At 41.2% G+C, this 278,116-nt stretch overlaps 7 protein-coding genes across 8 annotated transcripts; 5 read left to right on the top strand and 2 right to left on the bottom strand.

Moving 5' to 3' along the window:
• Positions 1-44,991: 44,991 nt before the first annotated feature.
• LOC306800581 (GSK-3-binding protein-like) lies at positions 44,992-46,892 on the top strand. The gene has a single exon (XM_079302817.1). It carries the CDS (start codon positions 45,524-45,526, stop codon positions 46,127-46,129), a length of 606 nt encoding a protein of 201 aa, XP_079158943.1. The 5' UTR covers positions 44,992-45,523; the 3' UTR covers positions 46,130-46,892.
• An 18,922-nt stretch (positions 46,893-65,814) lies between these two features.
• On the bottom strand, positions 65,815-98,866 carry ESRP1 (epithelial splicing regulatory protein 1). 2 transcript variants are annotated; one of them, XM_079302462.1, is made up of 15 exons: positions 98,498-98,866; positions 98,163-98,291; positions 97,240-97,353; positions 94,674-94,788; positions 87,456-87,554; positions 87,299-87,353; positions 85,358-85,468; positions 85,139-85,271; positions 85,004-85,046; positions 83,276-83,577; positions 81,556-81,774; positions 79,456-79,654; positions 77,488-77,656; positions 67,913-68,018; positions 65,815-66,420 (listed from the first exon to the last, which is right to left on the bottom strand). In XM_079302462.1, exons 1-14 carry the CDS (start codon positions 98,627-98,629, stop codon positions 67,928-67,930), a joined length of 1,911 nt encoding a protein of 636 aa, XP_079158588.1. In that variant the 5' UTR covers positions 98,630-98,866; the 3' UTR covers positions 65,815-66,420; positions 67,913-67,927. The 2 variants fall into 2 exon arrangements, with proteins under 2 accessions (XP_079158588.1, XP_079158589.1); XM_079302463.1 differs by having other exon boundaries at positions 79,468-79,654.
• A 6,445-nt stretch (positions 98,867-105,311) lies between these two features.
• On the top strand, positions 105,312-130,184 carry VIRMA (vir like m6A methyltransferase associated). Its single transcript, XM_079299758.1, has 24 exons — positions 105,312-105,438; positions 107,996-108,111; positions 108,347-108,433; positions 108,830-108,878; positions 109,355-109,523; positions 110,459-110,581; positions 111,374-111,676; positions 112,349-113,501; positions 114,491-114,982; positions 115,754-115,908; positions 117,798-117,880; positions 118,334-118,427; positions 118,565-119,109; positions 119,688-119,923; positions 120,619-120,871; positions 122,423-122,640; positions 123,850-123,982; positions 124,541-124,693; positions 126,089-126,249; positions 126,500-126,596; positions 127,582-127,748; positions 127,905-128,236; positions 129,047-129,190; positions 129,642-130,184. Exons 1-24 carry the CDS (start codon positions 105,376-105,378, stop codon positions 129,797-129,799), a joined length of 5,484 nt encoding a protein of 1,827 aa, XP_079155884.1. The 5' UTR covers positions 105,312-105,375; the 3' UTR covers positions 129,800-130,184.
• A 2,712-nt stretch (positions 130,185-132,896) lies between these two features.
• Positions 132,897-152,025, bottom strand: LOC306799150 (RING finger protein 151-like). The gene is made up of 9 exons (XM_079299761.1): positions 151,901-152,025; positions 147,975-148,090; positions 146,813-147,036; positions 145,312-145,451; positions 142,645-142,807; positions 141,180-141,300; positions 138,290-140,233; positions 135,796-136,923; positions 132,897-135,670 (listed from the first exon to the last, which is right to left on the bottom strand). The coding sequence occupies exons 3-7, from the start codon at positions 147,016-147,018 to the stop codon at positions 140,000-140,002; spliced, it is 864 nt and encodes a 287-aa protein (XP_079155887.1). The 5' UTR covers positions 147,019-147,036; positions 147,975-148,090; positions 151,901-152,025; the 3' UTR covers positions 132,897-135,670; positions 135,796-136,923; positions 138,290-139,999.
• Positions 152,026-152,123: 98 nt separating this feature from the next.
• Positions 152,124-215,016, top strand: RAD54B (RAD54 homolog B). The gene is made up of 15 exons (XM_079299759.1): positions 152,124-152,221; positions 154,859-155,012; positions 155,688-155,859; positions 191,126-191,326; positions 194,368-194,655; positions 197,028-197,190; positions 197,877-198,102; positions 203,926-204,133; positions 204,663-204,802; positions 205,355-205,645; positions 206,985-207,160; positions 209,310-209,571; positions 210,876-210,942; positions 211,265-211,465; positions 214,129-215,016. Exons 2-15 carry the CDS (start codon positions 154,875-154,877, stop codon positions 214,353-214,355), a joined length of 2,760 nt encoding a protein of 919 aa, XP_079155885.1. The 5' UTR covers positions 152,124-152,221; positions 154,859-154,874; the 3' UTR covers positions 214,356-215,016.
• FSBP (fibrinogen silencer binding protein) lies at positions 169,036-175,795 on the top strand. Its single transcript, XM_079299760.1, has 2 exons — positions 169,036-170,049; positions 174,312-175,795. The coding sequence occupies exons 1-2, from the start codon at positions 169,679-169,681 to the stop codon at positions 174,835-174,837; spliced, it is 897 nt and encodes a 298-aa protein (XP_079155886.1). The 5' UTR covers positions 169,036-169,678; the 3' UTR covers positions 174,838-175,795.
• A 34,063-nt stretch (positions 215,017-249,079) lies between the features above and the next one.
• On the top strand, positions 249,080-257,938 carry GEM (GTP binding protein overexpressed in skeletal muscle). The gene is made up of 5 exons (XM_079299757.1): positions 249,080-249,247; positions 250,941-251,283; positions 254,343-254,419; positions 254,895-255,099; positions 256,666-257,938. The coding sequence occupies exons 2-5, from the start codon at positions 250,950-250,952 to the stop codon at positions 256,941-256,943; spliced, it is 894 nt and encodes a 297-aa protein (XP_079155883.1). The 5' UTR covers positions 249,080-249,247; positions 250,941-250,949; the 3' UTR covers positions 256,944-257,938.
• The last annotated feature ends 20,178 nt before the right edge of the window (positions 257,939-278,116 follow it).

Here is a 278,116-nt window from a genome sequence, read left to right as displayed (position 1 = left end):
GGAGAACTTTGGTCTTATTTGATCACCTGTCAGCTCTCAAACTTCCACTATTTTTTATTAAATTGATCAGTACAGAATTCATCCATTTTTGTGCTCCCTTCTGATTCCCAATAGCACCAGCCTTCAGTTTTGTAATTTCCTGATTTAATGACTCCTGACATACCTGAGCCAAATCACAAGATTTGTTTCCCAGGGAAGCTCTGCTCTGAAGGTCAGCAGATCCCTTTGTTTTTACACTGCTTTATTGATGTGTGTCACTTGAAGTGAGACACAAGTGAGTATTTCTGCCTCCCTTTTAAAGCTCTGCCTAAATGCTTTTCATCAACAGCTCCCATTGGAATCAGATTTCTCCTTTTTCCTCTGGGGCCAAGCAATTCAGCACTATTTAATCCTGGGAAAACCAGGAAATGAGAGTTACTGGGAAGAGAGGTGGGATTCCTCTCACCTGTCCTGAGTGCCTGTGTGCTGCTCCAGCTCATCATCCCAGCTCCAGCTGAGCAAATGGAGAGACAGGGGGGTCTCCTGGGGACCATTCACCCCATTCTGAGAGAGGTGTGAGGAACCACATGAATTGTGCCCGAGGAGCACAACTGCGGGGCTTAGAAAGAGAGAAAAGGATTTAACACCAGGAAGCACAGACTGGTGGTCAAGGATACATAGGGGGAACATAGGGGACAAAGGAGATTGCACAGTGTAGATTGTTTGGTATGTTAGTGATGAAGAATTCCACAAAGCTTCTGTGAACATCCAGTCAGTAGTTTAAGAGTTTTATTTTTTTTATTAGAATATATTTTATTTCATATAAAATGTAAATAAATATAAAATTGTAATAAAATAAATATAAAATTGTAAAATTGTAATAATAAAATAATTTTTCTTTAAGATGGTATTTGTTTCACTTGAAACCTTTCTCTTGCGTTGCTTTGTATAAAACTTTTTTTAAAAATTGTTTTCAAACAACAAACCAACAAACCCCAGAAAAAGCTCTCAGGTAACAGTTAAATCTGCATGACCCCCTTTGCATCTCAGAAGTTTTCAGCAACGAGAGGCCAAGCTTCCACCTCTACCCTGAGCACCCTTCATGCATTATTAACTCTCAAAACACATTACTATGCACATTTAGTGTATGTAAATACAGAGGTTGATTTTTATTTACTCCATATAGTACAGCAGAGTTAAAGAGCTTTTAAAGTGCATGTATATAAAACATTGTTTCTCAGAAAACTAATTTATGTTTAAAAACCTGGACCAAGCCTACAACTTTTTAGTGTAGATTATCTATCACAATCATTATTTGCTGTGTGACCTCAGAATTTATTTACTTTTATTAATTATTTATTGTGTAACACAATGAAAGTAATCCAGAAATTATTCTTTGCAGTGGTTCTGCCTCTCTTGACTTCTAAAGCATTATATTCATTTTATGTTTTGCTTTTCACTCGCATTCCAGAAGCCACGTGCCTGGTGAATAATCTCAGTTATATTTTTGATTTGCCTTTTGTTTAAAAAAAAATAAAAATGCAAACAAATTCCCAACCTTCATGATTAGATAGAAACTTGAAAAGACTTGAAACCACGAAAGCAAATGTGTCCCCATTATCTTACACTCATGACAAGCCCGTCCCGGATGTGAGGTTTGTTAGTGCCTGGGAGGCTCCTGCTGTGCTGTCAGTTGTGAAAGCCAGACTGCCACCTGGAGAAACAGCCATCACAGCCAGGCTTTGGGGTACAGTGGCTCATGGCTTCCTGTGAAGGCTGTGAGATTGTTTTAAATGTGGAAAAGGAAAGGCATGCAGGGGTAAGTAGTGAAGAGAACAGGAACAGGGTTCCTTTGTGCAGAAGGATGCTCAGGACTTGTCAGGGGATGAAGTCCTGGCCAGTGCAAGTGCAGGATTGTCCTGTGTGTGTCCCAGCTTGCTCCAAGAAAGGTACTGGAGTAGCAACAAGCAACCCATTGCATACCAAAGGAATGTTTAAATCCTCTGATCACATCTGAAGCATCAGTAGCTGCTTTGTTATTGGAAAGAGAAAATGAAAACAATACCATTCAAGCTGTAAATTAAAAGCCCACTGCAGATGTAGATTGCATGAGCCAAGTTATTAAGAGCATTAGTATGCATATTAGAAGTAATTAAAAGCAAGCAAACAGGAAGAATGCCAGGTGAGAACATACAGGTTGGAGGAGAATTTTCTACTCAGTTACACAAGTGTAAATTAATATCTTGTAAATAAATCCACAATCATTCTCTTGGATGAAGTTACAGTCATGCTGCTTGTAACTTAACCATAACCACTGAAAACCAAAACAACAGCATACAATTTACAAAACAAGAAAACAAAAATTAAATGGAAAACTGAACCAACTTGTTTGTCTGTTCTCAGTGGTGCCCTGGAAATGAGGTTATCCTCTCTGAGGATGCTGATAATTTGCTGGGCTGGGACTTGTCCAATTTTTTCTGACTAATGTCATAATTAGTCAACTGCTTGAAGATCTATGTCTGAGAACCCCCTGATACTGTTACCTGTTTTAAAAGTGTTGTTTACAGTCCTTTATAATTTACAGTTCATACTATTTTATTGACAAACTTCTTCCCTAGTGTGTAGGCATAGTTGTCCCTATTTTCTCTACATAAATTCCTTATTTGTGAATATTCTGTAAATAATTCAAAGAATAACTTCCCATTTCATGTGACATTCAGAAATTATTTATTCCTTATATTTTATAGTGAAGCTGTAAAATGAATCATTGTACTTGCTCCAGACCAAAACATGAAAAGGTTTTAAAACCAGGCATAGTCAACAACAGTTCTCTTTGGATTATAATAAGTCAAGGGTTTAAAAGTATTTTCAAGATGTATTTTAATATCTGAAGGTTGTCTGACTTGTCAAATAAAAGATGACTCATAGACACCCTAGGAAAAAAACTATCCTTCTTGTTTGCTCAAATGCCAACCAATCTTTTAATCCTCTTCAGATTAGTTTACGTGTGTGAAATCGATATTTCAAGGTGCTTACAGTGCCTCCCAGAGCACACAAGTCACTAAGCAAGCTGGGCTCCATAGAGGTTCTGCATTCCATCAGGTGTCACAAGGAGCCTTGACTGGCCTGTGCCTGGTGTGGGGGAATTAAGGCCAGGTGACATGCCAAGCTCCTTAGCTCATCTGCTGCAGAGAGCAGCTCTGCAGTGTGCCTGCTCCAGCCCTGTTCCGGGAATAAATCCGACGTGCCTCACTTACTAGGTCAGAGACAGTCTGCAGTGTGCCATGATATCAGGTGCATCACAGAAGCCAAAGGCATGATTAGGTTGCAAAGGCAAACACTGAAAATCTAAGAAATGCCAGAATTAGGATGCTTACTCAACTGACATTTGTTTCCTGGTGGCAAATGATACATGATACATTTATCTCTGGCCACATGATCACCCACTGATGTTTTCTCCTGCCCTGGTGCTCAGGATGTGCAGTTTGTTTACTCTGTGCTGAGTGTGCCCAGCCCTTGATTACTGTACACTCTTTAAACCCTGCTCTGGAGGCAGCTACGTATTCTTACTCAGGATTTTTCATATGATTGCATTGCTGGAGTAGCTCAGCAAAATAGAAGATGTGCAGAGTCCTCAACCTTTCCCATCTGCAGATGTTTGACCTGACAATTGCAATAACACTCCCAAGGAGTAGGAGAGGGGGTTTTACCCACACAAGGGTGTGGGGAGGACAAACCAAGGGCCTTAGGTGCTACAGAGAAGCCCACCCAACTCACCAGTCTCTCCTGCAGAGACTCCATCTCCATCTCCATCATCTCCATCTCCATAATCTCCATCCACAATTTCTTGCCCTGATGTAAACCTCCTCTCCCTCTTCCCACAACTTATCCAACCTATATTCTATAAATCAGGCCCTACATCTCTCACAGCTCTGCATTCACACTGGGTGACTTCTTCTTTATGGCTACATTCACAGCTGCTATTAGGGATCTAAAATTGTTATCTCCCCTTAGATCTGACATCTAGCCCTTGCTGGACTGACATTCTCTCCTTTATCTGCAGGTAAGGTCATAGCCTCCTTGGACTGGAGCACACCCAGGAAATCAGAAGTCATGTACTGCATCTTGACTGGTTATGTTGATTTTTTTAACTGACAAAGAACATAATTTACCAGATTCCCCTAATTTACCCATGAAATTGTAAAAAAGCAGATCACTGGAATCATGCTGTTATGACAGACTTCTGAGTACAGAGAAATTAGCCTTCCTCAAAGAAAAAGTCACCAGTGTCTTACTTTAACACAGATAAAATGATGTCTTTTCCTCTAGCCTCACAGCTGTACTGTTCTGCCTGAAATGTTCCACAGTAATTCAGCAGGAGACAGAAATTCAGAATGAAAAATTTCAGTTCAATTTTGACAAAATCATAAACAACAGAAAACAAGGCTCCTAAGGGACATGCTGAAGACCTTAATAACAGATGCTTTCAGCAGCTCTGCTAATAACAAGCTGTGGGAATTGATGGTGCTCATTTTAAAATGATTTTCACATTTAAATTTTGATGGGGCTTATTGGCTAGATGCTGTGTGCAGGGCAGAAAAAACAAATAGCTGGCAGGCCTGCTGGGGTATTTTAAAAACCTCCCTTCACATTAAAGAGGAGGATGAGGTTGCCTGCATCAGAGCTGCAGATTTGGGGCATGTAAGTCTGTTCTTTCTCACAACTGTTTTAGTGCCTTTCTCAGAACAGCCCCTGGTGCTGTACCACATATGACACACCCCTGTGCCCCATGCTTGCCCTTTCAGAGACAGTCCCACATGGTGTAGAGTCTTACTCTGCAGGCTTGGGCTTTTCCAGGATGCTTGTCAGTCAGGCACTGCTTAGGAAGGTCCAGGAGCTCAGCTTGGGGTGACTGATGGGAATTTTCAGTTGCCTGGCTGGACAAGCCCAGATTTCTCTTCAGTGTTCAGAAGAGGGTTATAAACTATTAGGAAGTGACCTTAGCTGATGGGTATATCATGTTCTTTAATTCTATTCACTTACAGCATTTACAACATCTCCCCATTATCGTTTAGACTTTTACAACTCTTAATGACCCTTTTATCAGAGCAGCAATAACCAATAAATCCTCTTTGGCATTTATTGCCCTCTCTCTAATACATAAAAGAACCAATTTATAACATCTCATGAATGCTGGAGATTATTTTTCAAACTACTTCTTCAAATCTCACTACAAAAATAAGCACTCTGATGGACGCCCTGTTTCTGTGGCTTGCTCAGCATCAGCCCTAAATTAAATTCACCAACAAAATGCAATAAACTCTGTGGGCTGGATGCTGCATGGCAGAGAGAAATGAGAAACCAGAAATCCAAAATGTCTTCTCTGTAGGGAGGTGTTCCTTCCCCTGCCCATCTCCAGCCAGCATCAGTTTTGTCCTTAGCTCCAGGAGGAGTTTCAGGCCTGAGCACAATCAGCAGGAGCTCTGCGGGCAGGGGACGCTCCTTTGTCAACAGCCATCACAGAAAGTACAGGTGGACCTTGTACATCTGACACAGTGCACTCAGCAGTCCGATAACTGAAATCAGTTTGCTGGGCTTTGTCTGAAAATGGTGGAGCGAAACAGGCACCACCAGGAGAGGCTTTATCCCATCCTACAAGAGAGAGAGAGACAGCTCCAAGGTGTGCAGTCCCAGCTGCCCTCCTCAACAGTCATCTAACTTCAAAACACCTAATCTCTATGCCTTCATTTACAGTGATGACAACATAATTTTGAAGCTATCTCTGTTATTACTAACAGAAACAAAACTCCAAAGATACCTTGTTTACTCATTTTTGTAGTTTTTGCCCAACTTGCAGTAACATCCTGCTCTCCCTGGCATGCAATAGATTGCCATTAGTACCTTTGAAAGGTGTGTTTTGTCTTGTTTTATCTACAGGTGGAACACATGCAGCCACAAGACTCTGCTGAGAAACTCTCCCCTGCTCTTCCAAACCTCACCAATCAGAACACAACAAAGTAGCCCTTAGGAATCATTTCAAAGTAAGCTGGTAATGAAAGATACCTAAGGATTCTGTGTGTTCCTGGCAACAATTTCAGTTTTGCTAACTCTATCTAGACACCAGACTTGGGCTTGATTCAAAACCCAGCACTGGAAAGACTTGACATCAGCAGATTTTGGACAGGGATGTAGATATTTCTATGGGTTGAATGGAATGCTGTACAAAGATGCCCAGTGCTGAGTGAGCCACTGCCAGGGCTGGAGGCTGATATTGCTGTGCTGGTTAGACACCAAATCCCAGCAAAGTGCCTTGATGAGAAACTCTATTTTGACCTGGGCAGAGAAGCTCAGTTAGGGCAGCAGTTTTGCCCCCAGCACAAGGTAGCCCAAGCACCTCTGTGCCCTCTGGAGACTGTTCAGTGCCATTATAGCAGGGTCAGTGCCACAAAGACCAGACGTGCTCAGTCCATCCAATTTCCCATCTTCTCAGTTGCCCATTCATTGCTCTACTGAGGTCTCTTTGCTCCTGCTGACCCTCGTCTCCTCTGCAGAACTACAAACCCAACAGCTCCCAAAAGAACTTTTCATTAATATAATTTATTAGCTGAATCGTTCCTCTGACCTATTTCTTGTTCAACTGGCATATCTCCCCATCCACTCAATATAATTGGCACAGCACCTGAACTCTGCTGCTGGGGTTTAAATGGCCTGACATATATCACTGAGTCACAGGATATTAACAGAAAGGTGAGAGGATTATTGGCTCCCTGCCACTGGGGTCAGATTGGATTTCTTGTGCAACCACTGAAACATGTGGTTGTATAAAGAAGGTTTACGTAGGCTTGGTTTAGTCCTTACTCAAAGCTTGACCACTTGAAAACAGCATGGGATTTTCACCAAGTACTGGGGACTTGGCCGTGTAAGGAAGCCTTTCTAGCACATTTTCCTGTTGATTTTTGTGAGGAGATGATCTGCATGAGGCTCTGCAGGATGGGTCAGGCCAGGAGTGCTGTGCTGGAGCTCTCTGGAGCTGGAGTTCTGTTGGAGTCAGTGAGTCGGGGGTTTCTGAATTCTTCAGAGAGAAATCAGAGTTCACCTGAGGTTCATAACCTCACAGAGTTCCATCAACACTTTTCTCCTGCCTGGCTGCAATGGTCCATTGCAGAAGGCATTACCAGCAGCCTGGCCTTGCTGGCCAGTCTGCACATAGTCCCAGGTACTCTCATTGCTGTGGTTTCTTCTGCATCGTGGTTCTCTCACCAATGATCCTCTTGCTTCTAAGTTTAAGGAAGTATTAAACACTGGGCTGTAGGTTTCACTGGTGATTAATTTTGTTGCATAATATTCTCCCCCTTTTGAATTATAAAACATCAAAGGGTACAAAACAGGGCCACCGTCTTTGCCAAGAAACATCCATTCTGTCTTTTTGTTCTTTTTCCCGGGAAAAAAGGCCTGCTGGAGTCATCTGCCTTGCTCAGGATCTTTGCAATTGGCTACTGTATTTTTTGGCTCCTCCTTCCGTCCCTTCATTTCTCATCCCCTACTCCATACTGAGAGGTAACCAGGGAAACCAGAAACTATGGCAACCCAAAGCAGCATAATTTTCCTCTGAGGAAAAAATTAAAAGCATGCAAAATCCCTTTAATGTTTATACCAGGCGACTGGGTCCCAGTTTTCTCTTTCCCTCCTCTTTAGAGTGAGGAAGCCATGGGCCTGCCTCCTCCTGCTGGGACTGCCCTTGCCATGAGCCCTGGGTGAAGCTCATTTCCAGCCCCTTGCTTCACCCAGCCAAAGCCCTTGGTTCCCCATGCCTCCCCCCAAAGCCAGAGTGGCAACAGGGGCTCAGTTTCCACCAGTGTGGGTGCTCCTGACCCACCAAGAGCAATCAGACATGCCAAGACAGCAACCCCAGGTTACTGGGAGCATCTGTCCCTATCACTAAGTGCTCCTCAGTTTTGAATACATTTCTCAACATTTCTGCTTCTTTCACCAAATGAAGATGGAGAGGTTGGGCACAGAAGGTTTAGGGTCTGGTTTTCAAAGGAGGAGCTAACTAGGCACTTCTCTGTAGCTCTGGACAACTTTTCCTTTTCACAAAATGAGTCTGTGATGGAAGATAGAAAAGTGGGTCTTCCTACACCCTCTAAATTGTTCACCCTCAGATTCCAAACTGTCTGGATGAGAGACAAAGATTATACCTTGCCAGGCAAGGCCAAGAACATAGGATTCCACAGTATATACATTTTTATTATTATGTAGTGGAGTGGTATTACCATCACTGCTTCTCCAAAATGTGGGGAAGAAGGGCAGCCAGCTGTGGAGGGGGAAACATGACAGGTCTGTTCTCTCTCTGCTTTCCCTCGAAATGGGGCACAGGGTGACAGTGCCTCCCTGCTGCCCAGTGCCATCAGCAGGGCTGTGCACAGCAATAGGAAGCATCACCCCTGAGCAAAGCTCTGGGGCTCAGCCCCTGCTCCTGCCCCTCGCCCTTCAGCCAGCCCAGCATCCTCAGGGGGTGGCAGTAAGATCCCAGCCCCTTGGGAGCCCCAAGGTCACTCCTTCTGCAAAAGGCTGCTGCAAGTACTGCTCCTGGTGGGGTACAGCAGGCTTTGGAATCAGCTGTGGAGCTTCAGGCAGCGTGCCCAGCATTGCTCAGAGGCTAAGTCAGCAAAGAAATAACCAGCAAGTTTTGCTACTCTAAAAGTGTACAAAAGACAAACTGCTTGACTTCTAGCTTATTTCCAAAATAGAGTGCTGACTGTAAGTTGCCTTCTTTAGGAGAAGAATGATGACAGAAATAATAAATTGCACACGTTTACTTTTGAGTTTGCACAAGAGGGAATGTCAGGCAGTGGTTGGGAAGAAAATAAACAAACCCTGGCAAGCTGCTATTTTTATAGAATAGTTTTGTGTTGAAATTTCTATAAGTTGGCAACAGAGTCATTATGAGACCTTTTATCCAGATAAGACTATGCCAAAATCTTCAGGAAACATCTTGCATGTCAATTTTATTTTTACTTACAAAACATAGGAGAGGGAGGGAAATGAAGGCTCAGGGAAATGCTTGCAGATGTACAGTGTCTGCTCTATAAGGCACCAAATACTTTTTATTCTGTGGATGTAAATGGGACTTTTCCCAAACCTGCCACTTGCTAAGTTCAAATCTGGGATAGCTCCAAATCAGTCCTTGCAGAAGATTTGCTTGAAGCCTGGGGAGGGAGATGTCACAGTCCAGGTAAGCAAAGTTCACAAACCTTAACAACCAGCCTGGGATATCTCACCTTTAAGGTCAATGAACCTGTTGAGAGAAGACTGGCTCTCCAGTCCCCCCAAATACAGTTCTTTTAAAGAGGCATTGTCAAAACTCTGCTGATTATATTGTCCCTGTCTTCTGCTTCCCAGCCAGCTCCCAAACAGGGTCTGTGCAGGAGAAGCATTGAGCCAAGAGCACATCTGCTGCTGTGTCTGTAACTGCAGCTCCAGGCTCAGTCCTCTGGGGAGTGGCTTCTTTATCGATGTTTGCAATTTGTGTTTGATGTCTAGGAAATGCCTGGACTTTCTTAGACTTCACTCTATGCCATGAAAGCAATGCTGTGTGCATGCATGCATGTGTCTGTCCCTAAAATCTGTACTCTGAGGAAAATATTTTAATGTTGCCTCATAAAGAAAAATTATTTTGTGCTAAAAGAGCCCTTGCTGTTACCCCAGATAGTTTCTGGCTAATAAGACATGTCAAAATCCTGTTTATTAGAGTTGTTCTGTTGAAAACTGTCCTCTGTTGGAATCTGCTGGCAGAGGAGAGGAAAGGGTTACCTACTATGTGAGAGCGGAAATCTAAGACGGGAGCTGTATAACTGGCTCTGTGATGTGAACATTAGATAGTAATGTCTCAAAAGTAAACTATTTAAGCAGCTCCAGTTTCTATGCTAAATTGACTCTAGTGTGTTTGTAACCACAGGGACAGCTGCTTCCTGAAGAGCCTCTCTTAACGCTTATAAGGATTAGCTGGTTTTGTGTTGAGATTATTGAGATCATCTTGATGCACTTACTTTATTCTGATTTGTTTTCTCATTTTATTTACTGTTAATCACTTCACTTTAAAAGCATTTTTTCCTTGATTTTACTCCCTTTGTTCAAACTCAATTTCCTTTAGTATATAAGGCCAGAGGGGGGGTCAGAAATGAATGCCATATAAAAGCTTGATCACCTCCTCCAAATTTGCCTGTAGATCCCTTTCTAAAGATTCATAGTGAATTTTTCGCTTTTCAGATTTTCATGCACTTCTGCTGCTGCAAGCAGTTGTGCACTGATGGAAATTTTTGAAGTAGTGTGTGAGTAGCACACAGTAAGTCCTCTGAGTATTTCAGAAGTTTTTTGCAGAGGTCACACCTGGTCTGAACAGCAGGTTGGTCTCCTCTAAAGTGCTCTCAAAGGACCCCACATGTTCACCAAAATGTATGTACCTTATTTATATTCAAGGCATGGCTGCCCCATGAGGTTAAATTTAAAACCTTGTTGCATCAGTCACTAATTAGCTGCTGTGCCCACTGGATATCTGTGGAGCCCATGCCAGGCAGAAGAAAGACACATGCCAAGCACTTAGGAGACTGAGGGAGAGAAAAACAGAACAAAAGCTGGGGCAAGACGTGAAGAAGGAACATCATTTATAGCCATGTCCAGGATGGGGCAGAGTCAAACATTGAGTAAGCTAAAAAAGTCTGTCTGAAATGATCAGCAGCAATCAGCAACCACCATAACCCTGCCAGAGAGAAGGGCCACAGAGGGCAGGTGAGAAAAAAGACAAGGACATGACAAAGAGCCTTAGGAGGTGCCAGCAAGGAGCCAAAGAGGGCCCTACTTGAGCCTGGTGCTGGAGAGTCCTGCAGCATGGCTCTCTTCCAGGTGACAAGGCTCACATGCATGGCACTGGGCTAGCATTCATCCTGTGATTTTTTTCTCAGGACAAGTCCTTTGACAACATGTCTTCCATCCTTCATGATGGGTCTTCAGGATCTTCACAGCTCTCATAGGATGACACCAAGAAATTATGTTATTCTGTGACATGGGATTCAGCTACCTCTGATGGACTTGTGTTTACGCATAATATGCATCCTCCTGAGTACCTCTGCTTGTTGTCTGCAGGATGCCTGATCTTTTTCCTTTGAGGTTCCATTTCCCTTACAATCTCTTTATTCTGTTATAAAATATATCTAATAATGCCTTGGGCTCCTGATAGTGCTTGCAGCTGGGGATAATATATCTGCTTTCTGTACCCAGGTACGACTGGCTGGGATACTTGTCCATCCCTTGGCTGCTGGGTGTGATCACTGGCTGGGTGTTTCTGCCACATGGAGAAGATATTTCCCATGCAGAGGGCTCAAGTGCATGCTCCTGATGGAGATGAGAAGGAGGAATTAATCCCCTGATGAGAGCCCTTGGAGGTTTGATGCTGAGCTGGAAGGCGTGAGAAATGATAAGACATTGATTAGGTCTGAGTCAGCAGCGGACGCACCCTTGCCATGCTACCAACTGCTCTATTAGCTCTCCCACTTGTTTGTTGCCTAACTTATCTTCCTGACTCATCCCAAACCCAGCTGACACCAGAGATAGGCAAACTACACACCACTGTACCTTTGGCAGCCTCTGCTACACCTTCTGCTGCCCTGTAACTCCCATGAGGATTAACAACTTGTCTTTGCCAAATAGGAGGGGAAAAAAAGGTAGAAACATTGTGAGTGGAAGGAAAAGCAGGAATCCTGGAGAGAAAAAATTAACTAGGATTGCTCCTGGGAGAGGGGTTTTTTTAAAAGAGATAATTCCCTTTTGTGCACTTCTGCTAAAAATGCATCATGTTGGCACCAGTCCCATATTTCAGTGATGGTGATGTGCTCACCATGAGTGAAGCAGCAAGGCACAGGTAATATGCAGTATAGTCTTTCATCTCTGGATATGATAGGATTCTAGCAATATTTAATTCTTTTGGTTTTTTTTTAAGGACATTTCACAGTGCCAGATTACAGCCAAAGCACCATCATGGGGGTCATAGTCATCCCATGCCAAAGCATGGGGGTCATAGTCACCCCAGTCCTGGAGGCCTGTGAGCATCACCATTGCAGCCAGTCTCTGCTCCTCACTGGCTCTGAGCTCATTTGGACCCAAAAATAGTCTCCTAAGCTCCTCTGCAAATTCCTCTGCCATTCCTTTTTAGCTAATATGCTCTGAGTTTGGTGTAGCAGTAATGGGCATGGAGATACAGAGGAAAATGAGAGAAGGTACAGAGCACCTCCATCTTCTTCCCTGGGATCAGGTAACCTCAAACAGTCCTGGACACTTTTGAAGAAATCAAATAATTTCCCTCTTTCTCTGAATTTCCAAGGGGAAAACAAGAGACACTATGTACTGCTGGTTGAGAACAGCACAGGGAGCAGATGTCACCTTCCAGCACACACTGCAGGAGCCCAGTGGGAATCCAGTCAGGCTCAAGGACACTGTGAAAGGTGATCACATGGGCTTTGGGGGGAGGTGAAGCAGGTGGAGTTGGGGATGGGATTGATCCAGGTTCCATGGGCATGGTCTCCTCTGCCTTCAGAAAAGTGAGTCCATTCTCCAGGAGGGGGACAGATTCTGCTGGAGTGGGCTGCATCATCCCCTAAATGCAGCAGGATGGCATCTCTGGCCTGGACATCTGGATTATATTTACTCTGCTTTTTCAATGTTCAGGTGAGTCTTGCTGGTTGTTGAAAATTCAGCAGCTCCAGGTTTTAATTCTTGGTGCAGTATTCCCACCTGCTTTGTGAAGTCCCAGTAGTCTGTCTTGAGAGAAGCATCTGTCATCTTCAAAATTGTGTCCCAATGCTCACAATGAGTTTTGCTGGTGACCAAGGTGTTCTCAGAAGCAAGGAGGACTGCCAGAGCAGACCTCCCTGCTCTAATGGGCACCATCAGCATTTCATACCAGGCAGAGGAAGTTCCTTCTGAGGGTAATTTTTCTTGCCTGGGACAGAAGTCCACAAGTGTCCTTTAGTGTTTGAGTTTTGACAGGGAGATTCTCAGCAGCCTCTGTCTGAGGCAGCTCCCCTTTCCTGCCTCTTGAAAATGTGCATGAAAGGCTGAGCCTGAGAGCATGTGCTGCTGCTTTTGCACATGTGAAACTGAATTCATTGCAAAGGAGAGAGACTTATAGGGAAAAACACCCACTTTCAGGTTTGCCCCACACTGCTGCTCCTGGAGGCAGAGACATTCACCTGAGTTTATTCATCTGCAGGAGGTGTAGCTGGAAGTCTGCAAACCATTCTGCTTATCAGCTCACAAATGTGGGGATGTGATTCTGTGTCACAGGCTCTGCCTGGGCTGGCAGAAGTTGGTGCTGGCTGGGCACAGGTGAAATTTCAACTTCACCTGCAGTTAAGGCACATGAAATCTGCTCCATGTTTTGCAGCTTCTAAAATCTAAGGGAAATCTTTTGTTATTCAATGTCAGTTCTGCTGCAGTCAAGGGAGGCTGAACACCCCTGATTAAACTGCTGGGAGGCTATTGTAGGCATATGATCCTAGACTCTTGAGTTTTGAATCCTGGATTTTCAAACTTTGCCTTTACTTTTTTTTTGCCCACATTTTTCCACTCTCTCTACAGCTGAAGTGACACAGAAATTCTTATGGACATAAGAAATTCTTATTAAGGACACTATTTAAATAGGCAGCTATCTCTTGCAGATCATCTGCTTTCCTATGTTGTAAATGTTGCATTTGGTATCGTGTACTGTGAATTATGGATATGTGTTGTATATAATCTGGGATAGGCCCATACTTGTCAATAGATGGCAAAATATAATCAAACTGGACTAGATTCACAGTTCTCCTAATTCCTCAGCAGGGCTTATTTCTTTGTGAAAGCAATATATTTGCACATTATTCCAAATTATAGGGATATCTCACCTTGCAAGAGAAGCACTTAGATGACTGCAGCACACCCTATTCCTTATCACTTGCTCAGCTGCACTGGTAAATTAACCAGATGGATCCAAACTATCCTACAGCCTAGTGTGAAGGAATATGCAAAACTCCAAATCCAGATTCCCATCTGTTAGCACACAACAAGTTTATGTAGTAAAAATGCCAAACTAAACCCTTGTCTTCAAAACCCTCTGCCACATGGATGTTCCAAATCCTTGGCTGGGGCTGACACTGAGCAGCACTGAGGTGTTTCCAGAAGCTGCTCATGGAAGCTTCCTCCAGAGACTGAACCCACCAGGTGCCAGATGATGCTGGGATCTTCATCTTTTTGGCCAAATCTTGGTGCAAACCCCTGAGTGTTGGGATGAATCAGGCCCTTAATGGCTACAGAAAGAGATTGGAAATAAGAGTTTATATTTACATAGTACATTTCATCCCAAAGGACCCTAAATCACACTGCACAAACTTTACATAAACAGCAGAACTGAAATGCAGCTGTGTCAGGAATGGAGGGTGGCAGCCAGCTGGCATGTGTTAGCAGGACAAAAATAAGGCACTATTTTTGGCCAAGGACATCAGGGCAAACCCCTCTATTGCGAAAGTGCCTTCCAGACTTCAAAGTGCAGTTTTACTCTAAATAGTGATGGTGGATAAATAGATATTCTGTAGTCAGTTGACTTGTTCCCAGGCACATCTGGGGAATTCACTCACTAAAATAAGGATTTGCTACATTTTATGCCAGCTAAGGCTGCAGAACTTCCTCACCCAAGATAGCACATTTCCACTCCAACTCCAGTCACATTTGAAGTATTTGAAGCCTTTTTTACACAGCCCTTACAACTGAGGGTGGGACACAGAAAAAGCAGTTCTGGCTTTCTCAGCTGAACTTGCACATCTGGAAATTACCATTTTCTGCTGTTAGCTGGGCAAATTTGTTGATTAGAAAGACTAATTTTCACCATGCCTATCAAGGTAACTTTTCAGAATACAACTGACCTTTAAATGTCAGCGTGGAGAGGCTGGGACATTTGAAGATCTTGCCACAAAGCCCTCACAGAGCAGGCTGTGCAGCATCTCTCAGGTCTCTGGGCTATCCAAACACTGCACAACACTGAAAGGCATGTTTCCTTACAGCAGTGTCACCTATGAAATGCACAGTATTTATACAGATACGTGTTTACTTTGGGGTTAGAAGGGTGTCTGTACTTACAGAGCACACTGCATCTCAGAGAACCCTAAAAACCCCTTCAGGATAAGTTGTCCTGTGGGCCTCCTCCCATACTTCCATGTTGTGTTGCAGCTGAATCCTATCTCTGACATTCACCCTCCTGAGCCATCTCATTGCCCTGTCATGCCTTTTACCTGCTACCTCCAGCATGGTTTTGGTTCCAGTCCAGTTTGGGGGACATGAAAAACTCAGGGACCATCCCCCATGAGGCAGGATGGATGAGGAGAGTTTAGACACCTCCCTCAGCCATTTGATTTATTAACAATCCTGTGGCCTTTGAGAACTGGACACTGCTCATTGGATGGATAAGGAAGGAAGAAGTCAGCCAGGACCCAGATGTCCTTCAAGGAGCTTCCAAGCTGGGACACAACCCTGCTGTTATAATCTGGGGCTGCAGCCACCCCTGCTGTCTCCCATCCTGGCACTAACACTGGCACCAGTGCAATGACACAAGGACTGGGTAGGGTGGCTTGTTTTTCTGCAGACAATCCGTGCTCAGCTCCCTGCAGCTCCCTGCAGTCCTGGGGTGCAAGGCCAGCTCAGCTGTGCCTGGAGAGGAGGAGGCACCCCATGGCAGCTCCATCTGAGACTGGTTCATGGCACTGAGGAACAGCTCCACACTACAGTCTCCCTCCCTCCAAACATGGAATGCAAGAGGGAGCCTGCATGCCTCGCAGCCAGCCCTTCATCCTCTTTCTTCATCTTCTTCCCTGCCTCTCTCCCAGCCCCTCATCACCATGCACAATCCCCATACAGCCCATTTTCCTGTCTCCCCAGCACACCTTGGCCAGTGCAAAACCCTACAATACTCACACAAGCATTTCCTATTGCTAACAATCTTGGAGTGACATTTCTCTCTCAGAAATGCAGAGAATCCAAGCAGGACAAACACTGCAGAGTCCTGTTAGTGAGGCTTTGATAAGGTTATTTCCACAAGCCTTCAGATTCATTGAAAAGCAGTACTAAAAGTCATTGGACTCAGAGCAGGGCTGCAAGGGAGGTAGGCAGCATTTCAGGTGCCCAAAGCACAGTGCTTTCTCTGGGATCTCAAATTTTTTACTATCTCCTAGCAGCTAGGAGGAGGAGAATCACCTCCCTTGGTGTGCTGGCCACACCTCTTTTGGTGTAGCCCAGGATGCAGTCAGATTTCTGGGCTGTGAGCACACAGCCTTGGCTCATGCCCAGCTTTTCATCCCCGAGAATCCTTTGCTGCAGGACTGATCCCAATGACTTCTTCCAATCTGTCCTTATATCTGGGATTGCTTTGAACCAGGTGCAGCACTTTGCACTCAGACTTGCTGAATTTCAGTAAGTTGTCATGAGCCACTTCTTCAGTCTGTCCAGGTCCCCCTGGCAGTGGTCCTGTCCTTCTTTGGTGTGAACTGTACTGCTCAGCTTCAGGTCATCTGCAAACACTATGAAGGTGCACTCAGTCTCACTGTCTGTCACTGATGAAGATGCTGAAGAGCACTGATCCCAAGACAGGGCCCTGAGGGACACAACTCATTGCTGGCTTCCACCTGGACATAAAGCCATTGATCACAACTCTGGCTGCTTTCATTCCTTATCTGGCTGCCAATTCCTTATCCTCTGAACCCATGTCTTTTCAATTTGGAGATAAGGAAATCATGTTGGACCATACTGAAGGCTGAAGAGAAGACTGGATAACTGATGTCCTTTGGTCTTCTCTTATCAATTCTTGCCATCACTCCAACACAGGCCATCAGGTTGGTCAGGCATGATTTGCTCTCACTAGAGATGTGCTGGCTGGCACCTCCTTGTCTTTTATGTGTTTTAGCAGATCTTCCAGTAGGTTCTGCACTATGGTGTTCCCAGGCTCAGCTGGTCTGTAATTTCCTGGATCTTCCTTTTTCCCATTTTTTGAAAATGGGAGTGATGTCTCCAGTTTTCTGGTCACTTCATCTTACCACCATGACTTTTCAAATATGATGGAGAGTGGCTTAGCAGCAACACTGACCAGTTCCCTCAGGGCCCTGGGATGGATGTCCTCAGGTGCCATAGATTTGTGGCTCTTCAGCTCCATTCAGTGATCCTGAACCTGCTCTTCACTTATGGAGGGAGGGGTTTCACTCCCCCCACACCCACCCAGAGGGTCAGGGACTTGAGAGAAGTGGGAAGCCTGACAGTCAGTGAAGATTGCAACAACTACCTCTGCCTTCTCCATATCAGTGTCACCTCACCCTTTTTGCTTATCCTGGGGCTACACTCTCCTTGGCCTTTTCTGACCCATGTCCTTATGGAATCCCTTCTTGCAATTCCTTACATCTCTTGCCAAGTCCTGTTCCAGCTTTCTTGGCTTTCCTGACCCCATTCCTAGATATATGAACTGTGTCTCTGTACTCTCCCCAGGTCACCTGTCTCTGCTTCCACTGGCAGGGAATTTCTTCTCACTCCTCAGTCTGAGGAGCAAATCCATGTCTGTTTCTGGCCTGCCTTACTTAATTTCCCACACACTGGAAGAGCACCCTTGCACTCTAAGGAAAGGGGTCTTAAAGAGCTGCCAGCACTGGTTATCACCTCTGCTCTTCATTCCTAGTGAATCTTATTCATCAACACTTTAAAGAGCTGGAAGTTCACTCTTGCAAAATTCAGGGGTTTGACTTTGCTCCTTTCCAGGTTCACACTCCTTAAGATCACAGATCTCAGGATCTGAGACTAAGAGGACATGAGAGTGAAGAAAGGGAAAAACAAAGAAACATTTGATGACCTTATCTGAGCCCTGAGAAATGCAGAAATGTGCAGGACAGGGGCATGATGCTCTGGGAGGAGCAGAGTCCAGGGAATGCAAGACAGATCTCTCCCTTACCAAAGAACCAGTGCAAGAATTGTTCATGGAGGTGGATCCACCTTTGATGTTGTGAGCAGATTACAGAGCCATGTCACACCAGTTCCCAAGACTCCTGGAAAGGAAAGCTGGTCACACACACTAGAAGACTCTCCACAGCATGCCAAGAACACTCAGCTCTGCACACCAAAATCTCCCTTGTCCTTTATTAAGCCCTCTGTTTGCACAGCATTAAAGCACTGCACTTTCCAGGGAGAAAAAAAAAATTGTCTGATATTTGTAATTTTAAAGCTGAATTTTACTTTTTTTTTTTTTTTTAATGCACCAGAATTATCCAACATGTAGTCCAATATATTATATTGATCATGACCTAGAAAAGAACCTAAGCTTTTGGAATGATGCTGCAGGCAGGGAGGGAGGCCCCACAGGCCAGCACTCAGGCACTCAAACTGATTATGCACAAGTTGCACAGTTTTATACACTCCTGTGTGTACTCAGGCACTCTGAAAATCTTACTGAGCAATAACAGAGCCTCCCCCTCTTCTGCACTCCCTGCCTCCCAGCACAGGATCCTGCAGGGAAACCACTGTGTACAAATGCTATTTTCCCCAAGCAGACTTGCATCCATGGCAGTATGAAAAATTAATAAAGGAGTACAAAGTGCATTAACAAAGGCTGACATATTTCCCACAGTTAATTGACATCCCCCATTTTATTTAAAATTAATAAAAGCTTGCCAAGCATGCAGAACTTGCACATCATAGCAAAGGAGATGTCTCACACAGCTCATCAGGTCATGTCACTGCATCAGTGATAGTGCATACCATAAATCATGACAAATATTCCTAGAATTATGTCAGGCCCAAACCCAAGGTGTTGCTCTCAGCACCAGTGTAGGAGAGTTACATGTTCTGGAAATTGCCACTCTGATGGATGAAGACAGGCTGCTAAGCCAGCCTTATAACATCTAAAGGCTGGTCTCCAGCTGAGACTAGTCCCTCTCTCTGGTGCAGTGGGGGAATTGATCACCCTTAGCTCACAGAGCCTGGCTGGAGTCTCCTCACAGCTTGTGGTGATGGGGAACAGCACTGCACTGCTGGCTGTCACTGCTCCTGCAGTCACCAAATGGATTTTTCTATAGTCCAGATGTCCCACCAATACATTACTGAGTCACACAAAGAGGGTGACCACAGAACCTTCTAGAAACTGAAGAAGAAACCCTGGCAGTGCTAATGACACTCTTAAGTGGGATGGCAATAATTTTTTTTCAGCAGTGGAGTCAGATGACAATCTGGTGAATTGCATACAAATTAAGCTAAGACCTCTGAGAGGTTTTCAGAAGGCCTGAAGTAGAGCAGACAACCCCTAGATGAAGCTGTACTGGAAAACTGTGGGGCTTGAGGCACCACCAGTGGCACAGCCCAGGATGGGACTGCTGCAGGCAAGCAGGAGTGCTCCTGCTCTTGGGTGTGCTCCCCACCCTGGCCAGGGCTGTCCCCCTGTACCTGGTTGTATTTGTTAAGTGTAAGCTTTGGCTCAGGGATAACAACAGCAAGGGCTGTGCCAAGCAGTGAAATTAGAGACCCCCACAGGGGACAGTAACTACACTCCAAGCCTGGGGATCTCCACTCTGTCCTGTCAGCCCCTCTCTGGCTGGTGATGGCTGTCCTTTTGGGCAGGCAGTGTGCTGCAGTATCTCTCAGGTAACTGCATGTGGAAAAATGCCTTTCCACACCTTGAAGCACATTCTGTATGCCCTCAGCATACTCCTCTCCACTCTCCCAAGCTCATGACAAGGAGGGAAGACACATGAAATGCAGTTCTACCAGAAGAGCACCATAACTCCTGCTTCTCCACATCCTTGCACTTGTGGCACTGCTGCTGGGTGAGGAAGATGAAGATGGCAGCTAAAATTACATTGAAAAGCTGTGCCTGTCTGGAAAACTTGCAGCTGTCAGTCACTGCTATGCCAAGTATCCCCACAGTGATGGCCACCTATGCCCAGTTACTCTGGGGAGAGCTGGTTTCTTCACAGTGATTGGTTGGTAACTTGAACAATGATAACACAATGGGTGAATCACAGAGATTTGATGGTGTAAACATCTGGGGGAAGTTTGTTACTGCTGGCTGTGCTCTGTCACCTGCCCCACTGGGTGCCACTGGAGCTGTCCCACAGCCTTGCAAGTCCAGGTATCCTGTTGTCCAGCTGAAGCATCCTCACTCTTTTTCTCCAAGCAGAAACAGTGATTTGGGAAGAAGGTCTGTGTTAATTTTGGAGATTGCTTCTGCATACCAGTTTATATGAAGCAATTATTTTGTGGCACCACACATTTCAAAGTAAACTTCTTTGTGTAACCAGCTCTGAAAAGAGAAAAGAGCTTCTCACATCTCAGCTGAGAATTGTACCTGCACTTCTGTGGCAGCTACTATCTCTTTTCATTTAGACTGTGGTGAATTGGCTCCTTTAAAAAGGTACCAAGCCCCACTTTGATTTTCAGTTTCTAGTCTCTACACAGGGGCTGAATCAAAGTAACTTAAACTGTGGCTTTGATTCCTGTTCCTAGAGCTGGCTTAAGATGTATTTTCATGGGCTTCCTGCTATTTGTTATCATCTGCTTGCTGGAGATTCATGCCTGCCTGGTAGAGCTGGTGGACCTGGATGTGTGTGTGTATGTCTGGGCTTTGATGTTCACAGCTTCCCAAGACAGCACTGAAACACAAGCACTTCTGATCAAGAATAATGGTGAGAGCTGATGAATTAACATATGCTTGAAATGCTCCCATTCTCTTCTCCAGGATAACATGCTCAGTATTCTGGTTTAGCAGTATTTACCTGTACCCTGATCCAGCTGTTTCCCTCATACTTTGATGGGACTGTTTGGTTGTTTCTGGCAATGATCTAATCTTTGCTTGCCTACATAGTTTACTGTGTTGAAGGGTTTTAGAGTACTTCCTCCAGGGATTATATTTCACTGGCTCTTTAGAAAAAGCTGTAGCTATTTTCTCCTCTAGCTGTGCCCAGAACTTTTGTCTCAGAGAAGAATATGAGCTGAGTTGACTTCCTCCCATTATAACAGCTTCTTATTTTACAACTGGAATTGAGGCAGATTTATTAAATCTACACTTGCAACAAAATAGGCTGGATCTTCAGCTATGCTCATGCACTGCTTAGTTGAAAAAAATGACAGGGCAAAGGTTTGAACAAACCTTTAGATCCCTCTTCAGCCATTTTATTTCCCAAAGGTCATGGGGATTTTTTGTTGTAGCCTATATGTAATGTTGCATCAATTTAACCAAAGATGCAAGGTTGGTCTGGGATTAATAAATTGGTGTGTCTCAAAGCATGAGTATGTCCCATCCCACTCCTCCAGGGTGTATAAGGGCAAGTGCAGCCATGGAAGGCCCTTTGTGCATGATCTGGGTGTTGGAAGGACACCTAGGCAGGTGATAGGACAGGTTTGGTTAAAATCTGATGCCTGGACAGGGGACAGGAGGAAGATGCAAGCATTCAGCTATGGTCTGTGTCTGCCAGAGGAGTTCATAGGTGGAGGCACTGTGAAGTAAGTGGGTTACTGGAAAGGTCTAAGGTAACAGTTTTTTTCCCCAGTTCTGCCATTTGCTTGCTAGATGACCTTCATCAGATCAACCACCTACTGAATGCTATTGGTGCAGTATCTATGCAATGGGCTTAAAACTATCCACCTCCAAACCCCTTGGAGATCCACCAGTGGGAAGTGATAACTAAAGCCTCACTTTGCTCCTCTTGCCTGAATCTTGACTTCTTTCTTTTCAGCAGCTAAAAAATCATGGGATGAGACAGAAAGCATTCCCTTCCTCTCCAGCTATCCCACTTGGCTTGGGCACAATGCTGGGGTGTGGGAGAGGAAGGATTTGATCTCCCTGGGGCTGTGGAGCAGCTGTGCTGACTGAAGAAGTCTGGCAGCCCTTGGTGCAATGCTGGAGTCCCCTGCCCAGGTGTTTACTCAGCGCTGGTGCTGTCATCACCATCCTGCTGTGAGCTGGCAGAAACAAGGCTCCCCGTGCCCCAGCTCCTCCAGGGCAAAAGTCCAGTGTCCTCCCACAAGTGCCTGATGAAGACAGGTCTGTGGGAAGGTGTGTGGGCTTTTTTGGGACAAAACCAGCTGAGATGAGCACCTAGGGCAAGGGCTACCAGCTCTGCTGGGAGAGACAGACCTCTGGCAAGGGGATGGGAAGAGAGAGCAAGGAACCTGTGAAACCACACCTTGAACTGGTTCTGGGAATGCAAATCAAAGCCATGATATACGTTAAATTGGTGCAGCTTCTGTGTTCAGCTGAGCCCTCTAATCTTTGAATTGCCAAAGGCCTTGAGGGATCATTATGTTAGGTAAAGCCTACCAAGGGGCAGGTTGCTCCAGCCTCTTCTTGTTGTCAGCAGGTGTGGAGTGTGTGTGTGGGGTAGGTACAGGAATGTCTCTGGTTCCCTTTTCAGAGGGGTGCTTTCAGATGAACCATGGAGGCAGCCCTCTGATCCTTTTCTTTCATCAAAATGGCACAGAGGAACTCCATGGGAATCCAAAGCTCACCTGGGCTTTATTTTTTTTAAGATTTTAGAAGGATTAACACAGATTTATGTTTGAGAAAGCAGGCTAGTTCCAATCTAAAGTGCAGGACATTCCCTCCAGTTCCCAGGAGTGTAACATCATAATCCATTATTAGCTGTGCCAGTTACAGTTATTTCCTTCCCACATTTCCTTTTAGGTGTCAGACTAGAATGCAATTGCTTTTCTTCCTAAGAGCACTATTTTTAAATCTGAAGAATTGGATGTTATTAATATAGTAGGTGTTGTAGTGTGCAGCCCATTCTATAATGGGGTGTTTATAGCACCAATGCTCTTACCTAGTCCATTTGTAATCAGAAGTAATAGCTCCACTTCCCCACTTGCTCCGCTTGAAGACGCTGCAATAAATTCCAATGAGCCATAGCTTGGCTGCAGCTGGTGACTGATGGAGAAGCTCTGTGCATTTTTACTTCTTTAATGTTTATAGCTCTTTTACATTATATGAATATTGCCAGTCCTGAGGATTCAGCTGTCATGAATCAAGCCTCAAAAACTAATGAGATTTTACAAAATGCATTCATTTGAAGTGTGTTTTATGGGCCTTCAAATGTTTCAGGCTTTGTGCCATGCTGTCAGGCTTCCCTTACTTTGCTGCCACAAGCTTGCTTTAAGAAAGAAAAAGAAAGCTGGGATTAACATATTATCATCTAATTTCAACTGCTGGCCCCTACCAACATCACCTGATACCACAAAACTGAAGGTAATTGGTGTAAGAGCAGTCAGCACAGTCAAACACACCTTCCTCTGTGTGATGGGCCAACACAACTCAGATAAAACAATGTCACCTTGAGCTTAAACTCCCCTGGTTTTCTGTGGGAATTAAAAACTTTCTACTCCAGCTGCCATAAACTCTCCATGTAGGAGGAAGGAAGGATTAATGTTGGGGAAGTGCAACAGAAGCCATGGGCCAGCTTGGCATGGGCTGAACAGGCTAGAGCACATGATAGCCACCCTTGTCTTTTGGGAAGGAATGTTCAGCAGCACAGATCAGTTCACAGAGCAGTTCACAGACCCCCCACCCACCAGTTCATTGCCACTGCCTGCTCCACTGGTGATAATGGGGGTGCAGAGTGATCCAAGTAGGAGGAATCACTGAACACCAAAGAGATTTCTTAGGACTGATTACAGACCAAAGGGTGCATGTGCACAGGAAATGGAAAGAAAGGAGGAAAATCAGAGAATGGATGGTGTGCCATTTCTAGTGGAAGTAAGGAAGAAACTAAGATTTGTTCTTCCTTATGGAAGGACAGGCCTGGCTTTCTTGCACTGCTCAGGGAGAAATTATTTTGGAGACCTATTTAGTAAGTTAGGAAAACTGTACCTGAGGAATTCCTGTTCCTGCCATCAGTTCCACTTGAAACTCAAACAACCCAGATTTGGTTTGGGACTTCACTGGAATAAAGGACAACTGCAAATGGATTTACAGATTTACTCTGTATTTTTCACATTTCTCAGCACTGGGGTGAAGGACTGCTTGATTCAAGGAGCAACTACTCTAAGAACAGGCTTTAAAAAGGGGGCTGCTGATGGGAAGCAGTGTGGGAGGGGGCAGCAGCATCCTCTTCTGTCCTTGCTAAGGTAGTGTCCCTGTCTTAGTCCCAGTGATCACTTTCTTTCTGATGCCTCTAGAGCTCATGAAGCCAACATTTACACATATTTAAAATTCTGGCTATTTTTTATTCTTTTCCTAAACTACTAATGGCAATTGTCCCTGCTTTACACTGAACTTCTCCTAACTCCATACTCTGCAATCTCCCCATGCTAATGTTCTCAAATGATAAGCTTTTCTATTCCTCTTGCACTCATCTTCTTTCTTTCTGTTCTTTCCTTATTCCCATCTATTTATTTCTTTATCCCCTTACTGATTAGTCCTTCCCCCTCTTCTCATTTCTATTCTGACAAGCTGTTTCTGATTAAAAAACTGAATTTCTAAACAAAACATAACCAAACAGGAAAGCCAAGATTAACAACTCTACTACAAGTGTATTTTTTTGGGTGAGATCTATGAACATGTACAAGAACTTTCATCATTATCTTGGTATATATTTGTAAGACAGAGTATTACCTTCCCCCAGACTCATCTCTTTTATCTTTTAAAAATGTTCCCTAGAGACAGAGACTATATTACCCTATCAGTTTGTACAATTTCTAGCACATCTGATCACTTGCAATATAAATGCCATACAATCATCAAAATAATACATAAAGCACTCATTGCAATCTTAAGGTGTCTGGAGTTGTGCCCTTCCTAAGCATCTCTCTCTGCCATCGCCCACCTACCTTGCTCTAAAGAGCTTGGAGCATCCTCCAGAGGTGACAAGGTGCAGCAGGGATGTGACACAAACATGTCCCTACAGACTGAGAACCAGCATCTGCTGAACCCTTGCTTGGATGTTTGGTCCCGTCTTTCTGCAGGGTGGAGGGAAGCAGGATGTAACTCCAGTGGAAGCACAGCCTCCATGGTTTCATGAGTCCCCATGAACACAGCCATGGAACTTGGACTGTAAAGGGGAAAATGAGATGAGAATAATGCAAAGTCCACCTCTGTTTGCTGACATCCTTAATTTATTTTTCAAATAATACTCTGATTCAGTGTTTCCCAGGGGAGATTAGGCGGGAATTGTCATCTTCACATGGACTCATGTAGGAAAGGAAGCAGCTGGTCCCTGATATTTATTGCTGTATATCAGCTTGGAAACCTTGGCTGAAACACTGCACAAACCCCCATTTCTCTGGGTTATTTTCATCCTCCCTCTTTTTGTTCAATGAAATAATTAATACTTTAAGGGAAAAAAAAAAAAAAAACCAAAACCAGAAAATTCCAAGAGTTCATTTCACTCACGACAGGGAGCTCTGGAGCATAACTGGAGGTAAGGTGGAAGTGCTGTTGGACACAGGTTTATTCCTGTTCCTATTTTAGCTGAACCAGCTCACCCTTCCCAAGGAACAGGTGATAAGGCAGTGTGTTTATAGTGAGTATCCCATGTGGTGCAGCTGTACTATAGATTAGGTAACTTTTCTGACTCACTGCAGAGTTATTGGGCCACCTCATTCCTTCCTTTCTCAGAACTATAGACTTCACCATGTACACACTGATGGGCTTTGCACACACTAATCAAGTCTAGAACTTTTCTGTTAGGTTACGTGTAATTGTAGGACTTTTTCAGATATAGGGACTGCAAAACAAATCTTCTTGCCAGAGACATCAAGTTGTTTTCTCTGACTTTTTTTCTAGGGATGCTTGAAACCTCCTTCCAAAGAACCAATCCTTCACAGGTTCATGCAGGAATTATCACTTGGTATCTCCACACTTAGGGCGTTCCTGGCCAAAACTTGGATACTTGTACTGGATAGTGGGCACCTCGATTCAAAACAAGTCAAAAACAAATGAGGTTTTAGTAGCTCTGCTACAGACAAGAGCTACACACCTAAAGGACCCATTGTATCAACACCCACATGTTGGACTTCCTTTGATGAATTTGGAGAGTGGTTCTTCATTTTGGTTTAATGCAAGAGGCTTTTTATGGATGCACTGACCTACTCAGATGGCCAACTCCTTGATGGCTTTTAGGGACCCAGCATAGGACTTTCTCTGCACAGCTGCTAAAACAGCACAATCTCAGAGCATGTGGCCTAGCATGAGGAAGAAGGGGAATGGATGCTCTCTTTTAGTGGACATGTTCCAGGCATCAGGTGCTTTTTTTTCCCAGCCTGTGTTCTCAGTTGAGCCTCTGCCAGCCATGGTTTTTTATTTCCCCTGTGATTCAGATTGAAGGAGCTTCCTGTCATATTATTTTACATCAGCCCTAGTCACAACAGACACCATGGTGAATGAGCCAGGAAGTGGGATAAAAATCTGTGGGTTGCTACCCAAATGGTCTTTCAGTACCCACTCCAAATACCTTCAGATGGGGCCTTCATAGATAACATCAAAACAGGTAAGTTTTTTACTGTAAGCACAAATCAGTTGAAATCATCACTGATTTCAGTCTTACCAGGATTTGGGGTTGCAATAGGGTGACCACCTGCTGTTCACTGAAGCCAATGGAAAGGACTGTAAATAACTCGAGCCTGTGGTTTGGCTTCTGGTCTCACTGCTGCTTTGGGACTGGCTGTAGCAGTTGCTGTTTACCCTGTCCCCATCAGCTGATCAGTCGTGCCTCCCTGCAGCCTCCTGAGTTGCACCAGCCCGACTGTTTGTGTAACCATGCAGTAAAGTGCCTTAGGAAACAGCCCAGTGCAGGGATGTTCCCTGGCACAGCTCACTGCCTGGCTGCCCTAACAGCTGTGCCAGCCCCACTGACAGGTGCACAGAGTCCAGGACAAGCAAGGAGAAACAGCTGCTCAACAATGCTACCAACAAAATGTCCCCTTTGGAAGATGCTCCCAGGCTGGTGATGCAAAGGGACTGAGACAGATCAGCAGGTGCTGCCAGGAGGGTCTCAGCCATTTCACTTGTGCTGACTTGGAGGCTTCACCAGAGTAACCAAGCTCACTAACCTGGCAGAAACTAGTCAGACTGTGTTAAAAAGAGGCAGGTTTTCTACTGGGCTGTTAGATGGTTTAGTTGTCTTGCATGATGTCAACATCAGTGATCAGATCCTGGATGCTTGTCACTTGCACAAGGACACGCAGCTGTATCCAGGGCTGTCCTTATGCTCGATGAAAACAATCCATGTTTACAATGGAAATACCAGAGAGCACAAGTCAAGAATGTGGTGACTAATTATATTCCTTCAGTGTTACTATACTGGTATTCTGTTTATTGAGCTCTTCCATTCTAGCTCGAGATTCAACACACAGGCTCATTCCCTGGCCTTTTCCAGGACATCTGCCTCATGGAGGGCATCTGCAGAGATGGCTTTGTACGTGCTCCACTTAATCCAAAGCTTTTATTGAGATGGACATACACATTCCATGCAATACTCCAGCAGTTTCACTTATATATCATTCAAAAGCAGAGTAGTTGGGGGTGTGTTTTTTCCTAATTTCTCCCCTTAAATTCCATGTTTGAGCCTGAAAAAATTTTTTACAGCTGTATTATATAAACTAATGAAAAACAATGTTTAAAATTAAACTGCTGGGATAACTTTATGGAGAACAGCAGTGGAAATGGCCATGTGCTAATAAACAGGCTACCTGATATGGTTTATTGTTTAACTCCTTGCTTACTTCTAGAAATTTAAGCTTATGTTCTCAAATGCCCAAGTCCTCTGAGACATGTACATGTGTTGGGTTAATCACCAAACCCAAGTCTGGGCTCCCCTGTGAGTATGTTGGAGTAGATCAGGGAGTAAGGAGCCTTTTCAAGCAGGGGCTGCCAGTATTTCCATGTGCTTCACAGCACAAAACACACCATAAACAAAGCCTCTGTTTCTAAGATAAACAAGAAAAAATTCTGACTTTTAAAAAAGGGCAAAAAAATGTCTGGACATTAGCAAGTTTTCCTTCTTGTAACAATCCATCAGGAAAACAAAAGAGAGTGAGAGATTTTATGTTACTGCAGTGTTGCCTTTCTCGTGCATAGCCGTGATGGTTTCCTAGCCTGTGATCGTAATGGAATGATGAGATATTTATAACATGCTAGGAAAAATGTTTCCTTTTTAAAGCCCATCACAGTAGCATAATAACAAGCCTTGAGATCTGTCTTTCCTACATCCCCAAATCTCTCGATGGAAATGACTTTTATGTGCTGACTGTTGGTGTGCATATTAAAGCCATTTCTGAGGAAAAGCTGTAAAACACACACCCATGCACTGCTCTCTGCACACATGACTGCACAACCAGATCAGGCCACATGGCAGTAAAAGTGCCCCTGCCTGGTCCAACAGGAGCTCCTGCAATTGTTACCACAGGTGAAACCACGCTGGTACCAGAGCAAGGGTGGGAACAGCTCGAGTGCAGATAAGCCTTGATGGTAAATCAGCCATAACACGCTTTGGCTCCACGCCCAAGTAATAACTAACCAGTTTGATGTTAATTATTTGCTATCCTTCTACATACAGCAATACTTACAAGCTTTACTAAGCATAAATGACTGCAGTGCACAGTTGGCTTTCATAAAGTCTCTACTTTTTTGACATACTGCATCACTTTCTAACTGGCAGTTGTGAATTATTCCAGTTTTTCCTTTTGCTCTGGCTTCTTTTTTGCAGCCTCTCATAAAGAAATATTTTAGAGTGTGTTTTTAAGGATGAACAGAGGCAGTCATACATTTTTGTAGTTCCTGTGCATGTTATATGGTAACTCACCCTTACACACTGACTGCAAAGCAATGATTCTCTCTTCAGCACCCCAGTAAATCTGCTTCAGTCAGAACATGTTCCCATATCTGGAATATAACCACCAAGAAGATGAGTCTCAAAACCACAGAGCCCCTCTCTATTCTTCTCTATCTTGATCACAACTCTCCAGACCCCAAATCACAATGCAACACTACACCAGGAAAACCAACCCAGCTCTTTTTGGGAGTGATTAAAAAACTGTCCAGCTTTGAAAAGTCAGAGCATAATTTACCCCCAGGATCACATTTTTAAGCTGACAGACCTAAGAGCCAGCCTGCAGCAGCACTGGCAGGGGCAGAGACAAATGTCAGAGAAGTAAATATCTGCAGTTATCAGTGCCTTGATGATTCCTTTAGTGGAGTTGTGGTCTGAGACCTGTTTCCATCACAGAAAGATCACAGTGGGAACCCACTGGCTTCGATGTGTGCTCAGTCCCACACAACTCCACCAAGAGACTCTCTGTCCCCTTCAAAATGTCAGCCACAAAAGGTCCCTTTGTGGGGACCTAAGTGTGTAACCTTCTCTGAAGGGCTTGTGAAATGCTGCTCTAGGTCTCACCAGCTTGGTCTCCACCAGCAAGGATTTTGATTCTCCACCATACTTGTCTATTCCTGCAGGGCTGGTACATCTGGAAGGGTTGTGTAGTTTTACACTACAGGTGTGCCAGTCCCCCCTGCAGTGGGACACACCTGAAGACAGCTTTGTCCAGAAGCACAGAATTGCTGGCATGACCTCTGGGCCACTGCAGATTTTTGTGAATGAAGGTGAAATCCCAAATATATACTCCTCCTAATAGTGGATATACACATTGCACAAGGATGAATGGCTAGCAAGAAACCAAGATAGACAAGAATTAGGCCAGGTATATAAGTTTTATTAAATCTGCAGCTTCTCCTGGGAGGGAATTTGTGCAGCCATTAAATAAAGCAAACAGTCTTGGAATTCCATAAATAAATGATAGGATAAACAATTTTCCCTTACCTGAATAGAACACACAATCCTTCAATGATATTGATACAGTGCAGGGAGATTGAAAAAAAAATCAAGTTTTAATTAAAATAAAATGTTATAAATGGAAGGCAAAAGAATCACAAAGTTTCTTCCAGATTACTCCAGAAAGTGCTGTTCTTGATAATGATGGGCAGAAGTCATTGTGGAAAAATGAAGGTGGGCAATTCAGATGACATAAAAAATGAATGGAAAATTATTTGAATCAGGCCAACAGCTTGGTTAATAAGGTTTTATGCTAAGAAATATTAGCACATATGTGGGCCCACCTGGGTGTTGAAGAGTTTGGATTGTGAAGTGATGGTTGACAATTCTGCTGCTGCCACAATGTACCTGTTTCCCTGTGAGCCTGGCTTCCCTACTAACAGCAGACACTGCAGGACTATTAGAACACCAGCAAAACAGGAGCAGAACAGGACTTGGAAGACATGATTCTACAATAAACTTTGATTGTTTCTCTTTGGAGAAACATGGACCAGTGGTGAATGCTCCAAGTTCTTACAAGTTTCAATGGGCAGCTCTCAGGTTATGAAAATGAATCCCCTGGTGCACAAATGGCAGATAACCACTGAGGCACACCAAATACACTTGAAAAATTGCTGTATCTAGACCAACCACCAGCCACTTTGTCATGAACTTTAACAACTTCATACCAGAGCCCTTCAGCAAACTACATCACAAGAAGAAATAGGACAGGGAATAGAGCACATGTTGTGCTGTGGAAAGGGCAGCACCAAGATCTAGAACTTGTATTATCCTACAAACAAAATGAAGACTAAAAAAAAAAAAAAAAAAAAAAAGGAAAATAGATAATAGAAAGAGTGTTTGGAAAGAGCCCAGTTCTTGCAGCCTCATTTTTCTGAATGTTTTTATTTACTTTATTCTATTTACAGCCTCTAGTTCTCAAGTGTGTCCAGTAATGTTTCACCTTAGAGTTTCCCAGCTCTCAAATGCTGGAGCCAGGCACTGGCTGCTGCCCAGCTGGCCTCTGCCCTAGTTACACTCAGTAATGCAGGGAGGGCTGTAGTATCAGTCCTTTCAGGGCTAAACCGTGCCATGGACTTTTGATCATTAAAGGAAATGAACTTGGGATGACATAAAAAAAAGTAAATAAGACTTGTGTACAAGGACATTAAGATTACAAACAGCAGTCTCAAAGGTTGGGAGACTGTGAGTGCAGAGCTGCTGCTTCAGGAGAGTTCTTTGGCTGGAGTTTAAATGACAGCAAGAGGTTTGAGGCAATGAAGAATAAAATCCTGAGTATTCAGCTTTCAAGGAAATCTGCAAAAAGCACTGTCTCCACAGCCAAGATTTACACGTCTTCTGAGAAAGAATTACTTTTATATGAGAAAATAATCATCCCCTGCACTGCTGATCTAATGATGTATAAAATAAGTCCAACAAGCCCAAGTCTCACAGTGACACTAGATAACAGACAAGAAAAAAAGGAATCCAAACAAACTACTGGTGACCAGAAAACAACTCGAAGCAGATCACTAGCAATAAATTGTAACATGACATTGAAGCTGGGCTCATCTTACAAAGAGCAAAGAGTAGAGAGGGAATTGCTAAGGGCAGATGGCAGTGCCTTTCCTGGTGATATAAACACAGATGAATGCATATCACTTCTGGGTACTGTATATGGCTCTGCCTATCTCAACAGCATAAATAACTGGAAAGAACTTTAACACATTTCTAGAGATTGAGTTCTAATTGTTCTGTGGCACACAACCACTGGCTGCATCTAATTATATTTAACATGGCTATGGCTTCAAATATTCCACATTACAGGAATTATCAAGTTGAACTGGAAGTGTTTTACCTGCCAAGATGTGAATTTCATGTTATCCTGCAGTAGCTGGTGGCAAAACAAACCTAGTGCAGTGTAACAGGAGGTTACGTCCTTTACACAGTTACATTTAATCCCTCCTGATGCTTATCTGAGTTGTAGCCGACTACAAAGAAAAACAGATTCTGCATTTAAATTCTCATAAGTACAAAGAGTAATGGCAACAGCCATAAGCATAATGTGTAACTTTTGCATCTGCCTGTCCAAGGAACCAAGGATTTTTTTAATGTTTTACATGTAGTTTATCCTTTGTTCAAATATTTTCCACGAAAGCTGTGGGGGAAATCCATGAAAATCAGGAGATCTGCCTCTTTATAGGAAGTACTGGAAGAAATGTGAACTTGATCATATGAAACACATGATCACATTCATAAAATTAACAAATTAAAAACCACAATGTATATTCTTTCTCTTATATAACTTGCTTAAACTTTCTTTTGGGATATCTGTAGTAATAAGATCTAAAAAAATTCAGACTGTAGAGTGACTTGCCAAAAAAGTATGTCCACACCATTACACATTCATTTTTCTATACTATTTATGGGTACATTTGTTTGTAAACCTTTAAAAATGTTCTTTCCACTTCTTGAGATTTACTTACACCATTTCATACTTCTGTTGCACAAAGCTGACATATCCAGATGGCAAATATAAACATCAAAAGATGGACTGCCACTCAAAGACATGTGGGAAACATTTGCCAAAGCTAAATATGGTCTTAAAAGAATTTCAATATTAGTGTAAAAGTTCTTCTGAACATGCCATTAATAGTTGTGCAATAGATCTAGCTGACACATTGGAGGTGGTGAGCTGCACTCAAATACTTTGCTACCCACAAAATGGCACTTACTTCAGGATTGTTCCATACTCAGGAAATGATACAGTAAATCAAAGTAACAAATTACACAAACTAGCTATAAAAAGCAGTACACACTAAATAGTATACAAGAAACATGTACATGTGCACAGTGAAGGAAGAGTCCACAGCATTCAGCTTTTTTGCTGAATAAATATTTGAGAGTTTTACAGTCCTTCAGCATTTCTTTTTATGTAATCAGATAACTGCAACTACAAATTCAACCTAAGGACTGACAGTTTTACATTACAATGGCATCTTTGGTGCTGCAAACAGTAATATATATACAACAAATCAGTTCAGAAGGAAAATGCTTTCCATCACACTTGGCTTTGCTTTGTGATCAGAATGAGAAACTATGTGCATGTTTTTGGTTTTTTTTACAAGCAGTATTAGCATCCTTTACACATTGGCAGGGGTGGGAGGGGATCTGCTAAAATCCATTACCCATTTTGTCTTGGCTGCAATAAGAGAAGGTGTCCATTGGGTGCTGGGCAATTCAAAGAGCCAAGGATGAAAGGAAGAGCTCACTCACAGTGGACAATCAGTTTGAACTTTGACACACTTTCCAAGCAGAAAATGTAATATGAGCAAAGTACTTTACAATGTTTTCTCAGACAGAGAAGTCCATCCCTTACGCCTAAAAGGTTTACTCATGCCTTACACCAGCCACAACACAGATGTATCTTTATGGTGACTGGTCCTTGCCTCTGACACTACTTCTGCAATTCATATGGTTGCATACAGAATGACACTTTTTTTGGAGGCTTGACAGCATGCAAACTCCCAGTGGAGCACTGAGATGACCCAGGAAGACCATGCCTTCAGGTGCTTTGGTCCAAGTCTAAATGTAGGCACTCTTAAGGTGTTTGTTATCCCCAACATAACCAATGGTTTGTTGCCTGCATGGAAGAAATTTTTTTATTATTATTCCTATATCATGGTAAAAGCAATGGATTTTGAAGGTCTGTAAGGTCAGCAAGTGAGTCTATATTGAGCAGATCTGCATGGCTCCATTCTGCAAAGGAGACCTGTGACCCCAGTAAGCCCTAGTAACTGCAGTGTCCTCTCTGCCATGCCTGTCTATGCTGTAAGACTGAATTATGGATGGCCATCCTGTCCTGTAGAAGCCCACAATGCCATGCTACAATTCCTGTGTGTTAATCTGTTCCCTTAGCAGGCTGTTTTCTGGGAAAAACACTGAATCCACCAGTGTAGCTGTCACACAGAGCATCTTCTTTAATTAAAAAGACAGAGGAAAGGCAGGTGCTGTAAGTTCAGGGAACATGAGCCATTGAGACCACTCCAAATGCAGTTTCATGAGAGACTGGCTCCAGCAAACATGTGGGTAAAGTTCCTGCCTCATGACCTCCAGTACTCACTCCTGGTGTTACACCACAGCTCACCAGCTCTGCTGTTGCATCACAAGTGATGTACCTTGAGCCACAGCCCAGTTTACAGTCTAGCTCTACAGAGACTGGTTTCACAGATCCACCTCAAGAGGGATGAATTTCAGCACAAAAGCAGAAGCAGTCAGCTGGGCCTGGAGCATGGCAGGCACTGTTTGAAACATCTTCACTACCAAGGTCAATGTACTGGGGAGACTTCTCCTGCAGGTTTATGGTTCAGTTAAACCACACTTAATAGCTGAAAGAAGTCCCACTCCCTCTCCTGCCTGCCAGCCATGCTTTCTGCAAGCCCCTTGCTATGGATGTACATCAAACCATGAATAATCCAGAGCAGAAAGCTAAACTGATCAACAACTCAGTGCTTTTTTGCAGTTGTAGTTTTCTGCTGTCTGGGCCCTCTGATCTGACTGACTGTGGCTCCAAAGAGCACCAGAGACAGCACAAGGGATATGTTAGAAACACAGAAAGGGGAGCAGGTGGGGAAGGGCTTTCAAAGGCAGCTTGGCATTATGCTGGCTTAGTCAGGTTTGGTCATTATCAAAAGCAATCTCCACAATGAGGTGCCATCCAGACTACCCACAAGTTACACAAGTCACCTTACAACACCCCTCTGAAAGCTGGGATACCTCAGCACAGGAAATATTCATGTGGTCACTCCTTTCTGCTTGTCATTTTGGGGTTTCTTATTGAGCAATGCAACCAACTTCCTCCTTTGATATCCTAGAAAAGGTTGTGGTTTTTTTTCTGGGATTTTGGGACTGCATCATTTTTTCAGAATTATTTTGTGAAGGAAGATGAATTTAGATTCACATTATTCTCAAGAAATTATTTCAGTTGCAGAACTTTCAATGAACACAACACAGAGAGTGAATGATGGCAGCAGTGATACTAAGTGCATATGGGAATCCCAGGAAAACCTTCATCATCATCATTAACATTTTATTTTCTGCAGTGCAATTCCTACTCCAATGTACCACAGTTTGCTGTAGCAGACTATAATGCCCAGTGCTGATAAATATGAAGACAGGAAAGCCATGAGGAAGAAAGTAACCACTAAGCTGGAACTGCCATGGTTGTTTACTATTTTGATATTTTAATTTATTTTTTTTTTAATTGCTGTGTGAGTGTCTTTCAAGTCAGGTATCATTCTGGAATAAAGGTGGACTCAATCATGTAGACAAATGATATCTAGTTTCCCTGGTTCCTGGCTTTGTTGCTCATTTTTAAGTTCTCACAAACCATGTTGCAACTTCTGGTTTTAGTACTGTTTTGCCCAATTGACTATCTTATTTAAATTAACGTTAAAGGAAAGTAATAAAACCCACCAGGCTGCAACACCAACGAATTTTGGTAAATGTGGTGGAGAGCTTTCTTACTGCAGTTTGACATTCAGCAAGAAACATAAACTTTAAGCAGGGACCATTTGTAAATGGATCAGGAAGGTAAATTCATAAAAACTGTAAGGGGGAGAACTTCTAAAATACATGAACTCATTATGCCAATAGTATGTCATCTAAGTGATGACTTCTAGCTGAAGATGTATTTTATAGGAAAGTTATAGTGAAAGCTAGCAATATTAAGCTTGTTTTACAAAGTGGTTCATTAACTGAAAAGAGGTCTCTTTCTTGGACAAATTGCCTTAGAAATGTTTGCCTTAGGGATCCTGTCATCCTTGCTAAAATAGCATAATGCCAACAGAACCTTATACAGTTTAAAATCAATTTTGCAATTGAGAATTCTGTTTATAAGCTCTTTGAACTCAATTTCAGTGTGAAGTTAACCTGACTTGTAAGTTATTCCAGGTATAACTGGAATCCTTTCTACAGAAAAAATATGGAACCCAAGCCTTGCCTCAAATCAAAACAGAAGGATAAAGGTTCCTACTGAAGTGTCTGTCTTGTGAGCTACTCTGTACTATGAGGATATTTTTCCACCACTTGAATGATATTGCTCTTCCAATTCCTTTCCAATGCAATGGAAATAATCCTTCCTTACTGCCAGAGGCCCCCTGCTTCTGCCTGCAACAGAATGAATAGCACTGCCAGCTTGTGGTACTGCTAAAAACCTTTAAGGTTTGCAGAAATCCTAGGGCATGGTTTTATGGTGTGAAGCTTTTTAAGGATAGAACCCACTTCTAGTGTTCCCATTTCAACACTGTTCCTCAGTCCTGCCCTCCTCTGCCCCTGCATTGCTCATTTCTGCTGATCCAGAATTTTTAGAGTCCTGAAAAATATACATTTCCAAAGAACAGCTCAGGGGCTCCAAGTCTAGCACAACACATAAGGGCTGCAACAGGGGCATGGCAGAGGCATGCAGAGCCAGAAAGCTTAAAACAGCATTTTTACAACACATGTGGCATTGTGAAGCTGTGACAACTGCAGGAGACACAAGGAAAGGTATAAAAACATGCTCCAGGGGCAGAGGCTGCAAATGCCCCTTCATGAACTAGCAAGAGGCTTGAGGCAGCTAGTGTAAGAGAACACTTCTAGAAAACAAAGAACACTTCTAAATCCCCCAAAAATCAGCTCAGGGAGTACTGGGGAGGGCTAGTTGCAATTTTCCTGACAAAAAACCCCACTTGAATTCCTATGACTCACTCCTTTGAAATACAGTCCCATCTTTCAGCAAAAAGGATGTAAGGCAGGAATCAAAATGTCCAGTGGCAATCATAGTTGCAGCAGGCAGTGTGGGGAAGAGGAAATACAGAGTGAGATAGGAAAGTTGTTATTTGGCTCTAAAGAGTGGAAAAGCTTTTTTGTAATTTGCAGGAATTTTGGTTTGCTGCTCTTAGTTTAAGAGATGTTATACAGAAAAGAAGAGGGGGAATTATTCCAAGGTATTGAGTGTTTTCAAAGGTAGAAGAGCACATTTATCTGAAACAACAGTGGGAATCCAACAAGAACAATTCAGATAATGCAAAAAAGCAGTGGTTCCCCTAAGGATTTACCTGTATATCTTCATTCCAGAGATCTCTACTCAATCTGAGCACAGCCCTCCAAGCCCAAGTGGGAAGGCAAAACTCTCACTGAGATGGTTGAAAGAGCTTCTCCCCAGCACTTCCACACTGCCCAGTTTTCCTGCTTCAGGAGCAGCTCAGTCTGCTCCTTTGCAGCTACAGAACTGACAGAAATCCAAGTCTTGCTATAAAGGAAAATTAAAATTCAGGTTAACTGCATGCTTCTGAGTCTGCTCAAAACTAAAAGAAATGGTTCTTCAGATACATAAACAACAAGCAGAAAATACTGTTCTACTGGTAAGAGAGGTGAATTTGTCACTGACAATGCTGAAAATGCAGAGGTTCTCAACACTTCCTTCACCTCTGCCTGCACAGCACTGCTGGGCCTCCAGCCACAGGGAGAAAAAATCCAGGTTGATGCACCCACAAGGGCATCACCAGCAGAGATCCAGCAGTCATTATCCCACTCTGCTCAGTGCCACTCTGGAATACTGTGCTCAGTTTGGTCCCTGCTGTGCAGAGAAGATGTGGACAGGCTGGAGGAATCCAGAGAAGAGCCACAGACTGGGAAGCCTGTGACAGGGGAAAAGGCTGAGAGAACTGGGTTTGTTCAGCCTTGAGAAAAGAAGGCTTAGGGGAGAACTTATCACCATGTTCCACTATTTAAAGAGAAGATGGAGACACCCTTTCTACATGAAAAAGACAGGGGGTATTGGGTACAAGTTACGACTGGGGACGTTACAACTACTCACAAAAGAAAAACTTTTCACAATGAGAACAATCAGCTATTGGAATAATCTCCCCAGGAAGTGGTGGATTCCCCAGTACTGTACTGAGATCTGGCTGCCAGTGTGCTGGGCCATCTTGTGCTTTTACCAAGACAGGTTGGATGAAATGTTCCTTGAGGTCAGCTCTTTCCAGCCTGTATTCTATGATTTTATAATTTAAAATCATGGCCAGTTTATGTGTGTGCCCCTGGCTGTGAACTGTGGTGGTTCAGCAGGACCCTGGAGAGAGGAAAATTGAATAAGGCAGGAACATTCTCCATGTCTCTTACTATGAGCCAAAGACTTTTTTAATACAAAAGTCTTGAGAACTCTAAACCAGAATGAAGTAACTGACATGACCTGTGACACTTACTCTAAATCATGCATTTAGCACCCAAGGATATAATGAAATCTATCATGATGAACACTATATGCTGAAATGTTTGCAACATAAAGGGCTGGTTTTTATTATCCACTGAGAGTAAATTTAGTCCTAAACAAAATATACAAGAAAACACAGTTGTTAATGTGATGGGAATTATTACTGTGCAATAATTTATGTGTATTGTTTGTTGATTTTGCTGTTGGGAAATTCAATCTCTATATAGGCTTGATTTTAAAAAGGGAAAATCAGGCTAACCTAATAGATGGTTGGAAGATAAAATATGCAGATAGAGGAACAAAACCCCCCAAACACCTCAAATAAACCACTTGACACTGACCAGCAGGTCGAGGAAGGTGATTCTGCCCCACAAGTCCACTCTAGTGGAATCCCAACTAGAGTACAGAATCCAATACAACACAAGAAAGATGCAGACCTGTTGAAGCGAGCCCAGAGGTGGGTCATAAGCATGACTGGAGGCTGGAGAACCTCTCCTATGAGGACAGGCTGAGAATTGCCTTCCAGTACCTCAAGGGAACCTAAAAGAAGGCTGGAGAGAGACTTTTGACCAGGGTGTGTAGTGACAGGACAAGGGGGAATGGCTTGAAACTGAAAGAGTGCAGCTTTAGATTGGACTCTAGGGAGAAATTCTTTACAGTGAGGGTGGTGAGGCCCTGGCACAGGCTGCCCAGGGAGGCTGTGGATGCCCCATCCCCAAAAGTGTTCAAGGCCAGGCTGAATGGGGCTCTGAGCAACCTGGTCGAGTGGAAAGTGTTCCTGCCCACAGTAGGGGTATTGGAACTAGGTGATCTTTGAGGTCTATTGCAACCAAACCACTGCATGATTCTATGAAATGTGTTTGGCTATTCAGAAGTTACTGGAGGAAAAAAAGAAAAAAACAAAGAAAAAAGGATTATAAGCAGATCAAAAGGACTATTTTAGGTAAAACAGAAAGGAGCATGTGCAGTAGAATCAGGCTGTCATGGATATAATATTTTTAAAGAGAAGAAGGAAAGGTGTTTCAAGAAGCTAGATCTATGTGTCTTGTTCTAAAGGGCTAATGAGTCTTGAGAAAAATGGATATGAAAATCATTGGTTTTAAAATCTTTTACTAATCTCTCTCACAGGGGAAAATGGCATAGATTAAATATCATACTGAGTACCACAAGTGAACATCACAGTGCTCTGCAGGATTAGATTAAGAGGGAAAACTGAGGAATTCACAATGAGATGAGTAATACTGAAAAAAAAAAAAGAAAATGTAAAAGAAAAAAAGATAAGAAAATAAAAGGGAAAAAAAAAAGTGAGCCGTGGTCAGGGAGCAAAAGAAGGAAATGTGATCACATCTTTAACCACTATAGCTGCCCCAAGAGATTTCTAACCTGAAGGCTGATCATGCTTCTGTGAGGTGCAAAATCCAGGGCCAAAGTTGCACTAACAGCACAGTTCAGACTCAAAACAATAAGGATCTGTCAGATCTCAGGTGGTGCCTGGTCTTCATTTTCCTTTCTAAGGAACAGTCATCTTTTTCTAATGGCTTAATGCCAAAAGTATGCTTGAAGGAGGAATTTCAATGAGGAAAGCTGGCAGTCCTGCCCAGGTTCCATTGATTCAGTGGAATTGGCTGCAGTCCTTGTGGGACAAGTGCTCCCTTAATTTTAGACAAGTCTACTTCAAATATAATTAGACAGGAGGCTTTTTTTTTCCTTTTTTGCCCTACATGCTGAGTGAGATGCATTACTTGTAATCATTATATACTAGTTTATTGATTGTGGCTTTTCAGTATTCACTGTAGATAGGCTTGTTTTAACAGAACTGTCAAGAGACATGTCTGGTTAACAAACAATCACCAATTCAAGGTATAGAAACAAGCACAGGGTTTTTGTCAGGACATCCAGAAATGTGCAGGGTATTTTGACAGAAGATGAAAAGGGCTTTTCTCTTGAATCTGGTATTTTTAAAGAGATGTTCCTAAAGTTCATTTAATGACATTTTAGGAGTGGTTCAATGCATTGTTTTCATCTCTGTTTCCTATATTTTAATATTTGAAAAGATTGAACAAATGGAAATTATTCTCAGGAACTATAGAGAAAAGCTATGAAAGCCCACACAATGGATCACACTGGTTCATTACTTATAATATAGGTTACCATTAAAATGTATTCCAGTTATTAGGAAAGCTGGAAGTGAGTCAATTATTTGAATAAACAAAGACTGGGTTGCCCCATAGTTTAGTGCATCCCTGAGATGTCTGTAGGCTCCATTCCCACGCCTCCTGTCTCATTCCTGAACTAGCAGAGGCTGTTGTGCAAGGCAACCTGGCAGCTCCTAATGAACAGGTAGCTCAGTGCACTCCTTGGAAGCAATTCCTGCACACTGTCCACTCCTGCACATTTGTGGCAGACACAGGGCATCAACTGCATCTTGTGTGTATCAGAGCAGGAAGAAGAGGTTTTGCAGCTTAGGGAAAGAGAAGGATCAGCTTATCAGGCCAAAGGAATGTTAATGTGGTTGCTCCAAAGGGGCCCTTTGCTCTGATTGCTTGGACAAGCTCAAATACAGCAGTTTGGTGTGTCAGACACTAGAAGAAGGTGAGAGGACAGAAGAAGATGCCAGCTTTTTGCTTTCCCCAAAAGACTGCAGAGGCATTTTTGTGTCTAAAAGGTATAAGAAACAGTGATAACTTCAGCAAAAAGAAGTAATTTAGTCTCACAACTGACAGCATAGTTCCCAGCCTTGTTAGGAAGCAGTATCCCTACATGCAAATTCTGAGGATAAACAGAAACAATACATGAAAGAAACAACTCCCAAACATCCACTGGGACAAAGTATGCACATTTCAATTCCTTAAGAGTGAAAATCTGTATTTTCTAGAACAACTAACATTTCCTGTTTCCATTAAGGTCTCAGACTGGGCATCCCAAACCATGTAAAGCTGTTGGCCAGGGTTTATATTTACCCTGGGAGTCAAGGTGAGATTCATGACACTGCTGCTTATTAAAGCTCTTGTTTTAATATGCTTAGCTTTTGCAAGTTATGACACAGTAAATACATTTGTGTCACTTAGCAACCTCGGTTGTTTCTAAAGGAATGTCTTTTGTTCTTGGAAATCTATTATAAATGCAGATTACAAAACAATTATTGGGGAATCTGGACTTGTCTTATTTGGATGGTGTTCTGGCCTCTCTCCATTCTGCATTTGAAGTGTGCACAGGAAATTAATTTACTTTACACAAGCATCCTTCATTGACACTATTGTTATGAAGAGAAGCTCTTCGTATTTAACAAATACGACAGAAGTTTCTGTAGGAAATAAAGGATGTGAGAAATACCTGGAGAAGGAAAGGACTGGAAAGGACCTCCTAGTCACTAGGTTCACCCAGTTCAAAGCTGTCTTACTGTTTGGTAAACAACACTATAAATACTTTAACACTGTGATGCAACACTACATAGTCTCTATCATGAATTTATCAACCTGATTCATTTCTACACACGCCAAAGTCTGAGATCACAGACCATGCAGCTCCAGCAAAAGGGTTTAAAATGTAAACACCTGCATAAATGAAGTATTATTTATCATCTTCACAATGACTTGGTTACAGGGTCTCCACAACAGATTAGAACATGTGCATGATCCTGAACACATACATGTAGTTGAAGGACTGAGATTACACTGGATTGCAGACTTTAAAGGATTTAAGGGTTTTCTTTCTTTGTCTTTAATACGTTTAAAGCTCAGAATTCACATCCAGTTGTCCATGTTGTCAGGATCAGTACAAAAGGTAAAATATATAAACTGACCTTTATACTCTGAAATTAAAATGTATCCTCAGGAAACACAGTAAAATTATGTCAAATTTTTATAGATGGACACATAATTAATATAATTAGTACTAGTTTATGAAGCTCAGATTTTTTCCTCTGCTAGGAATATCTGAAAGACAAGTATTACTAAAAGTATCTTAAAGACTGTTTTTTAAAAATCTGAACAGATAAAGTGAGAGTGCAAGTGAACAACAATCATAAAAAGGGACCAATCACTGTTCTCAGTTACTAATAGAATGACTTAGATGACAAGTTGCCATGAGAATTTTGGCAATCCCAGTAGAGAAGCAGACCATACACAGAAATGCATCTGGAAAAAAAAAATAGTAGCAACAGTCATTATCAAATTTCTGCTCAGAAAAATACTGTCAGAGGTCAGAGAAATTTTGTCAACAGTTTTGCAACTTTTATACTTTTATTGTAAAAAGAACCTCCCCCCATCTTTAGTGTTCTTTGCTTTGGTGTTTTGGGGTTGTTTTTCATTGCAATTACTGTGGTAAACTGCTAAAGTAAAAGCAGTGCTGCAGAGCTCATCTCCAGTGGTAGAAGACCAATTATGATAACCAGGCTGTGATTCTCCTAATTTTAAAGAGAATACAGTGAGAAAGCTACAGCTTACTCAGGACTTGGCCAAACCTGATAGTTACAATGGTCGAGGTCTCAGCTTCTTTGGGGTTGACCTGGCAGCCAGCTGTGTCACTTACAAACTCTGCATCAGGACACCTATGACACCCCCTTTATTGCAAAACCCACTGCTGAAGTTGTTCTCATTTCTGTGGAGAGGCACTAGCAAATAGCTGCCTGCTCATGACCTGCTCTAGTATTTCTGCCAGGAACACCTGATGATGGCTGCACACAGCTCAGATCTGCCCCTAGCATGGACTGGGGTTTAAGCCCAGAAAGGTCTCTGGGTGCTGACAGACTGAGATCCATTCCCCAGATATGATTATGATGTAAATTCATATTGAGACCTCTTTGATACAGTTTTCCCACATAAACAAATTTGGAGGGAGAACCACAGATACAGGATGTATTGTCTTCTCCAGCACTTTAGCTTTTCTCTCATCAACCAGTAAAAAGAGAAGATAGTACCTAAGTAATGGCTGAGGCTACCAATTCCTCTAGGAGGACATAATCTGAAACACCCTTCTCCTGAAGGTCCACAAATCTCATTTTGTTCAGCAGGTAAATCTATTAATCCTGATCAGCAGCACTCAGCGTAAACATTTGCAGTATGTTTAGTCCTAAAACCCTCAGCAGATACTAGTCCACTGTGAACCAGTCATCACTAAAATTCTGCATTTAAAAAGATCTGAGGACATCAGGATTCTGCTAATGACTGTGCTCTGAGCTGCCTATCGTGGCACTGATCTGCACGATCTGTGAGCTTTTCCCAGCACTGCCGTTGGTTAGGGATGCAATGGAGCACGATTTTTGATTATCATTCCCGGGCTCATGAAAGCCCCAGGTGTAGATGTAATCACAAGCAGCACTGAGCTTTTGCTGGTATAGCTTATTTTGCTTTTGTGGGAGAAGAAAAGGCTGGAATAAGCTGTACTGGTTTATTGCAGTTTTGCTTGTATAGAATACCAGATTACCTACTCCAAAGTGATCTGAATATAGATCTCCCTTGGAGCTGAATTAGATCCATCCACTGCATCTATGTAGGCCTGCTTCTATTGCTTTTGAATAGATGCTGCATAAATAAGGACTAAAGGTGAAAGTGTTTTCTTAAAAATACTTGGGGCCGGGCAGTGGGCAACAAAATCTCACTTTTTCATCATCTGTAGAAAAATGTGATCTGCGTTTTAATTGACAGTTACCAAAAAAGTGCTGAAAATAAGAAAATATTGGTATCTTAAGCATGCACATGAATAAATAATATGCAATTAGATAGCATGATTTATGCCCAGCTCATATAACTGCAGGCAGGGGATGTAGTAATGGGTTTGGACACCCAGGCTGGTGAGCACACCAGTGCCATGTGCAGACAGCAGGCATGTTCACAAACACGTGCATTATGCACAGGCTCTTGCTCTGTACACCAAGTGGAAGTAGCTCAGGAGAACGTGAGGACAAACGGACCGAAGGACGTGCCCTCTCCTTTGCCAAGTGCTTACTGATTAATCGAGGGTGCAGTGCTGAGAGCGGTTATGCGTACGAGCAAACTTACACTTTACAAGCTGTTCCCAGCGGAGCCGACCGCATGCCCCGTCACGTGAATGAGCGTGTTCTGGACTATGGCCCCACAGTACCAACACCCAGAAAACCTTATTTAAGGCTCATCTTAGAAATTCCAACACCTGCTTGAATGTTGCAGTGACAGAAACAAGGGAAGGAATGGGACTGGGACATGGAGAGAAAGGGAAGAGCCTTGATGCAGGGGGTGAAGTAAACTGCAGGTTTAACGAAATCCCGACAGAACACCTGCACAGAGTTGCTTCACACCTGCTAATTCTAGTGATGCAAAACAAGGCTCCTAGGGCACTTCCATGTCACCCCAAAGCAACGCGCTGCCGGGTGCGGGCACTCAGCCGGCGCAGCGAACAGGGCAGAGACGAGCGCGGAGCGGGCGCTGCGGGAGATGCGCCGGGGAGCGGGGACCCGGAGAGCCCGGTGCCGCTCCCGAGGGGCCGGTGCGGCGGGCGCTCTCCGGGCAGTGTCAGCCCCGCTCCCGAGGGGCCGGTGCGGCGGGCGCTCCCCGGCAGTGTCAGCCCCGCTCCCGAGGGCCCGGTGCGGCGGGCGCTCCCCCGGGCAGTGTCAGCCCCGCTCCCGAGGGCCCGGTGTGGCGGGCGCTCCCCGGGCAGTGGCAGCCCCGCTCCCGAGGGCCCGGTGCGGCGGACGCTCCCCCGGCAGTGGCAGCCCCGCTCCCGAGGGGCCGGTGCGGCGGGCGCTCCCCGGGCGCGCGGGATGCGGGGAGAGCCGCACGCGCGCAACCGCCGGGCGCTCTCGGGGCAACCGGCGCGCGCCCGCAGCGGCGGCCCGCGGGCCGTTAACGGCGGGGCGGGAGCGGCACCGGCCCGGCGGGCACCGGCCGAGCACCGGGCGGGCACGGGGCGGTCACCGGCCGCCGCTCGCCCTCGCCGCTGTCCCCGTGCCCCCTCCGAGCGATCGCCCCGAGGCGCCGGGGCGGTGCGGGACCCTTGGCCGCGCCGCCAGCCCCGCCCCCTCCTGCCAATCACCGCGGTCCCGCCCCCGAGACCCGAGGTGCGGGGTTTGAAAGCGGGCCGGTCCACGCGGCGCGCAGACAGGGGGGGAAGGGGACAGAACAGGGAACGTCGCGCTCGGTGGTCACGGGGCGGCCTCGCCCGGCCGGCGGCGCCCGGCGGCGGAAGCCCCCCCGCGCTGTTGGCCGAGCCCTCCCCGCGCGAGGCGCCGGCCCCGGCAGCGGCCGGCGAGCGGTTGGTCCGGAGGGCCGCCCCCCTCCCCCCCCCGGCCGGCGCAGTGGGAGGCGCCCGGGCGCGCGCGTCACCCATTGTTTACAAACCAACGCCAGCGGGCCGAGCTCCAGCCGCGACCGCAGCGCCGGAGCCGCGTGTGCTCGCGCGCGCGCGGGGCGGCGGGCGGGCGGCGGCCCCGGTCCCGCTGCGGCGGCTGCGGCGCGGCGGGGACCCGGCAGAGATGCCGTGCCGGCCGGGCGAGCGCTTTCTGCTGCTGGAGCGCCCGGTCGCCGTGGGACAGGCGAGCTCCAAGGAAGTGGACGCGCTGGTGGCCAAGCTGGGCGAGGTGCTGCAGCTGAGCGCCCAGCGGGCGCCGCCGCCGCCCCGCGCCCCCAAGCACCTGGGGCCGGGCAGCGCCCGCGACCGCGCCGCCCCCTACTCACCGCGGTGCTGCGGCGGGGCCGGGGCCGGGCTGCTGGCGCCGCGGGGACCGGCCCCGTCGCAAGCTCTCTCGCAACACGTCGAGGCTCCGCGGCCGGACCGGAGCGGCCAGCAGCGGGTGACCAAGCAGCTGTGCGGACGGGGCTGGCTGCGGAGCGCCGCCCGCCGGAGGAAGCAGCCCCCGCCGGGGCCGGGAGACGGGCCGGCGGAGGAGGAGGACCCGCACCGGCTCCTGCAGCAGCTCATCCTTTCCGGCAACCTCATCAAAGAAGCCGTCCGGCGGCTACAACTGGCGGCGGCGGCGGCGGCAGCGGCGGCATCCGCGGCCTCGAGCGGCAGCGCCTCGGCGGGGAGCGGCGGCGCGGACGGCGAGGCGGCGGCGGCGGCGGTGCAGCCCCTGCAGTAGCCGGCGGGGCCGGGCGGCGGCGGTGACCGGGGCGGAGGAGCCCCCGCCGGGCGGGCTGCGGAGCGCGGTGCGGGCTCCGCCAGGCTGTAAGTGCGTTCCGGCGGCGGGGCCCCGGTGCCGGTCGGGCCGGGGAGGGTGCCCGAGGCCCCCGCCCCAAGGTCACCGCGGCGCGGACCCCGCAGCCGCACCGAGGCCCGGGGCCGCTGCCGTGCCCCGCTCTGCCTTCCCCGGAGCTCCTCCCTCTGCTCCCCCCGGGCAGCCCGGCCGGGGCCGCGCACCCCCCGCCGGTCCCCCGCTGCCGCCGAGCTCCTCCGTCTCCCAGGAGCCATTTGCAATAATCCTCGCTGACCCCGGCGGGAGGTGTTTCCTTTCCCCTCCCGGGCTGGTTTGGTTTTTTTGTTGGGGGTTTATTTGTTGTTATTTTAACGTTTATTGTTATTATTTCTCGTTGTGACTGTATGAAGCAGTTTTTAAAAAATGTGAATATCAAAGCTGGAAGGCAGCTGGACTTTTAACAAATGAGTGAATGGAGCCTGAGATGCATTGTTCACATAAGGTAGCCGAAACAAGTTTTTTTTTCTACCAAAAAGAAAAACCCTGAATCCACCCTTCCCCGACAAACTCAATGGCTCAAGTACAAGATGCAGCTGTTGATTTTAAATATATGCACTTCGTACCGGAGCGTTTGAAATGTGTTCCTGATTTACAGGACTTACTGTCTTAATTAACCTGTCTGTATTGAATAAACGTGGTCTTGTTTTTATTTTTGGGTCTGTGTCTCATTGTTAAGGGGAAATGAATTCTGGTTCATGAGAACAAAACTGTGTAGGCACGTTCCCCCTTGATCTTCTTTCAGTTGTAAGATCTCCATTTTGCAAGCAAAAAAAAAAAAAAAAAAATGCCCACAACAATCCGCATAGTCTGATGCAGTGGGACACCGGTTATTAATGCACGGAGATGCAACTGAGCCCCTTTGTTTGCCAGCAGCGTTCATTTGCAAGCCGTGAGACGCCCCTTGGAGCAGCCGAGAACGTGGCTGTTGGAATTTACAAGACAAAAATTTGGTATTTTGTATCGCGGAAGGAGCGTGGCTTGTGTTGGTCACTTGTTTGGGTTGTTTTGATATTTTTTTTTTTTTTCCTCTCTCGGAGGATAGAGGGGGAAAAAGACTCTAGAAAAGAGATCTAGACAGTAATAAAAAAATAAATGAAATCTGTAAAGCAGAGTTTGATAATTTGATGGTGGTCATTAAGTTCCAATACCTATTTTGAATAGCTTCCTTTGTAAAATCCTGTGTTGGGTTTTTAGGAGTCATTGAGCTTCAAGATCAGAACTGAACACATCAGACAGACTGGAGCTTAACAATCTCCCAACCCCCACTCAATTTGAGGTAAAAGCTTCTCCTTTGAAGAAGGTAGCAATCCCACATGAAAGAAAATGGAAGATGTTTGCCTTTGTCCAAGAGAGCAATTTGAGCAGCTACGTTTACTTGTGTGATTAGTTCTTTCATGAATACATTAAATCCACAAAATATTTTAGATTTCTTTCTGTGCCACAGCTGCTACTAGAAACTGATGCTGAAGGTTTTTATGATGTCTCACTGAATTCCTCCTGCATTAGGACCAGTATGTGGTGTTATTATTAGCTTTTTATCTTGACTAATTTATAAGTTGAATGCAGTTTTTTCATATCAAAGCATGTAAAATGCAAAGAAAGAAGTTCAGTGCATTTTAGAACCTCCTTAATTACTACCATCTGAAGTCCTTTTTCTCATAACTTGGGCTGCTTTTGTGGCATTTTACACAACTTGGAAAGATTTGGATCTGCCATTAGTTCTTGCTCTCTACCACAATGATGTACTGTGTCAGTTATCCTTCAAATGAATTTTTATTTGCAATTTTTGTGTTTCTTTCTCCAGGAAAAAAAGAAAGTTCAGTAGTAGATACAAAGAATATAACCAGTAGCCACAACTGAAAAGCTAGTTATTCGTGTATTTGTCCTTTAGGTGCTCGGGGAGGTAGGTATTTGCTGTGCAGATGCTAAATTTGAACCCTGGCATAAGTAGTTTAATTACTAAAAAAGCTGCAGGAAACAAGCTAAAAGCTGGGCATAGCTGGTGGAGCCTGAAGAGTTAACTAAGGTTAAAAGTATCTGGGTGGGGGTCAGCTGGAATTCTGAAAGCTGGTGAGTTTGACTTGAACTTTTTGCCACTGATAATTATACATTGATTTTGCATCTCCTTTCCCTCCCCCCCTCCTCCCCAAAGCCCAGCCCCTGTATACTAATGAGAACAGCTAACTTTACAAGTGTCCTTTGTAGTCATTGAAAGCCTCGAGACATTCCTTTTAAGGATTTTACTAGAATAACACTTTTCAATAAAGTGGCAGTTGAAGTGAGGCGTAGAAAAGATGCTAATAAATTTCACTGTGACTGACTGGTTTTTAAGCTTCCTAAATTGCTTCTAAAATAGCTTTTACTTTCTCCTTTGTGCAAGGCTGGGAGATGTATATATGAACAGGGTTCATACACAAGCTAAGTATTATGCAGTGTGTGATGATTCAGTGAAAGGAATTTTGGCCCTTGTTTCAGATAACTTGCATAACTCACTGACACATCTTTGTCACTTATATCTTCTGTATAAGTCTTTGTCTTCAAAATGTCACTCAGAACGTGTCACTCCTTCATCAGGGAATGGATGGAACATGGCTCATTTTGGTTTTGGAAGACACATTTTAAAAGATGTTGGACCAATTGAAGTACTGCCAGAAGGTTTCTGTTGATTCTCCTTTTCTTTGCCTTGTGCTACACTATGCCAGCATACAAACTGTGATATAAAAGTCATCATCTGCTTTGTTTCCCAAACAAGATAAAAAGTGTTGACCTGGGAAATAATAATTTTTTTAAGTTTTATAGATCTCTGTTTCAGAGATGGGGTTTCTTTAGTGTATTAAGTGTTTGTCAGTCCTCAAATACCAGTTGTTGGTTTCTAGAGAAATAAAATAGAAATACATTTGGTCTTCACAGTATGCTTAAACTTTTCTTCATTCATGAGTGAAAATATAAGTTCACTTACAGGTTTAAATTTGAAATAAAATCGTGTTTTCATGATAGGCGTTTAGCTATATTTTAGCTCTTTTTTTTTTTGTTCTGTACTGTGAGGAAAAAGAATGGTTCAAAATACATAGATTTTGCAGTGGGTGACGTGAGCTGTAGAAACAAAAGCAAACCACTTATATTTTTGTAATAAGTAACATTTCAATGCACTGGGGAAGAAATTTAATTTCATTATATCTATGGGGGGGCTATATGTATTGATTTGTATATGTATTGATTTTAAATAATGTTGTAAACAAATGCACTGAAGGCTCACAACCTCATCTTTCACTGTGCCTCTCTGTGGTGTTGCACTAGCATGGGACTGGGCTGCCACAGATTTTTCATTAGTTGTCTGCATTGCTGCTTAACTCCTCCTGAGTTTTCTTTATATGACAACTGTTTTCCTGACTGCCCAAAACTCAGCTTGGCATCCTAGTTGTATCCTGTTCTTTGTACTCCCATGTTCCCTGAGCTCTTAAAAGTAACTCAATTTAGCCAGAAGTCTGGCAGGTATAATGATTTTTCCCTCATGTGACCCATCTCCCTGGTAGCTCACTATTGTGTATTGTACCAGCACTTAGAATCTACTGTAAAAATTATGTTGGCATGGTACTTGGCATGATAAACATACTGGGAAAGTAGGGACTTCACCCCAAGTCCTTAAAATGAGGTTGAAAAGAAGCCTTTGAAGAAAATAGCAAGCACATCCTATGGAAGCATAAGGGAGAAGAAGGATGTATGCTGGTTAATGCACAATTTAGTTCTGGTCAGCTGGGGCCAGTCCTAGTGTTGGTGATCTCTCTTCCTTATCTGTATAAAAAACATTTCTCATTCCCTCCTGGTCCCTGGCCCCATGATTTTCATCTCTTGACCCTGCATTTCCTGCCTTAGCCAGGCAGCTGACTAATTTTTCGATTTGTAGTTGAAGAATTTCAGTTTTACATGTCTTTTCTCCATGTCATACTACTCTTCCCAAATATTGAGTAGCTTAGTTCTCTTCAGTTGCTTTTTGGTGGGTGCTTTTGATGTGCTTGTTCACTTGACTTTCAAATATTGTAGCTCAGTCACTTGGTGGCCTTGGATCTGGTTAATTCCTTACAAACCTTGCAGTGAGATTTGGAGGGCACAATTACAAGTGTCCTTCATCTTCAGTTTGTACAGCATAGGGCAGAAATCAGAGGAGAAATCCTAGCTGCAGTGAAATGAACAGATAAAGTTAACAGAAAAAATATTTTCAACTTCTATGGGGATTTCCTCCTGGTTTGGGTATTTTTGTTATTCTTGTTTGGTTTCTTGTTTTTAGTTTAGTTTGGTTTTTTTTTTTAGAAGTAGCTGGGAAATACCACTTAAAGTGCTACAATGACTACATAAATGCCTTTGGGGGGGGGCACAAAAATGACATCAGCAAGCTCATTTCCTGAGTCAATGAGTTTGGTTCACTTTTTCTCTTCCAAAAATTGTGTTTTAGCTGTGTGACTAACCTCAGTCACCTTTGTCAAAACTGCAGAGCTGCCATTATGCAATTTCCTTGGCAAAAGGCAGCTGCTGGGAAAGAATTGGTGCCCATAGAGAGAGGAAGGCTGCAGTGTGCCCAAGCCACATTAGTAAACACTGTAAACTCCACAGCAGAGGAAGCTACAGGAAATCAGGCACCATAAATTCAGAGGCGTGCAGCATTAGCTGTTCCTTATGCAATATCCTGTATTTAAATTGTATTATTTTTTGCTTCCCATTATATAATATGGTGGTGTCTGGTGGAGTAATACAGCCAGCTAAGGGTGCTCTTCATCACTGCAGGCATTAGATAGGAGATGAGCAATCAAAAGAAATTGTAAAATTCACCTTGTCTCTGTTGTGTCCTTGTAATTACTGACTTGGCAGGACTTCATTCATGAAGAGGTGCTAAGGATAGGCTGCAAGCTCCTGAGCTATATGAAGAAGTTTAATATGTTCAATTCCAAGTAGATGTCTTATAGCAGCAACAATTTTAAAGCTAGAGGGAAAAAATCCTGCTGGAACTTAGAGCTTGAAAACCAAGTGGTAAATTTGAGAATAAATGGACTTGCTTTCATTTTTCTCCCATGTAGGTACTTCAGTCCTTCTGCAAGGAACTTCATGCTCCCTGGCACACTATGGGGCTTGTATCATCAGCTGGCCCCGAGGAGATGATCTCTGATTGATTTGACAGTCCAGGGAAGTTGTAGTCTTCCAGCTCAATGGGATCGCTTTCAGGAACAGTGCTGACTTAAATACAATTTTTGTTTGGTGGTAAGGGATGAAACAGCAGCAGGATAAAAATGTTTTAATTAGAGGAAATGGATCATGGCTGGCTTAATAGTAAATATTTACTGCTCTAAGCATTTTACCATAAGAGATTGGGGCTTATTCTACCTGCATCACAACAATTGTCCTAGTTTCAAGGCTTAAATCTACAGAAGCATGGGCTCACAGTTAAAGTGCAAATTTTGGTTATTAGTATACTTAAATCCACATTGCAATGCCTTTTCTTGTTTACAAGACTGATTTAATGTTCCAGAGGAAACCACACAGGGTTGAAGCAGGTGCCTGAATGCATGTACGTACATCCCCCAGCTTCTCCTGCAAACTGGAAGATGAGGGGGATCCCTATCCTCTCCTGTTGGCAGCAGGCAGCACTGGCAGTAGCTATTCCAGCAATACCTGTCAGTGCATGGGTACACCCCACTGGTGTGATACCTCATCTCTACATTGTTTTGGAAAGTAAAAAACCAGACATTTATGTTTTCCATCTTGCTGTTCTGCTCTGTTAATTTTCACCAGGCTGCTTTGACAGCTGCTTTCCTCCAATGCCTCTGATGCAAACTTCTTCAGCTGCTGTCAGCTCTGACCTGAACTATGGCTGGATTCTGGATCACAGGACACAGAAAACTTATTCCCATAAGAAATTAGTAAGTCAGCCTGAAGCATGCCAGACTGGTAGCAGGATGGAAATGAGAAACATAAATTTCCACATCTGCATTTGTATAGATCTGTTCTTCTGTTCTTCTCTTTTTTTTTTTTTTTTTTTTTTTATAGAGAGGCCACAGATGACAAGAATCACTGGAAATCAAACTGCCTACCTCAGTAGGAGTTTAGAAGTGATCCCCAGCCCCTATGTTCATTTTTCCCCTTGTTTTCCTGGAGAGCCTTTCACAGCATGTTTGGTTTGTGCTGATCCTGTTCTCCAATCTGCAGTGAAACAAAGATGCTTTGGAGCTAAAGTGCAAACATAGCCTGGGTGATGTGCATGTGCACACACAAGCATGGATCAAATCTGACTTGATGAATTAGTACTTGTGTTCAGGGTCAAATGTGCAGGTGTTTTATTGACACTAAGAATAAATATAGACTTGCACAAAGACATGTGCTATTAATTTGATTTAAAACTAAATTTTCAGGAAAAAAATATAGTAAAATCTATGGAAGACTATAGTTTTGCTTTTTGTCTTGCAAAAGTTAAGGCAAATGTGTTTCAGTGTAATGCTGCCTATATCCTGCATGTGCCTTGCCTTGCTGCTCCTGAACAGCATTTCATCTTAGAAAATTCAGGTCAAACCCTACCAGAGCTACCAAATTATTGTCAGAAATAGAATTTCAAGTGGATTTTGGTTTACCTTCTTCTTCCTAAACAAAATTAAAATCCTTTATTGTAAGGTATATATCAATGCTGAATAATTGTTTGAAGAATGTCTTCATGCAGGAGTGACTTAAGTTTGCAGCCAGCATAATACAGATGTACCTTATTATTGCAATGGCTTTAACTTACCTATTATTAAAAGTCTCAATTATGTTGGCTTCACTAATTTTAAATATGGTTGCAGACACATAGAAGTTGAAATTGTGTTATCCAGGAGGCACTACTTTTAAGTTCATAAATTTTAGAAAGTTTTAAACTGGGGAGGGGAAGTTAACTTGAATGGTAAAACTAAGTAGAGTACTGATTTTCCATGGGTGATTTCAACTTCACAAGTCATTCAGTTTATTTAAGCTCTTGTGAATCAACAGAGGAGATTGATAAACTGACACCAAATGTGATCTTTTGTAAGTGATAGTCACAGAATCACAGAAGTTGGAAGGGGCCTTTAAGATTAACCAGTTCCAACTTCCCTGCCATGGGCAGGGACACTTTCCACTAGATCAGACTGCTCAAAGCACCATCCAGCCTGGACTTGAACACTTCTGGGGAACCTGTTCCAGTGCCTCACCACCCTCACAGCAAAGAAAAGCCATTCCCCCTCGTCCTGTCATTACACACCCTGGTCAAAAGTCCCTCTCCAGCCTTCTTGTAGGCCCCCTTTAGTATTCCAGATCTCAGGGGAGCAGAGCAGAGGGGGAGAATCACCTCCCATATAAGTAAACCTTTAAAACTGTAGGGACTGTCATATGGGGTAAGAGCTGAGCTCTGGGAACTCAGTATCTTGGATGCCAGTCAGCTGCTTCATATCACCTTCACATGCTGTGTGGTGGAATAGCCCCCAGCAGCTCTTGTCCTGATGTCTGGCAGTTTGGCTCCTTCTTGGTTAGAGTCCCTTCTATGCTGTTGGATTTTTTAGCTGTGTTAACTTTCCTGACAGTTGATTTCCTGACAGCTCTACATGAGTTATGGGTGGCCCAGTGCTTTCTGAGCCAGGAGAGCTGCCCTGCTGTATGTCCTGTGTCTGCTCAGATTCAAAGCTGCCTTCTGTGGATGGTGGTGGGAGGGTGACCAACATGGTTGGGGAGCAAGGTTTTGCCTGTGAGAAGCAGAGGGGCTGGCCAGCTCAAACCTGACTGCCTTGGCTTCTGCATTTAGTGCTGAGGGCTGACAATCACAGAATACAAATGGATATTTCCTGTGGAAGCTGCCTCCAGAGAGGGATGTGGGACTGCAAGTCAGGCTCTACACAAAATGCTCCTCAGGACACATTGGAGCTGACCAAGAAGAGAAACAGAAGATGAGAAAACACTGGACAGAGGTGAGATTTGAGCCAACACAAAGGTGGGAGCAACTCTGGGGAAAAACTGTTTTAGACAATCTAGATCAAAGGATCTACACTGAAACCCAAAAGGGTACACAAGCTTCAGTTCCCCTTACTAGCTCCTAGAGAAAGAGGTTACTGAAACTTGAACAGCAGAATGTGGAGCCCCATCATGAGAGGAAAGACTGTTAGAGACCCATCTGGAGAACTGTAGGTAGAAACAAACTTCCTGATGGGAAAAAGCAGTTGCATGGCAGAGAAAATTAAGGCAGGCTTGAATAGCTATCCCTGACTGCATACAGAAGAGTGTGGAAATGTGGACACTGACTGTTCCTTCTGTTCTGGTGTGCTGTTGGCCTGGATCTTGCTGCGATTTTACCCTTTTCCTGTCAGTAATTGACTCTGGGATTGTGGGTTTAAGGACAGGTGGCAGGACAGACATATTTTGGGAGCTTGCCCTGCATCAGTGCTCCTCAACACCCCAGCACTTAAGATCTGAATCTTTTGTCTAATGCTCCACTTTGAAGTCTCAGCCTCTGTGGGGAAGTGGGAGAAGTACAGCACTGCCCAGTCTGATTTCTACAGTTGTGGCTGTAAAACAGCCTGTGTGGTTATTGACTCCTTAGTTGTCACAGAGTGATTTTGAAAGCAGCAGCTACACCTTCCTCTTCAACTTGCCTTTTTATTTTTTTCTTTAAGTTAGTTACATGATAATGCACTTTGACCCATATCACAGTGAACAAAACTAAGTATAATATATATAGGCTTGCTACTCTTTTGATTGCACATTCAGCAAAGATGACAACAGTTTGTTGGTACCAAACACTTCAGCACTTACATTGTCATTTATAGCTCACAGCTGAAATTCATGGCTCTGGGTGTTCCTGGCATCAATGACTTTCCTTGAATAACTGCTCTTACTCAGTTGTTAACACTCACACTGTATTTGGTGATGTCTCTGGGGCACAGCAAAGCTGATTATATAATTTACTACATCCTTATGTCCTGCATGTAAGTATAAACCTCTTTCCCATGAAGACAGACAGTGGAACATGTTGCCCAGAGGTTGTAGTCTCTCTCCTTGGTGGGTTTGATTAGACTGGAGAAAACACAGACTAATGTGGTCTGACTTCAGAGCTGTCCCTGCTTGGGACAGGTTTCTGGACTTGAGATTTCTTGAGAAATTCTTCTGACTTGAATTATCCTATGATCCCACAAAGTTGGCATATTTGCTTGCAGAAATAATCCTTTCTAATGCAATACATGGAATTTACCCAGTGTTTCCTTAAATCTCAACAGGAATAAGGATTCCAGGCTAAGTGAATGTAGTCCTTAGCAAACGTGTCATTTCAAGGCTTTTTCCTGCCATAGATTCATTCACTCTGACTACTTAGTCTCATTTAGGATCATATGATTGAGAAGACCATTCTCCTCAGTTTTTTCTCTGTATGGATTCTGGTATTTCTCACTGAAATCTGTGAGGCTTCAAAAGCAATAGCATCCTTCCCCCAGGCACCAATTGCTCAGCTACAACAAGGAGGACGTCTGCTGTTCAGCTGATACTGCTCAGGCAGCCACATGCACTTTCTGCTCCAGCAGTAGGAAAGACAGACAAAAAGGGCAGAAAGGACAGCAGATGTCATCTTTGTGGTTTGGGCATTCTTACTTTCCTCCATGGTTCACATCTGGATTTTTTGAATCATACCTTTGGACTCAAAAGGAAATAAACCAGTGCAATGTTCGTGTGTGCCCAAGGACAAGGGTTGTTCCTAAGAAGCCAAGACAAAAGCCTTTTCCTGGATTCTGAGTCCCCTGTGTTCTTAGGACTGTGTTCATAGTGGCAGCTCCTGTCTCAGTAAACCCAGTGCTTTGGGACTTGACAAGAGCTGGCACCACCTTCTGTATCAGGAAACAGTTTCCTGTGTAGCAGTGGTTTCTCAGAAATAGTTTTACGTTGGTGCCTCTGTGGGTGTTTCTGATCACTGTGCCTGGACAACAAAACCCTTCAATTTTGGTTGTTCAAAATGAAAAATGAATATGAAGTCAAGTTTCTGTTTGGTACATAAATTCACATTCTTTGCTTCAGATAAGCCATGAGCCTGAGACCAACTTTCAGACATATTTGTGTGCCCTGTACATACATCTCTGCTCCCCAGCATATACCCTCCTATTCTGCTTTTGTCAAGGGCATTAGGAAGTTCATAAGAAAGCCCAGATGTGTGATCTTAACAGGGCATGGCCAGCCCAGGCAGTTCAGCTGTCCAGATGTCCTGAAGCTCTCACTGTAATCTCCAACAGCATAGGCAAGTTGTTCAGCTTTTCTGAATGACAGCATCTCTAAATCTCACCTGGAATATTGGTTGCTAGCTTCCACAGGGATTGCTTTTTTGAAGTCAAACCAAACTCTCCCAAGGTTTCAGTTATATAAGGTCAAATATTAAGGAAAAAAAGAAGGGGTGTGTGTGTGTAGTTTTCTGTGGTGGCAAAACGCTATGATATTTCTTAGCAGTCAGACATTTGTAACAGATGCACATACAATCCCAGAGCAGAGTGTATATGGCCAGCACATCTCTAAAAGCCAGCTCTGAGGAACTAACCATCCTTTCCCAATTAAATATCAAAGATGGGGAATGATAGATGGTTTAATCAGGCCCGTTGCATAATTTGCTCTGGGGTAGACCATTCGCGTTTTTTTTCCAAATGTGTCTGGGCACAAGGGCTTTTCTTTATCCTCAATTCTTCTCCTCTCTCTTATCTGAAATGCCATTATTTTCTGTTGTTCTCTCTGGGAGGCGTGACCAGAGCCTCACATGGCAATGCAGGCAGAGCCACTGCTGCCTGCTCTGAACCACCACAGCTCTCTCTCTTATCTCCATCACTGCCTTCCAGAAACGAGAAGAGCTTGTTTCGTTTTTTTTAGCAAAACTGCTGAACTATCTCCTGTAATACCCTGTTATCCTACCCGGCTGCAACGTACTGCTTTTGATTTTTGCTTGGCTGGTTTGCAAGCAAACCCCTTTTGCATGTATATGTATTGCACTGGCGTGCCGGGAAGCGAGCAGAGATACGTCTGTCCCGCTACGTGTTTGGCAAAACCAAACCAATCCTTTTATCACCAAACAAGGTGTCATTATAGCCACCCTCCGGCCTCTCCCTCAGCAAAATGAGGCTAAAAAAAAAAAAAAAAAAAAAAAAGAAAAAAAAAGAAGCGGGCTGCGCTGAGTCAGCGCGGGGATGCTCCGCGCCCGGCGCCGCTGTGTCACGGCTCGCAGCGATTCACACCCGCCTCGCCGGGGACTCCTGCGCGGTTATCCTCGCACCTCCCTCAAGTGCGAACTAGAGGGAGAGCCTGACAAACTCCGTCTTTGAGTGTGAGGATTCAGGATGTGTGCCAGCAGTTCGTGTCGGCTTTGAGCCTGGTTCCGTGTTCTGTGTCGTGGTGCTCCGGCAGGGCAGACGAGCGCTTCCCATTAGATCCTCACAGACACTAAAATAGACGCTCCGTTACTGCAGCATGCTAGCTGGCAGTAATGATAGGGCTCTGCTTACTAGTTCAGTTACACACCGGCAATCTGGCCTCTTTGCATGCTTTATTCATCAGGTATTAATTGCAACTTCCACTTATCACCCCCAGCCTAAATCACTGCATTGTCTGTTGCAGAGGTCAGACATTTACTTATTTTTGCTTTTATTATTAGCATGAGAAAACTCAATTACAGCAGGCATGCATACACAAACACCCAGTAGTAGGTCTGTGCTGATGTTCTTAAAGATACACATCTGCTGATACTAAAAATAGCTCCTTGTCAGCAGCTTGGTAATTTTAGGCTCAATGAGAATTCATCCCCATGGTAACTGTACAGTTGTTGAATCATTTATTATTTGAGCTTCAAAATCACAACAGTGCCGGCAATTTTTGTTCTCTGAACATTTTTAAGGACCTTTTGCAATGTTGCAGTACTCCCTGCTCCACACCATCAATATTTATCAAGCAAACAGCTGTAGCCCTTGAACTGACTACCTGCTTCTCCTTGGACATAGCAGGGCTGGGACACCCGATAGCAGGGTAACAGTTTAAATAGGTTTCACTTTTGTGATAACAGCAGCCTGTGATGTGGCTGTTTGGCCAGGGATGGTACACACGAAGCCCTGCAAACTCCCAACTGGCAAAATGAAACTTTTAAGTGTCAACCTAAGCCTCGGTCTTTGTCCCGAGAACCAGAAAACAAGATATCTCAGGTCTCTGTGTTGCAAGAGGTTTTGTAGATAAGAGGCTGTTAGTTTTTAACCTCTCAGATAGACGCTGTTGACCCCAAGCCTGTGGGGCGACACATTGCCTGGCTTTGTGGAGATAAAAGCTGTTTGCACTTTCCCTCTAATATGAGCTTACAGATAATGCTCATAGCCATCTTGTGCTAAACCCAAGAGGTAAAACCACAGGGGTAGCAAAGAGTAAGGTGAACCTCAGGTTCCCTAAGAGCAGGGGTTGCTCAGACTCTGCTCTCTGGGAATCTCCAGACAGTGGGACCAGGGTAAGCTCTGCAGGGTGGCACAGGAGGTACAGAGTGAGCACTGTCAGGTTTGAAATAACAGAAATCACTCAGCAGCAGAAACACTTCCATAGTACACAAACTGCAGTGAAATGGGGTGCCAGAGACTGATTCATGATGGTCTAAATGACAGACACCGGCTCTATCACCAGCCGCACGTGAGACTTTTGTTGCACTGTTCCTGGCCATTAGATTTACTGGAGTGCACGGTACAGAGAGAGCTGTTACATTTTAGGTAGAAGAGGTTCAGTCCCTTTAAGGGGATCTGAAAGACTGACCCAGAAACACAGGCGCTATTCCCAGGTGCCAGCAGTTGTAAGATGATACACTTAACAGAGCTGATTCTCCTGGGTTAAAACATTGTAGCTATTACACACTGTCACGACTGATGCTGTATTTTTAGATCAAATGCACTTTAATTGTGTGAGCTTTTAAGAACCTCTTGGACAAGGCAGTTTACAAGATGCTTTGAAATTGCCTTTCGTCTTACTAGTTCAGTTGAGTTGAACACAACAAAATAAGAATGTGCAGGCACCTTTCACAGCTGCTGTGCAGCTGCCTTCTACCTTAGGCAGCTTTCTGTAAATCTGTCAGTACCCAAAGCGTGTTGTGCATCAACCTGGTGGGATTTGTCAGGTGATCCTGGTGTGCACTGCAGGGAGAGCCAGCGTCTGCCATCAAGGAGAGCTCAGTTTCTCCTCCACTGCAAGGGCATGATGACCACTGATGTCAGTTCATGTCACCTGCAACATGCCAAGAGACAATGCAGTGGTTTTCTCACAGACAGGAGCAGGAGAGTGTGGCCCATCCACAAACCAGCCCCCAGCTCTGAAGTCCTCTCCTGAAGAAATGGCAGCTATTCTTTATTCTTTATTTATTCTTTTTTCTTTATTCTTTTTTTCTTTATTCTCTATTTATTCTTGCATCTGGTTCCTCAGTCTGCTCATTTAATTAAATCAGAAATGTCCTTCCTTTCAGTTGGTTCAGCTGCTGTACATTTATCCCAGAGCACATACAGAGAGAGATTTGGAAGACACTGCTTTTTTATATTTCCACCTACCAGGCTCCATCTTCTCGGGCTGGGAAGTGCTCTCTGTGGCCACAACCTCAGTTGCTGGAGGCAATGCCAGGTCTCACTATGTCACAGATAGACACATCAATAGCAGAATTACTTGCTTGTAGCAACAAAAATCTGGTCACAGCTCATAGGTTTTATAGTAAGTTGGGAGGTGAAGAAAATCACCTGCACAATAGGCAAGAAGTGTTTATTCTCAAATGCTTTGTGGCCAAGAGCTTGGTTTCAAGGAGTTTCTCCCACCTGCCAGACAGTGCTGGGTGGGTGGTTTAATTCTGCCAGCAGGGTCTGCCCATGAAGATGGGATGGCTTTGCCAGAGGCTCCCAGCTTTTTCCCAAACATTGTTTTCCTCTTTTTTCCTGACAAAGGATGAAGATCTGAGTAATGACCTCAAACATGCTGCTACTGCCCTGAGGTGTACAGCCAAGCACAGCATCCAGTTTTACATTGTCACTATTTGTTTATTTTTACCTCGCTGTATCTTTTTGATCCTGCTTGGAGAGCAGCAGGGGAGAGAACACGCACAGTGATGTTGTGTGATGCTCCAGTGGCATTGCACCCACAGCCCATGAGCTCCCTGGGTGGCTGTAACCCAGGGTACCTGCACAGTCAGAAACCTTCACCAGGCACCAGCGAGGGTGTTACTGAACCTGCAGAGCAGCTGCAGTTGGTGACCATGCATAGAAAGGAGACCCAGCCTGCCTGAGACTTCAAGATCAGGTTGGGTTTGAAACTTTGGGTACAGTCTCCTTGAACATAGACAGCTTTTTAACCTGAAGTCAGAAAGAAATAATGAACATGTCATGCCATTCCATACTATTTTTGCAGTCACTGTCAGAAAAAGAATCAAGTGTTAAAGACTGTGTCTCAACTCTACCTTACTAGTTTTTCCCATGTGGTTGTAACTGTATTTCAGGGATGGCTCACAAGCAGTGGGGTGCTCTAGTAATGTCACTCTGTCACTTTGTGCTACTTTGTGATAGCTTTTAAGTGACATTTTTTCCATGAAATATCTCTTTCCACTTCACCTGAAGGCAGACTTGCATGGGCTGAAACTTTTTAATACATGGACTGCTTTGTTCTGTATTTGGCCTGAATCTTGCACTCCAAGTTACACATCAGTCTCCTACAAAATGCAGGTGAAGTGCTGTTGTTTGCCTTTTCATGTGGTGAGCACATGCCAGACACTGCTGCTGCCTGCAGAACGATGGGATTGCTTGCAGCACAGACACCTTCCTCTGTAACGTGATGCCAGCTTTGATGTAGGGTTTGAGACTGGAAGCTGAGCAAAGCCATGAGTTATCCTTGGTTTCCTGGAAGCCAGAGGAGCAGGTGGAGGGACACATGGACAGCACAGACAGAGCCAGCAGCCCCTGCATTGCAGCAACTCATGCAGCTGCCTATGTGCATGGCAGGGCATGACATAGGATTTGGTGTTAGAGAGCTCAGAGCAAGCACTCAGAAAATCCCATTCTGCTCCTGATGCTTCTTTATAGAATGATGGATAGATTCTCTCTGCAGGCACAATGTGTAGCAGCTCTCTAAAAAGCAAACCAGGCTTGCTGATTAATGTAGGCCATCTTTAATTTTCTCTGCACTCATTTCTGTACATTCTCATTTCATTCCTGTGCCATTATGGAGGCTTCTCACTGCTAAGTGCATTTAAATATGACTTTAGGCCATGTGAGAGAGGATTCTCCTCTGTCCCTTTCTTCCTGTCCTCCCCCATCAAGGATCTCACTGCAGCTGAGTTCATACCGCCTCAGCTCCTGCCCAAACCCCCCAAACACCAGCAGCAATTCACATCAGGGCCTCAGAACTCCCCCTCCAGGCTCCTGAGTGTGGCGAACCCAGGTCCATTATTTTATTTCCAGTCAAGCTCACAAATCAGCATGAGATTACTCATTAATTGCTTGGGTAGACAAGGCTTGTAGCTTTTGAGGTCCTAACCACTCCTGCGTTTTATTTCTCTTCTGTGGTGCAACAAGACTGGGTAGGATATGCTTCTTCCCCCCATTTTCCCATCTTGGGAAGTTTTGACTGACTGTGGAATGATTTGATGTGCTAGTGCTATCATCAGGGTGAGAACCTCCAGCTGGCCTGCCCTAAATTCCCCCTGGGTCTTCTCAGGCTGTTTCATTGCTTGTGACACTGTGATGCTCTAGTGACAGACCTGTGTTGTTCATGGTGATCCTTGGTTCTGCACTGCTCATTCCTGGCTTGGCACTGGGGCTCCCTTGTGTGTGCACCCATAATTGTTTATCCAGCTCCAAACTGTGTTCAGTAACAGCAGCTAGAGTAGTTAAAGGTCTCAGTGCTTCTCTATGCTCATGAATCCTCAGAGCTATGCCCAGGACCCAAGGTGTGGTGGCACAGGGCTGGGTGCAAGCATTACTGGTAAGGAAGAAGGGATTTTCAAAGGGGCTTGCTCTCATACTATGAAATCATGGCCCCTGGTTATTCTTAAGGGCATATCTTGTAGGCAAAAGTGATATCTTTCATTAACTGAAGAGATAAAGTTGAATAAAACCCCGAAGTTTGGGTGTGAGATGATATAATATTTCTGTGTTTCAGACAGTTTGTCACAGGCTATGAGAGCCAGTCAGGGTAGAGCTTACTGGAATTGATGTGGGCTCCTTGCTCAGCTATGACCACTCAGTCATCTCTCTTGAGCCCAGCCAGGATGATGTGTGCAGCCACATTTCTCAGAGGCACAGTCAGTTTTTTCAGCTGCTTTCCACCTTGGTTCTCTAGGCATGCTTTGGCTGCATGTCCTTTCAGCAGGGGTTGCTGCAACTGTTACTGCAGTGTCTCAGTGCAGGAACTCCCAGAGCAGATCAGAACTACATTCCCTGAGGAGCTGCAGGTAGTACACCAAGGAACTGCCACGTGATATGCAAGAGCCGCACAAGAACAGTTTTTATCACCGTGCTCCATTTACACCAAGAACACAATTTTTTCCTTTGTTTTCTTTAGTACAGCATGACCTTCCCTCAGCTTCACAAACCAAGAAGGGCAGAGGTGGCAATGGTGGGTGAAAGCAAACTCATCTTGCTCTGACTGCCCAGACGAGTTTGCCAAGTAGCCCATCTGTGACCTGTGATGTGTAAAAGGATCACTCGGCTCCTTTCTGGGTGAGGACACAAGAGAGCACAGCTGTTTACATCTCCATTGAAGTGATGAACGATTAAGCAACAACAAAACAAGGAGTGAGTGCGGCTCCAGGAGCTGACTGTGCCCGCTGAGCAGATGCTGATATAAGCAGTTGCTTTGAGGGGCTGATAAGCCCAGCAAACACAGGCTCCTTCCCTGAGTGCAGGGGACATGAAAGGGACACGGTCTGGATGGGAGATGCTGCCGAGGGGACAGCATGCCTGCCCTTTGTCATCCTCTCTCCTGGGGCAGGACTTTGACATTGGCACAGGATGGTTGGTGCTTTAGGTCTCCTTTCACCCCCTTTCCCTTCCAGTGAGGAGCACAGCCCAACTCTACCCTAGTCCGAGCTCCAGAGAGACCAAGGAGGTGACTCTGAGAAAAGCACAACAGGGCAGAGGTGGGAGCATAGAAAAAGAGAAGAATGAAGAGCTTTGTCCATGCAACACAATAAATTTAAATATAGTATTTATGAAAGTATAATATATATTTTTACCTTTTTTAGATCAATTCCAGTTACCTTCATTTTAAGTTCTTTACACACTCATACACATGAGCAATAACTTCACATCTCAAGTTCAACCAATACTCTTAACCCCATGAAAGTTACATTGAGGAATTGGACTTTCATCATTAGGCTTTCCTGCTTAAATAAATAAAATTGCCTCTAGCTGAGAACCTGCCTGAGATAATGGAGATATTAAGGGATCACACAACTCTAAGATTTGCCAACTAATTTTACAAAAAGAAAGCAGAACATACACATTCCCCTCTTTTGTAGGAAACGTTTCTAGTTTTTTTTAAAACCATACACACACAAACAGGGAAGTAATATTCTATTCAGCTTTAGATTAAATGACAGTTAATGTCATAATGAATTTAAACAGAGACATATTGAAAAATATGAAGGATTCAGTTCTTAAAATACAGAATAAAAAAATTCCCAAAAATGAGAGAGCTTATGAAAAATAGCAAAATATATACAATCTGAGTTGGGGACTAAGATGTACAACTAACTTCTAATATCTGAGGTCAGGGTCCTAAGAAAAAAGCAGTATTATCACAAAGATGAACATCTGAAGAGGACATCTTGTCCACCTCTGTGCCTGACAGTGGGACCAGTTACACCAGTGCCATTTCTGATAAGTGCTTGGGCCACAAATCCAAAAGATTACCAGGGTGGAGACTCTGCAGTCTCTCCAGGCAGTTCAGATCAGTATTTAACTACTGCTGCTAGAAGGAGATTGGTTTTGAACCCTTAATCCCTTCCTGTAACTCCATCCACACTTCTGGTCCCATGCACAATAGGAAGACTCCTTCTCTCTTCACAGCCACATTTTTTAATATGGTTCTCCTAGCTCTCCCCAGGCTCCTTTCACCAAACAAAACAATGCTAATGCCTTCAGCAGGCCTGGAGGAGCTGTTTTCACATTGCTGCTCTTCACTCTGCAGTTTTTGAGCAAATTGTTGGTTATAAGTTTTTGCTGAAATACAGTGTAAGGAAAAAGACAACCCAAAGAAGCAGCCCATGTGTGCAACTCAAGATGAAGTTTGTTTTTGCAAAAGCATTTAATGGTTTTTCCATTCAGTGGTACATTTATGACTTATATTGCCAAACCTTTTCTGGCCTACTGCTTCCCATCCCCTCATTGTCTGTCTCTATTTGCACACTTGAGATATTCCTGCACAGTTAAAAGGCAAAAATTTTATTCCCCCATTACTTCCCTAGTGGCTTATATAGGTTAATTTTCTTTATGCATAACTACTAATTTGTAATGGTGTTACATAATTAAAGGCAGAATCATTAGCGCAGAAGGAAAAGTTGGAAATACCATTTAAAAGTATTTTGCATCAATTAATCACGTACAATGTACTCATGTTTACAGAGCAGTGATTAAGAAAAAATGCCCTGTCAAATATTTTAGACTGTAATAGTATGAGGTTTTGCAGGATAAAATGTAAATCTAGATTACTGTGGCTGTAGTGAGTGGGGGAGTTGCACTGAGGAAAGAGAAGGGTGAAAACCAAGGAAAAATTAAACGGGGGAAAGGTTGAGTTTTTAAAATTAAATACTAGAAATGAGATTATCACTTGCCTTGTCTGGAAGACACTCTCTACTTGGTCACCCCATCACCCTCTTTTGCTCTTTCATCACTTGTACTTACTTTCAGGGATACCAAGGCACTGTAGTGGATTTGGGTACATGTTAAGTAAAAACTCCTACAGTACCACCTACCTAAAGTGCTTGTATTCCTCAGCCCTGCAATATTTCTTTGGAATGTGCCAAAGAACCTACCCAATTTGCCACTTTTGGCCTCATACATATATTTCACAGTTTCCCTCCCTCTTTCTTCAGCACAAAGGAGGTTTGTAAGTGCCATAGAAAGGTGTACTGATCTAATCCTGTGCCTGAAGCTCAGTCCCAGGGCAAGCAGGGAGACACAGGTCTGGTAAAAGACAGCAGTTATTTCAGAGCATGTACAGCATCTGATTTCTGTGGTAAGAGTGACAATTGTGGTGCTGAGTTACTTGCTATAGTCCAGAGACCAAGCTAGAACTACCAGCTTGGACTGAACCTCTCAAAGCAGAAAAGGCACTGGATCTTAACTACAGGTCACATTTCTTTTCTTGAATAGAAGACAGTCAAACACCAAGAAAGGTGGGGAGAGCATGAAGTGGAAATATAAAAGCAGGTCCAGAAAAGAGAGGTTAACTGCATTTCTGAGTATGTAGTGTGATCAAAGTTTGAAAATGCCTACTCCTGTAAGCCTTTAAAAATTTAAATACCTGAGTGCATAGGAAAAGCATACAAGATAAGAATCAGAGACAAAGCATTTAACATCCCACACATTTTTATAAAGTTACAGCATTTTTTCCCCTTAGATAATCCATTTTACATTCCAAATTATTTCTGCACTGTGTAAAATAGGCCTGCATATAAAGTTTAGTGGCTTCTTTTGCAGAGATTAGACAAACATATACAAGACAAAAGATTTTTTATTAAAATGTCAAATGCAAAATTAGAGGTTGTAAAACACTTTAATTAAAAAGAACAATTTTAAACTGTGTGCAAAATTATGTAAAAAAATACTTTTTTTTTGCTATTTCAAAGAATGAAAGATCAGGCTTCATAGTTTCAGGCTGAACTACTTTTGTGTAAAAAGCAGATTAATACTTCATCATGCAGAAGCCCTCAAGGACTTGCATGATTTCAGCACCTGTGCTCTCTCTAAGTGAAGGACTTAGTGGTCTGTGTGTGCATATCTGAAAATTGTGCATCAACTTTAAAACAGTAACACATCCATCTGGTCACTTCCAGAGTTCTGGTGGTTTTTCTCTTGAGCACAATTGGCTTGAGAAGTGGCAAAGCTGGAAACATAATCAAAATCTCCATCTAGGCTTGCTGTGTTTGTTGAAAACATCAGAAAGGGTAGAGGAATCTGCATGAAAGAGTTGTGCAGGTCACTGAATACCATGATAAAAGCAAATATTGATTTCTTGATTTCCTAAATATAAAATTGCTACAGAAGAACCAAAAGCTTTAGTTTTCACCTTACACACAAACTGCTTAAATGACATTTTCTACTAAAGTTTAGAGTGCTTCACTAAGAGTATACCTGAATTTATTCACTACTACATGACCTTTTACCTTTGGAGGTGAAGCTTGACAATCAAGTCCAACATGGCAATGCCATTACTATCTCTCAGTGCCTGCTTTGGCCACTTCTACCTTCCTGTCTCTGGCCCAACACAGGTACTAGCACTGCTAAGCCATAAACTGACTGAAAACAAAGGCAAACCCCACGAGTTTTTCCAGCTGGATCAGCTTCCTGATCTAGACACAGGATGGCAACACAATAAATAGATGGGAAATGATGTAGCACAGTTTAGGCCAGGAGTATACCAAGCAGCTAATTATGGCTCTGACTGTCAGTGCAAGGATGGGATTCAGCTTTAGCAATCCAGCCAAAGGCCAGCTTGTTAGACAAGGAGCTGAGATAGTCACTTTTGCACATGCAGAAGTGGCACACTTGAAGCTAATGACAGTGAGGTGATGCTGCAGGTAAAGATTTTGACCAGAAATAGATTACACCCTGGGCCAATTTGTCTGTGTCAAAAGCAGACAAATTAGAAAAATCAGACAGCTTTGTTGCCATTTTTCAGAGGGAAAGCTGAAAACAGGAATAGAGGAAAGAAAGGGGAATAAAAGAAATCTAATCACTTCTTTGACTATGTACTTTTTCAAAGACTAGAGATTAAGCATTTTTGCAAATACATTACTGTATCTTCCCCTGAGACTACAACATGATAAGTCACATGGGTCCATCAGTACACTACTTCACAGCTCAGCTTGCATTTTTCTGCACAAATGCTTTCTGGGTGACTTCACCCTGTGACTGTTCCTGTACAGAAAATCAAGTAAACCACACTTGAAAGGCAGAAGTGGCCTGATCAGAAAACTCACAAAAGCAAGAGAGTAGCTGCCATTATACAAACTACTTCATTGCTGCAATTTTACATCAGTGTGAAGCTTGGGCAATGGATTCTGTGGTTACCTGGGAAAGTGGCTCAATCTGTCTAACCAGCACCTCATCCTAGTGCATTGCTAGGAGAGCAACAGCATCTCCACATTTTGCTCCAGAGAGAAAGTTGGTTCTGAAAAGCTTTCTACAAGCTCTCAGTACTGGTATTAAAGCTTGAAGTAGCATGCATTCAAAGCCCTGGGAAACATGCAAAACAGCAACCCTTAAGACAACTGGAGTAGTTAAAATCCTTTAAATTATGGTTTTTGTAGGGTTTTACATATTGCAGTGTGACACTCTAGACACAGCAAAGTGTAGCAGTGCAGCAAACAATGAATTATGTTGAATATGGTGGTTATCTGAATAAAACACAGATAATGACTGATACCCTATCTCCTGTTATCCTTACCTTCACTAAGGAAGTCTAACTGCTGGGGCCTTTAAATGCAAATCCATTCTTTTGACACTGTCCTGGCCGCATCATTTGTGTGTACAAGTCCATCCTCTGCTGCATACTACAAACACAAGTTAAGACAGAAGCAATCAGAAGCCAAACTAGTGCAGAAGAGAGCCAACAGCTGCCTATGCAACCTTAACCTTTCTTAAAGTGCTGGGCAGACATCAAAGTTCAGAATTACACATTCATAATGCTCCCATCACCATTAAGAGCAATTCAACAACAGAAACAACACTGGGATAATCAGCTTTCCCTAACAGCACAACACATGGATCTTGTTGAAGATCATTGTCTCCAGACTCTGGCAGCCCCAACTGACTGATGTCAAGAGAGTGTCCTTGGAGACAAATACCTCCTGTACAGACACACAGGCCCAAAGTCTCTAGATGAAAAGTTAACAAATTCACTACTAGGTAGATTTGCTTAGACCGCTTGTCCCTAAAGTTGTCCTAATACTGAAGGATGTCACTGGCTTTTCCTACTTACTCTATAGTTTTATGAAAGTAAAAAAAAAATTAAAAATTAAGAACTCACTCCTCCAAGAGCTCACACTTCTTGCTTGCCCCAATAGTTTTGCTTTATCTCCTGAGCATGGCATCAAAAACCTACCCACATCATCACTATTTCAATATGCCTCCTTAGACCCAAGATAACCTCTCCAAACCACACTAGAGATGTAGCTCCCAGACAACCTCCACTTCTGTTCTCCTAGCTCAAGGCTATGAGAATATAATGAGAACATTCTACTGGGCTCTATCAGCCTTCCCTTTTTGTCCTTACATCAGTGTTTCAATCCTTAGCTAAGCTGGTATTCATGAAGACTAAGTTTAGCCCAAAGGCTACTGTCCCAAGATGCCTTGTGGAGCCCTCCCTCCACATAAGTCCTACAGTGTTAGCCTATATTCCACCTCTTGAGATTAAAGCTCATCTTCCTGAGTGCCTCTTCTGTAGCTTCCAACTCCAGTGGGTGCATTTGTCCCAACTATATGTTCTCACCAGTTTTCAGTCTTGCTCTCACCAAGTTCCCATTATTTGCAAAGCCCTGAGTCATCTTTATGCAGCGGATTGTGGAAGGGAATAGTTGCATCACAGCAGGTAACAAGTAAATCCAGCAGACAAGCCATTCCTGGACACAATACATAGATATTTATAGCCTTCCTTCAGAGAAACCTCTTCAAGGTGTTTTAGGAAGTTAATGAAGTTAACTGAGGTTTAACATTGCTGCTTCTACAGGGAACAGCCATCCATGTCTAGAAAGAGAGCTGCTTTTCCTTTTTCCATAGGAACTGCTTATAATGCTTGTTCATCCCCACAACTGCATTCCCAGGTACTTTTGTGACAAAATCTTCACTGGTAGTTCCACTAGACAGGAGAGATAGTCTGGTGCCAAGGACAAAACTTGTAATCATTTTTGCCAATTTTGAGCCTACTGTCAGAAAAAACAGCTGCAGGAAGGTAAGACTTTATTCTGTAGAGTAACATCTTCATACAAACTTATCACAACACTTCCTACTAATAATTTCCTGCATGCCTTTTCTGTTACATTAATAGTAATACTAATCCCTAAAAAGCTACTACCACAGTCAATACATCTTTATACTACTCAGATTCTCAAACATAAGATCCAGGGGTCAGCTTATGACACTAATGAAGCTGAAAATAAGTCTTCCCCCACCAGTGCACCATTCAGCTTTAGAATTTACAGCCATCACATGCTGTCTCCAACTGTTTGTTTGGTTTTTTTAATTTTAATGTAGCTATAGAATAAGGATATGAATCCATGACAGATATGCCCATCCACAGTTTGGATGCAAACTCCAGGTCAGTATCTGCCAAATACACCTGGGGATTGAACTGCCCACAGTTGCCAGGAAGGCAGTATTTGCTTCCATTTATTCATGTTGCATGGACTGTTTAGACACAGCACTTTTTGTGGTCAATGGCAACTGCCAGATATTAAAGGTTAGTGCCACAGAGGGACAGGCTTGTCTTGTTTTAAAGCAATATTAATGCCACAATGACATAATTTATTCAGGAGTGATAAAAATATCTTCTTATGGCCAAAATATCCAATCTGTAGACATTAGAAACTTCGATATTCTTTTTCAGGTCTTTCATAGCTTCTCTCAAAGGCTAAAGGTACTACCTGCTCCAACTCCCTAAGACAAGATAACATATGGACTGTTCCCAGCCAATTTTTTGTTCACCCAGTCTGAGGGATGAGGTGTTCCTCCCAGAGGAACAGCAGCAAGTGACTTAGAGTGGTCACGTCTCCCAATGGAAAAGTCACTAGAAGACACATGAAAACAGTGAAAAGTGTCTGGGCAGGCATACAAGACAAGTATTCCAGCCTATATCCTCTAATCAAATAAGCCTCAGAAACAAATACTTGCATGTTTTACATCAGCCCAGACAGAATTTCTACATTTGTTCTTAGTAGGTCTCACTATACAATGATCAAGTGCAAGAGCTTAAACTCTTTATATCCATCTGGTTCTTGAAATCAAATATGATATGAAGCATTTCCCAATGCAAACCTTTTTTCCTTATTAATTGATCCTTCTTAGATCTCATCAACAGGCAGATTGGATTCTTCCAATTAATATTTCTGAGATTGTTGTGTTCTCCAAATTATCTCAAAATAAAACAATTAAGTTTCAGAAATCAGTCTTGGCTCCAAGAACAAGTTCTCACATGTTCTAAAGGTTGATGCTGGCATTCAAGCAGCATTTATACACCTCAAGGGATCCCAAGTATTCATCACTAAAATTCTATGTGGAAACATTGAGGTTCACTGTCTGTCCTGATTTCCTAACAATTTTTTCCATTATACATTTGCTTAACATGTACCAATATCCAGAAGGAAGCTGTGGTTTATATTACAAGTGGGTGTGAGTTAGGAACAGTCAGCATACATAACCAAGCAGGTTTTCAGATCTCTGCCAAGTATCCTGCAGGTCCATCAAGAGAATCACAAACATACCCAGCACTATTTGCATGTAGGAACAAATATGTGCATAGACACCATCTAGAGGTTTCAGTTATCTCCCTGCAGATTTTCAATCCCTATTTTTCCTTTGACTTTTTTATCTGTAGTCCTGAAAGTTTTTTCTTTTGTTTGTGAAGTTAACTATTTTCTGCTTTGTGACAGATACTGACAACATCCTTTCATCAAGCTGATTAGCAGCTTCTATTAATTTCAGGACTGTAAGACAGGTCCCAATTGCATTGTTAGTCTTACTTCATATCCCTTACTCTAATACTCAGAGGACCACAAGCAGTGAAACAGAACTTGTCAGACTCATCCATTAGTGTTTCAAGATTAAGTTATTGTCTCTCTTTTCCATGTCTAGGAAGCCCAGCAGACCCAGAGCATCTCTGCAGCATCCCAAAGTGAGATCCTCTGACTGAAGCCAGCAGGAGGAACAGAAAAGGTAAAGGGCACAGATTAACAAGAAGATTTCAGAAAAAGGTAAAATGTTTTGACAGATGATCCCAGATTTCAGTGAACAGCTGATCTTTTCAGAAACTGGTAGGGATTTTCAAATACTCCTTAGGCTGATACAGGGCATGACTATAGTGTACATGTATATACAAGCTTATAGGATAATGCCTGTAAAATTCACTACTTGAAAGTAGCCCATGAGGAAATGCAGCTCCAATATAAAGCTTTTTTAGAAGTGGCTCATGCAAAAGTTAATAGTAAATTTTGTAGTATAACCACTAAAGTTGAAAGTTTTAACATGGTACTTAGTTGGCAAAAAATAACAAGACATGTTATTAGCAAAAGTATTTACATAGCCAGAATAATTTTCCCTTTTCAAGACTGGAATGTTTATCCCCATTTAAAGAGACTGCATAATTTGACAAATAGCAGAAGTAAGAGCACAAAACCATCAAGTCACCTTTTAATCAAACAAACATTTAACATTTTATAAACTATAAAATCATGGAGAAATATCATAGATGGTAGTCTCAACAAGGAATACTTGTTTTTAATTAAAAAAAAAAGAAAGAAGCTTTAAGCTCTAAGAAGTCTTATTCTAAGACCAACCCAAGCTCTATCCCTGGAAATACCCAAAGCTTCTTCAATACAGATGCCTTCCTCACATTTAACCAGATAACCTGTTGCCCACTCTTCCTACTGAAGTCAACTTCCCAGCTGATAAGGTCATGGTAGCAGAACAACAGTAAGAGGGAAAATGGATCCAGCAGCTCTGCCACAAAATACTGAAATAGTCTGCCCTGAGTAATGATGAGATCTTCAACACACCCCTGTAGAAGGCTGCTTCTGAGTAAAGTGAAGCATCTAGCAATGCACCTTGATGCCATGAGAACCTGAGATCATTGCAAATGTTTTAAAAAGTCATCTGCATGGATGACACACATGCCTTCAGGCATGACAGGCAGATCTTCTCTCCCACCACTGAACTGTGGTGTAAATAGGCAAAAGGAAAAACTAAACTCAAACTGATCTCTGCAGCAAGCTTGCACAATGTTACTATAACAATTAATCCTTCATACAAATCCAAACGTTTTACCTAGTTAGCAGAGGAACAGTCAGAAGATGACAGTAAGAGCTGCTACCTGAAAATCAAGTAATTGAGTATATTAAGGAAACAAAAGGAAGAAATTCCCACCAGTCTCCATGGCAGCATTTTGTATAGTGGGCTGAGTAAAAACTTGGACACTGCTGCCAACAACAGGCTTTTAACAGGCTTACCAGCTTTCAAGAAAAGTGGGGGTTTAGTTTGGTTTTTTAATTTAGATGATTTTACTATCTTGATATCCAGATAGTTGCTGATAGTTCTGCTGCTTTCACACACCATGGCAGTTTTACTAATTAAAACCTACATATGAAGGGATAATGACAACCTATAGAAGCATGCTACAATTAGTCTTCCCTACTAATGTACTCCTCTTCCAATGAAATATGGTAGTAGTTAAAGGCATCCCTGCTGTTTTAATCCTTTGCAAGCTACATTTATTTTGAAAGTGAATCATGAAGTGTCCCCCCAGACAATCATTCTGGTGACAAATTTGTGACATTAACTAAAGAGCTAAGGTTATTTTGACAAATTCATGGTTGAGAGCAGCTCAATGGAACAAGGACAAGTAATGAAGAGTCCCAGGTTCAGACACTTGATTTAAAACATTTGAACTCCATTTGCTGGACAGCAACTAAAAGCCTCCAACAGGCTTTTATATCCAGTGAAACCATCACTGCAGATGTGATTTCAAGCAATCCAAGCTGACATACTTAGCATAAAAATAATAATAAAAACAAAATCACAAGATTTAAGAGCTGTGGTCCAGAGTGTTGATGTGATGCTGTGAGCACAACTAAAAGAGGTTTTGTTTCTGGCTGCTGCTGTTCTCCATCTGTGACAGAGCTCCCAGGCTAAATACACATATGGTTGTTTCCTAACCCAGTTCTGTCAAGTGATGCTGGTTAGCCAGGCAGATATGTAAACAAAGCTGCTGGCAGCAGCTTTGAATGGTATCGCCCACTTGTTCCTAGGTTTGCCAGTTTTAAACTCCCTGTAACTTAATTGTGCTTCAATAAGAATCTGAGCAATAATCAAGGTTAGAAAAGACTCACTTGTTTCCCATGATGATCATTATGGAGAATCTGATTCATTGCAGAGAACAAGTGAGACTTCTTTCTAACCTTGATTATTGCTTAGATTGGTTATTTTACTTTCATACATACTTGTGCAAGCATGCATACATAAATATTAATGCTATATGTTGCACATGTATATACTTCCACAAGGTTATTAGTGTATAATGAGAAAACCCATACCTTTCCCAGAGCAGGAAGAGACATAAGCAGATAGATGAGAACACTAAGACATTACCCTGCATTTCCTTGTACAAGTGTCAGAACCATACCTTTATCACATAAAAAGACCTTTTAACTCAAACCACTCTAAAGGAAAGAACTGTATACACTGGCACAACAGAGAAATAGTCCAAACTTAACCACTATTAGACAAACACATTGGAACAGACTCATACTCTCAAGCAGCACCTGTATCTCTCAAGACAAGTCCCACAAAGGTGTGAACAAACAAGTTTACCTACCCACCTTGGTTCAACAGCACAAGAATTTACCATAGAACACAGAACACAAGAACACCCTTCTAGTTATTTTGAGTTCAAGGACTTCCTGAGCCAGGTGTGGTTTCTGTGTATTCACTAACTCACAATGAATTTCCTGCCATGAAATTTATCCAGTTTGTTTGAACCCACACCAGGTTTCAGTTTCCATATCATGTTGTGGCTAACAATCCTACAATTAAGAAGTTCCTCTTTCCACTATGCTATCTAAAATACTTTTTAAAAAAGTAAAAAGCATAAATTTACTCCTACATGTATGGATTTTTGACAAACACTTTTAAGGCTTTCATCTTCTCTTGAGTGAAAGAAAAAGGAAAAAAAGAAAACCGCTGTTCCCAAAGAATTAAAAAAAACAAAAAAACCCAAAAAAATCAAACAAAAAACCCCTTTTGTTTCTATACTAGAACAGTTGATTCTTAAAATTGCACCTGAGTAAGCTGAGATGACCCATGGTAGTAGTTGTGGAAAAATTACCAAACTGTGAAAAGGACTTAATGATTGCAGATTTCTGGGCAGCTGCTATGTGTGAAAACTAGACCCACAAGAAAACTGTTTATTTTGGGAAAAAGTCTCAGTAACATGGCAAGAAAGACTCCTCTCCCTACTTCAACTGAAGCAAAATTATTTTAGAAGTAGTAAACTGACTGAAAATACCAAATTTTGTCTCTATATTGTGTGGAGAGGAAGCAGGGAAGACAAGTGTTCTGAAGTTTTATTCTAATTTCTTATTATTTTTCTTTTAATTCTATTAATAAAGTTTTCTTTATACCCTTTAAAGCTTTGAATCTACTTTGCTCTCCCCCAATCCTTATCTCACAACAGAAAATGAATAAATAATTCTAGTGGGTAGGCTGATGTTTAGCCAACACTAAACCCACTACAGAACTCAATAAATACAGTAAGTTTCAACTTTGTTTTAAAACTGTTTACCCTGTAGCAGTAGTTCAAGTTTTTATATGGTAAAAGTTTCTATAGGATGTGTTAGCAATTGCCAAGTGCAGTTATTGCTTCCAGTGTACATACAGCACCTAGTACATCTAGGATTAGATAAAGGAAAACTCCTCCCTCCCAGGAATCCTATTGTTCTTTCTTAAAAGCTTGGGACTAGAGAGAGAGAGAGACCACTGATTTGCTGTCAGAACATGTTGCCAGATATAATTACAAGCTGAACAGTGATATCAAAGACTGACAGATCCCGAATAACTTGCTCTCCCTCCTTTTCATTAGGAGCTCACTAAAGCTATTTTAATAGCTTAGAAGCCATCCATTTCTTTACATGACTGGTTTCATCACCAAAGCTGTAAGAGCATTAAGACAAGTCTGAGTTTCAGGATTTCTGATAGGTACTGAAGATCAAGCCAATATCTTCCTCCTTACCACCATTTAAGCTGATTTCTGTGTAGAAATGGAGTTGGACTACTATAAAGCAACTTGACCTTGCAAAACACAAGTTGTAGGAGCTTTTGGCAGCAGCTCAAAGAAATTTTCCTTATTTCCATAAATATTCACCAGTTAGATTTATGAACCATTGTCTGATTATTACCTACCAGCACTATACTGCTTTTCCTGGATGTGCTTTTAAATGGAACACTTAGTACAGAGGACACCCCATTCTTTCCTGCTGCACATACTTGACTTTTGAATTAAACTTCAGAACCAGAAAGCTACATGTAAGGGTGTTCTGATTGCTACTTCAAATGGACCAAATAATGATTTGCATCCTGGACAAAGCACAGGAACTTGTCTGAAAAGCAGTAAGAATTAAAAAACAATAGCAAAAAAAAAAACAACAACAACAAAAAAACAAACCGAAACAGACAAACAAACAAAAAACCCAATAAACCAACAACCCAAAACAAAACAACTAAACAAATTTAAAAAACCCAACAAGCCAAAAACAGCTACAAAGAATCACTACTATTAGAGCATATACAAATTGTCTGTAAACCAAACATTTACTCTGGATGGGAAAGCAATACCTATACACCAAATCTCATAACAAAGAAAGACACCAACTTGACTCCAGAATTTTCCTTATTTTCTTTAAAAGGGCAGTATTTGCAATTGGCAGAGAAGCTATCCAATAATGGTTTCCTAAAAACAGTGAACAACTGGCAGTTAGACAAGAATATAATAAGAACATTTTGATCAGTCTGTGACCAATATACATGCCCACAGCCCAAGCAGCCATTGATGGGACTCATGTGGGATCTCATTCAGTGAGAAATCACTATGGCCTGACATTTAGCCTCCAGTGGCCAGTCTATTCTCATCTTAAGAAGGATATCAGTAACCAAAGACTATTACTGCTACTGTATTTTCAGGAAGTATAGAATTGTTACTGAGAACCTCATTTTATATTGCCAGTGCAAGTTTGGAATTTTATTTTTCTTAATCTTACATTAACAAAGCTGAGTTTGGTAATATTATCAAAACATAAAACAGATACTGAAGGCATCATAGAAAATAACTCATGAGTGAAGAAAACATTTTAATAAAAAGCTACAACAGTCAGTTCACAGACACATAGGTAAAGTAGTAAGAAAACCTTTGTTATATTAAAGGTATTGAAGAGCTCATATTGCTTAACAACTTCCTAAGCAGCTATTTGTTCCCTTCTGCAGAGATAAAAACTTGAGCTGGTTAGCAGATTTCCTAACAGATGAGAAGTGGTTTATGGCTTAAAGGGAACACAGTTCCTTCCAAGGCCTCATGACTGCAGAGGGCAACAGGTATCCAGAGATTTTTGTTCTGTAGCAGACAGCTAATATATCCAGAAGAACCAAAAGCCCTTTGTGAGAAGTGCTTATGGAGGACAGGAAGAACACGTGCCTCTATATGCTTAACATATGCATTCAATACAATACGTGTTCATAAGTAAACAGTTTTCATCATAGAGGTCAAGAGTTACTTTGTTACAAAACCAGAGGCAATATTTCAGAAGTTAAGGCAGACCATCCATTCCAAAGAGGGGCCAAGGGCTTCTTTATGGACATGGGTAGGAGTACTGCACATATCAATTCCCACTGAGGGCATAATAAAGCAAACTAATAAGTTTAAGAGGAATGTAAGGTGAAACCAAAATAATAAAAAATATCTGACTTAAATGTGTTTTCCTAGGTTATAAAAGAAAAAAAAAAAACCCAGAAAAAAAAACCTGACCAACTCCCAGGCCCCCAGACATTGCTACCTGCAATACTCTAAAAATTGGAAAATCCCTGGTTATTCTGAAATTGTTTCCCTGAACAAGATACCAAACAAGTTGTTCTTGGTATCACAAGTCCTTAGCAGAGCAGACAATTTCCTTTTGTGAACTTTGTGCATTTGCTGGAAACAATTAAAAAAACCAAAAAAACCAAAAAAACAAACTTCTTCATTGCTGCTTGGGCTCTCCTCTGCTTTACCTGGGGTAATATGCTGTGTAGTTCATGAAGAGCTGAGCCCCAGCAGGGTAGTAGGCTGTGGAGGGCTGGAGTGTTCGTGGGTTCAGAAGCATGGATGGCTGATACAGAGCAGCTTCTGTTGGCACAACTGCAGCAGGAGCTGGAAAGGAGTAGGCAGGGGGTGAAAGGCCTGCAGGGAACAAATGGAAAATAGATTAGGACCTCTGAAATTCCAGAGCTAATTAAGACCATACATACATAACCCCACAGTACATCAAGAACCTTCACAATCTTCTCATCCTTGTTCACCACAGAAAAAAAAACATGAGCCAGCAATGTGAGTGTGACTAACACAAAGTGTTGCACCCAGTCAACAGTAAAGTAAAAAAATAAACAAAAAGCCATCTCTTGCTCTGGGATTAAGGTCTCTTTCTGATATATAGGTCAGTTTTGCTTGTCTAAGCTCAGATTTTTATGAAGTCTCAAATCAAGAACTATGAGACTTCTCCATGGTAAGAAGAAAACTTCTTGATAGAAATCAGTTTAACATTCAACAAAAGAAAGAATACTTTCATCCTGGTATTACTTATCCCTTAATTAATAAACAGCAGGGTGAGAAAAGTCATGGCTTTTCAGCTTGAAGTGTTAACACTAAATTAAAAACAAAAAACAAACATACAAGATGTTAGTCCCTAAATGAAGTCTCACTGATGAGAGTTTACCCTCCTCCTTTGCTTTCCTTTTCTCCTCCCCACTGCCATAGAAGTGAATATAAAGCTTTAGAGCAAGTAAGTCTTTAGTTTTGCTATTCAGACTTGCAGCCAACATCTCACTGAATTGTAAAATGTGGAAGGACAGAGCCAAAAGGCATTATCTGAGGAATATATCACAGGCACTTGAAGTTGGAAACAGACACATTGATACCTCTGTGTTTCCAAAGTTTATGACTCTGCCCAAGAACCTGTCCTAGACACTCTCAGAAGGTTCCAACACATCTGGAACAGCCATCACACATAGGACTACCTACTGCTGATCCCTGCTCAAGATTCTTTCAATGAAAAAAAAAAAAACTCTCCCAAGGATTGGCTGAATGTCTACTTGCACTCAAAAGAAACCACTCTAAAGGAGGTTTGGTGCTGTATTTGTGGCTCTGACTAGCATGTAGAATACATTTCTTAAGAAGTCCACCACCAATACAATACCAAAAAAATACACTTGCATAGAGAGTCAAGTAGCAGCTTTCTCTTTCTATCTTGCCACTTATGATTTTGGAAGCTAAGTATTACTTTTCCCATAGGTTCAGATTTATGTGGCACAGACAGTAAGTTAGCCCTTATGCTCTTAAAGCATTTCCCCCAAAAGTTTGCATAGAAGTCAATCTCATCCTAGTAGCTCTGAGAATCAAAATTTAAAATTAAATACAGATTCTGCAATTCTGAGGCAGAAGCCATGTGTATTTCACTTCCACAAAGCCAAATCTCCATTCCATATGAACAACAAAAAGCAAAAGGAAGAATTCGGTCAGTTGCAGTGCAAAAGGCAGAACAGGTGATTAAGTCTCAAAGAGGATCACTACCTACAGTTTCTCATATTAAGTTTTGGAAGTGAAAATGGAAGGTCTTTTACTTGACATGTTCACCATGACAAAAATGTAAGTACAGATAAGTTTAAATGCAAAACAGTTCTTAAAGGTTTAGGCAGGGCTTAGAAATTATTCTTTGGAGTCATAACTCATCCCAACCAATTAAAGCTTCAGGAAGGAAAGGGAAAATCTGCCACTGGAAAAGCAAAAGTAGTTCTTCAGTCATAATAATTCACAACCAAAGGGAAAAATAATGACTGTAAACTGGTGATGGTTTAAGACTAAAGACCTTATGTTAAGGCCCCCATCTGAGAATGCTTTCCAGGAACCAGGATCAGTGCCAGCAAAGCAGCTCCAATACCTACCCACTGTGTAGAGTGCAGTGGCAAGACCCAAGCAAAACTTACATGGTAACTTACATGGTGGTGGGGACAAGCCATTTCGATTTAAAGTGCCCCCCATTAACACAAAGTTCATCTCTTCAGCAGAACACTGAAAGACTTCAACATATCTGTCCTTCATAGTCTTCTTATGACACTTCTGTGCAGCCAGGAAAGCTCGATCTGCAGATTTCATCTGAATGAAAGCATCTCCTGATGGACGACCCTACAAAAAAAGCAGATAAAAGAGAAATTAAGGAGCAGCATAGCAATAATTTGTGCTGTTATAAGCAGTCTCTTCAGTCATAAATGAATTCATCTCCAAAGACAAGTACAGTCAGTCATCCTGAGTACTCATCAGCCTATTTAAGCTCTGAAGTTTTTCCCCAAAGTTTGTTTATATTAATTCACCTGTTTTGATCAAGCTACATTGTAACTTGTTACTTCTATATCTAAAAAAGCAATTGCACCTATAGGACAGGCTGTAATTCAGGAGTACTTTGAAACCTGCTCTTACAAATTTATTACAAATGCATAATTGAAAGATCTAGTCCCAATTTATTACCTGCAATTTTTAAAATTCAAGGATAAATATAGTCAAGTGCTCATTGCTAAGCAATTTGTTTTAAATTTCCTTTATTCAGACCAATATGGGCTGGGATATTTTAGTAGAGTACTAACTAGCCTAACATTTGGTATGAACTTGCAGAGGAAAAAAAAAAAAAACATCTTTATATATGTAAAAGAGTGGGATGCACCACTGGGAGGAGTTATGTTAGCCACATTCAGCTGCTGACTTGAAGTCACCAAAACTAGAAAGAGAAATCTGAAGGCAGCTCTAACTCCAGGACCAGGCCAGTTCTTCTCGTTTTAGAGAGAACAATTTTATCAGCATCGTTTACACAGTCATTCATGATTAGAGGGTTGAAAACTAGGAACATGGAGAAAGGCCAGTAGTTAGGCAAAAGCAGTATGGGGGGTGTTGGGAATGGTGGGATAGCTTTGTGTAGGACAAGGGCAGCAGACAGCCTTTAGGGTTATATGCACACACTAATTTCTTCATCCAGGTGTTCATTAGTGCTGTCAAGGGCTGATACTACTGGAAATCATTACTTGTTCTTGAATATCTGCACTTCTCTCAGTCTCTCCCAGCACTGCACATTCATTACAGATTTTAGCCTTGTCTAGGTCAAGTCCCCACAGACAAGGAATGCCTTTAGATAGAGAAGTAACTATAGGTATTTCAGCACCCGTCTATCCCCATACTCCTGAAACACAGAAGTCTTACTTTGGGACCAGGAAGTATTTTTTAGTTTTAGCTGACATCAAGTCAAAGCTAAAACAGTTTTAGAAGCATCATTTTTATACAGCCACAAGCAGCAATAAGTTTGTTCTGTTGAACCACTCAGACCATCTCCAAAGAGTTAAAGGACTCCTCCCCCCTGAAGTCACAAGAAGATAAAGATCACCAGAATGCACAATCGTTCGTAGAAAAGGTTTTGGTAGAAACTGCTTCCAGAAAACAATGGCAAAGATGTGACACCTTAGACACATCAATGAGCTGTTAATCTTAGTGCTTAGCTGTGACTGTTTAAAGAAAGCAACAATACAGGAAACTCAAAGCTTCTGTTTCTGACTTTTGACATAGTAATTCCTGTCTCTAGAAGGCAGCAGTCACATTTGTCCTCAGATGTACTTGCAGCACATTGTTCAGCAAGGCAGGGACAAACCACTCCTTTGAGAGCTAACATTGCCCACATTTGTGTTTTGATGGCACTCCTCACCAGCTACAAGAAGAATCATGCATGCTGTTGAGCAAGATTCTTCAGTTCAAGCCTCCTACCGGGCAGGATCATGGCTGCTGCTCTTGGAGCACCAACCTCTCCAAGACTATGGCTTAGCTTTCAGCATGTGAGTCTCAGTGAAAGAAGCCACTCAACAGCAAATACAGCAGCTGGCACAGCAGAGTTCAAGTCATCTATTGCCACTACACTTTTAGAAGAGAGCTGGAGATCCATTAATACCATTAGTGCTAATCTCAAAGCTGCTTCCCTATGGATATCATCAGGACTCTATTCACATATACAAGCATTTGGCAGAGTGGCTAGAAACATGTTGCCTACCAACCTGGTGATTTAGTACCATGTGAACTCCATGGGTCCGAATATCTGTAGAAAACTCTCCCAGGAACTCCAGAATGTCCTCTATAGTAGCAGCATAGGGAAGACCACGCAAACGTATGCAGTCTCTGATGTTAGTGGGAGGCACAAACTGTTGAGGTAATACTGGAAGAATTGGAGGTGTTGGGAGAGGAATGAGAGGCGTGGAAGAGTACCTGTTCAGCACCTGTGCAAAACAAAAAAAGATTACAGAAGCCTCCTTACTCATTCTTCAACTTAGAAGGAGTAAATGTAACCCTAATGCCACTCATTTTCACTCTGGGCAGTATTTTAAGAAACAAATGAGCTAGATACAAATATTAACTGCAAAACATTTGAGTTCTAAGCACTATGTTGTGGTTTAAGCTCAGAATCTAGCACACTTCTATAGTCATTCTACAATAAACAGTCATGCCACTGTTGTTTTTTTTTTTAATGTTGTCATTCTTGAAAAAGTTTTGTTTTGGGAAATTTACTTGAGCAGTTTATGAAAGTCTCAATAGATATCTTAGAACATGAAACCTGTATATCTATAATATTTTTATTGTAAAATTATCCTAAAACATTCTACCATCTACAGAGTCACAATGACACTTCTACCCAGAAATATCTCCTCTGCAAAATGTTAGGGGAGTTTGGGAACTAGAAGCACGTTTCACAAACCTCATATTCCTATCTGTGCCTACCATAGTCCATTCAAGAAACATTAGCAACATCACTGAGTCCCAGTATGTGTGACACACTTTGAATATTCAGGGAACTTTTCACCAGACAGGGCTTTTGCTGTTAAAGTTATTAACAAGAAATATCAATCACTAATCCTGAAGTCTCTCTGAGCAAGATTAAGATTTATTTGCATTTACACAGCTATCAGAAGGCTTTATGAAACAAACATATGAGAGTATTTCAGAAACATGCAATGACAAGTGAGCACTGCAGCTCTGCCTTCTCATCACTAATGTCTCCTTTTAAACAAGGCACTGAGATCTCTATGGCTATGATTTGCATCATAGATGATACTTTTTAGAATCATGTCTGGAAGTTATTTACCTCAACTGAAGCTCTGCAAATCCTTTTTTGAGACTTAAACAGTCCACTCAGCTATCCTTCCTTCCCCTGACACCTTAGTTGCTATTAATGGGGTCTCAAGACCTGTTAAGCCAGACTCTTCAGTCTCAAAGTCCTGCCACCCTCTGCTAGGTAGCCTGTGCTTGCAGAAGGTGGCAGAGACTGCTCTTAAAAGGATTTGCAGAATTCTTCAGATACATTACACTAGAGAGGACAACTACATTAAAAGATTTTGCTATTTTGTGTCAATGACTAAAGATAAATCTTTTAGCTCAAGATTTGTTGCTAAACACTCCTTCTGAATAAATCATCATTGGATTTAATCAAATTCAGAATATGTAGTGTAAAGCACTAGACCCACATCCACATTTTACAAAGCTATTGGAAGCCAAAACCCCTAAGGTTTGTATATGATTCAGAACATCCCTATACCATAAGGCTTTACATTTCAAGGGAGCAAATTCTCACAGAAATTCAGACAATACTCATTCCAGCAAGAGTCAAGAGTGAGAAAAGATAAAAGCAGCTTTCAAGACAAGGCCAAGCATTATTTGCTTCCTCTACTGCCAGCATAGAAATTTGGACTACAAAATGCCAACATTTGAAAGGTTTGCACCTACCTGCTGAACTTCTGCTGCAGTGCTCCGGAAGAGTTCAATGTATCTTTTCCCCAGCAAATCCTTGTGCTTTTTCAGTGCATTTTGTGCATATTCTTCACAAGCAAACAAGACAAAGGCATCCCCTGTTGGCCTGCTGTCAGGGTAAGTGACAAACAGGACTCCCTCCTTTCCTCCTGTTACAGGGCAGTGCTGGCCAAAGAAAGCCAGCACTTCTTCTGTTGTTACATTGAAAGGAAGACCTCTCATCCTGACAATCACTTGGTTTTCTTTTGACAAGAATTGTGCAACCTCATTGGAAGTACCTTTAACAAAAAAACAGATGCACTTCAGTCTAAGCAATGATGTAAAATCATGAGCATAGCTGCATCTTCTCCATGGGCAGTTTTTGAGAAGCTAGAACAATATTTGCCTCTAAGGTCAGGAAAGATGACCCTCTGATAAACTAAATATATTATATAGGACACCTCCCATAAAAGCATAATAATGTTACTCCATTTAGAGGATATTAATCTTCATTCAAAGGAAAAATATTAAGTACTTGCAACATTCAAAGCCCAAGGAAAGCACAATCTGTCAATCTCTTGTGTGAGCAGGACCTGTGCTACTGTGCCACTTGTCTAACTTTGGAATATCTGTCATGCTCTGGAGCTGTAATATATGGCAACCAAGTACCCAGATCATTGTGCTAGGAAAGAATGCTGGAAGAGCATGTTGAAAACAGCTCAGGGATTTCAGCCTATCCCAACAGAACTGTCAAAGTCTGCCAATTCTACTTCCAGTACCTTTAGGAGACCAGTGATGCTAATAACATGACCTTATTCCAAAATAACTGCTAATCAAATTCATGCCTTATTACAATCCTTTCACTTTCACAGCTCCTATTCTGCAAAGTTTGGTTGTACCAGACACACACCATTCTTTGCTAATTAATGTTACTGTGCAGTGACATGGTGTAACTACTACCAAACCTATCAGTTAGCTGTGTAGCTGACAGCTTAACAGCCTCTCCCACTCTGAAGCCTCAAGCTCAGATATCCAGTTAGTCACTTAAACCTCAGCCCAAATCACCATCAGGAAGCAATAAGGACCTTATAGCAGCATTGCAGATAAAACAGCTTATTGGTTCTTAATTCAAATTTTGTATGCTTGCAGGCATAAATGAGAAGAGAGATCAAGAGTGTTAGAAGAGCAAATTTTGCAGCCTTTCAATTTTCAGCAAATATTTCAAGATTCCCTTCAAATAAGCACTTACCCTAAACCCTCCCCATTAAGTCTGAGGTAAATATGTGATTCGAAGAAAATTAATTCCATATATCCCTTGCATTTACACTGTGACATCTGTTTGTTTTTACATGCAAGCTTCCAGAGCACCAGCAGTTACATTGTTTTGAAAAGCTACTCTGGTTTCATTTTTTTCAGCAATCAGTAACATTTAGATTCCCACTACCACAAAGATGATCTAACAAATTAAGTTCATATAAAAGATCACTTTGCCCAATCAAATCCTGACTGACACACCACTTGAAAATGGCAAGAATGCAGAAGAGGCAGACAGATAAATCATGGAACGTCTTGGACTGCTGCTAGTAGAATATATAGTAATCAATACACCAGACAGCTACTTGTCCAAAGACAGAAAAAAGGGCCACATTCAACAGGAGCAGTTTGCAGCCAAAAGCTAGAAATGCTAATGGAACAAACCACCTCATTTCATCCCATAGAAATTACCTCCTGCAATTTTAAGGAAGTCTTCACCTGTTGCCTTGTATACCTAAAGAGAGAAAAAAAAAGATAAACATGTGATTGCCATTTAATTTGCATTCCCTTTGAGAAGAGGGTTTCAAAGCCCATCACATCACCCACCTCTATGTATCGGTTCCCCATGTGATGCTTGTGCCTTTGCAGTGCTAGATCTCTATGCTCTTCACTTACGAACCTCACAAGAGCCTCTCCATTCCTCCTACCTTGGGCATTGAGACAAAGTGCAGCACCTCCTCTGCAAGATTTGAATCAAGAGATGAAACTCCATGACTTACACAGCTAAAGAGTTACAACTGTACGAGTAAGTTCTTAGCTACTCACTTGGCAATATTTAGACCTTTGAAGAATCTCGCTATGTCCTGGTCAGATGACTGCCATGGCAATCCTCTTGCTCGAATAACAGCATTGTCATCCACAAGTTCCATCTTGCTGCTGCAGGCACAACAAGTAGTAGTAAATGCAGAGACATGTGCCTCCAGTATCTGTCACAAACCAACCTGCCTGCTTTCCATTTGTACTCTGGTAACAGGCTTCTTCCCTGCTCCATGACTGCTGGATGGCAATGCCAAGGCAGTGAGGCCCAAATGCCACCAGTTGAAAGCCACTGTACAAGTCTCTCCAAGGGAAAGTTTGCTTTGCTGAGTTTCCCTTTCCAAGTTCCCCTTTCCAGCTTGACCACATTTCTCTTTGAGTTGTCATCTCTTTCATCATATTCCTAATTTACTTCTATCTCCCAACATCATTTGTGCTTCTCTTATCTGAAGAAGGTTACTGGCATAAGAATCAAGTACTTGCTATCCTAATCTAGCTAGGCAGAAATTGAAGCAGAACAATTAGATGTAACAGAAATTAGTGCTGATTATTTCTACTGTGACACTGTATAAGAACCAGTCACAAGCCAAGACCAAATCTGTTCAGGGCTGTACTCAGCACACACAGGACTCTGGCCTGAGGAGTCAAGCCTTAACATTCCTGGTCCAGGCCATCACTGTGATACTAAAGACTAATATAGCTAAAGGCTACACTGGCTGCTTAGCATGGGAATAGCTTAGCCAGAGAAAGCCAAGTTTAATTGGTCATTACTGCAGTCTCTTTTGTTCTCTTACTTCTTGGAAGTGTCAAGTACAACAAAACCTCACAGCTACCCAAGCCTGCCTTTCTGGCTATCCAGGAACAGCTTTTTTTTTTTGCACCAAGAGCTTAAGTGACTGATTAAGTAGATGAAGTGTTGTTCAGTAGTAGAGGACTCCCTCGTACAAAAGGCCTGTAGTATGCCTGGAGGGTCATGTTTCTCACTCACATTTTAATTTCTCAGGTGGCCTTTCTGTAGCTCTCAAACTGTTCCCCCTTGCCTCCTACTTCTGTACTTGTCATTACCTCAAAATGTGAATCTTCCACTTCATCCCAGAATTTTGTTAGTGAAAAGGAAAAAGCTTAGAACAAGGCTGAACACAGCCCCTGAGCTAATCTCTCTGAATTCTTTCTGCCAATGTTGCATTTTTTCTTATATTTTTACTCAAAAGTATAAGCATCATCTACCATTATGACAGATCCTTAATCTGAAAGGGGGAAGTGATTGTGCAAGATGGGAATACAAATAAGGTCAGTTTAACACCAATACCTTATGAGATTGCAGAGAAATCATTGATAAAACCACTGAGAAAAATCTGTATTTACACATAGAAAAAACAGTTACGTTAACCCAACTTTGTTGTACCTAAGCAACAAAGCAGGCATCAAAAGCAGATAAAGCTTTATGTTTAAAACATATTTGGGAATAAGAATCACCATGGTTTAAACAACTGAATGGTAGCACAGTATTTCTGGAACAATATCTTTATGAAAGTGTTTTTTCCCCTATTAAAAAATTATGTATATGCAGTACCTGTGTAGTAAATTGCAGGAAGAGTGCAAGAATTAGCAACTAATAGAGTTATTTCTGAAACACTGCTTACATTCTCTCTTAATAGCACAACACACATTGCACCCATTATAAGCACTTATTAGCAGAACACAGAACTCACAGCAGCTAACAGGCAACACTGAAGCCTAACAAGGAAACAGGCTTGCATCTGATCAGAGATTGTCTGGTCCCTTTCACACTTGAAGGATCTAATCAATTCCCATAGCAGTGGGAAGGGAAATAAATATGATGGTAACAGCTATTGGCAAATTAGGAATAGAGAGAAGCTGACCAAAACAGCAACCTTAAATAAGTGGTATTAGTTGAAACATGTGCAACAAGAAGGAAGAAGTACTTACCAAGGCCCACTTTCAAATTTGTAGTTCACCCTTTCTGGATCTGAAAATTTGTGATCTATGAAAAACAGCACAAGTTATTTCCTATTTTGTCAATGTACAGGACAGGCAGCAAAACCGAAGAAGGAACAAAGAAAAGTCCTTCATCATAATCACTTACTGTATGGTTCAGATATTAATGTTAAAATAATATTCCCCATATCTTCAACTTGAGATGCTCCATAGGGAAATGTTGGACTATTCTTGTCAAGATTTAAATCTTTATGCTGGAGTTAAGTCAATCATCACCAAACAGATTTCTAATTGGTTTCCTGCTAGGGCAACACACTTTGATGTTGTACTTTTATGTTGCTTCTCAGGGGAATATTTACTCCATCTTCCTGCTGGGATACATTAGCTACTCTGCCTTGGCCTCTAGTTACTGCCACCTGCAGGAGTTGTAAGGTTACTCCAGAAAGTGTCTGGGGACATGAGACCCCATAATAAGGACATGTATTTAATATGTCCATGAAATATGTATATTTGACAGATGCTCCTCTGCATGTGGAAGACACTGGAGCCCTGTGTTCTTTAATTAGCATCCTCTTAGATCTTCAGATGAAGATTTGGGGCAGGAGAAGAAGCAAACAATCAACTACAAGCTCCAGAAATTTTGAGATACACCACATGTTTTTTGACCAAGTAATCCCAAAGCAGAATAAGTATCTTACCACTTCAACAAATCTCATAAAAAACACCTTGTTGAAACCTTGCCTATTAGAAGTTATAACCCAACTTTTGTGCTGTTGCACAGGAACATTTTGATAATCTGGTTAGTCCACCAGTCATGTTTTGTCAAGAAGCAAAACAAAGCCCCACAGCTCACAGCTTCAGTCTGAATGATTTTGGAAGTGGCTGCAATAGAGAGCAGGAAGCATCCTGTCCTAGGCAGGCCATAGAGAGACCAAAAAACCCCCCTACATTCATAAAGGGAGGCTGATTTAAGTTGCATATACTATCTTTTTTCAGACAACTGTAAACAGTTTACCATGGTATCTCCTGCTTTCCATCATAATTACCCCTCTCCAACACCAGGTTGCCCCTCTCTAACACAGGACTGTAAGATTAGTTGCAATTCTACTCCATTATTTATGGAGCAAATTTTTAATTTTTTTCACTCACTTTTTTTGAGTATTGAAGGGTAAAAAAAACAATCAAGAGCAGAAAGAAAAAATCTGGGAATAAGCACTGCACTTTTTACTTGCCTTAGCAGTTTGCATCAAGCCTTCAGAGTGAAAATTAAAGTTTTTTAAACTGGACCCATCCTGACATGGAGGTACAATAATGAAACACAAGTGCAACAAGTGAAAACAGCCAAGTGAGCCAATTATCTGCCCACATGCCCCCCAGACTACATGAAACATTTTGAAATGCTCCAGATCCTGCATTATGATGTTCAAAGTTTGCTTCATAGTCCAAGATAGTAGGTTTCCTCTTAAAAGAGGAAAGCTTTCTCCAACTAGAGCTGAGCAACATTTGAGTTGCCAGAAGTTGCACATGAAGTGCAGGGAACAGAACAGTTTCTGTAAGAAGGAAACACCTCATACCAGTTTTGTTCTATCATCTTATCACCACAAATTTCTTTGTGACAAAGTCTTCCCTTTTATTCACAGGATGATGGCAAGTCAGTCCTACAAAACTGGTTTTTAAAAAATTGTTTAACAGTTGTCTTGTTGCAAGATGAAAAATAATCAATGCATTCCTCTTCTACAGCAAAGAAGAGAAAGCTGCCATGCCAACAAAATACACTTTAGGCCAATTTGATTTTGAAGCTTTGTTGGTTTTAAGTGTGCATTGGAGTACGGAATGTGAGGATGATGCTTAATCTCAGAAGAATATTTGAAGCTTAAGTGAATTATCTTAGTTCAAAAACTAGAATACTTAGACCAGTGACTCCTCCCCTCCAAATGCTTGACTATAAATAGTTTGCTAGCCATTGCCTTTACCCCAAAGAAGGTACTAGGAGCAGGAGAGTAAAGTACTGTGAACATTAAAAAAAACAAGTCAAAAATCCTGAGCAAGTACAAGGTATTTAAGAGATTACAACTATTTATGACAACAAAAAAATTTCTAACACAATCTCTCTTTCTAAGCTTTAAACTCAAGCTCATCTCTTCCTCTGGTCCCCAGAAAGAGGGGTTGGAAAGAAAAATAACCCACAGACTCTGACAGAAAAGGTGCCTAAGCAGCAACTCACAGCTGTTTCTGGGCATCTCATGTATCAGAGCAGATTAGTGCTTCTCCTCTATTTCCTGGCACTGTTCCCCCTACAGCATCTAACAGCTACACACTGGGCTTGTGCAGAGTCTCAGCTGTTTATACAGGGAGCCAGAAACTGCTGATGGTGCAGATGTTGGAACCCTGGTCTTGCCTGACCAAGTTTTACAAAGAATTTGGAAATGTGTTTCCTCTGTCAAAAGTTAAGAGAAATTGGGCAGGAGTTCCAATAACTATTCCAGCAAGGGACATGCATACACACGTGCTTGGCTGTTAGACTTATGTCAGAACTGAAAAGACATTTCAGTATTTCCTTGGTGCTGAAGCAAAGACTGCTACAAGTGATCAGCACTCAGGAGAGGGGAATGCAGCAGTGTGAAAGGCACAGGAATTTGAAGAGAGGCCATCACACAAGGAAAACATTTTTTTTCTTTGGTAAAACTGTTTTCTGAAGACACTGATCCACGGGAGAAGCAGTTCCTGAAAATGCTCTAGTGCCCACAGAAACTGGTGCCAGTTGAGACACACAGGGAGTCAGTTGTGCCAAGCTCTAGAGAAATATTAACCCAGTTGAGGGGAGGAAGAAAATCATCAACATAGGCAGGCATAACCTCACACCTTCACCTCTGATTAGTTAGAAGCAGCTTTTAAGTAAGATTAGAAAAGAAAATTGATAGTTTTCTGCATGTTTAAAGAGCATGCTAAGTAAGAAATCTGTATTCTAATGAACAAGATTGACTACAGAGGTAGACACCTATGGACAGGGGCACTAGAAATTATGGTACTTAGAAAAAAAATATAAATGAAATAGTTTATAAATCTCACCCGTTGTTCTGTGAAGGGATAGGAGACCACACATGTCTCTGTACATTTATATTTCCAGTTGCCTGGGAGAGGCATCTTTTAAAAAGACAGGATAATCCAAGCTCACATTTAAAGAAGTGGTAGAAACTAGACATGGTTGTCCACAGCTAATATATGCAATAACATCCACATATACATTCTTAATGAAGCAACAAGCAAGAGACAGTCCCAAATAAGGCAGAATGGGAAACAAGGAACTAAATCTTAGTGTGCAGCTGTGGTACCACCTCCTGCAACCCTCAGTTTAAAGGGAGCAGGAAGGAAAGGCATATTCTATATTACAGTGGCCTCTCTAACATGGAAGAAACTTCTAAATCATTTCCTAAGATTCATCACCACAGCTTCCAGTATCCTTCAAGACTTATTCCTTCCCACTGTCTCTTCCATGTTTCTGTCTCTGAACTCATCTCTCATTAAGCAACTTACTTAACCTGAAATGACATGAAACAGCATTGCAATTGTGCTTTCCCTTTTGCTTTTTTATTTAAGTCCCTTTAGACAGAAGATTACATCTTTCTACATAATGCTTTGCATAAAGCTCCTGAGTGCTATCACAGGAAATACAAATAGCAATATCCAAGTTTCTTAGCTAATACCCAATTACAGGCTTTTTATTGCCAGAGTTCAGCACTACTAGTTATAACTGTGCTCCACATCATTGTTTGCAAGCCACCCAGCTAAAAACACAAAAACAAACCAAACTATAAAACCCCAACAAACCTAGTTTCAGTACTACAATACCCAGCACATTAAACAAGCTGTTCTGGAGTGCCCCTGAGTTTCTACTGACAACACTGGCAGACACTCTTAGTAAGTAGTTATTCTTACACATCCAGTTCAGAAGTGAGTGCAGCAAACCAAGTACTAGAGGAAGCAAGAGCTATTTGCCATTTAATGGCTTCTGCACACCCAATCTCGAGGCAAAGATGAGTCTTCTGCAAACCTAATAGGAATAGTCATGCAAGCTTTATTCACTCCACCCTGAAGGCACTCACAGGGTGAAAACTGGCTTAGCAAGCTTTGCAAATCAAGAAGTGTAGCAAGTATGGGAGGTACAGAGGGTGCAAGAACAGCCCTGCTCCTTTTGTATGCTTACACATTAAAAAAACAAAAAACCAAACCAACAAACCATCGACAGACTCAAGTTTTTTTCTCTGCTGGAACATGATCACTTCTCTCAAGTTTTGTTACTCAAAATTTCTCATAATTGTCCTGCTGTCATTACACTTACATAATTCTGACAAAGTCTGCCAGAAAACTGTCTCATACACAAGAACTGTTTTGACACCATGAGTTAGGCAGCAGTAGCACTCCAATTACAACTAGTCTCAGCTCTGCCTTGGTCCCTTGAATTTTATAGCATTTTAAAATTGCTTTATCTAAAATAAATGAGTGGCTGCTTGTTGTGAAATGTATAATTTGTCACAGAGGTTGGGAGAAAAGATGTGTAAAGCTTTCACCTGAGCTCTTGAATTTGGCATGGCTTCATTGCTGTACACAAATTTCAAGTAGCCTCCTGAGAAAGTAAGTCCACAAAGTACTTTCTAAAGAAAGTAGACTGAATAACTGGCTAGGTTGTTCTATCTCCATGCTCTTTTACAAGATTGTGCTTGCCTTGTCTGCAAGAAATACATACCCAAGCACCTACAATCCAGCGTGCTGTGAACTGACATATGTATCTGGAATTGACTGCAGTAGGAAGTTCCCTCCCCTGACAGCTGGGAATAGTAGTACACATTCCCCATTTGCCTGAAATTTGTTATTTAAACAAAAGTGACCCGTCAAAACAAAAGCTTCTGAATACTTTAATAACTTAAATGACTGCAGATAAATACTCAGCTTTCTCCTAACTAACTATCTCATACCATAAAAGTTGCCTCTTACCGATCACAACCAGGCTACACAGATAAACAGAAATGTAAGTACATGAAGGGATGTGCCCAAAAATATTCTACTCCTGCTTCTACCAGTCTGTAAATGCAGGTCTCTTGAATATCTAGTCAGTACCTTAGATCCATACTAAAACCTATTCTCACCAAATGCTAATATCTGGCACACTATAGTTTCTGGGACAGAAGTCATGGAAGATTCATACACCCTCTTCAGGTGTAAGGCCAAGAAGCTGAACTTCCTACAAGAATAAAAAGAGCTTGATCAAATTCTATGCAGTAATTTGCAGCTTTTTCAACCTACTGCACTTATTTCCGATTTGTTTTTGTGTCCCACACCCCAGCATACCCACACAAGAAGGAAGAAAAAGTAAACAACTCTGCACACAACCTATGGAACTAGTTTTTAGACTCAGCACCTGCTTAAACAATCATTTTATCCTAAACATCACATACATGTCCACGGTTCACAAGTGCAATTAACCTATACAGCTTCTGACACTGACAAGATTAAGTTGATACATTTCAGCAAGGTGAGAAGAAAAAATTATCATATTCGTCAATAAAAGGAAAACAAAAATTATTTTACCCTTTTTGGTCTCCACATCCTCTGTTCCCACACAATAACAGGGGAGAGAGAGTCAATTTCAGCAATGTTGCATAAACATAGCAAGTTTACAAATAAGAGCCTCAGTAGTAACAAAACAAGATAAGCCACAAAAATAAATGTAAGACCAGAATGAAGTTAGATTTATACACCTTAAGAAGCACATCTTATCCAGAACTCAGATCCAAGCTGAGTGGATTCAGATAGACAGACTAAGCTTCTAGGAAGCTGGAGAAAAATATTATTGGCAACTGCCAAAATGACTCTCAGCTAGCACTGACTCTTTAGGGACTTCCTGACAGCCAGGTAACACAGGGTGATTCACCCCCTCTCCCAGCAGGGAGGGAATACACTGTCCATCATCATGCCTTAGCTGACCAGTGACACTCCAGGCAGCTACAGCCATACAACTCCTCCCACAGTGGAAAGGCATACCCCAGACATTCACATAAGGAACCTAGGCCAACTCTTTGAAACAGCTCAAGTAGCTCAGTGTCTTGAATTCCTCCAGATCATATCAAAGCATTCCCTAAGCACAATGTATTAATTTTTTTAACCACAACTTTAAGAAGTCTCTACCATCCAGTTTCTATGCACCACAGCATTTATTTCACTTTTCTACATAAAGATTCGGAATCCTACTCTACTGCTTTTCTTCAGAATATGGGGAGAAATAATTTTTGCCCCTTCACTAGCAGAGATTAATCTTAATTTGTAGATAACAAAGCAGAGCAGAATAGTTAAACACAAAAATCCACCCCATATGTGTATTTTATACCTCCAACAAGTACAAAGCCCAAGCAATACTAGCCCTGTAGTGAAAGCCCAAAAACCTCTGAAGCTATAGACAGCACCTCTTAATAACAGCCACTCCATGGAAAAGTTATTAAAAACAATAACAGCAATATCAACCACCAATAATAGACAAACATCTCAAATTCCTTTATTCCTCCTTGATACCTGACTTTTGTGACCACTACTTCAATAGCTCAGTAGCTCTTAGTCCCAGAATATTTCTGGGATAAGGACTGAAGCTTGCAGCAAGAAGGGAGACTGCCAGGGAAGAAAGCACAGACAAGTCACAGCTTCAGCTTTCAAGCTCAGTCTAGGAAAGAGCCAGACAGGATGGGGTTACAGACCACTTCAGACTTTGCAGAAAGTAATTTTAGATATCACTATCACTAAAAATGGAAACATACTACTGACTGCATCTCAGTACCAACCAAGCCTCACCCTGTGAGATGTAGCATGTGCACCTTCTAGGAGATTAAAGACCACATGTTACAGCTGCATCTCTGCCTTAGGGTCTTTCTTGTGTTAGAGATTCACTACAAGGTCACATCAAGAATAACCATTTATGCTCATGAAAATTAAAGTGGCCTCCCACCATTTACTCTTGCCTAAAATAAAATAAAAACCCGACTGATGCTATGAAAGTCAACCCCCCCAAACTTTAGGATTCACAACAGCAATTTGAAAAAAATGTGCTGGTTACAATAAACTGTGAAATTTAAAGAGACAACTATGAAGATGGCAAAGAACACAGAAGTCAAGAAGAAATACAGGATTTTCTCCATGGAAGCATTAATCCTCACATGCTTTTATCTTTATCTTTGTGAGAAAACTCAGTACAGCTCCAAGTCACTCATTAAAGTTATACCACTCCTAAATATGTGTTGCAAGCATTACTCATGCACCTCTGTCCTAAAATTCAGCCAAGACTGTAGCAGCAGCAGAGAAACCATCACTGTCAAAAGGATACATTCTGTCATGGCTGCAACATCAAGTTTGCTAACTTCAGGTGAGCCAGGGCAACACTTCTTGAACTCTTTCCGCAAGTCAAAAAAGGAGTAGAAGCATTCAGGCAGTAAAATATTCTGTAAAAGGAAGAAAGTAACCACTGTCAGTTGGGGTGAGTTTTACCTGATTTGCGTCTAGATGCCAAACTTTCTAACAATATCTTTAGATTAGATAGGAAATACAAACAGTCCTGGCTACAGAGAAAGCGCTCATAGCTCTTCTTAGCCAGGTAAGTACATTAGTGAACTTTTTTTACTTAAACAGCCTTCTCTTTATATTGTTCAATAAGAGAAATGTGCATTTGCACTGCCAGAAAAACATTTGCCTTTATTACTAGAGCTTCAAATCCAATAGATATGTAGCAGAGCAAAAGCATTCTATTGCAACATTTATCATCAATTCTTGATTGCTATTTTAACTGTATAAAACTAGAGGGTAGTCAGTTCAGTTTGTAGAATTAAGCAAGTTTTGCAGGACTAGCAGGTATTTTAGTTTATAGAAAAGGCTGTTTTCAGAGAATAGTCACACTTGAAATACTTATTTCCAACAAATAAAAAAAAAAGCTGACTGCACAGAAGAAGGTTTGACATGGTGCAGAGGTTGCCAGCCCATGCACAATAACTGCTTTAACTGGAGCAGAAAAAGCCAGAAGCAAATAATGTAGCCCTCTAGAAGTCAATGAAACCTTTCTTGCCCTACCACTACATCTACCACATACTTTTAATTTTTTGGGGAATGGAAAAGAAGACATGGAGAAGTCTTGGGGGCACCTGTTGAAACCAACACAAACCCTTATTCCTTCAGTTAGCTCTTCACTCCAGACAGAATACTACATATTCCTTTTGGCTGTTTGTTGCCTGCAAGGCCTTTCTGGACTACACATAAAGGCTTTCTGGGATTTAACAACTAGTTAGCATGTTGGCATTATAATAGATAGCAGCCCATGTGAAAGCACATTTAGGGAGCCCAAGAAAGCAGTTAAGGCTCTAAAACAAATTCTGCTTTGAGAACATTAGAGCTTATCTTAGCATATGGACAGGTGTATTAGGCAAACTATACTCTTTAAAGACTTATGAAAATGTAGATGGGCTTGCCAACAGTTCCTGCTCTAGTTTTAGCATGATTTTCTTCCTTGATGTGAAATTAAGTTCTGCACTTCATTTATGTACTTTTGGTATGGCTGATGCCAATTCATTCTCTGAATACCAGGAGTTGCTAGATGGCTTCAGAATAGATATTGTAGAAATAAATATCTTCTCAAGACCCTAGAGATTTCTGCCTATCTAGATTTTAGTGACCCCACACTCCAGTCCCTGCATTAGGATATTCATCAAATAATTATTACAAGTCTCATAAGCATCTGGTTTACTTAATCTACAGGCAGCACAGAGCAAATTTCAAATGAACAATTCTTAACAGAACAGCAACAGAAGATTTTGATGAAGATTTGATTCCTGTGTGTAATCCTGTGATGATACAGAAAAAGAAGTCCTGACATCAAACCAACTTGAATAATTGTAGGATGTGCCCCTTTTTTCTCCACATAATTTAAATGGATGAGAAGCTTTGCTTTATAAACCAAGAAGAAAGTATTTTAAAAACCTGTTTCCACATTTTCTCGTGTTATGCATCATAGAAGACAAACTACATATATAAAAACTGTCCCTACACTGTGAATAATGTTCACTGATTCTCTTCTAAGTCTTCAAAGCTATCAATATTTAAAGCACAAACAAGTATTACAGCTCATTCAGTATCACTTTTGTAATAGCACAAACTTGCAGCAGTGTCCCTTCAAAGATGGGGCAGCAAATTGAGGGGAAACAGAAGTCAGGTACAACAAGAGGAGCAGAACAGCTCAGTTACAGAGCAATGCATGTTCATACCAAACCACAAAATGAGGTGTTATTAATATTGAGGCAGTTATTTCAGAACCAGAGAGACTCACATATTGCTGCAACCCTATCACTAACAAAAAGCAGGCAGGACTTCATCACACTGCTAGCGATTGGGCAACTCTGAAGTTATGGAAAACTCCAGACTACAGGACTAATCATCACTCATAGCCTGCTTCAAACTACTGCTCAGGTCTTTACAAAGAGGAACACTGCCCTTGGAGTGCCAACTGAATACCCAAAGACTGAAAGTTGCTATAACTAGGTATGAATGTAAAATGGCACAAAACAGTTTATGGTTAAGATAGTTAATTATTTAGCAACAATCCCAAATCCCACCTGTTAACCCTGCAGAGGCTACAAGTACTGTCAATATGTTGCTCCTTTCTCAAACATTTAAAAGTACCTTCCTTCTGATTTAACTTAAAAAGGCATCTCGAGACCACATAAGAACAGGGCACTGTATATGCTTTCCACACAGACAGGCTGTTTAGCCTGGTGAGCACATTACATAGGAGCAATGTTCATGCTATGGTTGTGTGGAGGTACCCTCATATTGGAGAGAAGTTGATTTGTTTAGCAAGAAATCATAAAAAGCACATTAAGAGTCAAACTTAAGCTACAGCTACATACCTTTTTGGAAGCTTCAGGGTGCAGAACCTGCCTAATGTGCAATTGTCCGTCAGTACAGAAACAGAAAGAAGTACCTACACCAATGTTCAGCTCATTGCTCACGGACTGATTAAACTGTTGGCAGGAACAAGAAAAGACATACATGTTACAGAGATCAGAGTGGCTCCACTAGGCAGTGTCATCACTTGGTAACATGTTATTCCTGGGCAGCAGGAACACGGAGCTAGAACTTCTTCTCATATAAGCCTACTTGTTCACTTGTGTAGATTTGTTTCTTACTAGCTAAGCACATGCTAACTTCCATAATAAATCTCTTCACAAGGAAACCATCCTTTTCCCCCCTTCTAATGAGATATGGCTACATCACAGAAGAAAATCCTTTTCAAGATTTCCAAGAGCATTGCAATGAGACAAAGCTGATTGCAGAGAGATGAGGCAGTACTGGGGCAGGAGAGCTTTTCAGACAGGGCAATCCCACATATCAGAAATAAGACAGGCTTTCAGCCCTACCTTCAAGGGCAATCACACACACTTCCTCATTGATCTAGAGGCTTCAGTACTATCACCTTCCCAGGACTGACGAGCACAAGCCTTAACAGGGGACACCTAAAGCTGGCTTCTTCCAACACTGATTAGGGCTCACCCTCAGCTGAGACTCACTCAGGGTCCAGCATAGCAGGAGAGCAGGGTGGGAAATAGCTGAAACTAACTTTCCTCTCTTGGAGTTCAGCTCCTCCCAAGGCAAATAAAGAAAAAGGAGAAAAGCCCACAAAGCCCTACACACATAGGCTTCCTGGCACACACATCTGTGGCGCTCCCGTACTGTTCTGATGGCAGGAATAAGCAGATGATGATACTGCCTCTACCCCACGGGGGAGCTCCCAAAGGAGACCAGCACACAGCAGCCAGTTATGCGGTGTCACCTGTCTCAATGCCTGCTCCAGCGGTGGAGCCAGTGCCAGGCTCTCCACATCCACTTGGGTGATCTCCTGGCACTCAGCCGTCAGTTCTGTGTGGTCAGGCCGGACCAGCACGTCATGCAGGTGCCCCAGCTCCAGAGAAAGCAGAGGAGGGGGTGAGTCAGCTCTCCGGGCCGGAGGTCCCCACCAGCAGCACCAGCCCCTACCCTCCACCAGAGCTTGCACTAGCCTGGGACACCCATTACCAGCCCAGCGCCGAGACCGCCCTGCCCGCACCCAGCATGGCAGGCGCCAAGGGGAGCAGCGGGTCGGGGTGCTCCCCCGTCGGGTGAAAATACCTCCTTACTCCTCAGGTCGACCACTTTCCACAGGAGCTGGAGCAGCTCTCGCTCGTCTGAGCCCAACCTTGCCCCGTTGGTGCCAGCCGTGGTCACGAAGAGAATCACCAGGTAGTCGGGAGACGCCGTCATGGTGCCACCGGGCCAGCAGAGAGGATAAAAGGGAGGAAAGGAAGAAGGGGGGAAAAAAAGAGAAGCCAGAAACTTTCCTTGCCCCAGGCGCTTCCAAGCGAGACCCAAGCGGCAGAACCCCCAGCTGCAGCCTCACTCCCCAGGGACCTGGCACGGGGGAGGCGCACGGCTCCCCCCCTTTCCCACCCCCTTTTCCCCGAAGTGGGTGGTAGCCGCTCCCACACCAACTGCACCCCTGGGAAAGGCGCAATGGCTGCGAGCTTTTCTGCGCGGGGCCGCGGCAGCACCTGCCCACCCCCGGCCCACGTGGTGCAGGTAACACACACCTGGCGCCGCCGCCCATTGGCCCCGCCGGGCGGGGACGTGGCAGCGCGGCGGGGGCGGCAGCGGGATTGCGGGGCTGGGATTGCGGGGCTGGGATTGCGGGGGCAAGGCGGCGGAGGAGCATTCCCGGGCCCCCGAAGAGCCTCAGCGTGCCCCGACGACGGCCCGGACCCAGCCGGGCTGCGCCATCCGCCGGGGAGGTGCGCTGCAGCGGGATGGTGCAACTCAGCAACGGGGCGGGATCGGCCGGTCCTGCCGGGACAAGTCGCACCGGGCAGCCCTGCCCTGCTCCGGGCAGCCCCGGACCCGGACGGACGGGCAGGGGAGATGGTCCCGCCGCTCGGAACCGCCCCGGCGGGTCCCCCGCTCCGGTCGGGTGTGTGCCAGGGAGCGCTGTGGCGGTGTGCGGGCTGGCTGACCCCCGGCGCAGCTGCTGCCGAGGGAGACCAAGGGCTCAGGGCGGTGAAGCCTTTTCCTCTGTCGTCCTCAAGGCAGCGGCAACGCAGCTTCTGTACGGTTCTGGCACGGCAGGTCAAGTCGTGTGTTAACAGCTGGCTTGGCTTGGCTGTCGCAGCCTTCCCTCGGTGAGCTGGTGATTCTGGTCCTTTTGACAATCCCTCTTGTTTCACAGTGAAATCTCTATTTTAAAATCTCTGTTTTAAATGCATAATTCTCCAACGTAATTTTTTTTCATAACAAATCACAGAACACAGGGTAAACACTTTTTGCAGGGAAATCTTGTAGTACACTTGATTCTTTTAAGACCTCAACTGTTCATTTCCACCTTCATTGAGGTGCTGCTTCTTGAAATTTTTACTGAGATCACAGAGTAATGGAATATACTGATGCTGTTTGGGTTTTGACATTTTTTCCTATGTTCTCTGTAGTCTTCACACATATATTTGTAACTCTGTCACCTATTGTAGTAGTAGCTACTTGTGCCACTACTTTTCCATGGCCTTTCCCTAAGCAGAAAGACAAAACAAATTGCAGATCTCCAAGCCCGGGGGGGTGTAAGGCACCAGAGGTTCTGGTTCTTGGTTCTTCCTGGGACAATTCTTCAAGATACATTCTCATGGGCAAAGTACAACTAGTGCTGAAAGGACGGCTCCAGAGAAGGGGCTTGACCTGGGGAGGAATTGCATCACCACTTGTCCTCCTAATTAGTGCTTTTTATCAATTATGCTAATTTCCTAAAACCTATAAAAATGTACTCACCCCTGGAGGGGGTGGGGTTTTGCAGACATCTTTCCCTAACTATCCCTGCAGGCTTCACAAAAAATCCTCTTTCATATTACCTCCTTACTAAAATGATCTCGAGTTTCATTTCCAGCTTGGGAAAAAGGCAACAAGGGGATCCATCAGGATCATTGGGTACAACTCCTGGCCTTGTGCAGGACACCCCAAGAATCACACCATGTGCCTGAGAGCATTGTTGAAATCCTTCTTGAACTAATGAAGGCTTGGTGCTGTGATCACTTCTCTGGGGAGCCTGTTCTAGCAACCCTTTGGGTGAAAAACCTTTTCTTGATATCTAACATAAACCTCTCCTGACTCAGCTTCATGTCATTTCCTCAAGTTCTGTCACTGGTCAGAAGAATAAAGAGATCTGTACTTGCTCCTTGTGAGGATGCTGAGGACAGTCATGAGGTCTTGCCTCAGTCTCCTCCTTTCCTCTCAACTGCTCCTAATAAAGGTTCCCCTCAAGGCCTTTCCCCATTCTCATGACCCTCCTTTGGACATTCTCTAAGAGGTTTATATCTTTCGTCTATAGAAGTGACCAAAATGTCATACAATACTTGAGGTGAGGCTGCCCAAGTGCAGGGCAGAGCTGGGCAATCCCCTCCCTTGCCCAGCTGGCCATGCTGTGCCTGATGCCCCCCCAGGACAGGGCTGCCCCTTCTGGCTGCTGATTCACATTCAGCTTTCCACTGATCAGGACCCCCAGGTCCCTTTCTGTGGTGCTGCTCTCCAGATTCTCATTCCCCAGGCTGTCTGTATATCCAGGGTTGCCCCATCCCAGGTGCAGAATCCAGCATTTACCTTTGCTAAAATTCATACAGTTGGTGATTGCCCATCTCTCTTAATTTGTCAACATCCCTTTGCAGGGCCTCTTTGCCCTCAAAGGAATTGACAGCTCCTCCCAATTTGGTGTTGTCAGCAAATTTGCTTAGTATGTCTGAGGTCTATGTCTAAGTCTTTAATGAAGACATTGAAAAGAACTGGCCCAAGGATGGAGTCTTGTGGAACATCACTAGTGACAGCCCATTCACTACAACTCTTTGCACCTGACCTGTGAGCCAGCTGCTCACCCATCATGTCACTTGGTTGTTCAGCTGTGTGCTGGACATTTCAATGAAGGTGTGCCTTGTGTGTTTCTTTATCACCATTCCTTATTCTGATGCAGGTTCACAGCTTGCACCACTTTTTATTAACACATACACATCTGTTTGGCAGGAAGTGAGCAGATGTGCTTCACCACTGCTGGGGTTCCTGTCAGCCACTGACTTTTCCCCATAGTGCCTGGCATCCTCTTCCTGCCCTACTGTGGTTTGGTGCAGCCTTGTGGTGACTGCCACCAAACTCCAGCATGACATGTGATGGCTGAAGTAATTTTCACTCTCTGGTCCAAATTTCAAAATTGATATTCACTGTTAGCAGAGACTGCAATTTAAGGGGTAAAAATGTCAAATTAATCCCTCCAGTTTTTAAAAGCAGTAGCTGAAATTTGCCAGGTGAATCTGATATCACGAGACAACTAAGATAATTGTGCCCTATTTGTTGGAGGTTTAGAGCACCTGGTTTTCTTTGTGCACTTGTCTTCTGACTTTTGATGCATTGAGTAAAACATTTGTGGAGGTCTGGGGTGTTTGTCCTTAGTAGTGGCTGCAGGTGATCTGTACTCAGCATCTGACAAGTGAGGTTGGTCCTCACACAGGGAGTTTGCTTTGTGACCCCTGCTTAGCCTGAAGCAGAAAGATTCAACGACATAGGATTTCTCTGTGCAGGTCCCTTTCAGGAACTACAACTTCTTAGAAAAACATTTATACTTTAGTACAAAAATCCAGAATGTTTCTGAAATTACTTCACAGTGGAGCATGCCAGACAGAGAGTTTTGGCTTGGCTGGCTGCTTGTCTTTCAGTGAAACTTAATCATCTGTCCTAGGCAGTTTCTTTCTCAGTGCCAGCTTGGCTTTTGAGATGCAGCCCTTGTCTTTGTGAGAATGATTTTTGGATGGGCACCTGTTCCTTTGCTTGTGACTTGCTGTGTTCTGGCTTATGCACTTTTTCTTTTCTATCTCTTCTGCCTTATTGTCTCATCCTATGTCTCTGTCCATCTAGGAGCATGAGACTCCCCAAATTATTGCTACAGCAGGCTACATTATGTATGGTAACCCCTTTCAAAGGTATCCTAAAAGTATTTTTAATTCCCATTATGTATTTTGGGTTACTGGCTAACCGTTGTTTTATTTATTTATTTGTTTATGAAGCTGTTTGTCACTAATTGCTACTGTACAGTCATTACCTTTTTATTTTTCTCTTTCTTGGCTAATACATTCCTTAAAACACCTGTTTTCCACTCGCAGTTCCCATTCCACCCTCTTTCTTGCGTGCTTGCAGCATCTGGTCTGACAACATGCACCAGTTGGTCAGGTTCCTGTGTTGTCTTGCCCAGGCTCCTGGCATTTGTGTGCTCCCATTCCAGTTGCTTGTCCCTGGCCATTCCGTTGTCCTGGGACTGGTTAAGCATAGTCTTTGCATGAAGTGTCACCTTCCAGTGTGTTATCTACAGGAAGGTGCTGGGGTGCTTTGAAGCAAGGCAACCTCTCAGGTCCCCTCCCAGCTCACTGTTGCTGTACTCATCCCCTCTCTGGCAATCCTTTGTTTCCTGCCTGCTGTCTGTCTGCCCAGCCCTTTTGCTAATCTCAGTGTAACTGTTTTTCTGTCATTTTTGTATTAGTTCTGGTGATTTCCCACCACATGTCCTTTTGTTCCATTTACTGTAGCAGGACAGTTCTGAAACAACTCACACCATTCTTCTTGCAAGGAGCTCACACCCCCCACTCCCAACACTGCAAGAGACTTACGTGAACTCTTACTTATTTCCTCCATTTTTCTGAAGCTTCCTTCTTTCACCCATTGAACCCCTTCCTTACAAACAAACAACCTGTGACTTTGTGCTTCTCAAAACGTCCAGATTTTTTTCTGACAGTTCTGCTTCTCCCACCCTACTCTATTCCTCTACAGAACTGTTATCCTTTCCTGCACAGACCTTTGGCCTCTGACAAGTATCCCACTTGTATCACTTTTCCCCAGTTTCCTTTCAGAATATCAACTTCTTACAACTGAAATTGGAGAATCAGCTGTATCATTTTTTTTTTAATGTGTTCATATTTACCATTGTTTTTTTAATGTCTCTAACATAACTGCTATTCCTAACCAAATTCTGTTGTCTCCACTTTCAGCAGTGGAGAAAATACCCCCCAAAATACCCAAATTGCTTCTTGATATCATGCAATTGTGTGTGACATTCAAGCACTGCTGTTTTACCTTGCACAAGGAAATGCCTGACCTGTAAGCACAGCCACGTGCTGAAGCCAATGACACTGCACTCAGAGCTGTCGAAATTTAATCCTGCAAAGCTGATTCTGTTCACATCCAGAGCTGCAGCTGTTGCCAGCAGCAAGGGAGTCACTGCAGATAAAAAGGCAGGGCTGGAATTCCCCTGCCAGTTACTGACAGGACTCTCACTGCTGACCTGTTTGCAGTGCTGTTGCAGGCTATCCCAGCAGAGCAGTCATCTGACTGCACTGTGCTCCTCTGGCACAACTGCACACACGCTGATGCCCGTGTTTGGAGTAGCTGCAAAGCTACTGCCCCACAGAGATCTCCAAAGAGCCCCTAAACATGATCAAAACAAGCTATGCCAAGTGTCAAAAGGCACTGTGCTACTTTAGTAAAACACATATAAAGGGTTGTTTTCTTCTTTTCTACATAAAGATATTGCATTTTATTTCAGGAGTTTAGACCTGGTAATTCATCAGGATGAGAGAAGGATTCATTTTGGGGCAAGAAAGCCAGCAGGCAAATCTGCCAGCATGGCCAAGGATGCTCCTTGGTTTTCAAATTGTGAAATGTTTCTTTAAAGGGATTTGTACTTTTCTGTTCAAATAGCATGAAGCAGAGCCATGTTTTCAGTGAACTGAGAAGAAATTCTAGTTGATGAGTAGCCCTGCACTGCCACAAAACACCTCTTCAGGTGTGCCAGTAGAACTGGTTGGGGAATTGCATGCTGTGTCTGGCTCCCCAACATGTGCTGTGGGGACAGGAACTTCTTGAACTAGTTTCACCACCGCAAATGGATATGTTGAACCACAGCCTAGTTTAAAGTGATGCAACACTTTCATGTGGAGGACAACCCAGAGGACTGCTGATCCTGGTGTAAGTGAAAGTTTGGAGTGCCGAGAAAGCAGCAAGCTCAGCTTCTGGAACAAAAGAGGGGCTTGTGAGGTCCTAATACACATATAAACCACTGTATTTCATAAGTAGCTGTTTCAGACACCAGGCAGATAGCAAGGAATAATTATCCCCATTAAGGAAAGTGCAGGTACTTGGCTGAAGCTTCCTTCCATCTAGAGATGTAATGCATCTTTTTACAGCTTCTTCCAAAGGCACATAGTGCAGCTTTGCACTATGTTAAGGCATCGAGCTCGTACAGAAAACTTGTGTAAGCAACGCCGCTTGCGAAAGATTAATTCCACATCCTTCTCCTGGGGGCTGGCTTTGGCTTCGTGGTGTCCCCAGTGCTTGTACAACTTGTTGCTGTTGCAGAAGGGCAATGGATGCCAAACAGGTACATCTGGCGCTGCGGAAAGGTTGAAAGGAATTGTGCTACGCGAACTTGAGAGAAGTGACAAGTTCTTCATCCGAAAAGAGTTTGTTTTAAGCACGGGAAAAGCTGCAAAGGAAATTCCTCAGGCGGGGCTGAAATTAAGCAGCACCGAGCTTGTGAAACCGAGCGGAGGCGCGGACTGCGGTGACGCCCAGCGGGGACTGGGGCTGTGGAAAGCGGGGGCACCGCCCCGCTGCTCACAACCCCGACTGCGGCCCGAGTTTTAGCAGGTGAAAGGTTGGAATCGACGATCTCAGAGGCTTTTACCAATCTAATCCAGTCTGTGACTCCGTGAGTGCTGAGGCAAGCCGGGCTCTCTCTCCCCTCACGGCACTGAGGGCGGCGGGTCTCGCCCCGCCCCGCCCCGCCCTCCACCGTCCCCGCCCCGCCCCGCCCTGCCCTCAGCCATCCCCACCCCGCCCTCAGCCGCCCCCGGCCCTATCCCGCCCTCAGCCGCCCCCGCCTGCCCCGCGCGGCCCGGAAGCGCTCGCGCGCGCGCCGGAAGCGCGTCCCCCGCGGCCCGGCCAAGATGGCGGCGGATGCGGCCACCGAGCTGCTGTTCCTGGACACGTTCAAGCACCAGAGCGCGGAGGTAAAACGGGGTTCGGGTCCGCGTCTCCTCTCACCCCCCCTTCCCCTTCTCTTCCTTCGCCTGAGCTGCTGCCGGTGCCGCCTTGCTCGGGGGCGTGCGGAACCCCTGTGGGGCGGGCCCCGGCGGCGGTCGGGCAGGAGCAGCCCCGGGCCGATGCCGCCAAGGGGGAGCTGCCGCCTCCTTCCCGCCTCGCCTGACACGAAACCTTGCTCGAGTCGCTGTCCTGGCAGCCCGGGGTGCTGCTGGTGGTGGGAAAGGAGCGGGGATTTAGAAGTGACGAGGGGAGTGAAGGCGAGCGGAGAACAAAGAAGATAAACGTGGTTCGTGAAGGCGATAATGGAAGAAGTCGACTGGGAGGCCATGCCCTGCCGCTTGAGAGATTCCTGATGCTCTTGTGTAGCTAATGATGAGGAGGGATATTTGTGTGCTTCTGAGATATTCCCTTAGATTTATTCACTTTACACAAAATGAGTATTTCAGGCTTTTTTGGCAGTGGTAAATCCTGTAGATGTTCCACCCTGAGGCTGCTGGGATCCTGAGCATCTTTGAAACTGCTGATCTTGCAGCAGGTTTATCCGGGGCTGAGCTCGATGTGCTATTCAGGGAGGAAAAATGGAATTTTTAGGGGAAAAAGTGATTATGTACTGTAACATGAAAAAGACGTTTCAGATTCATAGAATAGCTCGACTGTCTTCATGGATAAGCATTAGGGAAAGAAAAAGGTATTTTGAAGTCATGCTGCTGTGAAATGCAATTGATAAGTTCAGGAGTCTTCAGCTCAGCCCAAATGTGTTTTTAATTCTGCTCTTTAAGACAATGTTAGGTGGGGAATGCTCCCCAGTGCTGTTCCCCCGGATGGAAACAGTAGCCACTCTTATTCTCTCCAGGACCCCATGTTCTCTTGTGGAACATTTTAAATCATGTTCTATTTAAATCATCTCCCATCACTTTCGTTCTTACCAGTGACATTGTCTGAATCTGACCCTTAGGAATTTTACATGTTTCTTGAAAGCCTTTATATTATGCTAATTCTTCTGCTTTGTGGATTATGAGTGTTGCACTGGAATTTACAGTTTTTGAAAAGTACTGCTGTGTTTTTGTGTAAAATTATTTATTTGGCTTAGCTATGCAGTTTAACTGCTGTTGAACAGTTCTGATGTAGGGTCTTTTTAAATGTTTTGTAGGGAAAGTGGGTTGCATTCACTTGCTGTTTTGGTGATGTTGATGCATGGCTGTCAGGGCATAATCCTGTATCATTTAAAGAGGAATTTGTCTTCATTTGGGTGGGGATGATGCTCACCAGAGCAGCTCTTCCTCCAGAAGTCTGAGTCTCCTGCATGACTCAGATCTTTTCTAGAGGCACAGATGAGCTCCCACAGCCCTCACTCCATGCAGGCTGCACCTCACCCTGTTCCTGTTTGTGCATCTGTGCTCCCTGTCCTAGCAGGATTCCTTTGGTTCCACCATCCAGCTTCTAACATGTCAGCCCACAGGCAAGGTGTTGTATTTTGTGCTAAAAAATGTCTGCATAGATTTTTTAGGAGACAGTAACACATGCCCATACCCATATCTTAAAAACTGTTTTTAAAACTCCACTTCGTCTGTTTCATTGCTTATTAGGTTTCTAAAAGTTTTTGTACTTGCTTTCTGCTGGTTTCATTTGCTTTCTGATTGTGGTGAAAGAGATACATTTCAACTGCAGATCAACTTGGTTTTTAATTTTCGTTTTTTAGTTGTGTAAATAGATCAGTGGTTTGGGCTTTTTTTTTTTTTTTTTCTATCAGTCTGTTAATTCAGCTTGTTAATTGGAAATGTGATTCTGAGCTTCTGTTAAAGAAGTCTTTATATTATAATTTACAGTTGAAGCTGTAGTTATATATGTGTACTGTTTTATGAGCATATATATATGGTAAAAATGATGGATAAATGTAATAAGATCAAATGCAGTGAATTTATTGAGAGAAGATGTGCAGCATTAATTATTTAGTAGCTGCTACATGGAAAATCACTAAGTTTGATAACCTCCTAGTTGCTCAAACATCTTTTTGAAGGGTGTAAGAGTTCTTTATACTTGCTGTTTCTGTGTGGTAAACAAAAATTATATTTGCTAAAGGTTTTCAGGTGTTGCAAAATTGGAAAAATAAACATCATATAGAGTTTTTGTACAGATCTAGCTAAACTGACTTACAGTTACAATTTTAATATTGTATTTGAAATGTGAAATTTGCTAATGTTTGGAATTATGCCACACATACCTTCTGTCTGGGAAAAACAACCTATTACTGTTTAAAAGATTCTTGCAAATAGAGGTAATAAATTAAGTAAATAAAAAAAACAGTAATACTTTATATGAAAAAATAGTGTTAAACATATGAAAAATGGTGAGATTATATTAAAACCCCTATTTTTCTGTGTAACAGTGTTTATCAGTGTTTAGCTTTTTACAGAATTGAATTTTATTATTAAGATGGCAACATGTTCCTTTAGTAGAGAATGCAATACATTATGTTGTTTGTGTTTTACATTTCCTAGACTTTGCTTCTTCTTTGTTTTGTAGCAAAGTACCAATATTGATGTGGTTCGTTTTCCATGCGTGGTTTACATCAATGAAGTCCGAGTCATTCCTCCAGGAGTGAGAGCTCACACAAGTTTGCCTGATAACAGGGCTTATGGGTAAGTGAAACATACCAGGGATCAGATTCAGGACAACCTTCCTCTTGTTTTTTTGTTGAACATTAATATCTCAATAGACCTTCCTACATAAAAATGTAAAATGCATTTATGTGTTTGCTGACCTGGTAATTATTTTGGGGCGTTACTTAAAGAGTGTAATTTTGTGGATTTTTTTCCTTTGGTAATCCTAATTACTCTGATAAAGAACTCATCTATTTTACTTTTATTTTCCTAGAGAGACATCCCCCCATTCATTTCAACTGGACTTGTTTTTCAACAATGTCAGCAAACCAAGTGCCCCTGTTTTTGATCGGCTGGGAAGGTAAGTTCTTTCAAGATTAGTGTGTGACTTCATTATCTACCTTTTCTTCCTGAAAATTTTTGTAGTGCAAAGAATGCACAATAGAAAATCCTGTATCTCCCATGACATTCATGTTTGGTTTGAATTTTGCTGGTTTGTATTCCTATTGTTTTCCTCCAATATGTGTGGAAAAACAGTGGTTTATACTTAAGTAAGCAAAGTTTGTGTCATTTTTAAATTTACAGAACCCATATATATTAATGGAAATAATTCTGTAGAAAGGAGTGCTTTTTCATTTTTGTATGTATTTGTTCAGTGTTTTATTGTTGGCTTGTGTGATTGGTATTGCTGTGTTTTATTTCTGTAAACGTGCTTTATATGAAAATGAAAAATGACTTTGTATCTTTCATTTAACAGCCTTGAATATGATGAAAACACTTCAATTATTTTCAGGCCCAATGCAAAGGTAATGCAGTGTGATTTGCACCTCCTCTTTCTCTTCCTATCTGTCATTTAGGTGTAAATATGGTTTCATGTGGTGTGTTAGCACTATGTAAAGTGTTTATTGTTTCAAACCTTATCCTAAAACCTGCCTGTATTTTAAATACTCTTTACTTTAGAATTTTCTTGTGTTTTTTTGTATTGTCTTTAGTTTGGTTTTTTGGTTGTGTTTTTTTTATTAATGGGCTGTAGTAGATTAGGGATCTATCTAGTCAGTGTATATACTGCAAGGAATTTAATGGCTTTAGAGAAAGATTATTTGTTGCAATGGTTGATTTGTTTAATGTTTTCTCAGTTTTCAAAATGTAGTATAAAGAGGTACTGTAACATTGGGTTTTTCTTTTGGCTTTTATCCAGATACTGATACAGTGATACTAGAGTAACTGTTCTGAAGCTGTCTTTAAGTGCTTTTTATTTTTATTTTTTTTTAAACCAACACAGGTCAACACAGATGGATTGGTTCTTAGAGGGTGGTACAACTGTCTGACTTTGGCAATATATGGGTCAGTTGACAGGGTAATAACTCATGAGAGAGAGTCACCTCCTCCACCACCCCCTCCACCTCCACCTCCCCAGCAACAGCCTGGATTGAAAAGAAATCCAAAACATGGTGAGTCTTGGGAGAAGACAGAGATTTTTCTTTTAAAAGTCAGTGTTGGATGGGACAGATCAGTTTCAGATGGGACAGTATCCCATCTGAAAAACAAATCCCCAGTTCTTCCTTGTTTTAGATTACAATGACTTTCATTTTCCTTATTATATCTTTAGTTTCATATTTTCTTCTAGATTTATGTTGAATGGTTTTAAGTAGGGTCTCATCTGGTGCTTTTATGAGAGTGGTTTATTTGATCTGTTGCAAGTTACTTTGGATGATCAAAATACGGTTTTACTTGTGTGAACTTATTACAATGTAGATGATTGGAATATTAAAAAAACTTATTAGAATGGTATTAAAATAATAACAAGAAAAATTCACAGTCATAGTTAACTTTGTTTATTTAACTTGTGTAAAATACATTACAGAAGAGTGCTTGGCACTGGTTTTAGAACAGCCATTAAGAGAATCCATGATCGAGTTTCTGCTTTGATTTTGGTTTTAGATTTCAAATTAGAACTATTGTACAAAGTATGGCTAGAAAACTGCAAAATTTGAATACTATGTGGAGTAAAAAACAGCTGTAAGCCATCAAAACCAGTTGAGTAAAATATAAACTTTATTTTTAAAAGCAATTCAGATATTACTGGTAGAGTTACAATATGAGTAGTGTCAAATTGGCAATTGCTCACCTAAGTTTTAAACAAGTATTGCGTAAAAAAATTGATAGTCTTAATAAACTTGTCTACTGATGTAGTTCTTGTGTCATCAAAAATTACTTAATCAAAAGTGACTTTAGAAAGTTGCCTCATGTAATGCAGAATGTAAATAAAAATAAAAGCTGGGCAATGGTGTTCCCCATTCAGAAGTAACACTGAAACCCCAAAATTTTCTGCTTTTATTCCTGTGGCTTCATTAAATGCAAGCTTTTATTTTCCCAATAAACATAGTTGATGGAGAGAAAGAAGACCAATTCAATGGCAGTCCTCCAAGACCACAACCCAGGGGACCAAGGACACCTCCAGGCCCTCCTCCTCCTGATGATGATGAGGATGAACCTATGCCAGTGTCAGGTAGAGTGGGAAGAGACTGTGTTTTATTTGCTGCACATCACTACTTAGAGGAGGCAGAATTCTGTGTTCCTGCCCAGTGTGAAGTTTTTTATCTGCTGTTACTTCTGCTGGACAGATTTGATGTTAGGAAAGGGATTTGGGAGAAAAGAGTTTTGGGTTTACTCATTTGCATAATTTTTAAAGATAGTAGATTGAAAATATTGGCTGCTAACCAGTACACTGTTGAACATGCTGTTCATGTTTTTTATAAGTATTCAATTGACTCTGGTATCCATTGTCCTTCTCAGTTGTTCTGTGGCATCTGCCAACTTACCCAGTCTCTGTATTGGTTAAAAGTGCCAAGAACTCTACATCATCATAGTCTTGCTAAACTAAGTGATTTGTGATCACGTGAAGATTTTCAAAATGCTTTTTGTACCTCTCTAGTATATGTGATGCTGAAATCTCAATCATAGGTACCGCCATTAAAGACAATAAAAGTATTTTTATAAGTTCATTAGCAAAAAAAAAAGGAGGGCTGAGGAGAATCTCCTTTATGGGATGCAGGGGGCTGCATGTTGACAAAGGATGTGGAAAAAGCTGAGGTAGTTAATGACTTCTTTGCCTCAGTTCTTTAGTAGGACGTTCAGTTACTCTCCTGGGATGGAAGACAGACATGGGGCAGAATGAACAATCATCAAGGTCAGCCCAAGCGTATGGGGCCAGATGGGTCCACTCATAGGGCCTGTCCTGTTTAATATATTTGGATTTCAGAAAAGTGCTCTTATTTCTAAACTATTATTCTGTTTTTAGTGGTTGGGGAAAAAGAAGATGATGTGGACCATAGGGAGGATTACTTTGAGCCGATTTCCCCTGACCGAACGTCCATTCACCAAGAAAGCCAGTATTCTGATGATGGAGAAGTGGAGGAAGATCAGCCAGAAGAAGGGGAAGATGATGATGACGTGGATGTTGAGGAGGATGAGGATGAGGACGACGATGACGATGATGATGATGATGGTCATACTGTAGAGAGTATTGCTGATGAGGAAGAAGAGGAGGAGGAGGAAGATGATGAAGATGAGGAAGAGGGTGAAGAGGAGGAAGAAGGTGATGGTAAGTTGTAGAGTTTAGAAGAAAAATCGAGGTTTATGAAATTTTGGTGGCAGTACCTTCATGATGAGTATGTGTCAAGGGAGCTGAGTATTTTCCCTTGGTTATTACAACATTGCCTTATTTGTTGTCCTGACATTCTCAAGAATAGTATCTTCCTGTGGAATATTTATTCCTTTATAGTAAAAATTTCTATAATTAGAGAAAAATAGATACACTTGTATAGGTGATAATGAACATTCAATCTTGTTATGTTTTGTTTAAAAATGTAGGAAAGTGGTGAAAGATTGTTAAGTAAAATGCGAGTGAAGTTTATGTAATATAGTTAGTTGTCATCTTCTTGTATTATTTAAATATCTCTCCCATGTCTATGCAAAAATTTCAGGCTAGAATTGTAGTATAGGTGCAGTATATTCTAGTAATGTGTACTCTAGTTAAACTTTTTTTGCTTTATACATTCTTTGAAATGACTCCATTATTACATAAAAACACCTGTCAGATGGGACTTTCACTCATGTCTTGAAAGAGAAGGCTTGTTGTGTGTTAGTGTGTGATTGTTCTTTAGCTAGTAATATTTGTGTAAAATGAATCACTACTTTTTATGTGGAAGATATTTTCTGCAGTCAGACTGGTTTATTCATAACTGATTTGGTAACTTAATCTTTCTCTTTTTAGGAGATGATGGCTATGAGCAGATTTCAAGTGATGAAGATGTAATTGCTGATCTGGAACGTGAAACATTTAAGTATCCAAGCTTTGATATTGAATATACTCCTGAGGATCTGGCATCTGTGCCTCCTGTGACATACGAACCTTTTGAAAAGGAGCTTGGACCACTTTTATACTTCAGCTGCCCTTACAAGACTGTATTTGAAAATGAAGTTGCTAAAATAAAGGACCAAGACTCAGAAAAAGAAAATTCAGGGGCAGTGGAAGGCACAGTTAAATTAACTGAACTGTTGGAATTATATCAAGAGGAAAGGGGTGCAAAGTGGGTTACTGCATTAGAAGAAATTCCAAGTTTAATAGTAAAGGAATTGAGCTACCTGCTGGTGAAAGACACAAAGCAAGACTATATTACCCAGCTAGTAGACTGGACCCTGCAAGCTTTAAACCTTCAGGTGGCTCTCAAACAGCCCATTGCTTTGAATGTTCGACAGCTCAAAGCTGGGACAAAACTGGTATCTTCATTAGCAGAATGTGGGACTCAAGGAATAACAGCACTCTTGCAGGCAGGAGTTATTAATGTGTTGTTTGAACTGTTGTTTGCAGATCATGTATCATCTTCCCTTAAACTTAATGCTTTTAAAGCTTTGGATAGTGTCATTAGTATGACTGAGGGAATGGAAGTGTTTCTAAGAGGTGGCACAGAGGTACATGAAAAAAGTGGTTATCAGAAACTCCTGGAACTCATACTGTTAGATCAGACTGTGCGAGTTGTTACAGCTGGTTCTGCAATTCTCCAGAAATGTCACTTCTATGAGATTCTGTCAGACATCAGAAAGGTGGTTGATCAGTTAGCAGAAAACACTCCTGCTCTTCCTAATCACACAGAGCCAGAACAGGACCAGGACTTGGCAGGACTTGAAAGAACCAACCAAGAATATGAAAATGATGTGGAGGCTCCTATGGACATGGATCATCTTTTGGAATCTTCTAATATAAGCGAAGGAGAGATGGAAAAACTTGTTAGTCTTCTTGAAGAGATCTTCCATTTGATGGAAACTGCTCCTCATACAATGATTCAGCCACCTGTGAAATCTTTCCCAACCATGGCACGCATTACAGGCCCTGCAGAAAGAGATGATCCTTACCCTGTTCTGTTTAGGTATGGCACTTGCAAATTCAGTTCCTAGAGTGTCTTTCCTCCAGCTTGATAGAGATGCATTTCAAGGGTGACTTTTTTGAATAATACTTTGCTATGTATTTCACTTAATTCTTTATTGGAAGATTCTAGATTGTGCATGTAAGGTCTGAGAGAGTTTGGTAAGTTAATGTACCTGCTATTTTGTTGGCTTTCAATCAACCTAGAATGCACCTAGCCAGAAATTAACATGTCCTCATTACTGGTAATGTGCTCACCCTTCAGTTGCATTCATAGATGCTGACTGGTTCTGCTAGGTGCTGTTCAGTTTGAAAATGGTTGTAAATCTAGCGTGTTTCATTTGACATGTTCCTTGGAACATGTCTATGTGGACATGTAAAATAGGTCTGTAATTCCTCAGCCTGTATGTTGAGATTGATGAAGAGGTTGTGCAGTTGTGTCAGTGTAGCTCAGTGTTTCACAGCACAGGCAGAGGAGCTGAGGCCTGCCTGCCTTTGGCCAGTTAAACCATCCCATGGGTTCTTACTCTGTTAGCAAGTTTCTGTCTAGAAATGCTGACAGATTTCTTTGGTAGCACGATGTGGGATAAGCATCTACATGCAGTGTCTTCAAAAATTGCCTGCTAGATATGCAATAATGATTGATTTCCTAGCACATTTAGAGCATTGAATCTGGCATTGATGATGATTCAGATGCAGCAAATTTAATAAAATATAGTGCCTTGTTTTGTGTGTAGATACAGTTGAGTGTTTTTTTGTTCAGCGTTTTTTATGGAGATCAGAATTTTAGGACTTACTTCTTGCTAATAGTATAGCAGTTCTGTTTTTAAATTTTGTACTACTTTATAATTAGTTATTATTTCTCATTGTCCATAGAGCAGTATGTACTGAAGCTAGGAGATATGTGGTTTTATATAACATTATCGTGCAGTGTTGACAAATATTTGTAGCATTGCTGATGATTTTCCTGGTTTTGTTTTGTTTTTTTTTCAGATATCTTCACAGTCACCATTTCTTGGAGTGCATTACTTTGCTACTCTCTCTTCCAGTGACAGGTGCACATCCAGGTGTTCTTCAGGCCATCCGGGATATATTGCGTTTCCTGGCACAGTCACAGAAGGGTCTTCTTTTCTTTATTTCTGAGCATGAAGCAACAAACTTGTTGGTTAGAGCACTTTGTCAGTTTTCTGATCCAGATCAAGAGGAAGGTCTGCAGTCAGATGGTGCCAACGAGGATGCTTTTGCCCTGTGGCTCCTGCATTCAACACAGACATTGCAGTGCATTTCAGAATTGTTCTGCCACTTCCAGCGGTGCACAGCCAGCGAGGAGACTGACCACTCAGATCTGCTGGGAACACTTCACAACCTTTACCTGATCACCTTTAATCCTGTAGGAAGATCTGCTGTGGCTCATGTATTCAGTCTGGAAAAAAATCTCCAAAGTCTTATTACTTTAATGGAGTACTATTCCAAAGAAGCTTTAGGGTAATGTATGCATTTATTTATTTCCTTCAGTTTTTTCATTTTAAAAGTATATATCTTTTATAAATATTTCAGCAAATAGAAAATAATTTTCTCTTTGATCCTGGTGTTTTTACTTAAGACCAAAACAACTTTAAAGTAGAAGTATGTAATACAAAATCAGGTCTGTCATTTGTAATCAAGTACTTAGTACTCCAAGTCTGTGTAGATCATCAACAAAGTTCTTGTGATATATGTAGGACAAAATTTTGGTTGTATGAAAAAAATCAATTAGTAGGCAGTTTTCATTCAAATGTAAAATGTTGAAAACAAGCAAAAGGTTTGATTTGATACAGAGAGTACTGAATACTACTCTAGGGTAGGAATCTCTCAATTCTTCTAGTTCTTGTAGATGTTAAATACAGGCATTGTTTTCTCTGGACAGACAGTTGTACTACTTTAGGTAGTGGTGATCTTAAAATGATTTGTGAAACAGATGAAGTTACACAAAAATATTTGCATGCCAATTGACCATTTGCATGCCACTGGATCTCATGATTCATTGATGCTGAAATAAATATGGATGTGTATAATGTGGCAGAAAGTGCTCCCTTACCAAAAAGCATAGGAGGAAATTGTTTGGGTTTCTTTCATTGATAATTATATGAAGTAATCCTTGTTGAAGGTAAAAGTTATGTAGGTAGATTTTTAGGGGACAAATAATGAAAATCGAGCAGCTATCCATTTGTTCCAGTATTAGGTGAGATCTAAAGAAAATCCTTTTTGTTGTTTCAGAGACTCAAAGTCTAAGAAGTCAGTTGCTTATAATTATGCCTGCATCCTTGTTTTGCTGGTGGTACAATCTTCCAGTGATGTCCAAATGTTGGAACAGCACTCAGCACCTTTGCTAAAGCTTTGTAAAGCAGATGAAAATAACACCAAGTTGCAAGGTACAGTATGTGTAATTATCAGCTGAATTGTTCAAATGTATAGAAGAAGTTTTTTTATATGAATAATTGGTGCTTCACAATTGTCTGGCTTGGATAATTAAATTACTTTTCCAGTTGCATCTGATTAGTTGAGTCACTGAGATAATATGCAATTTTTTCTGTAATGAGAGTTAATTTAGGAAATTACTTTTCAAGTAAAATATCTACCATGAATTTTGAATAATTACAGGAAGTTTGAAACTATTCAAACTGTTGATAATAGGAGAGCAAATTTCTGTAGAAGTGCACTAACTTCACTACTAGTCAGTGTGCTGAGTCTTATCTTTGTTTACTGTTGATATTGTTGTGGTTTAACCCCCTTTGCTCACTCTCCCACCTATTGTCAGTGGGATGAGGGGGAGAATCAGGGAAAAACAAGTAAAACTCATGGATTGAGATAAGAAGTTAAATAATTGAAAAAAGTAACATATAATAATACTAAGAATACTAATGTTAGCAACAATAATAATTGTAATGAAAAGGAGAGAAGAGATAAAACCCACAGTGCAATTGCTCACCTGGTGATCAATGCCCAGCCCCTTTCCAAGCAGTGATCAGCCCCTTCCAGGCAACTTTCCCAGTTTTCATATTGAACATGAAGTCCTATGGTATAGAATATCCCTTTGGTCAGTTTGGGTCTGCTCTCCTGGCTGTGCTCCCTCCCAGCTTCTTGTGCAGCTCCTCATTTACTGAGCATGAGACATTGGAAAATCCTTGATTTAGGGTAAGCACTGCTTAGCAACAACCAAAACATCAGTGTGCTATCAATGTTGTTCTGATGCTGAATCCAAACTACAGCACTGAACCAGCTACTAGGAGGAAAACAATCTCTGTCTATCTCAGCTGTAGCCAGGACAGTGATGTAGTCTGACAGGATCTTTACTAGTAAATAATACTGGGATTGTTTTAAGGCACCTAGGCCAGCATAGTCCATGTTATCCATGATGTCTAAGCTGTGTGTTGGTGTCTTCCCAGCTCGTGTTGGCTTACAGATCAGGCCTGGAACACTCAGGAAAATCCTGCTGGGGACTATTCTGACATGTGAACATTGAAACTGATGTCCAAAGCTGTGCTCTGCACTGGTTCACTGACTCATGGAGACATACCAATCATTTCTTTCAAAACTTACATGCACTAAAAGACATCAGAATTCTTCAAAGTTTTTAATTTAAGTCTCTCCTCTGTCATACTCTTTATTTTTGCTCCGCACCTGATATCAGACTGCTTCTTGAGAAGCACAGCTAGTTTATTAAACCAAATCATGAAATCACTCTGAGTCATCAATTCATATCCACTTGATCTTCATGTTCTTATAAATATTTTCATGAACAATGTTTTTTAAACCTTTAAATCTCTTATCCCAGGAACCTGGGACTTTCAGGTTATTCTAGACTAAGAGAGAGACTGATAATCTGTAAGGATTTCTGGTGTGAGTGGAGTGCAGGGCAGAGATTGGCTCTGTTTGGGTACTTAGTAGAAGTTTTGTACATAGTTTGTACATAACTTATGCTGTACATTAAGGGGAATGTGTTTTGCTTCTTTTCTTTAGCTGACAGTGCCCCTTAGTGTCTTTTTTTAAAAAACGTTTAATTACAGATAATGCAGATAATGAGATGAAAATTAATTGTCTTCAGCTAGACTTGAGTCAAATTTTGTCAGTGTGCATAACATATATTGCCTGTCATGAAGTTTTATTTTTGTTGATGCTTTTCAACTGGCTACAGCTGCACTATGAGACCCACAAACTTCACACTTGGCTTTAGTACTTATTGTGTGAATTAAGTACATTTTGATTGAAAAAGGTTTTATGATCATAAATTCACTGACTCAAGTATTTTTTTTTTTTGCAGAGCTCAGCAAGTGGCTTGAACCTTTGAAAAATCTTAGATTTGAAATAAATTGCATTCCAAATCTTATTGAATATATAAAACAGGTCAGTAAAATATAGGTAGATGCTATCTTTTATTTATGTTCCATAAGCTTAGACCTTTTGTAGTCTGGTATTTTGTCTTAATATGTTCTAATGTGATATTTAAAAATACATACTGTCATCCAAAGGAGGTGATTCTATTAAAGCTTATGATCTAGGCTGGGTCTTGATTTGTTGTATTTATTGCAACAAGATCCAAGGTAAATAAATATATAATGCAAAGATCTAATTATTTAAATCTTTTGCCTTCTGATAAATCACAGTGCAAATGTTGATACTTTCGTTTTTGTTTCTGCCTTATTTATGGCTGCTTACCAGAAGGTGAAATAATTAAATTTAAAATTTGTGACATACTTACAATAAATAAATACAGAATTTGAATACTAAGTGAGCAATATACTCATAAAGTCCTTCCTTGTAATACAGGCTCATTCTTTTCTTCTTTTTCCCTAAAAGAATATTGATAGTTTGATGACCCCAGATGGAGTTGGTCTTCCCACTGCACTTCGTGTTCTTTGTCATATTGCATGTCCTCCACCTCTGGTAGAAGGTATGGCTGATACATTTGTACAGATTGAAGTACAAATCTCAAGTTTTCTGAGTCTTCTACTTAAACCTGGCTAAAGTGTAACTGTGACTGCCCAGGAGAAATTAGAAATGCAGAAATCTTATTTCTTTTCTGTCCAGGTCAACAGAAAGACCTGAAATGGAATCTTGCAGTTATTCAGCTCTTCTCTTCCGAGGGAATGGACACCTTCATCCGGGTGTTGCAGAAGCTGAACAGCATCCTTATCCAGCCTTGGCGGCTCCACGTCAACATGGGCACCACGCTGCACAGAGTCACCACCATTTCTATGGCCCGCTGCACGCTTACTCTCCTTAAAACAATGCTGACAGAGCTCCTGAGGGGCGGGTCCTTTGAGTTCAAGGACATGCGTGTTCCTGCAGCACTGGTTTCTTTGCACATGCTCCTCTGCTCTATTCCTCTCTCAGGTCGCTTAGATAGCGATGAACAGAAAATCCAGAATGACATTGTTGATATCCTGCTGACTTTTACACAAGGTGTTAATGAAAAACTTACCATTTCTGAGGAAACTTTGGCGAACAATACTTGGTCTTTAATGCTGAAGGAAGTTCTTTCTTCAATTTTGAGAATTCCTGAAGGCTTTTTCTCTGGACTTATACTGCTTTCAGAATTGTTGCCTCTTCCACTACCCATGCAGACTACTCAGGTATAACTTAGATGTATTCAATTGTTAAAGAATTTTTATTATTTATATATAACTCTTTCACCACGTTTGCAGTGGTGGAAAGAATGAATACACGACAGAATGAATTAAAGTTGTAAAGCATTTATGCTCATTCAGATTCTTTGTAGATAAGTCTTTTTCAGCAATAACAAAATTGGTATTACTTGGAGCATTTTTCATAAGTTAGCAGTCGTATATTGTTCTTTTGTCCCTTGTGAGATTATCTAGACTCCTGTTCTGTTACTTAAATGACTGTCTCTGAAACTTATAATTTAATTCTGAATGCTGAACTTGGCATATTAAGGCCTTTCTTTCTTTTGTCATGGATCTTGAATTTGTGATCTTTAATAAGTGAGCATAAAAGATGTGTGGCAATCCATGCTTCTGAAAGAATACCTAATTTGCTGGCTCATGCCCTGTAATTTGGTGACAATGAAAATGGCATTCCATATTTTTGAGGACGGTACTCGTGCTTCATCTTTGTTTATACATAGTGATAGAATTCAGTTTTTATCATACACATTGACAGGAAAGCCCCTCCTGCCCTTCTGTTCCTGCAGGTAATTGAAGCCCATGATATTGCAGTGGCACTCAACACCAGGAAGCTGTGGAGTATGCACCTCCACGTGCAGGCCAAGCTGATACAGGAGATTGTTCGATCTTTCTCCGGCTCATCCTGCCAGCCCATTCAGCATATGTTGAGGAGGATTTGTGTTCAGCTGTGTGACTTGGCTTCACCTACTGCTCTCCTCATCATGAGGACAGTATTGGATCTAATTGTAGAAGACCTGCAAAGGTATTTTGTTTTCTCTTGCAAAGATTTTGTTATTGAACTGTTAAATGAATCTTGCTTCTGCGCAGTAGATTTCACAGAAGGAAAATACTTTTGGAAATATGATTCATTATGAATGAGTGAATTCTGATTCCAGTGCTATATGCTATATCCTGATAATGCTTAAGGTTACCAGAAAACCAGTTCATACCTCTTAAGTTGTGATGTAGGCAGTTTCATGTTGCATGTTTGTGGTAAGTATTTTAGGAAGATTTAGCCTGTCCTTGCAAAACCTCATCTTCCCTATGAAGTGCTTTTAAGGACCTATACGACTTAAATAAGAAGAGTGGGCCAGTAAAGTTTGCTATACTGGGATTACATATGTTTGTAGATGCTTGTAAACTGGATACAGGTTCAGAGTGTTTTGAAACTGATTGCCCTTTCTTTAAATCATGATTATCTACTTAGATAATTTTACATAAAAGCACATTTATCATACACAGATGGCCTACAGTATGTTAAATGCATATGATGTGACCAGAAGTTCTTTAGTGAAAGTTGACTGGTTTTCAAAAAGTAAATGGAACTGTAAGTTTAAGTATGCAAACTAGGTGGATTTTTCTAAAATGCAGAATTACATGACTCCTGTGATGGTTGTTTTTATAGTACCTTAGATCACTTTAAAACAGCTTTTTCACAGTGCACTGATACCATTTCAGCAACACAGAAGATAAAGAGAAACAGTACACTGGACAGACCACTCGGCTGCTAGCTTTGTTGGATGCCCTGGCTTCACATAAAGCTTGTAAATCAGCTATTTTGCATCTTATCAATGGAACTACTAAAGGAGATGAAAAGTATGCCGAGGTTTTCCAGGAGCTCTTGGCTTTGATGAGATCAGCTGGGGACAATGTCACTCATCAACAGTGTGCTGAATGTGTAACTTCCCTTTTGCAGTCACTCTGTGATCAGGTATTTGCTATATTTAGTACATAATGTGTGCTGATTATTGTAGGAGACAAATTAATTACGTTGTTTCTTAAGTGCCCCCTTTTTTTTTTTTTCCAAAATTAAGAAAATCTACATTGTTAAAACACAAAAAGAAAAAGTCTACATAGTTGGCTGCTTTGGCAGACTTGCTGCCTTCTTGGTCTTGAAACTAAACCCTTTCCATTTTATGACGTGTGTCCTGCATTATGTGCACTGTTCTGGTAGCTCATTAGAGACCAGAAAATGGCACAAAGATTTCCTGTCCCATCAGCTGAGAGAGGGATGCAGCATCTCCATGTGGGCCACTGATAAAACTTGAGTTGTCACTGTTCACTTCTTACCTAGTTAAATATATATCTCTTATATATTTATATATATATCTTAATGGTCTAACTGAAACCTCTTGAAAATGTATTCCAAATATAAAGATATGTATGCTATGCTGGTACTGTAAAACTCCATAAAAAATGCAGAAGTTACTATAGCAAGGTAAGAAATATTAGTTGAAAATTGATTCATAGACTGTCCTGTAGTTTCTCATTACTGTGTGCACAGATTTACATATCATTATTTGTCTCACTAGTGCATGTGTTTATTTAATCTAGTGCTTACCCATTTGCAGAAAAGACATTTGGATGTTGTTGGTCAGTAGAGATAATCAGCTATTTGCATATAAACAGGATCTCTGTCCATACAAACTCGTTGGGAAAAATTAATCTTGTTTTATTTTATGTAAAATATAGAAGTGACAGAAGGTTCTAAACTTCTTAGGTGGTGTCTGCAATCTCTTTTAATTTTCATAGAACCACAGAATCAAATAATATTTCACATTGCAAGGGACTCATAAGGATCATCAAGTGCAATTCTCTGCCCTTCCCAGGAATATCTAAAACTAAACCATGACTAAGAGTGTCATCCTGATGCTCTCTGAACTCTGACAGGCTTGGTGCCTAATCAATTCCCTGAGCACCCTGTTCCAGTGACTGACAACCCTGTCAGTGAAGAGTCTTCTCCTGATGTCCAACCTGAATGTCCCTGGATGCAGCTACATTCCATTTCCCTGTGTCCTGTCTCAGTCACCAGAGGAAGGAGAGCACCTGCCCCTCTGCTGCTCCCCTTAAGACACTTGTAAATTGCTGTGAGGTCACCCCTCAGCCTTCTCTTCTTCAGCCTGAACCAGCCAAGGAACTTCAGCCTCTTTGACCACTGTTTTGAGATTGAGGGACACATTGACTAGGCTGGAAACTGTGTTCCCAAAGACTATTTGGCTTTGATTTTAGCTCTGCTACAATGTTTCAGAATTTGAAGCTTTTATGTTTCAGAAATAAATAATGGTTTGTAACTCTTTCAAAGAACTGAACAAAAAGGATACTCTAGATTAGTGTTTTGGTGGTCAGTAATAACTGAAATACTGGAATAAGTTGATAAAGGGATAGTGAAAGAACCCGGTGCTGCTGACTTAATGTATGGTTTATATTTACTGCAGGCATATAGAATGCATTTTTACTATATGTATAATAATCATTCTTTTAGGATATTGCACTTATTTTACCAAGTTCATCAGAAGGCTCTGTGTCAGAATTAGAGCAGCTTTCCAACTCCTTACCAAGCAAAGATCTGATGCCCTTAATTTGTGACTGTCTGATGGAAACATTAACAAATTCTGAGAGCAGTTACAGTTGTCTTCTGACATGCATCCGAACAATGATGTTTCTTACAGAGCATGACTATGGCTTCTACCACTTGAAGAGGTATGGTGTTTTATGATATCACTCACAGCTTAAATTTGTTTAAAAACTGTAGTGTGAAATAATTTCCTACATGCTTAGTAGAAAACATTGAAGATAAGGCACCTAAGCATTTGTTTGTCTTTGGGGCTTCAATGTTTTACTCAGTATTTTAGTCTTCCTTCACCTTCTGAATAATTTCTGCAGTATGCATGCAGAAGCACTTAGTTTCAAGAAGCAGACAAACTGAAATCAGGTTTGTACACTCTGTTTCCCCACTCCAAGGCTGGAAGATTAGAATGAGATATAGTTCTTTCCCTTTGGAGACACTCAAAGAGCTCTCATCTGGAACACTGGAGAACTGTCCATAATTCCTCTATTTTTAGGGGATTCAGTTTGCAATTCCCCGAGTAGTCTGACCTCCACACAATTAAGGCTTTAGAAATGAGTTTTTTTCCAAACTATTTTTATTAACTCCAGTCAGTTTGAACAAAATGTATACATGTATTGGACAATATTGTGTTGTTTTGACACTTGATTCTTTGTCCTGTATTTGGACCTTTTTCTGTTTGCTGAAGTTGAAGTGCAGAGGCAAAAAGGTGAGGTTTGTAGAAAGGGAAAAGCAGAAAAAGGAGCTGTGTCAATACAAGGTTGTTCAAGACACTTTTAAGTCGTGTTGGGTGCAAGAAGCTATACAAGCACCAATTAAAACTAGCACCACTAAAAATTAGCAAGTTACAGATACTGTTCTTTCTATGATCCCTTTCTCTTTCTGTGAGTGTGTCCAGCTGTCAGCTTTAGTGCACAGCTTGCTATTTCTGTCCATGTTGCTTTTGCAGTTTGTTTTCTGCAGTTAGGCATCATGGCATGGAGTGAAATTGTAGCTGGAAGCATGATCCTGCTTCATACATAAGGTCCTTATGTAAGCTTTATTTCTCTACTTCAGTCCCTTTTCTGCCAAAGATGAAATTGTATTTTATTGAGTGTTTGGAAGTAGTAAATATAGCTGTATATGTGCAGTCTGAAATATTTGCAGACAGTACTGGTGAAAACAGGAGTCTAGTATGGAGAAAGTAATGAAGCTCCAGGTTTGTAATCAAGGCTGAACTTGATAATTGTGAAAATGGCCAAGTTTATTTTGCATAGATGTCATTTTCTTATAGCCAGTTATGGTGGAATGGTCATAATGTATGTACTAATAAATGATATTCTCTCTTACTGTTTTTAAAACAGCTCTCTAAGAAAACACAGCAGTGCTCTGTACACTGTATTAAAGCGAGTAATAACTAGTTTCAGCAAAGACACAGGTGAACTGGCCTCTTCATTTTTGGATTTTATGCGACAGATTCTAAACTCTGATACGCTGGTAAGTGAATATACATTGAGTGCTTAAACTCAGCTGCATTTCTCTGAGATCTGTAGTGTGAGGCATGCTCAGGAACAATTATTTCAGAAAGCAGCTGGTTCTGCAGATTGCTGGGTGAGGCTTTTCCATCAGTGGTGTCAGTGCCATCTTTAGTTTTTAATGAAATCTGTGTATGTTCAGTAAGTGAGGGTTTTTCAGTAGGAAGAATGGCATATTGGTTCATACTGATTTCCTAACTGAATAGTATGCTGTGGTATCCCAGTTTTAGATTCACAGCATCCTGTTGGAGAGCTGCTGTATTGATGTGTAGTATAGAAAGAACTATAAAATATTTGTTAATTCTATGGTGCAGACCTCATCTTGTACAGGAAAGGGTTGCATTCTTGCTTGTTGAAGTGTACTTTGTTAAAATAATTTACATCGTATGTTTTTAAATCAAGAGATAACTCATTTTGCTAGATTTGATCTAATTTGAGTGTATTTGAGTTCAAAGGGGTTTGCAGTCCAGAAGTACTGAACATTTATGAGTACTTATTCCTCAACTGTCAAATATTTCAGGGATGTTGTGGAGATGATGGAAGCCTTATGGAAACAGATGGATCCCATTCAGGCAGAACACTGGGTCTTACCACTGCAGAGTTAAAACATCTACTGCAGAACAAAGAAGAAACCCCAGAAAACCTGCTTCTTGATCTGGAGAAACATGTTATGGTAAAAGAATTCAAATAATCAAGTTGATGTTGCATTTTTCTGTTAGCACATCCTAAGAGCCTAGACAGTTAAAGGTTTCATGGAAGGCAGCACATGCCTACAGGCAGAGGGTGTAGGGTAGTGGTGAAGCAGATTATTAATGTAATACACAACAGGAACTCCATCTTAGCAGTGGCTTGATGTTACTGGTGACTGGTAACAAGTGGAATTAATACTGGGGGCTGGATGTTATGTTGTTGGCTGTTTTCATCAGAGACCTGAACTATGAATACATTCTCAGTGAATTTGTGGATGCCAGTAGGATGAGGGGGGTGACTAATCTGACATATAGCAAAGCCTCAATCCAGGAATGTAGGGAATGCTTCAGGATTGATTCAGCAGAAAGTTTGTGTGGTTCATTAGGAAAAATGCACAGGTCTGCAATGAAAGCAGGAGAATCCCATGCCTTGTTGCAGGGATTAGGTGGTTATGTTGGTTGATGAATGTGGGCCCACAGTGCAGGGTCACTAGAAACAGAGGAATGTGTTCTGAGCCATCCTGGAACGAGAATGGTCAGCACATCCAGGGGCCTTGTTATGTCCCTCCATGGGATGCTGCTGAGCTTTCCTGTGGAGTGTTGACCTTTGACCAGCTTTGCTCTCTCACCAGTTCTAGAGAGATCTGGGGAAACTGGAGAGGGTTCTACCAAGGTGGTCAGGGACCTACAGCACATGTGCTAGAGAGGAGGAAGAAGCTGAGGATGTTTAGCCTGGTGAAGAGGGCTGACCTTTATGTGGCTTTGATGATAGTTTTGCTACAAGCAGTGATGGTGGGGACTGGACTAGAGGACATGCAGAATTCAGTGCATCCAACTTTTCTGTAATTATGATTGCAAACTTAATTCTGATATTCAGATCTGTCTCTATGTAACTGATGACAGCCATTCACTGGATAGCTAATTTATGAGAGTCCATGAAACAGCTGCTCCACAGCTTATTGATCACAAATGCCTTTCAAGTGCTATATTCCCTCCTGTCCCTTCCCTGGCTGCCTACATCTATTAGGTAGGAGATTAACAGCCACAATTGTTGTGAAGGAGGAACAGCAGACACAGGACATTGGACTGCTTTAACAGAGAGCTTTGTAAATGAAACCTGGGGCAGTGTCTTCCTTGGGATTGTTATAAAGGACATTGCATCAACTGGGAATGAAACCTAGAACGTGCATATGGTGACATGGTTTGTTTAATACCACACCTAGGAGTTCTCTGCTGTTTGTACTTGAGTGTCTTAGATACACTTTTTGTAGCTGGAGAGACTGTTGTATAGTACCTCTTCCCTTTCTTAATAAATAAGCAAAACATTATTCTTTCTCTGAGGAGGGGAAAATTTTCTGATTTGTTCTGTGTTGACATAGGATCGTTCTAAGGAAGATGATGGCCTCGAATCCTTACTGGACAACATTGTTGGAGTAAGGCAAATGTTGGAATCAGCGGGTGATTCTTGTCCACTGAGTGACCAAGATGTTGAGCCTACTCTTTGTGCACCAGACTCTCTTCAGAATTTGTTTAACAACAGGTAAAATGGTTGGGTGTGTTACTGTCTGATTTATTTGAGAAAATGGAGTAATTTACGTGTAGGTAAATTAAATATATTAAAAGCAGGATCTAAAAGCACTGTTGTCACTACTGCCCAGTAGTCCCAATGTATTTAACGTTGTGTGAGCATCAAGGGTAAGGCAGTGATGTTCACCCCAGGTTCTGTGCTGCTGTGTACACTTGCAGTTTGGTTCATAACCAAACAGGCCTTTGGCATTGTTTTGTTGTAGGACTACATATGTGTTGGCAGATGTGATGGATGACCAGCTGAAGTCCATGTGGTTCTCACCCTTTCAGGCTGAAGAAATAGACACTGACTTGGATATGGTAAAAGGCTTCATTAACATATCTGAAGTGAATTTAAAAATAAGGGTTAATCTTAACTAGTAGCATCAGAAATTTATAAGGCCAAATGGTTTGTTTTCCTGAGTTCACCTTTTTAACTTGACCCAGACAGAGAGGTTGGCATTTGTTAAAGGAGTTAGCAAATGCCTTCAGATTGACTTGGAAGCTGCTACAAAATTAGGATCTTTTGTAGTCCTCTAGGGGAAGTTGCTGTGTCAGTCCCAAACTGTGTTTCCACTGCTGTTGAGGCTTTTCATCAGTTTGTATTAAATGTAGAAAAGAATATGATTTAGTTTCTTCTTGCTTGTCTTCTGTCATTGCAGTAATATCGACAAGAGCCTGATAGCATCACTTTCTTAAATTTAAATATTTGCTGTGATGTGACACAAGTGGAAAACATGGCAGTAGTAAATGAAGCTACACGCACAAAAGCTTGTCACAGTTTTTGAAACTTTTATAATCTAAACTTTAAAGCTAATAGTGAAAAATGCAGTAGCATTCCTGTTTTTTAGAACTAAGGAATTGGCAGTGTCTTAATTTCTTGTGTGAGAAATAATCAGTTTCTGTTGACTTCATTGCCTTAATTATTTTTTAGTTTTACTCTTCTAATTTGTGTGCAAAGACACTTATGTTATAATTTCTGAACCAAAACCGTATAAAGTGACATTAATAAATTTTTAGGGCTGTAGCTTAAGCAAGAGAATTGTCCCACTGCAGGTAATTAAGTGACAAGACAGATGTTCATATTTAGTGGTTTTCCCTTCACTCCTTTTGTGTTAGAATCTGTCAAGATAATTTTGTTGCAGATTTGCTGGATTTTTTGTTTTGTTACTGCTGCTCTTTTTTTTTTTTTTGTTTTGTTTTTTTTTTTTTTTTTTGTTTTTTTTTTTTTTTTTTTTTTTTTGTTTGTTTTTGTTTTTGTTTTGGAGTGCTAGTAATGACTTTTGATTAAACTCTCTCTTGGAAGGTAAAAGTTGACTTAATTGAATTGTCAGAGAAGGGCTGCAGTGACTTTGACTTGCAAGCTGAATTGGAGAGGTCATTTTTGTCAGAACCATCATCTCCTGGACGCACAAAAACCACAAAAGGGTTCAAGCTCGGCAAGCACAAGCATGAGACCTTCATAACTTCAAGGTAAAATGAGTTTATTGAGTTAAGTGTCTTCGGCATTGTTTTGTATGTTGTTAAAATGTCAAATACCTTTCAAATTGCAACTCCGATATGGAGAATGCCTGACCATCAGTAGTACAGTGTAACATTAGCTAACTAAATCATGGTTTGTCGTGGCAGTGGGAAATCTGAGTACATAGAGCCTGCAAAAAGAGCTCATGTTGTGCCACCACCCAGAGGAAGAGGAAGGGGAGGATTTGGACAAGGAATTCGACCACACGATATCTTCCGTCAGAGGAAACAGAACACAAGCAGGCCACCTTCCATGCATGTGGATGATTTTGTTGCTGCAGAGAGCAAAGAAGTGGTTGCTCCAGATGGGATACCACCAGCCAAAAGGCCACCAAAAGTTTCACAGAAGATTTCTTCGCGTGGTGGGTTCTCAGGGAATCGTGGAGGACGAGGAGCTTTTCACAGTCAGAACAGGTTCTTTACACCACCTGCTTCAAAAGGTATGTTGGTTCCTGTATTAGAGGTGGAGTGAATGAATGCTAAAATTGTTTCAGTAATACTAACCCAATTTCCTAGCAATTCATCATCCCCAGCGTGAGATCTTCCGGAAGCAGTGTTGTTGCAATGGGCTGTTTAGCACCAGGAAAGATTCTCTTGAAGGTGAGAACCTCCAGAGCTGTACAGTTGGAACAAGGCTGTGAATTCCCATGCTGCCTTTCTGCCTCTTTTCTACAAAAGGAGTCAGCTGTTTAAGCAACTCTTGGAGTGCTTCCCTGGCTTTTGTGACATGGTAGTTCCGGAAATCAAGCACCACAGTACATCTCTGGGTTTAAATGAGGCTTTGGAATAAAAGGATGGAATTTCCTGACAAGAATAAGATTGTAGCCTACAGAGTATTAATTTTCTTTCATACATAGACAAGATTGCATTCCTTTTCCTTTCATCCCATAATTAGGGCAAGTCCTTGCAAAGTAGAAACAGAAAATCTATTTATAAAGTTATTAATACTAGGATTTATTTCACCACAAAATCTGAAAGTATAATATGCTATGTGTTAATATGCTAGATAATATAAAGTATTTTAAACTTGAGTCCTTGCTCCATAAATAGATCTGTTCCTCTGATTCTGTGCAGAATAGAGTAACTTGTAGACTTCAAGTTGGAATACTGCAGGTATGTTGATACAGAGTATCTTTATCTATTTGAATGTGTAAGTATTATGTTACACCCTGAGTATTGTGAAGATGGGAATGGAAAAAACCCCAGTGATGTTTGCTCAACAATGTGTTGTTTTTTCTTTCCCTATGTAGGGAATTACAGTCGTCGTGAAGGCGCTCGAGGCTCAAGCTGGAGTGCACAGAGTACGCCCAGGGGAACCTACAATGACAGTAGAGGTGGTCAAAGCAATTTTAACAGGGGTCCACTGCCACCACTGAGACCATTAAGTTCAGCAGGTACATGGTATTCATATGGGCATCGAACTATAGAGAATTCCTTGAATTTCATTTTTGCTTTACAAATGAAACCATGCAAGGATGCTGCAGACACCTTGAAATTCAGCAAATGTTTTAAGCATATATGAACAGTTGTCACTGAGACCGTGTCAAATGCGTGCTTTCGTACGAACTGCCCTGTAACCCATAGAACTTGCTGAATTGAACACTTGATCGCAGAATCTTAATTTTGCACTCAGACTTTTGTCATTCGATTGTCTTCGTACCTCCATGGTAATCATAGCGCAGTTAAAGCAGCAATGCTTGCCTAAAAGAAAAGTGAAAATGAAAAGGAGGAGAGAGACGCTGTTTGTATCTCATCCTGGGTGTGTTTCTTACACTTTTGCAGCAGCTGCTCCGCCTAGGGCATTTTTTTTTTTTTCCAACTGAGTATACTTTTCTTTGCTTTAAGGCTACCGACCGAGCCCTCGCGATCGTGCTTCCAGAGGCCGCGGAGGAATTGGACCATCTTGGACAAGTGCTAATAGTAGTAGCAGTGGTGGCTCAAGAGGGAAATTTGTTAGTGGAGGCAGTGGAAGAGGTCGTCATGTTCGTTCCTTCACACGATAAAATAAGACCCAATGGTGGAACAGCTCAACCTTGTGGACTTCTGTGAAGATGACAAAGAAAGCAGCATCACTAACGGACCAATTCAGTGTTTCTGGTATCTGCAGGACACCAAGAGAATATTTTTGTCTGAAGAAGAAGCTTTTGTTTGATACAAGACTTGAAATTTCAATAAAATTCAAGACTTTTTGTGTACAATTGTAAATTTTTTGTTCCTTTTGAAAGAATGTTTCCATTTTTTTTGTGGATTTCAGTAGACAATACTCAGTAAAGCACCTCTTTGAGTTAAGACTTGAAGGACTTAAATATTGTGCCAAAAAAAAGGTGCAAGTGTTTTGTGTGTGACTTATTACTGCAAGAAAATTAAAAAAATATGTATGTAAGGCAATTTTGGTTTTTTTTTTCCTCAGGTTTAGAGCCATTAGCCTTTTCTTTCTTTTGTTTTTTTTTGGTAGCCAGTCTGGGTTATTAATGAACGAGGTGTGTCTGCCAGCAGGTAAAGTAGCTGATGATAGAAGAATGACTGAAAATAATTAAACTGTTAAAATATAAGTATACAAATGCAAATGTAATTTATGTAGGTTTGGTTGTTCATCTTGGGTAATGAGACTGAAAACTTCTAAGTCCCACACCAGGTAAAATTTCAATAAAATCTGTCACTAACTTCAGGGAGAATAAGTCAACACTCCATCACTTACTTTACAACTCCAGCATTAGGAGCAAGACCCTCATACCCTTAGCATACCTGGAGTTAATTTGTTCCCTGCCTCTCCTCTGCCCAATATACTTGAGGAGAGGGCAGAGACACAGGTATAACCTGAGCAAACACTTAGTGAGGTAGTCTGTAAAGAGTTGGAGTTTTGTTTCTGTTATTAGACTGAGATACAGTGCAAAAAGGAAGACTTTGAGGGGTAGGAATTCATAAAGAAATGTCACTTCTCAATTAAGTTGTGAATTCATTTTCATATCTAATTCAGTGAAGCAATGTTTTATGTGTTTGCCTTCCTTTGGGCTCCATGGGTATCATAGAGTTAACAGATTTCCAGCAGCTGTTGCATTTTTGGACAGGGTGGGGTGTAGTAGCCTAAAGGCCACATGCAATGTTTGCAAATGAGCTCCACTGTCAGATTTAGTTTGATTTTCACTTATGCTTGGTCTGTTGACATTACAGAAGTGCTGTAAAGCAGTCTTACTCAAATACGGCCCCGTTCTTGTTTTACATGATTTTGACTTTGGGCAGCTTGTCTGCCTAGACCCATGAACTTTAACACCCTATTTTAAGTGTTTCTGAAGTGTGGTAATATGTTAAATTGAAATTATTTTACCTTTCTACTGCCTGACTAAATTAAGTAGGCTTTTCATTTGATACACAGAAGGCCCCTATTAGGTGGATATTTTCTGCGTGGAGACTGAGACTGTCCCACTGCTTGGGAGGTGATTGAACAACCCATTATAGTGGGAAATGTCCATGAACTGACTGGGGGCACCTACAGGGAACAGTATTGGTTCATAAAGGGTTTAACCTTATTTAAAATAACATGGACAGATTTGGATTGGAGGCCAAACAATTTCCTGAATGGTAAAATAAAAAGGAGATGTAATTTTACTAATAATTATTATGACTAAAATGGGTAGAGCTTTCACAGGCATTACTGTTATTAATGCTATTTTTTTACATAAATATTTTTAAAGCTGACTCACTCCTTTTGTGTTTAAGGTGGTTTTATTTTTTTAGAGATTTTACTGTTTTTGAAACTAGCAGGGATATAAATAATTTGGTTTCTGTCAGGGAATTTGAAAAGTAAAGTGTCAAGCATGGAATTAATATGTAAATATTCAGTACTGGTTCTTCAGAGTTTAAAATACACAGCATGTCACAGTAATTTTCAAACTAGGAGAAGTAAAGGGTTGGTTACATTGGCGTATGAAAGCTCTGTAAATTTAGTTGAACTTGAGAAAAGAATGTGTGTATATCATGTTTTTTGTTTTGGTTTTTTAATTAATGGATTTAGTTCTGTGACCTTTCAATGCAAAGTGGTTCCTTTCATGGATAAATTCAGCATGAAATAATGCTATTTAAAACTCAGTTGTTACTTGGTTTGCTCTTCAAAATGGGATTACTACCATAAAGAGTAAATAACACTTTAAAGTGTTCAATTTTGCTTTTGATACTCCATCTAAAAAAAGACAATTTCAAGTTTTGTTTCCTGAATTGAACAGCAGGAAGTGGCTAACTTCAGAGACTCCTGTACTTACTTGATGGGCAGAACAGTGGGAAGAGGGTGAGGCAGAAGAGATCTCCAGCACAGACAGACAAAAGCAGTTTGTGTGTGGCAGAAGGGTGAGACAAGTAGTGTGCATTTGGTTTTGCTTCCATGATCTTTAGCTGCTGTGCAGTCTGTAATGTGGCTGAGGGTCAGGTGCACATGGAGAGGTGTAGGATTATCAGCCTATCACAGGTTATCAGCCCAGTTCCTGGGCTGGTCTCTGGTTGTGCCGTGTTGGCTTTCAGCCTTTTTTTTTTCTGCTGAGTAACTCCTCCATCAGGTGAGAGAACAAGTGTCTGGACAGTGAAGGCAGGGGACTGCATGCAGCAAATTGCTGCTTGAGTGCCCCGTGTCCAGATTGCTCATGTTTAAGCAAATACAACAGCTCTGTTGTTTTGCTCTTCTTACATGTTCCCGTGTGGGTTTTTGTAGTGGCCATAAAAAAAACTTGCATTGGGGTGGGATCCCTGCAGTTGATGGACGGAGAATGAATTTTCCCTTGCCCCTTCATTGTCCTGTTGTCTGTACAGCACTGGAATACTGTACTCCAGGAATTCTCAATTTTTGCCAGTGCATTGCCTTCCAAGCAGCTGCTCATCCCATTCAGAATCTCCCATCTATGAGGTGGGAGGGGAATCTGGAGAAGGGATAGTTTGACTGAACAGCTGTTTTGTTTATTGCTCCCTCTAGGAGGAAAAATGCAGCCTTACCTACTCCAGGGCACCAAGCCTGTAACTGCAGTGCTCTGCAGGCTGGTGTACCCAAATGCTGCCATTCTGTCTGATAAAGAGGGTACTCAAACTTCTGTACAGAATGAAGTGAACCAAAGTGTGTTAATTATAGCATAGACCCTTTATTAGTTAAACTTTTATACAAAGTGTACTTCAAAGTGATACAAAGTGTTACCATTTCTTATACACACTAGAGACTGAGATCTGTTAAACGCTGGTTTATCCTTGTGCATATAAAGGTAGAAAATGTAAATAGACTGGCAGCGACCCATAATGCTGGAAGACAGTTCAGTGTTTACTCAGTTAATAGAAAGTTGCATAGAATTGTAGGTCTTTATAAAGGCATCTTCTATGTGGTAAAATCTCCCTGACCTACCGTACTCCATCTGACACCAGTACGGGAGAAAGGCCAGGCTAGCACTGCCCCTTGTCAATACTGCCCAGCACTTCTGAGGAAAGCACCATGCCAGAAACATCCAAGAGGACAGCACATGGGAAATTCCATTTGCAAGGCTACCAATTTCTATGAATTGTAGGAACTGTTTGCGACTGGGGTCTATTAATACATTACTTCATACAAACACCTACGAACATTTCAGATAAAACCATTTCTGGCCAGTGAAAATACATCACTATAGCAGGTACTTTGCTTGATTGTGCAATTCCCTTCCCTTCTATACTGATAAGAAACTCTTTAATGTGCAAGTTCCACATCCCTTACTTATCCACTTGCTCTGTCTGAATTTTGTTTCTGAATCTCCCAGGCTTGGTACTGTGACACTGACATATGGATAAAGATTTGATCTCTGTTTAATTCTAATGCCATGTTAACTCCCTGCCACACGCTGGCAGCTCACACTGAAAGCTGTATGGTGGCACAAGCTGGTGCAGCCACATTTCTGCTTTTGGGCTGAAGGAACAATCACACCACACTTGTTCTCTCTTTGATCTCCTTCTTCCAGCTGCAAAGAGCCAGAAGCAGCAACTCAAAATACAACAATTTGCAGTTACTGGTCCACTTGGAGCAGCAGTTCCACTTGATTAAAGTGTGATTTAGTATGAGAATAGTAATACCAGTAATTCTGTGCTAGAATCCTCCTGTAATGCACTTTTAGCAGTGCCTCATATAATACTAAAGTATGATCATGACTAGGGGAGTAGCATTTCCAAGTGAATGCCTTTAACTTAAGTCTATTACAACATTTGGAGTCTTAGTTTTTGTGAACAGGATTAACAGAGTATTTGAAAGAAAGAAAAAAATCCCTTGCTGCTGCCAACTGCTATTAAGAGCTGCATAATACATGAGACTGGAAAAGCAAGAAGTAGATGAAATAATAACATAATGGGCAATTTAATGTAATTGTAAGACTGGTCAAATTATGATGATACTTCAGCCATACCATCCCGTGAGAGGCTCATTAGCAAAGGAAAATCTGAAGTGCAGAACCGTTATCAACCCACAGAAATGGCATAAAGCTTAAAGTCACCAGAGGGACCTGATGCCATCAGCTACTGTGTGCCTATTTAAAACATCTCTGAAAGTGCTTCTTTGCAGCTAAAGGAAACCCAAACTGACAGCCCATTCCAGCAGCTGGTGGGCCCAAAGCATTGCCACATTTCCACAGTGGAAGTCTGGACTGTCAGAGCTTGATTGCACAGCAGAAAGTCCTTCCTCACCACCAGAACACATTTCCTCAAGCAGTTTCATGTCCATCACTTAGGGAAAAGACAGCAGACCAAATGCTAAGGAAACATTAAATAAACCCTGTTTTCCATATTAGGAGGAATTTAGTTATATATGTGTGGGTGAAGGTTCTAAAGCAGACAAATGCAGAGATCCCATTATAAGGAACACACAGAGCTGATAACTTGCTTTCTTCTGTGGTCAGAATAGAAAAGATTGGGTTACTGCCCTCTGAGGAAAGATGATCCATCGAGTTCTAAAGCATTTTGATGTAATTTTCTTTTTTACATTAGGCAAAGTAGATAAAGTCACATCACAATCACAGTTACAGAACACAGAAAAGCACTAACTTAATCTAATAGCATGAAATCTGGTGTTGCCAAAAAGGTGAAAATTAGTGTGAATGCTGCAATAATGTCATGCAGAGCACAGACACTCACAGCTTGCTTGTTTAGAACACAAGAGTAACAGCATTCTTACTTTCTACCTATTGCTTTAATACACACACTGATGTAAGTGAACTGACCACTGAATATTCAGTGAATGAAGTCTTCCCAAATTATAGCTACTAGTTTACTGGTTTAGATTATTAAATATGGCTGCTTAAGAGATGTGTTATGGTATGAATTGGTGAGTTTGCTAGTGTCCCAATTATCTGAATTACTTTGAATGTGGGAGTTTTTCCCTGAAAAAAAACCCCTGCTTTTACAGAAGAGCTATTTATGTCAGTTTTTAAATACACAAGACCAGTTTTTAAATATGTAATACCTGAATATGTGCACATCTGCCTCAGTGGTACTAAAGACACTGCAAGTTAGAAGGATTTATTAATGTCTGAAGTTCAGACACCTCTAACCACAAATCTTCATAGTAGACTATGTGCTAAAGAAGAGTGCTGCCTCTCTCTTTGGTTATGATATTAGCTATAAAAGCATTGCTCTGAGTGACAGCAAGGCATGCACAGTAATGCAGTTGCTTCCTGAACTATAAAATTAACATACTCTGTTAATTTTGTTGAAACTGCACACATATTCCTGAGCCTTCAAAACTGATTTAACACATTCAGTGAACAGAAGGCCAGATGTCTTTATAGTTAGTCCACTGATGAGCTGAGAACATGGCTTAGTTATACCACTATAAACAACATGAACAGACTGTGTAAAAAGTTTGGAGAAAGTCTTTGAACAGATTTCTCATGCAGTGCTTACAGATAAATGCCTCTTTAATTTGTGGGTCTGTTAAAAAATCCTATTGCAAACTTTGAATCATAAAATCATCAAGGGTGGAAGAGACCAAGTTCAACTGTCAACCCAGAACTACCCCTGCAATTCCTAAACCACTAAACCATTGCTCAGCCCCAGATCCTGACACCTCTTCAACACCTCCAGGGATGGTGACTCCACCAACTCCCTGGGCACCCTATTCCAACGTCTGACCACCCTAACAGCAAAAATATTTTTCTAACATTTAATCTGAATCTCCCCTGCCTGAGCTTAAGGCCATTTCCTCTTGTCCTCTCACTGTAGACACATAGCAGAGACCAGTCGCCACCTGGCTACACCCTCTTTTCAAGGAGTTGAAGAGCCTCCTCTTCTCTAGACTAAACAAACCCAGCTCTTTCAGCTGCTCCTCACAAGACAGCTTTCTAGACCTTTCATGAGCTTTGTTGCCCTTTGCTGGACATGTTTCAGTATTTCTATTTCCTTTTTAAAGTGAAGGGCCAAAACTGGACACAGTACTTGAGATGTGGCCTCACCAGTGCCAAATACAGAGGGACAATCACTGCCACACTATTTCTGATACAGGCCAGGATGCCACTGTCCTTGGCCACCTGGGCACACGCTGGCTCATATTAAGCCTGTTGTCAACCAGCACAGCCAAGTCCCTTTCTGCTGAACAGCTCCACAGCCACTCTCAGCCTATAGCACTGTATGGGGTTGCTGCAGCCCAAGTGCAGGACTCAGCACTTCACCTTACTAAACCTCAGTAGCTGTCCTTGGCACACTGAGTCTGTCCATGTCTGTCTGCAGAGCCTTCCTACCCTTGAGCAGATCAATATTCCCATCCAGCTCAGTGTTGTCTGCAAATTTACTCAGGATGCACTCAATCCCCACATACAGATCACTAATAATGGTGTTAAACAGGACTGGCCCAAATACTGAGCCCTGGGGAACACCACTAGTGACCAGCTGTCAACTGCACTTAGCTCCATTCCCCACCACTCTCTGGGCCTAACAAGCAGACAACTTCTTATCCATTGGACAGTCCATCCATCCAAGTCCCAAGCATCCAGTTTTTCTAGAGGACACTTGTAAGATGGTGTGAAATGCTTTACTGAAGTTTAAATAGATAACATCCACACACTTTCCCTCATCTTCTCCTATGACTAAGGTCACTTAGTTATAGGAGATCAGACCAGTTAAGCAGGACCTGCCTTTTTAAAATCTGTGTTGTCTGGGCTTGATCCCTTGGTTGTCCTGCATGTGCCATGTAATAGCACCCAGGATGGTATCTTCCAGAACCTTGCCCAGAGCTGAGGTCAGGCTGACAGGCCTGTAGTTCCCCACATCATCCTTCCAACCATTCCTGTAGATGGGTGTTGTGGAACTTCTCCAGTTAAGCAGGACTGCTGACAGACAATTGAAAGTGTTTTGGCAAATACTTCTGCCAGTTCCCTCATTCCTCTGGGGTGGATCCCATCAGGGCCCATAGACCTGGGTAGGTGTTTATCTGGCATAGCAGGTCACTAACTATAGTAGGACCCACAGCTGGTTTGTGGGTCACAGAGGGTTAACAAACAAGGTTTGTTTTGAGAAGCATTCTCTGACCAAGGCTGTTATCACAGAGAGCAAGAGGCGAAGACGAGCAAGTGAAGGTAACTAGGAAAAAGATCCCAAGCTGTGGAAAAGTATTTTTAGAAAGGTTCTGGGAAGAACAGAGGTGGTAAAACTTCCTGCCAATGAATATTCTTGACTAATTGTGACCAGTTATGAAAATGCAAACTGGGTAAAGGGTATAAAAGATGGTGTATTGTAATAAACTTCTGAAGTACAGTGTGCCTTTTGTGTGTTGTGTCTGCCCCTCTAGTGACAACTAACCACCTCATTCTGGCCTTTGTGGGCTTCATACTTCTGCCCATCAACACCTTCCATCTCAGGGAGATGGGTATCCTGAGGACAACTGATCCTGAAATTTAGTACCTTTGCCTTTTCCTCAACCCTTGTCAGTACACCACCCTCAGGATTCAACAAATGGTGGAGACACTCCTTGATCCTCCTTTTGCTGTCAACATATTTCTAGAAACTTTTTTAGTTGTCTTTAACTGTAATGGCCAAAGCAAGTTCTAGTTGAGTTTTGACCCTTTTAATCTTTTTCCTACATGACCTTGTGACATCCTTATAGTCCTCCCTATTTACCTGACCCTCCTTCCAGGGGTATATATTCTCTTTTTTCCCCTAAGGTCCAGCTCAAGTTCTCTGTTTAACCATGCTTGTCTTTTCCCCTGATGGAGACAATCTGTTCCTGAATATTTGACAATTCCTTTTTAAAGCACATCCAGCCTTCCTGGACTCCTTTGCCCTTCAGGATTGACTTCCAAGGCACTTGGTCAATCCATGTCCTAAACAGACCAAACTCTGCTCACCAAAGTCCAAGGCAGAAGTTCTGCTGGTGCCTCTCTTTACTTTACCCAGTACAGAAAACCCTAATAGTACCTGTTCACTCTGCCCAAGATGGCCACTGACATCACATCACCCACCAGTCTTTGCCCACAAACAACAGGGCTGGCTCCTCCTCTGTTAGGCTCATTTACCATTGTGTTAGTCAGAAAGCTGTCTTCCATGCATTCCAGGATCCCCCTAGGATCCTCTCTGTTGTATTTCCAGCAGAGATCTGGCAAGTTGAAGTCACCCATGTGTACAAAGGCTGGTGACTGTGATGCCTCTGCCAGCTGCTTGTGGAACACCTCATCAACCTGCTCCTGGCTGAGTGGTCTCCAACAGACTCCCACCATGACATCTGCCCTGCTGACCTTCCCTGTGAACCTTACCCAGAGGCACTCAGACTTGTCATCTTCATCACCAATTTCAACACAATCAAAACACTCCCTATTGTACAGTGCTATCCAACCACCTCTCCTGCTTCACCTCTCTCTTCTAAAGAGCTTATACCCAGCCACTGCTGCACTCTCACGACGAGAGTCATCCCTCCATGTTTCTGTGATGGTGACAACAACAAAGTCTTCCTGCTGAAGGAAGGTTCCAGCTCCTCCTGCTTGCTGCCCACACTGTGTTGGTGTAGACGCACTTTAGCCAGGCCAACCCATCACAGAGCTGCCACCCTAGGTTCACCTCTAGTGATCCTCCACTTTCTGAGGTGCATTTGACTGGTACATTTGCTCCAGGGGAGGTAGAGAATGACTGCCAGTCAATCTTTTCCTCAGATGCTCTAATGTCCCTTAACCCTTCCACCTGCCCTATGAGTTGTACTGCTAAGCAGAGCAGATCATTGACTACTCACACTCACACAAGTGTCCTGTTACCCTCTGATGTCAGTGCCAGGCTCTGGCACTCCCTGCAGCCTGCTTGACCACTAACACAGATGTCTGAAGCCCAAGTGACTGTGGAAATATTCATCTCTTGTGCATATCAAGTGGCCTTAAACCTGCCAAGAAAATTAAGGATACTCTAGGTATCTATATATACTTTAAAGACATTGAGTAAACTGACTGGTCTTATGCTCAAAAGATCCTGTAGAAATACCTGATACTTTCACATATAAAAGCTTCTAATTTTTAAATGAGAAGCAGATCCATTCCCACAAACTCAAAGTTATCCACACATCTGTTTAAAGGGTTTTAGATTATTCTACTACCTCGGGCTTTAGTATTATCTTGTAAGTGTGTATCAGCTTGGGGAATGAGAAGCTCTAAAGTAACAGTCAACCTCGTCTGAAGCCTTTACATAGCAGAAGAATTAGAATTTAAAGTGCTTGCTTTCCAGCCTTTGAAGTAAGACCTTCTACAGACTACAAACAACATCTAATTAATTTCCATTACTGACTTACTAATTCTACTATTCACTTTTCCCCAAATTAAATACAACCCAAATGGTCACATTTGCTTTTTTGTTTGAAACAGAGATACCTAAATGTTTTTTCTTTCTGGTCCATAATAATCTGTATCTTTGACTTTAAAAGGCTGTAGCTTTCAGTCTTGAAAGGTTCCTGTAAGTGATGTAATAAAGAGGGAATAAATCAAGTCTCCTTCCCCTTTTTATAAAACCATTAACTGAAAATATGTCTTCTAATTACTGGTTTTAATAACCAGTATTCCCTCAGAAAAAAAAAAAAAATAAAAAAATCTTCTATTTGTTTTCCTGGCCCCAAAGGAAATACAGTTTCAATTTAGACCTTAAAAGAAAACAAGTAAATCAGAAATTATATAAACTTTACCAATCATTCAAAGAAAGTAGTTTGCCAGAAGCCAGTATTTGAAGAAAATGCTTTTTGAGCTTAGTACTATTTAGATAACCGTAACTTCCCTAGGTTTTCTTTTCACACTCTCTAGTCTTGTCAAAGGACGGAAATTTGACTTCCTGCTTCCCTCTGTAGTGGTTAATCTGCAGTCCTTCTGCAGCCCCTTCAGCAGCTCCATTAACTCCCGTTTTTCCAGCTCTGCCTGCTCCAGCTCTTGACGGTGCTGTCTCTCTGCTGCCATCAGAGACCGCACATCCGACATCATCCGCGACATCTGGCTCTGAAACGCAAATACAGATTTACTGCGAGAAACAAACCCCCTTCTAATGATGCTGCAATGAAGCCAAAGTGGCCGTGCTCGTAGGGTGAGTGAGTCTTAGGAATAAGAACATCAAAATAATTTTTTGATAGCACAACAAATATAAACAATTTGAGACACAATCCAGCATTCACCTTCTGGGATGTTCTTGTCTTGTTCTAAAGATTCCAGTATGTTTTTCAAAAATATTTTGTTTTCATATTTTGTTTTTTACAAAGTATGGTAAGAAACAGTCAATTTACCATTTGCTGCTTTTATTTTCTATTTCAAGAAGCAAAACTAAATATGGTTGTGGTTTTCTTCAGATACATTCTTCAAGGATTTAACATCAAATCCAGTAAAAATAAAAATGTAAACTGTAAAGTTTTAAAAAACTTTATAAAGCTTTTATAAACTATTGCATTAGAAATTATTGTTCTGTAATATGACAAAAACAGGATGAATAAAAGGATAAGACAATGAAGTTTACTGTGAAGCTTTCTAACCTTCTGACCACAGTGCAAATACCACTGTTGGCAGTAGTGCTCTGTGTCAGCTTTGGACTAAGCCACTTTGGATTGCAATTAAAAATGGAGCTGGATGCTTAATTACATACAGTTTGTGATGTATACTCTACATTTAGACACTGAAATAATTTTCACATTGTTCTGTTGACAATGTTATGCATGCACAGAACATGGATGGAGTATTCAGGTGAGCTCCAGTGAATCTGAAGCAGATAAACCACAGGAATACAGCCTCCAGCCTGCTTCTCCACAGAGCTAACCTGGCAAAGTTTGATGGTTTTGCTTCCCATACTTAATGTCCTTTTTCTCTGTATGAGACTTTATTTACAAAATAAGAAACTGCTACTGGGAAAAGCAAAAAGCTAGACTGTTAAGAGAGGAAAAAAAAGGATTGTATTTACCTTTAGTTCTTCAATTTCATTTTGCAGAATACTCTCTTTTTGGACCATATGCCTTCTCTGTGAATCTAACCTTGACTCCATCTCATGTTTTGCCTCCTCCACTCTGCAGATCATTTCTGACCTAAAAAGTTTATTTCTCCTTGTTAAGTCTTGTAAGCAGAGAAAAGAATGATCTTCAAAATCCAGAAAGCCTTCTTGCAGCCAAACAGACTGAACTGATTCCCAACAAGCTCTACAGGATGCCCTGCAGAGGCATGATTTATTAATTAAAAAATATCAAACAGGCATAAGTAAGTGAATTGTGCCCAGGGACACTAAAGTGCCCATGAGGAGCCTATAGAGGGACAATCATATCATATTCCTCAAGTAATTCCATGAGCTCAGGAAGGTGTATTTATGACCTTTAAGTGATTTTCTGCTTTTTGTCTACAGAATGTGCTTGCTAAGTGGTATGAAATAGAGGCAGCCAAGATAAAATCTGAATCCTATAGTACTACTAAACATGTATGGAAGTGAGACAGCCTGAGTGTGTGGACATGGTAGGCACTTACAGATAGTTTAGTGTTGGGCCTGTCAGTGCTGGATTAACTGCTGAACTCAATTATCTTAAAGCTCTTTTCCAATCTAAATGATTCCATGGTTCTATGTAATCTTGTTCACTTTTTTGGTGGACACTACATGACAGTATGCAGTAAACTGTTGCAGCCCAGTAACTCACAGCCAAAACCAGACTGCACTACATTGACTTTTTGAGTTCAGAAACAATCTAGCAGAATCCCTTGTGTCTCAATGCATTTAAACCATATTTGAGCCTGACTTGACAAGTGTTCAAAAGCACAATACTTAGGAGCTGAAAGATACAAATGGGAAGGAGCTTGAGGGGGGAAAAAAAGGTCAAACTGGAATATGATGAAAAGGGAAAGATACAGAAACATACGTAAGAGGAAAACAAGGATGCTGGTAAGAAGAGTCACATTCACTGACTGTTAATCTACCAGGACTTAAAAAACCTCAAAATTAGACCTTCAGTGGCTCAGTTTACCTGTACCTGCCAAAATAATTACAGATTTTTATCTTCTCAATCTGTAAAAGCAAAAACTAAATAGAATTACTATATTATGTAACTTTTTATTTATAACAGGCCAATGGAAAAACTAAATTGCCAATTTCAATTTTCTTAGGTTTTTTGTCACTTTAAATAGTAAGCTTGCAGTGCTGTTCAACTGCAAGCAATGATATTTTAAGATGTATAGTAACTTAGCAAAAGCCCCCAACAACAATAGAATTAAAACAGCAAGAACTTGAAGTCTATGCTGACACATAATAAAATTCTGGCCTGTTATCATCAAGTAATGAATGGACCATTTAACACATACCAGAATCCAGTGCTAGTATTTCAAAGTGCCTCACGCAGTGACTTTAAGCCCAGCCCAAGAGAGCCAGGAGAGAAAGAGAAGGTTTGTACCGGAGCAGCTCCAGCTCTGTTCTCAGCTCTGCCACACAGTTGTGCTGCGTGTCCTCTGCGCTGAGGATGGTGTAGCCGCAGCCGTTGGGGCACTGGCGGCTCCGGAACTCGCACACCGCCAGGTGCCCGTCCAGGTTACGCCGCTCGACCTGCACCGTGCAGCCTGAGCAAGGGACAGCAGGCAACACTGACACGTACAACCAAGGCACTCTGGGTCATTCCAAACAAGAACACTCAGGAAAGGAAGCTGAGGAAAGTGATTTCTTTAGGATATGAAATGTGACAGTTACACATACGTAGCTACTAATGCAATGCTGTTTAAAGATCTTATTAACGCACTTGTCCACTAACTGAAATGTTGGAAGGAGTGTTTTCTGTAAAGTCTTCTACTGCTGGTCTGGCATTAAATCAACTTCATAATGACAATCCTGATACCAAGCTAAGACACCAGCAGCTTACCTGTGCCACCATCATAGATTGCAATGACCAGAACTGATAAAGAATACACATATATAAAAAATACTATGCTATCAAACACCGGGAAAAGTCCTAAGACGTAGTAAAGAGAGATGTGGGTGAGATGGAATGCAAACTTGTTTACCAGACAATTTGTTGGTCTTGTCCATAACGTACTAGACCATATAAATGAGTTATTTAGTTTAATAAATTAAAATAGTTTATTTATGATCTTGTAATGCAATACAGGATGTGACCAGAAATGTGTATTCTATAACCATCTGTTGAAGCCAGGTGGGGCAGTGATCCTTATCTCCATGGCACATATTATCTGCTAATGGGCCATCTTTAAAACCAGGTGGGACAATCATCTTTATCTTTTCCACAACCCATCCTCCCTCCAGGAAGGTATCATCTGAATGACTGATAAAATTACATCATTCCATGGGAGATGCTCCAGCCAGGGGGAGGAGTCAAGCCTTTCCTGCCTAGATAAAAACTGAAATTTTGGATAGCAAGATACCCTCTTTCCACTGGATTCCAGCAGAAAACCAGACCTCCCCACATCATCCCCGGACCTTCAGAGGAAAACTGCACCTTCTACAGGAGCACTGCTCCAGCTGAACCACATCTGCCACTGCAGGAGGACTGTAGCCACCATTTAATTGGACTGCTACCAACACACTGACTGACGGGGTGTCAGGCTGTATTCTGACTGTCAGTGTTTTGAGTTTGCTCTTTGTAATATTGTATTTCTATTTTAATTTTCTTGGTAAAGAATTGTTATTCCTAATTCCCATATATTTGCCTGAGAGCCCCTTAATTTCAAAATTGTAATAATTTGGAGGGAGGAGGTTTACATTCTCCATTTCAAAGAGAAGCTCCTGCCTTTCTTGGCAGACACCCGTCCTCCAAACCAGTACATTTATGAACATTTAATAACTCATACAAAGTTGGAAGTACTTCCACAGAAATTCTGGGATACAAACTTTGCAGTTCTGGAGTGATTAAAAGTAAAATATAAAGAATCAAAAATAAGCACTATATAAATTATTGCTAAATGTAACACTCTAAACTTGAAGTTTGTAGTCTTAACTTATGAAGTCAAACTTAGGAAGTTTGTAGTTTAATCTTTGAGGCTCACTTTGTTGAAATATACACTTGCATTTAATTTGAAGAGAATATCAATTTAAGGAAACTGAAACAATGGAGTATTGAAACTTTCCCAACAAACCATGCTAGAAAATGACAAATGAGCTCTGTAGAAGAGCTTTACTAATACAGATAATGATTTGTAATTGAGGCACTCAAAATACACTCTATGTATTCTTGGGAAAGAGCTCAGGAGATGTAAGAGCCTTCACACCCCAAACACCAGACACCCAGTGTGGTGTAAAAACATAAATCTGTAAAACACTGTAAGATACATAAATCTGTAAAACACTACTGATTCTGTAGGAAGTAGAACAGGTGAATCAAGCATCTGCAGAAGTCACTTCGGAGAAAAATTATAACTTTCAGCAGAGCAATTCTAGTACCTTAATCATCTTATAATTAATTACAATGGCACTCAATATGCCCTTAGCATCATTAATTAGAAATTAACTTTATCTAGGAACATACAACATTTCAAATTAAATCAGATGGGAAATTTTAACAGTATGCTCCTTTTTAGAGGCATTCTTCTTTCTCAGAAGGTATAGCCTTGTTTTAAATAAAAAGCTCAGCATGAACAACTCTAACCAAAATTTAGATTAGAATAATTCTTATTTCCAAGATATGTTCTTGTTAAAATCATGCCACAGAGTTGGCAGCTGCACATGCAACAGGCAACCAGGTATTTTATAAATAAATTATGACCCCTAAGTCTTCTGCAGGGGCTACTGCACTCATTCAAACATCAGAACATGCAGTCAGAACTGGAAAACAAACTCAGAATTTGTCAGAAAGCAAAACTAATGCACTACTACATTTTCACACATTTGAAGTTCAACATGTTCATTTTGGTTATTTTTTGGATAAGAAACAGTTGCTAATCATCACGACTGCCATAAACTGTTATTATATTTTGTTCAAAAACACTGCTATAAAGAGTGCCAAAGGTTTGAATTTCTGTTGGAAAATAATGGCCATTATTTCAGATCTGTGGATGGGAAGATGACAAACACGTTTTTAAATACAAAGGATTCAACTTCTTTGAATGTTACTCACCAGCATTGGAGCAAGGTATCTGACTGTACTCACACTCCCTTTCATGCCTGTCGATAGACTCCAGAGAACAAACCATTTCACAGCCATACTCTCTGTTTCTGCAATGCAGCTGAAGACGGTTCAAATCATTTTTCATATATCTACATGTAAAGAAAAGAATTTGTTCTTAAATCTGGGAGCATTATTATTATTTATTTGTATATATTTGTATATATTTGTATATATTATTATTTGTATTTTGAACTTTTGGGAAAAGAAGCAAGATTCTAATATCCATTAGAAAAAATTGTGAGTAACTAGATTAATTAATTTTTTTTTTAAGAATTCAAGTGACCATATCAGTAAAAAACAGCTTGAAAGAAACAATGTTAACAGAAAATTCAGTCTCCAAATGTAAATATGCAAATGAAATATTTATTTTTTTGATAATTTTTAATTGGTTCAATTGGTTTGATTGGTTTTTAATTTCATTGGTTCAGCAGATATCAATAAACACCAGGGCTACTAATTTGCCATTTAAGTTCTGTGTTTCTAAACACGCCAGACTAAAGGACTACAGTGAGTACAGATGAAACAACCTAAAAATTAAATTAATTAATTAAATTAAATTTAATTAATTTAATTTAATTAATTCAAATTAGCTATGTCTATGCTATAGCTAACTACCAGATTTTACCAGTAAAATCCCAAGAATAAAAAATGACATTGTGAGTATTAACAAAGTTAAATTTACTGTAGCTGGAGACTTTAAATACATAACTGTTAATCTGAACAAGATTAGATAATGCAGGTGTTAAACAGCAAGCAGAGTCTACTATTGAAACTGTTTTGTGCTGACACTTGTAGGAATTAACAGTTTAAAATAGAATAGTTTGTTTGTAAAAGGTGAACGACAATCTTATCTGCCTGACCATTTATGGAAGACACTTGTGAAAACAGCCTGCTTTACATGGCAAGGTGGTTCACAATAGATATTCCTATGTCAAAAGATCTTCTTTAAAAAGAATTTAAAGGTCAGGAATTTGGTTCATATCTCCAGGAATTGTTATTTACAAACCCCACTGTCAGGAATTTGGTTCATATCTCCAGGAATTGTTATTTACAAACCCCACTACAGCATCTAACTAAGACTGAAAAGATATATAGAGTGTGTAGTTAGTGTCCTCAAAAGTTGCTTTGCTTTCTTTCTCTAAAATAAAGTACAGAAACATTTTGATGCTGTATAGAACATTCAGAATAATATCCAGACAGGTATCCAGAATCAGCATTCAAGATATAAAATGGTGAAACTAAGTGCTCTTTCAGTTTTGAAATCTGAATGCCCAGAAGTTAGTTATAACAAATAGAAAATGCTAATGCTGCCATGTAAGCAGTTGTGTCCACCACAGGCATACTGGATAAAGACAGTCTCAGTAACAGTATTGATAGAAGAAGCTGTGCAAGCAAAACTGAGAAATCCTAAATTCATGTAATTTGAACAGACAGCAAGATTGCTGGATACCTGTAGAGAGGCCGCAGCAAAGACACATCAATCACTTGTCTGTCCTCAGGGCAGTTCCTGTGATGAAGGAGCCAGCCGTGGATACAGGCGGTGCAGAAAGCGTGCTCGCACGGAGCCTGCAGCGGATCCTCCAACACGTCCCGGCAGATGGAGCACAACAGCCCCTCGTTCACATAGCCCACGAAGCGCTCGAGATCATAACCCATGCTCTCCACACCTTCAGCCTGTTCAAAACACCAAACACACAGAAATAAAGCAGCCTTTGTGCTGAATCTCTATGGGCAGATCCACAATATAGGCCTGTTCTAAAAACATGGAGACCTTAATGTGCATAAAGGTGTGAATATGTGAACGCAAATAAGTATTTACACACTTTGGAGATCTTCAGATTTAAGTGGGAATTTGAGAACTGTACTGCTGGATGTCAGCATCACAATTCTCTAAGATATTCTGAACTCTAAAAGCAAAGACTTTGGCACAGTTGAGCTGCACTTCTTCTGAATGCTGTCATTGAACATAATTGTAGTAGCCACTGTGAAACATACAGTTTCTATTTACACGAATTCTACCTGAAGCAGAAACTTCACAGAAGTTCAAATGCAAATGTTTGCTTTCCATTTTAATACCTTTCATGTAATGCCTAACAAACTTACAAAATGGTGTTCTTACTGACAATAGCTGTGGCAGGTTCAGCTAGCAGATCCCAGATTTATGAACTGCACATCACTTAAGAGGTTGCTTTCATACTGAAAAAAAGATTCCCTACTCACTGTAGACCTCTATTTCAGAGGGAACAGCATGAAATCTCCACATGCCTGAAGACATACTTAATATTCAGGAAGTAAAAGAAGCCAAAACTGCAGCTAACCCTGAAATCATGAAGAGCTACTGTCTTTTCCTACATGATCTATTTTATAAAACTGAGAAGCTTTTGAATAGATTTAAAAGCTTTGTGAAGAAGTAATGGGCAATGTGCCTTCATCACGAAAAACCTTGTGGAATTTGGTAAGACTCCACAGAATTCACTCAAAAGAATAAGTTTTAGGCTCCACATTGCTTCTTGAAATACAAAGTTACTTTTGTAAACACACAGAGACTGGTGAAAGAGGCTTTTATTAGTTGTGAGGTTTTCTAAATAAAATAGAAAAGGAAGATATCTTACCTTTGTAGATTTTACTACATATATATTTGTAGTTTGCCCAAATACTTCAGAAGCAGTGTTCTGATCAGTAAGGCATATAATACTTCTTTCAGTTTCTTTTCACTGCTTTATAATACCTGTGAGAAAAATTAGAAAGAGTAAGGCTCAACAGTGTTTCCTAAGTTACTGAGTCCTATGTCTAACAAGCCAGCTACTGAATAAATGCTGTCCTAACAGCCCATTAAAACCAGGTCTTCCAAAGCAAGCCACTGAAAACCTGCAATTCAACACAGGAGAACTGACTAGATTAGGATGAAAATAACATCAGTATCTGTTTCAATTACTACTGATGCAGATATTTATCACAAAACTGAACACCCTGCTGATGACCAATTTTGAAGCCTGTTTTATTTGCAAGACTGAAGACAATAGAATTCAGTATTATTGAAAAGTAGCAACTGAAATCTGCTAAAATCATATTCCTCAAAAAGATGGAAATTCCTTATCTACCTGTTCTTATCCAGCCATGAGAGACAGCTCACTTCAAAAACAAAAATATCACAGTCAGATTTGTATTGGCAAATACCATTGCTGTGATATGTAGCATAACTAGGGGTGCTCACTTAAAACACCATAAAAGATGTCACTACTCACACTCCTTAAGTTATGCTAGAGGACTTAAACAGCAAATATAGATTTGATGAACTGTAATCCTAACACTTTGATTTGGTTTGGTAGATCCCAGAGGATTCTGCTTTTAGAAAACTTTCAAGGACAGATAAGATAGCAAAATCAAGTACTTTCATTGTTCTAGAGTTTCTGTTCTACTGGAATTGTGGATGTTGTGAGCTACATTTTGTACAAACACTGCTAGTCCCTGAGGACCAAAGTCTTCAAGACACTCTTCAGGATATTTTAGCAAGATTGAAGACTAACAGAATGCAGGAAAAAGTATTTCTACTAAATGAGGAACAAAAACTTTATTTGTGCTTAACAAAGAAATGAAGTGCAACAGCAACAATAATATATATATGATACACATATGTCTCTGTATATAAATATATATGGATGTACAAAGCTCCAGCCAAACTGGAGCTCAAATGAAGAGTGGATAGGAACTTTGAGGTAAAAGTTCTTCAGCACATTTTCAAGACACATGTTGGAGCAGCACAATACAGTGCTGGAATCCTTCCGGCCATGGATTTGGGACCTATGACAACAGCTGTTACTGAAGTCACAGACTTTCTCCAGTAGAGGTTTTATTTTCTTGTCAACTTCAAAAGATGAACATTAGTCAAGAGATAAGCAGAGGGAGAGCACTGGATCAATGTCATGCACTCTAGCAATACAGATCACTTTACCCAGTATCTTCACCACACACAATGAGAGAATTTTCAGCTTCTGCTTATCCCCAGAAACTCCTCTCTCCTCCATTTGGCCTCAAAACTTATTTTCCCAATTCTACTACAATTCATCAATTATAACACTTATTTTTTGATTGCACCTAGAAATTACATTATTTTGTTGAGAGACATCAGTTGCTTAGCTCAAGTAAGTAACTTCTGAACAGAGGAATCACTTAGAATTATAATACTGTGTGACTTAGAATGCTGTTTGCTTATACCTACTTGCTTAGCATATCTAGCTTGGGTTGCTGCAAGCCTTAGGCTGAAAGATGTGGACTTTTGCCTAGACATGCTTTTGGCTGGAACTGAGTTAATTTCCTTAGCAATTTTCCCAGTAGCTGCTACAGAACTGTGTTTTGCCTTCAGAATGAGAAGAATGTTGCCAACACACCAATGTTTTAGTTGTTGCTAAGTAATGTTTATCCTAAGCCTAGGACTTTATTCTAGTTTCCCATGCTCTACTGGGAGCAGGTGCACAAGTAGCACAAACCAGAAGATAAGGAGCTCATGGTCATCAGCAGAAGCTGCAGCTCAAGATAAGCACAGTTAATAGCTTGCCTGCATGGACATGGAGAGAGAATCCAATAAACTGTTAGAAGAGCCCAGACCAAAATTCATTACTGGACTAAAAGGGCCATGTGAATAGCATATAGGGGAGGGTGCATAAATTGTTAGGGTATTATTGTGCAAGGATTTCTCTGTCTGGGAGAGAAAGCACACAAACTATGACATGATATTTGCTTTTTATTGTTTCACATGTTTTATTTTTCCTGCAGTTCTGGTCAAGCAAAAATCTCTCCCAGACTTCACAGGTATCAAGCAATTTTTCAACAGTTGTTATCCCACACTTTTTTCCAGGCAGATGGACATCCAAAACCAGCCTTGTGTTCTGGACTTCACTGTCCTCAGAGATATGGTGAAGATATGGTATACAGGTGGGATGTAGTTCCCAACAACATCATCACATAGCTTGCTAATTGTCTGGCACGAATCCAAGCTATTCCACTGTGAAAGTCAGGACACTGGAATGAAATTAATCATCTTCATTTTTTCATCTGCAATAGCTTCTGATTTTTAAAAAATGCTTCTTTTCCATGTTACAAAAGGTTGGAGTGAACCATGACAGAACTACAGATGTGCATGGCTAAGATAGCATTTCCAGAAATGCTGGAGGAACAGTGTCTATGCAGGGCCCAGAGATGAGGTGATGAGGTGCCAAATTAACTTTGGCAGTTTTCTTACAGCAGCCCAAGCCTATCTATCCACAAAGTAATGTGCTCCCCACCTCCCTCCACCTTCTCCTGTGAATCAGTGAGAACATTCAATTTGCCCCTTTCCTGAACTGGCTCATGCAACTCACCATACAGACAACTATGCCCTGATTTGATTTGCTAGGCTAGAATTTTTTGTAGATGGCTCAGCAAAAGCTCTAGAGACTGTGCAAGCAGGGCCTGATCAGGGATAAGAAACTGCAGCCAGAGCAGAAAGGAAAGAAAGACAGACAGCAGCAGTCTGTGGTCCGGGATGCCAGAGCTACTCCCTCAGCTCAATCCCTGGACTGGTACACTGGGGAGTCTGATGAACATTTGTGTAAGAGAGAAGGAACAGAGGAGGGTAAGAACAAATGAACACCAACACCACCTTACACTGATGCAAACAACTGTTTTTTTTTTTCAAAAAAAGCTCATATAAAAAATACGAACATTTTTGTACAACACTTGCTGTCCTGCAAAACCTACTCGGAACAGCACCATCCATGACCTGCCTTGCACAGAGCAGAGCCCAGAGAAGGGCAGTGAGTTGGTGAAGGATCTGGAGCACAAGTCCTGTGAGGAGCAGCTGAGAGAACTGGGGTGGATTAGCAAGAGAACAAGAGGCTCAGAGGGACCTTATGGGGCCACCTGAAAGGAGACTGTAGCCAGGTGATGGCTGGCATCATCCTGGCCACCAGCGACAGGATCAGAGGACATCGCCTCACGCTGTGCCGGGGGCTGGATTTCACACTGGACAGCAGAAGAATTTCCTCACAGAAAGGGTGGTCAGCCATTGGAATGGGCTTCATGATCTCAGAGGTGTTTTCCACCCTAATTAATTCCGTGACCACCTTGGAGGCTGTGCAGGGCCGGCTCTGCCACCCAGAGCCAAGCGCAGGGTGAGAGGAGCGCTCTCCCCTGGAGCTGTGGGAGGGGGAATTTTATACAGGTAACGGGAAAGGCCTCCGGATTCATCCTGGGAAAGCATTTCACGGAGAGACAACGACCCGGGCCTGAGCACACAGCTGGCCTGGAAACATCTGGAGAAGCGACCCGACACCAAGACACAGCATCTGCGCGGCCTCAGGCAGCGACGAGCACCCTTACAGCTGCACACCCTTCCCCGTCCCTTCCCCGCACACCAGCGATGATGCCGCCGCCAGCCCGGCACAGGGCAATGACAAACGCCGCAGACAAACCCCGCGCAGCGCCTCCCGCCCCAGGCAAAGCCCCGCTGCCCTGCCCGACCCTCGCCCCTCACCCCGGGGCCGCGGCCCCGCTCACTCACCCCGCCCGCCGCCGCTCGCTGTCGCGCAGCCCAGGCTCTCTTTGCGGCCGCTCCCGCTTGACGGCGGCGCGGCGGGCAGCGGCTCCGCCATGCTGTGTGTGGCACGGGCGCCGCGCGCCGGCACTGCGCACGCGCACAGCAGCGTCCCCGAGGGCGGGAAGCGCGTTCCAAGGTCCCTTCCAGCGGCACGGCCCCTGCGCATGCGCACCTCGCGGGGAGAGAGGGCGGCGCAGGGCGCATGCGCGGTGCGGCCGGTGGGGCTGCCGGGAGAGCGCGGCGGGACAATTGAGCGCGGAGGCGGGACCGGCGGCGGGACTGCAGGTACGGGAGTCGTGGGAAGGGGGGCCCGGTGGAAGTGACCCTGGGAAAGACCCTAAAATTATCCAGCTCCAACGCCCCTGCCGTGCTCAGGGACATCTTTCACTAGATCAGGTTGCTCAGAGCTTCATTCAGCCTGGCCTGGAGCGATGCGGCAGCCACAAGTTCTCTGGGCAACCTGTTGCAGTGCCTCACCACCCTCAGAGTGAAAAATTTCTTCCTTGCAACTGATCTAAACCCGCTCTCTCAATTTGAAGTCATCCCCCCTTGTACTATCAGTACATGCTCTTGTAAAATTCCTTAAATCTGCTTCTGATCTGATGGGATTTTTCAGACCAGACGCACCCACGAGACGGTTTGGGCTGTGGTTTCACGGTGCATTGCTTTGCTCAGGGCTGGTTGCTAATAAAAGCTTCGAGCAGTGCTTTTTGCATTGCTTGCAGCTGTTTCCCTGCAGCCAGACTAACAGTAAAGCAAGTACGAGGTTCCCTGGTGTATCCGTGCTGTCTCTGAGGACAGGGTGAATTTGCATATTCGTTCATTTAGTTGTAGTCTGGAGCTGTTCATTGCCTGCCTACACTCACTCTGATCTGTTTCTGAAAGATCTGGTATCAGTGGCTTATTATACATCCCTGATCTGTTTCTGTTGTGTAGTAGTGCAAAGGGGGGGTCAAAATGTAAACATTTTGGGTTTTACTTTTTAACATATTTTTGTTATATTTTATGAAAGCTTGTATTTTAAAATATAAAGATGTGTTTCTGGATGCAGTATTTAATTTTAAAACCCACAAATCCATAAGGGTCTTTGTAGTTGCAAGTACTAAAACTGGTAACAGTGAAGATACTGAGTTATCAAGGATGGTGTCTTCAAATGCCTTAGTAATTTTCAAACCTCTTAACGAGTCTGTTTTTGTGGTTTAAGACCAAATGACAGTGCAATGGTCAAATGGACTTGGAAACCAGAGCACTTTAATCATGAATATGTGCAATTTATGAGTTGTGCAGCTTCTCTGTCCCACAGAACCTGGAGTGCAGTGGCAGGGTTAGTGTAGCACTGTGTGCATGCTGTGCACAGTCCTCATGCAGAGCCTGGGGTGTCCTGTGCTGGCTTCCCAAGCGTCACTGTGCCCTGCAGGGTTGGGTAGAGAACTTGTTCACATTCACATGGCACCTGAAGCTGGCTGTGCTCAGCACTGGCACTTGCAGTCTGCTCCCTTGGAAGGTTCTGGACACCTTTGCAGTGTTCACAGTGGCTTTTCATGCTACAGATACTCTTTTTATAATAACCAAGCTATTCCTTTGTTGCATAGGTTTAACTAAAATTCATTTGCTATCGCTGTTGTCAAGTAAGCCTAATTTAAATGAACTGTAGACACAGTCAGAGGCTTCTTTCCTTGTATTTTTGATAACAGCCACAGTGGAAGTGACAACAGTTGAGGCCATTTTATCCCTGAGATTTGCTAGTATTTATAGCATCAGCTATATATATATGCTAACTGTGCAGATATGGCAAGGAGAACAGTACTCCTGCTATCAGTCTCTGCATTTTTGCAAAAGTGTTTTGGCAGTGCTCTGTTACTACTTCAGTGCAAACCTTGGAAAGAATGGTGGTTGTGCCCCAGGAAGCCACTGGAGTGCAGAGCAGCACCAAAGAAGGTGCAGAAACACACTGTTGCAGCAGGATGCAAACATGCTTTTGAGATGATACAGTTTGATTCTGCAATCTGTATTATGGTTTATTTTTAACCTAGTAGTGGGGGGGATCATTTAAAATAAACATGTGTAAACAGAGAATTAGACCTGTAACTGTAGTAAAAGTTGTGCTTGCCTTCTTTATTTCAGCTACTGTGTTATTCTATTGGAGTTTTTTTCTTTTGCATGATTTCTATCTCCTACCTTGAAGCATAAAGATTATAACTTATTATTCTAGTGGTTGCAAAGTAAACTTTGTTCTGTTAACAGTGACATGTGTTTGGTTTTTTCCTAAGGTTGCTCAGGGGTCTTATATTTTGAGGGAAATTCTATAATACATTCCTTTTCCTGTTCAAGTGGACATAACATGGAGCAGTAATATCCACTGTAATTCTGAGATATTTTTTTTCTGCTGAATGTTAATCTTACTATGGTGTACCTGAATGACCAATGTAATTGACTTTAATGCAAAATGCTGGTACCAGGTATGAGACATACCTTGAGGATTCATTGTTTATTGTGCACTAATAATGGGCTTTTCAAAATTATATTTCAAGTATATAGAATATTAAGTTTTAGAATCGTTTGTTTTGCTTAAAATTGTCTTTCTTTTTATAAACTGTTGTAAGTTTGTTAAGTAACCCTGTACATCTCCAGAGCATTTGTTGCTATTGGGGACTGCATTAGTGGCTTTTAAAATGAAAATCAAGGTGTTCAGCTGCAGAATTTGCTGTAGTTGATCTTTCCTAGTACTTAAACAAAGCATTGTAATGATACTACTTTTCCTTAAATGTTATTATGCTTGTGAATTAGTATTGTTATTTGAAGATCTTGTATGCTCTCTTATATTTTGAAATATTGTCATCTATGGATTTTTTTTTTATATTTAAAGCCTATCCTGACTCCAGTTGTCTTTATCTGCTTCCTTCCTTCCTGTCCACCCTGCAGAGCAGTACAGCTAAATATGAGGCGATCTGCAGCTCCAAGTCAAGTCCTAGGAAATGCAGGCAAAAAGCCAAGGTTTATACCACCAGGAAAATGTCTTTCTGTTTGTCTCAAGAATGAAATTAAGGAGATGGACCAAGAAATTAAGTTAAAGGAGGTAAACTGAACAGTACACTAAAAAGTGCTTTGTACAGTATTGTGAATAAAAGATAACATCTGAGCTCATCACAAACAATCTTTGCTTAAATAATCTATTCAGAACAAATTTTGATAGCTTTGCTGTCATTACCTTGATCTTGCTTGTCAAGTTAGGCTTCTCTCACTGTGGACTGGTTGCAGAAAAATGTTTTTCAAATTAATAACATTAATCAATATTGAGCCCAAATGCAATTCTTAAGTGTAAAGGAAGTAGGGATTGTATCTTGGCATGGGCTTTCTTGGATTTTTTTTTTCTTTTTGTAAAAGCAGTTGAAAAGCCAGGATGCTTGTAAAGTCTCAGTATGCTGGGTTGCAGTTCTGCTGCAAAAGTATTTTCTCTGAAACCTTTAATACTGACACAGAAAAGCAGTACAATTTTTATTTATGTATCTACAGAAGACTTGTATTAAACAAGTTTGAGTAAACAAATCCATAAACTATTTACACAAGTGCTTGATATTGTGTGCACTCACTTTTTGCTGTGATGCATATAATTTTGAAGAGATGCATATATTTATGTAAAAATTTGATAATGATAATTATGTGTCTTGAAATACCTTCTTGTTGCTTCTTTCTCTATTTCTCTTTTCCTGCATGAAGAAAATACTATTGTGAACTTATTTCTCTTTTGCAGGTACATGAGAAAGAGGGAGGTGCTTCACTGCTGTCTAAAATAAATGTCCAGAACCAAAATGAAAATATTACACAGTCTGTGGAGTCAACTGGAAAAGTAAAGACAAAAGCATGTTTCAGCACTGACAAGTGTAGCAAGGCAGAAATGAAAATGCTAAATGTGCCCAAAGCTGGTAAGAAGCTCTTTCTTTTTTACTACCATGTGTCATAAGAGAATTTTAAAGCTTGTGAATGATAATGCTGCATATACTAAACTTTTGTGAAGTAGTACTGTAAGTGTTGTGCAGTGGTGACATTATTTGGAATTATACTGGATAGAGTGAAAGAAACAAGTGTCAAACGACTTTTTAATAAAAAAGGAAAAAACCAAGGTGTTTTGGAAGTCAGTTGATAGTGTTGCTATTCAGGTTTGTGTCTTCCAGAAGAGCCTTATACTCAACTCACTCTAATCTACAGTTGGTGCAGTAGAAAAATTGTGTTACCTTAAATAGTGGGAAAGTGTTGTGATTTGGAGACCTTGCTGACTTCATGCAGAGAAAACTAACCATTCTGAATGGATTCAGGTCTTTTTCAGAATTCATGAGGCTTTCTTTTCTTCAATATCTCCAGTGGGCACTTAAGGTTTAAGCCAGCTTGAGCCACAGATCAGAGCTGGCTTTGCTCATTTGTGGGTGTGCACTTAATCATCTGTGCCCTGGTAATGAATGCCTCCAAAAAGCCAGGGTAGTAAGCACTGCAAAGACATTGAAGTGTCAGGACTATGGCAAATACACTTGGATGGACTTGAGCAACACTGTGAAGTTGAGTGTCTTCATTTCCCAGTCTTGGTGTGCCCTGATCACAGATGCAGCACAGTTCTGTGTTGTGTAAATTAAAGTGCATGACCTCAGGATCTAAGTACCTCTTGAAAGCCTGGCCCTTAAACTGGGTGTCTAATATTGATGGATAAAATCACTCCTTTTGGAGCCAGTTCAGGCATTTTAAACACCTGTCTTACAGTTATTTCACTGTTGTTTCTTCATAATTAATTACACTGATAATGATGGTTTAAGGTTCATTTAATTAATAATACTTTGTGTATTGAATTAAGTTTTAAAAGAGCATTTCAGGACCACTTATCACCTTGAATTACTGGAAGGCTTTAATAGTTGTATTTAATTTTGTTTGTTATAAGACCTCTTAAATCTTGAAGACTTATTGAAGCAAAACTGACATAGCTCTGTGTCCCAAGGTCGAGCCAATAATGAGGCTAATAATTCCCAAAAGGGAATTATTCCCAATAGGCACATATATGTCCTGTGTATACATACACATGACTGGTCACATAGGCCACTGTGGATATGGAACACAGCACTCAGGCAAGCACAAGCAGTGCCCATCTCTTCCCTTCTCTGACTGCTCAGGATGAAAGCCTGTTTGTGGAAAAACAAATGAATACACATGCATCTCTATGTAAATACACATGCACACAGAGAATTCAGATTCCTCCAGTAACTGACCTTATGCATTCAGTCTGTTCAGTAGCTGGCTCCTTGCTTTGCTGGACACTCCAGCTGTGGGCACATGAGCCACAGAGCCCCACAGCTCCCAGTTCTGTTGCTGGTACACAGACCTGCACTCCCACAGGTACAAGAACATTGTAGATCCTGCCAGTAACTTGTCTTAGCCATTTGGTCTGCTTAGTGGTGGATTCCTGAATTCAGTGATCTCCCAGTTGCCTTGTGCCCAAGAGGTGCACACGTACAAACATTTCTTCCTGGTAGCTGAACTTACCAGGAGATAAAATCCCCAAGATGTCCTGGTCTCTTGACTAACTTGCACGGACTTCTTGGTCCCTTCAGCAGTCAAGTCTCAGACCCTCTGGTCTCTGCAATATCTGGCTTCCAAGCCTCTTATCCTACTTGCCAGCTAGTCCACGTTGGTTTGTTAGCAGTCTCACACAGTATATCCAATCAGTGTACCTGGTCTCTGGTCTCTGCTTGCTGACATATCAGGTACCTGAGCCCTATAACCCATGTGTGGTCCAACTCCAGGTTTCACCTGGGAAAATGCTTAGAAATGTAATTTAGTAGGAAAATGGGACTTGATCTGGATGCAGTACATTGCTGAGGAAGTTTACTGACCTTCATCAGTTTAAAAGTGGCTGCCTTTTTCCTTTTATTGTTATGTGCTTGTTCCTGCCTGAGTTTTTGATTACTTTTTTCTCCATCAAAGCCCTTTCTACCATGTGGAGATTGCATAAATTCCAGGCCCTGGTAGGCAGCAACCCCCTCCATTCTGTAAGGTGCTTTGGAGTGCCTTTCCCATTGACTCTTCTTTCTGGGTTTCAGTCCCAGAAAATGGGAATGTGATAGCCCTGATAGGGTGCTGCCCCTGGCATGGTATATCACCCACAGTGTATGCACTCTGTTTGGTAGAGCTAATGTGGAGAAATTCAGCTTCCTTGTATGTCTTTAAGTCTTATGGCTTTCAACTTTATCTGCTGCATGCTGAAACTTCCAGGTGAAGGCAACATTTTATGAAAATTTTCAGTGTTTAGCAACATGTTGTTTGACAGGTCATGCTTTCCTATAGATGCATCTGCAAAAATGTGTATCTTCTAGTTCTGTTTAGCAGTGCACTTGAAAGATAAACAGAGGATTTAATACCAGAATAATCTGGGAAATTATCAGTCATTCCAGAAAAAAAATGTTATGAAGTGGAAAAGATACTAAATGTCTTCTCTGTATCATGAATTCTGGGTGCAGCTGGTGTAGGTCCTCTGTGATGACTTTAGAAAAATAACCAAAAAGTTGTGGAGTGAAACTGGGTGAGCTGCTTCTGTTGATGTATTGTTGCCTTTCTGAACAAGGCATTTTGTGCCAAAGCCCCTTCTATGCCTGCAGAATGAGGCTAACCCTGCAAGCCTTTGAAAAGCTGTCATGAAATGTGGTATAAAAAAAAGAAATCTAATGTCAGTGTTAGTTATGGTCTTTGGGTTCACTGGTGATGCAAGCACTGTAGTGAGAAAACAGTCCTGTATGTATTGAGTTTTCCTTAAATCTTAAGTAATTTCTTAATAACTTGGGTTTTCCAAGGCAGTTTCTGCCCTTTATGTCACTTTTGTCTGCTATTCATTATGGCTAATGTAGTGATTATATTGATCATGTAAATCATAACCTTCTTTGTAGTGTGAAGTTGAATTGTTTTGTCAAAGCTGGCTTTGGTATGAAATTCAGAAGTAATGGAAACCAGTTGTGAAAGCCAGAGTCAGTTGGGGGGTTTTATTATTATTAATATTGTAATGGAATTATATTTGACTGTCGGTCTCTGGAGCTTCATACCTCTCTGCTAAAGGGGCATTAAAATAATTTTAAGATTGAAAAAGTCTGTGTGCATGCATTATTTTGGTTTATTGTCTCCATATCATTTAATGCAGATGATAAACAGTTTGATAGCTATATATCACACTCAAAGCTGCTGTGTTTGGTTTTCCAGTGCAGCAGTGGAATGTGTAAATAAATACCCTAGGTTCCATTGAAATTCTTTTGAAACACCTGTGAACCATTGGACAACTGCACTGTTCATAGACCTAATCTTTCTGGAACCCAGCCCTGAAAATGCTGTACATTCTTTCAAGAAAAAAGAACAAAAAACCAACAAAACTGAGTTATCTGACACATGGTGTCCATTTCTTGAAGCAGACAAGTAAGGATTTTATTAGATGGAATCAATCTAAAAATTATAGCATATCTAGCTTAAAAAGTACTTGTTTTTCTAATCTTGTTTTAAAAAAACCACTTTTTCCTAAAATGTCACTAATAAAAGTGAAGTGCAAGGGACTCTGAAATTCTGTGAGGTGAGGTATTTCCAGAGACGTTTAATAAGTTTGTAGCAACGTTGAATGAAACCTGTGTATGCGTTGTAATTTTAGGAATGTTTGAACTTTAGGATATTGAACATGTTCATTGGGCAATTTACAACTTCTTATTGTAATTTCTGAATACTGGAAAATAATGTTACATGTTTCTTTTAGGAAAATGAACTTTACTACTGCTTTAAAAATTGGTATTTGCTTGTTTTTAAGAGGAATGAACATGGCAATCTCTTTGGTACCTTTGTTTTGTACTCACAATATAATACTTGTTCACACAAGGGATCTTTGGGAGGGAGGTGATTTATTTGACATTGTCATTAATACTTTTTCTTATATGCCTCCAAAGAATTCAGCTAAGTGTGCATGCCTTTAAAAATTAAAATTATTTAAACATTCCTAAACTATTTACCAGTAATTGAAAACAAAACCATAAATGTATTATTATTGTACCTCTCAGGTGCTCTGTTTCTACTTTTCCTCGTGACATTCTAAGGTTCTATTAGCAATAACAAGAAAATACACATAATTTGGATTTGAAGAAACAATGGACAGTCAGATCCCTAAATTATACTTAGTATCTCCTCAGTGTTGCTAGTGAGCAGTATTGGCAAGAATGTTTTAACTACGTTGCCTTCACTTTAAGGATTTAATATATATTTATTTTTATAAAGCATTGTTTATTATCTGAGTTTACAGCTTGCTTTCTTTTGGTACTTTTAATCTAGGAGTGTGTTGCTGTGCTTTGCCTTTTGGGCTTGCTATTTTGTGTGTGGAAATGAACAGCTCTTTCACCTGAACACTTAGGTGCAACATTCCAGCTGGACTGAGATTTCATTGTTTGAACCAGATGTAGGTGAATAGAAAAAATGGATATAGATTTTATTCTGTTACAGCTCACCTCCTGTTTGGTTGGTTTTTGGTTCAAGAGTACCTTGTCTTTCATCCATCACTAACATCTGTTAATGCATCTTCCAAGAGGAACTTTGCCAGAAGTCATGGTCAGATACTATCTTTGAGCTAACAGTGAGAACAAATTGTAACTGTATTTCATAACGAGGTGAATGTGCTCACCCTGTGTCTCTAAACAGATGTTTCTGAATGTCTTTTCACATTGATGATATCAACTGTACTTATTATTTGCATATAGTTTTGAATATATTTCCTCTATCTTCTCTGGAATGTTAATATTTACTGACTACATTCGTCTGTAAGGTTTGGATGCTTTGCATACTTAAGCTTCATTTTTCATAGTGTGGTTCTTTCAGCTTTCTAAAACATTGCTACTGGTCTGTCTGATATCTCATATCACTAGATATGAATAAAATCCTTTTAACCAATTAATGTGAATAGTAAGAGAAAATCCACTGTTCATTTATGACAGTAGCAATCAATCACTTTTAATCAGAGGATTAAAAATTTTTATTTTCAGGACTTTCATATTGTCCAGTTTCAGTTTAACTGCCTACTTAAGTTTCTAGTAACAGGACTAAAAACATTCATGCCTGGCATCTCATAATGAAGCAGATTATTCCTAGAATTACTTTGATATCTGCAAAAGTCAAGTATTAATTTAATTTCTGTTGTTGCACTTCACAGATGTACTAGAAAAGATATTTCAGTCAGTCTGTTTTAGTGGTGGAGCTGCATGTGAAGCTGCAGTTCTGTGTGTCCTTTAAATGTTTTTATAAACAGCTGGTAAAGCAGTTAAATCTTTGGGTAAAAGATAGTCCATAATTATCTGTAGCTCTTAATAATTACTAAGCACACTTGGAACAGCTAAGATGTGACTAGATGCCTGAGTGTAAGTAATTTATTACTGCATTGTTTGCAAGTAAGATTTTACAAGTCTAAAAATTTTGCTGTAATTATTTATTCAAAATAGTATCAAATTACTTTGATAGATCTTTATGATTTAAAATATTCTCCTCCCTGCAATGTTGTAGAAGAATAGTTTATAATAGTGTACAGACAAATTTATAGACAAGTTTATTCTCAATTCAAGATGGTTTCTTTACTGTTTAGGTGTCATCTGTGTCTGTTTGATCAGTCCATCTCAAGAGATGGGGACTGGTTAATAAAACTGGGCTGATGTAAATACATCATAAGGTAAAACTGTTGGTATCTGAGTGGATGCTGGTTCATTTATACATCAGTCACAGTGGATCTTGTGTCTTCTGGTCTGTACCTTTTGGATTTTTTGACCCCTCCTCAGGACAACATTTTTACTTGTTGCTTTTCCATGGGGTGTGCAATGATGTTTCCTACTCTGCTGCTGTCTGAAGGCCTTGCTTAGTGTTTCCCCAGCTGATGGTGCACACTCAGTGTCCCCTGGGCTGTTGTCACCTTCCTAATGGTGTTTATTCATCTTGAACCTGGGATGCCCACCAGCTGAGTGCTGAGATACACAGTGCCAGCAGAATTAGCAGCCAAGAGTGGGATGGCAAGAAGGAACTTTACAGCAGCTTCACCAAAGGCAACTTCTCATGTACTGTTCAGCAACTGCAAAACTGCTTTCGTGGTTGGGGCAGCAATCTGCAGCATCTGCAGTGCTGCTGTAAAACAAATCCAGACTTGCATAATTCTAGTAGGATATTTCCACAGTTAGTACAACCTAATTTATAATTTGGTACGATCATATCTTGCTGTCATATGAATAACTAGGCTTTATGTAATTACAGATGATATAACCAGGATATTCACACATTGGAGAAAAGAGCAGTGAATTGGCAGAGAAATGTACTTTTCATTTGTCCCAGTTAAATGTGCTTTGCTTTTGAGCTAATGAAGATAATGAAGGAGAGGGGAAGGAAACCAGAAATCAGAAGGGTATTACATGATCAGAAAATAAAGAAAAATAATTATATTAGATTTAAGATATTCAGCATTTCCCAAAGAAGTTGGAGCGAAACTGGAAGTTTCACAGTAGCAACTTGTCTATTAAATGGAACTGTGGCTGCTTCTTTACAATGAAAAATATAAATTGTCAGGTTCTTTACTTTTGAGCAATGATATATCTGTCATTGAAGAAAGCTCTGCTCTATGTAAAGGTGATAGTCTTTCATGCATTTTTTAAAAAAGGTATTAAGTTACTGAAAATTAAAATTTATAAACAAGTAGAAAGACTTAAATACTCATGCAGAAAGACAGGTCAACTTGGAAACTGCAGATATAAAGCAAACACTCCTTTCCAAGGGCTGGCAGGGGATGTGTTGGGAAATGAACTTACTATCCCAATTACATTTATTACATTTTAGCTCTCTAGAGTTACATGCAAGCACACAGTTTATAGGCTGCAATATGCAGAAAAAGAAAATATCTAATACTGTAACTTTAAAAATGAGGAACTTGGAAAATACCCTGCATGGAGATTATCTTAAAGGATTAGGTTTATCAGTAATAATTCTTTCTATTCCCTCATCCATTCTGAGGGGAGCTGTACATATAGTTTCTTCTTCTTTTTTGATTTTCAAAATCTTTTACCAGGCTGTGTGAATGCAAGATGGGCAAAAGAGACATGGCTATTCACATTTTCTCACATTTTTATTTTTCTTTCCCCCCCCTTTGGTAAAGTCCTAGTTTGGAGTGTGGGGAGTTGGTGATTGTGTATATTCCCAGCTCTCCTGTCTCAAATAGATAGAAGGTGGACTTAAGGGAAGATGAGGGAAATGCAGCTATCAGGTGGAGGGACAAGAAGTACCTTACTGAAGGGAACTGGGAGGTTTTTTTTTGAGCTATCATGAGTGTTATGACAGATGAGGCCTGGACGCCTTCAAAGCTGTCAAATCTTTCTCTGGCTGTGCTCATTGTTTGTATTCCCTTTGTTGCCATATCAGCCTAACTAGAGTTCAGTCCCAGCTTTTGGCTTTGGGCCTCTAGTTTTCCCTGAAACAGAAGCTTTGTCACAATATTACTTTCCTTGAGCCAACAAGACAATGATAAGATGGTTATCTCACTGTCTTCAAAATATCCACTGAGCAAGATTAGAAGAAGGAAGAAAGCTGTTTCTCTGTCAAATGCAGGGAATAGTGCACAGGGTAGTATTTTCAGAATAGTATGTAAAAGCATAATCTCCAAAATTTTAACCTCTCTATGAACAAAATGGGAGACTTGCAGAAACTTGACTTCTCTCACACTATTTCTTTTCCTAGGAGCTATCTTGCTAGTGAAGATGTGAGAATTTAGGGAAGATGTGAGAATTTAGGGAAAATATCCTGGGAAAAATCATACATTGAAACCTTTCTGTAATTCTCAGCTGCTTTTGAGGAGTCATCAAAAAGTTTGTTGGAAGAGAGTATCAGAGAAAGTATAAGCACGTATTAGGAACTGATGCACTTCTTAATTTGTAAATAATGGGGCTCTTAGCTTTTTTGTTTTTAAGGACACAACTTATAAAGTGAAGAGCTAATTCATAGAGCTATACAGTCACACAGTATTATAGAATCTGGTAGCTTTAAGCCAAACTTAGTTTGAAGGACAGTTACTGATCTGAATGTGTGGGTCTTGGAATGTCACACTGAGATGAAGATAAATTCTTTAAAATTTGGTATGTGAAGCATTTTAATTGGCTCATTCATATTTTCCCAATTTCAGTGGGTTAAATGTTGAGAGAATGCCCTATATCAGCAGAGGGGACAGAATTGCATTTATTTTCAATGCTTGGAATTTTAGCTGATAAGAACTCTGAAGCAGTCTGGAACCCTTGTTCTTGCAGCAGTTTCAAGAACTGTTAGAGGTTGGAAGTTAATACATGCTAGATGCTGATCACAAAAATAGATGCAGGACAAAAAAAAGGAGGTAAAGCTTTGTCTTAAGTGTCTTGGTTTAGAAATAATTGTGCAGGAGAAAGGAAAGGAGTGGTCTCAGAGGTCCAGGTACAGCAAAGATTAGAACAGTAGAGTATAAAACTGATGGTGAAAGTGCTGATGAAGATGAGAAAATAAAAAAACCAAATGACACGAGAAAGCCATTTGAAACACAAATGACCTAGAAGTATTATTTCTAAAGGGTCTGGTGAGAATGTATTTAAGCACTGTAACTTCCAGGTGAAAATGTATTGCAACTTTTGGTTCACAAAACTTTGTCATCTTCAGTCCTCTTCTTAGTGAATAATGCCTGCACCCCTTAGCTTTAGACATTGCCCATGAAACAACTGTTCCTGTGAGAAACCTTGGGTTGAAAGTTTTCTTACCCACAGGCTCTTAAAGACAGGCAGATCGAATGACTTGGCACTGTCTTGCTGTCGTGTCAGTAGAGAGGACTATATGATGACCTAATGGAAGTTTTGCAGCCCTTACTACCTATAGACACTCTCATTTTATGCAGCTGCCAAATTCATTTTCAAGGGTGAGCAACTGCCTTGATACTTGCCAAATGTTTCCACTGCCATAATAGCCCAGTATATTCAGTGATGTGTAACATACCCCATCCTAGCTGCTGAATCTTTCTACATTTTTTTTGTAAGCACAGAGGTACTAGGGTTCCATTTTAGCTTTGATTCAAATCTTGTAATCATCATCTTGTTCTCGAGGATTTTTGGGTTCCCAGGTGATTGCAAATGCTAACCCCACATCTCTGCAGAGCTGGTTTGATTGCATATTACTAAATAAGAACAGAACTCCTTCAGACTTATCCTGGGGCTACTGCTTTGTGGGCAGAGTACCTTCACAGGGCTTAGCAATCTGTTGATTTGGTATTTTTTGCACTAGAAGGTCCCAGCCTGAATCACTTAAGATAATTTCATTCCTTTCAACGTTCATGTTTGCTCTCTGTTCCAAACAGCATCTTTCAAGACACATTCTTTCTTAGGGCATTCTCAGTTTTCTCAGATGTCTTTCCCTTTGTGTCACATAGCTTAAAGTGATTCTTTTTTTAAGTCTGTCATGGAGAGATTCTTCCTCAGTTCTGTGTGACAAAAGATCCTCCTCCTCCCTCCAAAATGCTCCCCTAAGACATTCCCCTTTCCAGAGTGTTCATCTTATAATGTTACTAAATTTACATGGGCCACTTGATGCAGTTAGTGCCTGTGATACAAACCTATCACTTGTAAAATTTGTGGCCATGGAGCTTTTTCAGTAATTCATAGTGATTTAGCTGCTTTAATTCCTGACTATATTATATCTGTGGTTCATTCATCTTGATAGTTCTCCAGGATGCACTGGAGTATTAATTCTAGACTTTTCACAGCAAAAATAGGAGGTATAGAAGGCAGTGAAGTGATGTAAGGGGTGCATGTATGTTTATTTTCTTCAGTTGTGAGCAGAATTTCTCTCCTGCTTTCTGTGGTTTGCTGTCCCCTCAGTTGTGGTAATGCAAGGAATATGGTTTGCAATTCACTTTACAATGGTCAAGATAGAGTCTGAGGAAACTTTTTCAATATGTTTCTTTCTGTGAGTTATTTGTCCTGTGGCATACTGGATTAGGGAGGTGCTGGTGATTAAAACTTACCCAGCTCAGAAAAAAATTATTAATATGAGTTGTCCAGATTTGTGAGTGCTCATATCAGCATAGTGAAGGGGCAGGAACTTGACACAGTTGGGGGGGAACAGAAATGACTATTGACAATGTCCCACATCTATGTTGATTTAAGCCAATTATTAAATTCATATTACATCCTTATGCTTGCAAAATAGATTATTCTGTAGCTAGATCATCTTGCTGAACAGGCTGTGCACTGTGTTGCATAAGTGCAAGTGTTGGTGGAAGGTGTAGGATGAAGGGTGGATTGTGGCAACATCTTTGGTTTTTGTAATTGTCTTGGATCTACACCTATTGTTTTAGTGTGAAGATGTCTATATGTATCATTAATATCCAGGCTTTTGACATTCTGTGATTTCTCATCCAAGTACTGATATGACCTTAGGCTGATGAACAGAGCTATTTTAAAAAGGGGAAAAAAAAGAAAGGAAAAAGAATCTTGGTTGGCAGCCAGCTTTGTTTTTTACAAGGGTTATTTTACACTCATGCAGAACAATATGTAATTCAGGCATTTCATCAGGCATTTGCTCAAAATAAAACTTTATAGCAGTTTTTGCTATAATTACATTAGTGTGGAAACTTAGTCTCTCTAGCAACATTTAGCACTAAGGTAATAGAGTAATACAAGTTTAGGTGAGACTAATCCTGGGAGCTGTTGCATCTGGTAGCCCATTATAGAGGAGGCTGCTTCAGCTCCTCATGGCCAGGACCACAAGGATGTATCCTCAAGAGGAACATGAGCACATTAGATATGTATATACAGCCAGACATCACATCAAAAAGTTCAGCACTCAAGCAAACACAAACAGCTTCAATGGCCTCATCCTTTCCATTCTCTGACTGACTGTGAAGAAAGCTTGTTTGTGGTAAATGCTTGTGTATACAACATGGATCCTCCAGCAAGTGGCCTTCAGTTCTGACTCTGCTCAGTTGCTGGTCCCTGGATCCCCTGGTGTTCCAGCTGGGACATAAACACACGCTGGGTCTCTGGCAGCTGGTCTGACCAGTGGCCTGTCCCCAGGTATCCTGGTGTCCCTCCAGTAGCCAAATCTCAGACCTTCTGGTCTCTGCAGTATCTGGCTCATGGTCGCTGGGCTCCCAAGCCTTCTGCATGGCTAGTGTGGCTTGGAGTTTGCCCGAGGTCACACACTGACACAGTATCTGCCCTGTGAGCTGTGTGGTACAACTCCAGCTGCTGATATCTATGTTTCTGTACATGGCACACTGAATGGAGATTTTCCCTCACCCAGGAAAACAGTTTCAAATGTAGTTTAATGAGCACACAGGACAATCTGCAGTGCTCAGGCCCAGGGCACGGCTGAGCAGCCACACTGGGCAGCCACCTGTTCACATGCACCTGGCCCCTGTTAGCCCTTTCCCCCCTTCCAGTATCCTGCTATGCTTGTTCTTTCCCAAACCACTTGCATGCTTCACTATCCCTTGTCTTGCCTTCAATTCTTCCTCTAAGTATCCTCTACTGCCTTCTGCAATCTCAAAATACTCTTTCTGGCATCTCATTGTGAGTCCCATACTCAGTGACTCTCTCCGTGAGTCCGTGAGGTGGTCTAGAGAGAGCCTTTCCTGTGGACTCTGGGTGTCTCTCATCCCTGGGGCCTGGGAGCAGCTGCACTGAGGGCTGGGTTTCTTTCATTTGCGTTATTGGGGCTCCTCTGCCCCACACTGTTCATTTGTGCTCTTTGTGGGAGCAGCCTTTAATCACGGACTTGTTTTTGTCACTAAAAAGTCAAGAGTCTGCGTGGGCACTGCAAAGCTGCTTCAACAGTGAAGAGTACAGCACAGGCTCACCTGTGACTTTTCAATGCTGGTACTGCCAGAGTCTAAACCATGTGAAGCACATCCAGTTGTTTTCCAGTTACTGAAGAACAACTAAGAACGTAAATAAAAAAAACCCCAAAACAACCAAACTCTAACCAGTAGCTTTATATTCTTAATATTAGCAAAGTGCAAAGTGAGGGGAAATAGGAGAGGATTAGGTGTTTATAAGTAATGGTTTTCATACAGTGCTTCTAACCACAAGAGTATTTTGTTTCTCAAATTTAAGTGTAATAGGCTTCAGACTATAAAATGCTTTATTTAATCTTGGCTTGAAAGCAATGCCAGCAAAGTGGACTGGTCACAATTTCCTTAGGTAGTACTGACAAGCCAAGTCTTAGAAATGGTTCCAAAAGTGCTTGGTATTCTAAATGCTAATTGATTTTTAGCAGTTAAGTCTCCCTTTGTTTAGTGTGAATTTCTTGTTTTGAATGCGGCTTGTGCCTGCTTTGGGTTTTTTCCCCTTAGAGCAAACAAGTTTATACCTAGATCTTTATAGCCTTAGGACATTTCAAGCTATAATTATTTCTCTTTCCTTCCCCCTGCTTCTAGGCTCCCTTGTTTTCAAGGCTGGACATGTTAAGCTTAGGAAGCTGTTGCCACTATCTCAAGTGGTGTTTGTTTCCACCCTCCGGACTCTTTCAGGGGAGTACGTCATTTTTCAAACTTAGTTTTTGCTTTTTGTACTTGAGAATACCTTGCCTTCTGTCTGCTGGGTTTTCTCTTTCTCCGATTTGTTGCTTTAGTTTAGACCACAGAAATGTAAAGCCTTGCATGCGTTTTTATGTGAAGGCTTGCTTTAAGGTTGAGCAAACATTAGAAATGGAGGCACATCTCGTTAACAAAAATCAGATTTTTCTTTATCCTGAAGAAACGCCTGTATAAATATAATAAAAGTCAGTTGTTTGCTGGTGGATATTATGCAAACCCCAGTATCCACACGCTGTAGCGCGCTCGGTAAATCCTTCGCCTGCGGGCAGCCCCGGCCCGGCGGTGCCGCCTCGCAGCCCCGGCCGAGGGGCGACGCCGGGGTTGGCCGGGAGCCGCCTCAGGGCCGGCGCGGCGGCGCTCGGGGCCCGCTCGCACCGCGGCGTCCGTGCCGCTCCTGCCGCTGCCGGAGCTCGGCTCAGCGCGGCGGGCTCTTTAAGAAGCCCCCGTGCCGGCGCTGTCGCCGGCTGCCAAGTGCGGGAGAAGCCGAGCTTTGCGGCGAAGCCCGAGCGTAACCAGCCGGCTGGGGGAGATGCCGCCCCGCAGTGACTGACAGCAGGACCAGCTCTATGCAAATGGCGCCGGGGGCTCTGCCGGGGCTCTCTCCACACGCGCCGCCGCTTCTCGCCTCCCGCTCCCCGTAACGCGCCCTGTCTCGCACAAAGCAATTGTTGCTTTTTTGGGGGGGACGTCGTTACACGTAAAATCATCTCCAGCGCGGTTTCAGTTTGAGATTGTGTGAGGGAGCTGGGAGATGTGTCAGAGCTTGTTACTACAGCTAAATTAGGTAATTTTTAGCTGGGTAACGTGCTAATCTTTAAACCTTTATGTTTTTAAATCCTGCATATGTCTGGTCTCTTCATACAAAAGTGTATTTTGCTTGTTTCTTCTCGCCTTCTTCAGTCTGAAGCCTTATGTAGGTCAGGCTTGGCTTAAGCAGATTTCCTGAACCTGCGTCAGCTTAAGCTGAAGGAATTTTAATAAACCCTCCCTTGTAGGCGTGGGCCTAAATGAGACTAGCCTAGTTAAGCCTGATCTTTTTCTGTTTGTGAAAAAGAGCTGAGCAGAGCTAGGGACTGCATGGTGGCTCCAGGAACGGCTTCCTTAATTCAAAGATAACAATGGTTGGGAAGGCCAGATCTTCTAATTTTACCTTATCTGAAAAGCTCGATTTGCTAAAACTCGTGAAGCCGTATGTTAAAATTCTCGAGGAACATACCAATAAGCATTCTGTAATAGTGGAAAAAAACAAATGCTGGGATATTATAGCTGATAACTACAATGCCATCGGAGTAGATCGCCCTCCTCGTACTGCACAGGGCCTGCGCACGCTGTACAAGAGGCTCAAAGAATATGCCAAACAGGAGCTATTGCAGCAAAAGGAGACTCACTCAGATTGTAAAAGCAGCATTTCCGAGCCAACCAAGAAAGTTGTGGAGATGATTCCACAGATTTCCAATGTGTGTTTAAGAGACAGGAGCGGTGTTCAAAGGTGAGACAATTCTTTTTATTTTGTTACTGAATGAAAATTATGGCGCCTCCTATCTACTTTGTAAGGCTTTTGCTTGTGCTCAGGCACCTAAAGGAAGTGTTTATCAGAGCAAATTCCCAAATGGGAAACAGTGACAAAAATAATACTGCTTTTGTTTTATGAGAAGCTTTATGTTGACTTAGCATTGCATTAATTTTTTTTCAGCTCTTTCAAAGCTTGTTTCAGAGTCTTTGTCATACTCTGGAAAGTGAGGGTTAAGAGAGAATCAAAGAGAAATAGGAGCTCCAGCCTCTACCCCTCCCCTACCTTTTAATAGGCAGATTATTCAAACACTGGCAAAGTGATGGCTATTCTCCTCCATTTAAGGTAATACTGCAGTCATTTTGCAACATATGGAACTGTTACCAGTTTATATAGGATTTTTAATAAAGTTAGTTCACAGGGCTAAGAAACCTTATTCACCTTTTTTCTCTCATTTACTTTGGTGTTTGCATGTTATATTTTAGCTAATCCCAGTCCTTTAAAGAAAAAAAAAAAAAAAGATTCTCCACACTGCAGTGCCTTTGTGAGTGCAAATGTTTTTTTAAATTATACTTTCCTTGCATTGACGGTGCTTCCCTGAAGCTGGAGCAAAGCTAATTGCAGTCTAAACTCCAAGCAGTTCTGTGTCGTATGTAAGGTAGTTTAAATACAGAGAGAAGCTGAGAGCTACAGCACTCGAAGTTTTCTTTTTTTAAGCAAGGTTTCTTTTTTTTACTGCTCAGTAAAGTGAGACACACTGTCTAGATTTGAGCCAGACATAATACAGGCAGGCACTGTGCAGGCTTTCTCCCACAGCTGGCTAATGCCCCTCATATCTGACTTGCAACACTCTGCTGGTTCTGTATTGGTCCTTGAGGGATCAAAAAATGCCTGGGTCGGATTTTGGTTCCTCCAGATACAAAAACTAAGCTAGGGAGTGGGGGAGGGAAGTCAAATAACTCCCCAGCAACCTTGAGAAAGCTCTGATTTTTCTTATTTTCCCAAGCAGATTAATGGGAAGTGAACTTTCCGTATTTTAATCAGATATGCTGATAGTGAGTGCAGCAGCGTAACACTCTAAGAAAAGCTGGCATGCGCACACTCGCTGAATTGGATTCATGGTGCCACTGGTTGAACTGAATGGTAACAATTGTCTAAATCCCAACATGCCAGATGCTCTAAAAATATTCTGTTGTGGGTCCTTTGCGTAAAGAAGCCTAAAGCAACTGGACTGTGCTGCTGCTCCTGGTGAATGCCCCTGAAGGAACCATTCCAAAGAATTCTCTGGAACAAAATGAGGCTTTTAATTGCGCTAATAAAGGTTGCAGTGTCTTGACTACCAACTTTTGTAAGGAGGGGGGAAGAAAAATAGTGTGAGAACTTTAGTTTGTAGATCGGCTTATAAAAAGCACTGACGCTTTTAGTGAATGATTAAGAGCTAATGATCTCCATAGTTTGTCTCCTGTAATTTAAACATTTTTTTGCAGTTTTTTACGGGTCTGGGATCACTGACTTGATTATTGCTTACCCAAAATGGTTGTTCCTAGGAACAGCCACTACACTGTGAGCTGAAGGAAAAAAACATAATTTAAAAGATTATTATTTTTTTACCCTGCCCAAATGCATAATTATTTGTAGTTCTCTGAGTTGCATTTTACCCTAATTTTATAAACCCAGTGTTGGGTTTTAGCTCACCAGGATATGACTTAGGTTTTGGAGAAGGGAAATATGACTTATAACGAGCCCAAATTCTTAATCGCACCTTTAAGCAATTTCTAGCTCACTGTGATTTAATGAAACCTGGTGAATCATGGGTGCCTGCAGGGTTATAAACACCATGCCCCAATTGTGGTAACTGTTGTTTGTCTTTCTTTCAGTCAAGTTGTCAGAAACAACATTAGTAACCACCATACAGGCAGCTCTTTTGTTTCTCAATTCCTTCTTTCTCTCTTTGCTGTCTAATTGTTTTCCTCTTAAGAGACTGACTAAGGAAAAAAATAAGCCTCATCAGAGTTACCTGAAAATCTGGTAATTTTTCTAGTTCTGTGTGGTTTACAGTTTTAAGAGCTGGAATTTTTTTCTCTATTTGAGGCTCTAGTCTATGCTATTAAAAAATCTTACCTTTCCTTCTTCTATGTAACCTTCCTTACTTTCTCTTTCTGCTCTCTCTCCATTTCCTTTTGTCAGAATGACCTGCTTCTCCTGCTGGTTGTTTCCACTTTTCTCAGGCTAGAAGCTGGCCAGGTGCCAGCAAATAAGGAGAGAAGCTTTATTAGAAGCTGTGGTTGTGAAGAGGGGGAAAACTTGGAATAACACTCAGCGCTGGGGAAAACAAGTGAAAATTTGTGTGCAGGGTAATGCTTCCGGTGCTGAGAGGACTGAAACAATGTGAGAAAGAAGCATGCAGGAAAAAGTGAAGCTTTGTGGCATGAGGTAGAAGGGAGTAAGGTGATATAATTGATACTCTATAGGCAGCTCAGGTAACAGTCAATAGAATCAAGATTATCGTGTTTTTTTCTTCAGGGGATTAATGAAAGGTCAGTTTTCAATACCTGCTTCAGATGGAAGGTGGTTTTAAAAGAGTCTTTAGTTTAAATAGTTTGTGTGGTTGACAGGCTTTATTTTTGGAAATTATATTGCTCTGACCCTGATGAGCCTTTTTGCAACTGAGTATTGAGAAGTTTTCATGCTTTTATTATAGAAAATGCATTTTCATGTTAATGGATGGCAGGCAAGGTCAGGGTCCTTCATAAATTGCAACTGTGATTGGTTATTTCTTTTAAACCAAGAGTTTTGAAGACCATGGGAGATCCAGAAGCTATGATCATTCCACCTTTTCATTAAGGAGTTAGTGCATTTATTTGAGAACAGGATGTATAAATTACATTTCTTCTTTGCTTCTGGGAATTTGAACCCACATCTCTTACTGACCAGGATGGTGTTTTAATAATCAGGTAGTTTCTCAATGTGTGGCTTTTAGGGCTGTGAAGGCATTTTGAGGTGTAGAAAAACTCCATTGCTTACCCCCAAATCTCCAGGACTGGGGAGCATCTGTGAATGTTACGTTAATCATGGATCCACTTGCTGCCTTTAACTGCTAGCAGCAGTTTTTGAAGGGTTCAGAAATGTCTTGAGTCTGCAATTACCAGTTATAACCTCTTTTTTAGATAGTCCTGGCCATGAGGATGCACTGACTTGGCTGTCAATCCCAAGTTAATATATTTGTGTTCCCATGTAACTCTATACTGCCTTCCCAGTCATGCTGCAAGTATTCTTTGTAGATCTGTACAGTAATAGATCAAGATGCTGATCTGGCTTAAAAAACCATTACCTGAATAAAGGAGTGATGTGCAGAAGTGTAGGGTTTCAAGCACAACTGGTGGTAGACAAGTGTCAGGAACAGCTTGAGCCATTATTATCATCAAAGCCAGTGCAATGTCAAATCATGATTTGAGATGCTGCTGACTCAGGGATTTGCACAAAGACAGATGAGTCAAGTGGGTGTTGTTCTTTGAAAAAGAAATGCACAGAACTATAGGCTGTTCTTAATGGAAACATTTCTGTGTCTTGAAACTTTGGAAGAAATACTAAGATCAACAATTCAAAGAGAAGGAACAAGGATTAGCTTGGTTCCCAAATCTACTGGCAAGGGTTGTCTTTTAGGTTCTGGTTTCTTTTCCCAAGGCTCTTTGTGTAATTTTATTTAGTGATTATTTTATGTTGAAAAAAACCCCAAATACTTGGGTGCATGAATCAGAAACAGGCACCACATTAAAATGGGGGGGGGGAACGAATAAGTTTGGGAGATGGAAATATTTCTGCCATAGTCCACTCCATCTAAATTAATGTCCTTTTTAAAATCAGTTTTTATATTATATAAACTTTTTCCGTGGTTACTTGTATAACTTAGTGCTGCTTTTAAAAATGATTTTCATTTGTCACTAATAGCCCTTCTTGCTTCTTCAGTATCAGAGGGGCCTACCAGGCAGGGGCCTACCTACAGTGTTCTGTTGGCTGTACTGCCTTTAGAGCAATAAAATCTGAGTAAGATTTTAAGTAAGAAGTAAGGGCTGTGTCTGTGTGGTAAAAAGAAACAGGGAAATAAGTGGTGTTCAGATAATGAAATGGAGTCCTGGACATAGACAGAAGAGTAATATTCAAATGAAGCTTTGGTTACTTACAGCTATGCCTTTTAAAATAGTTTTTAATGGATTATTTAAATATGATTTTATGTGTTCTAGTGCTAGTATCGATAAAGAAACAATTGCTGGTACCAGTTCACCACAGGGAATGTTGGATCACCATCCTGCGGCAGTCATGATGGACTTGCAGTCGGAAGAGGATGTCAAACCTCCTCCTTCTCTGATTATAGACTCACAGCAAAATGAGAACTTAGGACAAGAGGAAGAACACCAGCTGGTCCATATTATGGAAAGGTCTCCCTCAACATCAGTGTCTTCAGTGGATATGAGAGTGATGATGTCTCCTTCCCCTGTACCCAGAAGAGATGAGTTTTTTAGGCTTGAGGTTGGAGAACGCTTTAGACCAATGTGTGGTTATGATCCACAGATGTTACAAATGCTGAAAGAGGAGCATCAAATAATATTAGAAAACCAAAGAAAAATTGGTCTTTATGTCCAAGAAAAAAGGGATGGTTTGAAAAGAAAGCAGCAACTGGAAGAAGAACTGTTGCGAACAAAAATCAAAGTAGAGAAGCTGAAGGCAATACGACTACGCCGTGATCTGCCAGAATACAGCAATATCTAAATATTTTATTACTTCTGTCATATTATTTGAAATACTTAATAATAAATGCAAAATTGTTTTTTATGTTAATATGGATGGATCAAAATCTGGGCTTGAGACACGAAAGCATATGTTGTTTAAGTACCCTAGGAAAATACCTCGTATGGGTTTGAATGCACCAACTCTTCTGGTCTAAAGTATAAGCAAATACACATTTAAGTGTTTGGATTGATAAAAATCCAAACTTTAAAAATATTTCCACTTTTCTCTAGAGCTGTGATGAGCTAAGGGAAATGTAACTCAGCTCTTGTTAAAAATTTTGTTCATATGCATTATTTTTTTCAAATTATCACCTTTAATATCTTAATGAATTTGCAGGTAAATAAGTGCATATAAGAAGGAGAGATAAGAGGCTATGTTTAAATGTTTTATTCTTTTCAAGTTGGTAAATCTTATGACAGTAGTGACATTTTGCTGATATGTCAGCTTGGAAAACAAAATTACTGGATGGTTATATTTTTTTAATGTTCAGTAGACAGTTGAATAAATGTGCATCTTTTTAAAAGTTAATACTTTTAAATTGTTTCCAGTGGAGAAGTGTTTCCATAGGACGTTATCAAAATAGAGACAATGAATGCAACACTTGGTTTTTAAAACTGCATGCATGTGTAATTTGTGTGTACAGTTACCATGATTGTGTATTCAGTTATAGTAATTATACTGGTGATCAACCACATAAATATCTACTTTGCTCATTTGCATGCATAATTACTACAATGCATGTGCAACCAAGACAGTTGCAGGTGCCTTTGATCAATATCACTATGACTATAAGCTACTGAAATAAAATAGTTTCTGTATGTAAGTAACATGTGACTTGAAATCAACAGAAGATTGTGTTATTCTGGGTCCCTTTTATAGATGCTGTTGTTCCAATATTTTGATTAGTTTAAAATAAAAAACCCAAATGAAAACAAAATGGATTCTTCTGTCTGTCCTGCTAGCAGCAGCTGTTTTCTCTGTAGTTATGATATTCATAACTGGAAGAAAAAATATGTGGAAAATATAATTCCCAGATGATTAATTTCTTCATAATTCTTACTTTTCTGCCTGTTGTAAATGGATCCATGACTGCTTTAGACCTCTGGCTCCTTACTCCCTTGTAACAATGCTTCCCCTTCCTCTAACCTTCACAGCAAGAAAAGGAAATGAAGGACAGCATTAAGGAAAAAGATAGAACAAAGGAAATGTAATTCTTCTGGTGCCTCCCATCTCAGAGGGCCCCAACAGAATGAAAAAAAGCAATAGGAAGGAGACTATTTCTTCCTCACTCCTGTCACTACTGTTTTCCCAAATTTTCTTCTTTCTCCACTCCCACAAACCTCTGCATGCAAACATGGGGCACTGGTCTGTGTCAGCAAACTCTCTGTGAGGTAAGTCTCACACCTCCTTGTTGGTCTGAGTAAATCAGGTACCACAGGGTTAGCTACGTATTGGAAACTGAGGACTGGAAGCATGTAAGTGTAGTTGAGGAGCTAATGGAGCTTAAAGAATTGTAGTTAAATTTTATGATAATCTTGACCACCACTGCCCAGGATAACTTTTTTCAGGTTTTTAACAGGTTTTAGGTAGAAAAAGTAAAGGAAGCAAGTCTTCTATTTACAAACTGAGGAAAAATATAGAACAGTGAAAACAGGACAATGTGGAGCTCCTCAATATTTTTGCAGTTGTTTTCTTGAGAAGAGAGTAGTTCAAATGTTTTGGTAATTTTTGTGTGCACTGAAAATGATGGTGCCTGGATAACTGGCCTTTGTTCCAGTACGGTTCTTGGCTTTCTGCTGTGTTTCTTAGTTCAAGGACATTGATCTGTTTTTGTGTAGCTGGAAACGCTTCAAGGAGATACTCACTTCTCTGAGTTTACAAGAGTCAAAATGCTGGCTTTAATAAATAAATATAGATTTTATTTGTTGTGCTTCTCAGAAATGAGAAACAGTACTAAATTATCTGCACTTGTCTTGTAATTTGGAAATGTATGATCTTATCCTTTCAGTTGAAAATAAGAATTCTGGTTTCCAGTGGTAAGGATTTAATTTCTAGTTTCTGTTCTTGTGTATCGTGCAAATGAGCAAGTTTCTAATAGTTCATAAAGAAATTCCCATATGGCTCATTGTCTTGCAGTGGTTTTGAGTTATAGGTACTCTTAACACTGGCCACTGATGCTAGATGAAGCGGTGACTTCCAGGGTTTCTACTAGCATGGTAGTTTTATTTCGAGGACTAGAACTGGAGGAATTTTCAATCTTGGAAAGCTTCTAGTCTTTTCTGAACTGGCAGGCAAAGTAGTTGCAAAAATAGGACTCTGTGTAGAGTGAAGTCTCCCTTGTTCTTGATATTGGAAGGGAAGGATGCAAATGAGTAAAGAAATAAAATACAGTGTCCTGTTATAGTTGATGTTTTTCCATGTTTCATTGTTCTGACTTCGTGTCACTTGTTAGTGGAAGACTCTTACTCTTATGTGCAAGCAGCATGTCTAGTTCAGAGATCTCATGCTTTTGATTTGTTGTGTTCTCAGTTTTGTTTCTTTTGACTTTTGGGGAGCTTGAGAAAGGGGGAGACATCTGTTGAGTGCCCATGGAGCTCGCTCCTTTCTTTACTAGTGAGATGATGATTTCCTCTCACTAGAGAAGTATGTCCTCCTTCAGTGGCATTATATTGCTCCCTCAGTGCAGTGTGGTGATGACTCTATATTATACCTCTCAATGTTGGTGGATTTGCATTTCTTTCTCATTCCACATCTGCTTTGTAGTATCAGGTTATCTTTCCGAGTCTGACTTCTCACTTCTCCGTGCCTGTTCCTAGTTTTTTTCCATGTATTCCTAATGCTGGGTACATGCACCACAGCTGTGTCTGGTCCTTCTGGACCATGAAGTGCTATGAATTTTTACTGTTCCAGCAGCTGATACTGTGCTAGCATGTGTGAAAAGGAGGGTAGGAAGCCCTTCCTTCCTTCATCCTCATTCTTATCCTCTTAGTCCCTTTGCTGCATCTGGCAGTGCCATTCCCTGTCTGCGTGTTTATAATGTACAGAGTACAAGTGGAGTAATTTTAGGCAAGGACAAATTTTTACCATATGTTCATGTCCTTCTACCAAGATAACTGCAATAAACAGGCTGTAGGAGTAACTTAATTCCAAACATCTAATGGATTTATGTTTAGGATTAGAATAAAAAACTGTAGCTGTGGTAACTTTGTGATAATTGTGATAACATCTTGTGAAATTTCATTTATCCAAGTAACTGGCTTGTTGCTGTAAGAAAAGTTACGGAGCAGCGACAAAAAACAGCAACAAGACACTCTCTTGCTTGGTGTAAGAGCAAGAAAGAGCATTTTATTGAAGGAGTCATGGCTTTTAAATAAGGTACTTTGTGAAAAACAAAATACAGGCAGTTCATTGGACAGAGAAAGAGACACCTATTCTCCCTGGCTTTTCCATGGACCTTGCAGGTGTTTATTTCTGTTATGGTTCTTTCTCTTGTGTTTACAGTGGAGAAAAGTCTCTAGCTTGGGAAAAGTCCTGGCTGGAGCTGAGGAAGTTTCATGGCCTGAGAAAAAGACTCAGAACCTGAGAAAAAGGCCTGGCTGAAATGTGCCTAGGCCTTCAGCAGTGTCCACACTGGCTAGCAATTAGTCTATAATTTCATTGCTGCTACCTAAATTATCTTGCTTGTTTTGTTCTTGCTTCCCTCTGTAAGCTTTTGATTCTTGTGAAATACTTCCTTTAGATCAGCATTCTTATCAAGTAGAAATGGTAATAGAATACTCCAAGACTGGAAAAGATTGCTTGTAGCTAATTGTACTTGTCATACCCCTATTTTCTAACATTTTCCACTTAACTAGCTTAAATTTATTTCTTTAATTTATATTTCTACACATTTTCTGACTCGGGATTCCCCTCCCCGCTTACAATGAAAATGCATGAACTTGAGCTTGCATACTGTCTTCTTTGGGAAACTTGTGCTCCCTGAATTTCCAATAGCCAAAGCCATTAAGTTCCTTATAATTGAATGATAGTTGTTTCTGAGTGGGAGGACGAATCAAGAAATTGTGCTACCCAGGCTGCCTGGTTAAGCTGTCTTTTAAAATTTCCTATGTCTTTTTTTAAAGTGCTTTAGGATGCTTCCATGTCAATTTCAACTTCAGTAAAATAATAAAATGGTTACTCAAGAAGGTGATAAAATCTTGTTTTCCTAGGAGGTTGATTACTTTTCCATTTTGCCTTTGAAAAGAAAAGAAAAAAGAAGCCTCTGAAAAGGCTATTTATAATTTTTAGCATTAAAATGCATTAAATATAGCTTCTCAGTGTGTATTCCTAACAAGTAAGGCCATTATTCTATTTTCAATATCCAAGTCTTAAATCATTTGAGAAATCTTACTGCCTGCATCTTAGAGTAAAAGAAAAAAGGTGCTGTTTAGAGTAGTTAAAATAATGTCTGTTAGCTGTCTGTATAACACAGGATAAATTTCAATCATTCTGTGATCTCTGTTTCTGTGTTTTATCTCTGCTAAAACCAAAAGTATTCACCTTGGTGTCAACCTGTGTGTAGTGATGCTTGCTCTTAAATGGCATCCAGCTAGTCTGGGTAAAGTTTTTCTCCATACTATAGATGGAGTTTCCTGAAGTTCCTTTGAACATTAAGTAACCAAATGTCAATTCTTCCTTGTAAAACTGACAGTTGTTCAGTGGTAAAATAGTTGAAAACCTTGCTTTTGATTTGTGTATGTGGGGAGGTGGATGAGGGTCAGAAAACCCAAGGAAAGCTCAGCCATCTGTAGGCATTGGCATTCCCCACTGCCCCTGCCTTTGTGCAATGCTATGGGATTTTCACAGTTTTATCCTAGTGATTACAGAGAATGATTTGTTGATGCATCCAGATTTCTCTTCAGTTTAACATCTTGTTTGGCTCTGTATTGCTCACACAAGAAGAATATAATATAATTTAAATTGAATACTTAATCAGCAGTTGCTCCACATAATTTATGATTTCTATTTGCTTTTTAACAAAACTGCAGACTTGGAAAATGCTACTGATTTTTTGTATTTTGCATATGCAATTATTATTTTTTTAAAAGAAGTCATTGTTTCCTGGCCATTCCCTTTTGGATCTTGATTTTCATTTATAGTTAGGCACAATAACTAGCATAATTTGACATAAATATAATGAAAAAATAATTCCACTGGCTTACATTCCCCTCCAGATTTGGTTGACTTCAGGACCCAGTTTAGTTAAGGCTTAGTCATTTTGTTGACAGTATTCTGTGTGTCACCATTTGCTTGCTTTATGTGTTGTTTTAAGAGCCTTGCCTGTATTGCTGATACTTTCTCAAAATACATTAATTTTCAAAGTTTGGAACTTTCTGCATGCTTGAAATAAGTAAACCATTTTATAAATTACTGATTTTAATTTTTTTTATTTTTAGTTTTCATTTAACTGATGCAATTGTACCAAGTGTTTATCTAGTTTGGGGATGGGGAGAAGGGATGTTGGAGTGCCTGTGGTTAGTTGCTACAGTGTTGTTTGTGTCCTGCATTGCATCAGATAAAAACTTGCAGTAGTGTTGAGTTGTATTTGTTATTAATCACTGAATGTCATGTGACAGAAGTAATGTATTGTAACTCAGCAGCAGTCTGCAGATGAATTTTACATAGGCCACTTGTCAATTGTTTTAAGAATACCATTTTGTTAAGTCAAAATGTTTATGTGTGGTACATAACAGAAATACAGTATTTAAGCCAGTATGTTACTATTGCTATTGCTGTGTTCTCTATTGTAATATGACATTTGTTTTGGGCTGCACTGTAAGCCACCTCCAAACAAAATTGACTTGTAAGCTCTGCAGGTTTCACCCAAGTGATGTTTGCATTGCTTTGCATTGTCAGGAGGCTTTGGCAGCAGGTTGTACATGACAAGATGACCTTAGTAGCATTAACTATCAGTTTGGCCAAGCTACTTTATGCTGCATTACCTCCTTTCAGGCTGTAATGTCTGTGTTCTATAAAAGTGTTTGTTGGTGACTCATCTTTTTCCTGTGAATCAAATTGCAGGGAGAATACTCTGTTTAGCATATATTGAATTTGTATCATCTTTCCTTTGTAGAGTTCAAGTTTCCCTGTGCTTTTGAAAAAGTACTTGAAACTTGGCATCAAGCTGGTCTTTGGCCATTTCTAAAAAACCTCACTCAAGCTTGTCTTCATTTGTAAGTCATTAACAAACACAGAAGGTGGTCATTTTCAGAATTAGTTTGTTACACTTTGGATGTAGTCCATGACAACTGATTCTTAGGAAAACCTGTCCAGCCTGAGCACATTGCACTCTTGAGAGTGGATCAGGGAGTTCTCAGCTGTGAGCACCTTGAATGAAAGCAAGAAAATGTGTCTGTAGTTTTTTGCCAGTAACAGACAGCCTTATTGAGGAAGCCACTTTGTTTTGATGCAGAGGTGGCAGACAAGGATCTCAAGCATGTGTGCTCTTCTTTTGGGGCAGTAAGGATTTCAGAGCTATTGGACTGTCCAGCTGGATAGGTAATGGCCCAGCTCTTTTGCAGAAAGACCAGCAGTAGCCTGGAAAATAAGGGTTGTAGCTCTGTGATTCAGAGTGCTGCATATTCTGTGTGCAGTAAAGGACTGGACTAAGTTCTTTTAGGGAATTTAGCCTTTGCTGTTTGCTGTAATTAATTCTGCTAGATAAAATCTATTCCTTTCAGAATAGTTTTTGTTATGTAACTGTATGTGCTAATTTGCTGTATTTTAGTTTTGAAAATACACAATTCCTAATTGAACTTATGAGATAGCACTGATGATATTTTTCAGCAGGGCAGAACTTAAATGTGCTTGGAGAGTTTCAGAAACTTTAGCTCTGAAGATCTAGTGGGTATCTCTAAATCTTGTTTTCAGAGGAAATACAGATAAATTTAATCATTTCCTGAATCTCATCCTTCTCTCATGAGCATGCCCATGCACTTATGTTCATAGGCACGCTCATACCCAACGAGATGCACATAAGGGCAGTTGATAAGAAGAGCTGAATGTGCTGTAGAGGCTTTCCAGTGACACCAAGGGTCAAAGCAATCCTTTGGGAATAGCAAGTAGAGCTGGTCTGCTGATGGAAAGCTGCCACATCTCCATGTCTTCTAGCGTTTCCTTATGTAAGTGGTCAGCTCAGAAATAGGCAGGGTTGACATAAAGTAGGCTCTGTTAAAGACATCACCAATTTAAGGCTTCCTACATGGAATCATATGCCTTGGAATTTCTATGCAATTTAAATTGTATTCAGTTTTCTTACATCCAGAGCCAGCAAAGGCAGCACAGTAAGCACCTTGTACCTCCACAATGATGAATTTCTTCTCTTCCTTCCTTCATCTTCTCTGTTCTATTTTGCTTTCCTGGTAAGAGTTACAACTAAAGCTCTAGGTTTTTGTGTTTGGGCCATAAATATTACTTTTCTGCTTGGACTACTGAATGGATTACATTTATGTAAATCAAAGTTATGTAACTTGATTTGGAAAGATTACTTCTTCCCTTTCCAAATATTTCGTCAGCCACTCTGCAAGTAATCATTGCAGCATAACACATGAAAATTCTAAAAAATATGACTCATCCTTTGTGTGCCTCTTCCCAGGATAATGTCATAAATTTTAAACAGTCCTGTTTAAATAATTTAGGACAGGAATATGTTGTGTTTCATGCTTGTGACAGTGGGCATAACTTCTACTGATTACTTGTATTTTAAGGACTCTTTACTATAATCCAGGGAAGTCAAAGATGGCCATTAACAAACACAAACAGGACATTAAATGTGTTTTTACTTCCAGTATGTGCTAAAACAGATGTTAATATGAAGGATATGTAATCTTAATAAATCCTTTTCTGCCTGCTTGCTTTTTGTTACAGATCTAAGTCTGCATTTTAGAAAGAGAGGTTTTGTATAGTACAGAAATAGTTCTATTTTTCTGAAAAAATGACAGAAGTAATAAGAAATGCTTAAGAGAATGTCATACCATGTATTTTCAAAGTACCATGTATGGGTTTAGCTGAGTATCTTCCATTTACATTTAAACACAAAAGGATGAACACTTATATCTGCAAACTGCTTCCAAAAATGACTGCTTTTTGAGCAGGCTACAATTAGCCTGTGACTGTGTAATAGTCTGTTAACTATTTTTTAATAATGTGGGGTTTTTGGTAATTTAAATATTTAGAGTATTTTCATATCACATTTACACTATAATTTATTGCAATAACATTCAATATTTACAGAACTCAATAATAAATTTTGTTTTTGGGTATCATGTCTGCATTCATTTTTTTGAAGTAAAACCCCCTTTACTTGACAAATTAATCAAAACAACTTTCAATGTGGATGGCAACATTAAGAAGTATAATAAACAGTCAATTTGGATGGCATTTGACTGGTTCCAATGTTTTACCCAGCTGATCTGGCTCACTGCACCAAATGATGCCTGCAGCCTTTCAGAATTCTCAATGATGCTGCTTTTTCCTTTGATAATAGGACTTGCACATCTATTTCTGTGGACTTGACAGAAGCTTTCAGCTTAGTTCATTAAATTTTTACAGTGAAAGCTGGAGTCAGTTGGATTTTTAGACAGCTGAGAGGTTTACGAAGAATAGTTTTCTGCCATGGAGCTGTAATTTTGAAAGTATGTGCTCTCCATCCTCCCTCCTCTACAGCTGACACCCTTAAGAAGTAAATGTTTCATTAAATGGTGATGAGAGGATTATTCCTACATGTTTGTATTAACTACATCTACGAACTTTGTTATTATATATAGAAGGTTCCTATTTGAAAATAAAGGTTACATACTTAAGTGTTCAGAAACTCACAAATAGCACAACCTGAACCCAGTTTTCACATTCTATTGGGTATAGTCATTAAGTACATGATTAAGGTTTATTTCTGTAGGTTTCCTTGCCAGTTCACAGAATGGATTGTGTCAACTCAGTGAGTCACTATTCAGTATTTTCTTTCCACCTCTTTGTTCAGTTATAGAGCTACACCTTGTTCTCAGCACGTTTTTCAAACAATTTTGAATTAATTAGCTAAATTTTTTTCCTCTGGTGCTCATTTTGATAGTATCTGAGTGCCTATGAGATGTAATTACATTTTACAACATCCTTGTGAGACCAAAAGTTGGTGTAATCTCCACCTTTTAGGAGATAAAGTGCCAGTTGAGGCAGAGAGAATAACACCAGAAAGTCCTACTTTTATGGAAGGTGCAGACTGAATCATGGAGGACTGCATTGTCTCAGTGCTTTAGGATACTGTACACTTAATCTTTCCCAACCACAACTTCCAGTTACACCCATGAGTGTTCACTATTAATACAAGCAAGACTGAATCACAATCAGGCGCTCAGCAAATGTTTATTGCTGAATTTGGGGTTAAATGACTTTCTTTACGTCACAAAGACTCCAGAAGACATGCAGGTAGAGTCCAGTTCTTCAGGGCATTATTCAGCTTATCTAACCACAAGATTGGACTCTCTATCCTTGCAGCCTTGTCCATCCCACACCTTTTGCAGTTTACAATAAAGCAATGCAGGGATGGCAGAGACAACAGCAGCCTTTTCCCTGCTGCTTTTCCTTTCAGCAGTTCAGATCTGCACTGAATGAGCAAGGGGTCCCATGGCAGTGTAGTGCAGCAGGTTTTCTCTAAAGACTTTATCATGAATGTGTATGCACAGTGGCACAGATCAAGTCACTGGGACACCTAATTTTTGACATCTTTAAACTTTGCTTGACTTCACAACCTTAGAACTATTCACTTGATGGAAGATGGGTCATAGGGGTGGTGGGCAGGTGGGTAGCATGGTTTTGCGTCACAAGGTTATTAATCTTTTGGGTTTGGGGGCAAATTAGCATTTCTAAACAGATTATTCCATATAATTTGATATTTTCATCTGTGTAAGACAGGGTTGAAAACCTTATTTTTCCTCTTTAAAGTAATAAAGCAAATTACTGCCTTAAGATGTCACTGAATTCAGTGTACACCATTAATATCAAGGAATGTAGTGTTTTGCCCAGCGAGGTTTGCACATGATACAATGATTCAAGCTTTAGCTTCTGCTTTGCCTAGGTAGATTTGCCCACTAGAAGATACTTGTCTGATTCTGGGTCTTCTGCTGGTCCTAAACTCAGAATTGATTTCAGTTTGTCTTGCAGGATCCAGTTCAGGGTCTTAATTACCTCCATCTCTTACATTGCACCTAAATCTTCCATTGCAGGTCCTATTCACCTGTAGAGCAGCTACCAAACCAGAGTCTAAAATTTTATAGAACAGTGTTATAATTACAGTATTTTTAAGCTGACTACCTTTAAGACCACCGTGGTAGTCTTAAAAATTGAATTAGGGAAAAAGTTGAAGGATGGGGGGAATGGGCCCTGTTTACCAGTATGTTGTGTTTGTATGAGTGCCCTTCATGTCTTTGTGCAGCCAGTGCCCTTCTGTGCTCAGCTGCTTGCCATTGTTGTGTGTCAATATCATGTTGTCTTTAGTTGTTTTTTTCTGTTGTCATTTTCCACTCCTGTTTTCCCTGTTATTGCATAATCTGCTCCTGTTCTCCTTTTTTCCTCCTGAGTTGTCCTGTGATTTCCCTCAGTGTTTACCAGCTGTACATTTTCATAGTGAATCTTGCATTTTACGAGTCAGAGATGAGAGGCAGTAAGTGGGTTTTTTTGCACCACCTCCCACTCAGAAAGCTGCAACTCTCTGTCTGGTCCTTGATTCTTCTACTGGACCCTAGTCTCAGTCTGCCTGAATGGTTCTCCCCAGCCATCCTCCTCACATATCCTGTTGCCTTCTTACTCTTTTACTCCCTGTCTGGTTTCTAGCCTTTCCCTGCATGCTGTTCCCAGCTCAGGCTTCCAGTCTTTTACCCAGTTGCCAATTTTCCACTGGTTCAACATCAGCCTTCCTTACCAGCAATAGTCTTGTCAGGCTTCATCTCTGAAATTGCTTTGCCTTGTAGCTGGTCCTTGTCCCTTCTGCCATCCTTACCTGTTTGGTGCCTGGAGAGAGGAAGATGGTTTGAGGAGAGGGCCATGGAAAAATTTCCTGCAGGAATTGTGGAAGAAACTCGACTTAGGTCTGAGAAGTGAAAGGTCTGAGCAGTGAAAGCTGTGACTACAGAGAAACCTATTCTGGGCCTCAGAGCATGTCCAGTGTGTAATTCTTGAAAAATTAAGCTGGGAGACTGTGCAAACTGCACAGTTTTTCTAAGACCTTTTAGCTTTCAGGAATGGAAATTTTACTTTAGCCAAAAAAAAAAAAAAAAAAAAGTGTTATCTCCTCTGCAGATTTTTAGATTCTTTGTATTGAGTGAGTAGAGCGTCTACAAGGAATAAGAGTTCATTGTGACTAAGACTGGATTAATTAGTGATATTTTTTTTTTTATAAACAGTGATTTTTCTTTCACTGCTGGTTTTTATGTAGATTGAGTGTGTGTGTGTGAATGGGTGTGCTTAAACTGAGACAGCTAGCATGGAAGATGTACTATGGACTCGTGAAGGCCTGGCAAAGTTATTAGCTTTGTAAAACAAAATCTACTGAAGGAAATCCCCATACTATTGCATGGTCAGGAATCTAGAAGCTAGCTTGATTGCCTTTTCAGATTATTAAGAAACTTTGAAACAGAAGTTTGAAAATCTTAAAAATATTTCATCATTTACTTTTTTTGTTTAAAAATAATTTTGGATTTAGAACAATGATGTGTTTTCTAAAGAAAATATAATTGCTTGAAATATCAGTCTGTAGGTGAGCTTGTTATCTATGTTCATACATGCAAAATTAATTACAAATACATTTTGTCTTGGAAAGAGAGGTACAAAGCACTGGGTTGTAATCAAATTACTCTGAGATGTAATCCCAAGTGTCATTGATTCCTGTAGGTTTAGGGCAAGCCAGGTTGACTCTTAATGTTTGCACTCCTCCTGAAGTCTCACAGAAGTGCTATGGGAAGAGTTATTACATATTTTTCCATGTTGGAGACACACTGATATACATTTACATGTTAACATAGTATTAAGTTTATGATTAGCCTGAAATAGCTTTGCAAGTGAAAGATAATGCTATCTGACTCATATTTCTTTAAATATTCCTGGGGTATCTTAGGAGTGTGTGACATATAGATCTTCCATAGGCACCTAGACATTTAACTGCTATGTAAATGTCTGTTCTCAAAATGTTACAAACTGATTTAATTAAGGAACTTTTCGATTACTTTCTCTGCTCAGAAGAAAGAGGTGGTGCCAGCTCCATGGAGCAGACTGGTGGCACCTGAGCAGAGTCCCTGCAGAGGCTACAGCTGGGCACTGACATTGAGTTTGGGCTGTGATTCATTCAAAGCCCGTCTTCTTTTACTGCAGTTCAGATTTTTTATTTCCTCCCTCTATTTCTTAATTGTTCCTTAGTGCTATAGAGTACAACTTGGATCAAAGTTGTCTTCTCTAAGCTGTAATTTTTGCATTGTGACAGTACTTTTTATTGAGAAGATTCAGAGCAGTTGAGGGAAAACTCACCTGTCATTTCACACATGGTTACATCATGGAAGTTCAGATGTGGAGGTAACACAGGACCCACGGTTTAAAAATCACCCCATCAGTAGCTGCTACAAAAAAATGGGCAGCCTCCCAGTCTCCTTGGTCCAAACTGCACATACCCCTTCCCTACACTGACTGCAGTTGGTGATGGGATTTTCTGAGCTGGCTTTGCTGCAGCTGGTGGATGGGAAACCGAGCGGGAGAGGGAAGGCAAGGTGAGCTCCCGGGCTTTGGCAGCAGCCTGCGGGTGGATGGGGTTAAGCCGTGCACTAAACCACACCCAGGCCAAGCTGCCGTGCCCGGCTGGCAGGAGCGTCCTTCGCTCCCCGCAGAACACGCGTGTCTCGGGGGGCTGCAGCCGCCGTGCCCCGAGCATGAACGCCTGGGTCGCCTCGGGGAGCTTGGCTTCTGATGCAGCCACTTTCGAGCTGCATTGGGAGTAACCGAACGCACTTCATCCATGCATTTTCTCCAAGTCCTGCTCATCAGAAACTGGTTAAACTAGTTTGCCATTGGAATGCTCCCCGTCCCCTCTCCTGGATCCCGTCCTGATTTCTGTAAATCATCACCTTCCCGGGGCTGCTGGAACTTTTCCTCATATCAGCGAGGCTATGGTTTATATCTTGAAACCTAAGCCCTTGTTTTCTCAGCCACAGGGAGAAAGCTTTATTTGTGGGAGCTTTTCAAAGCTTTGTTAGCCATGTCTGTAAAGTTCCCTAGCCCTTCCTTCGGGAGGAGAGCCATGCCTCCTGCTACCATTTCTTCATGCTTAAGCAAACCTCACTGCCAGGCTGGGCTTTTGACTGCTTGGGAGAGAAATGAGTGGGCACGATTTCCTGATGTTTCTCATACCACAGTGTATGCATAGTTGCTGTTACTTATTATTTTCACTCTGAACTGATTAACTGCAGAGCTCAGAAGGTACAATTGCAGTTTGTCTTGCAGGGTTGCAACAAATCCAGCTCTATTTCAGATATTGTCTATGACTGCTGAGCAGCAAGGGGTTTCTGTTAAATCCACTGCTCACTGTACCCCTGTATCAAACACTGAACTTAGTTCCTGTGCATAACATACCATCCTCAATTCCTGAAAAGCTCACGACACTGTATTTATTGAATTTGAATATTCTGCTATTGCACTGGAATAATCTTTAAAGTTAAATAGGTGTGGAGCTGAATACAAACAAAACTGATAAGATAAAAAGAAGGTTGAATGCAAGTACCTAATCAGCATTGCTGGTGAACAGGTTTAGGTTTCTTATGCAAGGAAATTATATGGAAGATAATTTTGAGAGGATATAATTATTTTTACATAAAAATTTTTAATAAAAAAAAATCTTACACTTTTATCTGAAACTATACTGGAGTTGTTGGTTAAAGGAAGATAATTTATGTACTACAGAAAGATTGTTATTGAATATTTCTGTAAGCAGAAGTTATGGTTATTCAAAAGACAAATTGAAGGAAGAAATCTGAATGTTGCAGAGGATATAATTTTTCATTTTCCCCAAAGGAACGTGGTAGTATTGCATAGAATGTTGGTGCCCAGTTTCCTTCATACTGGGGACAAGTTGCTTTGGAAATTTAAAATCACTATTACAAAAAGCTATAAATTTCCAGCTTTATTTCTAAATTATTGGTTTTCTAATTGTTTTAAATGAAGCAGGGATAAGAAGGGTTTGAACACTTATTATTGACTTGAAAGTTAAGGCTATTGGTGATTCAGCTAATACCATCCAGGATGCCCTGAGTAAAAGAGCAGTGAGCATAAAACAGATCTCAGGGGTCACCAAACTCATGTGGGAGGTCAGTGAAGGTGACAAAGAGGTGGTCATTTGTTTGTGGATGGCCATTCTTCAAGAGAGAAGAAGAAAATTTTGCAGTGAAATCTGCAGTTCTTGCAGTAATAACTTAAAAATATAAGGAAAGTAGTTGTTGATTAAACTAAGAGAATCAGTTTGAAAACAAAAAGAAAATAATGTATTTATCTGTATTAGAAGTTCAATATAAAATAAAAGTAATCTTTTGCAAGCTACAAGTTTCCTCTCTTCCCCCTCTCTCTCTCACTTCTCTAAATCTTATCTCTTGTGTTTACTGAAGATCCAATAGAGCCTTTTATGCAGAGCTGCAAGGGTTTTTTTTGTTACTGTCTGGTTTATTTACCAAGATTAATCTACAAAAACTCCCTATATTTTAAAAAGAGTTACTCTGTTCCTTATTCTTATCCTTCTGTGAAATGCCAGTGTTCAGTAGCTGCTCTGTTATTCCTTGGAGATGGGGACACATCTGCTGCATGAAACTACAGATGTTGGCTAATGCACTGAAGAAACATCTACATATGGAAAATCCTGTCTGCTTTAGGCACTGTGTTAGCATGGAGTTCTTTACAGACAATACAGTTTTAAAGTGTTTTGGAAAGAAAATTCAACTCAATAAATACATCATTTTTATTTAGACAGTACCTTTTTAGTAAACAGTAGTCTGAAAAAATTGCACTCATTTCAGGCATGTAGCTTACAAGTATTTTGCAGTTTTGAGAATATGTAGACTTGATGTAGAAGTGGTGAAGCTGCTTCTTTGTCAGACTATTACTGTGAGCAAGAATTTCCTCTTGCTGCTTCTCCTTTAAATACCAGCACACTTGCAAATTTTGGAAAGGTTATTCTATGGCATAAGCGCTTTTCTGTAACAGATTTGTGTAGTGTTGAATCCCAGATGGAATCAAAGGAGCAAACAGATTTAAGCTTTTAACCAGCATGCAAGGGTATTTTAATGAAAATTAGTCTGATTCTCCTTTTGAAGCTGTGCATGTGCTGAAAAGGAATGCTACAGATATTCCTTTAGGTAATGCTGGTGACTTCTCTACCATCACTTGTTTCAGATTGCTAACTCTTGAAAGTATGTGTTTGTTCTTAATCAATGTTATAGTCAGCTGCTGTCTGTTCTATTACAATTACTTAACCTTATTAACCTAAATATTGCCTATTAATATTTGCATCCATGACACAGCTGGGTAACTGCTGACAACTCTAAATCAATCTAAGCCTAGTAACAGTGTTTGGGTTGGTGCATACTCAAGAGATGGTCTGTTTCAAGATTTACACAATTACTTATTTTTGAAGGTTGCAAAGAAGGGATTTGAAATTATATTTTGTATTATTACAGTTGTTGTTATTCTGCCACTTAGTACAGATGACTTCAGCTCCAGATTTGGTTCCTGGACTCCTTTGTTCCCTTTTCTGAGTTCTGTGTTGCTGCCCTTGCTTTCAGAACATTGCCTAGCACCATCTCATGAGGACCCTGTTTTCATTTTCTCCTGTGATCATTTCCCTTTCCCCTTTTGTTGTTTTTTTTCAGCCTTTCCTTTTATTCTTTTTCCATTCTTACTGTCTTGTATATGTGTCAAATTGGGAGGCCACTTACTAATGCAACAAGTAATCTGATTTCTCTGTAAGTGCATACTTTCTGAAACAATGTAATGTTGGTTTGTTTTGGTTTTGTTCTTTTTTTTTTTTTTCAGGATGAGTCCTTATGTGGTGTTCTGTCTCAATCCAAATTTACCATAAGGAAATGAAATATACCACTTTGTTTTTATAAGACGAAATGTATAGATTGTCCTTGATTTTTTGAAATGCAAAAGACTGTACACTTTGTCAGGAAAACTTGAGATATTCTTTGTTATTTTATTTCCCTTTTAGATGCACTGTATTTGCCAACATCAGGGACTGCAAAGGAAGAAGCAGCTCAGGAAGCACCTGACTGCCTTGTGAAATATTTCAGTGTCGTGTGGTGTAAGGCATCAAAGAAAAAGCACAAGAAGTGGGAAGGCGATGCTATTCTTATTACAAAGGGAAAGTCAGTAATATTGAAAGATATGGAAGGCAAAGACATTGGCAGAGGTACTGTAGAATTGCATACTTGCTCAAGGGAACACCTGGCAGAAAATCACTGTGCTTTGAATTAGCAGAGACCCAGTTCTTCAGATATTTTAGTTCTTCATACCAATTTTGACCACAGGATGAAAAAACAGTAGAAATTTTGGATTTGCTTTTGGTTTGTCTTTTTTCTCGAGGTGGGGGGAAGACTGCAAGAAATTATATTTATTACATTTAAGGCAGATGCATGGGGGAGGTTGGAGCAGGCTGAATAACATAATTCACAGAAACACTAAATGCTAGTCCAAGGAGAGGATCTGGAAATCATTGGCTGTACTAATTCAGTAGAAATGCCAAATGAGAGATGAATTGTTGATTTTGGTTGCTCACGTAATGCAGAAGTGAAGGAGTTAAAATTTTGGGAAAAGATACAGGTAAGTTTCTTGTAGATATTCCAGTTAGCAGTAGGGCAATCAGGAATTTCAGAGGTTGGATCTCTACATTTCAGACAGTCAAACAGCTAAAAATATTATCTTTGTTGGAAAGACAGGCAAACAGCAACATTTTCCAGCCCAGCCAAAGTCAACTGTGTAGCAATTTTTAGTCTCGTAGTTTTAGCAGCAGCTGCTGCTGTAAGACATAGTTTGGGTTGATATCAGAGTTAAAAATAAGACTTGCAAACCATAGACTGCCATCAACTTGAAGCAGTAATTTTTTACTGAAAGCAAAGCAAGAATTAACTTTGCTAATGGAGCCAAAAGATATTCTATAAGGGAGTAGAATTGGACAATGTTTCTGCAAAGCATAATTTGATTAATTTTAGGTCAGAGATGGCTTCTCTGCTCTTTTGTTACAATCATGATATTGTGAGCCTTGTTAGGACCAGGCAGTTTTGATTTGCAAATCAGTCTGTGACTTAGTAGTTAATTTGAATTTATTTATAGCAAAGCAATATATGTACAGACTTGCTTGTTTTTGAAAAAGGCAGAGTGAAAGAGAGTAATGCCTGGAATGCATCAGCCACCACCCTGTTGTTCTTGTGTTTTTTCAAGTTCTGTCTTCTTGAATTAGCAGCAAACACAATAGAAAAATGAACATTGTGATTTTCTTTGGTGAAAGTTTTTTTACCGTGTTTGATGGTGTCAGAGGGCACAGCAATACCAATGTCATTAGTGCTAATTTGCCCACTTAGAGTTGCTTTCAATTCTTATTGATTCTGAGAAAATAATAAACTGACCAATTTAAGCAGTGTGAGTTTTAAATTTCTGCATTTATTTAGCTCACTGAGTGAGAGGGGAAGGACCAGTAGTGGTGCTTACCTCCAAAACAGTATATAATACTGGGAAGTTTATAGAGAATGTGTATGAGCCCTCAGGATTATTATTTTTAAATGGGAAGAAGAAGGCAAAGGAAGGATTTTTCTTTTTTTCCTTAGGCTTACCAGGGTTGGATCAAGGATGGCACAAGGGAACCTAAAATCAGCACAGATTATAGCTCATTTTTGAGGCAGCAGAACATCTTTCTGTTCTCCCCTGCAATGTCCTAATTCCTTAATAATGCATTGCAAAGAATTTAGGACGTGCTCTCTTGTAAATTGCTGTATGTTACAGAAACGGTTATTTCTGGCAGCTGCATAAACAGTTGAGCTTTGAAGTTTTGCTTTTTGCTTCCCAGTTTCCATCTACCCTTAAAACCCTTCCTGTCTTAGAATTAGACTTTTCTGACCAGAATCTGCACAGGGATACACCTGTATTCAGTATGTTCAGTCTGAAGCTGTGCAGAGGTAATGACAGCAGACAAAAATGCAGGGCAAAGGAGATCATAAATGCCCTCCCTAAGCATCCTATTTCAGAGGACACATGTATTCTTTTGTGTTCAGGCATCTTCAGCTCTTTCTGAAAGCAAGTGCTCCTTCAAGAGCCAAACAAGGTTCACTGTGTGCTTTCTGAATACTTTCAGAGGACAGGAAGAAAAGCATCTCCTTTTCCCTTTTGGCCAGACTATTTTTCAGCACTTGCTTAGACTGTGAAACACCTCAGTAATTTTTTCCTCTTAAAGGAATTCAAATGCAGACCTTCACCTTCCAGTCTTTCACATTCCTAGAAGGAGCAGACCTGAGCTTTGCCAGCAGCTTCCAGGAGTCTTTATATATGGAGTTTTGGATAAAATGTGCCTTGAGAGGCCTTGCTTCTTTCTTTACAGCTGAATGATTTAACTGCTGGTCTACACAGTCATGTCTTTTGTTTGTTTGGCCTGACTAAGGATCCAAGCCTGTTTATCCAAATTTACACAAATTCAACAATTGAGGTAAAGAATTCTGAAACAGAGATGTGGCTTTGACCTCTCTGAGTTAAGAAAATAAATTATATATGTCCTCTGATTTTTATGTGAGAGCTTCAACCAGTAGAATGCTATTTAAAAGAAGGAGCCCCCACTTTTTCCTACACTGTTGTCTTGAAAGGAAGTGGCAGCTGTAGCTGTGTAGACCAGTAGTATTTGTAGCTGCCCTCAGAATGCCCACCTGACTGAGCCAAACAACTACTGAACTTGTTCATAAATCTTGGCAATAATCAGAGCATGTTTCAGAGCATATGTAAAAGTGAAGATTTCAGATGCATCTGAATCTGTAAGTGTAAAAAAATCTAATTTAGAATTATTTTAAAAGTAGAATACACTGTTTAGATCAACAGCAAGAGGGGTTAGGAGACTTCTTTTGGGGACATGAAAGAAAGGGAAAAGGACATAGGATGGTTATTAAGGCAAACTTCTGGATTTTACCATATGGGGCTAATTTTAAAAGTTCTCTTGAAGAGCTGTTTGAGATTCAGTAGACTTGGTTGGTGATGAGAATGACTGAGTCTTTGCTCATATACTCTGCTATCTAATTCTGATTATTAGCACCCACATATCACTCTGTCAAGGAGGGGAAGGCTTTGTGTATAACAATTAAATGTTTCAGAATCAGTTACTTTTTCACAGTTTTTCTTTCCTGTAGATGAGTAGTGGTGTTAAGGAAGTACTATTTGCTGTGTTGTCCTAATTATTTCATTTTTGTGTTCTTTTAGGTACTGGATATAAAGCTAAAGAGCTAGACAGTCTTGATGAAGGTCAAACACTGATGGTTGGCGGAAAGGAAATTGAAGTGATGGGTGTTATTTCAGCAGATGATTTCAGCAGTGGCAGGTGTTTTCAGGCTGGGATAGGGACTCACGACACAGATGCAACTGCATTATCTCAAACTAACACAAAACCATTCTGTAAACCATTCAAAAATGTCTGTCAACCCAGTACTAAAGAGAACATGCTCAAAGATTCTCAAAGCTGCAAACCTCGCCATGATCCAAACACCTCAAGTAAGATGGAAGTTTTACAGTTTCTTTGAACATCCTCTGACAAGTATTTCTGGCGTATAGTATTAGTGTTTAACCATGTTAGGCTTTTGTCATGAGAGTTTCTAACAAGTAAAATACTCTGCACTGCATAAAGTTTTTCACAGCTGTTAGAGATGGTTATGGAAACACCTTAGGGTAGAGAATTTTGCCAAAGAAAATGAGTTTATTGATCATTGAAACAATCTGACACGTAGCAGAAATTCTAGATGAGTTGCAGCTTCCTGCTGGGGTCAGTGAAATGCAGCCAGAACATGGCAGCACAGTAATTGCAGTGGAGGATGAGTAGTAGAAAAGTTATGCCACTTTGAGGGAATTGCTTCTGTCAATACCTGATCCTTCACAGACAGTGAGTGTAACTACTGTACTCAAACTCAACCTGATATGTTTTAGAATAAATGTTTAGTTTTACAGTTCTAGAAGTACTATGTGCTGAAGAGCCATGAGAGTTCACATACTGTATAGGAACAGGCTGGTTAAGCAGTTGTGTAAGAGGGAGCCTATAAATGTTTGATAGCTGCAGGAAGTGGTGTTGCTTATTTAAGCAGAACTATTCTTTTGTCTACAAACTATTTAGGAGCTATATTCTGCTGGTAGCTCTATCTTTCAGATGCAAGATAAAAATGAGTGTAAAAAAATGTTGCTAAGCAGAGCAATGCTTATTTAAAAGAATACAACTTTTTCTGCATTCTTATTGTAATACCTCCATCCAAGTTCTTATCTCATATCCTGATACTGTGGGGCTTTTTGAAGCAGCTGCTATGTAAATAAACAATGAAATCTTAATTAAGTGGTAATTAGTGATACCACTGGCCCTTTTGTGGAGCATCCTCATTAACACCAGCTTCTGGTCTTAATTTAACTTGATTACATTTTATCTAAGAGTGTTCCTTCCTGAGATTGCAAGATGCTGCTGCATTAGCTTCCTAACTGAAAATCTGATCAAAAAAAGCCAATATAAAACACACATTCTTTGCTGTTTCTGCACTAGTTTGTTGAAATGTTACATTTTATTCCAGTTGTCTTCTGTGACTTCTGGTGAATTTGAGTACCTCCTATCAGATTTCGGGAGCTCTCAACACATCAATAGGTTGGACTCTCTCAGTCTTTAGGTTTGCTTGCACAGGAGAATCACATTATTTAATGCCTGATTGCATAACCTCTTGCACAAGATACTGGGATACTTTACAAGACCAGGACCTTGGTATTGGAACAGTCAGGGGTTTTCATGTTGAAGTCTGTGGTTATACTTGATTAAAATGCAGCTTCTACAGAATGGAAAGCCAGCAGAACAGAGCACAGTCACAAAGATGTAAAGCTACGTCTTCCACATAAAATTTCTAAGCTTTTAGTCCAGTGTTTATCCAAGTCTTATTTCTTCCTCATTTTCATCCAAATTTTTGTCAGAAAACTTATCTTTTTGTCACCACTTGCTCTTAAAAATATACTCATGCAGTTTGATTTAATCCATCAGAACTCAACCCTTTGCAAGTTGAAAACAAAATCTCCCTGACTAATATAAGCCTTCAACCAACCTATTCACATGAATAAATTAACAGTATAGATCTACTCTAGTTACATAAAAATACCAGAAGCCATAAAATGCTTTCTCATTTTGTCCTCTGACAATATAATTTTTCAGTGAAAGTGTGTAGCAGCAGCAGAAGCAATGGACATTGTCTAGCAAAATTATAATGTTTGTAAACAGATGATGGCAAACAAAACTATTTTTCAGGTGTTGTTCAATATATCACTCTCTCTTTGCCTCTGTATGTCTTCAAACCTGTCAACTTCTTTTATTCATGCACTGTGGCAATCTTTATCAGCTCACACTCAATCCTTCCTTATTTTTCTTTAGCAAATCAGTGGCTTTTATCTCTGTTTCTTGGTCAGAGAAACCTTTCTGCATTTTGCAAGAATATCCCCTTGTAAGGCAGTATTTAGATTTTAAGTAGGTCATTGTTTATGGTTTTTTATTTCTTAGACTTTCAATTCAGAAGTATTTTGGAACTTCTAATTTTGCTCTATGAATTCAAAGTCATCAAGCAACTTTTGGTAGGTAGGCAGTTTCACCTCATCAGAAAAAACCCCCTCATATTTCTCACTTTATCACCTTTACCTTTGAGAAAAATACAAACTGTTTGGAAAACCTCTTTAGAATAATGTTTTTATATAGAAGGCAATCTATGTACTTATAAATGCATTTTCAGTCTGAGAGTGGTCAATATAATAATCAGTATTTTTAACAGCAATTAGATAATTGACTTTAACAGGTTTTGCTAACAGACTAAAAGTAATGCTTTTGTGTAATACTTGATTATGCTTTGAACTTCAAGATTCTCTAGTTATGCCAAGACCAAATGCAAGTCACCAGTGGATGTTCAATAAGGCTGGTTTGCCTGTGGTGGATGTAGTTGTAGATCCCTACATTGCAAATAATCTCCGCCCACATCAGAAAGAAGGAATTATATTTCTATATGAATGTGTAATGGGAATGAGGTAAGGTAATAATTACCCTTTTGGCTTTGAATATTCATATTTTCATGCCCATGTCTGAAACATAACAGCTTGGAAAGTTCTGAGCAATTGTTCAGTTAATTAATATTAATAATTTTCTCCCAAAAGAGGCTGCAAAAGTTTTTTTCTTACCTAAATGTAGCATCACACTTGCCATCATTTTGCCAGATATCATGAAAAGCTAGTGCACCAAAAGTCCTGTCATTTCTGCATACCAGATTTTGTAAACACAGATATAATCAAAGCCATGCTGAAGAACACTGCCTTCTGGGATCTATATTTCATATAATTCAAAGTTATTAATGTAATTTATAATTCAGGCATTTAGAATAAAAAAGATGTTATTTCAACCTGTGAAAAAAATACAGCATTTTTTTCAAAAGTGTTTTCTCAAATCATAGATTCCTTAAGGTATTGGATAATAATTCTAGTTCTAAAAGCAGATTTAAAATTTAGTTTCAGATGACTAATGAATTACTGTAGAAAATGAGAATTTTCATTCTAAGATCTTATAGTACAATTGAATAAAAACCTACAGTAGAGATAATAAGTATAAATAGATTCTTCATACTTCAGAAAACGAGCACAGAAGCAAATCCCTAAAGCAGTTGTGAATAGTTACAGCTATGTCATTTAAAATGTTACCAGCACCTCATTACATCTTGCAGAGTTAGTGGCAGATTTGGAGCTATTCTTGCTGATGAGATGGGCTTAGGAAAAACCCTGCAATGCATTGCACTTGTCTGGACTCTTCTGCGTCAAGGGCCCTATGGATGCAAACCTATACTAAGGAGAGCACTGGTAGTCACCCCTGGGAGTCTGGTGAAAAACTGGAAAAAAGAATTTCAGAAATGGTTGGGAAGTGAAAGGATCAAAGTCTTTACAGTTGATCAGGTAAGATTTATTTCCAAAAGGGGATAAGGTCATTATTGGATCAGAATATAGAAATTATGGGGTTTTTTCCTCCTCTTTGTCTTTTTTTTTCTTTTTTTTTTTTTTTTAGATACTAGAGACAAAACTTAGTTATTCTCTGTTAATATTTATTTGTAATACTTTATTACTGCTTCAGATAATTGTCCACATGAACATTTAGCTATCAGTCACCAGGTCATAACCCCAGCTCACATGTATCATATGCCTGTCTTACCTTTCCTCTGGTTTCACCTGTGAAGTTGTAAAAGATGACATGCTCCTCCCTGTGCCTCTTCAGTTTAAGGAGTTTTCTGTTATGTATCAAAGTGCACACCTCCCCTGCTTTACATACCAAAGCATCTACCTTGTACTCTGTTTCTGTGGTAGTTGCTTTTGTTCAGTACTGAAAACTTCTGATTTGTTTTGGCTGCCTATTTGGGGTACCTGAGGAGGTTATTCCCTTTATTGTCACTGTCAAGAGTTAGATCTCTGTCAGGATGATTTAAAGTCTCACGACTTACCAAGCCTAGAGTCTCAGTGTTAGGTAATGAGACTATCTCTCATCTCTAGAAGAATGCAGACAAGTACAAATCTTATTAAGAAGCAGGATGATGCTGATCCCTGTCCTGTCCTATAGTGAAGCTGTTCCTGCTGATTTTAATATTCACAAGTTCCAGGGAAGTGGAGAACTTGTTCAATTGGTGCTTGCAACAAAGATAAAGATACTTATATTCCAAAATTATTTCTTAATCTAATAATTCTGTACAGGTAGACTGATGAAACAAATGGTACTTCATTCTAAAGGTTATCCAGTTCTTACATCAACCAAATTTTCCTTTAGTCTCCTGCATTATCCTTAATGGAAGAATGAATATTTCAGATGAAACAGAAGTTTTCAACTGAAGTTTACTTCTTGGTAGACTGTACAAAATTTTGTAATGATAATTTCTTTAAATTTGACTCATTATTGCCAAACTCTTGAAACTGCTAGTCTTCCACTGAAGACAATGCATGTGTAATAGGTGCATTTTGCATAATTTCCTTTTCTTGGTAACTTGTTTCAGGTTGTGGAAATGAAGCAAACTGACTTATCAGGAACTGTAATGTAATATAGGCTAGGATGGGAGATATGAAATTTCCTAAAAGAAATGGATACAAGGCAAAATATAATATGGCAACATTTTAACCCAAAAGGCTAGTTAGAGATAATTAAACATTTTCTTGAAGTTTTTATGAATAATGTTGGGAGAAGAAAGCCTAAATTTTATGACAGTTACTATGTCCCAAAATGAAGTAGCTTTCATTTTCTTTAAATTGAAATAACTTGAAAACTTTTACTTATCTTATTGGATCTATTTGATTTGGGACATTCAGCAGCTTTAACAACTGTGTTCCCAAATACCACAGAATGCATTGTCATGCCAAAGGAAGACACAATATGACCTGCCTGGGATATAATAAGGTATTTCAAAATAATTTGTTGTCTGTCTTCTCTGGAAAAACAGCAATTTCCATACTGTTATTTCTCCAGTACAACTTAAAAAGAAGAGCTTGTCTCAAGCATTTTTTGTGTTCTTGTCTATAAGGAATGCATTCAAAAAACTGGTAGACTTTTTAAAATGTTTTCCTCACTTTCACACTGAAACACAAAAAACTGATCCTAACCGTTCAGTAATAGACTTTTTAAAACACCAGGATATTACCTGCTTTTAGAATGTGATTGCAGTTTTATTATGTTAAAATGCAAATGCCATTTTAGAGAACATTGCTTTTAAAATTAAGGCATCCCCACAAAGGCTGCTTTTAGGTCTTGTTAATTCCTATTATAAGCATTTGCAATGTGTTTGAGAATAATTCCTTTGTCTGTGTGCAGAGTATCACTTCTTTCTGGAGTTGTTTTGATTTGCTTTTTAAGTCAAAATATCTGGAAAAATAATTAATTACAGGTCTACTTTGCTTTATAATTCAGCATTTTTGAATTTGCACTTTACCAGCTACACTGGATTTGAACTAGTGCAGAGAAAGATCTGTTCAAAGAGGAAGTCTGGGACATTATGGACCTCTAATACTGATTGACAGTGGCTCCATATGTGGCTCCAGGCAACTCACTTAAACCTGTCAAGTCACTTTGGGTAATTGTTAAAATGGAGGCTATAATATACACATATCTTGCAGCCAGTTAAGTGTATGAATTAATTACTTGAAATTAGCTTGTAAATTTATTTTAATTTTTCATTCATCATCCACTGCTGTTGTTACATACAGTAGGAAATACATTATATTTGACTGCAGGAGGCTTGTAAGGGACTCTCCTGCTTTTTTTTTTTTAAGGAGTTCAAACTGTCCTGCGCACTTGATTTTTTTTCCCAGGAGAGGGATGTTGGTGGCTGTTCCCCAGTGCCTCAGCAATTTTCCCATCTCAGCTCACAGCCTGAAAGTGTAGGAAAAGAAAATGGTTTCTGAGCTCTGGGCATCTTCTGGTGGTTGACCATGCCAGGAGAAGTTCAGAGAAGCATTGCCTTTGTGCTCAAGCTGCAGTGTGGAGCCTGTATACTGGTTTGGGACAACACTGGGTCTTCCCTACAGGGCTCCTCTGTGTCTCTGTTCCTGTTTTGGGAAATTTTCTGCTTTGAAAATGACAGTAAAAATACAACAAGAAAGCAGGCAGTTAACTACAGTCCTGGAAACAACAGGAAAGCTCAAGTCCAGTCCCAAACTTCTGGAGCAATGGGTGCATGTCCTTGCACCTGGTCCTTACTACTCCTTGCTTCCTCCCATGTGCTGAGCCTCATCATGAGCAGCATTGGGGACTGATCTGCTGCACGGTACTTTGTGAGATTAATGTGCTGGATTCATCCCATAGATTCATCTGAATCACCTGCTAGGAGGCTCTAAAGGTTGTGATAATTAAGTGGTGCTGCTTTTACAATGTATTACACCATCTGGCTCCAGACTTAGTTGTCTGTGTTTGATAACTGATCTTGTTTGAAAATAAAAATACCTTCCAAGGCTTTAGACTGATTTGCTTTTGCAATTAAAGAGGTTCTTCAGCTTGTCAGCTGTACTCATAGGCTGCTTAGTTAGTGAACACTGTTAGGAAGAAGCATTCAGGAATTTAACATCTGGAGCCAAGTGGAAAGGTAAGGGACATGTCCACAGTAGATTTTTTCAGTTTTATGCATAATTGAAGACAGGTAAACAGTCCTAGTACATTTAAAAGTTTGCATAGAAATGTAGGTGCTTCTAGGAAACTTTTTTTGGGGAAGCTGTCTGTCCCATTACAGTGAGTATTTAGTGTGTGCGTTTCCTTCAATAGACATGAAAATTCTTGGTGTTTTTTGAAGGAAAAGGACTTGAGGGGCATATGAGAGAGGAGATGGTTGCAGTGATTTTCTGACTGGTAATACAGAAATAGAAAAATAGAAATCTATTAGAAGACTGACATGTTTTCTGGGGCTGGTTATGGACTCTTACTTTCTGTTGGCCAACCCATCAATGTTAAGGGCTAGTAACAAAGATAATTATAGAATAATCATGAAATATCCCATTGAAAGGAACTCAAGGATCATGCATTTTGCCAGCTTTTCTTGGCAAAAGCACCATCTAGACAAGATAGCCCAGCATATTGTCCAGCCAAATCTCCACCACTCCCCTGGGGAGATTATTCCAATGGCTGGTGGTTCTTATTGTGAAACATTTTTCTCATGTGCAATTGGAACTTCCTCAGGAGTAACCTTGTAGCCATTATCCCTTAGTCTTTTCCATGTAACTTCATGTAAAAAGGAATTCTCCATCTTCACTTTAAATAGTGGAACATGGTGATAAGGTCTCTCCTAAGCCTTCTTTTCTCAAGGCTGAATAAACCCAGTTCTCTCAGCCTTTTCCCCTGTCACAGGTTTCCCAGTCTGTGGCTCTTCTCTGAACCTCCTCCAGCCTGTCCACATCTTCTCTGCACAGCAGGGACCAAACTGAGCACAGTACTCCAGTGTGGCACTGAGCAGAGTGGGATAATGACTGCTGGATCCCTGCTGGTGATGCCCTTGTGGATCACATCTCCTGCAGGGTGGTTCTCTCTTCCAAAGTGTCCACTTTCCCACTCAGTTTGGTATCATGGGGAAACTTCATTGTAGTGCACTTGATCCCATCTTCCTGATCACTTTATGAGGATATTAAACAGCCCAACATCAATCCCTGGGGGACCCCACTCGTCCCACACCACCCATGTGAAAAGGAGCCATTTAGCAGCACCCTCTGGATGCAGCCTCTCAGCCAGTTCCCACCAACACAAGGAGCACTCATCCATACCACAGCCCATCTGTTCCAGAGGGAGGCTGTGGGAAACCATACTGAAAGCCTTGGAGAAATCCAGGAGGCAATATCCACCCACCCCCACATCAACAAAGCAGCTTATTTTGTCACAGAGAGTGACCACATTTGTCAAGCTGAATTTGTCCTTGTTGAGTTTGTGTTGGCTTTTCCCAATCCTTTGCTTCTGGTGTGTGATAGCTCCCATGAAGATTCATTCCATAACTGAAAAGTTCCTCCTTTAACCCTACTTGTAGGTGGGGGTGATACTATCCTTCCAGTCCTCTGGGACATCCCCTGCTCTCCTTTGACTTCTCCAAAAGTTATGCAGTGACCTTGCAATGATGTCAGTCATCTCTCTTAATACCCCTGAGCAGTGCCAGGGCCATTAATCCATGGGGGCCAAGGTCTGTAATAGCTCACCCCCTCTTCCTTCAGTGACACTGGTGGGTCTGTATTTGCATTAGCCTGAATTTTTGTTCCTGGAGCTGGGGACCCAGCAGTGCTGGTGAAGACAGAGGTGAAGAAGGTGCTGTGACTAATTCATGTCTCCTGTTTATTGGTGGACCAGTATTTTCCTTCTCTTTCTGCTTGTTTTTTTATGTACCTGAAGAATTGTTTCTTGCAGTTTTCAGCATCTCTGGCTAAATTAATTTCTAGCTGAGCTTTTGCTTTTCTGTCTGCATCCCTGCAGGCCTTGACAATGCCCTTGTAGATCTCAACAGGTATTTATCCACATTTCCATTGCTGGTACACTTTGCTTTTGATTTGGACTCAGAAGCTTGCAGTTAAGCCAAGGAGTCTCTTGCTTCACCTGTTTCCCTTATCTTTCAAGGGGATACAATATTTTCATGCTTCCAGAAGAGCATTCTTGAAAAAATCCCAGCACTTGGGGGTTCCTTTGGGCTTCTTGAAATCTCCCTGCAGAATCCCTCCCAGCTGAGCTCTGAGCAAGCTGAACTTTGCTCTTCTACAATCTGATACCTAGAACCAATTCAATAGGTTAAATAATATCAATATTATACCACATTCAATTAAAAAAGTTAAATTAAAAACTAGAAAGGGAATTCTGGTAGAATGTGGTAACTTCCTACTGGACATTACCAGGCTGAGAGCTGAAGTGACTGTACAGGGAGCTACCTGTGGCCCTTTATTATCTTGGCTTTAATTATTTATTTGAAGCTTACCCAAATGCCAGCAGTGGGAAGCTATTACAGGAACTCTCTGCTCTTCACCTTCATGGTAATGTATCTCAGAGGATTTGAAGGCTTGGAAGAATAATGAATTTTCTTTTAATGAGATGGTAAAATTCTAAATTGCTGTATCAGATCTCTTTTGCAAATTAGGAAAGTATCAATAATCCAAAGTCATGAAGGAGATAGTAAGTATCACGTGAGAGGAAATTTCTGTACTTACTGTATTTTCAAAGAATGTAATGATTTTTAAGGATGTGATCTCCAATGCAATAGTTGTATGATGTATTTTCTTTTGTGCATGCAGGACCACAAAGTAGAAGAATTCATTGGCTCTCCACTTTATTCAGTTATGATAATCAGTTATGAGATGCTGCTGCGATCTTTGGATCAAATTCAGGGTGTAGAATTTAACCTCCTAATCTGTGATGAAGGACATCGTCTGAAAAACAGCACTATTAAGACAACTACAGCCCTTACTAGTCTGTCTTGTGAGAGGAGAATTATCCTTACTGGTTAGTATCTATAGTTACTTTTAATATTTTTTAATGTTGATAGTACTAGGTTGGGGTAAAAGAAAAAGTTATTCTAAGTACAGCATGAGATCAGTTGGAATTTTGACAATGGGTATTAAGTGAAGAAGTCTCAGGTCTTGTAAAAACAGGATATTTCCAATTTTTTTACATAAATGTAAAATTTACCAGTCTTCAGGGGCAAGCAAGATGCTTTGGATCTTCTGTAAGGTAATCAAGACTCTTCATACACTCAATGTTTTCCCTTAATTATTTAATAAAATTGATTTAGAACTTGACTTTTTAAATTCCTTTGTCAGAACAATTATATCTGCAGTCTGTTTAGTTAGGAGTACAGTATCTTGTTATTCATGGTAAAGTTTTAGATCAATTCAGGACTCTGAGAAATTCATGTCGAAATAAAACATCTGTTTTCAAGATGCATTCTCAATATTAAACCCTGCATTCAATGTACTTTCATCAGTTTAAAGAAAAAATAACCAATTGCAGAATTTTTTTTTTCCATTTCAAGGTACTCCCATCCAAAATGACTTGCAAGAATTTTATGCATTAATAGAGTTTGTGAATCCAGGAATACTCGGTTCTTTATCCACGTATAGAAAGATATATGAGGAACCAATTGTCAGATCTAGAGAACCTTCAGCAGCAGAGGTATGTGGTTAAAAATTTCATTTATAGAAGAAAATTCGTAGTAAAGTGAAATTTAAATTCTATGGAGTAAAGTGGGGGTCAGGACTACTAATAGTAGCTGAAACTTTTCACCTTTCTATTTGACATAAAGTCACTTTTTTCCCAAAAGGAGCAGAAGGAGAACACACATGTTAAAATCACCTCATTTCAGCTGCCTATTAATTATCAGGCAACAACTGTGCTTCCATCACCTGCATTCCCCAAAAGGCCATCTGCATTTTCTCCACAGTACTGCAAGGTCTGCATGCTTTCACTACATCTCAAGAAATTCTAGAATATAATTCAAGTCTTCGATGTCATCTGGGACATTGTTTTCCTTTGCTTAAGACTTAGGAAACCAGATATAGAACTAATGCAGTGGTACTAATTGGAGAAGAACTGGTCATTGCAGTCCCATGTCAGAAAGTGGTATCATGCTTTTAAGAGGTTATTTAAATACTTAATTAAAATCATACAGAACATTGTTCTGATGAAATGCAGGATTATAATTAATTTTGTGCTTCTTTCTTGTAGGAGGAAAAGGAATTAGGAGAAAAAAGAGCAGCAGAACTCACACGCCTCACTGGCCTCTTCATTCTAAGAAGAACACAGGAGGTTATAAACAAATTTCTGCCCCCCAAAAAGGAGAGCATCATCTTCTGCCGACCAGCAGCACTGCAACTTGAATTGTATCGAAAACTGCTTAGTTCTCGTGTTATTACATCCTGTCTACAAGGCAGGCTGGAAAACAGTCCACACCTAATATGTATAGGAGCTTTGAAAAAACTTTGCAATCATCCCTGTCTTCTGTTTAAAGCTATAAAGGTATCTATTTGCATGGGAGTGTGTGTTTGCAGTTAGTCATTTTAGCAGACACAGGCCACTAAAACTGTGTTATCAGTGTGCATGTTGCTTAAGGCCATTTCCATACTCTCACATACAACTTGCTTTCAAAAGTCTGCTTTCAAAAGCACAAGTGTTAGGAAACCTGAATGTGCTCAGGAAAGGTACCTCACCAGTTTCCTATTGCCTTATCCTGTTTTCTCTTTCTTAATGTGTTTTCCATCTTAACTTGTCTTTGAATATTTGTGAGAATACATACAAATGTGAATTTTACAAAGAACGCTGTTAACTAGAAATTACAAGTCTAGATTACTAGTATGTAGTTTTTCTGTTGGTTTCTCTGAAACCTCCCTGTCCACATGATAGTTTCACTTTTTCAAGCTTAATGAGACTGGGAGCTGCAGGCTCAAGATGTCAGGGATACTAGATGTCTCTGTTGCCACTTCTGGGATTGTACATAAAGAAATGTTCTTCCTGTAGGCAAATAGAATGATAGTTAGAACTTGGTGATAGTAACTTCTATGGCCACTAGCTGAAGTCCAAGTGTGCTGGGTGGAAATGTAAGATTTAAAATACATGCTTCATGACTTTGGTGTAATATCCACAGTGCAGTATCAGTGAAGTTCATTGCCTTTACCTCATAGTATAAGCATTAGAAAATTTTCATATGCAAAAACACAAGCCTTTATTAAATACTGGGATGGAAAGGACTGTATGTGCAAGTCATTTATTGCCATTGTGGTTTTGGCATTTGAGTGGTCTGGCTTTTTCCTCCCTGTGAAACATTGATTTTCTAAGTACAGCAAAATATTAGCAGTATTTCTTCTGCTATTTTATTGGTTTTGCCTGCTAGCTTTTTTCATTTCCAGTAGTATAACTGAATTTTAATGATAGTATTTTCCTAAACAGAGTGAATGATTGGGAAGCTTCATAATAAGATATTAGGGGATTTAGAAAGAATAAACAGTGTATTGATTTCCTCCTCACTCCCAAGATTTAGATGTATCTTTACTGTGGAAATACATTTGTGTGGTTGTTTAAGTACAGAAGTTGTACACATTTTTCAGTTTTAAGTATTTCAACTTTCTACTCAGCTGCAAACAATGTCTTAGATTAGAGAGTGCAATCTAAAATAAACACTGTAGGTATTTTGAAACTTTGCTTTCAGTCCCTTATTGGGAAGTTGTCATGCTGATGCTCACATAATAGATTGGTTTGTGACAGCTTTTTATGCCTCCTTTTTTCTTTGTGATAAAACTGTATCTATAATAAAAATATATGTTAGAGGAGATATGGAATTTTAACCCTTTATTTTCAATAGGAAAAAAGCTGTGATCCTGTGTCTGAGGAATATGATGAGTCCAGCCTCTATGAAGGTGTAATAGATGTCTTCCCACAGGATTATACTTCAGACACTTTCTCTGAAACTGATTCAGGAAAATTGCAGGTGCTGGTGAAGTTGTTAGCAGCAATCCATGAGCTTAACTCTTCTGAAAGGCAAGTGTGAAAGAAAGGTAGAAGGGAGGCAATGGGAGTGACCTTCTGGATATTGATTTGCTTTTCAAATGCATGGGAATGTAACATTCAAAATAAAAGTATTGCAGCTGTTTGCAGGGCTGCCAAATAAATTTAAGCATTGTAGTCCTGGCTTTCTTGTTAAATTGTGAAACTAGAATTTGCAGCTGACATAATTTTTAAAGATGCTCTTCATGTTTTTTCGAGATAGTGGTACTTTACACTATAAGCAAGTAAGATATAGTTTGTTACAGCCGTTGTGCTGCACCCTGTACTTGCAGAGGCTTTCCAATGCTTTGTTATCTTCATGAGAAGATGTGTTAATCTATTAAATTGCACTGAAATTTTTTCATTACTAGATTATAAGTTATTTCCTCTTTAATCATGCTTAACTGCTCACTGTTTGCTGTCTTTTCTAAAGTTCAGGGCAACCATTCTCAACAGATGAACTTACCCAGCAACCACTTATTTTCCTTGTGGTAAATGCCACTGACATGTGGGAAAACTTATGTTTATCCTGGGGTAATAGGATGCACATGATTAATTTCTGTGCAATCCCTGATTTGTGGGAATCTCACATGACCTGGTGTTCCAGGATAATTTTTTATGGACTCATGCCTTAAAGCCCAACTATTCCAAAAGTATTTAACTTTTATTTCAACTGATGTTTAAATAGGACACACTGTAATTCAGTAGTGGGAAGTAATAGAAGATCTCTTGACACTGATGTAATGGAATATGAAGATACTTTCATTTTATAAATCAGGAAGTTGAACCTGTTGCTGGAGTTTATATACTTAGCATCTATTGAAGCCAATGACAGCTGAATATCTGGATGTACTGGCCATATTTTATTTAGGTCAGTGAAACCAGGGGTGTCAGTAAACATGTATCTCTCTGTAGCAGTACTTCAGGAGCTGCTGAATTGAGGCATTACTTTATGCCTTTAAGTTTTGAAGCATTAATTCAGTGCAGCTCTCATTTATTTTTTCTTTGGTTTCACTGCTTTCATTGGCATTAAATAGTTTTTGCAATATACAGATTCAATTCCAGTCCTAATCTGAAGTTTACATTCTATTTTTGAGTGCAGACAAAGCTGTGAATTTTGTGTTGATTGACAAAAAAATAAGTCTTGCAAAGTCTTTACAAACAAGATATGGTTATAGTTCAGTTGTAAAGTGTAATAATAAAAACATTCTAAAATTCTTCTAAAATGTTAATGTTTTCATTTTCCCCTGAAATAATTTGCCTAATTCTTCAGAAGGTGTTTTTAATAAAAAATATTTTTAAAAAATAATGAAATGTATCATTATTAAAAAAAAAAAATATTATGTTTAGTTTAGATTACAGAAGACCTCCAAACGAGATCTGGCAGGAAATGCCAGATCTGTTCTTTTACTTATGGCTTAAATTCAAAAGATATTTGTCTACTTAGCAGAATCATCCTCAATATTTGGGAGGATAAGAATGCTGGATTTTCAGACCTTTGAAACCTTATTAGGCAAAATTCAGAGAAAATAGACCAACATAGCCTGGACCATTACTGTAAGGGATCAGACTGATTTTGCTTTCTAAAAAAATGCACTGTCTATCTTTCAGTAATCTTCATCCCCCCATTGTTTTCAGCCATAAAATGTAGGAAAGAATCTCTGCTTTCCTACTAGACTTTCACTATGATTTTTATTAGAATTTTCTGAGGTTTTCTGTAGAAATTCATAGTAGCTTTTTCAATAAGTAGAGTTTATATATATATTATTTATTAGCTCCTACAACATCCTCTGCAAATGCTGTCTTAACAGTTATTTTGTATAAACAGAGATTTGAATAAAAAAATCTGTCTTTGTGATTGGTTCTGAATGCCTGCAATCTGTGCATTGTGCCAAATTCTGTTGCAAAAGGAGACATCAATTATTTAACATTGAATGCTTTACAGTAGGTATAAGGCATCCAGATCTAGTATCTGCTTCTAATTAATTGGAAATGTTTTATTTCATATAGAGTAAAAGTAACCCTGGGTTAATGTGCAATTTTTCACTTTTATTTTTGTTTTCTTATATGTCTTCAGTAATTTGTTATTGGACTTTAATTTTACCAAGCTCTAGGGTGATGAGTTTGTATTGCTCTTTGACAGAGTCGTGTTGGTGTCCAATTACACTCAGACATTAAACGTGTTACAAGATGTCTGCAAACATTATGGATACTCCTATACTAGACTTGATGGACAGACTCCTGTCTCCCAGAGACAACATATTGTTGATACTTTCAATAGTAAATTCAGCCCAGCTTTTATCTTTTTGCTGAGTTCAAAGGCTGGTGGAGTGGGACTGAACCTGGTTGGAGCATCTCATTTGATCCTGTATGATATTGACTGGAATCCAGCTACAGATATTCAGGTGTGGTAACAACTGGGTACATGTGGGTTGGGATGGGCATCAGATGAATTCTTGACTGATTTTGAATTGCCTGACTTTACATGTCTTATTGCTACCAATTACCACATTGTATCTGGACAAGTACCACAATGAGGAAAAACTCCTTCTGAGAAGAAAAGAAGAAATATTTCTCTGTCATATTATATGTATTGGGAGCAGTAGAAGCCCCCTTGCAGTAAAAAATAAAAAGATTAAATTCTGTTTTCTTAAGAGGAGTGAGTCACATATCCTCTTTGTCTTTTGATGTCTTTTTATTTGTAGAGTTGCTGGGTTTCTAAAAAGAAAAGGAAAATGGGATTAGGTTGCATAGCAAATATTGCTGTTGATTTGCAATCCCTGAGAAAAAAGGAGAGACTCTGATCAGAATTGCAAGAATGAGAAAATCACATGGCAGTGATGCCAAAAGAAAGAAAAGCAAGCCAGTGCTGTGCTATTCTTGTAAAGGCAGTGTTGGCCTCAAGGGATTATTTAGTTGGCATAAGAGTCTTCAGTTAAAATTGTCCTTAAAAATAACAATTAAAAAAATCTTTTTATGAACTCAGTAAGAAACTCTTTATTGTAGAATAATGCTGTGTCCTTAATACCTGAAATAAGCCCTGATTCTTGGCCTTGCTCCTCTTCCCAGGGTGAATTAGTACCCTCATGTGGTCACTTGTCTTGTTGCTTGAAAAGGTCTGCTAAATCAGACAAAATTGCTACAGGCTGCCAGAGACTGTGAACCCTGTTGTGTTTTGTACCAATGTGTAGGTGTAACCCATACATTTTCAAAAAAAAGGTCATATAGCAGTACTCAGTTTTACATTCTGTTTAAGAAATAAAGGAGGTCTGAACAATCACTTTTAAAATTTCAATAGGAATGTGAAAGTCGCTTCTAAAGATGTAATGTGGCAAAAAAACCCCAATTTTGGAGATGGGGGAGAATGATCAGTATTCTGAAATATTAAATAGTTGTTAATGCTTGGAAAACAAATATGAAAAGGGGATTTATTTCAGGAAATAATTGAAACACATATTTTCCTACTTTAGTGTACAGAAAGGAAGAGAAGCATAAAGGGCAGAAAGTAAATTATATTTTCAAAACTATTTACAATTAATGCTGGAAAACTTACACAAACAATCACAGAGAGTTACTGGAGAATTCATTATCCAGACAACATCTCTGAACAAGTGAGCAGAACTGGTAATTTGACAGTGAAGGCTACAAGCTCTAGTAAATGATCTCATTGTATAGCTGTTAATTCTTTTCATCTTTCTGCTTTCCTCAGGCAATGGCTAGAGTGTGGAGAGATGGTCAGAAACATGCTGTCCATATCTACAGGCTGCTAACCACAGGTCAGAGATGGTGCTCAGCTTACCCAGAGTGAGAGAGATGTGGACATTTTGTCCATTAAAAGATGAGAGGGGATGTTTTTGGAAATAATTTGTTCTTTAAAAATATATATTGTTTGTTCTTTAAAAGTATATATTTGTTCTGAATTCAGTTAATATGGAGACATCACATTGATTCACTTGCCTTTGCTTTGTTTTTTCTGAAATAACTGGAAATACTGATTTAGCATTTCCTGTGTATAATGTTATCAAGAAATGGATTTGACTTCTCTGTAAATACTGGTCCAAAATTATCCCTATTTATCTGTTTTTCTTTTCAATACAGGCTCAATAGAAGAAAAGATTTATCAAAGACAGATCAGCAAACAAGACCTTTCTGGGGCAGTTGTAGACCTTTCCAAGACATCTGAACACACACATTTTTCTGTTGAGGAGCTTAAAAATCTCTTTACTTTACATGAAGATTCCAGCTGTGTTACTCATGACTTGCTAGAGTGTGACTGTATGGGAAAGATTGACCATCAAAGTGAGTTTGTTTTTCATTATCTCTGGCCACTGCTGAGGAATCCGTTCTTAATATATAATCTCTGGAGAAAACTTTGCTGCTCAGTAAAAGAGGATTGAAATAATGAGGTTCATTATGGAATCTTCCACATACTGGCTGATTTATGTAATCCATAGGAGTCCTTCATGAAAGGAGGAGGAGGAAGAATAATTCCTTGCAGTAACAACCAGTTCATTTATCATGCAAGTAGCAAATATTCACATCTATCCTTTCTGTAGGAACCTGTCTCCTGTTCTTTTGGCATATCAAAGTTGTTTTCATACCTTGCTGTGTACAGGTATATAGGTTTAAGTTGGAAGCAGGATTAAAAATACAAATGATCCTGTTATGTTTGCATCTTATCCATTTTAGTTTTTATAGCTCATCTAGTTTCTAAAAGGAGTGTTTATTGCCTTGGTATGTTTCTCTTTTGGGGCATGAAGAATCCATGTACACTGTTTGCAGGAGTAATAGTGTGGTGCCAATACTGATGTCTTCTAAATTCACACAGAAACCTCAGTAAGAAGAACTCAAGAAATGGGTACATGGTGTGTTCTCAATAGACAGGGGCAAGAAAAGAAGTAATGCAAACCAAATGCTTTTTTGTTTGATGGTTTGCATGGTCCCAAGTAATAGATTAGACTTGTACTTCTCATTTCATTCTAATCAAAATGGGGAGGACTTGGCTAGTGATAGCACAGGGCTTCTGTAGCCATAAGAATTTGATTATCTCCTTTATTTTTGCTCCATATGCTGATTAAATCATTTTTGTATCTTTAATGATTGAAAAATTAGACCTTCTGTTTCTGCATAAGTGATTTTCTAAATTTGCCATCCTCCACTTAGGTACTATTACAGGATCTGTGTGGGAAAGGCCCTTTTGTGTTAAATGTTAGCCATATTTTCCCAGTGGTATGCAGTGAGGCAGGTGTGGCTCCTGGAATGCAGAAATCCAAAGGAATTTTGTGTTGCTACTGTGATGAACACTGGTGCTTGTGATTTCATTTAGCAGCTTGCAATTATCTTAACATGTTGACATCTGATGCTTTGAACATCCTTTGGTTTCATCAATTCAACCACAACATTGGCCTCTTGGGTTCTTGGGTGACCTTTTCAAGGGTAGTTCCTGGTCCCAGTGAGCAAAACCTTTTGGCAGTAAATCTAGGAAAAGCCTGAAGGCCATAATTAGACTTAAGTGGTGGTAATGATAGAGTAAGGGGAAGGTTTGACTTCCTAAAGAGCAGAGGACAACCTGGCTCATTGTTCCCCTAGTCAAATTGTTGAGTCATGAATGTCAGTGTGGTCACCCCAGAATGCAGCTCTCACTAGCTGGTCTCTTTGCCTTTGCTAAGAACAGAAAACTGACAATTTACTGCATCAAGGAACCAGATTCCAGGTTACTGGGGATAGATTCTGCTTCACAGAAAAGCCAGGAACTTTCAATGTTTTGTCTCCTTCGTTTTTAGCAAGTATGATTCTAAAGATAAACTAAAGAGCAGCCAAACAATATAATACAGGTCTCCCGACCATCATTTACTGTGGTCCATTCACACTGGGGTCATCTTAAGAAAACTACAGTGGTCTTAAAAGGAGGAAATTTCCTGTGCATGGATCATGTAGATGGCTTGCTTGCTATTCTGCTGGCCTTCACATCAGCTACAAAGGTGTAAGCATGTTGTTTTACCTGATCATAGTGTACTTTAGGAGTTAGGAAGGCAGAATCTGTAAATGCATCTATTTTAAATTTTCTTCTGGCAAGTAAAAAAATATATTTCAAATCTACTTCAAATGTCATATGTCAGTCAAAAGGAAAGTTTTGTGTTTATGAGTCTTTATGGGCTCTCAGAAACTTAAAAAGACCAGGAATAGCCTGAGTCATGCTGCTTATATCACTGGTCTTTCCTAACATACACATAATACTGCTGGGAAAATATTTGATGGCAAGTTTTAAACCAGTGACAGTAATGATGCAACGTTTTTCCATACAAAACCATTTCTTTGTTTATCCCATGCATCAGATGAATCATAAAGCCATCAATGTGTGATGTGCACTGAAATGACCTGATACTATCTGGGGCTTTAGGATCCTCTCTTAAAAGTGAATTACTCTCACAGCAATAGTCTTTTCCTTACTGTGATATACAGCATTGTGCATATTGAACAACTTGGCATAGTCTGGATGTACAGACTGTACAGATCTAGGGTGCTGAGTCAATGAAACAGCCACTCAAATTACTCTTAGCTGGCTGGAGTGATTCCTCTGGGAAGAAATCGAAGCTAGCGTGAATTTTGCTGCAACCTACATCTAGATTGAGATTTATCTAAAGGATGAGAGCAGGCCAAATGTCACAGAATTAGGAAGACAGAGGAAAGGAAATTGGCAGATATGGTATTTCCTTTCCTATCCATGTGTAAAAGGATTTGTCTTCATGCTGGCATATGGTAATTTTGATAACCTCAATCACTGAGCAAGAAACAGCCTTCCCTCTCTTACTGTGGATATATGTTTGGATTTTGTTGGTACAGAATGATTATATGTGTTGTTCTATTTTGCCTCATTTGTTATCACCAACTGTTTTATTGATTCAGGCTGAAATTTTCTGTCTTAGTTTTCTCTGATTAGTCTACTGCATCATTTTTTTCAGATACTTCTTCAGAAAAGCCTCCCATATCTAGAAGCTGCCAGCTTGAACAAAACCATGGGAAGCCTAATTCAAAGAAACCACTTTCCATGTCACAATTGATGCAATGGAAGCATTTCTCTGTGCAACATCAGACTTTTGCTGATCCTTTCCTTGAAAGGATAAAAGAGAATGTTTCTTTCATTTTCCAGAATGTAACCACTCCTATTTCCCCACCTAATAAAACTTGAATGTCTTTTTCTACATCCTCCTTGTCATAGGCCTTGTAAACAACTGATGTGCAGTTGCTTACACTGTTCATCATTGTTTACAACTATTGCTCTTTTTGCCCAGTTCTGTGTGTGTTTTGCCCAGTTTGTGTGTTTCTCATGAAGTTTCTGGGTAAATGTGATTCCTGGTGTTTTTACAAAGTTACAGTTATTACTAAGTTAATCATACTTGCTGTAATTATAATACAGATTTTTAAAAACTAACTTTGCTTTCCAGTATTCTGTTCTTTTGTTATAATAATTAATAAGATTGTTTTTATGCACATTCCTACTGTAAGCCTACTTTGGTTTATAGTTTTCATTTGATCATAATGATTTATGGCTTGTAAAGCTGGCAACTCTTCATTCAAATTTTATAAATTAGACCATGCTATATACATGTATATGCTGTTAACAAGATTCTGGTTGGATTTTTGTTATAACAATGTTATGTGTCTGTATAAATGTAGCTTTATAACAAGGTAGATTTTTTTTTCTGATGAATTTACAATTTAATGGAATTCAGAGCAATAGTCACTAATGTCCAAAAATCTGAGTGCATGGCTTGATACTGTGTCAAAATATTCTAAAATTCTCCTATTGCATTTACTTGGGAAAATAAACTTTATTTCTCAGACATACATATTACAGGATTATCTTCATTTTTTAAACTCCTTTTAAGGATATGTTTTGCCAGACTGAAGTACTGAGCATTTTTATTGTATATTTTTTAATGACTGTATTTCCCTTCTTTGAAGACACAAGCATTCAAAATCACTTTGTAGCTTTTAAGTGAAGTAATTTGAAATGCCCACAAGAGCAGAAGAATGGATCATTTTCTGAAATACTCAAACTTACAGAATTTGAAAGACATTGAGCAAGAAGAGGGCTCCATTGTCATAATCCTGCATTTTATCACATGATGATATTTGGTATATGTGGCAACAGAGCCTAATTGCCCAACCAAATTTCAGAAATATTTAAAATTATTCTCTGTGTTATTGTTGATACTGCCTCTTTCTCTGGACTGGCACTGAATTCACAGCCTATCCTAACCCATCATCAGACATTTTCCTTGAATTTTGATGCAGTTTTGGAACTTGATAGCCATGTGCACTGACCTCTATTTGCCATTCATATTTATTTCAGAGGTTTTTTTAAGTTTCCTTAAACTCTAATGCTGGATGACACCAGGAAGTAATGAAGACCAAAGTAAAAGAATGATTAAGTCATCAATTCAGAGCATCTTTTTGGCATGCATATTGTGTTCTTGGTAATAATTAGAATTATGCTAATAGGCAGAGTTTAAATATTTTACATTTTAGGCTGGCTGTGAAGGGCTCATTCTTCACCCTGTCAGTGGTGGTGTGGTGGCCATGCTTGTCCTGCTGCTGTGATGCCTGTGTGCTGTCCAAGTTCACACAGCTTATTTCACTTAGCAAGGACAAGGTTTGCAGCTCTGTAACTCAAGGTGGAGATTCTAGGCACTCTGTATAATGATGGTTATTGTAATTAATGGTTATCTGAGACTGATGATACTTAAATCTGTGCTGCCCATAAATCTCTACAAGTTTGCTCCTGTCTGTAGGAGCACGTGCTGGCCTTCTCTGCTGATGCTATCACACTAAGTAATGTTGCTTCAAGGTCAAGAAGGCTAAAGCAGCCCATAAGCCACACTCAATGCCAGCCACAGCTTCAGTATGATTCCCTGTCTGTGCCAGCTATGCCAAGCTGCCCCAGATCTCTGGCAGTGGCAGCTGCAAGGTGATGCTCAGGGGACAGCTCCTCCAGCACCCACCCTGCTAGCCAAGTGTGTCTCCCCTTCACCTGTCACAACTCCAGGGCGTGATGGAAGTATGCATGTGCTTCTTGGTTGTGTGGGGAAGACAGGACTATCCAAGGAACAGGTTGCACATGGCATTACACGTGATGCAGATTGAAAATTTGATTCAGAAATTTTGTTTATCCTGAAAAATTATGTGTCTCGCTGGAAGAATACATTGTGAAAAATGTAGGAAGCATGAATACAGACTAATTTACTGTGCCATCTGTGGTTCTTTCACAGTGGTCTGCAACAGCCTTCATGAAACCAGCCCATCCTGCTCAGGTTTTATCATAGTACAATAATCAGCATTTCCATACATACTGCAGCAATTGGACATGTGAATTTATTCACCCTTAGGAGAGATGTCTCCTAGGAAAAGTCCCTGTGGTGAATTTAATCGAACTGCTGACTGCTAAGGTATATTGGGGATTTCAAGTCTCCAGCTATGGCATGTTGCCCCTTCTCTTAACAAGTGTGAAACCCTAGAGAATGGGGAAGATGCCTGATGCTGAAAGACAAGTATCAGGAGGAACTGATACTTGATCTAGCAGATGGTCTCAGATGCAGCTTCTGGATTCCTTGCCCGTGATGCCAGCTCTAGGGCCCTATGTAGGTTAATAGCATGGTCTCACAAATCAGTCGTAGTGTCTTAGACCAAAGACTTGCTCTGCAGAAAGGGGAGGCAAAGGATGTTGAAGCAATAACTGTGCTCTAGTGAAATGCTTGAAATACCTGGTGTTAATTAATGTACTTGGTTGCCTTTTCCTGTTTTTGAAGGACACAGGCATTCATCCACCAAATGGCAGCTCTTATGGACAGATGCCAAGGAGCAAGGTAAGTCTGCCTAACAACAGGTCTCAAATGCTGTCTCTTCATTTCATGAAGAGCAGCAGATACTATAGGTGTAAGCACTGTGGCAAGCAGCATATTCTTTCAACAAGTGCTGAGCAAAGATTGCCAATATTTGCCATTTATTAGTGCTGTGGGATCAGTATGGAGGTATGCCTGGGCAGCAGGTGGAGGCTGCAGTGCCAGCTAAACATCCCAGCCTGAGTGTGAGATGTTGAGGGTTATCAGGTCAGGGTGTGCTCCATCCAAGCTGAGGCTTTAGGGCACTCCCTGGTATAACACTGATTTGAGCTGGTTTTCACCAGTGACCCAGAGGAGTGCTCGCCCTGTCAGAAGAGAGATCAGGAAGACACACTCTTTAGGAAATGGTCTCCTTATCTTAGAATGGCTGCTGCAGGTTTCTGAATCACACTGGGCAGGGAGGCTGTCAGCCAGTCCTCAGATACAGCAATCAATATTGTGTTTGTTCCTTGTGAGGTCTTAGATGGGAGGAGGAGATTTTTGGAAAATTTCAATTCTGGTACAGGGCATGCTGCCAGAGAGACAAGTGTACTGTGTGTTCCTGCCTGAGACCAGCCCTGATTTTAAAAAGCAGGAGTGGTGTTTTATTTATTTCTGTATACTGCAGCAAAGTTTTATTTTAAAATGGGTTTCATATGACTGTTTTTGTTGATGCAGCTTTTAATCATCTTGGCAGGAGTCTTCTTGTCACTGAGATTGTGACCCTTAATCATTATTCACTTAAAGAACAGCAAGCTGAATTATAACTCCATTCACTTGGATGTCATACAAGTTTGTATGGCAACTGCCAAGATATGTCTTGCACTCTGACAAGAGGTTGACATCAAGTCCAGTTAAGGGTCTGCCTTTTTCAGAGGTCATAAAGTTCTTTCACTTTTCATCTGGTACAGAGAGGTGCCAAGTGGTGACTGAATGATTCTGTAATGGAAAAAAAAAACTCTTGGGAAGTTCTTAAAATGCCAGATATGGAACAAGCTTTGACAACTGCTTGGGTTTACCACCATGAATTTGGAAAGACATGCTCCAGCCCTTGCAGGCAAGTAAGGCACAGAAGGAAAGTTCTTTCATGTGCTTTCCATTGAATGAAAAGTTGACGTAAATCATGGTTGTTTATGTGTGGCTTAAATAAATGATGTGTTTGTGGCTAGAAGATCTGGGAAGGCTATAAAGAACAATGAAAAAAACCACTTTGGGCTTTATGGAGTAACTGAAGAATAAGCTGAATGGAAACCGGTTTTTAACGAGGCCATATGTGCTTTTCCTTAGTGCAAAAGCAAGGCTGCTTTTGTAGGCATGGGCACTGACAGGACTTAGAATGAGTGATGCAGTGTTCCACTCTTGTGAGGTGGTATGTGCTTGCACAGGCAGCCCCAGTCAGGGCCAGGTAAGTAATCCTCAACACTGCAACCAACTTGTGAGTATTGGGCTAGAAATTTCCCTTCTTGGGGACATTGGTTGCTGCTACCTTTCTCTGGCTTTCCATCAACATGTGGAAATATAAGCAGATTTGAAGGAAATGTGTCCATCTAAAAGCCTCTGTGGCTGTTGCTGCTTCCAGCCTTTTCTTCTCTGCCTTGATGTCAGCCTGAGTTCTCCCTGTACTCCTTTGTTTGCTTAGTTTGATTTACACCCACTTGACAACATATGCTCTTCATTCTCCTCTAATTAATTTCCTTCCAAGTAGGCAAAATATCAGTCACTGTGACAAAAGCCTGGGCATGTGTGAGCTTGTTTTTTGGAAGTTTTCTGTCAGTTAGCCGTAGATCTTTTCCCTCTGTTCACATATCCCTACCTTGGCCCAGGTTTTAGTTTTCTAGAGTGTGAGTTATGACATGTAATAGTGAGTTTCCTCTTGACTTTTCAAAGTTCCTTTTGAGGGATAAATTTGCCCAACAATAGAAGTGCAGTCTGAAATTTCCTCCCTCCACCTGGAACATGTTGCCTTTGATGGGATTTTCATCCTGTATGTGGTTTGGGCAGACAGGTCTCCACAGCCTCATTGAATCAACAGAGAGTTCTGTGCAGGAGTCAAGGCTTATCCAAAACTTTGCAGACCCAAGATCTAAATTCAATTCCCAAGCAATGAGTTAAGTAGATGAACATTTATTTGTTATTCATGCTAATGTCACATTTGATGTATGTACTACAAATGTAGAAGGGGTTAACAGGACAATGCTAAAGCTGGCCAGCACTTCCTGCTTAACACCACTTTGCTCTTTGTTACTATGAAACTTTACCTATTTTCTCCTCATCAGTTTTGTGTTCTCAGGCTCATTTATATTTGTGTTGCATCAAAACCTTCAGCAAAAATATCTGATCTGTTCCAAAGTCTGGGTAGGAGAAAACACTTTGTTTTGTCCTTATTCCAGAACTGGAAACCCTTCTGCTGAAATGCCTTCTTGCCTTCATATTTTGGATAAAGACTTAAAATAGAGGTGGGAAAAAATAGGAGGAAAAGGAATGGCTTCTGCACTAGCATGTTTTTCACTGTTCCCCTTAGTTTCTGCACCAGTTTATAAATATTTGCAAAAAAACAGGCAGTAGGAATATTCTTTCTTTTGAGCAGCTAAAATGCCCCCTGATTTCTTCTACACTAGGCTTTTATGAGACTCAGAATTGCAAAGTGTCATCAGTTTGAGCAAGCTGCATTCCCTCAGAGCTTTTACCAGTGACCAGGCCCTGAATGCCCCACATCCCACAGAGTGACTAAATGCAGTCTGACCAGAGCTGTTCCAAGAAATTCTTTCTGCAGTTCTTGACTCCAGTTGCTCTCTGCTGGGCAGGGCACAGTGCTGCAGTTGACAGCAAGGAACTGTCTCATCCATGTCCTAAATCAGGACCTAATCATCCCATCCACCTCCTGGAGGCAAAAAGAACCATGTCACTCACTGTAATAACTATAGCCAAGGTGGTTTGGGATAAGGAAACTGGTGAGATCAGGATTGCCATGGAGAGAGAAGGAAGTGGAGGGGACTTAGGAAAGCAAGGAGATGATAGGAGAGAGGATCAAGACTGGGAAAACAAAAGCTTAAATGGTGACCTGCTGACTGAGCATGGTATACAGGGGTGAAAGGTTAGGGAAAAAAAAAAGAAATCAAGATTGGAACCAGACACCACTACTAAGCAGAAAGAAGGATTGTGTTTGGTGAAAGGATTCCTGATCTCACATTCTGCTTTTGGTAAATGCCCATTGTGGCTGGTTAACCTTGATTGGAGACTAAGTGCCCACCAAAGCTGTTCTATCACTCCCCTCCTCAGCTGGACAGGGGTGTGGAAATATGACAGAAAGTTCAAAAGGTTGAGATAAAGACAGGGAGAAATCACTCACTAGTTGCTGTCATGGGTAAAAGAGACTTGACTTGGAGAAATCAGTTTAATTTATTGCTAATCAAATTCCAAATAGGATAATGAGAAATAAATCTTAACTGCTGACAGCCTCACTTCTCCTGGGCTCAACTTCACACTCCGGTTTCTCTCCCTCCTCCCTCCCAGCAGTGCAGGGGGATAGGGAATGGGGTTGCAGTCAGTTCCTCACAGGTTGTCTATGCCTCTCCTGCCTCTTCAGAGACAGAACTACTCATACTCTGCTGCTTCATCAGCATGGGGTCTCTCCCACAGGAGACAGTCCTCCACAAACTGCTCCAATGTTAGTCCTTCCCATAGGCTGCAGTTCTTCACAGCCTCCTTCAGTGGGTCCCTTCCATGAGGTACAGTCCTTCAGGAACAGGCTGCTCCAGTGTTGGTGCCCTGCAGGGTCACCAGCAAACCTGCTCCCCATGGGCTGCTCTCTCCATGGGCCCCAGGTCCTGCCAGGGGCCTGCTCCAGAATGGGCTTTCCATGCAGCCACAGTTTCCTCCAGGTATCCACCTGCTCTGCTGTGGGGTGTTCCAGAGGTGCAGATGGATCTCTGCTCTGCTGTGGACCTCCATGCTCTGCACTATGGGTTCCAGGGGAGCCTCAGCTTTGGCACCTGGAATATCTCCTTGTCCTCTCTGCAGTGTTTCTCTCACATGCTCTCAGTCCTCCCCTCCAGCTACTCTTCCACATTTCCAGACCCTTCCTTTCTGTCTGCCCTTAAACACACTATCCCAGGGCTGTCACCACCATTCCTGTCTTGACTCAGCCTTGGCCAGCTGTGGGTCAGTCTTGGAGCTGGCTGGCATTGGCTCTATCAGACATGGAGGAGGCTTTAAGCACCTTCTCACAGCAGCAACACCTGGAGCCCCCCTGCTGCCAGTATCTTCCTACTCAAACACAATATACCCATGGAGTCACTGGCAAAGCAATTGTTTCCTCTCAGGTCATGTCTGTAAGCTTTTAGAGTCATTGACTTTGCTGCTGATTTGTGAATCACTGCAAAGTATAATCCAGATGAAAAAGTTTGCAATCTTCATTGCAGCATCACCTCTTAAAGGATGCAAATACTGTTTTGCAAGCTGTGGATATTCAGGATTATTGTTGCCTTGTGAACATTTAATGACCTTGTACAAATGGATCAGAGTGAAGTCTTGTGTGAACACCTATTCTATTTCTTTGCTTCATCCAGCTAAGAGGATGGACAGCAGCCTGGGAATAAATTGTGTTGCAGCTGATGTGAATAGAATTGGTGTTTTTCACATATACAGAAACCTAGTATCATGTCATAGAGGTCATTCCACATTAGCCAATGTCCTGGTCACCACAGTACATGAAAGACATTAATGTAGGAGAAAGCATCCAAAGGAGGGCAGCAAAGATGGTGCAGGGCCTTGATGGGAAGCTGTATGAGGAGCAGCTGAGGTAATTTGGTTTGTTCAGAGAAGAGAGAAGACTGAGGGGAGACCTCATTGCAGTCTGCAACTTGCTCATGAGGGGAAGAGAAGGGACAGGCACTGATCTCTTTTCTCTGGTGACCAGGGACAGGAGCCAAGGGAACAGTCTGAAGTTATCTCAGGAGAGGTTTGGGTTGGATGGTCAAGAGAAGGTTCTTCACTCAGAGGGTGTCTGGGCACTGGAACAGCTCCCCAGAGAAGTGGTCACAGCACCAAGCCTGACAGAGCTCAAAAAGTGTTTGGGAAGCACTCTCAGGCACAGGGTGTGACTCTTGGGGATGGTGCTGTGCAGGGCTGGGTGTTGGACTTGCTGATCTTGATGCTCACTTCCAACTCAGTTTATTCTGTGATTCTGTGACTTTCTGATGTCTTTAATATCTATGCTCCACCTCATAAATGCAGTTAGGAACTCTTCATCAGATAACAGTGATGGGAAGGTAAATTAGTCAAATTCCATGCAACACTTGGTTGTATGTGGGAGAAGTCAGTAATTCAACCTGAGCTTTAGAGAGAAGGCTGATCTGAGCTCTTATCAGAGATGCACAACAAAGGAGTAAGAGGAGATGGTTATTGACTGAAAAATGAGAAAATCTGAAATCTGACTGGAAATAATAACAACAACAACAACCATTCCACACAGCAAAAGAGGGTAACATTGAAAGAGGCCTCCCAGAAGTCTGTGGGAGCTCTATCCTTAGCAGTTTTTGACTGAAACAAAATGCCAAGTAACCTGATCTAATATTGAAGTTGGTCCTTTTCTCAGTAGAAGGTTAAACTAGAGGACCTCCTAAGGCTCCTTCCAATGTAAGTGATCTCCTGGACTGTATTAGGAGTATGGAGAAAGTACAGATCTGCAAGGCATGTGACTGACTAATGGTCACCAATTATTGTCAAGGGCTCCTTGGGGTCTAAAACCTGTGATAGATGTAGAACAAAAGAATCTGCTCTGGAGCAGTGAGGGTTTGAAACCTGGAATGATGAAAGAGTTCAGGAATCCTGCTTTGTGGAGGAAAACTCAATATGACCAGGATGAAATCAGCAGCCTAAAAGAGTTGTGAGGTCTTTTACTAACTGTGTATTGGCAGCTTCCAGAAGCCAGAGTTAACCAAGGAGCCTACAGCATGCAGATGAACAGTGGAAGATTGCCTAAACCCTGGAGCCACTTGAAATTGTAGTGCCAGCTTTCATCAAGATGCTCCATTCTTTGTCTAGCCATTGACAAACTATGTTGTTTTGCATAGCTGTACAATAAAGAAAAGCTTAACTCAAAAGCAGCAGTAATATGTGAATCTCCCGCCAAAGATGTTGCAAGGTTTAATGGTCTGAGAAGCTGTTGAAGATACTGCTGAAGTGTTGCAAAAAATCTCACCTTTGATTTGAAACCTAAACGCAGCCCAGAAATTAACTTGATGGTCTCAGAAACCAACAGACACTGTATTAGAAGGGAATGAAAAGATGAAAATAGAGATGAAAATATTGCTGAACCTGACACTCCTACCAACAAAACTTGTTTGGAAAATAATTTCTGCTTTCTCCCTACTTTGACACAAGCAAGTCCTGGAAAGAATTTCCAAGAAAAATCTGACTCACCAGCATTCACCTTGAGTATACATCGTCAAGGGAACATGAAATTACCCCCAGGACACGGCTTATTTAGTTTTGCATTGAGATGTGTCTGTGAAAGTTAACCTCTGACAATTTTTTTTCCTCTCCCTAGGAGAACTGCAGAGCTATTACAGTGCTGAAAAGACCAGAGGTACAGCAGCAGAGCAGTAAGAGCAAAGATTTGGCCCACCTTCAAGATGATTTTTGTTTAACTGGTTAGGCAGTAAAAGCCAAGCCCCTGGCTGCAAAGGACTGCCATAAGCCAAGTTCTCTCCACCAAGCTCTTCCCCCCTCCTGCAGTGCAGCAGCTCTGGAATTTTGGAACACAGATTGCCTTTGGAGTGATATCCTGCCTCACAGCACTGGAAATTCTCTCCCCTGTTGCTCTTTCATCTCACCTTTGTCAGGGCCTATGGCCCTCAGCTGCTACAAGCTGATGTAGGTGGCATAAATGCAAGCAAAACACCTGTTAAAAAGCAATTAGGATTGCTTGATGCTGTGCTTTTGTCCAACTTTGGCCACAGCAGTGTTTCTAGCTGCAAATGCAAAACTATTGCTGGGTAAGTGTAAACATGTGAGTGTCTAATTTCACCTGAGGATTTACCTGGGGTGTTGGTAGTGGGGAATTAAGGTGACTTGAGGCCACCTCCTTTAGCTCTGGTTTCCAGTTTGTCTCCTGTAGTTCCAGTCCTTGCAGAGAGCAGGCTCCTGGGGCAGGCACAGCTTGTTTTGAACGATGTGTTCCTGCAGGCTGGGTGCAGTTGCCTGGCTGGCTGCCAGGTGTGCTGGGCTGGTTTTGGGAGAGCTGAGGCTTCGTGCAGCAGAGAGGGGCAGGTGCTGCTCCCTGCTGCAGGTCTGCACTGCAGCCCCACTCCTGAAACACAGTGGCGAGGGTTCTGAAACACTGGAAGAGTCTGCCTGCAAAAGGGATGGAGTGGCACTTGGGGACATGATTATTGCTGTACTTGGCAGTGCCAGAATAACGGTTGGAATTTATGATCTTGGAAGTTTTTTCCAACCTAAGCAAATTTATGATTCTGTGACCTGCTGGTTCCTGCTCCACCCTTTGATGTCAGAGATACCTCTGCTCCTGCTCTGACACAGAACATTTTAGATCAAACCTGTTGGTGCATCCACAATGCCAACCCTGCAGTAAGGTGTGACGGTCCTATCAGCAGATCTGCTGTGTTCGCTTTTCATTTCCTTGGTTTTTGGAGAGGCAAAGGCAGAGAGCGAGATTTGCTGAGAGGTGACCTGAGGGTGGCAGCAGCTGCTCACGGTCCGTCGGTCCCGGTGTGCGAGCAGGGAGAGGCAGAGCCGGGATGGGGCAGGGCCGGGATGGGGCAGAGCCGGGCAGAGCCGGGATGGGATAGAGGCGGGATGGGCAGAGCCGAGCGGAGCAGAGATGGGATGGGCAGGGCCGGACAGAGCCGGGATGGGCAGGGGCAGAGCCGGGATGGGGCAGAGATGGGATGGGATAGAGGCGGGATGGGCAGGGCCGGGATGGGGCAAAACCGGGCAGACCCGGGAAAATCTCTCCCGGGGACTCGCAAAGGTGACGCAGGATCAGTCAGGCAGCGGGAGCCCAGAAACGGGACTTATTTATAAAGCAGTCTTGGTGTGAATCTGATCGCTCCTTCCAGGCAGCAATAAAGCTCCGCTCTCTGTTTCTGCATGAAATCAGGGACATCTCGATGTGGTGACCGGCTCTGTCCTGAGTTATGATGGGGTCAGACCTCTCGGCGAGGAATGGCCCAGCCATGCAGGTTGTTAATTGATGGGGATGACCAGAGTTCGTAAATCACAGCTGCAGCCAACACCTGACCGTGGGCACCTGACAGCTGCAGGAAAGCAAAGGAATTTGGATACCTAAGTACTGCCCTAGTCCTGCTATAGACACTGAAAAACTCTGAGTCCTGAAACCACTTTGCAGCTGCAGGCTGAGCTGTGAGACATCTGAACACACTAAACACCTACACCAACCAATAAATTCCCTGAGGATAATCTCAGGTTGGCATTTAGTTGTCAAAGACTTGGCACCATGATTAAAATGCCCATTTGTGGACCCCAGCTGAGGAACTCAGCTCTCCCCAGGCACTGCAGAGTATTCCTGTGTGCTCAGCTTGGGGCTGTGATTTCTGAACATGGGAGAACACTGAAAAGCTTGGTGCCATAATCCTGAGTTTCAGAGCATCTGTGTCGCTGCACATCTGGCTGATGCTGGCATCCCTCTCCAAAGTTTGGTTACAAGCCAAGAGTAAAAAGTACAAACGACTGCACAGAACTGCTCTGTTCCTTTCATTCCCTGGGCCAGCACAAGTCAGTAGGATCTTGCAAGTGATTTAAGCCTGAGCACTTCTATAAATTACAATGTCTTGTTATAGTTTGAAGAGGTTGTTCCATCACATTATAGCCTTCAAACCTCCCCTCAGTGATGGTTAAGACCGTGGAAGATCCCAACTCTATCCATTACCAAATTTGGCCACTTTGCATCATTCTATCAGGACCCAGGATCTTGGAGTTTCATTTGGGAGGGTTAGAGTCCCATGGGATGTAATTAATTCTTATTGCATTACAGTTAGGCAATAAAATCTCAAGACCACACACAAAATTTCTTTCAGGCCACACTTCTGCTGAAATCCTTGAGTAAGAACTGAGCAGAAAAGGATCAATGCTTCAAGTTTGGCCTTTTTTTTTTCCTTTTTTCTTTTTTTTTTTTTTTTTTCTGAATCATGAGTGTGCCCAGTTCAAGCAAGACTGGCATTCTCCAGCAGCTTTTTCCTGTTACCTGTGAGCCCCCACACCTCGAGTGCTCAGCTGCAAGTAGAACAGAAATCAAGATGAAAGTGGCTGACCTGCTGTGGAAGGTATCTGAAACTACTGTGTCTTGCTTTCTCAGTCTCTTCAGTTATGACCACTTTATTCCACCTCCAGGTGTTCACCATGTGGTCACTACACATCCCACCAAGACACATCCTCTACAGCATCCAAATCAAAACTGACTGGGTTAATTCCAGTGTGATAACATCTGAAATGCATTTGTAAGAACTGAGGAAGTACCACCTGAGAAAAGTCACAGGGAAAAGTCTGGTAAATGTGGGGGAACATTCTCTTGCATCTCTGATAACTGTCTATCAAAGTGGGTGCTGTTTCCTTTTCATTTGGCAGTATGCTGACCAGAAATCCCATGCAGAAGTTGTTCATCGTTAGCCAAAGCTGTGTGCTGCTTTGCTTTACCCAAACCCCTGAGAATGTGCTGAGCTGCCTGGAGCTGGGACTGATGAGAGCTTGTGTTTGAATGGGTACAACTTTTAGACAGTCTCTGCCAATGGGGCTGATGCACAGACTAGTTTAATGAAAAGTTAAAAATTAATTACCCAGTGTCCAGCCCCTGGCTGCTCCCAGCAGCTGTCAACAGCAGATCCTGTTTTGGTGTGGCTGAGGGTGGTTTGCACCCAGAGAGGCAGGAGCTGTGTCTGAACCCACTACAGGCTTCTGCTGAGCTCTGCAGAACATCTGCAATGGGAACCCCTTCTTTCTCCTTTGTCCTTTATTCCAAGGAAATAGGTCAGGAAGCAAAAAATCAGGAGCTGGGAAGGAGGATGAGAAGTTTCAGTGAGGAAGTGTTCCTCTTAAACTGGAAATCATGCAGTCCCAGTGTTGAGCTCCTTTGACAGTCTCCAGTTCCCTCTCTGGCTGTGGCACCAACCCTCCTGCTTGTGGCAGGGAGCTGCACCCAGGTCAGGGTATGGAGACCCATGCCAGCCCTGGGCATGACAGAGTAAGGCAGGGTAGGAAGGGTAATGCCTTCCTTTTAATCAAATAATATTCCAAACAACTTCTCCCCCCTCCTACAGCTTCCCACATGATTTGTCAGTCCAGGAAACATATGAGGACCTTTGTCCTCAGGGAGTCTGATTGAAGGAGTTCAGTGTGTGATTTGCAATGAGCAGCAGTTGTGCTGCTGGGTTGTGCAGATAAGGAGCTCTGAGCCTGCACTGCCTTGGGCTGAGGACTGTCCCAGTGCACCATGGCAGTGTCTGGAGGCTGCTGGTGTGACCCCAGTCCAGGGGCCGTGGCTGCTGCTTTCTGACACCTCCCTGTGAGAACACACCCCTGTATCTTCCCACTCCCACCCCCAGCTTTCCACCTAATGCTGCTGTGAGTGGCTGGACTTGGGAAAGAACAACTTTCCTCAATCTTTTGGCTGGCTATCCTCAATAAAGGATCTCTCTGCCCTTTTTAGGAGGGGAGACACACATTTGTGGTGCTGGAAATGTGTGTGAGAGGACACCTGCAGAGAAAATGACATTATAACTACTGACATGATGTGCTGCTCAGAGAAGACAAGTGTGATGAGGAATGATGCCAATCTCGTAAGTGAGTAGTTCAGTGCTGCCTGGAGAGAGGAGTGCCAGCATTTTCCAGATAACTTTGACATGCCTCTCATCACCAGAGAAGAGTTCAGTGACAATAAACTGCATTTTATTATGTTTAAATGAAAAATTTAAAAAATCAGATTTCTAGAATTTAAAAATTATTTGCAAGTGCTACAACAGAAACATCAATTTATAACCACTGGTAATATGGGTGAGGACTCCTGATGCACCCCTTGGTGCACTCTGGACTCACAGAATTAATCTGCAGCTGTTAAAATTGTCCCAGTCTATCAGGTGCAATTTCATGCTCCAGTATGTGATGCCAGGCAGGAGCCTTAATCTTGAATATTGTCTGTGTATCTTCTTATTTCCTGGAGATGCACAGGTCATAAACATTCCTGGGCTTTCTGGTAATATAACATGTTGAAAATTAATTAATTACTATTTAAATTTCTGCTCCTCATGTTAATTAATTTCAGCAAAGAGCATGTAAACTGACCTCCTGTTGCTGGGGCAGCAGTGCAGGTGGATGTGCACTCCAATGTAAAGCAGTTACTGGAAGTAAACCAACAGCAGTGGTGGCAGAGTCTCCTGGTTTGTCTCAGCTGTAAACACTGGAGACAGATACTTTTCTCCTCAGACTTCAGGAGGCTGAGATGCCTCTTTCTGCTAACTTTGCTTAACTAAGATTTTCTAGTAAAAGTTATATTTTAAAAACTCAAGGTTAGAGACATTCTGAAGCAGCACCTTAAAAACCTGTTGATGCCAGGTCAGGCAGAGGGATTTAATGTAACACTGCAGGAGGTGCTGGGATGTGGCATTGCCCTCACTAGTGCATCTGGGAAGCTCCAATGGTGTTGGAATATGGAGCCTGAAGTCTTCTCTCACACAGATGGTGTATGCCAGAGTGACAAAAATCCATGGGAGTGGGGAATTGCCCTGCATCCTGCAAAAGCATGGCTCCAGTTGTTTGTCATCACTTATTGCTGTACAAACTCACTGACACAAGTTCAGTGGTTTAGGTGCCTTCCAAAGAGGCCAGTCATCTCTGGAATTCCTTGTCATTTGCTATGGTGGACACAGAGCTAAAGCCTGAGTGTGTGGCTTCATCAGCCTTTCCAGAGAAAGGAAGAGTTGCTAATTAACTACATATTTTGGTATTAGACCTTCTCTTCCTGCCTGCTGTGACTGTCTGTTGGTCATGCTGTGTGCCCAGACACTGATGGCATCTCAGAGCAAGCGTTGAGGTAGGTAAGGTTTCCTTTAAAGCCTTCTGAGCTCATGAGAGTGAGATAGTGCATTCCCATGTGGTTAAGTTATACACTCACAGACTGCAGCTGGAAGTGTTAGCATAACAGCCTTGGGTTGCTAGGAGGTGCTGTGTGGGGATTAATTAATCAGGATGGTTGTGCCTTCTGTTTGCCATCATTGCTGATATAGCACAGGGGTTTTGAAAGCCAAAAGCTTTGATGGACTCTTGTCAGGCTGACAGATTTGCATATTGAAACACACATTAAGGCAGTTGTGGGAAAAGTTAGTCACTGAAAAATACTGCACAGGGGAAAATATAAACTGTGAGGCCCACAAGAGGCTCTGCCTGCTCCAGGCTGCTCCTCTGTCCACACTGTTATGGGCAGCAGCAACACTGAAACTGCTGAGATTGCTGTACCAGAAGACTTTCCTGTGGCACCAAAAGGGTTGAAAAGGTTGATATTTAGCTCACAGATTTTTGGAGCAGTTTTGAAGCAACATCCTAAACTTTCTTAGTGCATGAGTAAGAGAATTGGCTTGCCCCCTACAAGAGTAGGGGATGCTACATCAGATTGCATCTCCTTTACTGTAGCTGTTTGAGCTGCCCAGATGGTCACTTTCTGATGTAGTTCCACCCATGTGGTTTAAGGCAATAGATGGGAAGGAGATGGGATAACAGTAAGTCAGCAGACAAAACAGAAAATCCATGAAGATAGTGATAAAACCTAATGGAGCTTGGAGCAGTCTCTTCCAACTGGACAGCAATGAGTGCCCAAAGCTCCAAACTGTAGTACACACAAGACTGTCTTGATCAGATTCACACAGAGGACTGAATCCACACAGATTTTAAATGATTTTAGACAATAAATTTATTGGACAAGCAAGCTTGCTGCTAGTTGTCTCCAAGCAGCCATTCCCTGGGAGGTACTATCCAAACAAAAATATTTAGTTTCCCCTCAGCTGAAGTCAGGTATTTGCTCAGCTCTTTGAGAAGACTGTAAAAGGAGGGTAGGCACAGTGCTCAGATTCCAGAAGCCCTTTGCAGGTGACCCTGCATGAGGAACATGAAGAGAACTGTCCCTAAGGGTCCCATATTCAATATGCCCCAACCAGGGACAAGTGCTCTAATTATCTAATGCAGAACTGATGCCTGGTAAGTGCTGTGTGAGACTAGAGTCCAGAATTCCCCCATCTGTATTGTCTCCTGACTGAAGCTCTGAATGCAAACACAGCAGCTTGTCCAGCACTTGGGGATGTCAGAAAGGGAGAAGGCTGGATCCAAAAATGAGCATGTGAACTCTTCTGCTGCAGTGTAGGGGAAGCTCAGGGGCTTAGCCTTAATAGAACAACCCACAAAATCACACTTGATGCCTGTGTGCACCCTGTTCTCTTTGTCTCTTTCTCACCTGTGGCAAGAGAAACCTGCATGGAAGATAAAACAACCTTTTGGTTAACAGTCAGTTCCTTTCACCATTCTTCCATAGGGAAGCTCCATATTCTGAAGGAATTCAGCTCTGCAGCTTTCTCTTCTCAGGAGCATCCCTGACCCCCTGGTTAATAGAGGAATTGCAGGTGACCAAGAGAAGTTGTATGCCAAAACTCATGCACTGGGCTGATAATCTTCAGGGAAACAGTTTAATATATAAAAGTGGGAATGTATTGTAGTAGTCAAAATATTTGGTTTGGAAGGGAGGACTTGAGCTTCCTTTTTTGGGGCCATTTCCTTGGGGGTGCAGTGCAGCAGCAGCCCAGGGTGTACATGGCTCTGAGCCCCTTCCAGGGAAGGAGAGGAATATTGCTTTCCCTTTCCTTCATGAGTGATGTGTCCACAAGGCTGCTATGGAAATCCTGTTGGAATTAATTTCAGGGCAGAAATAACTACTGCTTGGGGTGCTTCTTTTTTTTTTTTTTCCCTAAATGGATATTGTTGAGTACTTTAGGTGTGTGCTAGGAATCCCTCAGGGATCAGGCTGTGTTCTGGTTTGAAAGACAGGTGTCTGCTAAGAAAGGCAGGAGCCTTTCTTTGAAATGGAGAATGTAAACCCCATCCCTCCAAATTATTATAATTTCAAAATTAAGGGGCTCTCAGGCAAAGACATGAATAATAGGAATAACTGTTCTTTACTAGGAAAATTAAAATAGAAATACAGTATTGCAAAGAACAAACTCAAAACCCTGACAGAGTCAGAATCCAACCTGACACCCTGTCAGTCAGTCAGGGTGTTGGTAGCAGTCCCATTAAATGGTGGCTGCATCCTCCTGCAGTGGCAGATGTGGTTCAGCTGGAGCAGTGCTCCTGTAGAAGGTGCAGTTTCCCTCTGAAGGTTCACGGATGATGTGAAAAGGTCCAGTTTTCCTCTGGAATCCAGCAGAAAAAAGCTGCTTTGGTATTCAAATCTCAGTTTTTATCTAGGTAGGAAAGGCTTGGCTCCTCCCCCTGGCTGGAGCATCTCCCATGGGATGATGTAATTTTATCAGTCATACAGTGGGATTTAATGGCCCAACAGCAGATGATATCTTCCTGGAGGAAGGATGGGTTGTGGAAAAGATAAAGATCACTGCCCCACCTAGTTTTAACAGATGGCCCATTAGCAGAGAATATCTCCCATGGAAATAAGGGTCACTGCCCCATCTGGTTTTAACAGATCGTGATAGAATACATACTTTTGGTCACATCCTGCATTGCAACCTACGTCAGGCTATCAAGACAGTGAGCAGACTGTGTTTCTCAGCAGAAGAATTGTGATAATCTTGGCCTCTGGTGTAGTGTCATTGTAGTAGTATTTGGCAGCTTGTTTTTGTGTTGGTCACCCAAATTCCCACTCATATTGCATTTAAGAACTCATGCACACATTTTTCTCCTTTGCACCATTGCTAAACATGAGGATGGATACAGTCATTGCCTTTTCTGTACTCTCATTAATGTACAACTGCTAGATGTGACCCTAGTAACTTCCCTTCCTGTATGGTACATGCTTCCTCAACAGCTTCAGTGCAGAACACTCTCTGCCTAAAGCTGAGAAGGGGGAAGGCCGAGCAGGTTTTGTTTTGTTCCCTCCAAGGGGTTTGATTTTAGACACTAAATTCATTGCAGGATCATGTCCCAACTGCTGCTCTCACTGCTCTGCAGCACTGGAGTAGCAGAGAGCTGCTCCTGTGATAAGCTGCAGTGACACTCCCTGCAATTTGAATGAACAGGGTTATTGGAATTCTTGGAGACAGCAGTCACAGACCTGCAGAGCAGCTACAGTAAATTGAGCTGTGGAGGCACTGTGCACTTCCAGGAAAAGAAGGTTATGCTGGTGCCAGAATGACACATTGCCCTACAGGTGCTGGCACCTCTCTCTGGGCATTGTGGCTTCTAGCAAAAGGTTTGCATAAGAGAATTGTTATTGTACAGGCTTCTGTTTCACACCTGTGGTTACTGACACCCACTGGGCTTGTTTCTGTGTGCCCACCTGTGTTAACACATGTCAGCTGCCATGCCAGGGTTATGGCAAAGCTGGGGCTTGTGAAGCTCTGGTCAGTGCTGCTGCTGAGGTCTATTAGCCACTGCTAATGGTGGCTTTTAATGTAGATGATTCCAAACTGTTTTTTACTTTGTACCTCTTTGGTGAGTGGTGGTAGTCCTGATTCTGCAAGTTATTTAGGTTCCTGTTACTGAAATCTGAAGGGATATAATCTCTAAATTTAAATTTTCAGAAGGTGGGGCTGTTCTGCTTGCTGCAATTCAAATACATAGAAGGATCCCTATAAATATTTCATGGCCTCAGGGACAAACTGTAATGTGGCTGCAAAACTACACATACATCTCCAAAAGAAAAATCACATTGCAGCAGCAATGGAGAAACTGTACTCCTAACCTGTCAGTACTTACAGCTGACAGATGCAGGAAGACAGAATATAGTTAATGTTTTAGAAACAGGCTTTGCACCAATATGGGTTTTCAGTTTCCAACATGTTTTTAAATGAAGCAGAAATTACATGCCTATCTGCCCTCAGATTTTCCTCGTTAGCATTAATCAAGCACACTTGACTCACAGATGAATTTGATTAGGATCATGTATACTCTTAGGAACTAAAAATAATGAATCATGACTAGAGTGTACGTGCTGTTACAGCCAACATTGTTGCTTGGTGTCTGCTGCAGCAGTGAACTACTAGAAAGCTCCTAGAACTGGGTTCCAAACCATTGGCAGCAGGAGGTGGTAAATGGCACACATGAAATAAAGCAAGACCACACAAAAAGGAAAGCTATAAAGTGCTCAGCTATTTAAATGTCTATATAATTAGTTGAAATTATTTCTTTTCTGACATAGAAAAAAGCTAGAATGGAAACTTGACTGTGTCTACATGAATACACAAATATTTTTGCATATGTTCCAGCCTCTGGCCCACAGCTGTGGCTTTTAGATCTGTGAGCTCACTTACATGTCTGATGTCTGTCACTTAGATTCTTCTGCTCATCTTTTAGCACTATGGAGAATAGATGCCTTCCAAAAAAATCCCCCCAAACCCAAAAAATCCCACGTATACAGTAATATAGCTCTGTGTGTAAATCTCATTTCACACATTCACACATGTAAATTCATACAAAGCCCATGTTCAAGCACTGGTTCAGAAGCAGCCACAGGATGCAACATTCTACTGCCTGTAAAAATGTTTGTGGTAAAAAGACAAACACAGAAAAGTGTTTTTATTGTGAGATTTTATTGATATTCCACATAATTTATTCTGACCTTCTGTCATCCTCCTTTTTTTCTTTTACAGTTGGTTTTATTGTGCAGTAATTTTTTTTTATACTCATCTCAGCAGTGAGGTCCATGTGTAATACAATAATATGTAATATCTGTTATCTCTATTATCATGACAACTGCCTGGCCCTTTTGACAGTTCTGCAATCTACTTAATCACTTACCTAAGTGTCAGAAAATGCCTGTAAGAGGAAAAGTAGACACATGAAAAGGGAATAATACCTAAAGAAACATCTGCATTGAGGTCATTTGTCATTTTTGGAAAGGCTTTGGAGAATGATGCATACATCTAGTATAGTGTCATGCTCATGACACTATGGATCTTTTATTCAACTTGCAGGCCTTATCTGGCATGTACTGAGCTTTTATCACATGTATAAGATCCCTGCTGTGAGCTCCTCCTGCCCAGATCTTGCACTGGCTGAGGAGGGACTGCCCTCCACACTATTCCATTCTTAGCAGTGCTCAGTTTGCAGCAGGTGCTTTTTCATTAGCTGTTTGCTTTTATTCCCTCTGTCATCTCCTGTTTGCCAGGCAAGCCCCTGGGGCTCCCTGTGCTGTCACTGCTTTCCAGTCTCTGTCACATTGCTGCAGACCTGGCTGCAGGGCAACTTCTCCCCAGGCCCCCTCTGTCACCAGGGCAGCCTGTGCCTTCAGATCCTCCTAAGCATGTTTTAAAAACTTCTCAGGAGCAAGGACTGCCTATGCCAATATATACCATGACCAGAGGAGGCAACTGTGCTGCTAAGGAGCAGAGGATGCCCAGGCAGCAAACATCAGTAAAAGAATTCCACATTAATTCAGATCCATTCCAAGGAGTTGCAGTTGCCTTGAATTCTCTTTGTGATAATAGCAACAGAAAAACTCCCTCTGTCCCACTGCCTGCTGGTTTATGGAACACTGGAATGGCCTTGGAGTTAGATTACTGGCAATTATCAAAGTATTAGGAGAATATAAAAAGAAAGGAAAGTTTGAAAAACATAAACATATTTCATGCAAAGTTTTTATGGACATTTTCAAGGGTAGATGTGCCAAAATGTTTCCACTGGAAACTTTATATAAAATTATTGATGTAAAGGGGTTCTGCAATCCTGGCGTGTCTCTCCCCTCTCCTGAGAGCTGTTGTAGCTCATGACAACTCTGTTCTGTGTACTGGGAGCATCAGCAGCTGGAATTTATCATCTGTTAGTCTCTGTCATTATGTAGCTCATTTTAGAGACTTCACTGCTAATGACAGCTCTTGCCCTTTTACCTTCAGGACAGCTTCGAATTCATCTCTTAGGGCCAGAAATCACTCTAGAATCAAGTTTATAACAAGAAGAAAAACAACCATTTAGTACAGTATCAGACCAATTTTTGGCATTTCTTAAATTCCTTCAAAGGACAGTCAGAGGGACAGATGTGTCATTGCAGCTCTGGGCTCTCTTTCACCCTCCTCTGTAATTGTGTGATGCTTTTCTTACAACCTTCCCTTTGCTTTTTCACACTTGCTTGCCAGTCTAAAGATTTTATCCAAGAGTTTTTTGATGCTTCATGGACTAACAGCTACCTTTTAACTGCAAGTTAAAAACTGGTTTCCTGTTTTGGTGACCATGCAGTGGAAGGTAGCTCTCTCTGGGAGGGAGGTTTGGGGATCTGTGAGTTCAGGAACACATCTCCCAGGGCTGCTGATAAAGTGGATTGTGGGATATTTGTTTTGATGAAACCTTTACCATAATGTCAAGATCTGCTCAGCAGAGGGTTTTCTTGGTGGCTATTTGCCTTCCCAAGGAGGTGGGAAGAGGATATTTTCTCTTCTTGCTTGCCTCACAAGAACTATTTCCATGAAAAGACTGACACAAGTTGAATTAATGCATATTAACCAGAGGGACTGCAGTAATGGTGCCAGTCCTATTCTGCCAGCATGAGCTGTATGTCAGAGTTCTTAGAATAAACAGGGTTTATTCAAAAGAGATTAAAGCTGTCAGCTACAGCCAGTGACAGCCAACAAGGTGGGCTTTCCTTCCTCACATTCACTGAGCATTGTGCTCACTCTGCCTCCCAAAGGCTGTCTGTCCTCTTGAGGAGCATCCTGAGTCCTCATGCCCCAGGTGTTCTAGCCCCAGGCAGCCTGGTGGGCTCATCAGTATCTCTGTGTGGAATCTCCTTCCAGATGGGAGAGGATGCACATCCTTGCCTTGTGCTCAGGAGGTTTCCAGCCTGGGCTGCCTGTGGGAGCAGTGAGGTGACACTGCCAGCAGGGACCCTGCTGCCACAGGGATCCCCCTTGCCAAGCAGCTCTTTCCAGCCCTTTTCTCTACTGATGCCAAGGATGTCTGCTTAAGGAGCCAATGAATCTGCCACAGGAATCTCTTGTATTGGGATTACATGTGCTATTAATAAAAATTGCCTTCAACTTCTAAATCGAGGCACTTAAAACCCACAATGAATGCATTCTGCAGTAATGAAAAAAAACCAACTTTTTGTTGAAATTTAAATAGACCCATGAACTTTTGTATCATGCATGCTATTTTAAAACTGTAAATCTATTCCATTTTTTCCATTGTGGTTGTTTTTATGTTTCATTGTGCTGTTACATAGGAAAGTCTTTGGTCTTTTAATAGAAAATATTTTATTTTTCCAGGCACAGGTTTTAGTGCCTAGCTCAATAGGCTTGGTAAGAAACTAGATTTTTGATACTCCTTTTTCTATGGTACCAGATTTAAGAAAGGAATTAAAGAAAGTATTGAAGTACAAGGGCATAAAAAAATTATTGTTAACTTCTGGGAACTTATATTAAGGTGTTCTAAACATTTCTTTAAAATTAAAAAAAAAAAAAAAAAAAAGGAAGAATGTTTAAATAGTGGCAAGGTGTTCTTTTCTGTGATTTCTGTTTCTGACAAATCCAAGCATGACTCAGACTGACAGACTGTCTGAGGCCAAATGTTGTGTTATTACAAACATGGCCTGAAACTAGATGATAAATTCTATAGGTATTGTAAAGGTGTCCTAAAAGCCCCAAAGCTATTTAGAATTCTGCTAGAAAATGTACTCAACTCTGCTGCCCCACCAAAAAATCTCTTATCCATAGTAATGGAGGAGAATTTATCCATAGTTTTCATTCTTCCATACCTTTTTGTCTGCTGTCCTTTGTGCCTGAAAGATCCCTACAAGATCACAGAGCTGTTTCATTCTCTGCTAGTTTGCATAAAAGTAATAGACTTTTCTGCATATATTTGATGCCTGTTGTGATGTTGATTTTCTCTGGCCATTGCCCTTCCTGTTGACCAGTGCTCTCTCTTTGTTTCCTTCTGTTTCCTTCTGTTTCCCATGCCTCTAGTTTAATAATGACATTGACAGTTGCCTGGGACAATGGTTATATTTTTGATATATGTTTGTATAGTGCTTGGCACAATGCAGCTTGGCCTCTGACTGTGTATGTCAACCAATAATGATGTTGTTTCCAATTGTTTCAGTCTCCTGCTTTGCAACTATTTCAGAAGTCTTCTTTTAAACAGTTAGAAGCAAATTATTATTTAAACAATATTTTCCACATCAGTTATGATTTCTTTAAATAATTTAAGTGCTTTTTCCAATACTCCTCACAATTATTGTTATGCCTGTGTCATTTTACTGATTTAAAGCCAAAGACCTAATGATACAGAGATCTGCTCCAGATGTCTGGATAAAACTGCACATTGCAACCACTGAAAACCAAGTGCTGCTGCTCTGGAGGGAGTGCCCTGCTAATGGGAGGCAGCACAAGGAATACAACAGGTGCCTTCTAATACCTGGAGTATGCCCTCAGTGTCAGCAATGATTAATCTTCTACTTCCCTTGGCATATTTACTGTCTAGAAATACTTAAGGGATGCCCTTTTTAAGCACAGGAAGTGGCACAACCAGCAGAGATGTCAGATCACTGTCATTGACAAACATCCCTGAGCAGGGAAATCCACCACACATGGGCTCCTCACTGTGTGTGAGCTCTGATGTTATTGTCAAGTTAATCTCTTTCTATTTCCTACGTGGAAATCAGGATCTACTTCTGTACTAAGCCAGTCTCTAATCCTTGTTCCCAGCTAAACATAAAAACAATCTATTTATATATTGGGCTATCCCCAATTAAACCAAAAAATAGTATAACCTAGTTCAGCTGTTGGGTAACACCAGGTATTAGCAGTAGTTATTTATATGGTTAAGATGTTTCAGGCTTGCTGCATTAACTACAAGCTTGGACTGAGCTTTTTAATGTTTGCTGTCACTTACAGCCACATTGGCTTGAATATGTAAGAATGTGATGCTGACCCCCAAATTTTCTGGGCTGGCCTGGCTCAGCTGTGACCTCCTACATGTTCCCTGTCAGGCAGTACTTGGTGTGCCTGAGCCCTGCAGGAGGCAGCTCCTGGGGCAGCTGTGTTTTCATGAAGCTCTGAATTTGGCAGCTCCTTCCCTCCACTGGAGCTGGCGAGGTGACAGCAAGCAGGAGGGTCTGTTCAACCTGCTCAGGAATTTCTCCATGTATGTTGGTGTTTGATAAATCACTTTTCCCTCAAATGCATATAGGAGAGTTTGTGTATTTAAACAGGTGGGTTTTGGGAACTTGCTGCTCCATTTGCAGGAAAGTATACACTCCACAAGTGCATCATGGAAAGACAATAACTAAAGCAGTGACGCACACTTTAAATAAATAAAAAGGTTACTACCAGGTGATTTGTACAGCTCTAACATAATTAGTAATTAATATTAGAGACAGTACATTGCATCTGACTCTGCAAGGCACTATATCTTACTTTCTCCTGTCTGAGGTTGGGTTTATGCTGTCTTTTGCATTGTTACAGAGTGCACAGAGCTGGTGTGGCTGTCAGTCTTCACACATGACTATGACCCTCACTGCCACTGGATTTAACTTGGTTTTTTTTTTAATGATATGTGATTGCTACTTCCATTACTTCTAGACCAAGCCAGGACCAGGATAAGGCAGCTCCCTTAGTATGGGGTGCTGAACTGGTGAAAGAGGAGAGAGTGTTCAGCAGGGACCGGTGATACATGCAGCTGCCACTGAGAAAACACTGGCATGGTCTGGAGGTGAAATTAGAGTGGTGAGGCCAACAGCAGAATTTTGCTGAGTACAATCAAGATATGGAGCAACACATCAAGATGCTCAGTTCACACATGTTGTCTGTTAAGTATCTGCCCTCTCATTCCATTACTTTATATTGCACTTTTCTAGAATTCAGGAACTTTTCTCCTCACTGAGCAAAATGTTTTCCAGTATTCTTCAGATATGGGGAAAAAAAAATCCCAAACCCAGTGTCATGTGAGCCAGGCAGGTCCTTCACAGACAGTTGCACTTTGTGTCTGATTCCCCAAAACTTGACTGCATCCTGGGTGAGGGAGAAGTGACCTCATCTTGTCTCAGCTCTCATCACTGATAAAATGCTGTTGAGGAAGGCTGTCCTCACCCCCTCTTTATCCCAGTTCCACAGACTTTCAGCCTCAAGTTGATCAAATGTGCAGGTTCCCTTTCCTGCTGAATTTGAACAAGCCCACACATGACTTGGTCCATTTGCTCTGCAGCCCCTGATGTGAGCACAGCAGCTGATGATCACTTCAGGCAGAGCTGTAAGAGTTATGGAATCAGCCAGTGCAAGGGCACCCATGGGGAAACTTCTGGCTTATCAGGAAGCTGAAGAAATACCTCTCCTGCCTGTGTGCTAGGTGAAAAGGGACTGTTATGTTAGTGATGGTTGAGGAGCACTTTGGACAGCTGAAGTGGAGCAGCACTTAGAAATCTCCTAATTCCTCTGGGCTCAGAAGGTTCTTTGGTACAGACACATAAGTGTGAGTAATGAGACTGAGACACTGGGAAACGGGAGCCTCCAGAGAGAGCACTTCCCTGGGATCCTGGCAATATAAAAAAATGTGATTTGCACTCTGCAAATTATGTACTATCTGCAAATTAGAGACACTTCTTGAACCTACATGGTGTCAAGAAGTCTATTCTACGAGTAGGACATGTGTCTCTGAAACTCTGTCTCTTGAACTCTTTCATTGGTTTTTCTTTTTTTAAAAATTCAGATAAAACGTTAACAAGTATTCTGATTTAGGGCAAATTTGGGAGGAAGCCTCTGAAGGGGTCCCTCTAAAAGGCAAATTCATGTGTCCTTTCCCCACATCTGTTTGGGAGATAAACCTACTTTGAGAAAAGTGGGAAAAACTGTTTATTTAAAAAGCAAAGTATTCACAAACATGAGAAAATGAATAGTATTAAACAATGGAATCCCTTTTGTTCTGAAGAGATGGCAAGTTCAGAGAGAGCCCTTTGTGGTTCAGAGTCCTTGTGGGTGTGTGCTTGGCTCTCTCTCAGTCTCTCCAGGGCTCGGGTCTGGTGTCCTGGTCTCAGTGCAGCTTGGGGGCCCCTGGATGATAGTCCTGGTGTTCCTGGACTGAACAACGACTGAACAGTTCCAAAAACACCTTCTGGCCTCAGCTAACAAGAGAAAAAACAGTGAAAACAGCAAGGGAAAACTCCCTGTCTGTCTGCAGCCCCTGAGAGCACTGCTTATCTCTATGTTTTGAATACAGCTGTGAAAAAAATTCCCCTGCTTTTCCTTCTTCCCCCTTTGCTCTCAGATCTGGTTTTGAAGGTGCATAATTTATTTCTGGGCTGAACAGACAAATGGGGATACAATCAGCATCATAAAGTCACCCCAGGACAACAAGTTAACAAGCTGCATGCAGTGTAATCAGAAAATAATCCAGTGGGGATGTTGGAAGCCTCCAATGAGGCAAAGACAGGAGAGAGAGTCCAGGGCAGTGAAGGCAGTAGATACATTCTGTTTTCTGTGGGAAGTGTGAGCATCCAGCACAGGTGTTGAACCAGAAATGTGCAGGTGTATGGGGCACAGTCTTCATCACCAGTGGAACATGTGGACTTTTACTGCTGTTTTGCCTTTCCATAATTTGGACATGTTTTTAAATCTCAATTATGCCTGACTCTGACTAAATTGAAGGGTGGCCTCTGGTGTGTACCAGTGTGAGAGAAGAGAGGGCTATTTCATAGGAGTGGATATTTAAAGGTGCTCAGGTATGCTGTCAGGGGTTTTTCCATGTAGTCCTCTAACAAAAGAACACTTTGTCTCCAAGGGTCCTTCTCATTTTAGCTTCATCTTTTCCTAAGCTGTGAGTGAGGGAGATCACAGGAGGCAATCCAGAGCCAAATCCTACCTTATCTGCTCTGCTCTCCTTGCTGAAGGAGCCCATTCCCCTCCACTGACTCTCTGAGATGAAGCTGCTCTTCTGCATGCCCTGCTAATGAGCAAAGAGCTACTGGAGGCAGCCTTCTACTGGCCAGCAGTGATGTAATTGTCAGCAGCAGCCTTGGGTCAGAAGTCAACCAGGAGTGGGCTTGTAACTAGGAGATCAAAATATTTTCTCTGCCTTTTACAAAGGCACGTGTCTGTATTGTTCCTCCTTGTTCTCTCTTTGTTCATTCTGATATGTTTTATCATCCCAGTTCATGTTTGTGGGTCTTACATTACCCAACATGACAGAATTGTTTAAAGTCTGTCAGACCAGGGCTGCAGAGTGCAGTGGGAGGGACAGTGGGGCTGTGTGTCTGCCTCGCTTGCTCAGCTCCCATTGTGAGCTCACAGAACTGAGATTTGTAGAGCATCAACAATCACATCTAGTTTATAAATCATGCTAGAAATACATTCCTTGAGCTTGTGACTTTGAATTAGCTATTTTGCTTTTAGTTTCTAAAACTGTCAGCCTGACCATTGGTTAAACTTCCAGTAACACAGAGGGTTTGTGAAAAACAGGGCTCTATCTACTTCCACAGGCTCAAGACATCAAATCTTTTTCCTACCAGTTTCTCTAATTTTGTACTTCACAGGAACAATGCATGTCAGGTACCCAGTTCAGAGCAACTCACCTGAGAAATGTGACACACAAGTGGCACCTTTTCTAGTCTCTTATATATTTTAATCAGTAGTGTGCTCAGTGAGATGATAAGAACAAGTCCTCCCTTATTAATGGGAAATTCTAGTGTAGAATATGTTCAGAAAGTATTAAATGATATGTTAATTGCCATGAAGGAGGAAAAACATATCAGAGGCCTTGCAGAGTCCACTGCTGAGAAGGATGGTGTTATTGCACACATTATCACAGAGGTACATTTTGCAGAAATGCGATTTGTACTGGAGCACAATGCAGTGAAATTATTGGGAGTTCTGCTAGCAGTCCAAATGGTTGATTAAGTGATTAATGATGGTTTTTTTTCTATGCCCAGCTCCTCTTTTTTACTGCCTGCCTTCAATATGGATAAATTTGATTAAAACAATAGAGAGAAAGCAAAAGATAAACTAGTGGCTGTTGTAGGAGGCCACCCATCAGCTTGGGCATCATCAAACGTGTGCATGTGTGTGTCCTAACAAGGGGGCTCAAGAAGATCTTGCTGCAGCTGTGCCACCCCTCTCTGGCTCCTACAGAGTGCAAGAGCCTTCAGTGCCAAAAACTCTCTTCACAGCATGAGATTGAAGCTGACAGCATTGCAACTGCTGCTGTTTTACTGAGAATCTTCCCTGAAAACCACGCTGGCTGATCTCCCTTGGTCAGGAGGCTGGCTGGATGGAGCAGGACATGACTGTAGGATGCACTGACAGCATGCACTGGCTTGCAGAAGCAGGGCAGAAAACTGCACCAGCCATGTTGCCATATGTCTGAGGCTGTCAAAAAACAGCAGTCGGTGCTTGGTCACTGTGGATGGCTGCAGAAATAATTCCTCCCCAGAAGTGTCTCAGCAGCTACTGGGAAAAGACCCCTGTTGCCCTCTGTGGTGAGTGTGGCACATGCACAGGTTTCTCCTGTTTTATAGCCAAGTTGCTTGTGTATTTATGCACCCTCTGTACTAGAGGGGAAAGTTCTAACCATGTGCAATGATTAAATCTTAGACCTTGTCTTACTTATAGCCCACCTGAAAAGGACATCAGTAAAAATCATAATAAAAATTAGTCTTTAGGCCATTAGGGATGTCTTCATTTCACTTGATTGCCAGTACAGCTTTCAGACAGTGCAGTTTAAAAGCAGCATTAGTGCAGAGAGGCTCATCTCCCCATCCCTCTGTTGTCAGTGGGGAGAGAGGCATCTCCATGATCCATGCAACCTGTGTTAGATGAATCACCCTGCAGCTACTTGGTTTACCCTGTCTGTGTCACTCTGGGAAACAAGGCAAGCAGTTTGAATGAGGTGAAATGAATCCTACCTGCAGGGGCCAGGGATCAGTTGACCTGCCATGAACACAGTACAACAGAGGTGAAGAGCCAGATCTTCAAAAAGAAAATAAACAACATATCTTCAGTCGTATGTTCATTATCACATCTTACATTTTGGAAAGTGTACATGATAAATGACACAAGGGTAAAGCCATGTAAATAAAAGAGATGCTGTTGTTCAATTAAACAGACATTATTTACGCCTGACTGTGTAGAGCATCTTGCTCAAAGGCATTTTGTACAGCTCCAATCCGCTGAAAGCCTGACACTGGAGAGTGTGTGTTTTGCTGATAAACACGAGCCCAGGAGCCAGAAAATCCAAACAAGGCAGTGAATCACTGAGCAATCACATGAAGCATCACTTTACTAGGTGCTAGTGTGGCAAGCAGGCAGCTGAGTGCTGAACCAGGGACATGGGGTGGATGGTACTGTAAACCAGGAGAGATCAGAGCTCCCTCCAAGCAGACCATATTTAGCTGTGGTTTTGTTACTGCTGGTTGACTGCACAGTAAAGAGAGCTGGGGATGGATATGACACCCAGACACCACACTCCAGCTGTGACCTGATGTTTTGGAGGAAGGGCTGGTTTAGCCACTGCCATGTGTTTCGTGTGACACGTTTTTAGCTTGTCACTTTTCTCCTGGTGCAAATGTGACTAAAAGACCTGTTGTGACCTGGGCTGAACCACCCCAAGCAAACTCAGCTCTGCCTCAGTCATGTGCCACCACCTTTCCTCAATCTCCTCCTCAGTGGGGGTTGGGGTCCTGCAGACACCCACAGTCCTGCCCATCCTCCCAGCGCTCGTCCACCCTGCCTGAGACCCCACGTCAGCCTTGACCCAGAAATGGGACTCCTCCACTCAGACAGTGAGTCCAAAACATTTTTTGATGATGCAAAACAGAAGGTGTTTTGCAAGCCAAGGTGGGTCAGAGCTCAGTGGTGCCCTCTTGCCATCCCAGGCTGGCTTGTTGTGCAGATAAATGCAATTAGATCCTGAAAGTCAAGATCTGACATGGAATATCTTTAAAGTATATTTTCTTCTATTGGCAGGGTTTTGAGGGCTTCCTTTGTATTTCTGTGTGAGTATGCCTGAGTATTTATAATTAGTGTTGGCTGCACTCAGTGTGAGAGTCTTGGACACCACAGTGAAGAAGAAATTGCATTTGGAGCAAAAGACATTTTTTCTGGATCTCCCTTCAACAGTTCTGAAGATCAGAACAAGATCATTGCTCTGCTGAAGTTTCTAATCTGTGATGCAGCAGTTCTCTGTTGGTGAATTACCATCTTCACTTAGTGGTATAAAATCAAGTTATAAAATTCTGTGAATCCTGTACCTTCAAAGGAAACAGTGGCTCCTGAACCAGTACTGAGGATTGTGGAATACTACAAAGATCCCAGCTACAAAAAATCTTCTGTGCTGGTGCCATTCATCTAAAGGTTTTTTTAGCTCAGTATTTGAAGAACATTTATAGCTAGCTCATGTCCTACTATTATTAGTATAGTATGGTTTCTTAAAATTTGCATTGAAAAGCACATTTATTTATGTCATATATGACTTAATCCCATTCCCTGGACAATTATCAGCAGAGTTCATTAACGTCATTGAGTGCAAGAGTGGGAAATAGGCAGTCCTTTTGCTAAGTAACTCTTACTGAAATAATCCAGTTTTGCCATTTACTCTTTATCATTGCTCTTTTTTCCCCTCAAAGCTGACAGTTATTTCAATTTCTTTTCGGTTAACTAGACTAAAAATTAACTTGTATTTTATTATGAACTGCATTTCTTCCCCTGGTTGCTCATTTCTCATTTTCTGCTGAGTCTTCCACTGTTCTGGCTTAATGCATTTGTGGGGAAAATACCTTTGGACACCTATTATAGCCAACAAAGCTCTGCAGTGCACAGATATAGAATACAAGTTCCTTTTGGAGCATCAGAATCCAGATTATCTGCAAGTAATAGACTAATTAGGGGTTCTCCAATGAGTCAGCTGATTAAAGGCAATCCTATTCCCTGGGAGCTCTAATGCTGGCTTTTACAGCTAACTTGTGCACAAGGATTGCAGATCAGTGCTTCTTCCCTATCCTTGTGCTCATCACCAAAGGATTATGTTCTACTTTCAGTGCTCAGTTAAAGAATTGTATAAATGCTGCTGTGATGTGGAAGAAAAGAAGCTGGGGGAGTAAATTCAGTATCCCCTGCAAGCAGCTCTAGGAACAGGGTCTACTAAATCTTCTCCACTGAAAAGAGCAATGGCTATTTTTTAGATTGGATGGTGGCACTTTAAGGTGCTTCTGACAGTTTCCCTTAAAATAAATCATTGTTTATTATTCCCTAATTTCTCAATGTTTTTCTCTGCCCTGTCTTCCCCTTAAGACCCTCAGTAATTTACCTCAGGCACATGATCCTTAATTTCCCTACCTCATCCATCCCAGTCTCAGTGTGTTTGATCCCTTGTACCTTTTCAGTCAGTATGAAACTTCACATGGAGTCATTGGATGTGAATTGGGAGAGGCAAAAGCAAAGCTGTGGACATAAGCTGTTGTAAATAATGGAATGGTCCCATTGCTGTGGGCCCAGTGCTGCTTCATCCCACATCTATTTTTGCCTTTTGTTCTACATTTGCTCATCAAGCTGTCTGTGGCTGCCTGTGCAGCAGGGATGGATGGTGACAATGGAGCAGCTTCCCTAGGGCATGCAGTGGCTGTGGACACTCCCAGTGTGTCCAGCACTACCCAGCCCAGCACCCAAATTAATTCTGTCCATAGCTGCTGTTGTTGGTAGGACTGAGAATAGCCAGGGGCCTGCCAGCACTGCCAGATGTGAGAGGCAGAGCAGAATGTGAAATGCCACAATGGTCTGGAGGAGACTAAGGCAGGCAGAGCTCATTCACTGCCTGTGCAGGCAGCTCACTATTGGGAACAAAGTCTACTAAGCCAGGCCCACTGAGGGCAAAGATGAAGGTGAACTCCTCTGCTGGATGTATAGGGAGAAAGTGCACTTTCAAACATGCTGCAGTGAGTTTTCATTGAAAGAAATCTGAATTTTGTTTTTCCTGCTTTTTAATTTTTTTTCCTCCCTTGAATTTCCCTCCCACTTCAAGATGATTTATGTCCTCTCTGTGGATAACCCTTACACCAGAAGGTTTGATGAACTACTTTTGCCATCATATACATCAATTCAAACTGGCAAATTAAGTGTCAGCTAAAAAGCACTGCTTTTATAACCAGTGGGAAATTTCTGCCTAATTGCTCTGCTCATCACCTGGTCTAATTGTAATTGGCTGGGGAAGGATTGCAGAGCTGCTGCTCTGCAATGTTTACTTCATCCTGGCTGCAGGGAGAATTCCTTTAAGATGTGATTAATGAAACAGAGAGTGGATAAGATGGAAGAAAAACAATGTCTGTGAATTTAAATATTGCAGCAGGCAGTTACATCCAAGCACTCGAGTGCTCTGCGACAGCACCAGCCTCGTGGTTTGTCTCTTCTAGTGCTGTGTTTTGGGCAGGCACAAGACTTGGAAGTGTTGACCAGCAAAGAGTGCAAAAGGGCTGAACAGACCAGACTCCATCAGTCTGTGGGATTGCTTTTATCCCTGAGAAGGACTCAATTCACGTGTTTCAGTATCCAACCTGCTGTTATCCCTTGTCAGTATCCTCAGGCTACAAAGGCTGCATCTCCCCCCAGCTTTAGAAACAAGTAAGAAAGTGTTTCACCCACAGATAGAATGAGTGAAGGTTGTAAGTGCTGATGGCATTCTCTGAGGAGCAACAATGCTTCATCCTGTGGATGCTTAGTGCAGAATGGCACCTGGAGAGTTAATGGTTAATTGTCCAGTTGGAAAACCAGAGCAGGCTCAGAAGAAACAGTACAAAGAGAAATATGTGCAAGTTCCCAAGTACAAGCACTTCATGCCATGCTGGGACAACCCTTCTGGATGGCTTTATGGAAGAGATATATGGTGTGGTTCTGAGAGACATGTTTTCTTTGTCTGCCTTGAATTTTATGAAGAGGATATGAAAGATGACGTCCAGCAATTCTTAATCTAACAGTAACTACAACTAAACACAAAGGCTTTACTGACTTTGGTTTATTTCTTCTGTCTGCACTTTCTGCTGTGATATGTTAAACAATTGGGTGAGACATTAGAGCTGCAGTTCTGCTGCAATAACTCTGGACATAAATCTCTCCAGTCCTGCACTGGACAGGTTATGCTTTTTTACTCAGCAGTGACAAATTACAGACAATTTACAGAGAGCTGTGCAAACCTGAGGTGCAGAGCATTGTACTCCAACCACCCTCTCACCTTCATGGTTTCCAGCATGTTTCAACAAAAAAAAAAGAACAAAGAAACCTAAGTTGACTATACCAACAGGAAAAGTATTTTTGCCAAGTACTGTCCATGCCACAAACATTCCTGGAGAGAGATGTAGTTACATTTTGGGCAGTAAGCATTACAAGCCCCTCTGTACAAGCTACACAGAAGGATGTGGCCCTTTGTGCTCCTTGGGATTCTCACTCAGCAGCAGAGGCCTGATGTGTAAGAGACAGGTGAGGTGAAGATGCAGGACCTGGGGCTAGTTCAGCTGCTGCCAAGCACTGAAATACAGGTGAAGGAAAATCAGGGCATGTTTCTGCTCAATTCTACCCTTGGTAGATCTGCATAATTTCCATGTACATTGAGGAGTACTATTACTTTGTGAAAAGCTCTTGGCTTTTAAAACTTTAGAATGGTTCCCTGAAAATTCTCATGAAAGACAGAGGGATGCAATAAAGCCAAAGGGGAAACAAAGCAAGGAGATTTCAACTGCAGTGTTAACACATTAGTGCTCCCTTCAATAAAGGTGTATAGTCAGTTAAAGATTTGCTTGCCTGTTGTTCAGGCTTTCTAGGATAAGAACTTATCCTACTAGATTCAGGGACCAGGAGATTGTAAATGTAAATGTAAATGTAAATATAAAATGTAAATATGTAAATATAATATAAAACTGTAGGACATCATTGTATTTAATCCAGAGTCTGGATAATTGGGATCAGACTACAGGGTTTATGTATACTTATATAAATAAGTAGCAAGTAGTTTTGTCACATTTTTTTACTCTTCTTTGGTTAATGAAGAAGTATGTTGTTACACATTCCAACAGGTTTGGACTTTTTTTCTTCTGGCAAAATTTCTCCTGCCAATCAGTTATGAGGCTATAAAAATTTAAGGACCAGACCCTGGGTTTGTGACTTGTTCACTGCGTAGTGATTGTTCTGTGCACAGCATCAACACTGTGTGACTTTGTGCAGACTTTGTGAGTTCTGATGCATCTTTGCCAACTTCCAGCTGCAGTAAGATTGAATTCACAGTTAGAAGTCTTCCCAAGCCCTTGGTAGTAAAATATTGAAGCAAAAGTGAGAGAGAGATGGTTATGCAGTTCAGGAGACTGGGTACAGCCACTTGGAGGCTGACAGAGAATAACAGGTTTGTAAATATTGGAGCTTTCAAAACAAAGAAACAAACAAGACTCCAACAAGCCCTTAGAATAATATTCCTATTTCTAAAAAATTTCAAAATTAAATTCAGATATTTTATTCCAGAGAAATGTTTTGTCCAGCAGGGGGTTAAGTGTGCTTTGCAGACAGAGAACAGATATATTATGCATTTACAGAATTTGGTGCATTAAATAAACTTAGATAACTTTAAAATCATCATTAATTCTGACAACATTTGAATTAAAAGCTGTCTGAGGCTAAATGTCATGTATTATTTATTTTTGTTCCACTTTCCTGTTTTCATCGTGCAAGAACCAAAAGTGTTTATTTTACTGGCAATATTAAAACAATCACATGATTTTGAGTAAGTCTTTTGAGATTGTTTGCAAGTTTTTTCTCTTCTGCATGTCTGCTTCCTCCCAGCTGGGGGCTGGCTGTTGTATGGCAAGGCCAGCCACGTCACGGAAAAGCCCTGTCTCTGATCAGATGGGCTTAATATAAACCAGGTTTGCTGAGGGAGAATTAAAGAGGCAGCCCCAAAGCAGGAGAGGATTTACTTCAGCAGAGCTGCTCAGTGTGTCACAGCCCACCAAGAGAGAGGGGCACTGGGAGCAAAGGACTGGACTGGCTGCAGGAGCCTGGCACAAGTAAGAGAGGATTTGGATCCTGGAGACCCAGGCAGATGAATGCAGTATGGGGTAGCAAAACCAGTTTGAACTTGGAGCACAGTGTGTGACTCGTTTGGCTTTTATTAATGAGGGGTGATAGTTTGTGAGAGGCTAAATTGTAAAATGTTTGTGATGGTTTTGTGAGTGAGTGTTGCAGGTTGTGAGTTACTCTCTGTTGTCTGGCTGAATGAGATGTGGCTTTTTTTCATCTGGTCTTTTCAATGGGGATACTGCAAGGAAAAAGTGCATTTCAGAATTCAACCACAGTAAATGTTTAATTTTGTTTGTGAAACGGTCTTTGCTTAGTGCATGATTTCTTCTTTAGGTGTATTTCTTGCTGACAAAGTTAGTGTGACCAGGACCATGCAAACGATCTCATTTTGTCCCAGAGTACTGCACATCACAGAGAAAATATGGTGTATGCTGTAATAAGTTCAGACAGTGCTTTTTCTATATATTTGTCCTAGGTCCTGCAGATATTTTATTCACTGAAATTTTCAGACAGTTTTGTATGAAGAAGAATAGCAATTTGTACTTATTGCTGTACTGTACTTTTTACTGTTCATCACCTATTATTGAGGTTTGGAAGTGGTTGGGTGAATTTTAAGAACAATTATCCTATTTACTGATATGGAGGAGAGAGCCAAGAAACATGAGATATAGGGCAAAAACCAAAAATGTCTAAATAATGGTCACTTTGGGAGCTGGAATGCATCAAAGAAACTTTCCTAAAAATGGTAGCTATTGGCCTGTGAGAATGACATCACTCTTCTCTGCCTCCAAGCAAGAGAAATAGAGTTTGCTGAAAAAAATGTAATTAAGAGCTATGCTTATGTAAGAAGAGTGAACCTATCTAATTAATAGTGTGGTGATGAAGTTACCAACTTAATAACTATAAATTAATGAGCCTTTCCTCCCAGATATATCTCCTGTAGAAGCTAAACTTGTACCTCCTCAGAAAAGCTGTTGAATTTCACTATGTCCTCTATTTATCAGCCAAAAATCCCTGTCTGAGGCAGAATCATTCTCTGCTTACCTGGCCACAGATAAGACCCAAATCCACCCCATCACATCAAGACTTGCTTTCATGACTTTTTGTGCCAGAGTTGTCTGAGAGTGCAGTGAATTATTGCTTTCCAGGAGTTTCAGCTTTTAACAGAGGCAATGAGAAAGATGCTGTACACCCAGCTGCACTGGCAGCTGGAGACAGCTGAGACTAGTGTCTCTGTTTGTCCCCAGTGAAGCCAAAAGGAGGTGGAATTGTCTGCACCACAGGCAGACTCTTGGCAGGGCTGCAGCTGCTGTGTAGGACCGGTGTGGTGAGCACTGTCCCTTCCTGCTGCTCCTGGGACACAGCAATGACTCCCTCTTCCCAGGACTGGGCTGCATTTAGCACACCCCTGAGCTAGTAAAGGCTAAACAAGATGGGATTTAGCATGTGAGGGTGGTATTATCCCTAAGAAACAGGCTCTGTCTTATTACCTAGTAATTAAAATATTTGTTTGTGTGCCACCAAGAATGCAGAATGCACCAAGAGTGCACAAAGGCTAATTTTTCTTTTCTCACCTATTAGGTCCCTAGAGAGGAGCATGATGTGGCACCTTGAAGCTAGTAAGAAAGCATTTCTAAATATTTAGCGGGTAACATTTGTAATTTCCCTATTTCTCCCTAGGGGTTAAAAATGACTCTCAACAATGTCACCATGCGTCGCACCCACAACAGCAGCCTGCACCAGCAGCAGCAGCGATGGAGCATCCCTGCTGATGGAAAGAACCTGCTGGTCCAGAAAGACTCCAACGAGTACAACCCACAGAAACGCTACACCATCAGTCCTGATGAATATTACAGGAGGAGCTGGTCCTCAGAGTCATCCGACTCGGTCATCTCCTCCGAGTCGGGCGGCAGCTGCTACCGCGTGGTGCTGATCGGGGAGCACGGCGTGGGCAAGTCCTCGCTGGCCAACATCTTTGCAGGGGTGCACGACAGCATTGACAGCGACTGTGAGCTGCTGGGAGGTAGGTGCTTATGTGCTGTTGGTGCCTGCTTGCAGCCAGCTCTGCCTGTAGTAACTGGCACAACAAAAGAGAGAGGCTGTTTAATATAAACCAGAGGTAACAAATATTTGGGTCCGATCACCAAAACTCATTGAACTCTATTAACAAAATAAGATTAATAAGATACTCTCTAACAGTGATTGAAAGCCACTGAAATACAGCAATTCAGATTCCCATGCCATTTCATTCCAAAATACCTGTTACAAACTGCCTCATTCCTGCTTCTGATGATGCTACACAAGAATCTGCTTGAGCTTTCATGCTGGTCCAACATTTGTGTCACCACTGGCATCACAGGACTGACTACAGCTTTCCTTGTGGGAGAGAAAGCAACTGCAGGTCCTCACTTTACACGAATTAAATACTTTAAAATTATATATAAAGAAAAAAGCCACTTCCAAAAATCATTAGAAGTCATCACAGTCTTTCTGTATATACAGATTGCCTTAGCACAGGATGTATGGACTTTGAGTAAAATATATAAAATTTTGAGTAAAAACCTTGTTTCATGTTACTTGCACAGCATGGGCTCCTTCAGGAGGAAAAAAGATAAAAGTCCTTCAACAGAATAGGAAAACTCTGGTTGCCTGATGCCCAGGGGAGGAAAGACACAAGCTGTAGGGTTCTCTTTGATGATTCCCCCTCGCTTTGACCCCTTGCTTTGTTTAGGATAGTAGAGTGTTTAATCCCAAAGATCAGACCATGAAGGAGGTGAAGCTGTAGCACCAAGTCCTGAGCTATATCGTGTGCAGGATGTGCTGTGGAAGGGCTGTGCTGCCACAGCAATCTGCTCTGTCCCTAAGGATGCAGTCACTGTTGCTTCCAGGGGACATGCAGTTGGCTGCCAGGTTTTGTTTGTCACTATGCAGGGCTTTCTTTGTCTCTCCCATATCCCTTCTGTCTCCTGCCTGTATTCCCTTGGTGTGGTGGTGCCAGTGCTACCACAGAGAATTTCTGGGCTTCTCTTCCAGCCTTCAGGGGGGCATAGGCAGGGCAGCTTCTTTTTTGTGTGTGTAACTCTCCAGTTAGGAGAATTTTTGTCCAGGATTTAAAACAGCCCAATATCAGGAAGGCTGGACTCACATTTCCTTGCTTGCTGTCTCAGACTGGATACACAGGGATTTGTGCCTTTGAGGGGTTTGAAATTCACTGATTTAGGTATGCTCTGCCTTCAGCTTCTGCCATCAATTTTTTCCATAATTCTGCCAGCTTCTCAGCCTGGAGCATCTCTAATAAAAGTTTTCCCAGTGTTAAATGACAGAATCAGAGTAGGATTCTCGGACAAGCCACCAGAAAGTGCAGCTGATTTGGAAACTGCCTGTCAGGCAGCTTTCTTTTCCTTCATGTGAAGCTGTGTGGTTTCTTCTTTCCATTGCACTTCCAGCAGCATTGCTTGGAGTATAGCAGTGACAGATTTTCAAGGCCAGCTCTGAAGAGATAATTGGAAATCTTGCTGTTGTTATTGCTCTCATTTTTTAGTGTCAGCTTCGAGAACAGCATTAAATTAACTAAGCACTCACTTTCAGTGTGTTTTATATTCTACAGAAGTTCCTTAGGACTGACCAAGGTGTAAATCAGTGCTGAATATGACTATTTAGGCATAGTATTTTCAAGGAGTGTGATTATGCATTTGTAGCTTCTCTATATGTAATGCAGTGCAGAAGGAGTCTTTTGAATTTTGTCCTCTGGTGTGCATGGAGCTTATTCTCTCACAGATGCTCGGTCACTTGAAGAAACTATTTACTTTAGCTTTACAAACTGGAACTTTAGCTTACACACTGGAAATTTTATTACACAAAAGGATAGTTTCAGGGTAGCCAGCTAACAGGGGAGTACAGCTGCTTTTATGGAGAGGCTTTGCTACTGATTGTAAGATGAAGTTAACTCATGAACACAAGTCTCATACTCTTGGGACCTCAAGGGAAACCACTCCTAGTGATTAGCTGTCTTTTTAGTCTTGACATTTTAAGCATGGGCTCCATCTGACTATTTTAAATGTGTAGTATTTTTGGCTTATTCTTTTGCTGGGATGTAGATCCCTAGATTTGAGGAAAGGCTCTGATTACAATTTAGGGGAAAGTTCACTTCATCAGTGCACAGCAGGAGTCTTAGGAGGCACAGGTGAGACACAGCCCTATCTACAAGTGTGGTTGGGACAGATCCTTTAAAAGTTGCACTACCTTAAGACTGGCTTTTTTTTTCACTGACCACTAGTATGAGATTAGAAATGGGTCCAAACTCCTCAGTGCTCACTCTAGTGTCCTCAGCTTTGGGGAAAAAGAAGAAAGATTGGTATTAGAAGCAGATTTCTCAGCAAGGGTTGATAAAAATCCAGAGTGGCAAAAGCCTCCTTAGATCTAGGCAGAATTTTGCCACATGGCATTCATAATCCAGGTATGAATTTTTATGGCTGCAGTACAAAATAACTGACCTGTGCTTTTTTCATATTTCTGCTATTCGGCATCAAAGGTGATGTGGGAAACTGTGTAATGGGAGAGAGTGTGCAACAGAAGTCTCAGTCCCTCTCAAACTCAACAGCTGCTGCCTCACACCAGCCTGTTCTCCTCACTTGGTAGGCTGCTCGCTGTATTGCTCTCAGCAGCAGTGACTGCTCACCCGTAAATTGTCCATGCTAAAGCGAAAGCAAATATTTTCCATTACTCAGCCTCGCTGGACTCTGCTGCTCCCATGGGGCAAATGTTCAGCCTTTGGTTATTTCTTCCACTGGTTCTATTTTCTCTCTCCCACATAAGATAAAGAGACTATCAGCCAAAATAATGAACATTTTGTTTCCTGATCTTTCAGCCTCCTTCATCTATCATGGAAAGTCAGGCAACCAATAATGAGCAGAGCACAGATTCAGTGCTGATGGAAATGAGGAAAGAGCTGGATGTGAGCCTGCCTAAAATTTGGCTCAATAACTCTGTGAACAAACCCCCCACATTCAACAACTTGGAGTTTTTTAAGGTATATGATGACACAAAATAATATATCACCAACCTTTGTGCTTTTCTTTCCAGAAGACACGTATGAAAGAACTCTGATGGTGGATGGGGAGAGCGCGACTGTTATACTGCTCGACATGTGGGATAACAAGGTACTTTAATTTGTTCTAGTCAAATGTTGAAAGTGTATACAAATTACTGCTAATATAAAAAGTAAGTTTCCTTTGGGAAAGAAAATAGGTGTTTCCATACATCAAAATCAGGGAAGATATAGGATTAATCCCGCCCCACATCAAGGCATGCGTGCCTAATGGCTCCACACTGTGAGCCTGAGAAGTTCAAGTCTTCACTTTTTTTAACAATAAAGCAAACATTCAAGCTTTCTTTCCAGACCACGCTCATTCCAGCCTAAAGCCAACACAATAAATTATCTGGGGCAAGTTTTTGCCCTCCTTTGTGGTGAAGTATTCATACCATCACCACATTGGAATTACTTGCAGTATAACTGTGATTCAAACCATACCCATTACAGTTTACAGCAGGAATGCATGTGGATTCTCTAATGTTTTACTTTCTAAGTAAAATCCGCTGTGGGCATAACGATGTCTGCCCATTTGATTTGAGCAGCGCGAGGGAGAATGGATTCGAGAGCACTGCATGCAGGTGGGAGACGCCTACTTGATCGTGTACTCCATCACAGACCGTGCCAGCTTTGAGAAAGCCTCTGAACTCAGGATACAGCTCCGCAGGGCACGCCAGAAAGAAGACATCCCCATCATTTTGGTTGGCAACAAAAGCGACCTCGTCAGGTGCCGTGAAGTTTCAGTGGCAGGTAAGGAAATTGTGAGCATAAACCCGAGATAAACTTCAAAAGTCATCTAGTAGCTTTTGGACAAACTGCAGTGCTATGGCTGAGGGAGTACATTGTGATCAGGACTGGGTAATAAAAGAGTAATAAAATAAAAGAGGACTGGAAAAAAGGGCAGAGGACTGAGAAGGGTCTGCCAAGTCCTTAAGCCTTCCTTGGTAATACTGTTATATGTCAGATAATCCCTTTTCTATATTTATTAAGTACCATCATAAATGGGATTTCTTCCCTTCCAGCTCCTAGTGTAAAACCACTGCAATATGTGATGTCTCTGGTAGCTGGAAATCCTTTGTATTCCCAATGCATGTTTATGCATAACGAGTTTAGCCCCCTTTTATTCTGCTGCCAAATTTTCTCTTCTTTATAACCAGTTCTGTCTTCCCTGATGAATTGAAATCCCCTCTCAATCTTTGTTTTGCTAGTCTGGGCAGGAACTGTGCAGCCTTTCAGAAAAGGTCTCCTTACTGCCTTGTTTTGGGATGCTAAATCAGCCTTCCCTTGGCTGCACACAAATGGATAACTACTAAGCCCATAAAGAGGAGTGGAGAGACTGTTGGGAGCACTGCTGCTGGTTCTCATCATCTGCAGCCAGTAAAATCTCTTCTTGGAGGGTCTTCCCTAAGGCTGAGCTGACACACCATAATACACAGCTATGCATTAGATGTTCTTGTCTTGGCCCATCAGAAATGTGGGTTCTTCTACTCAGTTTTCTTCTGTTTCCCAGAAGCTAGATTTCTTTTTCGCTTTTTCCATGGATGTGCATGGTTCCTCTGGCTCCTGTCACAGCTGCCCCAAGCAAAGAGTTTGAATTGAGGGGTTCATGGGGAGCCCAGAGTTGCCCTCTCATTTGTCTTTGCCCACCTTGCAAGATCTTTAGGAAGATGGCAGGTGTATCCATGTTACTTTAGTGGCCCTGGCAGTGAATTCACAGCAAGTCAGAAGACAATAAATTGGCTTGTGTGTGGAAGACAGCTGTCAGGTTTAGCTTAGGTTCATGTAATTGAGAATAAGAACTATGATTTCAGATGTACCCCTGAAGTCATAGACACCCTGTATTAGAGTTTTGTACATGTGTCTGTTCTCACTGAAACTGCCACAGTTGTAGGGCTCTGGTTCACACCCATGGCCCATGAGGAACAAAGTGCCCTGCCTCCAGTGCTGTGCTGTGTGCCTGGAGAGTGCCATCATCACCCTTCAGTGCAGCTTGAGGGAGTCTGCATCAAAGGTGGCCTTGCTGTCCTCCCAGCCTTAGTGTCCCAGCTCAAGTCCATCATTCTGGGCTACCTTCACAGCCAGCAGCATGGGCTGGGCTTTACTGGGAGGGGATTAACCCCCCATGCTCCCACCTTCCCCTGGGAAGCAGCTGTGCTGTGACACAGGGCAGAGGGATCATGGCCAGCAGGCAGCATCAGGTGATTAAAGACTAATCAGTGCCTATATCGGGCTGGAGGAATCCCCTGGAGGCCCAGGTGTCCTTGTCCCCCCTCCCTGAGCCCCGTGAGCCCGCGTAACCGTGGTGTGGTTTTGCAGAGGGGCGAGCCTGTGCCGTGGTGTTCGACTGCAAGTTCATCGAGACCTCGGCGGCAGTGCAGCACAACGTGCAGGAGCTGTTCGAGGGCATCGTGCGGCAGGTGCGGCTGCGCAGGGACAGCAAGGAGAAGAACGAGAAGCGCCTGGCGCTGCAGAAGCGCAGGGAGAGCATCCCCAAGAAAGCCAGGCGCTTCTGGGGGAAAATAGTTGCCAAGAACAACAAGAACATGGCCTTCAAACTCAAGTCCAAGTCTTGCCATGACCTATCAGTACTTTAAGAACGATGGACTCTGCCAGAGCTTGCGGCATTTTGTGGACATTATCAAACTTTGTCATAGGACAATCAATCAATCTATATTAGATTGGGCTATCGGTGACTTAGGTTCACAGTTGTGATTGTGATGATATGTGCTGGCATGAGAACAGCACAGTGCATGGAAATATCTTCCTCTTTTTTTTTTTTTTTTTTTTTTTTTTTTTAGTAGTTTGAAAAGAAAAGTATAGACCAGAAAGACCCAAAATTGTGCTGGGAACTGTTCTGGAATACACCTGTTCTTTCTCCTCTCACCTTTGGATAATAGTGTAAGAACCTCAAACTCCACAACTTGGGAAGTGAATACTACTGTCTTTACTATTTCTCCTTTTGTTAATATTTCTTTTTTAAAAACTGTGTAAAGAATTGAGGAACTGACTGGAGATTGGTCCCTTGTCAGTTGGCTGGTCAGGCTTGAGCAACCACAGCTGAAAAAAAAAGAATTATTGTAAAATAACCACAAAGACACCTGTTCGGTACTTTTTCTTTATTTTGAGGATTAGTTTCAGTGAATCTACACATCTCTTACTTTGAAAATATTTAAAGGAAAAATCCTATAGTCAAACAAATTTTCCTATCATGTTTTCATATTATGGGTCTGTTTAAAAATCATAGTAAAATTAAAATTAAAGTGCAAATTGTGTCAAAGTGCATCAAGTGCAGGATGCCAAAACTTAAAAAATCACCGGAGCTTTTTTATGCCACCACATGGACTTCTTGTATCCATCCTTGGCCTTTCTCTATGCCAGAGCTATGCTGTATTTATTGTTGTGCAAAATAACAAGCATTTTAATGTCAAGGGGAAATGTATTTATTACCAATTTTCTTAAGATAATAATGTTAATTTTATTACTGTTTTCTATCTAATATCTTTTTTTCAGATATGCAAGTTTTTACATGCCTTGTAATAAAATAAATAAAACGTATGACTGCCTTTGAGCCTCAGTTGAAAATCCCTAAGAATGTTTTCAAGTAGAGAAAGGATTGTGCATGCTGGGCAGGTTTGCTGCTCGAGAAGTGCAGTGAGGATTCCTTACTGCACAGCAACACAGGATCTCAAGGTAGGAAGCACCAGGAGCCTCAGAGAGGAGTGCCCAATTTCTCTCCTTTAAAAATGGGCTTGTGGAGAGTAAGAAATAAATCCCTCCTAGCAAAGGTGTTTGCCCTTTAGCCTGTAAACACTTTAGAAATGTAGGTGAGTGCTGTTACCCCAGTTTTGGAGATAAAAGAAGTGAAATTATACATTCAGGGATAGAAAGCAGGTAGCTGGCATGCTGTGCCCTAATCCTCACTTGCTGTTGGACATATTTCTGCTTTTTTTCCTCTTGACAATTCTGGTCAGAGATGCAGCCATTACATTTTTGGCCACATGACTCAGAAAAGCCAAATCTCCAGCCTGGCAGCTCATCTTCTCAGATAATGAAGGCAAAAACATCCAACATGAACAAGGTGAAACTTGGACTCCTCATTTTGGGCTGCACAGTTTTAATGCACCAAATGCTCTGGACAGGAGTGAGCATGCTGAGTGTTTGCTCACAATTTTCTCTGCTGAGGAGATGACTTCTAGCAGTTCTCTAGGGGTAAAACATCCCACTGCAGAATGATTCAGTGCTTGTGTGGTATCTCCCTGGAAGGAAATTTCTGATCCAGAATAAAGTGTTGACAAGTACAGAAAAATGAAACCTTTTGAAATGAGCACAGACAAGATCCATGTTGCTGGATTTTGAAGGAACATTTTTGAGCTGTCAGCATGCAACCTAAGGTCAACTCTGAAAATTTCATTTTCAGAACTTTTAAACTCTCAGAACCTTTCACCCATTCAAAAGTGAAAACAAAATCGCACAAATTACTTTTTAAAGATTATATTTATGAACTGAAAGTATTGCTTTCTGAAAATATGAACTGAAAAGTTCATAAAACTGAAAGTTTATGAAACTGAAAAACTGAAAGTGTGCAAGCAGCACATTTTCTTAGTCTGTTCTATATCTGTCAAGCTACAAATCTAAACCAAGCAGGTTCTGAAGAAATGCAAAATATCCATGTTGATCATACATCCATGTTCATAACATCATTATGATATCAGGATACATCAATGGTATGATAAAAATTTGGAATTGCTTAGTAAGTTTTCATATCCTTGCTCATCTCCTTCCACTCCTCCCAGGATAACAGAATTTTCTTCTAAAACATATGATTTTTCAAAAAAAAACAAACCCAGTGAGGCAGGACCATTCCCCTGAGATGTCACAAAGAGCTGTGCAGTGGGCATGGCATGTCACCTGGCTTTTCCTGTTCACAGCAAGCAGGCATCACTGCAATTCTATCTCCTGGGGCTGCTGCTGGTCTCTGAACAGCACAGAACCGCCTCTGGACCAAAACAATTTAAACACATGCCTCCCCCTTTCATGTCCCAGCCTCTTTTGGACCACCCTGCAGGCTCCATGCTTGCCTTAGGTTTTCAGGCAGAGCGTGGGGGAGGCTGTAGGGTGGAAATCCACTAGCAGCAGCATCTCCCCCACGGAGCTGTAGCTCAGACACCACCAGAGTGTGTTATTTCTCACCTGTGGATGGGGAGTGAGAGAGCTGGTGCTGAGCATCTACACTTTGCATGTTTCAGGGCTTTTCTTGTTTTGAACCTGGTCTAGTCCTGTGGATTGAATGTCCACCAGGGACTGCAGTGCCTGAGATGCACTCCTGAAGGGCACTGTGAGTTCCACCTGAAGGAACTCAAACCATCTGCTCTGGTGTTAATGGCTACAGCAAGCTGGGTGTGGAGGGAGGGCTGGGGTTTTCCCTTGCAGCTCATGAGATTAATCTGAGTCATGGTTTCAATCCATCATCACCAGATTACCAAATACAGCAATTCTTACTGTTTATAAAAGCTAATGAACCTGGAATGACTGATTAGCATTAATTTACTCTGGAATGCTGATATTTCAAGTCTTTAATATCTTTAACAGTCCCTCTGTTAGTCTCAGATGTGAGTGCTCAAAACTGTGGAATGGATCAATCAGCTATTCTAATCACTGTTCTGCTGTTTATTAAGTCAGGGCTACAATGACAGATCCTAATGTGATAATTACAATGCTGGACCCAGAGATTTGGCAGTGGCTGTGGAATACGTGAGTCACAGCACTGAGCACACCAAGGCCAAAACGGCAAAACTCAGAGTCCAAATAAAATAGAAGAAAATAAGCACAGAAAAAAAGAAGTCTAAGAACACACAAAATGCCAATTATTGTGAAATAGCTGTTATAAAAAGCACTCTTCAAGAAGATAGATCAGAATTATAAGAGGGATTACAGAGCATGTCCAGCTCTGTAATCTTTAATTACGACAGATGAACCGCATAAAGAAAAGTTTACCTATGCTTTGGGAGAAAACACACTTATTTGTTATTATGACACTATGTGGATTTGCAAGGTGCTACAGGATTTTGGATTTGAGAGAATTATTGATAAAATTTAGTCAAGCAAAAGAAAGATATTTTCAATAAAATCAATGGATGTACTGTGAATTTGACCCTCACATATATAAGCCTTTCAACACCAACCCCATGGAAAGCTATAAAGACCTGAGTTCTCTCTTGTGGGCTTTTTGGGGTTCAGACACAAATGGCAGAAAGGGCTCCCTACAGCAGCAGTACTGGTGAAGATAATGGGATCTACAGAAGACTGCTGCAGAGTAAGGAAGCAGTTGAGTGCTGTGACTTTACAATCTGCTACAGCTCTTTCTTCTTCCCTGGGAAGGCTTTTCAGAAAAATCTGTGGCACTCAGAGAAAAGGTATTGATGAGATCCCTGAACTACTAAACTCCTGACTGTCCATAAGTGAACCCTGCAGCTCATTTTTTACAACACCTCTGGAGACTGTAGAGTGGAATGAATCATGTAAAATATCCTGTGTCTGACTCACAAGCACAGGAGACAAATGAGTGAGTGTGAGCTCTGGGGCTGGTCCTAACTCATTGCTCAGTGAGGAGGGCAAATGCTATGGGCTGAGGTGGTGTTCTGCAGGTTTTATCAGATGTGGCTTCTAAGTGCTTTAAATATTATTTAATGAGATCTGTCTGCCTTTCCTGCAGTCCCCACCAGTTCTTTTTCATTGTGGCAGCACAGAACAGAGAGGGTGGAAAAACAAAAACTTTCTTTTGTGTTTTTCACTTGTAGGACCCATGCAACTGTAGGTTTGCAGTAGCACCCAAGACACAGGTGGCATCTTTTGTTAAACTCTTGCTCAAATGTCACATTGCTGGTCATACACTGCCAGCACTTTTAAACGTGGCAGACTCTGTGGGAGGTTTATAGAGTGACTTCTAATTTTCTAAATGTAGCCTCCTGTAATTGAAAAAATAGAGCACCATGTTATTCTCTTCACTATGCTCCAGGAATTTGTAGAGAAGCTTTGTTTCTGTGATTGCTTCCAGAAGAGACCATGGGCCAGATGTAGGGATGGCTGCAGGAAAAAGGGTGAATCCCAGTATAGGGCATGACCAGAGAACCCATAATGTCAGTGTGCAATCTGACAACTTCCCCACCTGCTCCTCCTGGCCCTGTCACTCCAGAAATCTCCCACAGTTGTTGCAGCAAGCCCCACTCCTCCCTCAGTGACCACCTCACACAGGGGCCTGCAGTACTTCTGCATTTATCCTCTGTAATCACAAATGAGACACCATCAAGGTAATGGGGCCTTTTTCCCTTTTTCAGAGCCACTGAAATTCACTATGCAAATCACTTGTGGTTTCAGCAGTTTTGCTGCAACTGCTGTCAGACAGTGGAGTGGGTTCAACACACCCACGAGAGAGCACACCGGTCCTGTGTGCCCAATTTTCCCAGTACTACTGGAACATGGTTAATAATTTCCTGAGATGATTAGGTAGCACAGAAGATGATTAGGTAGCACACTTCCTCCAAGTCTTGAAATTCATGCATGAGTCATTTTAAAATGAAATTACTTTCTAAATAGGAGTTGTTTCTGATACTCAGCACTCGAAAGCCTCCTGTTAGACACAAAGGTTGCCCAGACAAGACCTTTTACTGCTCTCTGGGCCAACAGGAGAAAGGCAGGAGGAAACTTCAATGAGAAAATTCAGACTGTCACGTGGAGACACTGAGGGATGCCTGACTTCAGCTCCTGTATCTGTATAACTGCATGCAGGGACCAGCCTTTCTTCCCCCCCTGTCCTTAGTGGGTGTGGCGAGCCTGGGCCACTCTGTCCCCCCAGACCTGGCACTGCCCACTGAGGAGGGGCTGGGAGCCCTCCCATGCAGGGATCAACGGGAGTTTGGTGGCTGCTCCTCTGGAGGAAGGATCTCCAGCTCCTCTGAGCCTTGCACCTGTTCTCTGATGCTGTGTTTGTTTCACTGAATTGCTTACTGGTCTAACTTCCACTGAGCTCAGAATGGACCTCAATAATTTTGGCATGGCAAGGGTACTATTTTTGTGTCTACCTGTGGCTTTCAGTAACTGTTAGTCAGTCAGAGAGAAATTGGAATGCAGGGATTGAATAAGTTTTAGAGTAAGTTCTGAAGCTTTTAGTGAGTGAAAGGTATGGATTCCACAGTAGTAGCTTGTGTTATAGTAAAGGTTGCAAAAATATTGAATCTTCATTAGAGGCTCCAGGCCTGCAGTTGTAGACAGGACTTAGACATAATAGAGTTATAGTAAGAATATTGCTTACATTTCTTAGATAGAACAAGATAGATTCTATGCATAGTGTTATATGTAACCTGGTGTGCTAAGAAACTAAAATTCTAATAGGCTAAAGAATGGTGGTCTGAGCTTGCATCTTAGCTTGTTGGAAAAATGCTATAAAAGACTATGTATTAGGAAAGTTGTTGCTTTTAGCCATTGTGGCTTTTAGCCACTTGCTTCTAGCTATTTGCTTTTGCTGCTGCTTTTGCTACTGCTTTTGCCATTGCTTTTGCTATTGCCTTTTGAGACTGATGTGCTTTGTAATAAATAACCTTTTTAACTATTAGCTGCTTTGCTTATTTAAGATTACCTGACAAGTAAGAGCCTGGAGCTCAGAGCAGGAGCCTGAGAGCTCTGGAGTTGAGTGCCTGTAGAGCATCTGGGGGTCAGAAAGAACCCCACATCTGATGCCACATCTGGTGCCCCGTGACTAATGCCACAAGTAGCATGTGTGTATTTCTACAATCCACAGCTTTACTCTCACACTGCTCAGGATGTATTCATTCCCTCTCTACACATCTTGAATCCCTGAACAGTGCCCAGTGAGATGCTCTCAAGTTTTGCTGCCACAATCCTCTTTTAGTTGCTTCTTAACTTTATTCTCAGTCTTCTGTGCTTTAGGGTTTTCCTCTTGGTGCAACCTGGTGTCATGAATGGCTGCATTTGCTCCTCCTCACCTTGCTCCATCCAGAAGTAAGCCACTGGAGCTGGAATGTTCCCTTAGCACCCATGGTAGGGCTGTTTCCAGCAGTAGTATTTGGAAGTTGCCCAGCCCCACCAGGATGTGCAGCACATGGACTTTGACAGAGGCAGCTCCACTGGCATCTCTGCTGGGGCTGGGGTGGTGTGCCCAGCTGATGAAGCCCTGGGAACAGGGGTTCACAGGGCAGCTTGGAAAAGCAAATTGATATTCCTTGGTTTATGGACTTCAGACTGCCCCTGGATAATTATCAAAATACAATCTACAGACCCAGAGACATGCTTTGGACGTGTGGTGCCTCCAGGTCTGTGCTGTTTCTGAGAAAAGAGGGCAAAGCAGCAATAGGAGATGCTGTTTAGAACATCACCTATGGGACCTTGTGAGCAGCAGTTTTTCCCTCACTTTCCCCACTAGCTTTGTAAAACTATCTGCCATTTCCCCTTCAGCCTTCTCCTCTCCACACTGAAAAGTCCAAAACCTGTTAGTATTTCCCTCAAGGCAGCTGCTCCAACCACTTAACTGTGTTTTTTGCCCTTCACTGTTCCTTCTTTGATTCTCTGCAGGAGAGAGAAAAGATGCAGTTCATTCTGCTCTAGGTGCTACATTTTAGAGAATGATAAAATATAGTTCTCTTTTGTGTGTTAGAGAGTGATAAAGCATAATTTTCTTTCCTGCTTTCAGTCCACTTTTTGACTATGTCCCATGTGTGTTGATGTGTTTGTTGACATGTTTGGCTGCCATTACACACCGTGTTCAAACCACAGTGAACTGTGACTGCTCACCTGCCATCTTTCTACCCAGTCTTATGAGATCCTTCATCATCAAAAGAGTTTTTATATTAACTATACTCCATTCAAATGCATTGTTCATGCAATATTTTGAAAATTACCACTTTGTAATGCGCAGCTATTGTCCTAATTAGGGATTTAATACATCTGTTTGGTTACAGGTTACAACTTCTATATGCTGGGTGCAACAAGGCTTTTCTTCATGAGTATTATCAGATCAAGATCTTGTAGATATGTATCTTATATGGAAACCTGAAAAGAGGTGACAAGTTGACAAAGGGCAGCTCTGTCACGTCTGCCAGTGTTTGGGATTGCATCATACAATGAGGAGGAAGACAGCTGCCTGCAGCAAATATGCTTGCAGATTTTTGCTCAAGCAAGTAGTCTGGCTGATGTTACTCATTCTGAGGACCAGACAGTGTCCTTTTTATCAAATCTAGAAAGCACTAAGTGCCAAAAAAGGATCCACTGTTTTGCTTGTGAGTAAGAAGTTATGTAATTCTGCTGCTCGAGAAGGAAATACGTCATGGTTTCACCTGGTCCATCTGCCACTTCCTTTAAGGTGTGCTCTGGGTGGGGGCCTGGAAATGCTCTGTACTTTGGCACACACAGAAACAAGATTGTATTGAGAATTAGTACAGACTTTTCTCTAAACTGCTTTGAATTGGAGGTATATTGAACGAAGGAAAATGAAATTTCTGTGAAAGTGAAATTTTCCATTTAGTTTGTAAAGGCAACGTCTTTAATAACTTGTGGTTCAGATTTCCAAAAACCATTGAAAAGATCTGCAGTCCGTGTGATAGCATGTAGATCCACTAGTTGACTCATATTTTACCTGAAAAAGTAATTTCATTAATAGAATTTGGTTGGAAAGAGATCCTTCTGAGTTTATAGTAACTTCAGTGTTAAGGATGACATCTTAATTTTAAGTGTAATCCTTTGCTTGACTTCAGATCCAGTTATAGGCAGTCTGTTTAACAAATTTGTATCTCCTCATGCTCTCTTCATGCTGAGAGCAGTACTGCCTTCTTTTCTGCCATATGTGGTTGAAAGGTGTCATTTTGAGTGCCAGTGCAGGACCCAATGCTGCCTGCTGTGTTTTGGGAATCGTGTTCCTCAGGAGGAAGTGGGTGGGCTCCAGCCCTGCCAGCTGCATGTGCAGCATGGTGCAATTGCTCTGCTGGGACATGAGGATGATAAGAAACATGGGCTCTGCCATCAGAAGGCTGAGGACTTACAGACCTGCTGCTGGGAGAGGTCCAGGCAAACCTGATTTATGGTCCAGCTTTACATCTGAAGGCCACTACTTTTATAGCTTCTCCTTGCAGTATTTCACCACTGTAATGATTGAGAATTTCTATTTAAATAGGAGAGACAAATGGCCAGAGGGCTTCAAAATTAAACAGGTACAAAAAGATTTAAGTTCTTTTTCCTAGAGAGCAGAATTTGCTATGAGTGCCACAGGGACTGTGCAGAACATCTACATCCCTGGTGGATGGTACCTGCTGCAATGCTGAAATGCAAACTATCCGTGACAACTCTGGTTTCTGGAGGGAAAATCCTTGTTTCTGCCCCACCTGTGGGTGGTCACAACACTCTAGAGTGATGTATGCCACATGGTAGATGAAACCCAACTGCAGAGCTGTAGCCTCAGACAATGTGCAGGCTCTGCCACTGTGCAATTACTGCAGCGATTCTGTCTATCCTTGGCAAAATCTTTGCCAACATTTACTGCAATACAAGTAAATCAACAAACTCTTCCCTCTCTAATTAAAAAAAAAACTAATTTAGCATGATGGCAAATGAATGCATGTAAGACATAGAGTAATATGGTGTTGAGATTTTGACCTTGAAACATGAGATTAAAAATTACACTTGTCTTCTGAAGTCCCATTGTTGCCTGCATGCAATATATATTTGAAGCAGTTCCAGAAACATTAACCACATTTACAGAAATAAAATGCCATATGCAATATATATTTAAAGCAGTTTCAGAAATATTAACCACATTTACAGAAATAAAATAACCTTGGTCAAACATTTACATGTACACCAAAATCTCTGGTGAATGCTAGTCTAGCTAAAGAAAATTAAAGTCCTTTAAATAAAAAAATATTTCAGTGTTTCTACTGTGCAGATCCTCAGACCTCATGGATTTTGGCATAGCAGAAGCCTCCCAGCTCCTCTGAACATTTTGGAAGACCTGGCCTGAGCTACTTGCATTGAATGTATTCTTCACCAGGCTCAGCTAGAAGCTTAACCCTGAAGCAAAAGTCACCTACAGAGATCTCCAGTGGAATGAAAATGTATTTCTGGAATACTTCTGATAAAATATTATAATTTTTTTGTTATTTTTATGATTGGGTTATAAGTAAAAAATTAGTAAGGAAAATTTAGAGCAGTGCTACAGGTGCCATTATACAGGTATAATGAAATTGTGCTGAAGATATGAAGTGTTTGTATTATGCATATGAGATAAAAAACAAGTACATAAAACTAAATTAAGAACATATTAATTTATATGTTATATGAATAAAATCTTTATAATAGACAATATAGATATGCTATTTAAACAGGATTTATTTAATATTTATATAACATTCCCTTATCCTCGTGCTTACTCAACAAATTGCTTTTCTTTCTGTAGGCAACCTAGAACATATCTACATAAAAATATGGACACACAACTTCCATAGTAGCAAAAAGCAAAGAAAAACAAACCTAAATCCATTAAAACTGACATTCATTCTTAAAGGTAGCAGGAAGTCTGCACAAATGTGGCATATCTAAAACAGGACTCCATAAACAGCAAAAGAAAAAAAGAATAAAAACAAAATGAAGAGAAAAACTTGTTTCTGTCATTCTCACTGAGCTGAATTCAGCAAAAGTTTGCAGAGACATTAAGTTACCAATTCTAAGAGGAATTAGTTCTTTGTAGAAATTAACTGTAAAAATCCCAGTGTAGTAGAACTATACACACACAATTTCAGCTTTTATTTTCACCCAAAATGCTATAATCTTGTCAAAACCTGCTACTTCCTTCAAGGCTGCTTTTAAAAACAACCAGAATATTAAATCCATTTTTAGCCTTGTGTATCTCTCTTTCTAAGTTAAAACAATTTGCATTTTTAATGTAAAGAAAATCCAATTCTTAGTAAAAGGATACTTTTGAAACAAAACTTCAGTTAAAGAGAGAATGAAGGAAAGAGTCAATGTCTGGCCAAGGTGATCTTGCAGTGAGCTGGTGCCATTGCAGCTGAGTCTTAATGGGAGCATCCTCCCTCCAGCAAAGCTGGCTGGGGTGAGCAGGGTGCAGCAGCCCATGGGCCTGTGCAGTGGACAGGGCTGGGGAAAGCCTGTCCCCCTACTGTCCCCACAATGGGCCAGATGTCCCACCACCACACGGGCAAAAGTGATGGACACAGCTCATAAATACAGGATATAATTAAAAAAATCAGACACCTCCTCTCTGTGATCTAATTACAGTAGGTTGTATGAGTATCAGACATTGGACATGTATTGCTTCTCTTTCTGCATTACCTGCTCATTGTCCTGTTTAACTTACCAGCAAGTAATTCACAAAAACCTACTACCAGAACTGCTGTTTCATGAACATAACTCAAGGACTGATAACAAACTCTTTATGCTTTAGATTAGTTAGAGATAGGAGATAAATATCTCTGCAGTTCCAAATAGCTCAGAAATTAATTTGAAAAGTACATAGGAAGTTCAGACAGTTATATTTTCATTTTCTAAGCACAGTGTTGAAACAGTCTTATATTTGTTTGATAGCTCTACAAAGCTATTTATGAGTATGTGAGAAGGTTTCTGTTGTTCAAAAAAGTCCCTCTAATATCCATAACTGTAATGAGACATTAAGGGTTACAGAGCAAAAGGTGAGTAAAATTATATTCATTAATTTGTTAATTAATTAATTGATTAATTAATTCACATTGTTGTTCTTACTGAGACCTTTTTAAGACCACCATGGTATTCCAGGGCCTGAATTACTATTTTTGAATTCCTGGAATTGATGGCAGCACCACTTTTGTGAAAAGGAATTGCTTTATCTTATAGAACTTGCAGAATTTGATCAATCCGAGTCTACAAAATATTTGAAACACCTATAATGCATTATAGAAATGAAAATATATTATTAACCAGTAATTAATGCAACTTATTTCATATCCCATTAAGTGCTGTGTCTACTCAGCACGTAGACAAGACACACTAGGACCAATAAGTTCAGGCAAGGTACTCTTCACCAGGGTGGTTTTGGTTTTATAGATGTGCTGCAGTGTGCTGGTCTCCCTTTGGACTGGGAGGAGATTCCAACCCACTGAGGTTGCTGGGAGCCAGGATTTGTTTGCTCAGCCCTGCCCTGCTGTACCTGTGCTGCTGATATGCCTGGGCAGTGTCTACAGGAGGAAATGTAAATCTGACAGCAGACATGAAGTGCTGCTCTGACCAATCACTTGCTGGAGTCAAAGGTATAAGGAAGTGGCTTTGTGCTTCTCTCTCTAGTGAAACTTTTGACCTTGTGTTTGGGCTCCTCAAGAGGAAGTCTGTCCTGTTTTCTCTGATCATGACACTAACCCCTGAATACACAGCATTTAGTTCCAGCTTTGCTGGACTTGGATCATTGGAGTCTAGGATGGATGTTGGTACCAGTAGCCAAGGCCAGCGCCACAGCCCCTTTCTCATGGGCACTGCTAAAGGCTCATTCTCTGCCTGCACTGACCTTGAGATGCAAAAAGCAGAGATATTTCTGAACTGATGAATTTATCCTACCAACTGTCCTTATAACTTGAAAGGTAATGAGGCTTTAAGGTGGGAAATGATGGAGGGCATTAAGTCATGGAGCTTCCATAAATGCCAAGCAGAGGTGTATGTCCAGGGGGACATTTCCATATTAGTCACAAGGGCGACAGAAAAAGAGCTAAAATGGTTGCACTGTAATCTTTGAAAGTACAGAAGTGAACACAAAGTACATACACTGATAGCCCAATACCACAGTTATTTAGTCACAGAAATGAAAGTCCCACAGAAAGTCCCTTGAGGTCCTAACTTGTGTATAGTGTGCCAAAAAAAGCTGGTCATCCATCACTGGAAGAAATTAAAATTATGTGGTATTTTTGATATTTTCTATTCTAAGCACAGGAATTAGTTCTTTAAATAGTGTTCATTGTAGGTGGTGGCAACACGAAATGTGCACCCTCCTCTCTTGCAGACCATTGGCCTCATCCTCTCATGGCTCACCCATGTGATTAGGTCTTGATTACCAAAGTAGGTAATTGAAATAAGTGCAATTACTTATGCTTGGCTTGGCCTCAAATGAATGTAGAATTCCTTCCAATACCTAAAGGTCAGTCTCAGCATCGATTCAGGTTTATCAGGTGAGCCATGTAATTTGACTGTGAAGTGAAATTGCCAAAACCCTAGAAGGTTTGACTCCAATTTTGTCACTTCTTTGGAAGTTTGTAATACTTTCAGTGGAGGGCATAGCTGCAAACAGAACTCATGGTCCTGCTGAGATGAGTTGTAACACAACTAAGTTGTGGCAATCACATTTAGGGGCACTTGGAATCTCCTCTGAGAAGAATATGGGCTAAAATGAGCCCCAACTTTGATATTTAGACATAAAGTACTTTCATTGCATGTTAAAATCAATATGAATATTGAGTCCATTGTTATCTATTCCTACCCCTGTAAAAAGCTTTAAGGAAGCTAATTCAGCATTTGAAGTGCAGATATCATTTAGGGAGATGTACTCTGGGAACTCAATTACCAGTAAGAATTCCCGATGAGTTGAAGTTTGCTGCTCTTCTCACTGTCATGGCTGCTGGTACAAGTACTCATCAGAAGTCCTGTGCTCAAGGAAATACTTGGTTTCTTATCAGGCTTTGAAAGTTCCCCCCTGTGATGTAAAACAGTGTCAGTGGGAATACTGTCTGCATGGGGAAGAGCTAAAACCAGGGTGAAAATGAGCCACATCCAACTTATTTTAAATTATATAATTATTTTATTTGCTCAAGCAAAGAGCATCTTTTTTTAACCTATCCCAGGATAACAATCTGGTTGGTTATAAACTATAAACCTGGACTAGTTTTACCTTCAGTGGTCAAGCTCTGCTTTTCTGAGGTTTGAACTAGCATGGCAACAGTAAATCCTGCCCTTTAGAGGAGCTGAGATGGGGCTGTTGATGTAATATTCTTTCTTGTTGCTGGTTTTACACAGTCATGGCAAAGGGAGAGTCAGGTAAGCCTGAGCAGAGGTTGGGAGGGAAGGACACAAAGAGCATCAGTTTCCAGTCATTTGTGCTGGTTTTTGAAATAAGTTTTCATTCAAAGGCCAGCTTTCCAGGTTCTGAGCTGAGGGACATGGACTGCCCAGGCACTGCAGATTTGTCTACATAGTTCACTGAATTTCAGTTGATTTTGTTAGTCAGTCACCACAAACATATTCCATATATCATATACACAAAATGTGTATTATAATACTAATTTTTAACTAAGAAATTAAGAAAAAGATATTATAAAAAGTTGAAATACTTCTTGGCTTTTTTTTTTCTCAAGCACAGAGCAAAATTCATTCCCAAAGCTCTAAGCCTTTAATTCCTGACTCAGCTCACAGGACCAGCAAAAAGCCCCAGGAGGGCAAACACAGAAAGTGAGGAGGTGAAGCAGTGAGCTGCAGTAGTGGGGACTTCCCTTCAAGGGAAGGCTAAACACAGGGCTGAGTGTGAGCACCTTTGCAGGAAAGTGTTTGTCCTGGGAGCCAGAGCTGCAGATCCTGCCCAGGACCTGAGGGGATTGCCTGGCTGTGATTCCTGAAAAGAGAATGAAGAGCATCTAAGTCCTGCTTCAGTTTGAAGGAGGAATCTTGGTCTGTGCTTTGCTCCTGAGCTTATTTCTGGTTTTCATGCAGTGATTTCTAAATGTAACAGTTGAGGCAGCAGAACCTGTGATCACAGTGATCAGCAAAGCCCTAGAGACTGCTTTGTTTTATCATGCCTACTTCAGTGTCCTACAGGTGGGCACAAACATCCAGATGATGGACTCCTCTAAGACCATCTGCATTTATATATGTGTGTGAATAAAAAAAGAAGCATCAGTCTGCCAGCTTGATGGTTATTTCATGTCATAATACTGTCAAGCTTTGTAAAAGGACTATAGATAATGAAAGACTTGCATTTTCTTTTTAGATTTTACACAGTGTTACATATTTTGAGCTGCGCAAATTTGGACATGTCCATATAGGTATTGAGTTATGAATGCAAGAAGTAAAAAAAAAAAAAAAAGGTTTCTTCTGCATTTATGAGGACAAAAATAATTCTGAAATATGCAGTTTATAAGTCATAATGCATATGCCACCCTAGGACATCACGTTGCAGGACACCAGCATCCTGAAAGAAAGAGAATATCTCCATGATACAGTATGGAGCTCAAGTTTTAATCTTCTTTGGAGGTCTTGCATGTAGAGTAAACACAAGTAATCTCTAGAATATGCATTGTTTATTCCAGAAGAGCCACTTGGTTCCATTATGTCATTGCTTGCAAGAAGAAAAAGGAAAACTGAAATCTATCATCTTGACCTGTGCAAGTTTAATAGCTGAGGAGTTCAACAGCATTAGCTCAGCAGCTCACGGGGGCCAGGGGCTGGCAGCAGCAAACTGGGGAATTTCTCAGCAGATCTCTTGTGCCAGGGGTGAAGAAGGCAGGGGAGGGGCTGACCAAGCCCTTCAGGGAAATCTGGGAATGAAGGTGGGAATGTGCTGCCCATTAGTCAGGTGTGCTGCTGATTCAGATCCCTCCTGCTTTAGAGTAGCCACACCTACCCACAAACGAAAGCAGCTCAGGAGACATCTGTCCAAGCTCTGGTGAGCTGCAAGGTGGCATCACTGTCATTGCAAGCCAAGAATGGGGTGCCATGTGGGTAAAGGGCTCCTGGAGGAGGTGGCTAGCCTGAGACACAACAGTGACCAGGAGAATGGCATCACCATAGTGGACATGGAGTACTCTGAGGACAGCCAAACACAGAAGCTGGAGATAAACAGCAGCACCAACAGGGAAGCACTCTGCCCCTCAGTGGGGTGAAAATTGTATGTGAACCTCCCTGAGGAAGAATGGAACCCATGTCTTCCAGCAGATGGGCAATTCATAATGACTGCTGCAAGGAAGGAAGTGTCTCTGCTTCTAAGACAGTGTGGGGGAACCTTTTCAGGTACCTCTCCTGAGTTCCTGGTCATCTCCTTTTCTGCTGCCTCAGGCAGGAGAACTGATCCAACTGAGAATTAAGACTAGCAGGTCAAAACTGAAGAGCATGGTCTTGGAACAGGGATGAAAACAGGCAAGGTTTTCATCATTGGAAGCACAGCACACACAGGCCAGTCTTATCTCCTGGAAGCTACACAAAAGGTGTATCTTCACTCACTCTGGCCATCAAGCATTAGTTCTGTGAACTACTGGATACCTCTGCTTTCCTTCTTTTGGACAGAGCTTCCTAAACAGTCAGTGCCATGCTTTGATCCCATCCCAGCCCATGCCTCCCTGGTTTACCTCTCCCCCTCATGCCCTTCACTATGATGTCTCCTGTTTAGGATGATTGCTCACACAAAGGTGTTAATCTGCTTTTCTTGGTTTGTGCTTTTTTGTCTAGGTGCCCTCTCCCCAGCACAATTCTCACACCATTGTATAAAGACAAATTATCTCAATATGAACGGGGTTATAAACAATAGAAAGGGCAAAGCTACCAAAAGAGAGTGAGAGATGTCAAAGGAAGGTCTGAAGAATACCTTAAATGGAAGGAATATGTGGTCCTTTAACACCTAATCTATTCTCAGGATTATGAGAACTACAGAGATTTGGCTGAATGATTTAAGGCTGAATTGTTTGTGTAGGAGGGTAAAGTGTTTCACAAAGAATTTTCAGGAAAATAGAACTGCCAGGAAAGAAAAGTGAAACATTGATGGGGGTGCACATAGTTATTTTGAATTGAGAGTACAAGACATAGCAATGATATCAGTTTTGGTAGATGCACCGTGCTGGGAATCCACAGTCCTCACAAAGGAAAAGAGAGAAAAGTAAAAAAATTACATTGAACATGGAAAAAGCAGACTTCTATAAAATAAGAGTATTGATAAGAAGAATTTAATAAGAAATAAACCAAAGAAAAGCATTAGCAGGAATGACCAAGTCTCTCTATAAAAGGAGTGAATGACATATGTCCCAAAAGTAGTATTAGGAAGATTAGTAAGAATAAACTAAATCATAGCTAATCTTGGCTAAATCAGAGCTCATCAGTGTTCTCAGTCTCACAAAGAAGCTCAGGCAATTATGAGTAGGTTACACCACTAAACTTAGTATACAGTGTAGGCAAGTACAGACAAAATCATAATTATGTCAGTGCAATGAAGGTAACATGAAAATAAATTATAAGTGCATTGGCAAGAGATACATTGTTTGGGAGACAGTTTTGTAGGAACCTTTCCTCAGTGGTGCTATAAATTCTCATCTGGGAGAGTATGGGGTCATTAGCAAAAGTGGAGTGACTGAGCAGCGTACAGAGAACATCCATGTGAATGAGCAGATGCTGAAAGTGACACAGTGGATTAGCTATGGAAACTAAGACTGGACATTATTTGTATTTTTCCCAATCAAGGAGGTTGCAGGTATAGGTGATTCTGCTTCATGAGAAGTGAAGGTACGAGGTCAATAGAAACTCCAGTTTGTTTTCAGCATTACTTTTCTATACTTCTTTTTCCTCTGGTGGTACTATGTCATTTTAACACACATTAATTATGTTATGAAATTACCATACCCTGATAGATCCATAAAAGAAATATTTTCTAAACAAACAGAAAGGGGAAGAGGCTGAGGTCAGGCAGTTCCAGCTAGTTTGGGAAGTGGAAGAGGTATATCAGCTGAGTTGAAACCAGGAGTAAAAGACTGAAAGGGAAAATTATAAAGGAGCAAGGGAGAAATGACAAAGCTGATAAATGAGAAGGGGGAAAGGATGTGACTAATGGTATGAGAAAAGTTGTTTCTGGAAAAACTGACTCGAACAATGATTCACACAATAAACACCTGGACGTTTGCCTTTTCTTCGTTGGATTTACTCAGAGAAACAGCTGGCTCAAGGACCAGTCTCACCGCTGAGCTCCTTCTTGTGGTTTTATCTGTGGCACCATGTTATGACTGTTGTAAAGCCTTAAGGGCTTCTGGACTTTGTAATGTGTTTGACATAGGAGATTTTTTTTTTTTCTGTGCAGCTGCAACCTGCAAGCCTCTCCGTGCCTGGGAAACTCTTTCAGCCAGAGAAAGATACTGGGTATGACAGGCTCACCTCTGACTTTAAATAATGGGGACATTCAATTAGGCATGCTAGGTACCTCACATTTGTGTATTTGTACTTCAAGTAATACACTGCACTTCCTACTAATTGAACTTCAAAGCAGAGACACAGCACTTGAAAGGCAAGTGCTTGACTTGTTTATAGGGATCACACTTCTGACATCACAACTTGAGTTACTCTGCACTTGTCATGTGAAGGAGGATTGAAAATGTCATCAGGAATTTGTGTATGTGTATTTGGTTCTGACGTGTGAAGACTCACTGTTTTAAAATTACTACTTCATGTTGAAAGTACTGCTCATTCATATCCAACTAGTACACAGTTAATCTGCACGTAGGTCACTTAAAATCAACATATTTCCAAGAAAGTTAATTTCCCTCCCTTTATTATATTTATTTAGAAATCATCAGAAACTAGTTTTAATGCTTTATTTGAAACTGGTTTTGAGTTGTGCAGTAAAGATAATTCAGTTCTAGCAGACAGCTTTGAGAAAGTCTGAATCACTCTGAGATCATTTATGTTTTAAAGCATGCTGAAAGCATAGCCTAGAGGGTTTTTCCTGGAGAAACAAACACTGATTTCGAGGGAAAAATGTGATCTGAAACACAAACAGAAGGCCTAACTTTTCCCAGAACTGTACACCTTAGAGCTGCAATCAATTCTAAACACTTTTCCTTAGATGTGTAATTCGGAAAATAACGTGCTGCACAAATAATTTAACAGTGTTCAAAGGCAATCTGACAGACTGAGGAAATTGAAAGCAGAAGTTAGAACCTGGATGAAAAGTAACATTTCTCTAGACAATAAAATGAGCCTGTCCAAAACTTCTGAAATAAAAAGTGAGATACAAAAAGCATAACATTTTAAGAACTGCAATTAAAAAAAACCAAGCCCTTACTTTTTAAAAAATATTTTTATTTATTATTTGCTTTACCATTGTCCTTTACAGCCCAATTGATTTCAGTTCCCTTTCCTTCAACTGTAATGCAAAGACTAGTGGGGACTAGTTCCTTTGAAAGGCTGCAAACATAAGCAGACATGAAAGATGGCACACAAAGGAAAGGAATAATTGCATCCATTATGAGATAAGTGTCTGGAAAAGGGCAGACAGAGTGATTTGCCCAAAGTTACCCAAAGTAAATTTTTAGCAGAGCTCAAACAGAATTTGAATTTCCAATAAGAGGACTGATGAATTATTTTCATAACTCGGCTGGGTCCTTCCCATGAGAGGATCTGCTGTGAAAACAAGCCACCTTTATGTCCACCATTATGTCCAAATTCTTGTCTTCAAAATGTGAATTATTCCTGTGACTAGGCAAGCAGCAAACACGCTCTCCACCCAAAGCCCATGCCCTCTCCTCTCCACCTGCTCTCCTACACAAGGGCTGTCTTCCCCCTATGGCTCCAACCCATGCCCAGCATGTTCTTTTCTCGCAGCTCGACTGAAAAAAATTAAATCAGAAAGAAAATCACAAAGGACATAAAAAATATTGAAGACTGTGAGTTGCCTTGGATCTACCTTGCTTTCTTACAGGTGGTTCATACCACACCTAGCAATTACAATCAATAATTGCCCATGCAGTTAATGTTTGAGCCACTGAATCTCTGAGGGCGACTCTGAGGAACTATAAACTGCATAAGCACAGACAGACATCACCAACCTGTGCAAAGGTAATTCCCACAGCTGAAAGAAAAAACCATTTTTAGAGCAAAATAAGCTTTTCATGTTACAGGTAAGGGACGATCTAACTGTCATTTCACAGAAAGATTTTAAAAGCTGAAGTGGGGGTTTTGCTAAAGGATTTTCAGGCAGTGTTAGGATCTCAGCTGTCCCTGTAAAATGGATGACTGCTGGGCTAAGGCTTAGTCTGGTTAATATTTGATTTGGATCAATTTCCTCTGTTTTCTCTTTGCTGAATTCGAACATCTGAAATCAATCAACTAAGAAAAATAATTTTTTTTTTTTTCCCATGGAACCAAATACTTGTGATTGTTACTGATCTTTAATCTCCGGGAATATTCTTTTTTTCTCTGATTGTTTGTTATTGAAAGTCACTGGAATATTTGTGTGATGGTTATCCTAGACATTTCTCTTTAGTCATGGGAAGCATGGGGGATTATTAGGGATATAGCACTGAGACAAAGCTAAGAAATGAAGGAGAAAATATGGCTGCAGTTCTCAGCCCAGATCTCAAGCTGCTTTTTGTTAAGATGATACTATTCTAATCCTGAAACTGCCTGCTACTGAAAAGTTTTAAATGAATCTATATATACTGGAACTCTATTCTGAGTGACAGAGGAGTATGGATTCTGGGGCTTCGGTCGTTGGCAGTGAGATGGTTCATGAGACTTGGTAATAGTTTTTACCCAAAAATAAATGTGTAAGGACTGGTTAAGACTTGCAATAGGCACCATAAATGTAATGACATAAAGAAATAATGTTTATATTCAAAGAGAAGAGAGCAACAAAGGCTCTTGTCCTACAAACTGTGAAATGGCTGCATTTCCAGGGCTGCATTTGGTTGTCAGATCAGGACAGGAGAACCTGGCAAAGAAACAGTCACATTTAGCAATTAATTTTCCAGCATTTTCTGTCCCCAAAAGTAAGGCTGGATGTGTCACTGAAATTTTCTTCTCTTCCTGGTACATCTTGCTCCTTTTTTTTCCCCTGAATCCAGACCATAGTACCCCAGACCACCCCATATGGTTTTTTCCTCTCTTTTGATGCCTTCCCCAATACTTTTAGCTCCTTGGTGCTCCTCCACCGCTGGCTGGCAAAGGGGCACCCCCAGCAGACAAAACCCTGCAGGGAGCCCCTGGGCACAGACTGCAGCCTTACAGGATGGAGAGGGAACACCTTGGGTACTCTGTCCCACCAAATTATTAAGGAATGAGTGTTTTGAACTTCCCACATGGCTATGAAGTGCAGCTGGAACTGGCCAATATATTCAGAAGAGAGTGGCAGGAGGGGAGGGGTGAGGTTGTACAGGCAGAGGAACTGAAAGAATTTTCATTGACTGTATAACCAGAATATTGGTTCGAAGAGTCCTTCCAGGAGGCTCTAAGTGTCTTCTCCTCCTCTCTGCCCTGCCTGTGCCACCTCCTCTGACTTCAGGAGGTCTGTGATGGACCCACTGAGGAGGCATCACAAACAAGCATCTACAGGGGGCTCAGTTTGAGCCCTTGTCTCCTGACAAATTTAATGATTTCCCTGATCACTTCTGGTTTCAAAGTGTTGTATTATTTTCTTCCAGTAGCCTCACAGTTATCACCAGCACAAGAAAAGTGCCCAGTACTTTCAAAGGGTGTAATTGCACATACAGTATGTATAACACAGCTAAGAATGGGATTTGGAAGATAAAGTCCTGTGGCATGTCCTAGAATGAGTGCTGAAGAGAGCACCATTGTGGGTAGCAGTTTCTATATTTACAGGTCCCCTTTTTGTTCAGTCATTGAGGAAATAAAAGGGGGGGGGGAATGGCATGCTGAGAAGCATACCAAGCAGGAAGTCATCTGGAGGGAGCTGTGCTTCCCCACTGTGTTCTCTCCACTGGGGTCCTTCATGGGACAGAGCTGGATAAGGACTCCTGTAGCTGTGAGCCTT

The sequence above is a fragment of the Erithacus rubecula genome, assembly GCF_903797595.1.
Source record: "Erithacus rubecula genome assembly, chromosome: 3".
Classification (NCBI taxonomy): Eukaryota; Metazoa; Chordata; class Aves; order Passeriformes; family Muscicapidae; genus Erithacus; species Erithacus rubecula.
The sequence above is the reverse complement of the archived record's forward strand: the minus strand, read 5'-3'. Positions and strand labels throughout refer to the sequence as shown.

Coding starts and splice junctions, on each gene's coding strand:
- LOC306800581 (XM_079302817.1), top strand. CDS start 45,524: ATGCCGTGCCGGCCGGGCGAGCGCTTTCTGCTGCTGGAGCGCCCGGTC.
- ESRP1 (XM_079302462.1), bottom strand. CDS start 98,629: ATGACGGCGTCTCCCGACTACCTGGTGATTCTCTTCGTGACCACGGCT. Junction 98,292..98,497: donor TCGACCTGAGGAGTAAGGAG/GTATTTTCACCC, acceptor CTTTCTCTGGAG/CTGGGGCACCTGCATGACGT. Junction 81,775..83,275: donor CTGCAGCAGAAGTTCAGCAG/GTAGGTGCAAAC, acceptor TGTTTTGCACAG/GTGCTGAACAGGTACTCTTC.
- VIRMA (XM_079299758.1), top strand. CDS start 105,376: ATGGCGGCGGATGCGGCCACCGAGCTGCTGTTCCTGGACACGTTCAAG. Junction 118,428..118,564: donor TCCTCCACCTCTGGTAGAAG/GTATGGCTGATA, acceptor TTTTCTGTCCAG/GTCAACAGAAAGACCTGAAA. Junction 119,924..120,618: donor ATTGTAGAAGACCTGCAAAG/GTATTTTGTTTT, acceptor ATACCATTTCAG/CAACACAGAAGATAAAGAGA.
- LOC306799150 (XM_079299761.1), bottom strand. CDS start 147,018: ATGGGTTATGATCTCGAGCGCTTCGTGGGCTATGTGAACGAGGGGCTG. Junction 145,452..146,812: donor TTGCTGCGGCCTCTCTACAG/GTATCCAGCAAT, acceptor CTTTACATGTAG/ATATATGAAAAATGATTTGA. Junction 141,301..142,644: donor ACAGAGCTGGAGCTGCTCCG/GTACAAACCTTC, acceptor TAAACTTTTTAG/GTCAGAAATGATCTGCAGAG.
- RAD54B (XM_079299759.1), top strand. CDS start 154,875: ATGAGGCGATCTGCAGCTCCAAGTCAAGTCCTAGGAAATGCAGGCAAA. Junction 155,013..155,687: donor AAGAAATTAAGTTAAAGGAG/GTAAACTGAACA, acceptor TCTCTTTTGCAG/GTACATGAGAAAGAGGGAGG. Junction 209,572..210,875: donor ATCCAGCTACAGATATTCAG/GTGTGGTAACAA, acceptor TGCTTTCCTCAG/GCAATGGCTAGAGTGTGGAG.
- FSBP (XM_079299760.1), top strand. CDS start 169,679: ATGGTTGGGAAGGCCAGATCTTCTAATTTTACCTTATCTGAAAAGCTC. Junction 170,050..174,311: donor GACAGGAGCGGTGTTCAAAG/GTGAGACAATTC, acceptor TATGTGTTCTAG/TGCTAGTATCGATAAAGAAA.
- GEM (XM_079299757.1), top strand. CDS start 250,950: ATGACTCTCAACAATGTCACCATGCGTCGCACCCACAACAGCAGCCTG. Junction 254,420..254,894: donor TCGACATGTGGGATAACAAG/GTACTTTAATTT, acceptor TGATTTGAGCAG/CGCGAGGGAGAATGGATTCG. Junction 255,100..256,665: donor CCGTGAAGTTTCAGTGGCAG/GTAAGGAAATTG, acceptor GTGGTTTTGCAG/AGGGGCGAGCCTGTGCCGTG.